Source organism: Podarcis erhardii (genome assembly GCF_964252035.2).
Source record: "Podarcis erhardii genome assembly, chromosome: 6".
NCBI classification, from domain to species: Eukaryota; Metazoa; Chordata; class Lepidosauria; order Squamata; family Lacertidae; genus Podarcis; species Podarcis erhardii.
In genome coordinates, this window is record NC_138510.1 from 80,269,074 (window position 1) to 80,557,431 (window position 288,358).

The 288,358-nt window shown below is 42.6% G+C and overlaps 2 long non-coding RNA genes across 3 annotated transcripts; one reads left to right on the top strand and one right to left on the bottom strand.

Annotated features, from left to right (window-relative positions):
- Positions 1–56,613: 56,613 nt before the first annotated feature.
- LOC309344063 lies at positions 56,614–62,065 on the bottom strand. The gene is made up of 3 exons (XR_014157593.1): positions 61,988–62,065; positions 61,548–61,629; positions 56,614–56,737 (listed from the first exon to the last, which is right to left on the bottom strand). It is a non-coding gene; the product is annotated as an uncharacterized lncRNA (long non-coding RNA).
- An 84,876-nt stretch (positions 62,066–146,941) lies between these two features.
- On the top strand, positions 146,942–148,116 carry LOC309343606. 2 transcript variants are annotated; one of them, XR_014157352.1, is made up of 3 exons: positions 146,942–147,043; positions 147,509–147,622; positions 147,983–148,116. It is a non-coding gene; the product is annotated as an uncharacterized lncRNA (long non-coding RNA). The 2 variants fall into 2 exon arrangements; XR_014157353.1 differs by having other exon boundaries at positions 147,509–147,601.
- The last annotated feature ends 140,242 nt before the right edge of the window (positions 148,117–288,358 follow it).

The window sequence follows — 288,358 nt, forward strand, 5'->3', positions numbered from 1 at the left end:
ATGATCTCTCCACAGTGGAGCTGCCTACAGGAATTCATAGTGAATTAATTCAAACTTTACAACTTACTAAAGTTAATAGGACTTTAGAATTCTTTTGTTTACCACCTTTTGCTTTAGCTAGTCAATCAGCAAATTTTTACTGACATTATTAAAACTTTCAACCCAAGTCTAAAGACACTTAAAAAGAATGATTTTTTTTTTTTAAGAATCTAGTCCCTTGATTGCAAACTATTTTGACTCTGAACTTTCTTAAAAGCAAATTATAATGTGTGGGGAATAAGCAATCAAGTTCTCTTGGAGGAATTAAAATTTCATAAGGCCAGTTAGCATTCAATCAGGGGAAATCGGATGTGATTATCTGTATTTATCCTGGCTGGAAGCATCTATTAGTTGAGCCAGAACTAAATAATCATAGCCATACATGTAGCCCATTTAGAAATGTAATAGATTTTCCCCCCCTCATATCCCCCCCCCACATTTATTGTTTTAATATTCACTTAAGTTGAATATTTCGGCTGCAAGCTACCAATATACATTTTTGTTTAAAGAATTTATATCCTGCTTTAAATGTGGACCCAAAATAGCTTACAGAAAGGTTGTGCAGTCCTTTGATAAGAGACTTTCTGAGAGATCAATCCATCTATGAAGTCATATCGAAATGAGATATAATAGCCTGTTACTAGATAATTAAGACACTTCCCCCTGCCCCATAAACACTAACTGGACTTATGAAGAACAAACAGATCAGCCTACAGGTAATTATTGGTTGGATCCAGACTTATCCTTTCAGGCAAAGAAATGTTGCTTGCCTAGGATCAAGTGGAGGTATCCCCCAGGCAGTTGGGGGAGACATTCGCAGATCCCCTCTATCCTCTGTAGCCCACAGAGCCACCCCACAAATTCTTCCAAAGAGTCCCCCAGCCATTTGGAGCAATGTAAATGTTGGAGCTGGGGGCCACAGAGGGAAATTAGCAAAATTCAAGCCATTTTTGCTAATGAAGCTTGTGTGCTTGTGGTCGATATAGCATTTCCAAATGCAACCATTTGAACATTTAATCCAATTGCGAGCACTACATAAAAATCCATTTGCTGTACTGATATGTGCTCAGGATGACTAAGCATACCAGGGAACAATTCTGCCACCTTCTAATTAACTCCAAATTGCAGAAAGCAATAAATGGCCTTCACTTAATAAATTAAATTTGCAAGGAATGTGTAAGCATTTAATTAACAGCTGACAGGGAAAAAATGTGATTTAGCAAGGAAGTTATAGCTTACTAAAATATCAGTTGGTATTTTTAGCAATAAATTGTTATCTTCTTATCCTGCAATTTTGTCTTCGAGAAAAAGGGGGGGGGGGGCATTCGCATGAATGTCATCTTTGCAGATCTGATGTAAGCTTGCAAGGCAGAGATCTTTCTCCCACTTCTCCCTACCTGTTTCTGCTGAGTTTTTGATTAGCAAGGGATGAGTAATGAAAGAATAAAAGCTTATCTATACCTACACATATGCACATATCACATAACTGTTCTCTTAATACCACTTTGCTACAGTTTTTCAGACATGTTTCTCCACTTACTGCACTCTGATGATTAACTGTGAAGCTGTTCCCCTCCACTTACTTTCTCGAGGTCAGAAATTACGTAATATTAGTGAATTTTCCCCCAAAGAATAATAGAATCATGGTGTTGGAAGGGACCCTGAGGATCAAGCAGAGGGTTTGTGTGAGTGAGAGGGAGATATTTTTAGGGTGCCTTCTTATTTGTTCCAAAGCAGAAGTCATGCTGGACGTGGAGGATTCTCACGTGTGAGTGAAATACCTGCAGTTTTTAAAGAGAAATTTGAGGATTTAAAAAATCCTAAGCAGGAAGATATATGTCTCCCTGGATTTTTTTAAAAAGGCTATGACACTGGAAAGGGACTGCAAGGTGGATCTAGACTTGCCTTTTCATGAATGGAAGGATTCATTCCATTTTTAGAAGGGGCTGCTGGGATCTGCATGCATCTGCCCCATGTGGTGAGTCCCAGAACTGCATGTGACCGAATTACAGACCCTGGGATGACCCTGCCCTCTCATGCTGGCCATTGGACCCTCCTGTACAGGAATGACTATAAAAGGGATTGTTTTTGCATTTGAGCATTGTTCAAGCAGCAGGATCTTCCTGTTATGCTTTCTGTTATGCTTTGTCCTATGTAATGTTTTGGTTCTGACTTCCGGCTGTTAGCTAGTTCATCACTTTGTCCTGACTTTTAGCTTGTCCTACTGTTTCCAGCTCCTGGCTCACTTCAGATGTCTCCCCACAACCCAGTTCTCGCAAGGACTTTGTCCTGCAGAGGATCTCACTGGAGAAAAGGAAGAGACCACTTTTGTAAATTTTCCTTTCCTTCATCAACCCTCAGACCATGATGTCATGAAGGCTCTCCAAGCCCACTTAAGCAGAATTTTAGTGTTGAAGTCATAGTAGTGAAAAATGCAGCTAAGAAGCTCACATAATAATAATGACTGACACCCTTCTTTAGAAAGTAAGCCCATGTCTAGACTTTAACATTCAAAAACTATACTTGCAGAAACTTATAGATATAGATGAATTAAAACATAATATTAACAGTCACATGCTTTTCGAAGGATGGTCTTACAGTCTCTTCTTCTAACTTCCAAACAATTGTATTTTCCTCTCTTTCCAGAGCTCAGCACTTTCAGCCTTCTATATCTCCATAACCTTGCAGCTCCTAGGACAGATTTCCACTTTTACCTTCTCCTGCAGCTTTGCTCTCATTCTTTCAAGCAGAGAGGAAGCATTCTAACACTCTATTCATCTTAGCAGTGTTCACAGTGGATTCTAAAACACAGTCATCTTGCTTCACAAAAAATAGAGTCTTTCCTTCACTAGATACCTCCCATGTGACCAACATTAGCCAATCACATGAGAACTACTAGAGAACTCTCTAGAATTCAGTCACCAACCAATCAAATTTAAACACATGCACACAATTTCAGTGAATTAAATTACTATACTTAACACAGAGAATGGCATTCTAATAAGTGGAGTTTAACTCCATTCATGGGGCACCTGGAATCAACCATGTATGTATGCTTAGTCATTAACTATGGCCACCATAGTCACCACTTCAAAGCTAAGGACAGTGCTCTTCCCCTTCCTTTCATAAATTGAAGCAGTTTGATGGAAGAATATAGTTGGCTCCCTATAAACATGATTTTTGACTACAACTAGATAAAAGTTCCATAGAGAGAGAGCTCACATTGTGGCCTTCTTCACCTAACCTTCAAGTGTTCATGAAGTCATCAAAAGAGGATCTGCTTTCTACATTACCAAGAGAACAGCAAGCTTCTGCCAAAAGGACTACAGGTTGCAGTAGAGGAATCAGAGGTACAGAAGACACCTCTATGAAGGCCCCAGGAGAACCCAAGTGGAATAGAGCTTTTATATATAAACTTGGACAAACAGCCAGTAGATATTGAGTGAGTGAACAATGTTCTGAGTGAACAATGACAAGAGAGGTTGGTTTGTTGGCCTGGTAACTGATTTGTCGATAACCTCCTGGAAAGAAGGGGGAGAGATGTAAGAGTTTGGGAGAAGGCACCTAATGTAATAAATACATTTGAGTTCACCTTGGCAGATCACCCAAGGAAGGACCCTTGCTTTTCATCTATTCCCTTCCATGAATGATGTGCTTTTGGCAGAAGCTAAAAATAAGCCAGATACAAAAACAAAAAAACAAAACCCCCACAATATTTAGATGCAGCTGCAGATCCAGAAATAACAGAAGCAGTAACGAGAGAGAGAGAGAGAGAGAGAGAGAGAGAGAGAGAGAGAGAGATGATTGTGGTGTTATTGCTGTTTCAGAATAAGTTGGCAGCCTTAAGTCTACATTCATTTCCACATTTCCAGGCCACTCCTGGAAGATTGTCTTGATTTTACTTTTTCAGCCTGGGGGGAAGACTGCAAAAACTCTCAAGAAGAACATCTCATTAACAAAGTCACAAATCCCATCTCTCTGCATATCAGTAAGAGACACAGCACTTGCACAATGTGAAAGGAGTAGGATCATTTGCACATTTGCTGAAAGTTGTTCAGCGAAGGAGGTGACGGAATAGCAAGTGATTGTCTGAGTGGAAAACAGAAAACGATGCTGGAAAGCTAGGTTTCCTATAATACCACAATGTTGTTTCATTAGCCTCCAGCTGAGTGTTTCTGTTTGTGCTGCAGTTCTCTCAAAAGAGGCGAGTTAATAACTAGGATGAAAATAATAATCTTTCTCATCTTGTTCTGCCAGACACCATATTTGAATGTTTTCCAGCATTCAGCAACAGGACTGACCAGCAACACCTGTACATCGTGAGCTCCCAGGTTCTGTGGATGTCAGGCTAAGGAAAATGCTCACCCCTGTTCATGTTCAGCTTAAACCAGTTAGCCTCAGAAGCTCGGGAGCAGCCTCTGTCTTGTGGCTAGAGACAAAAGGCAATTTCCATCTTGTTGGAATTGTGTGTGTGTGTGTGTGTGTGTGTCAGAATTTGAATGCAGACTTTGATTGTTAAATCTGCCATCAACATTGGAATTATCCACTTGAGATTTATTTATTTCATGGCATTTATATACTGCTTGATAGCACAAAAGCAGAAGCTCAAAGCAGTTTACAAGATTTGACTGTTGCCTTTTTAACCCATTCAAGTCGGTGCTCCCTGATTGGCTAAGTGAGGGGTGGGAATCTGTGACCCCTGGTTTAATGAATCAGGGAAGTAAGTATCACATTTGCAGAAGTGTTGATGCAAGTTAGCTGTCATCTACTGTCTAACACTGACTGCTACATGCAAGATTCTGTCATATACCTATTACAGCTGCTTGTCAACTGTCTGACGCTATCAAATCCTTAACTGCTACATGTCAGATACGGTGAAATGTTGACTGCTACTCGGGGAAAATGGATGTTAAACAGTCACCCATTCTGAGAATATTTGGATAACTACTATCAACATTCACAAAGGAGAATTTTGGGATGCAAATTTATTTCAGCTCTATTTTCCCATTTTTTTGAGCAGAACTACAAAAGGGGAAAGAGCTACCTTCTTCCTGTTTGGCTCCTGAGGTAATGTATGAAAAATGGAAGGGCTCCTCTATTCTTTGAGGACATGAGACCCCCTAACTGTATTTGCCTGCCTTCTCAATAACACCAGGTCTACTTGGAAAGAGTAAGATGCTTAGAGTTCCTGCATACATTACGCTGAATGGCTGGACTTCTTAAGTCATGACCTGCCACAATTCTACTGAGCAACTTATGATTTCCCATGGATTAGAGCTCGGTTTTTGACCTTCTTCAGGGACTTCAGAGGAATTCATGTTCTACTTAACCCAGTTACAGATTATGGGGTTAAAAAGCTACTTGCTACCTCTGCAATTTGAACAGAAAAACTTGATGGAAACCAAGGTGAAGTTGTCCTCTTCTGCATCCGTGGTGGAGTTAAGCTAATTTTAGATTCTGGGCTTAATGTTCATACAAGATTCTTCTGTTAGATGGCAACTTGCTTCAAAATGGTGAGCCAACTTTGCTGCATTCCTGCTCATTCTGCAGAGAGGGGGCCTGGACTTCTTTCTCTAAATCCAGCAGTGGCACCATGGCAGCCTACTAGCAGTGCCAGTGAGGAAGTCTGGCAAACAGCAAGTGTTACAGAGCACAACTGGCATTAAGGCTTTCACATTAAATATGTTGAAGAGAATGTAGAGCTATCAGTAGCAGCCTTCAAATTGTTTAAAGAAGGAGACGGATTCATCACAAGCTCTCTCCTCCCCACCAATAACAGACCAAGCTATTCTAAGTTGGTGGTGGGAGGTTCCATGCTGGAGAATTCACCACTTACTAAGACCTACTGGATCATCCCATTAGGACAGAAGATGGGGGAGGCAGATTTTCCATTTCCCCATTCCCCCCCACCATTGACATTGGAAGGGGAAATAAGAATGTTAGTTGCAGTCTCAGGGGAATGAGGAGAACAAAGACCTTTCCTGAGCAACCCTGTCTGCTCAGTGCAACACTATAGCTCAGTCGGTAGAGCATGAGACTCGTAATCTCATGGTTCTGGGTTCGAGCCCCACATTGGGTAAGATTCCTGCATTGTAGGGGGTTGGACTAGGTAATCCTTGTGGCCCCTTCCAACTCTATGGTTCCATGATTCTATCTCCCTTGGAGCAATTGGTAGAGCAGTTGTGGCAGAGTCTTTCTCTGCCATACTGGAGAGGCCTCCCTCTCCACAGGGTACTTTCTGCAGCCCATCAGTTGACCACTCAGTAGGTGTAGCATGAATCCCTAACTGATTTCCCATTGTTTAAATGTAAAACATACTAAATGATAGAGCAAGTTGATCTAATAACAAGTTGAGATGTTCTAAGAAGTAGTGGAAATAAAAACACGAGTGATTTGCCATTTTTCACAGCTCTGCCTCAACATAAAGACTAGGGCAGTGTGAGGATTTTTCTAGTCTCCTTTCGCAGAGTCCCAGGGTACTTCTCACCATCAGAAACCACCTACTGAGTCTCTTACACTTTGAGATTGGGCTCACTTTTCATCACTGGAACCTGTCCCCTTCAATACAGTTGATGTGATGGTCCTGGCCAACTTCTTTGTACCTTTCTACCCTCTATTGGGTTGACATTTGGGCTTTAGGGCACTTTCTTTGCCTCCACCTTCTCCTCCTTATTTCCTTCCCCTTCTCTGCCATGCTCCCTTCTATTCTCCTAGTCTCACATCTCTGTTATCCTTTCCCACTTTCCTTACTTCTCAGTTCTTCTCTGCCAATAACAAAGTTGTGCCAGTAACAAATCAAAATGAAAATATACAACCATGCAAAGAACTAACAGAATAGCAAATGAAAACTCAAGCTTTCAGAGCTCTATCCAAACTATGGGTAAAATTCATTTCCATCCCCAGCAGCGAGCAGTTAGTAGCTAATGACAAAGCTACTAGCTTGAACCATGTGCTTTATTCTTTCACGATACTTTGGGCAGACTTCCTCTAGTTCCTCTAGTCCAGATTCTTGCAGATCATCCCCCAGGTTCTATTTCCAGAATCCAGCCAGAAGATCCATTTGTCTCCCAGAGATAGCCTCAACTCATGGCAGATCCAGACAGCTTTTGGGTGGACAAACCACTTACTGCATTCCAGTGGTGGTGGAAGGTCTTCCATGTTGCTCCCTCTTATCCCACCCATGAAACCCCCCCTACCATAAACAGGGACATGAGACCTTCTAGCTTACTATTGGCATCTCTTTCAAAACCATCGTCTTGTCATTTATCCAGTACACAGAATGTTATGGAGCCCAACAGTGAAGGGCCAGGAATAACGACAACAGTTCACCCCTCATCATACAAAGTAACCTGCAGAGTCACAGAAGGAATAGTCCCAGTTCTGATCAGACTAGATTTTCTACAGATTTCATGAGCTGAGATCCTGTAGCTCAGGGATGCAGCTTGCACTTTGAAACTACTTGGTAATGAAACTTTCTTGGTAATGACAATTAGAAAATCAAGAGTAGTAACTAACACAATTTTTTTTTTTTTATTTCCTGGAAGTATTGTTAAAAGAAGGGCAAAGGAGGAAAGTGACTATTTAATACATTGTTTGAAAATATATTTTTTATGGATTTTTCAAAAATAAAACATAGGCCATAAATTGTATTTATTCATGCCAGTCGTTGCCCCTTGGCACAACATTTTCCAGTATGACCTTTTCAAAGTTTGATGTTTGTTGTTGTTGTTACTAGTCATTGCTTTATTTAGTTGCTTGCAGGCTTAATATTGCACCACAGGGGGAAAAGATAAATAGAATGCTCACCTGCTAAATACAAGACATATATTTCAAGGTTAAAAGGTTAAAAGGTTAAAAGTAGTATGACTTTTCTGCCGTCGTCCAAACTATACCGGTAAACATTATTATGAGGTGTTAGATTTCTACCAATAACTTCAGCAGACACATGAAATGAAAATATTTCAAAGAATTCTACTACTCACTGACTCACAGTTAGCTTAATAACAAAACTTGTCTTCTGCAATTATGTGTGTGTTCCTGTCTGCTGCACAAACCCACCATCCCCTAATCCAAGAATCATTGAGGAAGATGAAGAGGAACAGGGTTGCCACATTCTGCTGCACAGCCCAACACTTGAATTTTGCTAGAATGTGAACCTTTGTCATCGCGCCACTCCTTGGTGTGTGGAGTACCTCAGGGCGCGATACTCTCCCCGATGCTTTTCAACATCTTTATGCGCCCCCTTGCCCAGCTTGTCTGGAGTTTTGGGCTGGGTTGCCATCAGTATGCCGATGACACCCAACTCTATCTGTTGATGGATGGCCATCCTGACTCGGCCCCAGACACACTGACCAGATGTTTGGAAGCTGTGGCTGGATGGTTACGTGGGAGCTGGTTGAAGCTAAATCCTTCGAAGACAGAGGTCCTTTGGCTGGGACGGGACGACAGGGGGCTGAAGGGGCAACTCCCATCTCTTGCGGGGGTGCAATTAGTGCCAGCACCGTCCGTTAAGAGTTTGGGTGTAATCTTCGACACCTCCCTTTCCATGGAGGCGCAGATTGCAGCTATAACAAAGGCGGCATTTTTCCATCTCCGCCAAGCTAAGCAGTTGGCTCCTTACCTCTCTCACCCTGACCTAGCCACTGTGATCCACGTGACGGTCACCTTCAGACTGGATTATTGTAACTCGCTCTACGTAGGGCTGCCCTTGAGACTGACCCAGAAACTCCATCGGGTGCAGAAGGGTGAATTACTTGTATAATGGGTGAATTATTGTAACTCACTCTATGTGGGGCTGCCCTTGAGACTGACCTGGAAACTCCAGCGGGTGCAGAATGCCATGGCGAGACTCCTTATGGGGTCCTTGCTGTGAGATCACATTCACCTGGTGCTATACCAGCTGCACTGGCTCCCGGTGGAGTACAGGATCAGGTTTAAGGTGCTGGTTTTAACCTTTAAAGCCCTATACGGCCTAGGACCCTCGTACCTACGGGACCACCTCTCCTGGTATGCCCCACAGAGAAACTTAAGGTCTTCAAATAAAAACATCTTGAAGGTCCCAGGCCACAGAGAAGTTAGGCTGGCCTCAACTAGAGCCTGGGCTTTTTCGGCTGCGGCTCCGACCTGGTGGAACACTCTGTCACAAGAGACTAGGGCCCTGCGGGACTTGACATCTTTCTGCAGGGCCTGCAAGACAGAGCTGTTCCACCAGGCCTTTGGCCAGGGCACAGCCTGACTCCCTCCTTCGGCAATCTTCGCAGAGCTCTGGCCCAATGGTGGCCAGTGGCTTGAATTTAATTAATTTTATAATGAATGATTTTAGAGTGTTGTTTATGCTGTACTTTTGTACTGTTTTGTTGTTGTTAGCCGCCCTGAGCCCGGCTTCGGCTGGGGAGGGCAGGATATAAATAAAATTATTATTATTATTATTATTATTATTATTAATATTAATATTAATAAGAAGAAGATTCCATTGTTAGATGTCAAAATGCCCTCATTTTCTGACTTAACTTCTTATCAGGGTTTAAGTGACATGTGTGTGTTAATCGTTCTCTGAGTAACATTGCATCCCCCAACATTTCTATGATTCTATTCTATTAATTATTATTATTATAGGTGCTGACCTTTAAAACCCTAAACGGCCTCAGTCCAGTGTACCTATAAGTGCGTCTCCACCCCCATCGTTCTGCTCGGACACTGACGTCCAGTGCCGAGGGCCTTCTGGCAGTTCCCTCACTGCAAGAAGCCAAGTTACAGGGAACCAGGCAGAGGGCCTTCTCAGTAGTGGCACCCACCCTGTGGAACGCCCTCCCACCAGATGTCAAAGAGAAAAACAACTACCAGACTTTTAGAAGACATCTGAAGGCAGCCCTGTTTAAGGAAGCTTTTAATGTTTAATAGACTATTGCATTTTAATATTTTGTTGGAAGCTGCCCAGAGTGGCTGGGCAAACCCAGGCAGATGGGCAGGGTATAAATAATAAATTATTATTATTATTATTATTATTATTATTATTATTATTATTATTATTATTTACTTTGGCCATCTGCCTGGGTTGCCCCTTTTAGATCCCTTGCCACTCTGGGCAGCTTCCAAAATATAAAAAACATAATGAAGCATTAAACATTAAAAAACTTCCCGATACAGGGCTGCCTTCAGATGTCTTCTAAAGGTTGTACAGTTACTTATCTCCTTGGTTCGGGGGTTACATAACTCCATACCCTCCAATATTTCTCTGATCAAAATAGGGGCAGCCTAAGGAAAAGTGGGATCAAACCAAAAAACGGGACAGCTTCTGTAAATCCAGGACTGTCCCTGGGGAACAGGGACACTTGGAGAGTCTCTGTACTGGCTGAATGGAAAAAGCCTCTTCTTTAGCAGCACCTCAGCTTAGGAACACCCTCCCCAAGAGGCTTCCTTCACACCCTCCTTGAGCTTCTTTTTGGCTCGCCTGGAATGTGCCCATGCACCATTTTGCCTGGGTGGAGAGGAACGTCTGTGGAAAGCAGCCAACTGTACAAAGGTAAAAGTTACATGTGTTGCTCTGCCCACTTTACCTTTGGCTCTACCCACTACTGGCATTTCATCCTCAGAAGATTGCCCAGAAAGGAGAGTGACCCTCAAAAAAGGTTCCTTATCCCTGCTATAATTAACCACTACAGTGGTACCTTGTTGGTACTAAAGGGTTAAGAGGTAACAAGTCGCTCTAATCACTGAGCAGCTGGAAGTCATTAAGCATCCAGGAATGTGAGTTGGTTTGTATAAATAGTCAGTTCACCCATGTTTCTCTCTCGCTTCCCCCCTTGACCTGACTCGCAGACTCAGTTTGTGGCCATGGGCGTGTTTGCTGATACGAGTTAAGTTTAGAGTAAAGTTTTCTTTATGCCGGAGATAAAAGCATGTGTTCTTTATTGCCAGGGTTTTTTCTTTTCTTTTGTGAATAAAGTTTTTTCCTGAGTTCCAAAGTGCTTGCTCCAGGATTCTTCATTTATAAAAGGTACTGACTCTCCTGCCTCCTTCAGCCGCTGCACGAAATTCTCTGCTGAGATAAGACTTATGGCGTTTGAAGCGCACTGGACGCTTACTTAACATTAAACTAATCAAAGTTTAATGGACATACCTCGGGTTAAGTACTTAATTCGTTCCAGAGGGCTGTACTTAACCTGAAACTGTTCTTAACCTGAAGCACCACTTTAGCTAATGTGGCCTCCTGCTGCTGCTGCAGAAATCACTGAGCATGATTTCTGTTCTCATCCTGAAGCAAAGTTCTTAACCTGAAGCACTTTTTCTGGGTTAGTGGAGTGTGTAACCTGAAGCATATGTAACCCAAGGTACCACTGTATCAAGCAATTCTCAAAAAGGGAAAAAAAAATAATAGAATGATATTTTGTGCAAGAAATGTGCCAACTTCATAACTGAAAACACTGCAGAAGTATAGAAGTACACACTTTTCATATTTTGGGGGAAAGTATTATGTTTTCTTTCAGATCCCAAATTACAGTCATATTTATTTTATAATAGGCTGTATGGGGTCTTTTAAAAAACCATACTTTGATTAAGAAGCTAAAGTGGCAGCTCTTATTATTTTCTTTAGTATTTGCCACCCTGTCTTTGATGCTTTTGTATTCCAGTAATCCCGTATCTTCAAATCCCTCAAGAATTCAATAGTAAAAGGGGAACAAAAATTAAGCTGAACAAAAATCCTAACACGCTTTCTTTGTGAAACTAAGCTTTCATGATTAGACAAAAAAAGAGAGAAAGTCCTGCATTTTAAACAAAACATGGAAACTATTATTACTACACAGAAAACGAATGATGGGGAAGATCTTGAGGCATATGTTTCTAAGAATTTTGACAAAGATAATGCAGAGTTCTCGCTCCCCTGGAAATTATCTAAAATTATTAAGATCCGCTCTTCAAAACATTATAAAAAGGAAGGGTGGGAAGAAGGGGTGTTTGACAGATTTTCACAAGGAGCTGGAAATTTCACTCAATATGGCGGGGACAAGATCTTCAGGAAGGTTTAGGCTTTGCATCTTGACAGGGAAGGGAAGGAGAAATAAATAAACGAAGGTGGTTGAACCACCACATCCAGTGCCTAGAAACATGGTGGATCAGACCATTAGATTATCTAGCTCAGTAACATTCACACTGGCTGACAGTAGCTCTCCAGGGTCCAGACAGTGGGTCTTTCTCAGACTTACCTGGAGATGCCATTGATTGAGACAGGTACCTTGTGCATATTAACTTGCCGTTCTACTGCTCTGCTATGGCTGTTGCCCTAACTGTACCAGCAGAGTGGAAGGACAAGTTATTTCTAACTGAACCCGGGAAACGATGACATGGAAATCCAGTCTGCCAGTTCCCAGACTGCTTTAGTTTGGATCCCTAGGTAGGGTGTGTGTCGGGGGGGGGGGGACTGTGGTACACCTAGGCATTCATTCAGTCCACTACAAATGGGATGGAGGCTTCTGTGATCTCACTTTCTGAAGTCCCACTGTCCCCACTCTCAGAAAGGAAGAGCTGATGCTTTCTATAACCACCCAAAAGACAGGGGATGTTATGGCTTCCCAAGTGTTTTGGAGTTCCCCTATCCAGTGCTTTTTTTCTGGGGGGACACAGTGGAAGGCATACCCCTAAACATTTTGTGGATCTAACGGAAGAAGAAACTAAAAAAATTAAACATTTTAGTTTCTTCTCTAGCATGGTGAATCGTCAGTTCCATTGCTACCCCCAATGGCAGCCTTATTTCCTGTCACGGTGTTTCCTGAGTCTCAGACTGAAGTGAGTGTTTAATGTGTGAAGCAGTGTGGAATGTGGATGTGTGGTATTTTCCCCAATTTGAACTATAAAATGGTGATTTTCTTGAGTCAAAATGAGAGAACCCCTAAACATTAAAGAAAGAAAATAAAAAGAAAATGCACTGCCCCCATCCAAGGATCACAGGATGACAGGTCCTTCTTTTGTATATTTTTAAAAATTAAGTAAGTAGTCTGTATTGTGAGGGCATTTCTTGTTATCAACTTTTTTTGTACCTCATAATATAATAGCAACATTGTCAACAGTCACTCACTTTAAAGCAAAGGGATCACCTGTGCCTTTGGGATGCCTCTCTCCTCGGGATGCTTGGTGAATTACAGAGCAATCCAAACCCCATTTTTTCCAGGCTGGGGAAAGGGGAATTGGATTGGTGAAGGTATATCCCTCCACAAAGCTTCAGCCAACCTTGTGTTGATCTCCATCTGTGGAATGATGCTGTGCTATGCTATACCAGCAAGCCAATCTGATGCTCCTGCCAGTGCATTTGCACCACACCACCACTTCTCATCGAATCACAGAATTGTAGAGTTGGAAGGAACCCTGAGGGTCATCTAGTCCAACCCCTCGCAATGCAACTCAAGCATCCATGACAGATGCCCATCCAACCACTGGTTTTTCCTGTCTGATGAAGAATTCTAGAGTCTTGTTGGCAATTTTTATTTTTATTTTTATTTTTTTGCTATTTAGTGAGCCAGTGTGGTGCGATTGTTCTTGTGTCAGATTAGGACCTGTGTTCAAATCACCGCACAGTTATGAAGTGCACTGGGTGACTGTCAGGGAACTGACATTGGAGCGAGAGGTGGAGGCAAGGCTCCCGAGCGATGCAGGAGAGGGGACCAGCAGAGGGGAAGGAATTCAGCGCAACACCAGTAGAGAAGGGAGGGAGATGGAGGATTCGGAGAGGGGTCTCCAAGACTCTTCGCCCTAGACTAGTGGAGAGAGCACGGGCACGCTTCTGCCCACTCCTTCCTTGCGCAGGAGAGTTCCGCGCAGGGAGAGTAGGCGGAGACTTGGCGTCAAACAACTTTTATGCTGGAAGAGGTTCAAGAAACGCCCACTGACGGATTCTGCAAGTGACTGAATGGCCACGGAGTGAAGGGCTGTCAGCCGAGGCATGGTTAGCCAGGCAATCTAGGAGAAAGTAACGGCAACTTACGCACAAGTAACCCCTTATAACCATTACAGTGACTTTTGGGGAGTCACTGCTTCTTAGGATTGTTGGGGGGAATTAAGTGAAGAAGGAGACAACCATGTATGCTCCTTCAGGAAAAGGAAAAGGTAGGATATAAAAGCAATCAGGAAAATAAATACATTTTAAGTTGGTCTTTCTAACAAAGGCATTACCTTCCTTAGAGATTTGGTGCTTCTTTACAGAGATGGCAATGTGCCTTGCATTTTGATGCTAGCATTTCCGTTGCTTGCTTAGTGCCCGTTAAAATATTTGGGGAGATATGTAGCACTCACGGTTTGAAAATCTTCCATTGCACATTGAAATGAGTAGTGCTGTGTTCTGGTACCTGTTCCTAATGCACTCTTCCCCCCCCCCACCTGCCTCTTCCTCAAATGTTTACACACACACACCATTTAAGAATTGGCAAAGTAAGTCCCTGGTTTGTGTCATTTTTGCAAAAATATCCCCAAAGAACTGGCTTTGCAATAATTTGATGCATGTGATAACTACAGTTAAAAAACCAGAGGAATCGCCCTAAGCTCTCATAATGACAATTTCATAGAAAGATAGGGTGGTGTGTTGTTGTTGTTTTTAAGGAAAAAAACATTTTTTGAAGAATACACACACACACACACACACACACAGACACACACACACACACATATCTCAAAAACCTTGCAGGCAAAAATGACAGCAGTGCTGTCAGCATGGAGGCGATAATTCAGTCGCTGTCTCAAACAGAAATGGGTCAGGCAAGAATAGAGAATAAGGGCAGCGAAGAAGCCTGATTCATATCTGGTTAAAACAAAGTATCACTTAGCACAGCTGGAAATAGACTTTGATGTAAGATTACAAAAAAGTGCAAGAAGAGGTTGAAGCTTTGAAAGTTACCCTGCAGTTAGCAGTAATGGAGGGTGAAATAAGAGACATCTGCATGGCTTTTTACCCCTTTGCATCAAGCCGCTGTAATCACCTTGCTATTTCCTTATAGGAATCGGAGCCACACATGGCTTGTTATCAGGTGTTTAAGAAGCCCAAAGCACTTTCAAAGGGTATATTAGTGTGCAAGAGAGTGAAAGAGACAGAGAAAAAGAATGAGAATGAATGAGTCTAAATGGGAAAACAGAATGGTCACAGTCCCCTATGAAACATGCACATGTGAACATACACATATAATATATCAGTTCTGATCCAATTACCGTATGCATTCACATACCGCAAGGGATCCAGGAACATAGTCTGGTTTTCTTTTTCGTTTTATCACAGCTACAGGCAAACAATCCTGGCAGCTAGAGACCCAGCCCTAAAGTCTTCATATATTTATCTGCCACCAAATTGGAAGGAGTAAGCAATCCTGAATTCAGGATTGCATTTCCCAACAGTGCACAATCTTGTTCCTCTCTGCCACCCATAGCAGAATTTATGCTAATTTTCTCGTGCTCAGGTAGGTATCATGTGGGTGACCGTGGCCACCTAGGTGCCCACCAATCTCACAGCCAAAATGCCACTTTTAATTTTTTTAGTAAGTATAAGCAAAGTGGGGAGATGCACTTTAAAATCCCGCCGTGCAGCTCCAAGCAGTAGCTTTGCTGAGAGACTGCCAGCTGTAGCTTGAACAGCTGGTTATCGTTTTATATTTGGCATCAAGAGCAAGTAGGAATACTGTGGCATGATTCCCTATAGAGGCATAATATGGAATGGCAACTTAAGTATATCCACCCCACCAACTCCACCTGCTCCATGACCCACCTTCCCACATTGAGCAGGAGATCTGAAGGAGGCCTCCATGCATGTTCTACTGAATGTACATAGAAAAGTTTCATGGTCAGGAACACTGATACCAGAGGATTGTGCTTTGTGCAGTGCAGGGGTATTTTGCTCCCTACGGAAGGCTAATTACTTGCACCCCCTCCCCCTCCCCAAAAATGCTAACTTCAGTTTTCAAAAGCAGATGTATTGGGGAGAAACGTAAAACACAAAACTTGAAATGGCTACATTTCTTTAAAATTGCAAGAATAAGTAGTGCAACACCTTCTATAAATCCGAGGCTGCTCCTGGGAAATAGGGACACTATTTCATGTATACATGAAAACAATTGTAATGCATCGATTACGGCAAAAATGATAAATATCTTCAAAATATAAAATAAATCTGCATAAAACTGAGCCCCTCAAAAGTCATTACGGTGCTCCTTTGAGGTCTGTGTCCTAGGTCGCTGCCTAGTTGGCCTAATGATAGCACCAGGCTTGGTGGTGGGTTACTTTTATGTAGCGCTAGTAAAGGTAAAGGGACCCCTGACTCTGGGTCCAGACTCTGGGGTTGCGACGCTCATCTTGCTTTATTGGCCAAGGGAGCTGGTGTACAGCTTCCAGGTCATGTGGCCAGCATGACTAAGCCACTTCTGGCAAACCAGAGCAGCGCACGGAAACGCTGTTTACCTTCCCGACGGAGCGGTACCTATTTATCTACTTGCACTTTGACGTGCTTTCGAACTGCTAGGTAGGCAGGAGCAGGGACTGAGCAACGGGAGCTCACCCCATCATGGGGATTTGAACCACCGGTCTTCTGACTGGCAAGTCCTAGGCTCTGTGGTTTAACCCACAGCGCCACCTGCGTCCCTTTCTGTAGCGCTAGGCTGGACTTAACCGTCCAGTGGTCCTTTACATTTACCTTTTACCTTTTTACTCTTAGGATGCAGAGGGCACTGTGGTCTAAACCTTGGAGCCTCTTGGGCTTACCGATCAGATGGTCGGTGGTTTGAATCTCCACAATGGGGTGAGCTCCCATTGCTCTGTCCCAGCTCCTGCCAACCTAGTACAGTGGTACCTCGGGTTACACACGCTTCAGGTTACAGACGCTTCAGGTTACAGACTCTGCTAACCCCGAAATAGTACCTCAGGTTAAGGAACTTTGCTTCAGGTTGAGAACAGAAATGGTGCAGCAGCAGCAGGAGGCCCCATTAGCTAAAGTGGTTAAGAACAGTTTCAGGTTAAGAATGGACCTCCAGAACGAATTAAGTTCTTAACCCAAGGTACCACTGTACTTCGAAAGCATGCCAGTGCAGGTAGATAAATACGTGCTGCTACAGCAGGAAGGTAAATGACATTTCCGTGCACTCTGGTTTCTGTCATGGTGTTCCGTTGCACCAGAAGCGGTTTCTTCATGCTGGCCACATGACCCGGAAAGCTGTCTATGGACAAACGCCGGCTCCCTCGGCCTGAAAATGAGATGAGCGCCACACCTTTGACTGGACTTAACCATCCAGAGATCCTGTACCATTACCTTTTACCTTTTTACTCTTCTGTAGTGCTAGGCCAAAAAGCTAGTGCCTCACCAAAGAGATATCCAAGCATTCAGCACTGAAAATCGGGGACGGGGGCAGGGGAAATATGGGGATGGAATGAACCTTAATAGGTAAGCCAACCATTAATGGGGCTATTTGACAGGTGTTTGCTCTTTACCCAGCTGGGGGTGATTTAGTTTTGAGTCAGTGAGCCTGACAGGCTTTAATACTTCTCAGGGAGCCATGTTCCTTGCTTCTGAACTGACACAGACTCAATAAATGGGCTCCTGAGGTACATGCCAGCATCTTCAGCCTTGATGTGCATGATTACACCTTTCCCCTTATAAAACCCAGAAGACTTCTGATTAGGCGCACAAGCATTGTGTGCTCCTTGTCTGCTTAATGCCTTCATAATATAACAATCCACTTGAATTCTGTTGCTTGGCATCAATACCCTGCTAGCGTCATAGAAAGGAAGGGTACACAATGGCCTTCTTGCTGACATTTAAGCATATGTATCTAATGGGAAAGTTCAGATTGTCCACAGACTCTCTTCCGCTAATTGGGTTAGCAGCGTGCCAAGACCCCCGAAACACAAGTCCTCTTTATTGGCTAATAGAAACTTGGCTTTTAAGGGAAGTGTTTTGTGCTTGTTCAGTGTATTAGGAACCAATTTGTTTTAGTGCTAACATTTTGGGGGGAACTTTGTGGCTGTGATTTTGCTCAGAGTTATTTATAAGAATTTTCAAGGATCTTCTTTGTGGCTAGGCTTCTCGTGTCAGTCACATTATGGGAGTGTTTTCTATTGGTGGTTTACATTGCCATCTTATTTATACTGTGCATTGTTTCAGGTGCCACTTGCTGAAAGATAACTGGCATAAATAAACTTGATAAATAAATTTTGGACATTATGAATGTATAATCTTCCTCAGATTAAATTGCTCTTGTAGATTACTGCAATGCATTATACGTAGAGCTGCCTCTGGAGATGGTTTGGAAACTTCAGCTACTGCAGAATTTGGCAGCCAGGTTGCTTACAGGGGCAAGATGGTTTGGACATAGTACACCAACCCTGGGCCAACTTCATTGGCTGCCACTTAATTTACAGGCCCAATTGAAAGTGCTGGCTTTAACCTGTAAAGCCTTAAATGGCTCAGGACTGCAATACCTCAAAGAGCACCTCTCCCCATATGAACCAACAACAGAAGTAGTACCTCGGGTTAAGAACATTACCTCAGGATGAGAACAGAAATCGCATGCCGGCGGCCTGGTGGCAGTGGGAGGCCTCATTAGCTAAAGTGGTACCTCAGGTTAAGAACAGTTTCAGGTTAAGAATGGACCTCCGGAATGAATTAAGCTTGTAACCAGAGGTACCACTGTATTGTAATTTCATGTTGTGAACCGCCCTGAGATCTATGGGTATAGGGTGGTATAAAATTAAATTAATAATCATACATTTTTCAGCTGGGTAGCAAAAGATTACTTTAAAAAATAGGTTCCCTCACTCTCAAAGAAGATGTCCTATACCCCCAAATTAGTCCAGTGTTAAATATAGAGTGCAATTGCAATTTTAGATTGCCTAGCACAGAGGAATTGATTAAGAGAGAGCAATGTGATGTACAGTAGTTTTGTACTATTGAGCTTCTACCCATGGAGTCATTTTTTGATGTCAAAAAAGTATTGACTGGCTAGCCATTGACTAAGCCAGAGTAATATGATCTTTGACCTAACACAGTGTGTTTATCTGGCTCAGCAGTACAAGAGGTCTTGCAAGCAGACTATACGCCCTCCTCCCCCCTCCCCTCTCTCAATCCAAATCTCTTTACTCATTGCTTATACAATATCTATCACAATAAAGATATCTTTTGAAGTGTGTCAGAGAAAGCATCATACAACAGATTATTCAGAAATCCTCCCAATGTGAGAGCAAGAGAAATGATGAGAGATTAAGTGCCGTGCATTAACCCTCTCAGCCTACAATCCGGTGACAGTCGTGTCCGTATCCTTTTTCTCACCAGCCTATCAAATCAACCCTTCCTCTTTATCTTTTGTATTGCACAGGGGCAATGGGGCTCACTCACATAAGCTATGGGGCTAGAGGACTAATTCACACAAGTAGCAAATAAACAGGTAAAGCCGTTTCTAGATAGATAGCATTTCACATTATCAGTGGGGGATCAGATGAAGGAATGGATTTCCATATTAAAACAGAAACTCCTCCTCCATAAAACTGGACACCAGGGAGAAGGTTTAGTCTGGCATTCTCCCAATATGCTAGTTCTTAATGTACAGATTCCCTACTTCCCCCTGAAACTGGGTATGTATTTGGGCTGGGGCATTGTTTGGTGTATTTTTATTGTGGTCATTGTTCCTCTTGCTGTTAACTTTTGCATCTTTATTTTGGATCTTATGATGTGGAAGTTGTCCAGTTTGGCTGTGTACTTTTTGATGTTTTATTTATTGTTTATGTCTACTTTCATTAGGTTTGTAGTTATATATACAGTGCTTTTTTTTTTTTTTCTTAAGAAATGTTTAGGGGTACTCTCATTCTGTCTGAGACTCTGGAAACACCGTGACAGGAAATGAGCTCACCATCAGGGGTAGCAACAGAACTGCCAATTCACCATGGTAGAGAAGAAACTAAAAATGATAATATTTTTTAGTTTCTTCTCCTGATAGAGTCACAAAATGTTTAGGGGTATGCTTACCCTTGCGTGTCCGTCCCCACCCAGAAAAAAGCACTCTACAGTGGTACCTCGGGTTACATATGCTTCAGGTTACAGACTCCGCTAACCCAGAAATATTACCTCGGGTTAAGAATTTTGCTTCAGGATGAGAACACAAATCGTGTAGCAGTGGCACAGCGGCAGCAGGAGGCCCCATTAGCTAAAGTGGTGCTTCAGGTTAAGAACAGTTTCCGGTTAAGAACAGACCTCCAGAACAAATTAAGTCCTTAACCCGAGATACCACTGTATGTATATGTTGTAAGCCACCTTGAACATGGTTTTAATTTGGGAAGGTGGGATACAAATAAAATGATTGATTGATTGATTGATTGATTGATTGATTGAGTTTGTGATCACCCTGCAAGCCAAACACACAAGCATTAGCACCAATCACCTTGTTTGCCAGCCCCAGTCCTTTACTAACTCAACCCACCTTTCCCCATTTGTGGGGAAATATTCTCTGGACTGATTCACCCATACTGGGCATTTAGATAAGGACATAAGAAAAAACTAGCTACTGATAGCCTTGTATCTCATTTTAAGCTTAGAATACCAGTTAAAACAGGCAAGGTTTTGGTTGCCGCCCATTTACCACCCCTAATCTATGAAATTGAAGGTTTACAATTTATGCAGAATGACCAAATTATGAAAAAATTATCTAATTTTCTTACCAAAAGAATGTCCCAAGGAAGCATCCTTGTAAAAAAAGAAGAAGAAGAAGTTCTCCCTTCTGCAAATGTAAAGCATTTGTCTCATTAGACTCAAAATATTCCCAATGGATAAGAAAATAAGTTTTCACTGAAATTAAACTGCAATTACTGCTATGGTATGAAGATAAACATTCTCCAGATAGTCCCATATGGAATGCGGTTATGTGTGCTTGCTCACTCTGAATGCCAATAAGCTTTGTAATTCCTGTTGCATGACAACATTCATATTTGAAATCAAAGAAATGCATTTAGGCATACCTTGCAAACTGACTTTATGCTTTTTGATCAAGTAGATGGATGTGTATTGCGTGGACAGGCGGAGTCCCCAGATCCCGAGTGGTCCCCCCCCGTCATGTGGAATAACGACTCTAGACAACGTGCTATGGGATTAAATTGGCCACAAATTTATTAAATTTCAAATGTGGGTAGACCTTGGCTCAGGCATTGGGCGTTCTCCCTCCCTAGTCCCCAGCCGGGGACCTAGGGAGCATCAGGGTTATCCAGTGTGTGTGGGGGGGGGATGGGCCGGCTCTGGAGAACATATGTTCAAGCAGAGATAGCCGCCCCCGTTACGCCGCCGCAGGGGAGAGCAATGACGACCTTTCGGTGTACGGTCAAAGCCTCCCTTCAGAAACCCCTTTAACGGGGAACCCTGGTATCGCCGTCGCAAAGAGGAAGATGGACTAAAGGATTCCGCCCAAGGCCTGATACCGCCAAAGTTGTGACGTTTTGCTACGGGAAAGGCGAAACCTGCCAATGCAGGGAAATTCCTTTCCGGCCCTTTAACAGCGACCTTATCGTAGCAGCGCCCGCATACCTGTGGAGAAAGGTTAACCTGCAAAACCTAAGAAGAAAAGTTAACCTGCAAAAGAAGACATTAACTGAGGGTGGGTAGGGTGGGAGAAGCTCTGGAGCCAAGTGAGGATTACCAGAAAGGATCCACCCTCTATTGTGTGGGCAGGTAATCCCTCCCCCTACCTGGCCTGGTTTCCCTGGCAACGCTTCCCCCAGGTGGGATTGGACAACACACTGGGGTAGGCGGGGACCTCCAGGTATCCCACCTGAGGGAAGGCAAAGCCTATGCTGATGGGGCCACTCTAGATCCAGGGCTGCACGCGTCCACGCAAAGGGCGCCCCCCGTTTTAAGTGGGGAGCGGTCATTGCAATCTGGAAAGCATTTTGAAAGTTTTGTGCACAATAAAAAGCCACCTGATTCGGCTCTCTTAATACTGCATATTTATTTTTTAAAAAATAGCTGCTGAATATTTTATTGTGTAACTTTTGGCATCAGTAGAAGAATGCTGCATGCTTCCTTTAATAATTTTGAATCTCATCTGTCCTGATTCACTGTTGAGCATGCAGTGTTAGGTCAACAGGCAAATATTGGAACAGATATTCTTCAACCAAGGCACCTGAGGTTAATTGCTGGATTTATCGATTGATTAAAATATTCCTATCCTTTCTTCCTTTCTTAAGACCTTCCCTTCTATTCCTGGAAAGAGCTCCAAGATCTAAGCATACACAATCCATGGTACATTGCCAGGCTAGAAACAGACCTTAGGTCATAGTGTCCTGGAGTCCCTAACATGCAGGACTGGTCTGTCCGTATGACATATGCATAAAGAGAGCACAACATCTCTATTGGTCTGACCACCCTCAATACTCACTGGTGTTTCAAAAGTTCTTGCTAACCCTTTCCCAGTCAGAGGGTACATCATGGGTAGTTAATTGGAGAGGCTGGAAATCACAGCATTATCTGGAAACTTTAGGCAAATAAAAGGACTACATTGATAAATCGATGCTACTGAACATTACACAACACGTTCAGATACATTTAGCCTGCAATCCTGTAGTGGCTACCATTCCATTACCCAGCCTGGGGCCTGATAAGTGTTGCAGTATGGAATGGTGCCAGCCAGTTTTCCATGCCTTTCTCAACATCTCCATTCCATGCACCCTTCCCTCACCCGTTTCCTCATGAACTTAGTGTTCTGTGCCCAATTAACATATTCAATCCTCACTGGGCTTTTTTCCTCCCTCTTACTTAATAATAATAATAAAAAAATTTATTTATATCCCGCCCTCCCCGGCCGAAGCCGGGCTCAGAGCAGCTAACAACAGTAAAATGATAAAACATTCTAAAATCATTTCATTATAGAATTAATTCCAATCAAATTAATGGCAACCATTGGGCTAGAGTTCTGTGGGGATTGCCAAAGGAGGGAGTCAGGCTGTGCCCTGGCCAAAGGCTTGGTGGAACAGCTCTGTCTTGCAGGCCCTGCGGAAAGATGTCAAGTCCCGCAGGGCCCTAGTCTCTTGTGACAGAGTGTTCCACCAGATCGGAGCTACAGCCGAAAAAGCCCTGGCTCTGGTTGAGGCCAGCCTAACTTCTCTGTGGCCTGGGACCTTCAAGATGTTTTTGTTTGAAGACCGTAAGTTCCTCTGCGGGACATACCAGGAGAGGCAGTCCCATAGGTATGAGGGTCCTAGGCCATATAGGGCTTTAAAGGTTAAAACCAGCACCTTAAACCTGATCCTGTACCCCACCAGGGGCCAGTGCAGCTGGTATAGCACCATGTGAATGTGATCTCACAGCAAGGACCCCATAAGGAGTCTCGCCACGGCATTCTGCACCCGCTGGAATTTCTGGGCCAGTCTCAAGGGCAGCCCCACATAGAGTGAGTTACAATAATTCACCCATTATACAAGTAATTGACCCTTCCCTCACCCATTTCCTCATAAGCAGTCACTTTGCGTTCTGTGCCCAATTAACATATTCAATCCTCATTGGGCTTTATTCCTCCCTCTTACTTAGAAGAAGAAGAAGAGTTTGGATTTGATATCCCGCCTTTCACTCCCCTTCAGGAGTCTCAAAGTGGCTAACAATCTCCTTTCCCTTCCTCCCCCACAACAAACACTCTGTGAGGTGAGTGGGGCTGAGAGACTTCAGAGAAGTGTGACTGGCCCAAGGTCACCCAGCAGCTGCATGTGGAGGAGCGGAGACGTGAACCCGGTTCACCAGATTACGTGACTACCGCTCTTAACCACTACACCACACTGGCTCTCAATACTTAGAGGTGTTTTGTTTTGTTTTTTTTAATGAAAACGCATACCTAAAGAATTCTGCCATGCCTGTCGATACCTTTCTCTTGTGTGACAATAAGTTAGTAAATGCAAGTGGAACCTACAACACAATACTGTAGTGTAAAGGTTCGGCAGTTCAGGATTCCAGACACACCATTCAATGGCCCAGTTACTCCCAGCCCAGCTTTGGGCTCCCTCTCAAAAAAGTTAATCTTGCCTCTTGACCATTCTCAGTCATCACTGGGCTGTTGGTTTGGCAGGGTCCCCTATTTCTAATGTGTTTTAGCATTTCTGCAAACTCTGGGGTTCCCTGAAGCCGGCTAATCTCTTCCTGCTGTGTGTGGATGGCACCATTCAGCCAATGGCAACCAGAGAGTTCACTGTTAGCTTATACGAAATGGAAAATAATTTCAGAGCAAAACAGGAGCTGTTGCATTCAAAGGCTATGGAAACTTTTGCATCTAGTTAAATAAACTATGCAGAGGTGAATTTATTGACTGGATGTCAAAAATGGGGGAAAACACAATCATTTTCTGAATGTCAAATGGTCTTTCATACTTCCACCTTGAGATTCCTGTTTCTATTCTTTCTCTATATTTTATGTCGACTTGTTCTTTCAAGCCCCTTGGAGAGCAGCCAGGCTCTACAGTCTACAGTATGAATATGCCTGCTCTATTCTTGTTTGATCTTCTTTCCTTGATGTGTCAGTTTCTTTGTGGCCTGCCTACTTGTCAAACCATTTTTTACTCTTCAAAACTTTGTATGAATTTTTAAATAAGCAGTGCAGATCTCGGGACATTTGATGAATTTTTCAAGAGCTAATGACGCGCCGGTATCACAAACATGGCTGTTTATGTGTTTAATGTACTAAGGACAAACATTTATAGACAAATTTCTTCCATTTATAAACCAGCCTGCCTGCCTGCTACAAAAAAAGAGGACCTTTAAAATACATGGAAGTGCAGGTAAGGAGGTGGTTGTATGCCTGTCTCTTTTGCATTAATGAGATTAGCTTGATCCTTACCCACACTCACAGGTTGAAGCAAGGAGCAATTAGAACTGTCAACAAATGTAGTGTGTGGCAAAAAATAGAGTATTAAAGCAGCTTTGAAATGCAAAACTAAAATTAAAAAAGGAAATTGACTACAGTTCTCACCTTTTTTTAAAAAAGGGGGGCTGCCTTTTCAGAATGATGAAACAGATTAAAGAGTGAAATGAGCATATCATTCAGTTTACAGTCATATTTCTGATTGGGGGGGGGGGTCTTTTGATTTAGATTGCTTCATAAACTGCAGAGGCCATGTGTTCACAGTAAGACCTAGCAGTACCCCAACAAAGAAAGCCATTGTGTGTTTTGTTTTGTTTTTTAAACTAATGTCGGAGTGCTCGCTGACTCTCCAGCTATTGCTGGAAACCAGTATCTGTAAGTTCTGACCAATGGGTGACCTTGGGCCAGTCACACTTCTCTGAAGTCTCTCAGTCTCACTCACCTCACAGAGTGTTTGTTGTGGGGGAGGAAGGGAAAGGAGATTGTGAGCCGCTTTGAGACTCCTGAACGGGAGTGAAAGGCGGGATATCAAGTCCAAACTCTTCTTCTTCTCCTCCCCCTCCTCCTCCTCCTCCTTCTTCTTCAATGGCCATCTGTAGAACAAGCCTACTGCAGAAGCCTTTAGTATTTTGAAGAGATGTGTTGAATGGTTTGTACAATTCTTCCTCCCTGCTTATTGGCACCGCCAAGGGTTTTGTGTTTTGTTTTGTTTTGTTTTTTGCTTTATTTACTAAGTATGCTTCAGGGAGAAGTAGCAACAGAATGTTGGAAAATCCACTGGTGGGGCAGCTGTAGGCTGAGTAGTGAAGCTGAGAGATAGATTAACTATGCTGGCCCCTGTATACTGGTCTAGTTAGGGAGAAATTTAGATCCTAGGCCAGCCAGCACTAAGCTACTAAGGGTCCAGATAGGGTCTGACCCCAAACTCTTCCTTTTCTTGAATTCTTGGGCACAATGATTGGAATTCTCCTGCAACATCTAGAGATTAAACAACTGGAGTTCTCAGGTGGATGACTAAAGGAAAGGCTAGATTTTGATAGTGGTATGCTTTTTCAGACACTTTGATGTTTCTTACTGTAATCATAAAAGGGTTTTTTATGACAGAAAGGTCATCTTTAATATTTTTCAAGAGTGGCAGTTCTGAAAATGAAACTTGTCTCACACATCCTTCTGGATATCAAAAAGGCTTCTATTTTACTTTTTGCAATATGCAAATGCACTTTGATTTCATCAGTAGTGAATGCAAATGAGGGGGTTGTTTATTTAAAAGATTTGCACCGCGCTCAACAAAGGAGCTGCTCAAAGCAACTTACAAATAAAATGCAAGCACAAAAGCAGCAATAATCCAATCTTTAAAGCACAAATAATACCGACATTAAACTAATACAGTCTTTAACTAGTGGTCTAGTGTGATGTCGCTGTTAGAGAGTTGAACTAGACCACTAAACCATCTCAGACTCTATGTTCATCATCTGAGGCCCTTCTTTGTGTGCTGCCTCCATGCGCGGTTCAGAGGATGGCAACCGAAAATAGTCATTTTCTGTAGTGGCTCCTCATTTGTGCAATGCTCTCCCCAGGGAAGTTTGCCTGGTGCCATCATTCTAGATTTTTAGGCACCAGGTGAAAACATTCCTCTTTAACCAGGCCTTTGACTGATTAATATCTTACAGCCTTTTAAATGTATCTGTGGGAAGAGGGGTGTTATTGGTTTTTTTGTTTGGTTTAATTATTTACTTGTGTTTTATCTTGTGTTTTATTCTGTGAACTACCTTGAGATCTCTTGATGACGGGTAGTATATACATTTAATAAATAATAATGATGAAGAAGAAGAAGTTAAGACAGTCACCATCTTACTCTAACCTACACAACAGAGTAGTGGGGAGTGTAAATGAGGAATGGTGGGAAATAAATGTTATAAATAATATAAATATAAATATAAATATAAATATAAATATAAATTTTTATTTATACCCTGTCCTTCCCGGTTCAGAAAATCAGGCTCAGGGCAGCTAACAACAAATTTAAAACACTTAATTGTAATACAACAGAGAAACAGCATAAAATATAGTATAAAAGCATAATATAATTATAATATAATATAATATAATATAATATAATATAATATAATATAATATAATATAATATAATATAATATAATATAATATTTTAATGTATTTTTAATCTTTTGTTGGAAGCCACCCAGAGTGGCTGGGGAAACCCAGCCAGATGGATAGGATATTAATATAATATAATTAATAATATAATATAATATAATTTTGATGTCTGTCTATGTGCTTTAAAAGTATTGTGGTGGAACAAATCATCAGATTTCTATCTTCATCTCTGCTGAATTGGTAGAAATTGGTTTTATCATAGGCACTTCCCTTCAAGTGACCATACAATTAATTCACTATCAGGCAAACATTTGCTGAGCCAAGCCTGAAACATGCTTTCAGCATAACAACCTACCATTCCATCACATTCTTATTCAGAATCGGAAACAGTGAAATTGTCACATGGAGACATTCAGGGACAAGGGCTTTTTTTATTATTTCTTTATCGTATGCTTCAAATAGAAAAATGTAGATTGAATAAAATGCACTGAATAATGTTGAGTAATGTCTCATTCAAAAGTAAAGCTATTTGGAAAAATAAGGCAATTTTTCACACTGTCGTCTTCTGCAAATGGATCTGGAAGTACTGTCAAGAGCAGACTGCAAAAATAAATAGACCCTTTTTAATAGATACGAAAGCTTCACCAACATATTTGAATATTGAAAGTTTGCTTGCCAAGTATCAAGTTTTGCAGAAGGAGATACAATGATTAAATGCCATATGCAGGTTTAAATAGAGTTCAGCTATTCTGATACACAGGTGGATTAAAGTCATTTAAGAGCAGGCTTCAAGCAAATAAGAGAAGAATGGAAAGCTGCCCAACTCTGGCACTTTTATTTCTTAGCCCTTCCCTTTTTGCCTTTCAGGCTCCTTCTAGTGGGTTTTGGCACATCCAGCAAAAGTTCTTATGTGATCCATTGACTTTACTGGGACAGACTAAGCCCCTATCTGCACCTTTAAAGCAGTATCAAACCACTTTTAAACAATCATGCTCCCCGCAAAGCATTCTGGGAACTCTAGTTTGTTAAGGGTGCTGACAGTTGTTTGGAGACCCCTATTCTACTCGCAGAGCTAAAATTTCCAGAGTCCACTGTGAAAAAAGGATTGATTGTTAATTTCCTCTGAGAATTGTAGCTCTGGGAAGGGAACAGGGTTATCCTAATGACTCTGAGAACACTTTACAAACTGTGCTTCTCAGAATGCTTTGGAGAAAGCCATAGACCCAGCCAGATGGCGGGGTTTAAATAATAATAATAATAATAATAATAATAATAATAAAAATAAAAATAATAATTAGATATTGCTTTAATAGTATAGTGCAGATGGGGGTCTAAGTTATACGTAGAGTAGATTCATTGAAATTAATGGACCTAAGTTTATATCCATTAATTTCAATGAGCATACTCTGAGTAGGCCTTCCTTCATTGTTATCAAGGTTACTCATTAGAACAATTCCTAAACATGATAGACAGTTTCCATCATCACAAGCATGCAAAACGTTAATAATAATAATAATAATAATAATAATAATAATAATAATAATTTATTTATACCCCACCCATCTGGCTAGGTTTCCCCAGCCACTCTGGGCAGCTTCCAACAAAATATTAAAAACACAATAAAACATCAGACACTTAAAAACTTCCCTAAACAGGGTAATTTCCCACAGTCACCTACCAACTCCCACCACCAACTGCTTGTAAGGAAACAAAACACACCACAGCATTTCAAAACCATTGTTGAATTTGCAGTAAGAGTCCCATTGTCAATCAATTCAAAGTCTCAAGAGCAGAAACCCCCTCCACCTCTTCTCACCGTAGTAGCCTGCACATTTTCTCTGTTCTTCCACATCAGGCTCCCAGGGGTCCATCAAGAGTAGCTCTGCCAGCCAACCAGCCAGCCAGCCCTTCTCTTCCTCCACCTCTCGCACTCCAGGAGTAGGAGAGAGTTCAGTCAGCTGCCCCTCCTCTGCTCCTGCCAGCTTGGTACCCTTTTCTTCCATCACTGGCTCCTGTCATAGAGTCACACTTCGCTCTTCAATGAGGCTTCTGCCCCACTCTATCGCAAGCTTCCTCGTTTTATTAAACCACTGCTCTTACTACTCCTGGTGCTGCTCCAACCTCAACTCGAATTGCTCAAAAGGTGTTGCTGTTTCTCCCTCCATTTTGACACCAGGTGCATGTTGCTCCTTGGCCTTCCTCTTCAGGAAACACAGATCCCACTTCTAACACCAGTGTTACAGAAGTTGGGCACCATCCCCCAGTCTCTGGTGAATAGTAGCAAGATTCCAGGGAGGTTTCAGGCACTCACCCAGGGTCTGTGCTCCTTCATAGCAGAGACTGTCATAGCTTTAAGAAAGATGATTGATTCACATGTTTACACCTGAGTTTAGATGGAGGGAGTCCAGATCTTACAACATGGTCATCTCAAGAGGGGTTGTTCCCCACAAGAGCGCAACACTGAAGCCCAGGGCATCTCTCCCAGCTTCCTTCAGCCAACCAGCCCAAGATGGATCTCTCTCTCTCTTCTCCTTTCTTCTTCCCAGATCATCCTACTAAAAAACCCACTCTACTCTTGTCACCTCAAACACATGCTGCATTACCTTGGCAACCTCTCTCTGCCTAGGTCCAAGATTCCTCTTAGATGGGCCATCAACACCTTTTGTCATGTAGACACTTCTACCCACTGGTCTGCAATCATCCCTTCAATATTCCAAATTATCAAAATCCTACCATTTATTAATTTCTAGAGTTTAGGGTGGGTCTCCCAACTCGCAACAGTATGTAGCACATATTACTAACATTCAATTCAGCCCTATGTAGTGGAATAAAAAGAATCTTCCTAAGGTTGGAGTATATTTCGAAATAATATGGCAGTGAACTGCGATGACAATGATCTCTGATTTTATAAGCCATCAACTGGACTATAACCTGATGGAAAATTGAACCTCATTTAATGAAGAAATCATTATGTAGCTGCGCACCGTTATTGCAAATGTGTTTTTGTTCAATCTTTAATTTAACTACCTTTTTAAAAAAACATATACATTTTATTGGTTTTCCCATTACGGAAATCTGTAACAGCGTCCCTGAGCAATTTCTGCCCTAAGGATCATAATAGTAATTTTAAAAGTCTGCATGAGGTATATGAGCTAATAAAACAGATCCAGGTTTTCAGAAAACTGAAACAGAACGAACCATGGTATACCGGCACATGTACACTGTGGCACAGGCAGCCTGTTGTCAACTAGGGCTGATATACCCAGTGGCTTGTCTGACAAGAGATAACTTAGCCTGGTGATATGAGGGGAGGGATACTGTTCCCTACTTAAAGTGCCTCATTGACAGAACGGGTTGGCAGCCATAAGTCAGAGACACCTCTATGAATGGTCAGGTATTATTCTGTCTTAACTGCTGTACTTGTTAGCAAGTCACTTTCCCTCCTTTTTTCAAAATGTTATCCACCCCCCCCATGCCTCCCTGTCTATGAGATTAAATTAAAAAATAAAGTGCTGAGGGCACTGTTTTTCTTTTACTAAACATGAATCAACACTTCCTTTGAGTTGCTGGACTCAGTTTTGGCAGAAATTTGACAAATTCTTCCGTAGTAGGTACTGCTAACGCATTAGACCATGCCACACTTATTATGTGAAGTTTCTGCACAGTCTTGCTGCTGTATATAAAATGGCCCAGAGGTGTAGCTTTCTGTGACTAATCTCCAAAGCTGCAGACAGAGCCCATTCAACATGCTGATGGCTTGCTCTATGGTATCATGATGAAGGGGGGGGGGAGGGGAATTAATTGCAGTGTCTTTCAGGAAAGAGATTCACTTAAATAAAATGAGAACAATTCCAGGCTTTGAGAAGAATTTACAGTTTTGGACTGCATATGTGGGGCATGATCCAGCCACAGGAACTCATAAGTCCTATTCTTCGTCACCTGCCATGTTACAGGATGCATGCACACGTCATTCATTTCAATGGTGCATGCTTAAATATTTCCCGTTGAACTCTGTGGAACTTGGTGTGCCAAATCAGGGGATGAGAAGGGACATAGGCCATTGAAAGAGCATGCATGCAGAAGGTTCCAGATATCTCCAAGTAGGGCTGTGAATGTCCCTTGCCTGAAACTGTTAGTCATTGTAGACAATTCCAAGCTTGGTGGTTTGACTTGGTATAATGCAGCTTCCTACATTCCGACAAGTCATGGAATTCATATGCACATTTTGATAAGTAAATACCGGCCATGGGGAATCCACAACAGGCTCTGGATTGTGAGGGATGCAAAGGGGAAATGTAACTGTCTTTTCTTCCCATGGTCCAGATTAAATATCTCAGAAGCAGCTATTTGCATTTCAAGGGACAAGAGTTCAAAAATGAAAGGAATCTTTTTTTTTTGTCCATCTGGATATTAGTCCAGCTCAGTTTGCTTAAAAATGCAGGAAGAAATCCTCAGGTACTGTGCTGCCATCAAACCCGGTCATGTCACATTTTCTGAGTTTTGTTGCCAGCTCAGGAAGCCTTAAGAGGACTATGCTTTTAGACAGATCACTGCAAGTAAGCAAATATCATTTGACACACATAAATTCAAGCCTAAGCATGAGTGATTTAAAGGCATTAAGTAGTTGAAATGCGCAATGCATTTATTTCTCTGCGAAATATGATCAAGAGACTATATATTTTATTTGACATACACACATGGAAATCAAGCATTAAATAACATTATCCAGGAATCAGATGCCTCTGGGAAGATGCTAAGTACCTTTGACTCTTGTTGCAAGCAGCTGGAGTTAAGAGGATCCAGCACAGCAGGAAACCTTTAAATTGTTTTTTCCTCCCCTTTTGCTAGAAACTTTTGTGTGGCATTCTGCTTCTTGAAGAAATGCAGTGGATGAACACAGCCCAGGAAAATGTCACTTTCCATCCAGATATCAGAGCTGTAGAATGACCTCTCCGAAAGGGTATAGGATAATGTGATGCTAACGACCGACACAAAGATGAAGGTCTGCCAGCATTGAGTTTTGAGCATGCTGCTTTTTGGGAGAGAGTTGTGGACAACTTACAACAGTCAGGAGTGACCAGAGGAGGAATGACAGCTGGGAAGAGCAGAGAGAGAAGAAACACCTAGTGCATGGGCGGCAGCACAACTGGATGCCTTCATCTGCCCCATCTGCAACAAAACATGTTTCTCTCACAATAGTTTCAACAGCCACAGCAGGTCCCATCACTCTCCAATGGTTTGACTTTTCCTGCAAAGGCGTACTCCTCCATTGTCTTCTGAGACAGACAAATGCCAACAAGAACCACAGAAAAGAAGGCCTCTAAGCAATAATATGCTGACAAAATTCAGGATCAAGTATCTTTTACAAGATTTGCCATTATTTGCTTTTTATGCTGTATATTTTAAAGCATTGTTAATTGGACTGAAAGAGTCAACTGTCTGAAAAGAAGAGAAGGCAAATCCTGAGAAAATTTGTTTTGGTTTTTAGGAGTGAGGAAATATTGGCCAAAATTTTCCATTTTCCCATTACTAAACTGTCAAACATCAGATGTCATATAGGTAGGAATCCAAGAGAGAGAGAGAAGCAAGTGGAGATAATGTCTGGTGCCTGTTCCAGTTCCATTTCTGCTGTTTTGTATTATTTTAAATGTATTTATTGTGCTCCATTAATGCTGTGTAGCCTCCAGTCAAGAAGCAGCATATACTTCTACTATAGGGGTGGCTGGCATCAGCTGGGAAGCTGCCCACTTGTCAGTCACCTGACTTGATTAAGGTCAGGTGATGTAGGGATAATCACAGAGTGGGCAGTGGGGTCCAGAGGGAGCACACTCCCCACCAGCAGGCAGCCACAGTCTGCCTGCACGCGTGACCCTGGGGTGCATAACACATTCCCCCCACCCCCAGACAAGCCACAGCTGTCTGTACATCATTCCCTCTGTCTAACCTTTTGTGGTCTCAGTAGTCTGCGGTGTCCTGTCTGTAACCTTTGTCCCTGAGACCTTTTGTCTCCTTCGTCATACACTGTGCAAGGGGGAAATGACGCGGTGGAAACAGGTGCCAAAATAACTTTGTACCACCCCACGATCTCGGAACTGAAGATGTGTAAAGGTCACAGCCCAAAATGTATCTGCCTGGTTTGCATATTTGTCTCAATAAAAGGAAGCTCCACAGGACTAGCCAGCAGCTTGCATGCAGCTCACCTGTGCGCAGCTCACCTGATGACCAACCCCCAGTCTTGTGCCTGCACTTCAAGGTGATGATGTCAAATGAGCTTGCCCTCAGTGCTGATGGTCGGTGGCTAAGGGTGAGCTCCTTTTGAACGCATGCTCTGCACAGGTTCCAAAGTGCTCCTTCCCAGCACCCAGCACTTGATGGACACTGAATGCAGCCCCATCAGCTGCACTGGGGAGTTCCTGATGGGAAACTCATGGCGCAGCTGATCCCAGCCACTCCCTGCCCCATAAATGACATCACATATGATTTACTTAGTGAATGAACTAAGTTCATTGGATGGTCCTGATTTTAAAGGATCCCTCTTAGGAAAAACTATAAGGGATTTAGTTTCAGGGAAATATTAGTGATGTGAGGATGGAGACAGCTGCAATCCTGTACACATGTCATAGAGAACTGCATTGAACTCAATGGGACAGGCTTCAGAATAATCAGGTTTGTATGACATAGATTGGGTTTACCGTTTTATATAACATGGCTTTGGAAAGCTGTTAGAACTAAACACAGCAGTAGCTGGCTCTCACCACCGCTGTCCAGGCCGTTATTCATTAATTGCTTTTGTTTGTACATCTTGATACTGCGTCAGATCACTCATTGTGATGTCCTTTATGGACCATGTCCTATAAGCACCATGCTCATTGATATTAATATCACTGGGCACTTTTCCACGACACAAATGGGGAACTGTATCTGCTAATCACCTATGCAAATCAAAGAACAAATATTTTCCATTCTTTCTGCCATTTCTGTCAAAATTAATATTTATAGACTTATAATTGTATTTCACAAGCAGGGTTTTCTCCCTCTGTCTCTGTGTGTCTCTATACAATGCAATGAAAGCTCACACAGAGCCCCTGGGCAATTTATGAAAATTCAGTCAATTTACATCTCTTAAAATTATTTGGGCTTGAGTCTTTTCTCTTTCAGGATAGGCGTATGTTCCTAGTCAAACAGCTGTGTATTATATTATCATAATCATGTAAAACACAAACACCTGAAAGGAACTAAATTAAATCAGAACCAAACCAATTTCAATGATCTTGTTCTCATTATTATTTAGAGTACTACAGAGGGGGGAAATGTGGACATTAAACCACACATGCACATGTGTACAGACACACACATGCACACCCTCTCTGTTTTTCCTCTTTGTGTTTTCTCCAGTCATTGTGTATAATGTTGCAGGCCACCCTGATCTCTGCTGAACAGGGTCTTGGCAGTTAACCATTTGGAGGCTGCAGTGTTTTTATTAAATATGGTTTACTTACACATATTTAGATAGCAAGCAGAGCTGATTGCAATAAATATGGGTCAGAACAGGCCTTGCTAACTTCATACATCCCCATCTTTCAGGTTACAAAGTTCTGTTTTCCTCTCTTTTCCTGTGGAGCATGTAAAGCCCTCTATTTCTCTTTCTTTCTTTCCTTCTTTCCTTCCTTCCTTCGCTCAGGTATCTCCCATTTATCATGGGTAAATTTCAAGCCAACAAAGTTTGGACTTGAAATTTATTCAAGCACATTCTCTTATCCCTAAGGGAAGGAGCATGCACAAAGAATATTGTGGAGACGGGGAGTTTAAGTCATTTTTATGCAGAAAGCAGACTGCATGGAAGGGCAGGAGCCAGCATATCAACAATAAAAAACAACCCTTTGCTTTGTGAGCTCTGTGCTTTATGCAAGAAGGGAATCAACTGTCAAAGCGAATCTGGGCATCAGAACACTATGGGAATTAAAGTTAAGTTTCATGATTGGATCATAATCAGACGAAAGGAAAAGAGTGCTTAAAATAAAAACACAATTGTTTTTCCTATTGCAACATTCATGACTGCTAGAGTCCCTTCCCCTTCCCCCATTCCAATCATTTTACAGGCCGCATTCTCTCTCCAGGTATACAAGATGATCTTTCCAACTGTTGATTACAGAAAGGGCTTTGCTATGTGCTTGTGGAGTTGTATTATGTACAAGACAATGGTAGCCCTATGCACATAGAATCATAGGTGCCCTTCTGGATCTCTCACCCTCTGTTCCAAGTCTCGCAAGGAAGGTTTTCCAATTGACAGTTAGGAAAATTGTACACACCCTGGGCATTTCTTTCCTCTCCCCACAGACCATTTCCTTCCTGTACTCAGATGATCAAAGGGGAAAAGAATAATGAGCGTGTGGCTCTCCAGGTTGGAGCCATTTGCTTTTAAGTAAGCACCATTGATTGGAAGGTTTCAGATCACAGTTGTAACACAATAGACAGTATGTTTTGAAGAAAGACGTATTTATTTCTGCCAGGACTAGGTCTGCTAATTTTATAAGCACCAACATTTACCAAGAGATTAAAGCAGAACAAAGTATGATGCTCAAGTGAATTATGCGCCCTCCTTTCTTATCGAACACACCCACACCAGAGAGATAAAGTAGATTCACGTAATATCACAAACATTGATAAAAGGTACAATATTTGTGAATACAGATTTCTTCAGGATTTTGTATAAATATGCTTTGAATTATATATGTTGGGGTTCATGTGAGTGGAAGATCAGATATAAATGCCCAAAGATTCTGCACTTTCAAATGAATGTACAGAGCATGGACACAACACAAAGACCATGAACATGAACTAATATATATTCATGGACTCAAAGAAGGGATCCTGCAGGAATCTCAACTAAAGCATCCATGACAGATGGCTATCCAACCTCTGCTTAAAAACCTCCAAGGAAGGAAAGTCTACCACCTCCCAAGGGGTCTGTTCCACTGTCAAACAGCTCTTACTCTTACTGTATGTTTAATTGGAATCTCCTTTCTTGTAACTTGAAGCCATTGGTTTGAGTCCAGGAGAAAACAAGCTTGCACCATCTTCCATGTGAGAGCCCTTGAGATACAGTGTATTTGAAGATAGCTATCATATGTCCTCTTTTCCAGGCTAAACAAACTCAGTTTTCTCAACTGTTCCTCATAGGGTTTGGTTTCCAAGCAGTATCTAGACATTACTGCACAGGCAATATGCAGACTCACTCAATAATGCTGAAGAATATTCATTCAAAGGGATTGAACACATTGCCCAGATAATACATACCCACAGGAAATAAATGAAAAACCTGGTTATGCTAGATATGGGTGACTCAATTCTGTTTACAGTCTGTAATACATTCACATGTATTCCTCCATAACTCTGTTCCATCCCATTTCTGAATTAAACTTCAAATGTTCTTTTTAGAAATTCATACACAAAATGCTTATCCGTTTCAATTTAAATATGAATTTTAGCACATTTTCTCTCCAAACACATTTTTCCAAATGTGTTTTCTCTTGAAATATGCATTCTGGATATAGATACCGATACCGATACCGATACCGATACCGATACCGATACCGATACCGAGAGATATAACTCAAATTAGTTGCTTATACATCAAAAGATTTGGAAAGCAGAGAATAATTTACAGCACAATCTTATCCATGTCTACTGAATTCAGTTGGACTTATTGTCGGGTAATATCTTAATTTTGATCTGCAGATTAGTATGGGTTGTGTAGATTAGGTCAGTTGATGTTGGAATTTGCAAATATTGAATTCCCTCAGGATCCCTAGATTATTCCCTCAGTTCTGGCTTTTTATGTCACATAATAAATATAGTTCTGTGTGTTTAAAACAAAAAAGCACCTCTGCTTCATCTTTTCCCCATAACCCCATTCTTCTCTCCTATGCTTTCCAGTTTAACAGAGATTTTTATACATTAATGAAAACGTGCATTTTTATGCATTATGCATTAATGAAAACGTGCATTAAACCACAGGTGTTGTTGCTTTTTAGGATCAATATTTGTTCTGCTCCTAGATACTGATGTGTAGAGTTTTGCGACTCCTGTCCTCTACTATTATACTGCTCATACATCTAACTAAACATTACAGTTCTAAACAATGTCCAGAACTTTATAAAAAGCAAAGGAAGAAAGTCACCTATGTATTTGCAAAATGGGTTCAACAGAGGACTTGCCTCATCGTGTATTGATCTGCCCAGTAAGTAGGGTTGCCATATTTCAAACAGTGAAAATCTGGACAGAAAAGTTGTTGGGGACAAAGTTGTTGAGCTTCTTTTTAGTTTTGTCCAAAGTTGTTCAGCTTTTGGGGCAAAATCAGGTCATTTTTGAGCTATTTTTATGGAAAAAACGGCAAAGAGGGCACTCCTGACATGGGCAGCATTCTCCTGGACATTTGACCGATTTCTGCCCAGACATTGCTGCTGACTGCAGTATTCCAGATATGAACTCCTACAAGCTTCATTCATGTTTCTGTAGCATCTATCCAAGGCACATTGATACACCTGGCATAAGAAGATAGGAAGAGCCCTGTTGGACCAAACCAACAGCCCAGCATCTAGTCCAGCATCCTATTTTCACAGTGGCCAACCAGATGCCTATGGGGAGCCAGCAAGCAGGACCTGAGCAAAAGAGCACTCTCCCCTATGGCGGTTTCCAGACATTTGGCATTTGTTCTGTTTATGTGTACTGTACCTCAGATATGCAGATGACACACCCTTGATGGTAGAAAGTGAGTTGGAATTAAAGAACCTTTTAATGAAGCTCAACATCAAAAAAACTAAGATCATGGCCACTGGGCCCATCACCTCCTGACAAATAGAAGGGGAAGAAATGGAGGCAGTGAGAGATTTTACTTCCTTGGGCTCCCTGATCACTGCAGATCGTGACAGCAGTCACAAAATTAAAATACTCCTGCTTCTTGGGAGAAAGCAATGACAAACCTAGGCAGCATCTTAAAAAGCAGAGACATCACCTTGCCGACAAAGGTCCTGTGATGGGATAATGAGCTGCTTGTGCGTAAAAGCTTGATCCCTCTGGGGTTTGGCTGGTCATCCAAACCGATGCACTAACGGAGCCCCCAAAGCATGACTCCGTCAGTCGCTGGTAGAATCTGACAGTGGGCATCTACGGAATTTACGCCAACATAAAAGCTGTTTGACGGACATGCGCCTTCGTGACTCTCTGCGTGACAGTTTCCGGCGAAGGGTGGGAGTTCCCAACGGGGGTCCCGTTACCTCTCCACTACTCTCACTGGAAGCATCCCAGAGCCTCCCCTCCGCTGTGACTCCTGCACTCCCCCTGCTGGTTCCCTCTTCTGCTGCAGATTCTCTCCTATTCTCCTGGAGCCTGTCCACCACCTGTCTCTCTGATGGCAGTTCCCTGACATCCACCTCCCCCCCAGGGCCCCCTTCACCCCCTCCCACCTCCTCTCCCACTGGCGGTGAGGGCGGAAAGCCCCTGAAGGAACTCTCCTCGTCGTCCGAGGATTCTAACACTTCTAGCCACGGCGTACCGTCTCTCTCCCCGTCTTCCTCTTCTTCGTCGGAGTCGGCTTCTTCACCCACCCCTGACTCTGGGAACCCTTCAAACTCTCCTTCCTCATCGGTGGTCCCAAAGTGTTCCCTTCTAAATCGTGCCACGGGTTGCGGTTTTCTTGGGAAACGCTGATGAAATGTTTCTATTAAAACCTCGTCATTGACTACCTCTGCTGGTACCCAAGTGTTTTCCGACTCTGCTTCCCCCTCCCATTCTACCAGATATTCCACCTGATTCCCCTTCCACCTGGAATCAATGATTCCTGCCACGTTCATGTCGCGCTCTCTCTCTTCTATCACGGGCGTTTGGGTGGCCTCTCTCTCACGCTCCCCCCACTCACGTCCCTCTCGGTACGTCGACAGTAATGACCTGTGAAATACTGGGTGTAATTTCATGTGACTGGGCAGCCTGAGTTTGAATGCCACTGGGTTGACCTGCTGTATGACCTCAAAGGGTCCCAATCTTTTGGGCCTCAATTTCTTACTCCCGCCCTTGAACGGTAGCCCTTGGGTGGACAACCACACCCGGTCCCCCACCCTTATAGTTTCACCTTCCCTCCTATTTCTGTCTGCTTGCTTCTTATATTCTTCCTTGGCTTTCTCTAAGTTAAGTTGAAGCTGACGGTGGATCACCTCCATCTCTTCAAAAAAATATTCCGCCGCCGGCACGCTCCACCTCTCCCCTCCCTCTCCTGGGAATGCCCGGGGGTGACACCCATAATTTGCCAGGAAGGGACTCATCCCTGTGGACACGTTCTCCGCGTTGTTGTAGGCAAATTCTGCTAGAGGTAACTTATCCACCCAATCATTTTCTCTGTCTTTTACATAACACCTCAGGTATTGTTGTAAAATCCCATTTGCCCTTTCTGCTTGCCCATTGGTTTCTGGGTGCCGGGCAGTTGAGAAATTGAGTTCTACGTGCAGTAAGCTCATAAGTTTCCTCCAGAACCTGGAAGTAAATTGTTTCCCTCTGTCGCTCAAAACCCTCCTTCTTCCGCCCTTCACTGGTGTTTGAAACTGCGCGCGCGCGCGCTGTTCCAAGTTCCATCGGCTCTGCTGGCGGGAAAGGCTGCTCCGGAATCTCTGGAATGCGGAAGTCCTTCCAACGTTCCCCCTTTCCTTCCCGCTTTTCCATAGCTCTAGCTTCCTGGCGTGCCCCTATGGACAGCGCTGATTTAGTCAGCTGATCCATAGACTCCGCCCTAGGCGCCCGGGAAAGTTCATCTTTCACTGCCGGAGAGAGACCTTCTTCAAACAGCATTTGAATAGGTTCACTAGCAAGGTCCCACCCAAGTCTATGAATCAGCATGGTGAACTCAGTCCAGTACTCACGTACAGATCGGCTCCCCTGTTTACACGCCATTAACTGCCTGCGCACCACTCCCTGCTCAATCTCGCTGGAAAACATCAAGTCCATGGCGCGGAAAAACTTCATTGTGTCCTTTAAGATTTCATTATTGGCTGCCATCAGGGGCCGAATCCAGTCCCTCGCCCCTCCCTCTAGATGGCCAATCACGTACGCCACTCTAGAGTTCTCGTCGGGGAAGTCATCAAACAGTAGATTGAGAGCATATTGCATCTCTGTCCTAAAGGCTTGATAGTTCCGGGGATCCCCCCCAAATTTCTGCACCAGTCCAGGCACCCGTCTGGCAAGTGGGGTGGTCTTCCCCTTATCTGCATCTTGAGCCCTCCTCTCCTCGAGCCTCGCCGTTTGCAGTGCCAGCTGGACCTCCAACGCCCTGTACCTTTCTTCCAGGCTTGGACCTGCTCCAGCTCCAGCTCCTGCTCCTCTGGTTCCGGCTGGTTCGCTCATGATGCCTTCTGCTTGCACAAGCTGCTTTCAAAGACTGTCAGATTGCTGTGATGGGATAATGAGCTGCTTGTGCGTAAAAGCTTGATCCCTCTGGGGTTTGGCTGGTCATCCAAACCGATGCACTAACGGAGCCCCCAAAGCATGACTCCGTCAGTCGCTGGTAGAATCTGACAGTGGGCGTCTACGGAATTTACGCCAACATAAAAGCTGTTTGACGGACATGCGCCTTCGTGACTCTCTGCGTGACAGTTTCCGGCGAAGGGTGGGAGTTCCCAACGGGGGTCCCGTTACCTCTCCACTACTCTCACTGGAAGCATCCCAGAGCCTCCCCTCCGCTGTGACTCCTGCACTCCCCCTGCTGGTTCCCTCTTCTGCTGCAGATTCTCTCCTATTCTCCTGGAGCCTGTCCACCACCTGTCTCTCCGATGGCAGTTCCCTGACAGGTCCGTATAGTTAAAGCTATGGTTTTCCCATTAGTGATGTATGGAAGTAAGAGCTGGACCATAAAGAAGGCTGAACGCCAAAGAATTGATGCTTTTGAATTATGGTGCTGGAGGAGACTTTTGAGAGTCCCATGGACTGCAAGAAGATCAAACCTATCCATTCTGAAGGAAAACAGCCCTGAGTGCTCACTGGAAGCACAGATCCTGAAGCTGAGGCTCCAATACTTTGGCCACCTCATGAGAAGAGAAGACTCCCTGGAAAATACCCTGATGTTGGGAATGATTGAGGGCACAAGGAGAAAGGGACGACAGAGGATGAGATGGTTGGATAGTGTTCTTGAAGCTACCAGCATGAGTTTGACCAAACTGCGGGAGGCAGTGGAAGACAGGAGGGCCTGGCATGCTCTGGTCCAGTGGGTCACGAAGAGTCAGACACGACTAAATGACTAAACAACAAAATTAATTTTAGTGAAACAGAATTTCTTAAATAAGAACATTCCAATACCTGAGACTATTTCTCCTCTCCACTGAACTGTCTGTACAAAAGGAATAGTTGTGCAATCCTAACCATATCTCCCCAGAAGTAGGCTGTATAGGGAGTAAGTGATGCTTACTCCCCGGTAAGTGAGGTTAGGATCTCAGCCTCCTAGTGGTTTCTCACATGCCGCTCAATGCCTTGCTTAGTTGCAAGTACGGTGTCAAGATAGACTTCATTTGAGCCAATTTAAGTGTTTCTCACGCCTTTTATTTTACCGCTTAGAATACTAAATCCAATCACCCAGTATTTAGGGTAAGATTAAAATGAGGTAGGTGAGGATAGAAATGGGGCAGAGAAGTCCCTGAACATTAATATGGAAAGCTGTTAAAATGCTCACTTTTAATAAACAGGAGACCATGAACTAAGCTTCTCATGCAGACTTCTGCACCTGAGAAAATATCCAACTGGGGAAAACTTATTACAAGAAGCATCAGCATCGTAAGTGATGAACAGATTTGAAAACACCGGCATGAAGCTGGGGAAACAGGAGTTGGGATTTGGTAGGAGGAGAGGGTGGAACTGACAGCCATTGAGTTTTGAAAGGAGGAACACATAGTTTGGGAAACAATTAGGAATTCCTTCTGTGCTGTATTCTCAACTGCCTAGGCTTTCCACCGTGACATTGGATCATTCAGGGAGGAATTGAAGGGGTGGAGGATGAGAGAGAGAATGGCAGCCTCCATTCATGAAGATCAACAGGGGACAGCATAGGAGGAAATATCGGAAGCTATTTCATATCGACTCAGGCCATTGGTCCATTTAATTCAATTGAATCTACAGTGACTATAGCAATACAGAGACTGCAGCAGCAGCACTCCAGAGTTTCAGAAGTGGAACATTCCCAGTCCCACCCAGAGATGCAGGAATTAAATTTTCTGCATGGAAATCAGATGTTCTAACTCTGAGCTATGGTCTTTCTCCACATCATGTAGGCTGGGGTGCTCTCTCCCTCAGTTTCCCAACATTTCAGATGTAAGTTCTCTTTAGAGAACCGTTTTCCCTAGCCCTGCTTTAAGGACATGCAGCGCCGTCTACTTGCATTCATCCTTTGTTATCCACTGCTTCATCTGTTGTGTTCTCCCCATTGTCTAATATTGATTTCAAGCTATTATGCAAGAGGCCCTTCTTTCAGACTTTGCTGAGCACTGTACTCAGTCACTGATAGTAGTACCTACTTACTTACTTACTTATATCATCTGTGTGGCATATGACACTTTACAAAGAACAGGTAAGGTGCATCCCTAACCCCAGGGTGCTTACAGTCTAAATTAATAATTAAATGTTCTTTCAGTTATAATGCATGCACAGCCCAGCCCAATGCATGTCCCACTGATTCTAATAGTGCTCATTTCCCAGTAAGTGTGCCTGAGATCACAGCTGCACAGCCTGACCCTAAGCAGATTGGCTTGGGAGTAAGTCCCATTGAGTTCAGTGTCACTTCCATCTTGATAAGTACAATTATGATTGCAGACTTAGCATGCTGCTTTTCTGTGGTTTCCCAGCCCTTTAAGCACGTGCCTACTTACCAAGAGATCCTGTGTCTCAATTTCGTGATTGTTTGACTTTCACTTGAATTATTCCTCTGGTCTTTTTGTCACGGAAAAACAACCTTGGTTGGTTTATATCCTGCAACAGTTTCTGTAAAATTCAAACAAATTAAATGCATGCCCATGGGCAACGTCAGACTAATGTTGTTGTTGTTGTTGCTGCTGCTGCTGTTGTGCACTTTGCAAGATTCTAACCATTCTGAGAAGCCAGCCTACAGTATCTAGGGTATCAAGGAATAAAATGACTAGCCTTAAAAAAAATGAAACGAACTATTGCATGTGTCATTTCCTAGCTGCCAAACTATCTATTTGCTTCCAGCAGCTATTATTAGTGCCATTAGCTCAACATGTTTAGAGGGAGCTGGGGTAAATTCTGGATATGCTGGAGAGGTCAGTGTGGTGCTAATAATAATAATAATAATAATAATAATAATAATAATAATAATTTATTATTTATACCCCACCCATCTGGCTGGGTTTCCCCAGCCACTCTAGGTGGCTTCCAATAAAACACTAAAATACAATAACCTATTAAACATTTACAAATAGGTAGCCGTGTTGGTCTGCCATAGTCAAAACAAAACAAATTCCTTCCAGTAGCACCTTAAAGACCAACTAAGTCAGTTCTTGGTATGAGCTTTCGTGTGCATGCACACTTCTTCAGATATCTGAAGAAGTGTGCATATCTGAAGAAGTGTGCGTATCTGAAGAAGTGTGCATGCACACGAAAGCTCATACCAAGAACTGACTTAGTTGGTCTTTAAGGTTCTATTAAACATTAAAAGCTTCCCTAAACAGGGCTGCCTTCAGATGTCTTCTAAAAGTTTGGTAGTTATTTTTCTGTTTGACAACTGGTGGGAGGGCGTTCCACAAGGCGGGTGCCACTACCGAAAAGGCCCTCTGGCTTCTGGCTGGTTCCCTGTAACTTGGCTTCTCGCAGTGAGGGAACCGCCAGAAGGCCCTCGGCACTGGACCTCAGTGTCCGGGCAGAACGATGGAGGTGGAGACGCTCCTTCAGGTATACTGGACTGGACTGGACTGAGGCCATTTAGGGCTTTAAAGGACAGCACCAACACTTTGAATTGTGCTCAGAAACATACTGGGAGCTAGTGTAGTTCTTTCAAGACTGGTGTTATATGTTATATGTTATATGTTATATGGTCTGGTCTCTATATAATGCCAATCTAGCCCTCCTCCTTCTAGGCTGTTGGTTAGTTACAAGGACAAGTTGAAGGGATTGGTTTTGGTTTCCAAAGCCATAAACAGCTTGGCACCAGGTTATTTGCACGACCACCTCTTCCTGTATTGGTCAATCAGTTTAAGAAGCTCTGAAGAACTTAAGAACTTAAGTAAAGGGAAGTTTTCCTTCTGCACATATGCTTTCCCTCTGCACATAACTGTTGCATTATGGGGAAGCATTGCTTCTTTTCTCTTGCATTCTGGGAAGTCTTGCTTATAATCTTTTCTCTGTTTCTGCACACACTGTACGAACCTGTTCCAAACACCAAGACATTCTCTCATCGTTCAGTTCACCTTAAGTTCATGGTGACTTGTACTCCATGCATAGCTGACCACATCTATAGCTATGTTAATCTTTAGTTATTATTAATTAGGAGGTTTCATGCCTGTCTAGTCCCAACCTCGTTTCCCAGCCTTTAATCTACCGGTGATTAATGTTCACATGTAATTCCCACCCCTCACATGTAATTCCCGCCTTGTATGTATGTTAACCAATCAGCATTAAGTTTCTTTGTGTTTGTATCAACCAATCAGCCACAAGCACACCTGTGGCAATGTTTGTAATATTCAATAAAAGAGAGTTCCCGGGACTTCCCAGCAGACGCCTCATGACACCCACTACTCGTCTCCCGTGATTTTCATTCCTACACTTAAGAGAGCCAGTGTGGTGTAGTGGTTAAGAGCGGTAGACTCGTAATCTGGGGAACCAGGTTTGTGTCTCCGCTCCTCCACATGCAGCTGCTGGGCGACCTTGGGCTAGTCAAACTTCTCTGAAGTCTCTCAGCCCCACTCACCTCACAGAGTGTTTGTTGTGGGGGAGGAAGGGAAAGGAGAATGTTAGCCACTTTGAGACTCCTTTAGGTAGTGATAAAGTGGGATATCAAATCCAAACTCTTCTTCTTCTTCTTAAGATTGGTGTGAGTTTTTGTTGTGGTGCCCATCATGAGGAATGTTCTCCCCACTGAAATTAGGCAACAGAACTACTTTGAGATGCTTTTGCTGTCATTTAGAGATCCAGCTTTGTTCCTTGGCCTTCCCTGACTGATAGTATTGGTCCTGGATGCCTGGCTTATTATGCCTTTTCAGAGTTACTACAGCCACACTAGGCATTGTTTTGTCACCTAAGTGCCTATAAATTAGGAGAAAATTTCTTTCACATTAATTTATATGACAAAGCAGCACAAAACAAATCTCATCACTTACACTGATAGAAATAACTAGGCATTAGGTTCCCATGAATTAAAAATGTCTCATATTATCAGTAATAAGTACTATGTATTATCATTACTGATTGCATCCATCTTCTTGGATTTTTAATGAAAATCATTATGCACATGCAAATTTCAGTTGACAATTACAACATACACTACTTAGCAAAATTCAGTTTATTCAATTTGCCTTTCCTACATTCGAGAGCATGCTAATGCAGAGTTTTTGTTTCATGCAAAGAAAAGAACAACCGCGGAATTATTCTTGTGCAAAACGAGCTAATGAGCAGATTCACCTGCCGGCAGCTTTGCAATAATACAAAATGCAGTACAATGCTGGTGACGAAGATTGCATATTCATGTTGCCCGTTTTGCCTCACTGCTCTGTGATCTTTCCTAGCACTCACAGCAAGTAGTCTTCTTATGCACATTCTCACACTGACAGTTCAAACTACTATGTATATCTCACGTACACGCCATTCTTCTGCTTCTTCCACCTATCCTTCCCTCAGCTTTGCCACATGTCCTTCAGCAACCCTGCCTCTAAACTCTTAGCTCCATTCAGTTTCCTTGGCCTCAGCTACCTGCTTGCACATGACTCCACATATACCCCCATTCCCACCAACAGCAGAACCCTCCTTACAACTCCCCTTCTGATTTTCTCACAACCAAACTTGCATTCTTCTCCAACCCCTTTACTGGAGCTGCACCCTTGACATCCAATTTTTCACAACTTCCCTCAGAATTTCCCCCATAATCTTTAGGTAGAGCTGAAAGACACCCCCAACTGAAAACCCAGAGGGCCTCTGCCAATCCGTGTACACCATACCGAGCTGGATGGACCAATAATATGACTCGGTATAAGGCAGTTTCCTTTGTCCCTAATATTCTGTGACATCACAGCAGCTCAGCCAATGGCTAGCAGGTGTCACAGGTGATAGCTTGTACAGATGGTCATAGAAGTATAGGGGTGGAGGGGATTTTATTTTTTATTCTTCCCACAGAATCTCCATGGAATGTGGTAGGATACAAGTGGAAGCATGCAGAGTTCTCTCATGGCAAATCAGGGGTTGCAAGTGACTATAGCCTTACTCAACAATGTGGTAAATTATATCACTTCAGATTGGGGGTGGTACACGTGTCCTACTTTACAGAGGCCAGCCCTCTACTGAAGTGCGGTGCAGTCCAAAAATCAGGGGGTGGAGCCTTAATTGCCCATCAACAGTAAACAGCTGTGCAGTACACTGATCAGGCAACACAGGACACCTGCTAACATTACCGTTCACCTGCTGAAGGTAATTGATCTATTGTATTCCTCTTTTGGGGGAATGCACAAGTGACTACCTGAACAGCTGGGGCTCACATAATTGAATGCTCTTCCATATATAAATCTTTATCTACAGTGCTTTTTTGGTAAGAATAAAGAAATGATGTGCTGCTACTTGATAAAAGTATCATGTGTGCCAGCACAAAATGGCTGCCATGGGCTTCAAAAAAACAACAGTTTATGGTACTCCATCCTGGTGAGTACCATTACACACCAAAAAGCATAGCCTAGAACATCAAATAAAAGACTAGATTAGAACCCTGAAAACTTGTTTTCTACGTTGAGCAGCTTTTAATCAACTGACACCACCATCCCTACAATTTGTCAACAGTAGAACCTAGACACTGGTTTATCAGTAAAAACTAGGCCTATGTAAAGCACCTGAAAGGTGGTGAGGGGAATGTTAAGCACTTTCTGAAACAAGAACAGGATAAAATAATCTTAAGAATCTTCTATGTTTATGGTTGAAGCGCATTTGACTATACATCTATCTGCCATAAGCCTTTCAATTTCAATGAACAGGGAGTCTGCCTGGATTAAACAAAGTTCAAATGAATTGATCAAGCATTGCTCAGCTTCGTTAAGCAGGCAAATTAAATGATATTCAGATTTAATTGTAAAAGATCACAACAATATAAATTTGTGGACTTATTAAGGATACTAAATTCACTCATGAGGGTTCGTTTCAGTTCCAAGAAATAGATTCTTTAAACAAGAAAGAACCAATGTGATAAGCACGTAGAATGGTAGCTTTACCTATGGTATTTGAAATCTATGCCAAGTTGGCTTATAAAGCGCAATATTTATGAAGTATGGAAGTAAAATTTGTGTCTTTCAGTGCATGCACAATGTGTTTCTAAAAAAACTTGTGTTTAACTGTTCTGTTCTTAAGTGTTTAACCTTATTGCTTTTCAAAAGACTACTAACTGGTATCATTCAGAAGGGAGGCAATGAGCAGGTTGGGGAAATGGCATGAATTTAAGCCCTGTTCCATTGCCAGTAAGCATGGGAAGCCTTTGCCCAGCGGTGCTGTGGTCCATAAAGGTAAAGGTAAAGGGACCCCTGACTATTAGGTCCAGTCGTGACTAACTCTGGGGTTGCGCCGCTCATCTCGCTTTATTGGCCGAGGGAGCCAGTGTACAGCTTCCGGGACATGTGGCCAGCATGACTAAGCCACTTCTGGCAAACCAGAGCAGCACACAGAAATGCCGTTTACCTTCCCGCTGGAGCGGTACCTATTTATCTACTTGCACGTGCTTTTGAACTGCTAGGTTGGCAGGAGCAGGGACCGAGCAACGGGAGCTCACCCTGTCGCGGGGATTCAAACCGCCGACCTTCTGATCGGCAAGTCCTAGGTTCTGTGGTTTAACCCACAGTGCCACCCACGTCCCTGCTGTGGTCCATAGATTGCAGCAAAATACTGTGCAAGGTTTTGCCCAGTAGCTTCTCTGTGTGATGGGCTCATGAGAAAAAGCTGTCCCATGAGCTCTTGCTGAAGAAGGGAGGGGGGAACCCATATAAGGCTGCTTCCCCCTGGAGCTCCCTGTTTTGCTTTGAGAACTTCTTTCGCCTTTCCCTCAGTGAAATTATGGCTTTCCTTTGTTGGGCGGAAGAAGGTTGTTTGTATGAGGGAGGAAATAGCATTGGTTAGGATCAACATAGTATGGGGTGGGCTCCATAAAGGGCCTGAGGGGAGGAATGACCATGGCAAACCCAAGCGTGGGTTTGGTATCTGCCTGTTTGGAATCTGCACCCTGGTCCCCCAGTGAGACCTTGCTTGGTTGGCTTGCACCACGGCAAGGTTCGACACTGGCCGACACCCATCGTACAGGTATGGGCTGCCAAGAGTAATCTACTTGTGCCAGTACTTTGCTAAAAAAATTCACCCCAGAATAGTTCTGAGAGTAGTAAGCTTGTAGAGTCACCAATTACAGCCTCTGGGTTGCATCAAGAGGAATGGAAGTTAAAGACAGTAACAACTATAATTAAACTGCTATCTGTAATCAGTAAAGCTACAAATTCCAAATATTAACTACCACTAAAAATTGTATTTTGAGCAAAAGATTTAGAAACCCTTCCCATGTTGATCTTCATGAAGACTAATGTCTAGATAGATACTATAAGTGTTGTCTTCATTATGAGTAAGCATACAGAACAGATCAATTATTCCCCATGCAGAAAACAATCTGATCCATAAAAATGTACGTAGCACACATAGCTTAAATGAATAATAGGAATAATGCAGATTTGATGTTTAGTGTGTGCTTGCAGAACCCACATTGTTTAAGAGGGAAATAACAATAATAATAATTAGGACCCTGACAAAGAGCAATTCAATTTAATCATAGATTACAAAGCAACTTCAGAATTTCCCAGAAAAGATTTTGCAGGAGTGACATAAACAAATCTCAAATTAATCTCTCCTTTGTTCCTAATCTCTCTCCATGTCAAAGGATTATGCAAGCTTTATCTCCTATCAGATATTAAATTTCAGTTATCCATAATAGCTTGTTGGAGAGGGGTCTGTTTAAACAGCAAAGTAAAAGAACACAGAAGAAAGTTCCGAGTCCTTTCCACTTTGATATGTCTGGTGTTTTTAGCCGATTGTCAAGAGGCTACAGGTTACTAACAAAAGGGATCATCACAGAGGAGAACAGCTGGAGGGACAAGGGTTGCAAAAAAATGGATGTGACTCCCAGCATGGGAATAGGAAGTGTGTCACATATTCAGTAATCAGGTTCTTGAAATAAGGGTAACTTTCCCTGAATGTGAAGCCTATGTATAGCGAACTACGTTTTTGAACATATTTAGAGCAATTTGTACTCTGAGCTTTAAAAATAAAATGAAAATGAAATCCCAGGCAAAGTATTCCCAAGGCTAGGGATGAAAATAAAAAGTTGAATTCATCAGCTAGTGTAAATTATACAACTTGAGCAAATTTGCATAATGGTTCTTGTTTTGAATATCCCCCCCCCCGCAACATTTAGTATTTTGAAGAGCTTCTTCTGCTATTTCTAATCATAGGGAGGAGCAATAATCTAGGGGGGATACAGATGCCCTGCCTTCCATCAAGAGAAATTTTATTCAACCACACCTCTGCCTTCTAGGGGTGTGCAAGCACATGTTGTTTGTTTGTTCCATTATTCATTGTTGTTGTTAAAAGCTTTTGATTCATAATTTATCTGTTAGACTCACATTTGGTTAGTTCATTTTTACTGTTCTTTCTTTCTTTCTTTCTTTCTTTCTTTCTTTCTTTCTTTCTTTCTTTCTTTCTTTCTTTCTTTGTCTTGGCTGTTTACAGCTGCCTATGGTGGTGAAGGTTGCAGAACATTTCCAAATCCCTGTTTCGCCCCCAAACAGGCAACTAGCAAAGCCCATACAGAATATGGGATGAAGAACTCATCAAGAATAAGAGGGCAATATGTGAGGAAGAGCCAGCTCATAAAACTTAGCTTCCTACACATTCACATTGGACAAACTCACCTCGCAAGTAGAACAGTCCTCCTCGGGAGGTTGTGGACTCTCCTTCCTTGGATGTTTTTAAGCAGAGGTAGGATGGCCATCTGTCACAGAGATTCCTGCATTGCAGGGGGTTTAACTTGATTACCCTTGAGGTCCCTTCCAATTCTACCATTCTATGATTCTACGAAATCCAGAATGGAGTCCCTGAGATGGTTGGACGGTGGCTTGTACGCCTCCTTCTGACAACTCCTGCAGCCAAGCTGGTGCCAAACTTATTGCTCTGCTTTCCTTTGGACAACATCCACGAGGCCTAGAGGGGAGTGTCTTGTCATCTGGGCAGCCCAGGACCTCCATACACATTGCCCAGGCTTGTGCCCTGAGAAGGTCAGTTCAGTCCTGCTAACAGAGTGGTTTGACTTCACCCCTGGAGGTGCACTCCATTGTCTGTCAAGACAGACGAATGCCAACAACATTATTTGGCCCTGTAATATGCCTTTCCAAATCCTTCAAGACATCGTCTATAGCCTCCTTGTCTGAAAGTTCCAAACATTTTAACCACACATTCAGAAACTTTGCATAGAACTATTGTGCAATATAGTTATGCACTTGCTCCATTTGTTCAAACACTAATGCCTTTCTCTCTTTATATCATGTTTCATTTGTATCTTCCCAAGAGGAAAGTCAGGCTGCTCATAATCTTCCATGTACATTCTGTTCACAGATTGCAGTCTGGCTGTTTGCATGACACAGAACACCCTTTCTGTGTTAAATGATGCTACAATTGTGTTGAAATCAACATGGGTACTGTTTACCTCCAGCTCTTGGTCTTCAGTTAGTTTTACTGTTGCTCTTTTACATGATAGACTTCAGTTTCCATATCTTCAGACTTCCCATCTGGAAAGCAGACTCTTCAAACCCTTGTCTCATGAGACACAATTTGTCTTTTGAGCTTACATCAGGACATACTCCTAACCAGACTCACCTGTAGAGGAGCCTCAGAATTTTAGAGGATGGATTCAAGAGCATACTGGAGCTTTAGGTTTGGCAATTAAAGAGCTCCTGTTGTGTCCTGGCACAGCAAAATCACATTTTTAAAAGGAATGGATTTCTTGCACCTAAGAAAGTGTCAGAGAAATTCACTGAGAAATGCAGGGTGAATGCATGACTAATGAGAAGACATGTAAACACCAGGCAAGCAACTCAAGATGGATATGGGGTGAATGTTCAATAGACACACTGGAAATGTAAGTAAAACCTATGGCAAGGAAGCAGAACCTCTCACTCTGCAGTTGTTCTTGGACTCCAACTCCCATCATCCCCAGCCAGTGTCGGCAATAAAGGATAATGTGATTTTTGGTACAGTTACAGATCTCTCATTCCTGACTGATGGGATATGCCCTTCCTGCAAGGGTACTTGACGTAGATCAGCTAGTAAACTATTTACAAGTTATATTTTTCAAGTTATCAAAGCAGTGTTTCTAATTAGAACTGGAAACCAGAGAGCAGCATAGAGGGATGTATTTCACAGAATGTACTTTGAGACACAAACCCCACCTTCCCAAGCAGCAATGGTAGTCCTTTTATTTGAAAACTTCAGTTATAGTCCAAGGCCATAAAGATTTCTAGCCAATGCTCTTCAGGCCAACAGAACCATCCAATTCTTTTGTTTTGAAAATTCATTTAAATGTTAGTTTGATAATCCATAATCAAATATTCCAGCCATTCAATAGGATTGCCTGGTTGTTCACCAGAAGAAGGAAGAAAACATTAGTCCAAACGTGGACATGAGATGTGATATACTGATGGTGCATCATTGGGGCAACATGCATTTTGGAATAGATTAAAATACTGTATATATTGAGATATGTGTGCTTTGGAGCAAATAGCATTGCATAGAAAACAAATGGATCAAATAGCATTGAAAAACCTCACAAAGTTCCACAATGCCCAAACATTGGTAAGTCAGGATATTCATGGTGAGGCATACAATCTAGGGGTTATGAAAATGATTTCTTTCAAGAGTGCATCAGATGGCATTAGAGACATTTTTCATATCCTGTAACATATTCCCTTAGTGGTATCAAGTGTTTTATCATTGCACACTCAGAAGGGCTTTATTTAACTGCTGCTGAAGAATAAGACAACAAATGTACAAACCCGAATCCCATCAGCATCACTTTCATCTTGCTGTCGGACCTGACTGTGAAAACACAATAAAAACATTTTAATCTTTTGTTCATTTGCTTATTTGGAGAGCTCTGGTCATATATCAAAGTAAGGCACAAGGCCCACTTTCAAGCATGCAATCTCTCTTTTGTTAAAGTTACATTTCTTGACTATAATTGACTGGAATCCTATTCATGCTTACTTTTGAACAGGGGTCAGTAAACTTTTTCAGCAGGGGGCCGGACTCCTGTCCCTCAGACCTTGTGGGGGGCTGGACTATTTTTTTGGGGGGGGGGGAATGAACGAATTCCTATGCCCCACAAATAACCCAGAGATGCATTTTAAATAAAAGGACACATTCTACCCATGTAAAAACACACTGATTCTCAGACTGTCCACAGGCCGGATTTAGAAGGATCTGGCCCCGGTCCATAGTTTGCCTACCCATGCTTTTGAGCAACCCTAGTGAAGTCAGAGATGCTTTGCTGCTCAGAAGTGGACAAGGGAATTCATCTGCCTCATGCTAAAATGTGTTTTTAAATGTGGATATTGCTCTTTTGAATGCATTGCTTTTAATGGGACAGACTAGGGATGGTGGAGGAATCTGTAGCCCTCCAAATGTTGCTAGACTGCAACTTCCATCATTCCCTAACCATTGGCCATGGTGGCTGGGGGCTGATGGGAGCTGGAGTGCAACAACATCTGAAGAACCACAGGTTCCCCATTTCTTCGCATATATTGAAAAATGATGAAGTTCTTCGGGATGCTGTTGCTTTGCACTGCATGTACATCTCAGCGCAAGGGGGTATTGACAAGGTGGCCAGGACAAGGATAATGCCTTTCCTCTTCTTCCAGATACCCACCCCCTTGCAGCCAATTTCACAGCCTTTTCTGAGGGATGCAATAATTGTTGAAAGGGGAAATAGACTAATTTGCAGTGGTCCAAAACAAATTGCCCCTACATTTCAGTTCAGCACTTGTTTGGAAGGTTAGATATTAGGGAAAGGGCTGTTCAGGGAATGTGTTTCCTCTAATATCCAAGTGAGGTAATGGGAATGAAGCAAAGGATGCTCTCTGGTGTGTGAAGTGTGAACGACAAACTTGTAGGATGGGTTTGGAATGTTTTGCCATATTGTCCCTGGTTTGCATTCTGGAAAGGATGCATGAATGGCGAGGCGCTCCAGTAGGCATGCCAATGTGGTCAAACAATGTCTCTGTCTTTGTGTGCTTCCATCATAGTCAGGGTCTTCTCCACATCTCCCATCCTAAGATATCATGTTCTAAAATTGGTTAGCACCATAGATGAGGTAGGTGAGGCATAGCAGAGTGGGGCTAGACTACTGCTATGCTACAACCTCATTGTAGAACTGAGGTTTGAAATGATGTCTGCTTCATAGTTCATGCTCTTTACAATTATACCACAATTATACCATACAGAAGGGCTATAGCTCAGTGATCTGGGACGTGGGTGGCACTGTGGTGTAAACCACTGAGCCTTGGGCTTGCCGATCAGAAGGTCGGTGGTTCGAATCCCCGCAACGGGGTGAGCTCCCATTGCTCGGTCCCTGCTCCTGCCAACGTAGCAGTTGGAAAGCATGTCAAAGTGCAAGTAGATAAATAGGTACCACTCTGGCAGGAAGGTAAACTGCATTTCTGTGCACTGCTCTGGTTTTGCCAGAAGAGGCTTAGTCATGCTGGCCACATGACCCAGAAAAACTGTCTGCGGACAAACCTCGGCTCCCTCGGCCAGTAAAGCTAGATGAGCGCCCCAACCCCATAGTCATTTGCAACTGGACTTAGCTGCCAGGGGTCCTTTACCTTTTTTATAGCTCAGTGATAGCGTATGTATTTTGTACCCAGAAGGTTCCCAATTCAATCCCTGCCATCTCTGTATGGCACTAGGAGACATCTTGACCTGAAAGCCTGGAGAAGTGAGTTAACACAGACAATACTGAACTAATTGAACCAATGGTCTAACGCAGTATAAGGTGGCTTCTTATGTTCCTAAGAGGGCTTAGTGTGTAGGGTTGCAGCCTGAATCAACCACCAACTGCTCATTTCTATTCTATTCTTTTTTTTTTTTTGTCAGACCACATCTCTCCCTACGCATAAAAAATAGAAAATTTGACAGTGCTCTTAGCACTTGCCACTTGTTGGAGAAGTGCAAGGGGACTTATAATTAATTTGTGCTGCAAATTGATGAGATCCCTGGTTCACCAGTTAGCAATGGAGAGATGTGCAGACAAGATGACGACATTGCCCTATCTCTCCATCCCTCAATTCTACTTGACAGAATGAAGGATCAGGGCTGCCATCTTCTGGAGTTGGCAGAGATAGATGCAAGCACCTTTCTCCTGAATAATAATAGTAATAGTAATAATAATAAATTTACGACACTATCAGGATTATCTGTATCACAAAACTTTAAATCACCACTGAAGAACCCCTTTCCATTTTTGCTTCCTCAAGACCTGTCATCAATCAGAATTAATGAGTCAGAATCGGGAGTTTGGCGCTTGCTGACTTACACCAGCCTTTTTAGTGCCACGGGATATTGAAAATCCTGGGGAGGAAGTTAAAATGGGCAACAGTGCAGTGAAGAATGGAAAGGAAAGAAAGGGAGCGTTAAGTGACTTGAGCAGTACTGAAGCCAGGGAAGTCTCAATGGGGGAATGCTACTTACAGACTTCACGTAAGAAAGGCCTGAGAAGTGTACAGAAACTGTATGCGGAGTGTGGAACTAGAAACATTTGTGTGCTTCTACACCTTTCACGTTCAGAACCACCTAAACTTTCAGCTCCACTCTCTTTGAAACATTCATGGAATAGCAAACCAATCAATCCTCCAGCCAAATTCAGTGCCCTATTCATAAATGACAATTTTCAGAAAGCATTCTGGAGATTCTTTTTTTAATGGTATGGGTGAAATGATTTAAAATAATAATAATTAATTATAAGGTGTCTCATTAACACTGGCTCCTCTCTCTCTCTCTCTCTCTCTCTCTCTCTCTCATTTCTCAGTCCATAAAATGGTTGTCTGGGTGATGTGCAATAGAGAAGTTTAAAACAAATTTCTGCTCCTTTTCTGCAGTGGCAGAGATAACTCTGCGATTTCAGCTGCCTGAGTGTGCAAATGTGCAATGGCAAAACATCACACAAAGGCATAACATTAGACAGGTACCTTTGCTCCATGGCTTTCAATGCCTGTTAAGAATATAAGAAGACCATTTCTGGATCAGCCTAAGAGCCAATCTAATCTTGCATTCCATCCTCACAGTGGCCAACCAAATGTCCACAAGAAGCTGAGAAGAAGTCCTGAATGCAACAGCACTCTGTCCACTTGCGACTCCCAGCAGGTGCCATTCAGAGGCATACTGCTTCCAAGAATGGAGTTAGAGCATAGCCATCATGACAAGTAGCCATTGCCAGTCTTATCCTCCATTAACTTATGTAATCATCTTTGAAAGCTGTCCAAGTTGGTCCCCAGCACTACCACAACCTAAATCCCTTTTTGTTTCTTTAGGCAAGCCTACCCAAACATGTCATTTTATTCAGTGTATTTTGGGGGTTTTTTAAAAAAAACTGTTGATTTTAATGTATATATTGATAGATTTATGATGTTTATTTGTCTTAAAAATCTGCTGATTTTATTGAAATTTTATTAGGAACTTAAGATGGGAACAATGAGAAAGTGAGAGAATTTGAAATGGACACATTTGCCCATCTTTCACTATTGAGGGAGACCCCTGGGTCAACAATGAGAAGGGTGTGTGTCTGTGTGTGACTGAGTTGTTAGGACCTCTTTTATGCACTACCATTGAAAGGATCCTTAGGGACAGATAGCTGGAATCAAAAGGAGTAAATGGGGCTATTTCTCCCTCAGCTGCTACTGGTTTCTCAGGTGATCAGATACATTAGGATCACTCTTCTGTGTTGTTTACTAGCTGATATTCCATCTGGCAATCCCAGCAGTTCAAATCGAGTTGCAAAAAGTGGTGGGAGCAGATGCTTGGCTTATTGGGCTACTCTGGCCTAACAATAGTCGGTGGTAAATGTTTTCTGTTTTCAAGCCAATTCATGGGCTGAACATTTTTCATCCCCGTAATCTGACAGCTATTAGAAAAGGCTGAAGCCGGGAGGGAATGCAATAATACTCTATTTCTGGTGGGTTTTAGATTAGAAAAGAAATTTCATTTGACAAAAGTATTTCTTTGCAGCTTCAGTCACAAGACGTAAGCTTAATGAGATATAAACCCCACCTTACAGCTTGCAGGAAGCAAAACAGGTTGTGATTTGCGGCACAGCTGGAATGACAAAATGGAGAGAAGCCTACATGCCATGGGGCACACAACTGGCTCGTCAAACAGCCTCAGTGACTTCAGAAGTTGTGGTTCTTTCAAACTTATCCTCATCTGAACTTCTCCCTGGATGCTGGAGTTTTAAATGGCTTTCAAAGCAATCCAAAACCTCAATCTACCATACTGAATGGGGTGGAGATGCCCTTCTGCCCAACTCTACAAGCATCTATAGGTCATCAAGTGGGAAGCCTCACTGGTGAGGAGAACCCACCCACATGGTGGGCAGAAGTTACCAACAACAACATCCCTACCAGTGGTAGGCAGTGGGATTCCCTCTTGAACCTGAGAATTTTGTGGGCAGGGAAGGATAAGGGTAGGTCAACCCAGCCAATAACACATCAGGTCAGATGTGGGCCTCTTCACCACAACTGCCTGGAAGTAGTGGAGCTGTGGAATTACTGATGCTCAAGCTGTTCCATCAAGCCCATCACTGCTGGCTAGGGATTTGCATTGACCCCCTTGGTCTTCTTTCTGAGGTGGAATAGATGCACAGTGGCTACTAACATGTTTCCAGGCCCAGTTTAAGGGCTTGTTTATGCTATAAGGCCTTTTATAGCCCAGGATCCCAGAATACCAGCATGGATATACCTGGAACCTAAGGTAATCCTCTGAGGGCCTTCCCATAGTGCCCCTCTGAGGAGTCTCAGGGTGGCAACAGAGGAGAGAGACCTTCCAGCTGAGTTCTGTATCTCAGAATGCTCTTCCCAGTGAGGCCCACCTGGCGCCAACAAGCATTTGATCCACTAGGCTATGATAAAGCAGTCAAGCTTTTGTGTTAGTCTCCTTGGTTGCTAATAAGCTTGTTTGTTGTTATCTGTGGAGGTTGGTGTTCATGCGTAGAAGTAGTGCAGCAACAAAACTGCTAGCACATTTACAAAGCTAAGCAGGGTCTGGTCTGGTTTCAAGTTGGATGGGGGGCTGTGTGTTGAGATTCCTGAATTGCAAAAGGTTGGACGAGATGACCCACAGGGTTCCTCCCAACTCTACAGTTCTATGATTGTACAATTTATTAAATTTTAATGTTTTAAAGTACATTTTTAAACTTGATTGCAAGTCGCCTAGAGTCTGCCCTGTGTTAGGTGACTAACAAATTAAAGACAAAGAAAGGATAATACTTAACTTAATTATTCTGTTTTGTACCCTCTCCAACAATTTTGTACGAAGGATTATGCATGCATGGACTTTGTCCCTTTCATTTCCTTCAGTGAATTCCTCCCCCCCGCCCCATCATCAATTAATAAACCACCACACATGAAAACAACAAATTAAGTAAAAGCTCTCCAAATTAAGGCATAGCTTTTGGAAATGAGAAAGACCTGATGTTACTTCCAGTTAAATATAAAAGTCTGAAATGGTTTATTGCATATTATCATGTATATGGTAGGAACACAATTGTGAAGACATCATAACTGGAGTCTGTGATGACCTTTTGTGGTCATTCTTTCTGGGTTTCAATAATAATAATAATAATAATAATAATAATAATAATAATAATACCCTGCTCATCTGACTGGGTTTCCCCAGCCACTTTGAGCAGCTTACAGCATATATAAAACATAGTAAAATATAAAACATTAAAAACTTCCCAATACAGGGCTGCCTTCAAATGTCTTCTAAAAGTTATGTAGTTCTTTATCTCCTTGACTCTGAAGGGAGGGCATTCCACACAGAGGGCGCCACTACCGAGAAGGCCCTAAGCCCGGTACCTTACTCATCCACTTTCCCCCTCAACGTAACACACCCTGGAAGTATGAACTACACATATATTGTAGAGCAGGAGGGGGAAGTAGTTATTGGATCATTAAACGGGTCTTTAAATATGGAGTCATTTAAAGAAGAGATGCTCATCAACTTGGTCTGGTACACAGTGTTAAGTGAACAAACTGATTTGTATTGCGCAGATTAGTATGTATATCAGAATGAAAATTATCATTAGGTTTTGGCAATGCTTTTTTCTGTGGGGGGGCACAAGGGTATGCATACCCCTAAACATTTTGTGAATCTAAGTTTAGCCTCATTGAGGGGCAGTATTTCAATATAAGTAGGAAAATGGAAGTACCCCTAAACATTTTTTTTTAGAAAAAAAGCACTGGGTTTGGGTACTTCTCTGCATTTTGGGATACAGTTTTTGATGGTGGGGGACGGGCAGACACCTAATACATATAAAATGCATACTGTATTATTGTTTTCCTTATTGTATTCCACCATAGGACTTCCTGACAAATATTTACAATAAATATTTTAGGTTAAATTTGTTTGAAAGAATGCTTATTTTAGGCTAAGACTGGGAAGGAGTCCAGTATCTGAAGAAGTGTGCATGCACACGAAAGCTCATACCAAGAACTGACTTAGTTGGTCTTTTAGGTGCTACTGGAAGGAATTTGTTTTGTTTTGACTATGGCAGACCAACACGGCTACCTATCTGTAACTGGGAAGGAGTCTCACTGTTCCCTGTGCAATTTTAGTAGGATTTCCAGTTTTAAGGTGAGAGAGACACCACAGAGCAGATAACTCTTATTTTAGGCAATAGAGCTTCATATACATAATAAAAGCTTCATTTTACATGCATTATAGATTAAGGCCTGTGTGCATTTTTGTTGTTTTATTCTGGCAAGCTTTATATTCCGTGTAAGCTATAATTAAGGAAAGAAGGATTATAGCTTAAGTCCTAAACAGACTATCTAGAGACTGCATGTCCTCAAGTCCAATGGGACTTACTTCTGAGTAAATCTGCATAGGTTCACAGTGCACATCTCCTTCCTGGGTTGTATTTAGACCTTGATTCTCAGAATTGCACAGCTGCTGCTGCTTCTGCATATGCTAACTTCTAGCTGCTGGTGAGATGTGCAAAAGTGGCCATGGACAGGCCAACAGCTCATGCAGACTTTGCATGCATTGACTTTTAGCATGCTGCTCTGAGAGGGGCTTGCTGAGAGCCTTCAGCGGCAATGCTAAATGTCAGTGTCCCCAAAGCTTGGTTGGACAACCACTGTGATCATCCCTGGAAACACAGCTCCCTCAACATGGTGAGAATTGGCACTCTGAGTGCATTCAGGGCTGGAGGGGAAACCGAATTTTGGTTCAGTTCACATTTAAAGGTGAAACTTCCCCATTTAGATTTCCTAAAACTGTATGTGAACAGGAAAGCAGTCATCCTTCAAAAATTTGCACTTCTCTGAATTTTGCAATGCAGTTCTCCACGCAAGTGATATGTGGATAAAATGCTTGCCTGAGCGAAAATAACATTCCAAAGTACATTGCATTAGAGCGGGGTGGACTGCCAAAAAATGTGCATATTAGGCAATGGTCTGTTTATTAGGAGAAGTTTGCACCAAAGCACTAACATATGTTGATGACAGTTTTTGAAAGAAAGATGAATACGCAAACTGATGTGGAAATGAAAGACTGGGAAAGTGAAAAACTGAGATAAAGCAAAACTGGCAGATTCACCCATCGCTATATGTATACCACTGTGAATACTTCAAAAGGGAGAAGATGTCATTACAAGTAGGTCTTAGATTGGCCAATGCCTGGATTAGGGATTGTCAAGGAACAGCGGTTTGAAAAATCAAGGTTGGTGATAAATGTAGTTAAATGTAGCTATATTGTTAAATTCCTGGAAAGTCAGATGAACCTTGTTCTTCAGGCATTTATTTAATCTTTTACGGTGGTACCTCGGGTTACATACGCTTCAGGTTGCATACACTTCAGGTTACAGACTCCACTAACCCAGAAATAGTACCTCAGATTAAGAACTTTGCTTCAGAAATCATGGTCCGGTGGGGCGGTGGCAGTGGGAGGCCCCATTAGCTAAAGTGGTGCTTCAGGTTAAGAACAGTTTCAGGTTAAGATCGGACCTCCCGAACAAATTAAGTACTTAACCCGTGGTACCACTGTATATTTAATTTGTTGTTTGATTCATCTTGTCCCGGTCAATCCAAAGCGATTTACAACCAGACAATAAACCCCACATAGATACATTAAAACCAAAAGGGAGAGGGGAACACATTAAAAACCTCCCACCCAGTTCTAAAAGACCACACATAGTTAAAGGTCAAACACCTGATTATAAAATAAAGTTTTTGCAGTCAGTCCGTGATTGGCATTATATGTTCAAACTGTATTGCCAGATAAAAAGGATCCCCTGTATGTTTTTGGGAATTGCAGATGGAGAGAGTGCTCTTGTGATCAAGGGCACCACAGTTCAAGAAGGACACTGACAAACTGGAACGGGTCCAGAGGAGGGCAACCAAAATGGTCAAAGGCCTGGAAACGATGCCTTATGAAGAACGGCTAAGGGAGCTGGGCGTGTTTAGCCTGGAGAAGAGGAGGTTAAGGGGTGATATGATAGCCATGTTCAAATATATAAAAGGATGTCACATAGAGGAGGGAGAAAGGTTGTTTTCTGCTGCTCCAGAGAAGCGGACACGGAGCAATGGATCCAAACTACAAGAAAGAAGATTCCACCTAAACATTAGGAAGAACCTCCTGACAGTAAGAGCTGTTCGGCAGTGGAATTTGCTGCCAAGGAGTGTGGTGGAGTCTCCTTCTTTGGAGGTCTTTAAGCAGAGGCTTGACAACCATATGTCAGGAGTGCTCTGATGGTGTTTCCTGCTTGGCAGGGGGTTGGACTCGATGGCCCTTGTGGTCTCTTCCAACTCTATAATTCTATGATTCTATGATTCTAAGTTCCACTTGTAGGATTCACAGAATGTTGGACCAGAGAGGTACTTGGTCTCATTCAGCAGGGCGCATCTTATGTTCTTGCATCAGCTGATATGAGAAAATATGATCCCAGGAAGACAACCTACTTAGGGAATTTGAGAATGGGGTGTGGTCTGGGGAGACAGATCTGTAGGCCAGAAGTTTCTCCTACCTGAAAAAGGTAGTTAATGGTCTACTTTTCAATGAAGCACCTCAAACAGGAGATTAGGGCTCACATGATTGAATGTTCTTCCCTATCAAGAAAGGAAAGAATTAATCTTGCACATGGAAAATAAGCCTAAGAGGGATGAGGCTATTTTAGAATATTACAGTGTTTCCCAGGGTTTTGTTTGTTTGTTTTAAAGGTGCCGGTACTCACCAGTAAGTGCCTCACCTTTAACATGGGGGGGGGGAGAGATGCTGGTACTGCATATTCTTGAGTACCCTCGGGGGGGGGGAGCATTGGCACTTTCTATGTTCTTTGTTATGGAGGAGGAGGAGCATTCAGTCATGTGAGTGTCATCGAGACCTGTTAATTCAGTGGTACTATAAACTGATCCTGCACCTTGAAGGCAAGGATGCACACAAAAACATTTCCTTTTTAGAGCTCACCTCTCCCTCCTCACACAGGCACCTGAACTCTGGATTCATGGAAAAGAACCCTATTTCTGTAAGTGGTTTTTATTATGCATTACTGCCACAGGGAGCACAAAAGCCAAACTCTTCAGAAGGGCTCAGCAGTGGAGCCAACCCTGCTTACATCGCTTGCATGAAATAATGTGGCAATTATGACTAGCGCTTATGCTTCCTAGCCATCCCTTTCTCAAGAGGGCATAGAAGTATTTGAAAGGGGAACACTTTTTGACAGCAGGCTCCATAGTGACTGGCTGAAACTGACTCACTCTAGCCAACAAAGCATGACATCTTTTCTCCTTATGGCTCATCCTTTCCATTATTAGGACCTGAGCAGTGACTTCACTGTGGCGACAGGCATATGCTCACTGCTCAGGTCTTTGGCTTTTTTTTTTTTTCCCAACAGGAAGCCATAAACCAGATCCGTCTTGTTCCTCAATCAAGAAGTAAGGTTCAAACCATGATCACAAAAAGACAGTCTACTAATGCTGCTGGAGACTGAATCATTATGAAACAGGTCCTCTAATAAGGAGACACCAACATTGTGCTGCCTGTCTATCATGAAGAGCTGGCAGTGATCAAGCAGTCTTGACAATCCCAGGTGGAATTTGTATGGGCCATCCTTTCTGGTTTCAGCTTGTATGTTCTTTGTAACTGTTCCTTAAGGGGTGTTTTTGTAAGTTCAAAAGGCCTCTGTTAAGGCCTACTGTCGTACAGTACTTGACCTGATTTGAGAAAGCCAGTTTTAAGAAACAGAGCAAAGAAACCAGAGGACTACATGAGGTTTGGAAGATTATATGGCAGAGAAGTTTTACCAACAAAACAAAACAAAACAAAACAAAACAAAACAAAACAAAACAAAACAAAACAAAACAAAACACAAAACAAAACAAAACAAAACAAAACAAAACAAAACAAAACGGAGAAGATTTAAGTCATTCATGTACTCATGCCATTTTGGGATTAAATCACAATTTTGTTGTTTTGGCACAGATATATCCAACTGAAAATATAGCACAGTATCTATACCATATATATACATTATTCCAGGCAATTCATTCCAGCTTTCAGATTAATTTCATAATTTCATAACATATATCTTAAAATATAGTTAACTTTGTTTTTAAGTCAACAAGGTTCTTTGAACCATTTAATCTTGTATGGTAAAGATGGAGGATTGTTACAATTCCACGAGTGCTTAAAATTCTCAGACTTTGTTTTTAAGTTCTTAGATGTGTGTAACTTCAACTAATGGAAATTTTATTAGGAATTAGGAATAATTTCATTCACACACACACACACACAGAGAGAGAGAGAGAGAGAGAGAGAGAGAGTAGTTGAGTGTTCCTTTCACTGAACAAATCTTGGCCCTATTATACTAATGGGTCTTGCACATGCACATTAGGATGAGAATGAACTCCTTTATCTTCGCCATTTTAATTAAGCATTTGAATTGTTTTGATGTGTCCTCTAATGCAGTTATTTTATTGATACCTAATATCTTAAAAGCTCAGTGAATGGTGAGGGAAGCAGTCCATTTTATGGGGCAGTAAAATGAAGTGATGCAAATATCTGTGCTCAGAAGGTATGAAAGAGCATTAGAGATCAAGATTTCCTTCTCGTCTGGTGGGAGTCTTCCTCCCCACTTTTCATGCCAGGCAGGGACAGAACCAGGACAGAGGCAGCTTGCGATCTCTACTGGATCGAAAGCACTTTTCCTCATCAGAGAGACCCAAGGACTGGGCCCTCCAGCTTAGAGCTGACATAACTGACACCCCCACCCCAATAAAGTGGGATCTGCACTGCAAAAAGATGAGGTGCACCCCCCCCCATCCACACTAGTTACCCTGAGCTACAGGGCTTTGAAATTTGCCATAGATCTGCCACTTTGCATTCTTGTATGTCTGCTCAGAAATAAGCCCCATTGGATCCTATCCAGTGGAATCGCATCCTGAATTCATTATTCACTTGAGTCTGAACTTGTTGAAAATGTTAATTTGGTATCTAATAAAAATATATTCAATAAAAATTAAAAATGCCATGTGCTTGTCAATCATCCTGGTGGTCTATTTACATCCAGTAGCAAATTCATGAGAGAGCAACTGTATAAAACATTGATGATATGTTTTCTTGTAGACTTACTTAAAAAAAAAAAAGCTGGGAAAAGAAAACTGGACATTTAGAGAAGCATATGGAAGAAGTCTCACACAGCTTCCCCTTCTCCCACCTTTCAGCCTGTCTTTTAACTCTTGTATATTGTATATTGGGGATTTTTATTTTTAACTTTTCATCTTTATTTTTACAATTGATTCCACACTTCATTGCAGTCACCATGCCAAATTTTGTGTTTCACCAACAGGGATTCTCAAGGAATGTCTGCTCGCATGCCTCAGTTGTTGTTCTTTCAAACTCTGTTCATGGCACATAAATCACCTGTTGACTCTATAATGATGACAACTGAGAAGAGGAAGCCTGGGTGTTGGAGGAAGGGATGAAAGCTTGCTTTTGAATAAACTGTTTTTCACATGGGATGGATATGATAAGGAACTTGTTGAGGTTGTAGGGATATTTTTAAGGCATGTTCTCCGGATTTCCATTGTGTCCATCTATGTTTTCTTCCCACAGGATTCTTATCATTGATTTTTATTAGGGAGCAATTGTTTCTGGAAATATAAGGTTCCATCAGTTGATCATATTTTATTTATGGCTTGCTGTAGTTAAAGCTCTTGACATCCCTGAGAGACACACTTTTAGCATCTTGTATCAGTTTTTAACTAAAAAGGCTGAGTTGTGGTTCGAGGACCCGATCCCCGCTTGGAGGAATAAAGACACGTGGACACAGTGTATAAGGTTAATGGGCAAGAAAAGGCCACAACTTTATTGATTACAGCAAGTGATTGGTTTAGGCATTGGACCCACAGAAGATTGACTCCACCCCCTCGGAGAGGGGTGAGTCTGAAGAGGGGTTAACCACCAGTAGGGGGAGCCTGTTGATACTAATACAACTATAAGCTCTCCCCTGATGTCACCGAGGGTCGTGCCATGGCCCCCCACCACACAGGCATTGGACAGGATCCATGACCACCGGATTCCTTTAACGGAATACCTAAATTCGAATGGGTAGGCGATGGCCACACCTTGCCCTTCCACACACCAACAACACATTCCAATGCCTAACCACCAAATACCAAGAAAGTTGTGGTGATTGCTACGAGGTAGGCGAAAAAAACCCAAAAGGCCGGTGCCAATTTGCCAGCTGGAAAAAAATCCTACCAGGCCCCCTGGGCAACCTGGGCAACCAACCATAAGTCCATAGCAAGGTCAAGAGAAAAGCTAAGCCCTAAGCCCTAAGGGAGTGGTGGGTGGGTGGGTGACTCGTGGCGAAGAGGTGAGGAAATGAGGCAGAATGGCTGGCGCGGCTGCATGTTGAGCAGCAAACCACGCCCCCACCAAGCCGCCTGGTTGGGCGCTCAACCGGGGGCGTGGCGCACCAGCCATGTGAGTGGGGCAGGGGGCATAACGCCCCCTGCGTGACGCGGGAATCACGTCCTGCCCACAACACCTCCCCTCCAGAAGGAGGAGAGGCCTTCCATTTTCAAAACAAAACTCTTTCACCCAAAGACCATAACAGAACTCCTAGCAGCACACAATATTAATTTAATAAACTGGAGGAACAAGATGAAAAATATGGAAAGGTTGTTTGCATAGGGTTATGGCCAAAATCTGCCCAAAATGTAACCAACCTAGATTTCTCTCTCCACCCCCCACTTCTTTCCTTCCCTCCATGAAAGCAAGTCACCAGCCCTTATAGAACCAGAGATGCAAGAAAGATAGCAGCATGGTACAGTGGTCAGAGTGTAAGACCAGGATCTTGAAGAACATAGTTCAAATCCCCACTCAGCCCTGAAGCTCACTGGGTGACCTTGTGCCAGTCACTGCCTCTCAGCATATCCTGTCTCAAAGGGTTGTTGTGAAGATAACATGGGGAGGGGGAACCATGTGCATCACTTTGAGTTCCTTGGAGAAAAATGGTGGGATTTAAATGCAATAAATAAATAAATAAATAAATAAATAAATATGCACAGGTGGGATTCAGGGAAATTGTTTTGTGATAAACAGATCCATTCCTGCCTTGTTTTAGCTAATACAGTAGTACCTTGGTTCTCAAACTTAATCCATTCTGGGAGTCCGTTTGACTCCCGAAACCATTCAAAAACCAAGGCACAGCTTCCAATTGGCTTCAGGAGTTTCCTGCACTCAAGCAGAAGCCGCGTCAGAAATTCAGCTTCTGAAAAACATTCGCAAACCGGAACACTTACTTCTGGGTTTCTGGCGTTCGGGAGCCGATTTGTTCGCCAACTAAGCCATTCGAGAACCAAGGTACCACTGTATGCTCAGTCATATCTGTAACTGGTGTTTAGAGAAGTATAGAGAAAACAAAACAAATAAATAAAAGAATAGAGTTACACCGCTGATCCCTGGAGTGCCTCACTTGTTGGGTTAAAGTAAAAGTACTGCTCACCGGAAAAGAGAGGGGATTGCTGAGCTGGCGGTGAGATCAGGGCAGGAATACTCGACTGGCTCAGCCTCTGCTAACCCAACATTGCTGCTGCCCTGACACTCCTTCTCCTGGAAATCCAGAAGCAGCTTGAGAGGTGGAGCAGAGCCACTATGCTAGCTCCACAGCAGGTGTGTGGCTATTGCTTCCTGGGAAGTGGGTGTTGGGAGGTGCCGGGGATGTCAGTGCCCTGTAAATGCAACAGCAGAAGAACCTGATTGGCACCGCTGTTGCATTTGCACCACTGTGGTTAGCAGAGGTGATGTCGCTGCCCAGAAGCTATTCTTATTCCACCAGGTAAGCTGATCCTGCATAACCCCTGGATCTGCTCCGGTGTGCAAAGGAAGTTCAAGGATGACAAGAAGTGGGTATGAGTAATGATTCATCCTCCTCCTCTTCAAACCATCAGTAATAATCCATTCAACCCATTCCACATCGTTTAGAGAGTCGAGTTCTGTGTGAAACTACACTGTGCAACTCTTTCTCCATTAACATCTCTAGTGGCTATTGAACTCCACTATATATGGAAAACACAGGAATGATCTCCAAACCATTCTAAAGCAAACCTTAAGATAGATTTTCTTAAAGTCTTTTCTTAGGTTGAAATTGTTCATCCCTCTTATCGACAGAAAGCCCATTAAGGGCCTTGTGATGAATATCTTTTCAGTATCTTGATAACTCTTTCTATTCATTAATTTTATTTCCCATTTATAGCCCACCTTTATATTCGAGAGAGCTCTCAAGGTGGCATACAGTTAAGGGCTGCAACAACATGCACAATAAAAGAAGCATCTGCATAAAGGCTAAAATGGATCAATTGCACACAAACAAATTTTTAATCTAGAAAGCATAACAAAACACTGAAGTGTTCCCATCTGTATTAATATATTATGGACACAGCCAGCCTTCTCAGAATAAGTAGGGGGCCACCACTAATAAAGTCTTGCTCATTGTGGTGATGTACCAAATCTTAGAGAGAAAATATGTCCACAGCTGCTCATGTCAGATGATCACAGAGGCCAAAGTGTTCATACTGAAACATGCTATCTCAATTAACATTAAAATCACTGTACAGTGGTACCTCAGGTTACATACGGTTCAGGTTACATACACTTCAGGTTACTCCACTAATCCAGAAATAGTGCTTCAGGTTAAGAACTTTGGTTCAGGATGAGAACAGAAATTGTGCTCTAGCGGTGCGGCGGCAGCAGGGGGCCCCATTAGCTAAAGTGGTGCTTCAGGTTAAGAACAGTTTCAGGTTAAGAACAGACCTCCAGAACGAATTAAGTACTTAACCCGAGGTACCACTGTAATGATAAACAGAGCTGACCTACACCATTTTGCTGCTGTGGTGAAAAAGAAATCAGTGCCCTCATAGTATCCATGAACATGCACAGAACAGGTATGTTTTAGAGTATACATAATGCACACTGCAAGGGATGTGGGTGGCGCTGTGGGTTAAACCATAGAGCCTAGGGCTTGCCGATCAGAAGGTCAGCAGTTCAAATCCCCGCGACGGGGTGAGCTCTCATTACTCGGTCCCTGCTCCTGCCAACCTAGCGGTTCGAAAGCAAGTGCAAGTAGATGTCAAAGTGCAAGTAGATAAATGGGTACCGCTCCGGCGGGAAGGTAAACAGCATTTCCGTGCACTGCTCTGGTTCGCCAGAAGCAGCTTAGTCATGCTGGCCACATGTACGCCGGTTCCCTTGGCCAGTAAAGCAAGATGAGTGCCGCAACCCCAGAGTCGGTCACGACTGGACCTAATAGTCAGGGGTCCCTTTACCTTTACCTAATGCACACTGCTATGCCAGTCTGTTTCCTCTTCCCATGGGATTGAAGATATGTCTTCCAACAGATTCAAAGAACAGAGGCAAGGTGAGAGATAAATATTTCCATGGCAATCAGTGAACACATCAACAGCGCTCAAAATGCACACAAAGCAGATCTCTCTGGATCATAAACGTGTACAAGGGGCAGTGCACAAGGAATCCCAACCAATCTGCCATTCAACAATCAAACCCCAAATCTGGCACCTGAGGTGAGGCATCAACAAATCTATCAATTTTGTTTATTTGTTTCCCCCCGATCTTAAATTCTGTTTGCCACACTTCCACATCAGTTTGCCCCCCCAAAAAATGTCCTCACAAAGAATCACCATAATTTCAGTGTTCACTTCTAATGTACACACTTTTGTATGCAAATTTGGCAAGGAATTTTATGCAATATAATGTTGGTTTTTGCATGATTTGGTTTGAACACGGTGCTGATACCACCAAGGCTGAAGGTTCAAGCTCTGCATGGGACAATTGCATATTTTTGCATTGCAGGGGGTTGGACTAGATGATCCTCGGAGTGCCTTCCGACTCTATGTTCCAGGCAGGGATCTGCTAGTGCAGCTATTTTCAGGCACACATTCTCCTAATATAAAGACTTTTGTACACTATCTTTTTGGTGTGGTTGTTGGAAAACAGCATTGCAAAATTTATGGAAGTGTGGATTTTGAAGGATAGCTGTGTGAATTAGGTAGATTAGATTTGCATTAAAAAGAGCTGAACTAAATGTGTGTCCCCACCCAATCGCTATTTGAAGACAAGTGACTCTCAGCCCAACTCATGGTCAGGCTGGCTTTGACTGATCACAGGACGGTTCTGAAGGCCTCATTTTTTTATGGGAAGGAAATAGGTTCCCTTCATTCAATCTCAAGTAGCCCAGTGAAGTGGGTGCTTCTTCTTTTGTGATTTCATAGAATCTTATGTCAAATGTATGTCAGTTGCCAAGGAAACTGCTAGAACGCAGGTGAGGTTCAAAGGTCATCTCAAGAAAGGATTGAATGGTGTCACATTTAGAGAAAAGGCTGCCAAAGAAGTAAAGTACATCATTCACAGATTATGAGTACTCAGTTGCCTCAAGATTCAACGGCTGACACTGGGGAGAAAGAGAGAGAGTGCCTCCCTTTCTTTTTTAAACTTCTGAATTAATTACTAGTAATTTTGCATACTTCTTACTACCTGTACCATTTCACAGTATTATCATGTATCTAAGGCTGCAGTCCTCACCCCACCTTTCTGGGTTAAGCCCCACTGAATTCAAAGGGCTGCTTTCATCAGGGGTTGTAGCTCTAAGCTATTACCTAAGACACAGGCAAGCTGGACAGGGATGCCTTCTGCTGCTCTGCTGAAGGAAAGTCCAGTGCTCCACACTCCAACCCCATGCTGTCCCATGGAACTCCAAAAGCTCCAACACATACAAAAAATTTGTGTATTGAGAGGCATTCAGAGTAAAATACTAGTGAATTTTCATGTGCCCTTTTTTTAGAAAAAAAATTACAAACATAGGTGGAAATTTGGAGAATTTAATTTGGGAAAATGAGAAGGTGGGAGAAACTGAAAAGAACAGATTTGCCCATCCCTAAGAGAAACTGAAGGAGGGATGCGGGTGGCACTGTGAGTGCCAAACAAACACTCACCACAGAGCCTAGGGCTTGCCGATCAGAAGGTGAGCTCCCATTGCTCGGTCCCTGCTCCTGCCAACCTAGAAGTTCGAAAGCACATCAAAATGCAAGTAGATAAATAGGTACCGCTCTGGTGGGAAGTTAAATGGCATTTCCGTGCGCTGCTCTGGTTTGCCAGAAGTAGCTTAGTCATGCTGGCCACATGACCTGGAAGCTGTACGCCGGCTCCCTCGGCCAATAAAGCGAGATGAGCGCCGCAACCCCAGAGTCGTCCGCAACTGGACCTAATGGTCAGGGGCCCCTTTACCTTTACCTTTAAGAGAAACTGAGTGGCAATCCTCATAGAAATGTGGTTAATTTCTCAGCTACCTGGTGCTGGTCCAGAATGGGACCCTTGACCTGTTTAGTCCAGTACTGTTGACTCTCACTGACAGTTGATGCCCACAATCTCAGGCACAGAGCCCTGTTATTCTATGATCTTTCTGAAACTGGAGATACCAGGGATTGATCCTGGGTCTTTTGATATGCAAAGCATGCCCTCTGTCACTAAGCTATGGCAAGTCCTGTTATGTTTCTGTATAAATTTATGCTGCTGACTCAGAAGTCAAAGGTGTGTTCGCAAAAATAAAAGTGTGAAAGCTCTGAAATGCCTTCATGATGTAGACAGACTTATTTTTTTTAAAAAAAACAACCTAAGGAAATAATTCTATATTTAAAAGGAGTTGAGAATCCAAAACTTTACTCCTCTGATTACTTTGTGTTTGTGATGCTTGAAAAGACCCATTGGAAATGCAAAGTTCTATGATGAGAGATGGCCTAGCCTGGTTAGGGCAACATCATTCCTTGCTGAAATAACTCAAGCCTAAACAAGGGCAACTCTATTTGTTGTGACAATAATTGCATGTGCTCTTCAAACGTTTCACATACATTATCTCAGTAATCCTTTCAATACACGGGCCAGGTAGACCAGTATGATGAGGTTAGCACTGCAGATGGCAGACAAAAGCGACTATGTGAGTCCATATTGTGAAGGCATGCACTGTATATAAAGTTTCTTAGTGAGCTGGTGGTTTATATTTGAATTTGTGGGTCCTCATAAGCTCCCTGAACTCTCTAAACAATAGCTATATACACACATTTCTTGTGTGCAGCCATCCATTACGTGATTTCCACATCACCAAATGCTCAGCTGTCCAACAGCACAACTTATGGCATCCATGAAAATTCTCAGTACCATGAGGATATTCTTGGATTTGGACAAGGCAACAAAGTACACTGGGTCTGTTCTTTAATCAACAGGTTTTATTTATAGGATGAGAAAATAAAGAACAGAGCATTAGCTTTGTGCAAGCAAATCAGAACCAGTGTTCAATTAGCAGGTTGTCTTCAGAAGTCCGTAGAGATATATACAGGTGTTCAGCCTCCCTTCAACACTCCCTTCCACACAACCAGACATACAAATGTTTCCCTCATTGTCTCATACAATTTCACAAGAGCGTGCAGGCTTTAACTTGCCTCCCTGTGGTCTTAATTATTTAATTTTACTTACAGTACTTGTTGTATTTATATCCCAATCATTTCTCCAAGGAACTCAAGGCGATGGGTTCTCCCCACCCTCATAAAGGCTGAGAGGCAGTGACTGGCCCAAAGTCAACCAGGGCGCTTCGTGGATGAATGATGGATGGGACCACCCATCTGTCAGTCACCTGATATAATTATTACACCAGGGGATTGGCACCTGTCAAACATCCAAGGAGGACACCAGTCAGCTGGTGGTTGTTTAGAGAAATTTCCTCTGAAGAGGTTATTTTGGAAGTAGATCAGGTGACTGGAACAGGGGAACACAGCTTCAAGTGACAATCACTTGATTATTGGTTAGAGGGAGCCCATTTGAAGTCTTTGCAAAGGAGAAAAGGCTCCCAAGAGTGGAAAATTCCCCCTTTCCAGAGAAAGCAGTGTTCAAAGTGTTGGGGGAAATGCTTTGAATACAATGCTTTGAATACAATGCTTCTTTCGGAAAGGGGGAAAAAATGCTTGTTTTAAAATGTCCTTTTATACGATGTCAAGTATGGGGCATGCAGGCTTGGCTTGCCCCAAAGCTAGCCGACATGGGGCCCACCACCATATTTTACCCTTGGCAATGCTGGCTGGGGCTGATGGGAGTTGTAGTTGAAGCCATTATAGTGGCTGCTCCTTGCTTGCCTGATATGACCTTATGGGACAAATAATGGGAGGTTCAACAGGCCTTATTTGGTTTAAGGGATGGAGGCTCCCCGGCCCTTTGTTAGCAGGTAAAAAAACAACGTTGTTCGCAGCAGCACTGGATTTCACCTGCAATTTGTAATGGTAGTGTCAGGGGTTCAGGGAGAGAGGCGCAGATGAGGGAGGAGACAGAGAGCGAGGGGGAAGGATTCCAGGGTGACGAGGAAGAGGACGACAATGACCCAAGATTGTCCATGAGTCCGTCCAGTGAATCGGAGGACTCCCAAAAGGGAGCCCCCCTGGTCAAGCCAAGGGGAGCTAGAGGGGGAAGCAGTCAGGAGCAGGGGAACGAAGGGGGAACCCCCAGGGGGAGTTGGAGATCGGGACCGGCTTCTCCGCCGGAACGGAGTGAAGGGGGTGGAGTGACCAGTGTGTCAGAAGGAGCAGAACAGGAAGCAGAGAGGGGAAGGAGATCGGGGCAAGACGTCCTGCCGGAAGGGGCGGAGAGTAGTACCGAGAGCAGTGTAACTGTCGGAGGGAAGGTCAGAAGCAACGTACGCGCGCCAAGTTCAAAATGGGAGGCGCGCGGAAGTGAAGAGAGTCCTGGGGAGGAGCCTGGTCCCAAAGCGCGAAGGAGGGGGGAGGAGGCGCCAGAGGATTCAGCCTCTGGAGAGTCCCGAAGGGAGAGAACACAGGGGGGCAGAAAGACCCTGCGGAAAAGGAAGGAGAGGAAGAGGTGGACCAGTACAAGCCTCTTAAACTGGTGTAGAGGCGGGACTGACTCAGAGGGGACTTCGGCGGTCTAAGCGTAACAGACGTAGAGCCACGGAGCTCGGATGTAAAGCTAAGAATGTTCTTCAATAAAAGCTTTTGTACATAAGCCGGACTGGACTTTGGTCTCTTGTGAGCTGGGACCACGGGTGGCTCTGACAGGTAGGTTTTGACATATATGCAAAATGAAAAACCACAAGCAAAACGGAAGCCTGAGATTCATCAAGCTCTCACAGTTGCTCAAGAAATAGTTAGAAATACACATTGGTATATGCAGGGAAGAGTTTGCTCAAAATTAAAACCCAACCACCTCCTGTTTTTAACTAGGGCGTTGCATCCCAATGTGCAGGAATTAATTTGCAAGTTCCTCTCTCCGACATTGTCTCAGAGTGCTTTTCACCTCCAGACACTTGAACAAACACATATGGTGACTATCACGGAAAACTTTAAAAAAAAGAAAAGAAAGAAAGGATCAGGGGAAAACATTAAAACAACCCAGTTTTGCAATTTCCTCTCTGCAAAATTCAACTCCATGTTTCAAACAGTTTGATTATAAACAAACACCATTCTGGGATTCACTGCTGGTAACTAAAACACAGCAACTGCAGATTAAAGTGAATACGCCGTGCATTTATTAGGTATATCAGACTAGGCACAGCTCCACTCTGTACAGTTGAAATATGCATGGGGGGATGTGTGGGAGGACTTGTCCCTCGTAGAGTGCATTTCCCAACGTTGCATCCCCATATGCTACTAAACTGCAACTCCCATCATCCCCAAGCAGTATTGAAAGGGATGATGGGAGTAGAAGTCCAAAAAATATGGAGACCCAGTGTTGGGGAAGGCTGCTTTGAGACATCACAAGAAACACAGATATCTACCCTCCACACTGCTGAATGACCATGCAAGAAATTAATGGAGTTAAGGCCACAGCTTTATTTAAATATAAGGATCTGGCAAGTGTGGGGAACCTAACCTGGTGAAGATGATAGGAGGGATTTCCATTCTTTCACCTGGGCAACACCACCCCAGTCCCAGAGAGCAGGTCAGATGCTTAACTGATCCCTTCATCATTCCTTTGTGTTAAACTGGGTTTTTAGGAAGCACATCCAGATAGAAATAAGGGGTAGGTTGGGGAAACATCCCATCACGATGATGGCACACCTGGAAGGTCAAAAAAAGCTTATCTAAATCCCACCCTCCCCTCATTACCAGCCCATTCTGATAGCCATACAAGTCAAATCAAATACCCCCAAATCCCAGATATTCGCAATGTGAAGTAGGCAAAACAACAGCAGCAAGGGCACTCAAGGGCAATCAGGGAACATCACCCCAAAATCCTCTTCAGCCACAGAGGTATTCAAGGCCAGTCAGGGAACATACAAAAAGAAACACCCTTACTCAACCTCAAAGGTGACTGATTCATGGTACATAAGGAAAAGGTGATAGAGGTGCTGCACAAGATGTCAGATGGTTGGTAGCACCAGATTACAGTGGTACCTCGGGTTACAGACCCTTCGAGTTACAGACGCTTCAGCTTATGCGATTTCGGGTTGTGAACCACGCCGAACCCGGAAGTTCCGGAACGGGTTACTTCTGGGTTTCGGCGCTCGAGCATGCGCAGAAGCACTAAATTGCACTTTGCGCATGTGCAGAAGTGCCGAATCACGACCCGTGCATGCGCAGATGCGGCGCTGTGGGTTGCGAACATTGTGGCTTGTGAACGTGCATCTAGCACAGATCACGTTCGCAACCCGAGGTTCCACTGTATAATCCAGGAGATATGTGCACACAATGATTTAGGCACGTAACTCTTACGAGAGTTGTCAGTCTTCTGTGAGTCATTCCAGAACACATAATTTCTTCCAGCCTTTGGGAATAGTCAAATTCTGGACAGGAGAACTGAAGGACACCCATCATTCAAAATCCACACCTACCCGAAATTTTGCAGTGCAGTTCTCTAGCAAAAGCTCACAAAAATGCATATATTATGTGCAGTGCACATAAAATGAATGAATACATCCATGAAAATAGCATGCAAAAATGCATGATATGGAGAGAAATTCCTTACAAAGGTGTGTGCGCTAGTCAAAACTGCACACAAAAACATGTTTGATTGGGAGAAATTGCTGCAGAAAATGATAAAATGCTGAAGAAATTTTCCTGAGGAATTTTTCTTTAGTTGCAAATGGAACATTGCAAATACCTGCAGAAATGTGAAGAACTCAATTTAGGATTGATAAAATGAGAAACTGAACGAACTGAAATTGACAGATCCTTCCATCCCTAGTTTTAATAATCTGTTGTTCATAACGGTTCCTGTTATGTTATATTCTTCATAATGAGCCATTTTAGTATGTGAATAACAACAGCAGCAGCAGCAGCAGCAGCAGCAAAACAACAACTATACTATTCCACAAAATAGTCACTGGAATCCTTTTACAACACTTAAGGGCAGTCTGGCTGAGTCTTATTTTACATCTCACTTGAAAGATGTTGGATGTTAGCAGACACTTTGCAGTTGTGTTCAGTTCTGCTTAAACATTTTGATTAAGTAGTTCAGGACTTGTCCATGGAGTTGGCAAGCATGGGAATGAAGAGATGTTCCAGCATCATGTCAGAAATGATGAAATTTAAAGCCTGACCAAGCAGAGGAACTGGCCAAATGCTGAAGCCTTCACACTGGCTTGCTTAGATTAAATAAACACTTTTTTAAGAAGAAGAAAAACGCTCTTTAAAGCTGCCCAAACAAAGCTGAAATGCAGGAGAAACGCAGCTCCATTCTCAGCAACCAGGAATTGGTTTACAATTCAAAAGAGCAAAATATCTCCCCAATTTCAGATGTTAGCATATAAAGAACACATTAAAAGCTCAGCTGCCTTGCAAAGGGATTTCAGGGACTGAAATCTGGGGTTTTAAAAGTTGTTTTGTTGTGGATGTGTTCACTGCCCTGAGCTCATTTGGGAGGACAGGTGTGAGATAAATTCAGGACATAAATAAGGGGTGCTATATTATAGTGGCTTGAAGTTCCAGTTGTGTAATGTCCAAACTGGCGCTATGCTTGAGATCCTGAATACATTTAAGCTCAGTTCATCCATTCATTGAGCAAAAGAAAATTTTCATATACCCCTCCCCACCATCATGCAGACAGATATTAAGTACCGGTACATGCCCAACTTGCTGATTCCCACAATCCTCCTTAAGGCAGGGAGATTGGTTGCTGGTGTCTATTGTTTGGTAGATGGGAAGCAAGTGAAGATTCTCGTAAACACAGTGAGTGGCATAAATCAAGCATCAGAACCCCTTTATGTGACCAGTTCCAGCAGGATTCTTCATGTTCACTGCAACCTTCCAGCACTATGACCAAAGCGGGCATGAGCATTATAAAAATTATGTGCAACACTAGGCACTGTTGGTTTGCAAGCCCCCTCCACAGAGGCTGGCCCCTCTCACTGTCCTTGGAGCTTGCATACCGGTAACCTCCTCTGGCTGACATCCAGACAGACCAGGGAGATTTTGATAGGCGACATTTTCCTAAGCATGGGTAAAATGCACACTCCCTCCTCCTGCTTCCGCAGGGGAAAGAAAAGTACTCAGAAATCTATTTACATGATGTTTATTTCTGACATTACAGCACTACAGAAAAACACGTCCTTTCAGTTCAGTTCTTCCAGCACGTCTGACAAACCTCCTGAACATGCGCAGTCAGAAGGTCCCAAGTTACACTCCCCACAAAGACTTATCCAGCCTGTGAATGTCCTGGGAAATTCTTCTTTCCCACAGATAGGCACACCACGTGATGTCAACAATCTGGGTGTCTGCAGCTGTGATGTTTCCATATCAGGCACATGTTGCAAAAAGCCAGGAAGCTACAACATCAATGTCATGATACAACTTGTACCATGAAGTCACAATGCACATCATTGTCACTAACAGCTATATTTAAACCTCTGTTCTCTAGGGCTCAGCAGAGTTGCCCAGCAAGTGCATTTTTTGTTATAATGACAGGATCTCTTTTTACTTGCTTGTATAATTCCCACAACTCAAGAGTTCAGGAACACTCAGAGGCCGGGAGGGATGAAGTCACTTCTAGTCCCCTTTTCATTCATTTGGAGGCATTTCATAAACAGTCTGATATCCATAGTGTGGCTTCTGGGTTGCATCTCATGCTGCCCTCACTGAAGGTGCTCAGGCAAGAGGAACTCCTTTTCCCCTCTTTTCTGCATACCTGGAAAAGTCCCAGAAAGACCTCACAATTCTCACTAGGTATCAGCTCTCCAACCCTAAACACCATAGTATCAAAGAATGTCAAAGGCTAAGCAACATTGGATACCAGCTGTTGGGAATCACAAGTAAGGAGAGTGCCTCAGGTTCTGCATGAGACTTTATTCTCAGGGTCATGGGGTTTGAGCCCCACACTGGGCAAAAGATTCCTGCATTGGTGGGGGTTGGACTAGATGACCCTCGTGGTCCCTCCCAACTCTATAATTCTATGATTCTATGACTGGGAATCTGGTAGCTCAGCCCCTGAGAAGTTTGGCCTCAGAAAGTCTAAACCCATCACTTGAGGTTCAAGACAAACCTGGCTATCCTTGGTTTAGAATGTGAATGATATTATATCTCAGCTACAGTTATGGTAAGGATGAATATTTTTGGCTCAGAGAAGAGAATTTTGGAGCAGAGATGAAAAGAAAAGCTTGTACATCAAAGACTATCCCATGGGTTATGATTAAAAATCTTTAAAGCTTACAGACAAATGTGACTAGCCAGGGTAGTCACAGATAAAACTCTTCCCCCACCCAGAAAAAGATCCTCTATACCTGATATCTCCTATAGACTCTTCCACATTGCACAAATGTCATCTTAAGATCTCATGTTTCAAATTCTAGCATAGGAAATGGTCGGAGAAAGCTTTAAGATGAATAGTTTTGCACGAGAATGAAATATTTTTAGAGCCTCCACAAAATCTTTGTGCTTCAGTGCTCCATCATAAGGGCTGCTGAAGACAGGGGAGAGGGATAGCAGAACATCTTAAAATATCTGGAATTTACCAGCAGTGAAAAGAAGGCAGCTGAGCTAGGAATCCAGATACCATCTTTACCCAATGGTAATAAAATTCATTATAGAGACTATCATAGAACTGTAGAATTGGGAGGGACCATGAGAGTCATCTAGTCCAACCCCTTGCAATGGGGCTTGAACCCACAACTTTGAGATTAAGAGTCTCTTGCTCTATCAACTGAGCTATTGTGTTGCATATGATAAGATTCTAGTTTGTTTAGTGCTTTAGGCAGCATGCATACTACTTACAGGCCCAGCGGCACAACCAACAACAACAACAATTTATTTTTTGTACCCTACCCACCTGACTGGGCTGCCCCAGGCACTCTAGACAGCTTCCAACAGAATATAGAAGAACACAACAAAACGTCAAACATTAAAAGCTTCCCAATACAGGACTGCCTTCAGATGTCTATGGAAAGTCATATGTTTGTTTATCTCTTTGACATCTGATGAGAGGGCGTTCCACAGGACGGGTGCCACTACCAAGAAGGTCCTCTGCCTGGTTCCCTATAACTTTACTTCTTGCAGTGAGGGAACCACCAGAAGAGGGAACCACTGAGCTGGACCTCAGTGTCTGGGCTGAACGGTGGTGGTGGAGACGCTCCTTCATGTATTCAGGGCTGAAGCTGTTTAGTGTTCACCTCCTTTCCTAGATCACCCGCCACTGAGATTAGACAGCACTGTGCAAGATGGGTTGTTGCTTTTCACCCCACCCCCTTTGTCCACTTTTAACTGGTCAACGTGCACAACCCATTATCTCTATATTTATGTTCAGCTGTCTCTATGTGAGCACATCTGAGTCTCTCTCTCTCTTCTCCATCAGAAAGCTGCTTAGAAATCTGAGAGGAAATAGAGAAAGTGATCTATTTGATTAAAGAAGAAGAAGAAGAAGAGTTTGGATTTGATCTCCCGCTTTATCACTACCTGAAGGAGTCTCAAAGTGGCTAACATTCTCCTTTCCCTTCCTCTCCCACAACAAACACTCTGTGAGGTGAGTGAGGCTGAGAGACTTCAGAGAAGTGTGACTAGCCCAAGGTCACCCAGCAGCTGCACATGGAGGAGCGGGGAAGTGAACCCGGTTCCCCAGATTATGAGTCTACCGCTCCTAACCACTACACCGCACTGGCTCACCCATCTTCACCTGGGAAAGTGAACTCCAAATATCACAGCCCCCTTGGAGAAACCATTAGAAAAATGTCCTCTCAGTGCAGTGCAGTTAAGGGTCATTCTGTGACATCAGGAGCCAGTAAACCAATCACTGCTCTTCCGCTATTTGCATATTTGTAAATCATGAACTGACAGCAGCAAACTGTGCCATGCTGCCAATTTCAATCATTCTCTCTGTCTTGTAGACATCTTCCTAGTTTTCCCTGATGCCTATGTATTGTGGCATTCATCCAGCCAAGAGCCATGTGAGATATGTGGAGATTTCTTACTATGGTCATCTAACTTTATGGAAGTTTAAAAGAAGTTTTTCAACATTAGCTTCTTTCAGTCAGTTCCATTTCTTTTTCTCCCATTGGGGATTACAGGATCAAGCTTAGATTTTCTTTTCTGCCATTCAGGCTCACAAAAACATCAAGCAAAAACCTTGCAATATGAAAAATGCTGAATGCAAAACTTCATTCTCCTCTTTATTTTGAAAACTTTCAGTAAGGGGCTGAAGCATGAACTGAATTGCATGATGAACATTTTACCAAGCACCAAGCAAATTTGCAAAGAGCAATCCCTTGGCATTCCATTGCAAAGCAGGACTCCTAAGCTCATAGCTAACTGCAATACTAGGAAGGCATAAGAATTAAAAGGGCATTGGAAATATTAGTGGTCATGGTCTGTCCTTCTTCCAACTCATGTATTGAATCACATCACTTCCATTTTCTCTGATTGCCCTTTCAACTTTAGATTTTCCCTGTGCTTTCAAACACACCCAAACACACCCTCAAAGGCTGCTTCTCTCCTTCCTGCTACTAAGGATAGCGATGTAAATTTGATTCAGTTTTCATTGAATGGTGAATTTACCTAATTTGTACTGTGCAAAACAATCTGAGAACTGAAATATAGCCATCCTTCTGAATTTTGCATTGCAGTTCTTCAGCCAAGCAACGTGTACAAAAATGCATTTACTTAGGTAGTGTGCACAAAAATGCATATATTCATGAAAATAATATGTAAAAATGCCTTATATGAAGGATATTTCTTTGCAAAAACATGTATTCGATGGAAAGTAGCATACAAAAATGAGTATGAGAAATTTGCTGGAAAATGCTGATAAATTTTAGGAGAATTTTTTGGGGGTCACATACAGATATGCTCCTTTGATTTATCTTTATTATTTATTTTTATTACAAGGGAGAGGTACATGTGGGATTTTCTGCCTCAAATACAAAAATACCTGTCAACCTTGGGTACTATGAATTACTATTGCTATTAATACTATTATTGCTACTACTACTATTAGTGCATTTTCTGTTCAATCACAAGTCAGTCCTACATCCTATTGCTTAGTTTTATAGCTTGACTGTGTTGCTTTCATCTTTTCCTTCAGTTGTGTATCTAATGTTAGACACATGCACAGTAGACCCTCTGAAATCAATGTAGGTCCATGGATTTCTATGGGTCTACTCTAAGTAAAAATGTATCGGGGGGGAGGGCGGCAACCTGTTATAAGGCACTCTGGAAAGGAATGTGTGTTGAAAATGTGGAATATTAATCTCATAAATAAAACCAACCAACCAAAAGGTGCTATGACTACTCTGCAGTTTTGTTTCATCAGTGCTTCTCAAGTGAAAACTCACTGGTGGGGAAAAGGTTTGACAATGCAGAAGAGAAAGAAACAGCATTAGCACTAGAATTACAAACAGTTGGTGCCAGCTTGTTAAGAAGCAATCACAGCAGTTAGAGTAACACTTCACCTGGCCTGGCATTTCCTCCCACACGTTAATTCCCAGTTTATTTAACAACATAATGCATATACAATTGCAAACTGTCACCTTGCCATTTGTAACATAATTCCGAAGTTACCCATTCATACAAACTCTCCAAAGTACATATTAATGGAAATCTGATCTCTCTGCTAAAAGCAGCATAGATCTTTAGGTTGTTTCCCAATGAGGGCTATTTGCGTCAAGAATGATTGTGTGCTGTGCTTTGCAACCAAATCATTGTGTGGTTCAGTGGAGGAACTTTACAGTAGTTCTCTGTGGGCCAGTACGTCATATACTGTGAGCTGAGCTGGACAAGCTAGAGATGGACAGGAGCCAGGACAGACATCAGTTCGCATTAGAATTCCCAGAAACTAAATTCTTCACACTCTCCTAAGACCAAGGATACCCATAAGCACTATAAGACCACCTGCTTCCTTCCTCCTATTGGCTGACCTGTCTGGCTAAATGTGGTTGTGCTCTCCCTCTCTGCAAAGGAAAAGGAGGCAAAAAACCCCCACCCCATCCAAAGTACCAGACAGGAAGACCACCACTCTGTGAGGATGATAAACGATTATCACAAGCTGTTGTGCTTGGCCCAGATGTCTCCATTTTAGATTTCCTCCAATGACAATTGGCCCAAATAGCTTCTGCAGGAATGAAGTGTTTTTCTCGAACATCTTTCTGATCTTGTTGTTGACATCTAACTTCATTTCCTTCCTTACAAAGCCTTTTTAATTAGTTGCTAGGCACTCGGCAACCAGGAGACTGAACTTCTTGCTCAGGTGAAATGTATCATCGTTTCTAAACAAAGGAGACTGCTCCACAATGATCTCATATTTGTCCCATTTCTATGCAAACTAAGGTTTTTATAATGGTGGTGCTGGTATTTTGGAACACTGTTTCTATTGAAATCCAACAGGCACCTACAATGTTGATATTGCATCACCTGCTGAAAACTTTTTGGTTTCAGCAAGCATTTCTTGAGAATTAAATTGATTCGGTGCTGGTCATCTGTTCCGCATTTTATATTTTTGTGGTGTTTTAATTATTTTATTGTGAACCACCATGATTTATTAAAAAATATGAGACTGCAGTTTATACATATTCTTATAACTGGCTAGATACATCCTAGAACATTTGCTGATCTTTTATGGAAAGGGTCCTGTTTATTTAAGAGTTGTGTTCTCTGTGGCAAAAAAGGGGGGAATTTGGAAATATAAACGTTGGTCCAAATATATTCAGTAGAAATCAGTTCTCAGCATGATTTCTTAGTGATGCTAAGACCACAAGGAAGTTGGTGTTTATCCATTCAGTTTGTGTGTGTCTGTGTGTGTGTGCGCGCATACACACACACACACACACACAATTCAAAGAAGGGCTGTAGGTCAGGGTTGGGCATTTTCTGTGCATTCAGAAGATCCCAGTTTCAATTCCCCAGCATTTTGAGGTAGGCTGAGAAAGACCCTTGTCAGAAACCTCTCTGAGTCACTGTTGGTCAGTGCAGACCATACTGGGCTCTCTGGACTGTTGGTTTGACTCTGTCTAAGACAGCTTCCTATGTTCCTGTCACCACAGCTTCAAAACACCCTCTCCCACTTCTTCCTCAAATGAGATCCAAAGGCAAGCTAGTCTGCAATTAGACATCAAAACGACTCTGTGCCGTTAGGTTATTGTCAACCACACAGAGTTCTTGTGAAGTTGCTCCTGCGAATGTGTCATGATAAATCCCTTAAAACATATTGCCTTTGCCAGCCACAGGCCACACGGCAGCCTCCCCATTTGGTAACCAAACTGTTTCATGTAGAGATTAACCCAGTGATCCTACACTTGAAAGGGAATGCTGCCGGATTTAATTCACATCCCTGCCTCAGTATTCTGCTGGGGGAGGTGAAGGAATCCATACTAAACAGGGAAGGAAAGGACCTGCATCATGAGTGGAAATGACAAGTGCCGTCTCTCGATTAGGTATGCGATGTGCAATGAAGGAAGGGAAGATGTGTGAAGTGAACTAGTGGAATCTTTCCATGCTAGCTTTATAGACTTGGAAACAGGGGAAATGTGTGATGTGTATTAATGGTCATTCTATAAACAGACATGTACAGAAAAAGTTTGGTTTATCTACATATCTACGGCTGGCCAGGGCTGATCACTTCTCATGGATTCTGGTGTTCTCTGCATAACACACTGAAGTTGCATGAACAAAAACAATATTTTTGAACAAAACACATTGCGAGGTAGCAAATATTGATGCTTTTGAATTATAGTGCTGGAGGAGACTCTTGAGAGTCCCAGGGACTGCAAGAAGATCAAACCTGTCCATTCTTAAGGAAATCAGCCCTGAGTGCTCACTGGAAAGACAGATCCTGAAGCTGAGGCTCCAATACTTTGGCCACCTCATGAGAAGAGAAGACTCCTTGGAAAAGACCCTGGTGTTGGGAAAGACTGAGGGCACAAGGAGAAGGGGACGACAGAGGACGAGATGGTTGGACAGTGTTCTCAAAGCTACCAGCATGAGTTTGACCAAACTGCAGGAGGCAGTAGAAGACAGGAGTGCCTGGCGTGCTCTGGTCCATGGGGTTACGAAAAGTCAGACATGACTAAACGACTAAACAACAACAACAACAAATATCCATTTGGATATGTGATCAAAATACAATGAACAGATTTTTATGCTAATTATTAAAAGTAATGAATTTATATAAAATGTATTATGTACTGAATTGAAACAAAAATAGAATGTTCTGAATTGGTGTTTTTTAAAAAATTGAAATTATTTCAACTGAACCAAATAAAGTAAAATGAAAAAGTGCAGAAAAGAAATGAACATATGCAAACAGCTACATATTCATATGTTTGTCTAGAGCAGGGTTTGCCAAACGTGGGTCTCCAGCTGTTTTTGGACTACAACTCCCATCATCCCTAGCTAGCAGGACCAGTGGTCAGGGGTGATGGGAATTGTAGTCCCAAAACAGCTGGAGACCTAAGTTTGGGGAACCCTGTGCTAAACAAACTCTGGTCTAGAGTATAGGTATATAAGTGTTATTATTATCCAAATATCAGTGGCGGAGCTACATGCTCCAGCACTGGGGGGCGGAGAGCAGTCGGGGGCGTGGTATGGTGCGTGTCCTGGAGGTGTGGTGCGCATGCTGGGGCATGGCGTGCCACCTGTGGGGGTGGGGCAGTCGTGATGGCACCCTGCTGGGATCGCGCTGCCGGGAGCAGTGCGCTCTCCCCGCACTCCTCTTCCTCCGCCAGTGCCTACTATGCTTTTTATATATAAACATGTTCCAAATATCATTATACTTGTCCATACAAAGTCTACGTCTGATAGCAACCCATTCTTAAGTTTTGAATGTATTGTCATATCTTCAATCCATTGACTAAAGGGGGCCATAGGTTTATCTTTCTAGTGCATCAATATAAGTTTTTTGGCCATAGTAAGAGCATGAAGAATCCATTTAAGTTGTCCTTATAGTAAGTACATAATTAAAAAAAGAAGTTTCCTCTGAAAATGTTAACTTTTCCCTCACAGTCATTCATGTTTATACAATCCAATAAAACGTGTTTGAAAGAAGCATTATTCTTATTATGTTTCCAATAGCTTGCTGTTTTAGACAGTCCTTTTCTACATAAACGTATCCTGAATTGTTAATATTTTTGTTTTATTATTGTTATTATTCACATTACACTTGCACTGCATCATAGATTACATATATAACAATATGATTTCAGCAAACAAGTAATCAGACTGGCATGCAAAGGGCTTTTTCAGCGTCACCTTTCCCAATAACCTTCTGAGGCTGGGAGGCAGTGATTGGCCTGGAGCTACAATTTTCATTACTGATTGGGATTTGAAATCAGCTCTTCTGCCAGAGCAATCCTAACCCCAGTCAGACAACAGACGGGCATGATACAGTGGTTCAGCTGCCTTCTCTTTCACAGCCTGCTCTGTGCAACCCCCTGCTCTGTGTTATTCCAGTGGGCAACTTAAAACACCTGTATAATTCTTTGCAATGCACAGGGAAGCCTTCATGACATACATATGGGGAGGGAGACATGACAGAGCACATGCTTGGCAGTTCCCAGTTCCAATCTCTTGCACCTCCAGTTAGAAGGTAATTGCAGGGTGAGGTGCTCTGTTTGAGGTTCTAAGGAGTCACTGGCAGTCCGAGCAGGGAATAGCAAGCTAATAAGACAAATAGCATCGTGGGTGGGGATGCAGGTGGCGCTGTGGGTTAAACCACAGAGCCTAGGACTTGCCAATCAGAAGGTCAGTGGTTCAAATCCCAGCGACAGGGTGAGCTCCCGTTGCTCAGTCCCTGCTCCTGCCAACCTAGCAGTTCAAAAGCACATCAAAGTGCAAGTAGATAAATAGGTACCAATCCTGCAGGAAGGTAAACGGCGTTTCCGTGTGCTGCTCTGGTTTGCCAGAAGTGGCTTAGTCATGCTGGCCACATGACCTGGAAGCTGTACGCCGGCTCCCTCAGCCAACAAAGTGAGATGAGCGCTGCAACCCCAGAGTCGGCCATAACTGGACCTAATATTCAGGGGTCCCTTTACCTTTACCTTAAGACAAATGGTGTGACCAGGTATAGGACAACTCCATGGATTTCTATATTTGGGGTGCTTGGCAAATAAGTTGATTTAGAAAGTGTTCCCTACACAGAGACTGTTTGAAACCCAGACCTCTAGACGTATCTGCAAAGGATGAAAAGTGCTGTACATTTCAAAGAATGCCATATATGAAGCTCTCATTTTCTTCTTCCTATGGGCATTCCTGCAGTTTTGGTTGAATTTTATTTTCAGTTCTTCAGGTTTGACCTGAAAATGCAAGTTCAGAGCTAAGCTCCACTGAGGAAAGCCCGGGAGAATCTAGAAGAAGACATTCACCCCCCTTTTTTCCCTTTTAAACCAGTTCATTGATTTGCACAGAGCCCTTAGCAGAGCTGAAATCATTTGACTATTTGAAATGATGGGTAGGGGATGTGATGGGATATCTTTCTATTTTTAGACATTCTCTCCATGAATTTAACATGGAGAAGTTGCTTACTTGTCTGCTTTGGTGAAGGAGAAAATGCAAAATTATTGGCTGATGATAACAAGTAAAAGCACAACTTCAGGCAATACCAATGAGACGGAAACATGGAAGGTGCCTAAAGAAGCCAGGGTGGCTATCTAAAGAACTTTTAACTGAGTTAAGATTAAAAAAGGATGTGTACCAAAAATGGAAAAGGGGGGAAACCACCAAAGAGGAATTCAAACAAATAGCCAGCACGTGTAGACACAAAGTCAGAAAAGCTAAAGCACAGAATGGACTCAGGCTTGCTAGAGAGGTTAAAAGCAACAAAAAAGGCTTTTATGGGTATGTTCGTAGCAAAAGGAAGAACAAAGAAACAGTGGGGTCACTCAGAGGAGATGATGGTGAAATGCAAACAGGGGACACAGAAAGGGCTGAACTCCTCAATGCCTTCTTTGCCTCAGTCTTCTCCGATAAAGAAAACAATGCCCGGCCTGAAGAATTTGGAGTGAATGATTCAGCAGAGGAAACACAGCCCAGAATAACTAAGGAGATAGTACAAGAATACTTGGCTAGTTTAGATGTATTCAAGTCTCCAGGGCCAGATGAACTGCATCCAAGAGTATTAAAAGAACTGGCAGATGTGATCTCAGAACCATTGGCAGTCATCTTTGAGAATTCCTGGAGAACAGGCGAAGTCCCGGCAAACTGGAGGAGGGCAAATGTTGTCCCTATTTTCAAAAAGGGGAAAGGAGAGGACCCAAATAATTACCGCCCAGTCAGTCTGACATCAATACCAGGGAAGATTCTGGAGCAGATCATTAAGCAAACAGTCTGTGAGCACCTAGAAAGGAATACTGTGATCACCAATAGTCAGCATGGATTTCTGAAAAATAAGTCATGTCAAACTAACCTGATCTCGTTTTTTGACAGAATTACAAGCCTGGTAGATGAAGGGAACGCAGTGGATGTAGCCTACCTTGATTTCAGCAAGGCATTTGACAAGGTGCCCCATGATATTCTTGTAAAGAAGCTGGTAAAATGCGGACTTGACTATGCTACCACTCAGTGGATTTGTAACTGGCTGACTGACCGAACCCAAAGGGTGCTCATCAATGGTTCCTCTTCATCCTGGAGAAGAGTGACTAGTGGGGTGCCACAGGGTTCTGTCTTGGGCCTGGTCTTATTCAACATCTTTATCAACGACTTGGATGATGGACTCAAGGGCATCCTGATCAAATTTGCAGATGACACCAAACTGGGAGGGGTGGCTAACACCCCAGAGGACAGGATCACACTTCAAAACGACCTTGACAGATTAGAGAACTGGGCCAAAACAAACAAGATGAATTTTAACAGGGAGAAATGTAAAGTATTGCACTTGGGCAAAAAAAAAAATGAGAGGCACAAATACAAGATGGGTGACACCTGGCTTGAGAGCAGTACATGTGAAAAGGATCTAGGAGTCTTGGTTGACCACAAACTTGACATGAGCCAACAGAGTGACGCGGCAGCTAAAAAAGCCAATGCAATTCTGGGCTGCATCAATAGGAGTATTGCATCTAGATCAAGGGAAGTAATAGTGCCACTGTATTCTGCTCTGGTCAGACCTCACCTGGAGTACTGTGTCCAGTTCTGGGCACCACAGTTCAAGAAGGACACTGACAAACTGGAACGTGTCCAGAGGAGGGCAACCAAAATGGTCAAAAGCCTGGAAACGATGCTTTATGAGAAACGGCTAAGGGAGCTGGGCATGTTTAGCCTGGAGAAGAGGAGGTTAAGGGGTGATATGATAGCCATGTTCAAATATATAAAAGGATGTCACATAGAGGAGGGAGAAAGGTTGTTTTCTGCTGCTCCAGAGAAGCGGACACGGAGCAATGGATCCAAACTACAAGAAAGAAGATTCCACCTAAACATTAGGAAGAACTTCCTGACAGTAAGAGCTGTTCGACAGTGGAATTTGCTGCCAAGGAGTGTGGTGGAGTCTCCTTCTTTGGAGGTCTTTAAGCAGAGGCTTGACAACCATATGTCAGGAGTGCTCTGATGGTGTTTCCTGCTTGGCGGGGGGTTGGACTCGATGGCCCTTGTGGTCTCTTCCAACTCTATGATTCTATGATTCACCCCCCGAAATACCGATGTCCCAGTGGGGCAGCTGAAGATGGGTAAATTTAAGCATCCCTGCCCAAGCAAGCTAAGCACATGAAGTGGTATTTTGCCAGTCGAGAGGATTACCACTATTTTTTTATATTACGGCCATCTAATGTTTTCCCTAATCACTTGGAGGGTACTGCTCATGTGAAACACCTCTAGAAATTCAAGGATTTTATTTTTTTTAATTCAACTAGATTACTGACATTTCTCTGAGAAGTTGTTCAGATTTGGAAAGTGAACTGTAAAACTTTAGTTTGTTGGAGTGGCTTGAATGAGAGGAAGCTTATAGGAGTACAAGTAAGGCAACCCTATGGCTAAGGGTGGATGAGTCACTCATTGAATCATGGAACCATAGAATTGGGAGGTACCCATAGTTGGGAGGGACCCAAAGGGTCATCTAGTTCAAGTTCCAGCAATGCAGGAATTATAACTACAGAATCCCTAACAGATGGCAATGCAACCTCTCTTTCAAAACCTACAATGAATTTCAGGGTTGGGGGTTTCTTTTCAGTTTCTCCTTTTTCCATTCTTAAGTTCTCACATTTCCACATAATTTTGCAGTTTAAAAGGAAGTTTACACACACACCCCCCAAAAAAGCAAAAAAAAAGCAAGTCCTCATGAAAATTCATCAGTGTGTTAGTGTGAATGTCTCCTAATTTGCACACTTTTGCCAATAAATTTCCCTTAATATAATGCATTTTTGGTTCTTATTCTCACTAATATGTACTCTGTTGCGCACACTTTACCTTAGAATGTGAATATTTTTTGCATGGTAACTTGGCTGGACAACTTCATTGCAAAATTCAGAGAAGCGCAAACTTCAAGGAACAGCTGTGTTTCAGTTGGCACACACACACACACCCCAGAAATACAAATGTGGTATGTTCAGCTCTAAATGTGAACTGAATTCACTGTATCCCCAATCTCTACCTATGGCACAAAAGTATTGAGGATTTATTTCCCAGAAATATAAAGAAGGGTTGTGTTTCAACCCCTGACATATACACAGGACCATCACATGAAAAAGGGGCTCCTCTTTTCCTTAGATGCTGAGGGATGATCTAACAATACACCTGGCCTGTGTGTGGGATGGAGGTGCCCTTGCCCAGCAGAAAAAAGAATGGAAAAGCAACTCCATGTGACCACAGAGGAGTGGCTTGTAGTAATAGCCTCCTAGCATCAGCAACCTTGCTTCTTAATGGGAGAGGGAGGGCCCAGGCAGTGGAAAGTCAGGGCTGTGCAGGCACACTGGTAAAGCTTGTACACCTGCACAGCCCTGACCACACCATCTTGCCCCTTCTAGTTAACCATAGTAACATCCCTGCCAGTAGGCTATTGTGGTGACCCCATCTTACTGGGCAAGCCACTCCTATGAGTGCTTTGGGCATCAGACCCACCAAATCCAGACTTTTCTCCCCACGCCTCCATTCTGTTGTGCAGAAGCAGTTTCCATTCATCCCAGTGTGTGCATTGCATAAAAGAGATGCTTAATGGGGTGTTTTGAAGCTTACTTAACCATGTTAACACCCAAAAGCCTCTGATGAAAGATGGTGCAGAAAGCCATTATTGTTTCCAGTGATTAATTAGCTTGTTCTACAAAACCACACGGTCAGTTTGTAAGCTCCTGAACTCACAACACTTTATCTGCCATTTTGCGGACCTCTTTACAAGTCCTCTTTACAAAAAAAATGACATTGTAACGCTTTAAGAGATAAGTGAGAAAATAAAATGCAGGATGAGAAGTCACCTATCAAGGTCCAGGCACAAGCCTGCTGCTGTTTAAAATTTGGTTACTATAGTAACCATGACATCTGATTGTACAGAAAGCTCCCCTAGATACAGAGATAGCTGGATCTTCAAACGGTGTGCTTTTCCCTGTGTATATATAAAAACCCAACTGTCTCTTTCCAAAATCCATTTCCTGCCTTCAGTTTGACTCTCTCTTTGACCCTAGGTGGTCTTTAGGGAAATGTATTCTGACCATCCTGGGTTAGAGATTCTTCCTTTTACAGCTGGACAAAAACTATTCCCAGCATTGGCTAGATAATAACGCATGCTTCCTTTCCTTCTGCATGAGGCTGAAAGGGGGCATTTCATAAATGTACATATTACGTAAATTGACCACAGGTCTAGTCAACATGGGCCCAATTATTCTCTTCTCAGTAAATGCAAACTGTGGTATATTCACAGTGAGTGGATAATGAAATTCAACTTTGGAAAAACCCAAAGCAAGCTCAGCCGGCTGAGTTCATCATCACCCAATTATTTGTTGCTGTCCAACAAAGAGCAAAAACAGGTTATAGAAGATGAATATTCCTTGCAGTCAAACCTTACAAATAAGTAGAAGCAACAAGAAATGCAAGCAATTATTAGTATTAATATTAGTATTAGTATTATTTTTATCTGTCCCCTGCCCATCTGACTGGGTTGTCCCAGCCACCCTGGAAAGCTTCCAGCATATATAAAAGATAATAAATGTCCACCTGTCTCCAGACATTCCAAAGTCAAACAAGCAGATTTTGTCCTCTCGAGATCAAGTTCTGCTACTGGACAAAGCAGTTAACCACCTCAGGTAGGAGTCAATAGCAGCTGCTCCCATCTGTTATATCACAATGCAACCTGTGTTCCCTTACCTGCCCTCTATTTCAAGGCTAGTGTGGTGGTAGATGCTTCCCACTCACCAGTTTTAAAGAAGGATTCAACTACCAATCAACTCAGCTTCTGTATGTGGAATAAATGTATATTGTCATGCTCAGGTAATAATAATAATAATAAATTTTATTTATACCCCGCCCTCCCCAGCCAAGACCGGGCTCAGGGCAGCTAACACCAGGTATAAAAACAATTGATTAAAATACAACTTAAAAAGAAGATTAAGTACAACATTAAAAAAGCAGCCTTATTTCAGTAGAAACTCAAATCAAAAACCTTGTGGGGATGAAAGCATCAAATCTCTACCAAGGCCAACTATCCAAACTGGTCCTACGTGGGCCAGAAAAAACCAGGGAAGTCCCCAAATAGGAGTTCCATCTCAGAAGGAGAAAGGAAAAAGGAAAGAGGGGGAGGGGATCAAGTTGATTTCAAGCCAAAGGCCAGGTGGAACAACTCTGTCTTATAGGCCCTGTGGAAAGAAATCAGATCCTGCAGGGCCCTGGTCTCATGAGACAGAGCGTTCCACCAGGCCAGAGCCAGTGTTGAAAAGGCCCTGGCTCTGGTTGAGGCTAATCTGACTTCCTTAGGACCCGGGACCTCTAGAGTGTTGCTATTTATGGACCTTAAGGTCCTCCGCGGGGCATCCCAGGAGAGGCGGTCCCGTAAGTACGAGGGTCCTAGGTAGCAAAGTCTCTTGGACCAGACCTACAGAAGATGATGGAACCCAGGCTCATGATCACCAAATGAATTCAATTCCATCTGTTGGTTAGCTTCAAAGCACCTAGACGACCTTTGGGGTCCCTTCCAAATCTATGTCTAAAACCCACTGACATTTACCGGCATTATGAACTTAGGCCTACTGATCTCAGTGGGTCTACTCTGAGTATGACTTAGTTGTATATACCCCTGAGTGTTCTTTGCAAGAATTCCTGCAACACTAGGTGGCTCATTAGAAAGCAGTGGTCTGCTGATCAGTAGACCAGTGGTCCCCTATCATAGTTCAGCAGTTCTCCCATGGTGGGACAACTATTTACCTTTATGGAAGAGGTGTTTGGTGGAGTCTAACTTTTTGAGCAAATGCAAATAAAACATGTAAGGAAAAAATATTGCAGTACATTTCATGAAACTCTGCCTTTTTGCCTCTTGAGTATAAAACAACATCAAGGACCATGGGAGAATGCACAATTTTTCCAGGGTTACGGTCGCTGTTTCTCCTATGCCAATCATTCCCTTTTGCTTCTCGCTGCTCTTGTCCATCATCATTTTTGACAACACACTTATATTTCTGTCTGTATCATGTGAAGGGTTTTTTGTGGGGGGTTTTTAGTGTTTTTCACTCAGAGAAAGAAGAGATTTATCTAGCAACATGTATCTCTTTTTATGCAAAGTTTCTTATTGAAATCAAATCACAGTATGGTGTTTGGTGAATGAAAGAGAATATGTTTTAAAATTAAGGCTGTAATCCTTAATGCCCATATCAGTAAATTAAGTCCCACTGAATTCAGTAAGACTTATTTCTGAACAGACATGCATGAGATTGCCCTATAAGAATATTAAATACAGAATGATGGTCATAAATATTTTGGATAATACTTGGAAACAGAGATCCTAAGGGGATGATAAAGTAAAGGAAAAGACATTTGGAATGTATAGGGGAACTCAGCATATAAGAATATATTTTTCCTCTTTAAACAGAGATCTATAAAATTCAGTTTATCATGGTGTTATGCAGAGCTTGTGTAATCTTTGTTTTCGGAAGAAAACACAGCCAGTTCAAACTTCTGATACCTGTGATGTCAGGAAGTATTTGTCTTCAATTGAAAAGTAGCAATGAATGAATCTGTCAATTTCATTTTATTTCAGTTTCTCATTTTCCCAATCAGTATTATTTCAAAAAGAAAGTGGAGGTGGAGAAATGAAATTATTCCTGCTGGTATTGTGAAATGGATCTGAAAATTAAACACAAACACCAAAATTTAAAAGGATTTTTGTTGATATAAACTGAAGAGACAACAAGAGCAGTAATTAAAATTATTCAATCTAGGCAAGATCGTGATCCTGGAAAAAGTGCTTTTTAGGGGGAAATCATACCACAAAATCACACAAGATCACAGCAAACAAAATGGCCACCATGCTCTCATGAAAAAAAATGGGATGTCCCATTTTTTTTCTGCGACACTTATGGGCTATGTCTTATTAATGCAAGGATTTCTGCTTGTGCAATGGCATTTCCTCTTCCTGAGTGCCCCTTGCACCCCCCAAATCTGTTCTGGGTCTAAGCAGATTTGGGGGGCAAGGGGGTACAGGGAGAGGAGAGGAAGTCCTGTTGAACTTCCTAGCATTAACAGGACAACTTCATTGCTTACAACCCACAAAAAATCAATTACATTGTTTACGCTCTTGGACTGCAAGACTTGGCTATTTTATTTTTTTGTATTTTACAACATACTCATAAGTACATTTGCAAATACTGTTGCCAAAATAAACATTCCAACCATGTATGCTTAACATCTCTCTCTCTCTCTCTGTATATATTTTCAGTTTGCTGAGTGTGTAAGACTATACAAACCACAGTTTTGTAGTGGAATTTGCTGAGAGAATGTGCATCCTTCCTGAATCAATCTACCTTCAAAGCAGATGTCTATATCCATTTCTTATTTAGACATTCAGGCCCTGAAATTGCATCCTGTTTTCTGTGACTGTCATTACGTATCTATATTAAATAGATTGGCTAGCCTGCCCAGCTGGTTTTATGTCCCTGCCTTTTGTTTAGCAAGTTTCTAGTAATTAACATGCATATTGGTGTGTTTTGTTTTATATATAAAAAAAAATTAATCTGTCTAATGGGCTTTTCATCTAACTACATTACAGCTTCATCCCTATACTATAAATGGAGGAACCTCTTTAGACATCATCATTTTCTCTTTTAAAAAAAAGTTTTTTGGTTTATGGATTTACATTTCTTTCTTTCGGTCCCTAAACACATTACTTCCCTAAAGATGCCATGCACATCATTATGTAGGCCATTTACCTTTATAGTTATGGACATTTTGAGGAGTACAGAAGTATTAAATGCATCAGAAAAATGTTATCTTTTCTAGTTCAGTGGCAAGAAAAATATATATCCAAATACTCTGTTGCTTTAATTTGGGGGTAAGGAATTGGATGCAACTAGTGGGTCAGATCCCTAATTCTCCCCTCACCCTTAAGGGTGCTTGCAATTGTAGCTCTGTGAGGTATCTCCCAACAACTCTCAGCACCCTGAACAAACTACAGTTCCCTTGCAGGAAGCCATGAATTGTTTAAATGGCATCAGAGTGCTTGAAAGGCTCAGTGTGGTTGTGAAGCTTACACACTTTCCCAAATACCAGGCAGCTGTGTCCTGCCAAAGGCCAGTTTCTGCCACAGCTATCTCTTTGCACTCAGCGCAATCATAAATAATGCCCAATTCACTGATCATCTTTACAAGAAAATCCTCTTGAATGGCAAGAAGAAGAAGACGAAACCTTCTTTCCTTCGCTCTTTAGCATCCTGCCCCCCAGACATTGCAGTCCGGCAATTTGAGGCTGAAATGCTCACTTTAAGTGAAAGACTTTATCCTAGGTTAACTGGGCTTTATTTATCCACATTTTCTTTTCTCCCAGATGTACAGATGAGGCACTAGCCTGAGGTAACAGGTTCATATCTCTGTGATCCGAGGCCTTTTATTTCCTAAGCCTTTCTACTGAAGATATTACAGTTTACCCATAATTACTTCCCCCAACTGTTTCACAAGACACAGAGCAAACTGTGGCTGCAACAAATCACTCCAGCTGGTTTCAAATTTCCAGAATTTGACACAGTCAATAATTACAAGAAAGAGGCAGGCAGATATGACTCAGGTTGCAATCCACTTCAGTATGGTGGAGTGGGGCCATCGCCACACATGCAGCCCTGCCAGAAGCTGGGTGGCAAATGGATTGATGTGCTGGAGCAGGTCGAAACTGGGCTCCATGGGTGGAATTCAGCATCATGCTAATACGATTGTTCCATCTGGAAAGCGGGAAGGCTTGTGCTGAAGGAAACATCTCCCTTCTCCCCCAGCTTGCTGTTCTGGGGGATCTCTCAACCACACAGAGATGATTTCAGGGTGCAGGTTGGAGCAGAAGGCAGAAAGTGTCGGGATCTCCGCTCGGCCAAGCTGATAAAGCTCATTTTCCTCCGGAATCACCCTCCCGATGAATAATTAGCGACCTGAGCTTTTGATGAGGCCTCAGGCACATTCCATCCAGCAGAGTTTCCAAAGCAGCAGAAGTGATGAGATTTATGACTACATGCTATGCTTTATTACTAAGCTACGCAGAGAGCAAAGAAAAATACATCCTCTCCCTGTGAGAGCAGAGAGCAACTGAACAACAAAGGAATGAAGGAACAGGAAACCAGTAACGTCACATCCGTCTCCCGTCTCCCATGAGACTTCCAACAGCTTGGAAGGTCTCTGGAATGTAAACAGAGTCCTGTGACTCTAAGCAGCTGCTCAGTGGCAAACAGAAACTAAGAGAAAGACCCATTGCTGCACTGGCTCCCACTAGTGAGTTGAATCCAGCCCAATTCCACTGCATGATGGCACGAAACCTTGCTCTGGATCCAACCCTCACTCTTCCTGCCCTCTGAATGCTGCCAGTAGCAGGGATCATGAAAATACTGAGTGAGACCATTGGTTTTTCTAGCCAGTGGCATCACAAGGGGGGACAGTGCGCCCCGGGTGCCATGTCTGGGAGGGTGACAAGAAGGCAGCCTGCAGGGTGCTCACACCGCTGCAGACGCATATGGAGGATCCTCCGTTCACAGGTGCAGCAGTGAGCAGAGGATTCCGCCACCATCTGTATGGCGTTTGAGCGGCACCGGCAGCAAACTGCTACGTACAATGCATGTGTGGTGTCGCACGCATGCGCTGTACATAGTGACACCACTCATGCACTGTACATAGTGGTTTGCCGCCGGCACCGGCCGAGCAGCGTACGGATGGCTGTGGGATCCCTCCGCCGCCGCTACAGCCACAAGCAGAGGATCCCACTGTCACTGCTGCTGTGAGCAGAGGATTCCATATGGCACTTGAGCAGCGCCAACGGCAAACCACTATGTACAACACGTGTGATGTCGCACGGATGTGCTGTACGTAGCGACGCTGCACATGCACCCTATGTAGCGACGCCACGCCTGCGTTGTACGTAGCGGCGCAATGCGTGTGCAGCCAGTGGTTTGTCCCACTCCGGGTGTCAGTTAGCCTTCATTCACCCTGTTTCTAGATCACCACGGTTTGGGGCATGAGTCTCTTCCAGTCCTACCTGGAGATATCAATGATCGATCCAGGAACCTTCTGCATGCAATAAAGGGCATATGACCACAGGCTACAGTTATCTCTTTATGCCAGTGGGACCACACCACCAGCTTTTTTCTCTGGCAGCAACAGGAGGCTGTCTAAGCTGGGCGGACACCTCTGCTCATTCCAACTCCCAGCCCAGCATAAGGGATGGAGGTTGAATTGCTCTGCCCTTTTGCACAATTGTTGCCATTACAGAGAAGTCACTACCTTAGCAATATATTATCCAAGACAAGTAAACCCTTTAAACCTTCTGCCTTTCTGCGCAGCTTGATTAATAGTACGGGTTCCAGCTGAAAAGATCTAACTCCAATTCATATATAAAGAAGAGGTGACCTTGGCATTTAAGTTGAGAGATCAAAGTCATTTTCTTCTTCTTCCTCAGAAAAAAGTCCAGATCATGAGGAGAGATGATTTAATAGGTTGCCACCACAGTCAGTGCTGCTGCCCCTTGCAACTGTACCAGAAAGTAAACCGTAGGAAAGTGAGAATTGACGTGCTTGAGTATACTTGAGCGAACCCCCTGCACCCAACACACAAACACACTTTCAGAAAAGCCCTTCTACAGGTGAAAGAAGTGATTGCCATTTCCTTAGAAACCCTCAAAGCAATACACAAGGACCACCAACTGCGATGTCTATGGGTGCCATGACACCAAGGTTGGCCACCCCGGTGTAAACTATTGGTAGAGCATGGAGATTTCAGCCATGCAACAGCATTTTGATTTATGCATCTAATGATAGCATTATCAGTGGAAGACAGAGGAGGATAAGAACAGTAAGATTGCTAAAAGGGAACGATATGGCTAGAACATGTAACTGTTGCCATGGGAACAACACATCTCCTTCACATTTTCATTCACATGTGTGTTTCATCCCTGTGAATCAGAGATGTGAGAACACACCGTTTTTACCTAGAATTTTGTATCAGGATGTGAAACCGACACTAACCTGGGGCTGGGTAGTTGCTGGGTCTCTAATTTGAACCCCCATCCTCTCCCCAGAGTGGCAATTGGCATTAGTATTAAAGGACTCAAATATAAGAATTTATTTTGCCCCCACCTCCCGCAAAGCTGAATAGCCCTGTATACAACAGGAGAAAAGTTCTGCCTGCCACACATTTCTTGTTTACCATTCTAGGGAGACTCATTTCCCCATAAAGTTTACTGTTCGGTCTTGAACGAATCCACCTTGCATTAAAAGAAAGTGCGTGGCAATTTATAAATTACAGTTACAAGAGGAACCAAAAGCCCGCCTATAACAAGGAAATAGATACAATGACAACCACAGCTGACATGCTGTCTTTTATCAAATACAAAATACAGGTGATGAACTTTCTACTTCTGACTGATGTTAAGCCCAGGATTGCAACAGTCACCCATTCAAGAAGAAGCTGTTATAACAGCATTAGCCCTTCTGGATCTCTAAAAGCATTAAGAGCAAAAGAGTAATAGTGTAAGCTCTTTCCTTGAGTTTATAAATAACTACCAGTAGGATTTCCACACAGCATTAGTGGGCTGTAACTCAGATACCCAAACACCTTGTCTTACGCTTGTCTTATACTTGTCATTGTGTATCTCTGGCCACCAGCGCACCAACATGTCTCGATGTTTTTAAAATAGGTTCCAGCTTTCTTTAAACACAATAAGCTCCTTTCAGATCAACACAGGCTTTCCTGTGTATGGAAACCCAGAATGATATAGTGGACAGATTACCGTATGCATGGACTTTCTTTAAATAAAGGAGCTTACTAGATGGCCTTAGACCAGCCACAATCTCTGCCAGCCAAACCTACCTTGCAAGGTTGTTAGGTACACAGGTATGAACAATTTGGAGGAATGGATGGGTGCAAGTATGATAGACATAATAATTGTGTGTGTGTGTGTGTGTGTGTGTGTACATGCATGCATACTTGGTATGTGCACAGACCCCCAAATTTGCCTTGAATCGGTGCATTAAAAAAAAAAAATCTGATCTACTCTGAGTTACTCTGTGCTTTCTCCAATTCAGTCTGTGACGATGAGCCTCTCTGCATAAAATGAAGCTCTGTGCTTTCCCATTCACTATAATAGGGAATCTAAAAATAGTTACAACCTTCCTGAGCATGCTGCTTTAATGAAAGTGAGTTGTGGGCAACTTACAACTGCCAGGAGCGATGCCTCAGTGCCTCCCACATGCGTTGCCTCAGGAAGATTTTGGGTATCACCTGGCAGGCCAGAATCTCAAACAAAGATGTGCTCTCCCAAGTCCACATTCTCAGCATGTTCACACTCCTGTCTTAGTGACGTCTATGTTGGCTTGCTCATTTTCACAGCATGCAAGATGGCAGGATCCCTAAGCACGTGCTCTATGGGGAGCTGGCATCAGGCCCCAGGCCCATTGGCAGACCAAATCTGTGTAGACATCTGCAGATGTGATATGAAGCCTGGCAACATCAGAAATATATTTAAGTTTTTAATCCATATTTAAGGTTTCTATGGTGCTAATTCTATTCTTTATATCTTCTCATTGACAGAGTCGTTGTATATTTTATTATTGTTTTTTAAAATTACATCATTAAATTGCATCATACATATCACAATGGGTGTTACCTAAAAACATTCCCTTCTGGAATGTGCTAGTTCCTTAGACGTAGAAGATAGTGTATTTTATAAGTGATAACATGTGAAGTTTTTTATGGTTAAAGTAAGTGTGATTTTATATATATATATATATAAAAGATGGTTAGAAATTATGATATATGTAAACTGCTAAAGATGAAGTAAAATGAAAATCAGATAGGTGGGACTTGGGGAAGCCCACTTAACAATGTTTAGGAAAATAAGGATATGACAAGAATTTGTTTGTATTGTTTGTCTTTTCTGTTTGTGTTTTTTATTTGTGTTATAAAATGAAGGGGGGGAAAAGGAAAAAAAAAATGGAATGTGCTAGTTCCCTCACTGTGAGAAGCAAAGTTACAGGGAACCAGGCAGAGGGCCTTGTCTGTAGTGGCGCCTGCTCTGTGGAATGCCCTCCCATCAGATGTCAAGGAAATAAACAACTATCTGACTTTTAGAAGGCATCTGAATGCAGCCCTGTTTAGGGAAGTTTTTAATGTTTGATGCTCTATTGTGTTTTCAATAGCCTGTTGGAAGCCACCCAGAGTGGCTGGGGAAACCCAGTCAGATACGTGGGTATAAGTAATAAATAATAATTATTATTACTAGTGGTGGATGCAGCCAGAGGCATAAGTGAGTGGAGCAATTGATGTAAATTTTGCTTTTGTATAGCAGTTTCTACACATGCTCACACACACCTCTGTATCCTCCATCCAGGAAAGCAAAATGTATCATTCGAGTTCAAGAAAGTCTACAGTCTGGCAAATGCATTCAAATAAAATGGGAAGCAAGGATATTGAGGATTGTGGCTTGGGGAGGGAGACATGGCCTGGAGAGAGACACAATGGCTAGATAGAGAGGCCTGGAGGGCTGCATTCACCTCCCAAGTTTGAAGTTCCCCATTCCTATCATACATACCTAGCAATAACTAGGGGCTGAACCGCTGCTTGCACTCCTTGCCCATTCCACCTACCTTGCCAAAAGCCACCCACATCGCCATCACCATTTGTACCCCACCCATCTGACTGGGTTCCTCCAACATTTCTAGGCAGCTTCCAACATATATAAAAACATAATAAAACATTACGTATTAAAAAAAAGCTTCCCTATACAGGGAAGCGGGTTAAGTACTTAATTCGTTCTGGATGGCCGTTCTTAACCTGAAACTGTTCTTAACCTGAAGCACCACTTTAGCTAATGGGGCCTCCAACTGCCGCCGCGCCACCGGAGCACGATTTCTGTTCTTATCCTGAAGCAAAGTTCTTAACCTGAAGCACTATTTCTGGGTTAGCAGAGTCTGTAACCTGAAGCATATGTAACCTGAAGTGTATGTAACCCGAGGTACCACTGTATATTCCATCCCCAAATCCACCCCTACTCCTTCCTTTTTGCCAAAACCACCCCTTCCTTCCCCTGAAAGCCAACTCTCCCCATTCTCCTCATCAAAGCTACCTCTCACTCTACCACCTATCCTCTTTCCCCTTAGACATTGCCAGACCTCCAGTCACTGCCCACTTGCCTCAGCCATTCACACATCTGCCTGCCTCCATCTCTGGTTCCCTCCTCCTTGACCTTGGACACTTGCTGTGATGGCTCAGCAACTCTGGTAGCCCACTTTGTAATCACACTGTAGTTCACAGCACCACCCACCAGCATCCACACAAACTGCAGTGTGACGACGTCATTAGGAGTATATATATATATATATATTTGCTTTCGTAGATTTTCACGGGTACAGGAATGCAGGTTTTGGTGTCCTCGGGTGTCTTCCCGTGTAAAAGTTGGGGTGTCTAGGCGACGTTTCGACGAGGTCTCACTCGTCATCTTCAGGCTGGTGCTTTCGGCTTCTTGTTACTGGAACAGAGCAGGATCTCAGTGTTTGAGTTCCTATAAATACTGTAGAGGGGGTGTGGTGTATAGCCTCCAATGTTCTGGGCAGAGAGGAAGTTCCCAGGCTAGTGTGCCTTTTCTTCTTTTGTTCCTTAATTACTTGAGAGATATCTTGAGTGATTTCTTGAGTGATATCCTGAGTACCACTTAGGTGGGTCATTAGGTGTGGATTAGTTGTTAAAGTCTTTGTGTCTTGACCTCTTGAACTTTGTGAAGAGTTTTCCTGAGAAGATGGCTGTACTGTACTTAGTTGTGCTCTGGCTTGGCTTCGTGTATAGGGGCGAGCTGTGGTTTTGTGGCTTGTGTCAGCCAGATCTGTGTAGGGATTGCAGGGGGGTGCAGCATCCGGAGGTGCCACCATGGATTGGCTACTGGATGGTGTCTGTAATTCATCTGTGGAGAGGGTCTGGGTTTGGGTCTGGTGTGGTTGATTGGTGTTGGCGTTCTGTGTGCCTCTGGATCTGGTGTCAGTTTTTGTGGGGAGGGCTAATTTCCAGATGTCTGGCAAGCGGGATGTGTCGTCACGCTTGTTCATGTTGTGAGGGTGTTTCTCTATCTCGATGGCTTCCATGATTATTCTCTTGTGGTGATGTTCCGTGTTAAAGAGCAATTTGGAATCTGCAAAATTAATTTCGTGTCCTGTTTCTTTCATGTGTTGGAAAAGAGAGGAAGTTTTTTCTTCTTTTTTGACGGCATTCTTGTGTTCTGCGATACGTGCATTTATTCGTCTGTTTGTTTGTCCAATGTACGTGGCTGGGCAGACTTTGCAGGGTATTTCATAGATCCCTTGGTTTTCCAACTGGATTTTATCCTTGGGGTTTCTGAGGATATTGGCTATTTTTTGGTTGGTGCAAAAGGCTGTTTTGATATTGTGTTTATGGAGGATTTTGCTAATTTTATCTGTAGTGCCCTTGATATAAGGAAGGAGGGCCATGCCATTGTTTTCTTCTGTGTATATATATGAGAAAAATGTCTCATGGGAGCACAGTGACACCGCACAATAAATTTGTTCTTACAAGGCATTGCAACAGAGAGAGCAAGACATGGACTTGCTATTTTTATACAGCAGCCACATTTCCTCCTTATCATCTCAGTTCTGGCCTGAGATTTAAGAGAAGGTTACATGAGCCTGGTAAAACATTACAAGTAAAACTTGCGGAGATCTAAAGGCATTCCTTAGCTTGAAGTAATGCTACTCAGAATTTCAGCCTCTCTTACTCAGAAATGGGGTTGAAAGACTACTTAGTAGTCCCATAAATTAATTGCCTATATCACCCTGTGCTCCCACATGTAGGGAAGCTTCCTGAGGTAGTATTGAGTACATAAATAGGAAGGAAATTGGTTATATAATGCTGCAATTATTTCTAACTTTAAGGCCTAAAACGTTTACATTTTACAGCCCACTCTCGCCTCACTAGTAAGCTTTTTTTTGCTCAGTAGTAATAGGCAAATACCCACTCCCCTTGGCTAATCAAACTTTTTACTATTTGTGCACATTGAGAATGATAGCTCCATTCTCCAGTGCATTTACCAACCAATGCAGGAAAGTAAATATTTAGTACAGCATCCTGGAATGGAGCTGTGCTATTCTTATTAACATGAATAAATGTAAATATTTACAGCATATTTTCCCCAGAATATTTATGCTGAGATTTTTGCTTAAATGCAGAACTCCAAGAGAGATGGGGGAAAGGGGTGGGAGAGAAAAACCATCTACAATGAATATATTTTAGCATCCAATGCAAATAAGAACCCGATCTACAAAGTGCTTACTCTTACACCATCAAGTGTTTCCCAATAAAATGAACAGGCAAGCACTTCTCAGACAGTGACATAAACTACTGAACCTACTTGAGAAGCACTTCAGGAAGAAAGAGAAGTTCAGAACCGGGTACTGTAAGATACATCACTGACTACCATATTTTTCACCCCATAGGACGCACTTTCCGCCCTCCAAAAATGAAGGGGAAATGTGTGTGCGTCCTATGGGGTGAATGCAGGCTTCAGGAAGCTATCCGCAAGCCTTGGGAGCCCGTGGGAGTTCCCGTGGGCTCCCATGGCTTGCAGAGAGCTGCCTGCATCCCGCAGCCTGGGGCACGCAGCAGAGCACACGCCAGGCTTCAGGCAGCTCTCCGCAAGCCTGGGGAGACCGGCGCCGGGCTCCCACGGCTTGCGGAGAGCAGCCTGTTCTGGGGGCTGGGGTCGGGGGAAGCTCGGGCCTCCCCCGCCCCAGCCCCACACCTGGGGGGAGATAATTTTTTTTTCTTTATTTCCCCCCCAAAAAAAAAACTAGGTGCGCCCTATGGGCCGAAAAATACGGTATATAGATGAAACAAAACAAATTCCTTCCAGTAGCACCTTAAAGACCAACTAAGTTCCCCCCTTTACAAAGACCTAAGGAATGAGATTATTACTCCACTCATTCTCGCCAACCCCGGCCGTTCACCAGATATCACACTGTATTTCCTCTTATCTGATACGGATAGTCAGATAACAGAGAAGGTCGCGAGGTACATCGAGAGAGCTATGAAATTGAGGGCCACCATCTGAGTGACAGACTTGTTCATCTGACGGACCTCCTTTTGCTTGTTCTTTTCTCCCTTTTATCCTTATTTCTATTTTTAATTCTTGTATAGCTGTGGCCTGTTGGCTTTGCTAATAAAGTTTTGATTTGATTTGATTTGATTTGACCAACTAAGTCAGTTCTTGGTATGAGCTTTCGTGTGCATGCACACTTCTTCAGATACACTGAAACAGAAGTTTCCAGACCCTTCTATATAGTGAGAAGGTGGGGAGGGGTATTACTCAGAAGGGTGGTGGGAATGGGTGATTGGCAGATAGCTGTGATGAGCCTATCTGTAACTGGTATATAGATGCTTAGCAAAATACTTGCAACCCAGAACTAAAGTTAGGGGTTTGGAACCTGTAGCCCTCCAGATGTTGATGAATTGTAACTCATCATTCCAGAGCATTGACATTGTTTGTGGGGGTTGATGGGAGATGGAGTACAACAACATCTGGAAGGCCACAGGTTCCCCACTGCAAATTTATGGAAGGCTTAGAGTTTTTGTAACCTCATGTCTTTTTCCAGTGCTTCCTCATAATAGCTAGGAAACTGCAACTTTGGTTATAAGATATGGAGCAGCGCAACACATAATTCAATCATCCCATCCTTGCTGGTCTTCAACAAAATCTCAAGTTAGATTCCAACAACGTTGTGAAGGTACTATATTAGCTATCCATGTTATGGGGGTGGAATGAGATGCTGAATGGCAACAGTTCTGTCTCTTGAGTTACATAAATTTAAGTCATTAGTTGAGATTGTAGTTCTCTACAACTCCAGGCATTGGAACAGTTCAACTTTAATGAAATATCTTCATTTCCTAGTATGTGTTCATGCCTCAGTGAGCCTCAGGATTGTCTACCACCCTCTCCTCCTCTTTCAAGCACCACAGAAAGAGATCAGAAACATCAGCTTGAAGTTTTAATATCTGAACTCAGGGAAGAGCAGTTTGTCTAAGCTAGGGTTTGAGAACAAGCCAGGATCAGAAATCACTGTTTGATCCTGATTTGTTCTCAAACCATAGTTAAAACAAACCACAGTTACTCATGTTCAGCCTTCATAAGGAACTGTGGTTAGTATAAAATTTCAGATGGATGCTTTTGATTCCTTCCTCTGGTGCTTGAAAGAGGAGGATTCTCAAAGCTCATTACAGTTCAACTGAATATGAGAAATCATAGTTTCTCTTTTTTTTTATAAATATTTATTAAAGTTTTTAAATATAAATGCACAAATAATAAACAATCTTACTTCTATCACAGACATAATTTCATCACTTCTTTGGACTCCCTCGCGTCTCCCGCTCCCATTTACATCGTTAAAAGTTTTTTCCAAACAAATTATCAACTTGTTTACAATCTCATGTCCACTCATTCAAATATAATCTAGCACTTCTTCCAAAAAATTTTATATTTTCTTTAGTCTCACTTATCATCAAATTCAAATCTAATTTAGTGGTGGCCAATTTTTTATAATCTAGCATCCTTCTTAACATTCAACCAAATTACAATGTTTTTGTAGATACTTCTTGAATTTCTCCCAGTCTTCCTCCATCTTCTCTTCTCCCAGGTCACGGATTCTGCCAGTCATCTCGGCCAGTTGCATATAGTCAATCAGTTGCATCTGCCACTCTTCCAGTGTGGGTAGATCTTGAGTTTTCCAGTTTTTTGCGATGAGTATCCTTGCTGCCGTTGTTGCATACATAAAGAATGTTCGGTCCTTCTTTAACACCTTCTGGCCGACAATACCCAGAAGGAAGGCCTCTGGTTTCTTAGTGAAGGTATACTTAAATACCTTTTTCAGCTCATTCCCAGAAGACCTTCACCTTAGGGCATGTCCACCAGAGGTGAAAGAATGTTCCTTCATTTTCTTTACATTTCCAACATTTATTATCAGACGAATGGTATATTTTGGCAAGTTTAACTGGGGTCATGTACCATCTATATATCATTTTCATTACATTTTCCTTCAGAGCATTACATGCGGTGAAGTTCAGCCCAGTGGTCCACAACCTTTCCCAGTCCTCAAACATAATGTTATGCCCAATGTCCTGTGCCCATTTTATCATAGCCGATTTAACCATTTCGTCTTGTGTGTTCCATTTTAACAGCAAGTTATACATTCTAGATAGTACCTTGGTCTTTGGTTCTAACAATTCTGTTTCTAGCTTCGATTTCTCCACCTGGAACCCTAACTTTTTGTCATTTTTAAAAACTTCTTTAATCTGAGCATAATGTAACCAGTCTCGCACCTTATCCTTCATTTTCTCCAAACTCTGCAATTTCCAATTGTCTCCATCTTTTTCTAATATTTCCCAATATTTTGGCCATTTGGCCTCCATATTGGGTCTTTTTCGGGCCTTAGCCTCCAGAGGTGAAAGCCACCTTGGAGTTTTATTTTCCAATAAGTCTTTATATTTTGTCCAGACATTAAACACTGCTTTCCTGACAATATGGTTCTTAAAGGCCTTATTGATCTTAACTTTGTCATACCATAAGTATGCATGCCAACCAAAAGCATTGTTAAAACCTTCCAGGTCCAGTACGTCAGTGTCTTCGAGAAGTAGCCAGTCTTTTAGCCAGCAGAAAGCTGCGGCTTCATAGTACAACTTTAGGTCTGGCAGGGCAAAGCCCCCTCTTTCTTTCGCATCTGTTAATATCTTAAACTTAATTCTGGGCTTTTTGCCCTGCCAGACAAATTTAGATATATCTTTCTGCCACTTCCGGAAGCACTCCGTTTTGTCCACAATCTGTAGTGTTTGAAACAAAAATAACATTTTTGGCAATACATTCATCTTAATAGCAGCAATTCGGCCTAACAAAGAAAGCTTCAATTTTGTCCAACTATCCAAGTCTCTCTTAATTTCAGACCAACATTTTTCATAGTTATCCTTGAATAGACTCAGATTTTTTGCTGTTATGTTTACCCCTAGGTACTTTACCTTTTTAACCATAGTTAGTTCTGTTTCTCTCTGAAACTGTTCTGACTCTGTATCTGTCAAATTTTTTCCCAGCACCTTGGTTTTCTGTTTGTTTAATTTAAATCCCGCCACCCGACCAAAATCCTGAATCAGTTGTAATACTCTTTTCGTACTAGATTCTGGCTCCTGCAGGGTCAAGAGAAATCATAGTTTCTCATTACAGATGAACTAAGTAATTATCCCTTTCTTTCCTCTGGTACCACTGCGCGCTCTCTCTCTCTCTCTCTCTCTCTCTCTCTCTCTCTCACACACACACACACACACACAAACACACAATTCATAATTTTTCTGATTTCCAAATCTAGCCCATGTAATCCAAAATTCTGTAACTTTGATGAAAATGCACATCTCTGATGCCTCTTAAAGACACACATCTATATCTTCATATGTTTATAGATGTGGTATTTAGATCAGGCTCCAAACTTTCAGAGTTTGAAACACAGCTGTGCATAGATGTCTTGTCATAGAATACAAAGTTTCCTGGAAATAAAACTAAACCCTTGCAACAATAGCATAAATTCCATCCCTAATCCATGGAATTTCTAAGGAAATTTCAAAGTGACCTGTGAATGAAGAAGAAAAACATTCATTGCATCTTTCATAAGGCAACTAAGCTTTTAGAAAATGGAGGACAGAGTCTGTCACAGCACTATAAAAGACTGTTGTGTCCTCATTTTTTGAAGATAAATTCTTGTTGAGTGTCTCAATGCTAATTCATCTCACTCTTGTAAACAACATGAAGCCCTTTTTAAAAGACTTTTATTGAATGTTTGGCTACCTAAGAAGATCCTCTTTCTACTTGGGAACAAGAAACTGCCATAAATTCAATATATTCCTGTGCTTTCTAGCAACAATAACAACAACAAAAATTCTATTCTGATGAAAGTGAGAAGAGCCTCCCAAACTAATCACATATCCCAGTTCTTTCTCCACCAGCTTGATTAAGCAAATCATCATCACAAACTGGCACCCAAACTAAATTAGCAGTGAGCAAATAGCCTTTAAAAATATCCCTTATTCATGTTGGCTGGCTGCGTTGTGCCGTCTCTGAGCTAGTGACCAATGGCTCTCCCTTTCTCTGAGCACCACATCCCAGACGGCATTGCCCTGTTCAAATAAATGGGCTTCACATCCTCTGCCAGCTGTGCACATTGTTATCTGTCCAGCATCCATTCTAATCCACTTTCTTTCTCTGTCTTGAACTCTCTCCACTATGATCAAAGAGAAAGAGACGACCAACAATGGAGATAGCACAGCTGCAGCTAGCTTGACATTCTGCAACGCCGTTGCCGAAATTCAATTTACGAATTGAGAAGGCTAAAAAAAGACCCCCAAAGTCCCCTAAGAATTAATAAAGGACTCTGAAGCATCGATGGGACAGGAAGCAGGGAATAGCATAGAGCTGCTTCACACATGGCATGGCAATGATAATAGCCAAGTATCTCACAGTAAACGTACAAAGGAAAAATGCATAGAATCATAGCAATGTAGAGTTGGAAGGTCTTAAAAACATGAGTGGATAAGCTGGGGAGAAGCACTGGCTGGTCAAGCAGATGTCAACTAATGTCAGGGATGGATGCCAGGACCAGCTGAGTAATAACTCACACTGCGTCAGTGAAGTTAACTCTTTATTCAAAGAAACAAACAGCTCAGGAGGCCAGACCTAGGGAGCACAGCAACTTTTCCTAGTAAATCTTCCCCCAATGAGGACTGAAGGTTCCCATCTTCCCAGTTGCTTACAGTAAGTGTCCTGCTTCCCTGGGTCCTTCCCAAGCAATCTGAGACTCTGGTACCATGTCTGTCTCTGCTCCACCCTCTTCATACCTCTTGTGGTCCTGGGAAACCAGGGAAAGGGGAGATGGTCGCAGCAGGAGGGGGAGACCCCCCCTAGTTTCTTCTGCTGCCTACTGATCTCTGTCTCTTGGCTTCAAAAAGCTCTCTCCGAACTGGGCATTAAAACAGCAAATGTGGTTCTTTGCAAACAAATGTAATGTGATGCACCTCTGGGCAATATCAATGCCAGGAACAGGCCAGCTCGACTCAAATCTGCCTCTTGCCCTGCCCTGCCCCTATTCTCTCCAGCCTCTGCTTCTGACTCTGCTTCTGGACTGCTCTCTGCCATAGCCTCTTCCTGCTCACACTAAACCTTGTTACCTCTTCAGCTTCTGACATCTCCTCGCAGCCTCTTCTCCCTCAGACCATTCATCATTGTCCCACTACCAATCCCCTGGCTCTAAGCCTTCTTCCCCTGGGGGTTCCCTTGGGGATTCCCCAGCTGGTGCCTCCCACCCCTCCTCTGCATCCAGCCAGTACATGGCAACTAACCACTTCTAAATGAATCTAGCCTTCAAGCAGTTTCTGGGGTGGGAACATGCACTTAGGAGCTGGTGTCTGGGCCATAACCAGTCTACACAGAGCCATGGACCTTCTATTTGTTGCTTGCTGGCCAGATTCGAAAGGTATAGGACACCAGGAGGCATCTGACAAGGTACAGGCAGTCTGGAGATTAAGTACAGGAAACCTGTGGCCCTGCAGATATGCCAACTCCTATCAGCCCCAGCCAGCATGGCCAATGGTCAGGAATGATGGGAGTTGTAGTCCAGCAACATCCAGGGAGCCAGAGGACAGCAGTTCCAATAGTAGCACAACAAACACATCTCTTTCAATGCATTGCTTTTCAACAGCAAGCATTAAGGTATACCCTGTGTTTATACATTTCCAGTCAACTCTACAGCCTGCCATGTTTCATCCACCACCAAGCGGCACTTAGAAAAGTGTGACATGCTGGCTGCTAGTTTTGTGTTTCAGGGTTGTATCTGTTTCACCTTCAAAGCATGGCAAATTTGCTTGTGATATTTCACAGAGTTCTGAAAGGTGTTTAATCAATCACTTGACAGCTAGGCCATAAGGTATAACACACACTGATACCTTGGCTGCTTTCTCTGAGAAGCAGTTGCCTCCTTTATTCTGAGCAAGAACCGTTTCATCCAGTAAAATCACTGCACAAGTCGTATTACCTCCAAAGAGGTTATTACGTCTTCCCCCCCCCTTCTGCCAGAAGTGTGATTTTCTAACAGTACAAATCAAGGCATGTTTACTCTAAACTCACTAAGTTTATAGGAAAGTGTGCATAGGATTGCAGTCTAATTGTCTTTTAAAATAATTAATAAACACATGAGACGTAACCGGCTGTGCTCTTAGATAAATAAGGTATACTATTCATTGCATCGAATTGTAAATTTTAGACCACAGCTACTACTATGCCATAAGATCCACTGTCCTGCAATATCACATATGAGCTTTAACTACTGATGAAGCCCAGGACGGCGAAACAAGGCCACTATTCCAGAAATCCTTATCTTAGACTCTGTGAAAGGATTCTGTGGAACTGTAACTACCTTACACGTGGATTGTTTGGACTTTATGAATAGACAGGTTGAATAGACACTATTACATGGATGGACCTTATGCATGAACTGACTAAAGAATGAGCTGATCCACTGGGTCTTCTGCTTTGTTTGTTTGTTGAACTTTATGAGTTACTTCTGTTGAAATTTACAATTTGATGCAATGAATAGTATACCTTATTTATCTAAGAGCACAGCTGGTTATGTCTCGTGTGTTTATTGAGTATGTTTTATGTGACCATAGGTTTGTTTGTTGTTGTCTTGCTAGTTTTAAAATAATTAGGCAAAAAAGAAGATAACTATACTTCAAATATTTAATGAAAAAGCATGCCTATTTTAATTTTTAAAATACTTCAGTTTTGCGCTTGCAAGCACTTTTTTAAAAAAGGGGAATTTAACTCCCATGGTACTCAGGATCCTTTTCAAGGGGAATGGATGGTGAAGGATGCAAAGTTCAAACTCAGTAATTCGAGATACAAGCATATACATAAAATAAAGTAAGTTGGCGAAGTTAACAGCAACCATAAGGCATCAGACTAATCAGCATTTAAGGTCAGAATGGCAATGCTTTGAGGATTACATGAAAATACACTGTTCTAAGGATAATATGTTGATATGTATAGACTAAGTTTGTAAAGCAGAACTAGAAAAAAGCAATATATTAAGGATATTAAGGATACCCAAAGACGCAATGTTAATAAGAATCTAAAGATTAAGAAATGACGAGTATTGGGGGAGGGAAGCCACATGGGTGTATGATTTGTTTTTGTCTTTGTTTCTGTTTTTCTGTTTTGTTATTATTTTGTATTGTTACTGCTAATTGAATATTGTGTACCTGTGGAAAATAAAATAAAATTATGGGGGAAAAACAACTACGGAACTACAGTACAAGTAAAATTGGAAAGACAGAAAAATTCTTGCTATCTACAGAACACACTGGGTTAAATCTCTTCCTTCACTCAGATGTGGGTGGAGAGAATGGGTTGGATGGAGTTAGAGAGGAAACCTTAATTCATGGACAGGTCAGCTCTAGTAGGCTGAGCCTTGGAATATGTACAGAATAAGCATGCACAGAATGAACTTCCTCCATCAAACAACTACAGCCTGTCACTGTTAGGATTAAAGAGCAACGATTTCAGGGCAGATAGCACCTCATTTTTTTAGAGGACTGGGAATAAATGGTATCTGTTAATTGGCTTGTTAATGCTAGTATATATTTACTATCTATGACTGTTTCTTGTGAATGATTCCCTGCCCCACTATAGGTGTTTGTTCACTCAGTTATGCTGAGATGATTGTCAATACAGTTATACCTCTGGTTGCGAACGTGATCCGTGCGGAAGGCACGTTCACAACCCATAGCATTCGCAGCCTGAAGTGCCGCATCTGCACATGCACGTGACGCAATTCGGCGCTTCTGCACATGCATGTGATGTCATTTTGCGCTTTTGCGCATGCGCAAGTGCCAAAACCCAGAAGTAACCCGTTCTGGTACTTCCAGGTTCGTCACGGTCCGCAACCCAAAAATCCGCAACCCACAGCATTCATAACCTGAGATATGACTGTAACTTAATCTGCTACTGTAAAATGTGTGCCTATGTAAACATATGTTTAAATTCTAAAGGGGAAAAAAGTAAGGTTGGAGTACTAGTCAATAGACTAAATGGTCAAGTTCCTACCTATTATTTAAGTATATTGGTCGGCAGTCAAATACTGTCAAGAATGCTATTCTGTCTCTGGCAGTCTCTTTTTTTTGGTATCACCCAACACAGGGTTGGGTGAATCTGTTTTGGTTTCTCTCAGTCTCTCATTTTTCCAATCTTAAACTCCACACTTCAGTTTACCATTACAACATTCTCATCAGCGTTTTAGTGCAATTGTCTCCAAATATACAGATTGCTGTATGAATTTCTGTATGCATTGTTGCAACACAATTTTACTTAGTACAAAGCATTTTCACTCCATTGTTTGCACACTTTACCCTAGAATATGCATTTTGGACGCATTATTTGGCTGAAGAAATGCACTGCAAAAATTGGAGAAGGCTGAATTTTGAATGATTGCTGCACTTTCAGTCTGTATATTGTTTCCGAAAGTGTGAATCAGGTGGGTTCACCTTTAAATGTAAACTGAATCAAATTCCTTCCCCATCCCTAAACCAGCACACAGAAAGACTAAAAAAAAGAAGGCAGAAGTAAAGGCCCCTTGCTCCCTAGCCCTTCTCCACACATGGACAAACACACTTCATTAGGGACAACCACCTCCTTCCCAAAGCACAACCATTTAATAAATAAATAAATGTTTCTTGTCTTTTTCATAGTTGCTTCAAGCATCTTTAATTTAATTTAAAACTAAACTGACAGTTACTCAGGCTATATCAGGGCCTCCAAATAAAACCAAGAAAAGCGGTTTGATGTTGCAAAAATGCTCAACATTCATTACCAGCTGCCTGACACTGTTAGCTACACAATTTATAAATAATAATGGATTATAATGGTTTAGAATTTAATTTCTTTGTTTCAGGCAAGCTCCCACTCTCATGGGCTTTTTGTGACGGGGGGGGGGACCTTTTAATATTTGTTCTGCTGCTCCTTTGAGTGACAGAAGGAGAGTACTATTTGCTGTTTATTTTTCAGAAGTGAGAGGCACTATTTTTAACAAGTTTTTATTATTAGGTTGTATGTTGGGGACATATACCATATTTTGGACAGGATATAAATGCTGGAATAAATAAAATGAAAATAGTTTACTAACTTGGTTACTAACTTGGGTAACTACCATCCTATATGCTGAACTTGACATGGGGCTGCCATAAAACATGGCAGCTTCCAGATAGGAGCTCTGCCACCAGTAACTTCAGCCCATGTTTTGTCACAAGATTGACTATTTTCCTGCCCCTCCCCATTCCACATCATTGACTGCTATTGGGAGTTGTGGGGTAATGATGTGGATAAGTGTGTCTAAAGGTTAAAAGAATAGTGGTAGGTGGAGGAACTCAACACAACAATGCCATTTTCAGTGGTAGAGCTATGCCAAACAATTTATAGTTCCACGCTGAGCCTTTTCCTTTCATGCAGTTTTATTAAATGAATGTCACTGTTGTTTTACAAGGTCTGCTAACTGATGAATCAACCACACACACACACAACTGGAGAACCAGTGTGGTGTAGTGGATAAGAGCGGTGGACTCATAATCTGGTGAACTGGGTTCGCTTCCCCACTCCTCCACATGCAGCTGCTGGGTGACCTTGGGCTAGTCACATTTCTCTGAAGTCTCTCAGCCCCACTCACCTCACAGAGTGTTTGTTGTGGGGAAGGAAGGAAAAGGAGATTGATAGCCGCTTTGAGACTCCTTAGGGTAGTGATAAAGCGGGATATCAAATCCAAATCCAAACTTCCATGAGGTACGTCTTTCAAGAGTGCAGGCTACTGTACATTGCACATGTGAGCTATCACAGAATTTGGTCCTACACATATTTGATAATGAATGTGTGTTTGGTTGACAGCCCAGTGTTCTGAAGCTAAGAACAGTTTCCCTAGGAATCTGCAAAAGCATTTAGGCCAGCGGCTCAGGCTGATGGATGACACCAAGGGCAATAATAAAAGAGCTTGAGTCATAAAAGGAAGATAATAGCTGATGGAAGCTATTGTGAGGATGTCACCCTAACAAGCACACAGATTCATTGACTAGGTGGAGTTAGTCTCATCTTCAGCTGGGGCTCTCCCTTGCAGAATAAACAATGCTAATATTGCCGCCTCCTCTTTCAGGAAACTGAATGCATGCTCTCAGGATGGATTGCATTAGTGTAAAATATGAAAATGAATGTTTCCTCGCTTTGTTTCCCTTGCGTGTGCTTACATGCGAGGAAGAAGAAAAATAAACAGAGGGAAACTTTGGGGTAAATCTGAACAGAATCCCTTTCCCCCTGAAAAATAATTCCTCACCTTATCGCCACATCAAACTTTTGAGATAAGCTGCTAAATGAGCAAGGCATCCCAAAGGAGTCTTACAGCTAAACAGGAATTGAACCCAGATCTTCCTAGTACAATATTAGCACTTTATTCTCTATCACACTAGCTCTCTTAAAGAAAAATCTACAATGACAAGGAATGTAATAAGAGGATTGCCTCAGAATGTAGTCTCCAAGCTTTAAGTGGCCACTAAACCACAAAAGATCATTTGGACCTACCCTTTGGCTCTTCAGAACAGGGAGTATCAAAGCCATCCAGTTTAGCCCCTTGCCTTCATGCTTAGTCATCCCTCCACCAGCTGCATGAGCCCATGCAGTCCAAAACACCCTTTGTACGTCAACAGCCAAGGAGACCACCTGCCCTTGTCCAAACCCCGTAAGGTCGTTATGATCTGCCTTTACACTGATGGCATCCCATGACTCAAATTCTCTCCCTGGGGACAGAATACTGAGTGCATTGCACTGATTGTACCACATGCTAAGCATTTTTTAATGCTCGTGGATTGGTTTTATAATCTTTTCTGTTTTAATTCGTTTTAAGTTTTGGTTCGAATACTGAACCAAATCAATTACCGGTAACTATAATCAGTAGCTTACCCTGGGAATTGTCAATTGCATGGGATATACACAGTGCTATTTTTCTGCTTTACCTTTACCTTTTTTTACCTATTTTTCTAGAAAAAGAGGAGCTGGAACTCACCATGAATGCCTCCCTTATCCCTTGTTTTCTTATACTGGCAATGTCACCCACCTGAGAGCTGCCAGAATTGAGTGAGTTCTGGCTAAAAAAAAGTCATGGATATACATTTTTAATGGTCATGGATATACAATCAATATAGTTTCACTTTTCCATATTTTGACCAGGTTTTATCATTATCTTTTTCAGTATCTGTCTTATTGCTATCATGAATTTTCTCTTATTTTCCATATTTTGTCATGTAGTCACATGTGATGTAGTCACACGAGTCAGATTCCTTACGAGGCTTATTAATGGATTACATTCTAAGCTTTAATGTTCATGGGTGCTATGAAGCTGCCTATATTTCTCTATACAGTATATGCTTAATCCAATACTTTATCTCAAAAACATCAAAGCCTTTTAAACATAATGTGCAATACTCGGAGGATAACGAGACCCAAGAATACAGTAATTTAATATTAACTTGTGCTGGATTTTCAAGGCTACATGAATCATTGTATAAACTGTGTTTCTTTGTAGATCAAATATTCTTCAAAGGCTGAAGGTAGGAAATGTATCATTGGTTTTTGACATAGTTCAAGCCTGGGGCTTTCAAATTAGTTTTAAAAGTTTTGGTTAAAAATGGACACATACACACATGCAATGGTTTATGCTGTAGTGATACGATAAAGAGAAAGAAAAATTAACGTTGTTAATAGGTTAGTCCTGCAAATAATACATTAAACATTTTTTTAAAAGCCCTTCCCTATACAGGGTTGCCTTCAGATGGCTCAGGGGTCAGTTAATTCCATAGGTAAAGGTAAAGGGACCCCTGACCATTGGGTCCAGTCGTGGCCGACTCTAGAGTTGTGGCACTCATCTCGCTTTATTGGACGAGGGAGCTGGCGTACAGCTTCCGGGTCATGTGGCCAGCATAACTAAGCCGCTTCTGGCGAACCAGAGCAGTGCACGGAAATGCCATTTACCTTCCCGCCGGAGTGGTACCTATTTATCTACTTGCACTTTGACGTGCTTTCAAACTGCTAGGTTGGCAAGAGCAGGGACCAAGCAACGGGAGCTCACCCCGTTGCGGGGATTCAAACCGCTGGCCTTCTGATTGGCAAGTCCTAGGCTCTGTGGTTTAACCCACAGTGCCACCCACGTCCCTAGTTAATTCCATACCCTCCAATATTTCTCTGATGAAAATAGGGACATCCTAAGGGAAAGCGGGACATTCCAGGATAAAATCAGAAACCAGGATAGCTTCTGTAAATCTGCAACTGTCCCTGGAAAATATGGACACTTGGAGGGCTACTGTTGGCATGCTTCTGTCTCAAGAGACAATGGAGCGCACCTCTCAGGGTGGTCAAACCGCTGTGTTAGCAGCACCAAAGTGACCTCCTTGGTGTGCAAGCTTGGGAAGTGTGTCCTGAGCTGCCCAGATGACAAGATGGCTTTGCTGAGATGGTCCAAAGGAAAGCAGAGCAATATGTTTGGCACTAGCTCGGCTGCAGGAGTTGCTGGAAGAAGATATATGTATATGAGTGCACCAAAGATAAAGGGGGAGAAGGAAACAAAGGATAAGGAGGACTTTCAATTTGCATCCCGATAGCAAACAGAGATGTCAAGCTGACCTCTCAGGTCAAAGCTGACACTGGCAATAATTACACACCTCTTCCCCTCTTTTAGTTTGCTGCTCAAAACAGATCTCAGGGACATAAATCTGGGAAGAGGATTTAAACAAACAAGACTTGAGGTCAAGCGACAAGAAGTGTTATCAGCTCAGGTGCTGCACTAAGTTAATGTGTTGTCCTTCCAGACGTTGCATCATAAGTGGGGAATGATTTATGCTGCAGGAGTCAGAAAACCTTCCTTTAGGCAAGTGCTGCTGTGTCTCTAGATATCTGACCACTTGGCTGACCCTGGCGCTTTCAACACAAATGGAAACAATGGAGTTAGGCATCTTGAAATTCTCTCGGAAAACCACTCTGTTAACATGAAAGCCACTTTTACCTCAGAGAAATCACCACAGCATTAAGCCATGCCTTCACCTTTGCCCTTCTAATAGGCCAAAGACCCCTCCACAACCTGCATACATTCATGATCTTTTCAACTGTGAAATGCAACTTTATATTCTGCTCCACTTGAACAGGGATAAAATGAAGACTGTCTTTACCTTAACTGGAGGAGAACATAAATTATTTTCCTAAGGCCAATTTTCCATGATCTGGTTGCCCCTACTGACTGGAAGCTGCAATTTTCTCTGATAAAATGCACTTCTATGCTGTTTTCACTGATATTACTTATTAATTAAGGTGGTGCACACAGTTCTCCCCCTCCCCATTTAATTCCCACAACAACCCTGTGAGGTAGGTTAAGCTGAAAGGCAGTGGCCAGCCCAAGGTTACAAAGGCAGCTTCATGGCTCAGTAGAGATTTGAACGCTAGGCTGCTAGGTCACACTTTGCCCCAGGATGTGCATTTTTGCACACATGACATGGCTGGAGAAGTGAAACTACCATTTCCAAAGAAACATGAATTTCGAAGGATGGGTGTGTTTGGGTTTGCATATTGTTTTGGAAACTGTGGGTTAGGTAAGTTCACCCTTAGATGTGAAATAAATCTGATTTCTCCCCTATCCATGGTTCTACATTACTAAGGCAGCCTGCCTCTCCTAAAGTGATGTCTTACTGCCCAATAGCCCCCATTTACATGGAATCCTTTTTGTCTGTTCCTCCTAGGAGAAATAGGAAAGATTTAATCCCCAGCCACAAACATCTTGCATCGTTCCTCATGTGACCTAGATTGCTTTCTTGACACCAGCCTATTTACCCATCGTCAAAGCCAACACTCGCGGCAGATGGACAGCAGCACAGAACATAAAAAATGCATCTCTGAGGTGTGTTTGGTCAAGTGATGGAAGAGTACTGGGCAAATCTCCCTCATTAAAGACACTCTAGTTATCTAATTCTTTTTGTGCTGGCTTAAAAATTTGCAGTGCATGTTCAGCTCCAACAATCAATCTTCAATCAAAGGAAGTCACTATAAAAACACATTGGAAGGCAGCCGCATCTGTTTCCATTGCTCCTAGGGAAACCTTGCTAAATGACTGCCATGATAACAAGATATACAAATTATTTATGTGCCCTTTCCCTGCTGTACAATGAATGTTGTACTCAACTACCATTCTCCTCGTGTACTAACAACCAATTTACAGGGAATCTCTAAATATTAATGAAACCAGGTTTGACCCACTGAGTGTGTATCATTTGTAGAGGCAAACAGCCGAACCATTGGCAATCCAGGCTGCAAATTACTCTGAGCCAAAATTCCAAAAGGAAAAAAATAGAGAGAAATATGATGATGATGATGATGATGATGATGATGATGATGATGATATTTATATGCCCCCATCTGACTGGGCTACCTCAGCCACTTTGGGCAGCTTCCAACATATATAAAAGCATAATAAAACATTACACATTTAAAAGTTTCCCTATACAGGGCTGCCTTCAGATGACTTTTAAAAGTTACATAGTTACTTATATCCTTGACATCTGACGGGAGGGTGTTCCACAGGGCGGACGCCAATGGTGAGAAGACCCTCTGCCCAATTCCCTTCAACTTTACTTCTCACAGTAAGGGAACCACCAGAAGGCCCTCAGAGCTGGACCTCAGTGTCTGGGCTGGGGGGGTGGAGAGACTCCTTCTCGTATGCAGGGCCAAAGCCGTTTAGGGCTTTAACTATTAGGGTTAGACAAGTGACACCCACAACAAAACATCACAGCATGGGGTATTCCTTTTCAGCTGGTAAGCAGGATGATCCAATCGTTTGGGGTGTTGCTGCTTTGTGAGCAATGGATACAGGTTGCACTTTTCAACATAACAACATGTGGGGAAAAATTACTTGTCATTCAGCTGGATTTTGTCCCAAATAAGATTTGATGTTTTTGGAGGGATCCGAGTTTGATACATAAACGCCAGCCACTGGAAAGACTGATGAAAATTAAAAAAAACAGTTTTGTACAAGATAGATTATACACACACACACACACACGTAGAATTTAAGATACTGGTCACTTTGCACTTAACATTTTGCCTAACACAATATGTGAGGCACATTTGTTGTATGCTTATCTGTGTGCTTTGTGAAGCAATTTGGTAGCAATTGTTACCAAGGGATGCTTGATTAACATTAATAAGGCCAGGGAAATTACCCAATGGGTTCTTTCAAATCTCAAACTTGCAGCCAAATTTTACCTAGAAAACCCTTGAGGATATAACATTAACTTTGTGGTGATTCTAAAGGCTCTTGTTCAAGTATAACATCTGAAGAGCTTTTTAGGGAAATGAAATCAACGTTTCTGTAAGAACTGCAGAATTTCCTAGAGCAGTTTTGTGCAACCTTAATTTGAGGGAAATCAGGAAGGAGTTCCAGAGGCAAAACACAGATTTTGAAGGGAGTATTGCAGCAAAATTATCATATCCCTCTAAGTAAGGACACAGTAATTTTAAAGTGAAACAGCAGCATTTATTGTCAAGATGACAATTAAACTGCCATATTCTGGTATCACGGAAAAATTAAGGCAACTGAGTATGTTTCTTGAATGGTAATTTGCAAGGCAAAACCACTGTCCCTCTCGTCAATTATTTCCTATTTCTGTAGGAAACAATTTTTAAGTATGAGACAGAATTCATAAAGAAAATGCACTCTAATGATATGGCAATTTTCTTCTTTAGTTATGATAGTTACAGCAACAGTTTTGGATATGCTAAGTAGCACTGTCTCATAATGGTCTCACATCATAAGAAGTTGTTCCTTTCCTTTCGTTAACAGTGCAAAGTTACCTGAAATATCCTAGAGGAAGAAGCTTTATTTTTATCACAAACTGTTATACAATAACTGCCATCACAAGTTATCAACAGTTATTTCACAGAACTGCAAAATAAACTTTGCAACATTATGCATTTGAAACCCTAATCTTAAAAAAGTAGTCTGGGTGATGCTAGCAAAGGGTCAACATGTGAACAATATGTCTGAAATTTGGGGATTGTAACTCTGGATGTTCCCTTACATTAAACATTCCAGATGAGTTCTGCCTGTAACACCTATGAGGAAAATGATTCATAACTTTGCCAGGAAAAAAATAATTTGTTTTGTTCTAGTAGATGCCATGACAGAGAGAAACTAGTTAATACTCCAGAAATACTCTACCTGGAGAAATTTCATTAACAACAGCAGAACCAATACCAACAACATATTTTGAGGATTGGCCTGCAATACCGAGGGATAGAGAGTAGAATGCAATAATTTTATATTAGACAACAGCATTCAAGGAGAACAATTCCCCCAAAATAAGTGTTATATTCACATCTACTGCATATTTTTGTTCAGTTTCTGTATATATGCTATCACCTTAATGTCAGTGGAGGCAAATGGAATAGTTCCCAGTAAGCACAGACCTTGCCAACAAAGGTCAGTATAGTTAAAGCTATGGTTTTCCCAATAGTGATGTATGGAAGTGAGAGCTGGACCATAAAGAAGGCTGATCGCCGAAGAATTGATGCTTTTGAATTATGGTGCTGGAGGAGACTCTTGAGAGTCCCACGGACTGCAAGAAGATCAAACCTATCCATTCTTAAGGAAATCAGCCCTGAGTGCTCACTGGAAGGACAGATCCTGAGCTGAGGCTCCAATACTTTGGCCACCTCAAGAGAAGAGAAAACTCCCTGGAAAAGACCCTGATGCTGGGAAAGATTGAGGGCACAAGGAGAAGGGGACGACAGAGGACGAGATGGTTGGACAGTGTTCTCGAAGCTACAAACATGAGTCTGACCAAACTGCGGGAGGCAGTGGAAGACAGGGGTGCCTGGTCCATGGGGTCACAAAGAGTCAGACACGACTAAACGACTAAACAACAAAACAACAACAAGCACAGTCTATTGTTAGTCAACCCCCATCTCCTTACAACCCGTCCAAGGTTGTAACCAGTCTACTGGCTGTCTTCCTCCTCCTTCTTAAGTCTCAATGTTGCCATTGTAGAAAGAGAGGGAAAAACTAGAATTAGTTGGCTCTGTCTGTCATCCCAGCAGTAGGGAGAGGGTGAAAAAAGGAGGGACTCTCAGTTCAGTCGAGGAACCTACCCCAAAAGAAATCCCACTCAGCCCTGCAAAACTGCCAACTATCAGAAGCCCATATATGGAAGGAGGGAGCAACAAAACTCACAATGAGGCTTGGGGGAGGACAGACTTTTAAAGGTGGGCTCAAATTTCATATTCATTGGCCAAGGGGCTATCATGTGCTTTTTGAGCACAAACTCCTGAGTCATTTTTGCAGGAGAAGGGGGGGCACTTGCCTCCTGCTGGAAGAATGGGAATGATATTGTCAGAAGACTGGAATAATAATAATATTTTTTATTTATTTATTTATACCCTGCCCTCCCCAGTCAGAGCCAGGCTCAGGGCAGCTAACACCAATAAAATTACAATAAAACATAATGGGGGACACACAAAAAACCAGTTTATTAAAATACGGGTTAAAATACAATTTAAAATGCAGCCTCATTTTAATAGTAGCCCATAAATCAAAGCCATAAGGGGAGGGAAACATAAGGGTCAGACTGAGTCCAATCCAAAGGCCAAGTGGAACAGCTCTGTCTTGCAGGCCCTGTGGAAAGATGTCAAGTCCTGCAGGGCCTTAGTTTCTTGTGACAGAGTGTTCCACCAAGTCAGGGCCAGTACTGAAAAGTCCCTGGCTCTAGTTGAGACCAATCTAAGCACCTTGCGGCTTGGAACCTCCAAAGTTTTGTTATTTGTGAAACTTAAGGTCCTCTGCGGGGCATACCAGGAGGAGCGGTCTAAAAGAAACTAAGAGAGGCAGATGCATACAGATGGAATGATTGGGGTGTCTACATTCCAGATGTGATGGATAAATTTATTGTCACCTTCAACCAGTGGTTGTATGATGCAAGAGAATGGCGATTTTTGTGGCATGGTAGGTACTGCTGCAACTCAGAGGCACAGGGATCACCATTTCCTACTTGTGTCATATACGTCTAATGATGTGCCAGTGACACTAGCTGTTCCTGCCATACTGAACAGCCAAACATATAGTGGTTGTTGCATTCCTTGTGCCATTAATCCCATATGTTAATAAACAGGTGGCCTGGCATCATTAGTTACCATTGCCGAAACAATCAATCAATCTGGAGGAGTGCTTGAGGAATTTAATATTGTTGTCAGGGGTTCAGAAGGAGAGACACAGGAGGGGGAGCAAATGGAGAGTGAGGAGGAGGAGTCCGAGGGGGGCGCAGGCAGTGACAGTGGAAAGAGTTATTCCACAAGCCTCTCCAGCGAATCGGAGGACTCACAGAAGGGAGCGCCGATGGCCAGAGCGAGGGGGGTTCCAGGGGGGAAGCCCCAGGAGGAAGGGGCCAGCGGGGAGTCCCTGAGCAGCAGTTGGAAATCAGGACCAGCTTCCCCACCAGAGCGCAGTGGGGAGGGGGAGTCCCAGGAATCGGGACCAGTGCTCTCACCACCAGCGGGAGGAGAGGAGTCAGGTTTGGTCACGCCCACATCAGGAAGCGGGGAAACGGTCAGGAGGAAGGCTACCGGCTGGGCGCGCACGCCAAGTTCAAATGTACAGGCGAGCGGCACAGCAGGGAGCCCGGGTAGGGAGCCAGGTCCTAAAGCCCGCCAGAAGGAAGGGGAAGACCAAGGGGGGTCAGCGTCAGAGGAGTCCAGGAAGGAGGAAACCCCAGAGGGCAGAAGGACCCAGCGAAGGAAAGAACAGCGTAGGAGGTGGAGCCGGGCTAGGATCTTAAACTGGTGTGGGAGGAGCAGTGAGTCAGAGGGGACTTAGCCGGTCTAGCGTCGAGACGTGGGTCTGCGCGCCCAGAGCTTTGAAATGGAAACTAAACTTCAATAAAGACTTTTGTATATTATATCCACCGGGCGTTGGTCCTCTGTGAGCTGGGATCTAGAGGCAGACCTGACAATTGTGAACTCCGTTATGAACTGAGCCAATCCTCACTTCCTGGACTAATGCATAGATTGCAACTTACAGAGCAATTCTATTCATGTCTACTAAGAAGTAAGCCTCGCTGGGCTCACTAGAGTTATTTCTCTGGTAAATGCACCCTGGAAAGACGGTGTCTGGTGTAACTAAAATACGTTCAGAATAAAACAAGCTATTTCTGATAAGCCAATTTGAAGAAAATCCCAGGGGAGTAGCCACCAGTCACTTTTGCAAAGGAAGAATCTGCCACATAAGAAACCACTCAAACAGCTCAAAAAATCTGCAGAATACCTCCATACACTGAAGTGTCTTCTACAGCATCAACTGAACCATGATTTTATGCCATAGTGAAACATCACTGGAAGGGAAGCAGCAGCTCATGGAGCAGAAAAGAGCCATCCAATACTATAACCAAGATTATGGCCATTGTCTTCGCAGCCATAGTCTCCAAAAAAAAAAGGAAAATTGGCATCATGGAGGTCTGCACCACCAAGAACTTTGGAACGCCTAACCCCAGAGGCCTCTTAAGTGTGGGTTGGGGTATCCCCCCCCACAAGGTCTGATGCAGGGAGTAGGCTGCCCCAAACTAAGTCAACCCTAAAGTGAGGTGACATCAAATGGGAAGCAACTTTGGGGTAGTTTGGGGGGTGAGGGCCATTATATTTACCTCTGAGAAGAGGGAGCAAGTCTCTGCAATCTTGGCTCTTCTGTGGGAAGCAAGGTGGCCCGCAAAGCATCAAGAAGTTGATAGAGAGATCTCTGGTTGTGGCACTTTCTAAATACTAGTTGCATAGGAAACTGGAGTTATATGATCTAGTCCTCTTTTCAGCTGCAGAAAGCATAGATGTATGGAGAGTCAGACCATGTTTTGGCTGCCGAAGAATATATGAGTACTACCTGGCAGTGGAACTTGTGGCATCTTCTAGCAGTTAGGCTACTTTGGGGACTCTGTTTGGTCAAGGCAGGCCCAGAAACATGGCCTAGCACTGCACAACATTGGCACAACAACCTGCTGTGGTGCTGACCATGGTGCTGATATTACATTGGCTGCAAGAGAAGAGGTGCCCACCTCTGTGTGGAATGATGTGGTGAAATTTTCTGAATTTGAAAGTTATTCATTGTAATATTGGACTGGAAGTGTTAGTGCCTAGTCATTGCTGTTGTCCCTTGTCTTGCCCTCTCAACCATGCCAACTCTGAAGGGAACGCAGTTAATGAACTTAGATGCTTCCTTTCTGGAAGAAATGTCTCCATCGCCTCGCCTCTCTCTTTAAAAATGTTTTGTAGAAATACACTGCTCTGAGCTATAACTTGATCTGTTATTGATTTCTGAGGCAGATAGATTTGATCTTTCAACCCCTTGTGTGAACGCAATCTCAAGGGTTGTTAGTGAGGCTGGGACTTTGCCATATGTCTTTGTCTAAATAGATTTAGATGTCAGAAAATAGCATGAAATCTCTGCAAAAAATAAATAAAAATAAAATAAAAATAAAAAGATCAATTGCTTTCTTACAGTTTCATTCTGAAAATGCACTTATAGTCCATTACAGTGGCAAAGATAAAATCCATATAGACATAACAACCAATATTACTTGTGCAAACGTAATCGTTAAAAGCACTTAAACTTTAACTTGTGTTTTCCGTTATTTGAATACTTCAATGTTATTGATAATGCTCTATTAAGAAGTGAGACCACTCTAAAGGCAGGGAGCTCTGTGAAAACATCAGCAGATGTCAACATCCCAGTCTATACTTATTATTATGCATGGTAGGGTAGGTTCTCCTAAAAGTCCTGGGTAACAGATTCCCCCACACACCAATAATTTCTAGAGTTAGTAAATGTAGGAGATTCCTGAATGCTTCACCTGGGTGCAAGACTGCTTAGCAGTGTAAAAATGCAGACTGGTTCAGATACCTGGCCAGGAATCGCCTAGGAAGGAAAACCACCATGTAGTACAAAGGAAAATAATGGGTGATTGACACAGTTACCTTGTGCTGGGAAGCAGAACACTATGAGCCCCTCTTGCCATGAGGGGATGGTGCGCAGGAACAAAGACCAGGTTCAAGATTTCAGTGTTTGATGATGTAAGCTGGGAGGGGAATGCTGCCAGCATAATAGGGGGTATGGCATCACCATAGGAAGAAGTGTTTCCTTTGTAAACTGAGGTTTTTGAACAAGGGTTCGGGGGAAAGAGAAAAGGATGAGCCAAAACTCCATGCAGGGACTGAAAAGCAGCAGCCATGAGCACTGGCTAGGAGCAGCTGACTGGCTACTGCTTTGGACTTGAGTTTGCTGAAGCTGTGAGAAGAGCAAGGAGAGACACTCTTGTGGTGTGAAGTTCTGCATTCTCTCCACCAAAGCACAGGTTGTGAACATGTGTAAAATAAGCCATATTTCTGAAAGGCACTAGTCTCACTGTGCCTCTTTCCAAAGGAACACACACCCTGGATCAGTGCCAAGACCCCTTGGCAGAGATTGGGGTGGCCAGTAACATTATAAGACAACCTCTTCTCCAATGCAACATTTAATGTAATGTGTGACATGGGGACTCCACTCAGAGGTATGATGAGACAGTAAGCAGAGTTTTTCAAAATGGGTTGAGTATGCACACATTGCTTTGCAAAAAATAAATAAATCCCATCTCCTTCCAGAAAAGTGAAACTGGTGAGTAAAAAAAAATAGTGTGAACCCTTACAGACCCTCCAAGTAGCCCTATTTCCTAGGGAAAATGCCATCCTGTTGTCTGATTTGATCCCGGCATGTCCTGCTTTTCCTTAGGATGTCCCTATTTTCATTAGAGAAATGTTGGAGGGTATAGAGTTATCCGACCCCCAAGCTGTCTGAAGGCAATCCTGTATAGGGAGGAGGTTTTTTATGTTTAATGTTTTATTATGTTTTTATATATGTTGTAAGCTGCCCAGAATGCTGGGACAACCCAATAAGATGTGTGGAGTATAAATAGTAAAATTATCATTATAGAATGGGACATCCCTATTTTCATCGAAGAAATGTAAATCCTGTTATTGATTTGCTAACTCTGTACTTTCCCATGATTATATTGTGGCTGAAGAGAACATTCTGCCCTAAAATAAGATGAAAAGAAGAGTCTCTAATTTACAGCTTTAAGAGGAAGCAGTCCTACAGGAAGAGATACCATAGTAGGCCCAACCCTGGCAAACATTTTGCAATCTTGGCATTCCCTTGCCTTTACATATGCATACATATTCAAAGCAGACCAGAGTAAGTGATTATTAGCAGCATCTAGAACAGCCCAGATTACATATCTGCAGTTAAATAAATAACCCTGTCTTCCGAATGAGCTAATGTAATTGTCTTGCTTAAAGTTCTCTTATCCTGTCATTTTTATCTTTCTCGTTAATGCATTTGCAGTCACACTCTGAGAGATCGTTTACAGTTTGTGGCCATTTTTCAGCCCTTATCACCTGCACACATCTTCCTGTGTCTGCCTTGTAATGCAGTTATAGAGTCATTAGTGGCTATAGAGTTGTCCCTAAGTCTCACAGGCATATCAATGGGACTGGATAAAGCATATTAGACTAGAACTTTCCCATGAAGATTTATTGGCCACAGTGAGAAGTACAAAAGATGAATTACAGCATGTGGTCCTAGGTTTTAAGTTTTCTTTTGGCAGCACTGAAGAATAACAAAAAAAGGGGCGTTGAAGAACAACAATTCTGGACTACCAAAAATATGACAAACTACATCAAATAATTAGGAACCTAAGGTCCGTATAGTAAAAGCTATGGTTTTCCCAGTAGTGATGTATGGAAGTGAGAGCTGGACCATAAAGAAGGCTGATCGCCAAAGAATTGATGCTTTTGAATTATGGTGCTGGAGGAGACTCTTGAGAGTCGCATGGACTGCAAGAAGATCAAACCTATCCATTCTTAAGGAAATCAGCCCTGAGTGCTCACTGGAAGGACAGATCCTGAAGCTGAGACTCCAATACTTTGGCCACCTCATGAGAAGAGAAGACTCCCTGGAAAAGACCCTGATGTTGGGAAAGATGAAGGGCACAAGGAGAAGGGGATGACAGAGGGCGAGATGGTTGGACAGTGTTCTTGAAGCTACAAACATGAGTCTGACCAAACTGCAGGAGGCAGTGGAAGACAGAAGTGCCTGGCGTGCTCTGGTCAATGGGGTCACGAAGAGTCGGACACGACTAAACGACTAAACAACAACAACAATTAGGGACCTACTTGGACCATCTGTTTTTTTTTTTTTTTTTGCCATATAATTTTTATTATTAAACATAAAACACAAACATAAAACAAGACAAACGACACCAACAACGAAAAATAATATATATGTATACAGTAATTTCACATCATTTTCATCACTACATTTTCTTTCAAACTTCCCTCAGCTGTCCCGTAAATCATCCGTATTCATCACTTTCATTACGCATTCCTCAATCTTGTATTGACATTATTTATCTCTTTTCCTCCTATTCCCTTTAATCAATACTTATTACTTTTTTACAGTGCTTCTTTAAATCCCTTAAGCGTCATCTTTCCTTTACTTAAGCATTCCAGATAATCTACATATTTCTTCCAGTCCCCGATGAATTTTTGGTCTCTTAAGTATCTAATCTTTCCTGTCAATTTATCTAACTCTGCGTATTCTAACAATTTTGTTCTCCAATCCTCTATGGTCGGTATTTCCTGTTGTCTCCATCTCTGGGCCAATAACACTCTTGCGGCTGTGATTGCATATCTAAAAAATTTACAGTCTTCCTTTTTTATTTCCTTTCCTATTAGTCCTAGTAAAAAGACTTCTGGCTCCTTTCTAAACGTATACTTTAAGATCTTCTTTAACTCATTGTATATTTTCTCCCAGAAGTCTTTCACCTTCCCACAGCCCCACCACATGTGGTAGAATGTACCCTCCTTATCCTTACACTTCCAGCATCTATTGCATGTCTTATACATCCTCGCCAATTTCACCGGTGTCATATACCATCTATAAAACATCTTCATCGTGTTCTCTTTTAACGTCGTACATGCCGTGAATTTTAAGCCCTCCTTCCATAATTTTTCCCATTCCTCAAATTGTATATTGTGGCCCACATCCTTTGCCCAACTAATCATTACCGACTTAACTTCTTCATCTACCAGGTTCCAATCCAATAACAGTTTATACATTTTTGATAAATTTTTCGTATCATTACCTATAACCTCGCTTTGAAATAACGATTCTTTGTCCATGAAACCTCGTTCTTTACTGTCTTTTTTAAACACCTCATTCATTTGGAAATAGTGCATCCAGTCATAAACATATTCCTTCACCTGCTCATACGGTTTTATTTTCCACTTTTCCCCTTCTTTATATAACAGTTGGTCATATGTTATCCATTTACTTCCCATATTTAATCTCTTTATACTCTTTGCTTCTAAGGGTGAAAACCAGCGTGGTGTTCTAAGTTCTAATAGATTTTTGTATCTGTCCCAGACCTCAATTAAGGGACCTCGGAATATGTGGTTCTCAAAACCCTTATGGACTCTCTTTTTTTCGTGCCATAGATAAGCATGCCACCCAAATCTGTTGTTGAATCCCTCCAAATCCAACAGTTCGTTATTCTTCAATTTAATCCACTCTTTCGTCCAGCAAAGACATGAAGCCTCGTAATACAATTTCAGATCTGGCAGGGCAAAACCTCCTCTTTCTTTTGTATCTGTTAGCAATTTAAATTTGATTCTCGGTTTTTTGCCCTGCCAGATGTATTTTGAGATCACTCTTTGCCACTCCTTAAAGATCTTAATTCCCTTAATTATGGGGATAGTCTGAAATAGGAACAGTAATTTTGGGAGCACGTTCATTTTGATTGTAGAGATCCTTCCCCAAAATGACAATTTCAATTTTGCCCACACCTCCAAGTCCTTTTTGATTCCCTTCCAAGCTGGTTCGTAGTTGTTTTTATATAAATCTATATTTTTGGGAGTTATCCAAATACCCAGATATTTTACCTTTTTGACCACCTCTATTTGGGTTATTTGTTGCATTGTTTCTATTTGGTCTTGATCCATATTTTTTACTATTATTTTTGTTTTTTTCTTATTGAGTTTAAAGCCTGCCAGATTTCCAAATTGTTCCATTTCCTCCAAAACTGCTTTTATCGTACTTGTTGGTTCCTCAATCATTATAGCCAAGTCATCTGCGAATGCTTTGGTCTTGTACTCATTCTGTCCGATTGTCACTCCCTTTATAGCCTTGTTTTGTCTGATCGAATTCAAAAGAACCTCTAATACCGTTATGAAAAGTAACGGCGAGAGAGGGCATCCCTGCCTCGTTCCCTTTTGTATCCTTATTCCTTCTGTAACTACATTATTTATAATCAGTTTAGCTTTCTGATCTGTGTAAATAGCTCTGACTCCCTTAAGAAAGTCTTCGCCTATCTCCATGTATTCTAGGTTTCTCATCATAAAATCCCATATTATGTTGTCGAATGCCTTCTCGGCATCTACAAAGATCATTGCGGCTCTTTTATCAATCCTATCAGACAGGTATTCCATCACATTAACTATATATCTTATGTTGTCTTTCATCTGTCTGTTTGGTAAGAAGCCGGCCTGGTCTTTATGTATGATTTCTGACAGAATCTTTTTCAGCCTCTTTGCTAGAATTGCAGCAAATATCTTGTAATCTAAGTTTAGGAGTGAAATCGGCCTGTAGTTTTTGACTTGGGTTAGATCTGAGTCCTGTTTTGGGATGAATGTAATGAACGCCTCCTTCCATGTTTCCGGGATTTCTCCCTCTTTTAGAATATTGTTCATCACTTCCTTCAATGGTGTTATCAAAATTGGTTCCATTTCTTTGTAATAACAGGCAGTGAAGCCATCCGGCCCTGGTGCTTTCCCCCTTTTTAACTCTTTAATCACCTCTTTTATCTCTGCTATATCAATTGGAGTGTTCAGTTGGTCTCTTTTTTCAGTCGGGATCTTTTGTGTCTTTTTCTCTTTCAGGTATCTCTCTATTTTCCTCGAGTTGTTTCTTTCTGTATTTTTATATAGTCTTTTATAGTAGTCCAAGAATCCCTTTCTTATTTCCTTTGGGTTGGTAATCTCTTCTCCTTCTATTATAATCTTATTTATTGTATTCTGTTCTTTCCTTTTTTTTAATTGCCATGCGAGCCATTTTCCTGATTTGTTCGCAAATTCAAAGTTTCTTTGTCTCAACTTCTTTATATTCCACTCTATTTCTCTATTTATTATAATGGCAAACTGTGATTGTAGAATTTTAATTTTTTCTTTTATCTCCAAATTGTTTGGTTTCTTAATTAATTTTTGTTCATTATCCATAATTTGCTTCAAAATTTCTTTTTTCTCTTTTTCTCTATTTTTGTTTTTAATTGAATTTTGCTGAATGAAGAAGCCTCTCATTACTGCCTTGCTGGCATCCCATACTACTTTATCCTTTGTGCCTTTGTTACAATTGGCTATGAAATATTCTGATAATTCCTTTTGCGCTTTTTCTACTATTTTCTGATCATCTAGGAGATAATCTTTCAATCTTACTTGGACCATCTGTAAGCAACATCTTGGGTTTATGCTGTGCCAGATCTGGAGGGCATTTAACACATTTGAACTTGGCCATTTCCTGATCTCTTATCACTTCTTTTCCTGCTCTAAAAAGGGGCAAAGTTGAAGAGTAATACTTTTGATGAATGTTTTTAGCATTGCCAAAAAAAAAAAAAAGGTACCCATTTCATGCTCCTTTTTATGGTTGTGCTAAAAGGGGATTAAAGTGTTTGCCTGTTAAGACTGAGCACAATGCTACCCAAATTCCATTTCTTTGCCAGCAAATAAATCAATCCTCTCTGAATTGTTGTTTTGCATTTTGTATGTATATTCCTTTTTTAAAAGGTTTGATGTAAAGCAAAATTCAAAATGAATCTGCAGTTTCCAGTCAAAAGTTATGATAAGCCTAGCAACATTTTCAAGGGTACCTTCATACATCCCAACATTGTCTGTAAAAAGCTTCCCAAGACTGAGAAACAGCTAGAATAGAATTCCTCCAGTCGATCTCTCACATGCCTATCGATAGCAGTTGGAGTGAGAAAATTCAGTGCTGAGGAGGAAGCAGCTTAATATTGAGGACTCCCTGTGGGTACTCAAAGCAGAAACTAGCCTTGATCATTAGGAAAGAATAAAGGCCTTTACCCTTATAAAACAAGCTGTAGAAACCAAAGCTGAGGCCTTTAAAGGGAACACTTTTATGTCTTGATACAACCTCAAAACCTTCTGTTCCAGTGATCATTAATAACAATAAACCAATGGCAAACAAGAGTGCCCAACCTTTCGACTTTGCTGTTTCAGAGGGGTGTGCTAAGAAAGCCATTTACACCATGAAATCTTCTTCACTGCTGCCACAGTATTAAAAGGTTTCCTCAAGTATGCTTTTAATGTAACAAGGACAACTCTTGATCTCTCTGTAGGGCAGTCTAAGAAAAGCTATTGCTGCACAGGTAAGCCCAGAGACCAAACAGGAGTCTTTTATTCTCCTCTTCTCTGCAATAATGGCCCCAGACTCTTGTATACATTGATGATGCTACAGCCTTTGACAATTGACAAGCCAAGTAAGTAAGTGTTTAAGGTAGGCTGTGCTGCTTGATTACGCTGCAGACTTATCAATTTCAAAGGTCAGCATTTAAAATCACTCTGTGCAGCAATCACAACCATCCTGGCAGCTTGTTGTCAAGTATGTGAGGGCTTTCCAGAGATGAATCACACAAAGGCCAGAACAAAGACAAACATGATCAAAGTAACTAATAAATCATGCTAGTCGGTCCCACAAACTCCTAGGCTTGCACCCTGGTGAATAGTCGCAACACACAAAACCAATCATCATTTCCTCTACAGTCCCTACATATCATCCTTAATACATGATAATTAGTATTTCATCTGTGCTGGAGACAAGGGGACTGGATCGGGCAAGTGGGCCAGATCTTTATCTGTTTCATCACCTCTGGATCAACTTGGGCAGGTGGGTGGGGCTTCCCATCTGCCAATCACCTGACATCACAATGCCCCCAGCTGGTCCATTTTCCTTTGAAATCAAACCACACAGGGGAAGGCATGGTGCTTTGCATGTGCAGGTGATCAGTGCCAAATGTAAAGTGTGCCACTTTGCTGGCACTGGCAAGAGTGATGGCACTTGCTGAAGTACAGAGGTTTGAAGGTACCTGGAACCCCATCGGAGCCACATCTTTACCTAACAACCACCCACCTGACATTTATATGACATCAGTTTTAGGACAAACGGGCCTGGTACGGCTCAAACAGCCTTGCTGGCCAAGTGAGGAGGTCTGACAAGCCTAAGTAGGCTCATGGACCAGAGATTCACCACTGAAGATCAAAGCATTTGATGGGCTCAAATCCTCATATAAAAATAAAACATGTTTCATCAGTCATATATAGTGCAACAGATCATTTATATTTGCAGAATGTTTAAATCCAGTGGTGTGTGTGTGTGTGTGTAACACTTGAGGTTGGGTTGTTTTTCTTTTTAAGACTTGTTCTCAATCTGTCTGAAAAGCAGCTTTTAGTTACATCGCAAGAGGTAGTTCTCAAAGTTCTTTAACAGACCATTTCCAACAGTCTAAGATTGCTCCAGCAACATGGTTGTTGGGTTCAGGAGGCATTTCAAGCATGCCACCCATCCTCAGGAAGAAGCCAAGAAGAATAAAAGGAAAGTTTCTCATATCTATTTGTTAAAAGCAAAATTCTTTCAAATATCCCATCTGGTAGTATGATGAAATCTCCACATCTCCATGTACCTGAGACAGTTAAAGGTGGGTGAATCATGAATGATGCTTTGCCCTAGAGCGGGTAGCTACACCTTTTCCAGACTCCATAGATGATTAGCAAATAAGTTGACTGTTCCAGGAAAGGCAAAGCAATCAAATCGGTATATTATGTCCAAAGACCTGAACTCAAAGAAACTGATCAGGACACAGTTAGGGTTTGCAAGACAGCAACATAGACCCATGCATGTTACAAATAGATCTCTCAGCCAGGTGGAAAGAAATTATGCATGAGCCTCTCTCAGTTTGACACAACTGAATCTAGCACATTCAAAACATTTCATGGCATGTCGTTTTAAATTGAAAGAGGGGGTAGGAGAGATAATGAAGCACATTTGAAGCAAAAAATATCCATGGCAGAAAATCAAGCAGAAGCTCTTTACTTTAAAAAAACAAACAAACAAACAACAATGTGTTCAGAATCACAACTGTTTCTGGAAACAAATGCTTTTTCTATGAGGTGCGAATGGATCTCCACTCCCTGCCCCCCCCCCCAGAGGGCTGCGGTGTGTTTATGTTTTGTTTGCCTAAATTGGAAGGTGTTGCCTAGAAGATAATGTATGTAGATTATCTTAGTGACAAACTCTTCAAAAGAAGTAATTTTCTGTCCGTATGCAGCTGTGCTTCTTTATTGTATCTATAATTAAACATTTGCTTTCAGGTTTGGGAGGCATGTAGGTGTCTCAACAAACCATTTAATGTTATGCAAAATGAGAACTAAAGCACTTTAACAAGAATTCTGCCAGTTTTTTGCCAGCTTTCCACTTACTTCCATCAGCTAAAGGACAAAAATATCTACATGATGCTGTGCGACATTTTGTTGTATCCAGTACTAGCTCTACTCGGAGGAGGCCCATTGAAGTTAACAGACCTGAGTAACTTAGGTTCATAAATTTTAGTGGGCTGGCTCTGAGTAGAAATTTGTTGGATACAATCCAACAAATGTTTTGGATACGACAGAATGCTAAATAGTGCTTTGGACAAGTGGGATGACTTCTGTTCATGTAATGAAGAAGAAGAGTTTGGATTTGATATCCCACTTTATCACTACCCAAAGGAGTCTCAAAGCGACCAACAATCTCCTTTCCCTTCCTCCCCCACAACAAACACTCTGTGAGGTGAGTGGGGCTGAGAGACTTCAAAGAAATGTGACTAGCCCAAGGTCACCCAGCAGCTGCATGTGGAGGAGCGGAGACGCAAACCCGGTTCACCAGATTATGAGTCTACCGATCTTAACCACTATACCACACTGACTCCCCCCACCTCCTCCCCCGGTATGTCCCCTAATACCAGTGCTTTTTTTCTGGGAGGATGCAGGGGTACGCATACTCCTAAACATTTTGTCAATCTAATGGGAGAAGAAACTTTTTTAAAAATAAAATTTTAGTTTCTTCTCTAGCACGGTGATTTGTCAGTTCCATTGAATAGCACAATGAATCGTCAATTCCACTGCTACCCTTGATGGCGGCCTCATTTTCTGCCACAGTGTTTCCTGAGTCTCAGATGGAAGCGAGCATTTAATGTGTGAAGCAGTGTGGAATGTGAGTACCCCTAAACATTTTTTTAGGGGGGGGAAACACTGCCTAATACTATTCTGGGGCACAACCATCCAAAGCAGATTCAAGGAGGGCAGGGAGAAAGGAAGGAAAGTTCCATCACACAAATCATTCTGCTTCCACATTTAGTTGACTATTGCACAGTATTTTCCAATCTTACTCTATCACCGCCATGCTTTCAGTGTTAAGTCACATCTATGCACCTAGATCATTGCTGTTTATATTGTTTCATGCCACCCCCAAGCTCTTACGACCCCTAATCTCCAAGCGGTGTGAGATTCCAGGGGGTTCAAGGTGCACTTACCAAGAACCCATGTTTCCTATTGGAAATGAGGTACAACAGGTGTCTTTATGATAAATTGTTTATTTACACATATATACAAACTGAGCCTACAATGGAGGAGTCCACAGCATCGCACTCCAAGAGTGTCTTGCTTCTCCCTTGGTGCAGTCCTGGATTCAGACAGACACCAGGCATCATTCTTTCTCTGTTTGTGTTACTTCACTCCTATCCTCCTACGCTAAGTTTCTAGTCCACATTGCTTCTATTGTTTACACCCTCTCTACTGTAAGCTGTTATTATCTGTAGCGAGAGGAGCCTTACTCACCCCCAGCCCCTTTGATCCTCTGATATCTTAATGGTTCATTGCCCCAGGCTAGTCCCAGGGGGCTAGTACTGGCTTAATTAGCTCTTGACACATCACAGGAAGCACCAGCTTGGCTCAATTAACTTTTCACATACGATGATTCCAGAGGTTTAGAAGCATCTAATACACAGCTTAAATACACACGGGTCTAGCACAGTTTGAATGCTCTGAGCCTTAATTAAATTCTAACGCTAACTTGATCCGAAAATTTTAGGGGAAATCTAGCACCCACAACTCATAACAATACTGATGGGAGTGGCTCATAGCTATGGTATCATTTCTGTTTCCTATATGGAAAAGCATGTTTGCATCTCTCCATGGACTGAATGTTACATTGGATGGGTTTTGCAATGAAAGGGGAACAAAATACATATTTGTTGTTGTCAATAAGTGCCCACAAAAGCTAATGATACAAGGATAGGTGAAGGTGTCAATTTCCGTTTTCTCAGTTTCTTATTTTTCGAAACTTATGTTTAGTCCTCCACTTAAGTTCAGTCCTCCCAAAAATTCATTTCAGTGTATGTATTTCTCCTGATGTGCACATGCTTATATGCAATTTTACCCAATATACACATTTTTGCAAAGCAATTTCCACATATACTGTATAATGCAAGTTCACTATATAGGCATCTATATGCACACCTTAGTATATGCATTTTTGTACCCATTACAGTGGTAGCTCAGGTTAAGAACTTCATTCGTTCTGGAGGTCCATTCTTAACCTGAAACTATACTTAACCCAAGGTACCACTTTAGCTAATGGGGCCTCCCGCTGCCGCCGCACAATTTCTGTTCTTATCCTGAAGCAAAGTTCTTAACCCGAGGTACTATTTCTAGGTTAGCGGAGTTTGTAATCTGAAGCGTCTGTAACCCGAGGTACCACTGTACTTGGCTGCAGAACTGAATGTGGGGATGACACTGGGGCCACAAACCTCTTTCTGGCTCTTTTGTGATTAGGGCACCCAATTACATGGGAACCATCCACAAGATACACAAGGCCCCCTGCTGCAGAAGATTAATCACATGAAGGACTGGAATCACATAGACCCTTGAGGCAGGACTAAACACACCTCTCCACATTCCTGTTCTACCCTTGTTGCCTTAGGGTAATAACATCCAAAGGGGGCGTTAGTCTACATTATTTCTCACCTGAAAAAAGGGAGAATGGGTGACCACATGGACTGGGTCTCTGCAGGAGTAGCCCATTTCACACATTGCAAAGAGCGCATGGTGTTCTTATACACTACTACAAACTGACACACTCTGACACTTGCACCTCCAATGGTTCTTTCACAGATGTTGTGATTGACCCATGGACTTCCAGCTTGGTTAGGCTCTCTTTTAAAAGCGTGCATAGGTCCCTTTTGAACAATGTTGCTCATTCAGATGAAAATATCATTTATGCGAGGAGAGAATGTGCACACATATTTTGCTAGGCAAAACATTTAGTGGTAATGTACATTAAAAACAATTCAACCTCAGAGATTAAACCAAAAAAGACATTAAACCAAAACAGTGACTGCAAATTCTTATTTCTTTAGGTTGATTCTTCTTCTTGCCTCTTCTTATCACGCACACACATAAACACACACATGAGCTTCATTGCCATAATATGATTTAATTTGTCTGCAACCTCATTTGCTATTCTTTCTCTTCACTCCTTTTAGACACAGCTTGTAACCTGCATAAAATGCAGTTTTGTTCTCAACAAACTCAATGCATTTTTATTGTTAATAATGCCTGCTTTTTAAAAAAAAATACTCTATTGTCTATAGTAACCAGATGCCTGTTATAATCAAGGATGCTTTGCTAAAAATGAGGAGCATTGTACTGAACACATACAGGAAGCCTTTTTACAAATAACCCAGCTATTGTAAGTGATTTTTTTTCTGTGTTTATCTCATTCTTGTTTTTTCCATCCTTTAATCCTCTTATAGTTTTTACTTGGGCAAGACTCCCATTAACAGAAATGAGATTTTGGCTTTACAAAACAGCATCAGACCCTATTCGGTAGCTCCTAGGCCTATGTCTCTCCCCTAAAGGTCTCTCTCCTCTTAGTACCTTGTCCCAAGAGACATAAGTATCTCCCAATTCACCATTTTCATTCCCAGAAGGATGAATCCAGAGTTACCACTGAAATGTCACTTCAAACAAAATTGGAAGGCAGTTTAGAAATTTCTCCTGGGGCAAAACATCTGAAGAATTTAAAGAAAATCCAAGAGTTTTGCTATGATTTTCAAAATCTCTAGGGAGGCTATACACAGCAATAGCTTGTCACTGGGTTTCCCCTAAATAAAAATTCTAAGTAGATTTAGGGGTCCCTCATCAGGTGAAATATTTCTGGATATTTGAGCAACATCAAAAGCATTTCAAGATTTGCAAAGTTTCTGGGGGAGAATCAGTGAAGACTTGAGTCACTGATTCCATTTGCATTGAAATACTATGAATATTTGCCTCACTGCATTCATTAAAATTTACTGTACATGTGATATCAATCATTTGATGCACACAGGAGGGATGGAGGGGAAACTCAGTGCAATGAAGAACGGATAGAAGACAAAACTCAACAGCCTCCTTTCTCTCATTCTGAAACCCAATAATGACTGAGAGAAAATGACTTCCCAAAATACTGCATTTTTTGGGTGTGTGATGAATTGAAAAGAGGGCACTTCACTGAATATTCTCCAGGGGAGAACTGGCATTTCCCATCAGTTCTGGGGGAGTGTGAGGAAAAATTATGTTTTGGATAACCACAAACACGTCACTCTTGTCTTGTAACTACAAAAACAGACTTGCAAGCATACACCAAGATATAAATGCAATACCATCTCTGACAACACACAGTAGGCAATATCCAAGTAACCCTTTCTGTCAGTACAAATATTTACTCTTCCACAATGGAGGTCTCCCCTTCCCTTTCCCCTGCACACCCACTAAACCTGCTCTGGGGTTTCCTCCCAACCTTCTTGAGCAGATTTTAGGAGGTTGTGAGGTGAGGCAAGATAATAATAATAATAATAATAATAATAATAATAATAATAATAATAATTTATTTATACCCCGCCCTCCCCAGCCAAGGCCGGGCTCAGGGCAGCTAACAAGCAATAATAAAAACAAGTTGAATGATTACAACTTAAAAACAAAATTAAAATACAACATTAAAATACTGAAACATTAAAATATTAAAATGTAGCCTCATCGCAGGAGGAGAAGGAAAGGAAAAAGAAAGAGAGGGAGGGAATCAATTTGGCTCCAAGCCAAAGGCCAGGCGGAACAACTCTGTCTTACAGTCCCTGTGGAAAGAAATCAGATCCTGCAGGGCCCTGGTCTCATGAGACAGAGCGTTCCACCAGGCCGGAGCCAGAGTTGAAAAGGCCCTGGCTCTGGTTGAAGCCTATCTAACTTCCTTAGGGCCCGGGACCACTAGGGTGTTGCTATTTATGGACCTTGAGGCTCTCCGTAGGGCATACCGGGAGAGGCGGTCCCGTAGGTACAAGGGTCCTAGGCCATGAAGGGCTTTAAAGGTCAAAAGCAGCACCTTAAATCTGACCCTGTACTCTACCGGGAGCCAGTGCAGTTTGAAAAGCACTGGGTGAATATACTCCCATGGCAGAGACCCCGTGAGGAGCCTCGCTGCAGCATTCTGCACCCTCTGGAGTTTCTGGGTCAGCTCCAAGGGCAGCCCCGCATAGAGCGAATTACAGTAGTCAAGTCTGGAGATGACTGTCGCATGGATCACTGTGGCCAGGTCGGGGCAGGAAAGGTAAGGGACCAACTGCTTGATGAGGCGAAGGTGGAAAAATGTCACCTTGGCTGTTGCTGTAACTTGCGCCTCTATGGAAAGGGAGGCGTCAAGGATTACACCTAAACTCTTAACGGAAGGCAATGATGAGATCAAAGGGCCACCCACTGAATTTGTGGCTGAGGCAGGGACTTCTCAACCCCATGCTCTTGGCCACTGCATTGTGACTCCAGTCCTAGGCTACTTACTTGGAAGTTCCATTTAATACACCAGGACTTACTACACAGGCATAGAATGAGCTGTGTGGCAGCTCCCACAATAGCCAATGTGGCTTTCTGAGAAAGTTCAGAATGAACTGCTGCAAGATCTCTGGATGAAGGGCGATATATAAATACAATAAATACAATAAATAAATAAATAAATAAATAAAGTAGAACAACACCACAACATCACAAGTACTGTGGTTTTTTCCTGAGTAATAAGGTCTTGAAGATGTGTCTTTGAACACCCATGTGTGTGTGTGTGTGTGTGCGCGCGCGCGTGTGTGTGCTTGGGAAGTCTAGACCCATCAGGGCACCCATATATATGTATAAAGTCTTCCATATCTTATGAATCCGCAGCAGGAAACAGCCGCATAACCATGGTGTAACGTGCAGTCATTGTGCCTGCTGCGTAAAGTGTTGAGATACCCATAAGTCCTCCTAGAGCAGTGCTTCCTTAAGTGGAGAAAGGGTGTCTGAAGCAGACTTAACTTAAAGTTAAGAGTTCCACTTCATGCAAAGATCTAAAGATTGCACTAGCAACGTAAAACTTACACGCCTCTTAATTCTACTTCAAGCTGAGCTGGAATTGTAGTGCTCTGAACTAGGATCAAATTGGTGATTGTAAAGAGCTATCAAAACTTGGTAATGTGCTTAACTGTTTGAATCGGGCGCTAATGGTTGGGAAAATGCATGCTATATAAAGAAACAATAATGATATACTTGTTAACCATTTGATGCTGAGAGGGAATAGCCAACTTGTCATTATTCAAATGTTTGGGTTTTACCATTGATCATCATAGCAGTGCACAGAGAATTAAACATCCCTGGTAGCTACGGTAGCGGCACTGCCATTTTATATCTTTAAAAACACATTAAAATCAAATTCTAACTCCATTCCACGCATCAGCAAGGTGATGAGAAAATAATTTGACCTTAAATTGCGGTTGCACATGCAGCATTAAAACAGAAAACTGGGTGGAAAAACAACAGCTTGGAAACATAAAACAAAATGAAGACAAACTCTAATCCTTCAAACAAATCAGTGCAATCCCTATGCTAATTACATGGTAAATTATCAAAAAGGCAACCTTGCAGCACCAGCTAATCACAACCTTGACCTTATAGCACTTTGAACCTGATTTGGTGGAAACAGAGAGATAATGCTTTCTTTCTGGCTGAGATTGGAAGACGTAAGTCACTCTTTGGATTCATGAACAGGTTGCTGGGTGGCAAGTCTGCCTATTGTGGTGGGGGACCTCAAGAAACCAGTGTGGCTGCATGAGAAGGTTACAGATTAGCTGAGATTTAAGAATGGCATGTATAGGAAATGGAAGAAAGGGGAAATCACAAAGGAGGAATATACATGAGCAGCCAATAGTTGCAAGGTGAATGTCAGGCAGGCCAAAGCTTAGAATGAGCTCAGGCTTGCAAGAGAGATGAAGAAGAAGAAGAAGAAGAAGAAGAAGAAGAAGAAGAAGAAGAAGAAGGGGAGGAGGTGTGGAGGAGGAAAGATTGCCTTTATTATACAAGTCTGGTCAGTGACACTTAAAGCAGCAGGAACTTCCTAAGGTCTCAGGTCTTTTCCCACATGCACTGCAAATGAACCTGGGTCCTTCTGCATGTTCTCAACCACTGAGCCATGGGACTTCATGGGAAGGAGGAGGACATGGCCAGGGTGGGGACACTGAAAGCAGCTTGCCTAACGGTTCCCCAAAACTGGAACAGACACTGAAGGAGTGCAACACTGTTTTCCAGCTTTACAGATAAAACACGAAGAAAGCATTTAAATCAGAGGTAGCCAATCTAGTACTCTGAGACTCTGATGCCAGCCAACCAACACCAGCCAGTGCAGTCAGTGGTCAAAGGTGATGGGGGTTGCAGTCCAACAACATCAGGAGGGCACTGTATTGCAGAACCCTGATCTAAAGAAGCCTTTTTAGGAAGAAGAAGAAAAAGCTGTTGCAGGAAGTCCTAGGTGAGCAGAGTGCTCTTGGGCTCGAATCCTGTTTGTGGCCAGGGGCGTACCGATGGGGGGCGGGCTGCCCCAGGTGGCATCCTGAAGGGCCACAAATTGAGAGTGGGAAAGCAATAAAATCCCCCTGTCCCCTTACCTCGGAGGCGAGAGGCCTTTGTCTCGGCTCCAGTCTCTCCCGGGATGCGGCGGCTTCCAGGCTGAACCTTCTCCTCGCTGCAAAACAAAGGGAGACATCAGCCAGCGCCTGGCTCCCAGCCATGCTAGCCCCAGTCTGGGGCAGGAGGGTGGGGGACCCGGGAAGGTCTGGGAATGATCTCGATATGAATCCAAGGCAGACCTTTTAATATCACAGTAATCCAAGTTTATGCATCAACTACTGGTGTTGAAGAAACTGAAATTGACCAGTTCTATGAAGACTTACAACACCTTCTAGAAATGACACCAAAGAAGGATGTTCTTCTCATTATAGGGGATTGGAATGCTAAAGTAGGGAGTCAAGAGATAAAAGGAACAACTGGCAAGTTTGGCCTTGGAGTTCAAAACGAAGCAGGGCAAAGGCTAATAGAGTTCTGCCAAGAGAACAAGCTGGTCATCACAAACACTCTTTTCCAACAACACAAGAGACGACTCTACGCATGGACATCACCAGATGGGCAGCATCAAAATCAGATTGATTATATTCTCTGCAGCCAAAGATGGAGAAGCTCTATACAGTCAACAAAAACAAGACCTGGAGCTGACTGTGGCTCAGATCATCAGCTTCTTATAGCAAAATTCAAGCTTAAACTGAAGAAAGTAGGAAAAACCACTGGGCCGGTAAGATACAATCTAAATCAAATCCCTTATAAATTCACAGTGGAAGTGAGGAACAAGTTAAAGATTTAGATTTGGTGGACAGAGTGCCTGAAGAACTATGGATGGAGGCTTGTAACATTATACAGGAGGCAGCAACGAAAACCATCCCAATGAAAAGGAAATGCAAGAAAGCAAAGTGGCTGTCCAACGAGGCCTTACAAATAGCGGGGGAGAGAAGGCAAGCAAAATGTGACGGAGATAGTGAAAGATACAGGAAATTGAATGCAGATTTCCAAAGAATAGTAAGGAGAGAGAAAAGGGCCTTCTTAAATGAGCAATGCAAAGAAATAGAGGGAAACAATAGAATGGGGAAAACCAGAGATCTGTTCAAGAAAATTGGAGATATAAAAGGAACATTTCGTTCAAAGATTACCATAATAAAGGACAAAAGTGGTAAGGACCTAACAGAAGCAGAAAACATCAAGAAGAGGTGGCAAGAATACACAGAGGAATTATACCAGAAAGATATGAATGTCTCATACACCCCAGGTAGTGTGGTTGCTGACCTTGAGCCAGACATCCTGGAGAATGAAGTCAAATGGGCCTTAGAAAGTACTGCTAATGAAACGCTATGATTAAATGGGCACAAGATGTTGGACATAACATATGGACCACAGGTATGAAATTTACGTCATGTAATGCCCTAAGAGAGAATTTTATGAAAATGATTTATAGGTGGTACATGACACCAGTCAAGCTTGCAAAAATTAACCATTTGCCCGGAAATAAATGTTGGAAATGTAATGAGACTGAAGGTACATTCTTTCACCTTTGGTGGACATGCCCAAGGATTAAGACATTCTGGGAGATGATTTATAATGAATTGAAAAAGGTATTTAAGTATACCTTTCTGAAGAAACCAGAGGCCTTTCTCCTGGGCATGGTCGGCCAATTGGTGCCAAAGAAGGACAGAACTTTCTTTATGTATGCAACAACAGCAGCAAGAATACTCATCGCGAAGTATTGGAAGACACAAGATTTACCCACCCGGGAAGAATGGCAGTTGACGGACTATAGGGAATTGGCGGAAATGACTGGCAGAATCCGAGACCAGGGAGAAGAGTTGGTGGAAGAAGATTGGAAAAAATTTAAAGATTATTTACAGAAATATTGTAAAATTAATGAGCTATAGAAAAATGGTGGAGTGAAGTTATATGGCTTTGGCAGAAATGTTATAAGGAACTAGGTACAGATAGATTGTTAATGTATTAAAGGGAAAAAATAAGGTTAGAATATGTTAAGATTAATTACAGGACAGAAAACAGAGGAAGATGGAAAGGAATTGCTGAAACAGTTAATTGAAGTGGAATACAAAAAGGGAGGCGTGAGGAAGTCAATGAAACAAGTGAATGAAAGTTAAGATTGAAAATATTGGAAATGTTTTTAATTGTTTTTGTTTTGTTTTGTTAATTCAATGTTTCATGTAGTGTTTTTGCTTTTGATTTTTGTATTTTATTATATTGTCATGTTTAATTCTTTTTCTTTCTTTTTGTAATCTTTAAACTCTTAATAAATATTATTTAAAAAAAATAAAAAAAATACAAAGCACTGCTAATAACAAGGCCAGTGGAAGTGATGATATTCCAGCTGACGATGCTGTTAAGGTGCTACACTCAATACGACAGCAAGTTTGGAAAACTCAGCAGTGGCCAGAGGATTGGAGAAGATCAGTCTACATCCCAATCCCAAAGAAGGGCAGTGCCAAAGAATGCTCCAACTACCGCACAATTGCACTCATTTCACACGCTAGCAAGGTTATGCTTAAAATTCTACAAGGCAAGCTTAAGCAGTATGTGGACCGAGAACTCCCAGAAGTGCAAGCTGGATTTCGAAGGGGCAGAGGGACCAGAGACCAGAGCTATGCAGATGACACAACCTTGGTGGCAGAAAATGAGGAGGAATTAAAGAACCTTTTAATGAAGGTGAAAGAGGAGAGCGCGAAATATGGTGTGAAGCTCAACATCAAAAAAACTAAGATCATGGCCACTGGGCCCATCACCTCCTGGCAAATAGAAGGGGGAGATTTGGAGGCAGTGAGAGATTTTACTTTCTTGGGCTCCATGATCACTGCAGATGGAGACAGCAGTCACAAAATTAAAAGATGCCTGCTTCTTGGGAGAAAAGCAATGACAAACCTGGACAGCATCTTAAAAAGCAGAGACATCACCTTGCCAACAAAGGTCCGTATGGTTAAAGCTATGGTTTTCCCAATAGTGATGCATGAAAGTGAGAGCTGGACCATAAATAAGGCTGACCGCCAAAGAATTGATGCTTTTGAATTATGGTGCTGGAGGAGACTCTTGAGAGTCCCATGGACTGCAAGAAGATCAAACCTCTCCATTCTCAAGGGAATCAGCCCTGAGTGCTCACTGGAAGGACAGATCGTGAAGCTGAGACTCCAATACTTTGGCCACCTCATGAGAAGAGAAGACTCCCTGGAAAAGATCCTGATGCTGGGAAAGATGGAGGGCACAAGGAGAAGGGGATGACAGAGGACGAGATGGTTGGACAGTGTTCTCAAAGCTACAAACATGAGTTTGACCAAACAGCAGGAGGCAGTGGAAGATAGGAGTGCCTGGCGTGCTCTGGTCCATGGGGTCACGAAGAGGCGGACATGACTAAACGACCAAACAACAACAACAACAAGTTGCTTTGGGAGACGATAATCAGGCATAGCCCAGTTCTGTGAAGCTTGGAGGAGGGTGTGAGGCATCTGGGCTTTAGCAGTACAGTGGTACCTTGGGTTGAGAACTTAATTCGTTCTGGAGGTCCGTTCTTAACCTAAAACTGTTCTTAACCTGAGGTACCACTTTATCTAATGGGGCCTCCCACTGCCACTGTGCTGCCACCGCACAATTTCTGTCCTCATCCTGAAGCAAAGTTCATAGCCTGAAGTACTATTTCTGTACAAGCCAAGCCCTGGCTCCATGGCTTACCTGAATTAAGGGAATCCTCTTGCCGCCAAGTTGGGAGAGACCCCCTTCTTTCGGCATTGAACGGCCACATGCTCAGAGCGATGGCGGCTGTGCTGCTGCTTCTAAGTCCAGCTCAGCTTCAGCCCCCCCTTGTGCCCCCTTCTAGAACCCACCGCTCTCAACCGACTCTCACCTGCCCCCCCATTCAAACTCCCTTTCCAAGCATCTGCCAATCTTCCGTCTCCACCAGAATTCCACTCTCTCTCTTCCCCCTCCCTCCCTGCTTGACATTCCCTTTGGAATTGTAATAGCATCACCTCACAATAATAATATTCAAGACATATGTGTCTTTACTTGGAATACCAGAAGAACTGTATATAGTAGATAGTAGGGTTTAGCTTTGTCTTTTGTCTGGAGACAATAAACACTTTGTTCATTTGAACTGTGTGGGAGATGAGTTTTGGCCTTAACCAGGAAGGAGCTGTTCTGCTGAGAGCAGGAAATCTTTGAAGCTTCTGCTAGTGCGCCACTTACTCTGCTGATACATCACGCTGGTTGAAGTGTGGTGATCTACCAACTGACCTCCACAAGTCACCAACATCTGAGATGTTTCCAGTAAAACAGGGATTGGGGAACCTATAACACCTATCATCCCTGACCATTGGCTCTGCTGGCTGGGGCTGCTGGAATCTGGAGTCCAGCAACTTCTAAAGGACTACACATTACCCATCCCTGCAGCAAAGCACACTCAGACATCTGCTTGCCATAGCATCTTGCAACATCTGAAACCTCCAAAAGAAAGAAAGGGCCACTTGTACACATATTGGAGCAGGGAGCAGGTCTTTGAGGAAGGGGAGCAATAGAAAACAATGGAAGTTAGACCAGAAGTTGTAACAAACATGAGAAAAGAGGAGAGCGTACTACTAGTGGTAATCACATAAAACTTCACACTCTCATGCTATTTACTATTATTTATAGGATAAGCCAATTAAATACCACAACAAGCTAAGTCATACTCCTCTCCTATGCCGATACAAATGTATAAAGCACAGTAAGAGCTGCAGCTGTACAGCAGCTGCTTTAGATAAGGAATAGTGTTTGCCCTCTGAAATGCAATTGCGGCAGGTTCAGTGTGGTGCTTTGATATGGCAAGAAAGCCAGTGAATAATTAAATATTGCCTTGTGGTTTCCTTGGAGGGCCTTGTGTTTATTGCACTGGTTTCTGGATGCTCAGGGTGCTTGATCATGAAACAGGACTGTAGACCAGCATGCTGCCAGACATTTGTAATTGTTTTGGGACAAAACTAAGGCACTGAATTGCTTGATACTGAAAAGCCCCAAATCACAGCACCTGGAAAAGATTAAAGTCCCTTTCACACATTCTCCACATGAACACACATGCAAAAATGTTTTGCTGATTTCATCTGAGTTTTATTGATAATTATTTCAATATGTGCATGGCTTAAGAGATTTATTTGATTAAGCCACCTATACATTTTTGTAAGAAAAAGAAAAGAACAGAAGATGCTGAATATGTGGAATGGAAAGGGGGATCACATCCACCCACCATACATTTAAAGCACACTTATACCACTTGAATATTCATGGGGAATTCTGGGAACTGTAGTTTCTTTAAGGGTTTGGGAATTGCTGGTCTGTGAGGTTAGCACCATTAACAAACTACAGTTCCTAGGATTCTTTGTGGAAAGTCATGACTCTCAAAATGGTAAAGAGTTCCTTAAAAGAGTGGTGTGGATGTGACGAACGTGGCAGCAGATTCCGATTCTGACATCTTTACCTCATTGATTTACAAAACAAAAACCATCTCTGTTTTTAAACCATTGGAGAGTCATCATAAGAAAGGACTAGCCTTCTGCTTGACATCTAGTTCAATGTGCAGCTGTTTTTGGATGGATGAACATGCAGACATGGGAAGATAAGTGCAAAGACAGTTCTTAATATTCAATGTATATGAATTGCATATGTTAGGATAATTTTAAGAGAGATGATGTTTGCATGCAAAGCAGACACCCTTTTGTGTCTTCTGTGTGGCTTGTCATGGCCAGCTAAATCTTGAAATTTGAAGGAATTGTATCAATTTCAGAAACTCTTTCCTAAATAAAAGGTTGAGATGCAGTGAATGTTCATTATGACCTTCCTAATCTGACTCACAAAGTTATTTAAAGAGGACTGTGATTTCTGCCTGGTAAATTAAAGTGCTCCAAATATTTTTCTGTCATTCAGTTTGACAACATTTGACTTTATTTGTTTTTTGAGTATGGTTTCAAGATTAAGTGCAATGGGGCAGCAGTTAAACGTAAGAAGAGCCTGCTGGATCAGGCCAATGGCCCATCTAGTCCAGTATCCTGTTCTCACAGTGGCCAACCAGATGCCTGTGGGAAACCAGCAAAGCAGAACCTGAGCACAAGAGCAGTCTCCTATCCTGCAGTTTCCGGCAACTGGTATTTAGAGCTCAACTGTCTCCAGCTATGAGGGCAGAGCATAGTCATCATGGTCACCGATAGCCTTATCCTCCATGAATTTGTCTAATTCTCCTCTAAAGCAACCCAAGTTGGTGCGAATCACTGTCTCCCATGGGAACAAGTTCCATAGTTTAACTGTACATGAAGAAATAGTTTCTTTTATCTATCCCCAACCCTTCCAACATTCAGCTTCATTTTCTGCTCTCAGTTCTATTAGCAAACTCCAGACTTACAATTTTCTTCAGGATCATAGATGTATGACTGAAAAACAGGTCATGGAACTCCTGAATGGCAGGCTATTTTTATTTCTTTGTCCAATTAAGCCTTTTATCCACTTGAAGATCAAACATAGTTTGGCTTGGGACATTGCTATGACTACACTATTGTCATAGCAATAATGTTCTGCAACAATAGGATCTGGAGGCTTTGAGCCATCCTAGTAACAAACATGCATATAACAACTATGCAAGGCACGATATATCTAAAATGCTAAGAACGTTCATTCCCCACATCCTGTTAAGGTACATCTTAAATACAGCAGTGTAAGGCAGTAGAGAAAGGAATCCAAGATTAAGCTAAATGGATATTGTACTGATAGTATAATTAGTAATCTCTTTTAGCATACATTTAGTGTTTAACACCATCAGCCGGTTCTGTTAAAGCACATTTATAGCTTTATATTGGGGATCAGTTTTTCTGATTCAGATGTAACAAGAAACTTTGGTTTAAAGTAACCATGATAAAAGTGGCAACTGTGGTACAAAAGGAGAGGATGGGAGGAAGGGGGTGAGTAGGCACAATATGGATTCCTAGCTAAACAAGCCATGATTTATAAAGCTAAGTTTGTTATGTCCAAGTCAACTCATGTTTTTAAGCCAGCCAACCAGTAGCTGTTAAAGTGTTCTGGGTTTTAACCAACTAAGTCATCTTCAGGGTGGACCCATGAAAACCAATGGATTTAAAGTAGTCAAGTCCATTAATTTCAGTGGGTCTACTCTGAGTACTACTTAGATGGATACAACCTTCTGACCTCAATGGCTTCATCTATGAAAAAGGTCTGAACCAATGACACCCTGAAGGTAATCAGTCTGTGCTCTAAGGTAATTACTTAGACCTATCTCTGTTACAGACAGTAGAAATTTACTGATATATGCAATAAGTCCGAGGATCAGATCTAGGGCTGTTGGTTGTAGCTTTAAGTGTCTGAATGCAGCAGCGTGGTAAGCAGCAGTACCTTCCTGTCCCGGTGCTCAATATGACTATTTAATGACCATTTTAGCAGGCAGCCCTATAGGTGCTCCATGTATTCTCTCACTCCCTTGAAGCTCTTAAAAGGTAGGGTATCTGGCAGTCATAAGCCACTACTGAAACACCCAGTGAATTGGCTGTTCTGATGGCTGTTGCTTGGTTGCCATTGCTCAAATCACAAATAGGTCAGTTGTGTGTCTTCTGTTTGACAGGGTGACAGATGACTTCGGAGGTCCAAGTCTGGTTTAAAGATAAAGTACCGTAAGAAGGGAAAGCAAGGTCTATATGTTGCCCGTCAACAGTTATCAGCACCTTGGACAGCAGACTAAACAGGCACAGAAGTAAACCCTGGTCAGAGTCTTCCCCACTACAGTGAGATCTGTATTGCATTCTTTATTTGAGTCATTGCAATTATTTTAAAATGTGCATATGAAAATTTTAAAATTTATATAAATATCTGTGCCCCCTTTTATGGCAACATGTTTCTTCTTTGGGGTGATGCTTAGAAGGTCACACTAATCATGACTCCTCACTCCTATTTCACCTTCTGCTTTCTCTCTCTCCTCCTCTCTGCACCCCACATTAAAGTTTATATTCTAATTCACCACATGGCTGAGTAAGCTTCATAATGAAGTTTACCTAGATGCCATGCTTCCATTTATATATATATATATATATATATATATATATATATATATATATATACACACACATATATATATGGGTTAAAAAATTTATATGTAGACTGGTTGGAGAACCTCTTTTATTGGATTGCATATAAATACTGTAAAATCTCCATTGAAGAGTGGAGATGGGAAGGGAATCCCTTAGATCAGAGGTCTGGTACTATTTTTGGCCCATGTGCCGCATTCCTTCAATGGTACATAGAAAGTGGTGGGTGGAGCCAGAGGCAAAATGTAGGTGGAGCAAATGTGGTTCTTAGCTCTGTACAGTTACCTACATTCCAGCCATGCCAATGCCAGAGGTTTCTACACACACACACACACACACACACACACACCTCTGTGCGGGCAAGCAAGAGGCATCATTACAGCTCAAGGACACACTGAAGCTGAGCAACAGCACTCAAGGAGAGTATGGAGCAGGGGCAGTGAGAGGGGCTGTGTGGGGAGTACTGTAGAGAGAGACCTGAAGTGCAACATTTTGCCCCCTAGGCTTGAGGTTTCCCATTTCTGCTTTAGTTACTTAACACACCACTGTTCCTCTGAGTTCACACCACAGCCTGGTCTATTTCATAAGAAACACATCTGCTGCATTGTCTTACAACCTTTCCTTCTCTTGTTTTGATCTGAACCCTTTTGATTCATAAAAGGCAATTCTATTACCAGCCACAAATGATGGACACTTGAACACACACACACACCCCAAAGGGGAGGGGAGATGGCTTTTTGATCCTACTGTAAAGGAGATCAGAACAAAAACTTTAATTGTCGGAGATGTGACTGTTTCAAAATGATGACCTAAAAAAACCACAAAAAGCTTGTGGCCAATGAGCAATTGATGGAGAGCTTCTCAGAGCATAATAGCCATTTATGTCCTTTGTAATGTAGTGTTGCAATAAGATGAGGCACTGTTGAGTCCACCATTCAGAAGTTCTTTTTAGCAGAGGGGAAACATGTATCAATGCATTTGCTTAATGTGAAATTCAAAGCAAATCTGAAGGTTCTTTCACCAAGCAGGCATCTGAGGAATTCTGAGGAGAAGCCCAAATTTAACTGGACAGGATCCACATGTGCAAATGTTTGAGTGTTCCACATAGGTCTATGTTGCCACTTAACATTGAAACAAACCTTCAGGCAAAAATTAAATCTGAGGAACTCTGAGATCCTATCAAGCTGTGTAGCTACTGATGATGGGAACTCACAACCTTTTCACTTTCCTTTATCAATGGGATCCCATATGTATTTTAATCCAGCACTCTGCATATTCAAAGTGACCTACATATTCATTTAAAACCAACAGAACAAATAATGCCAAGGCAACATCAAGCAAATCCTTGATCTTCCACCTTTTCTTTTCTTTTCTTTTCAAGCAGGAATATATTTGTCAAGATCAGGAAACTTTCTCCACCCTGACCCTATGAGAGATAACAACTGCAAAATATATTTTTCCCCTCTAGAAACATGCAGGGATATGGAATGCTCCATCTGTGGTGGTCTTGGTTTGAATGTGTATATTGGTATAGTATTTCAGTAACAAAACTACAATATATAAACCAAAATATATAATCAGTACCAATAAAGAAAAACACAGCACCCATACTGTGATACAAACTCAAAACCAATCCAGCTATAGCCACCCAAAACTAGAAGAAGAAAAAACTAAGTAAATTTCCATTAAAACCCAACCTACATATGCCTCCAGAAGGAAGATATTCCAGAACTTGGGTAATGCTACTATTTTATAGCCATTAATGTCCTCTTCAACTTGTGCTCCAACTGCTCACTCTCAGCTGAGAACCCCAGGACAAGAGCCCTACAGTTCATGCCCTTGCCAGTCACCAGCTTTTATATGGTACCAAGGAAGGTGGGAGAAGAAGAGAAGAAAACAGTCTCAATAGCAGTGAGGCACCCCAATGTCTCTTCCACAAAACATATGGCCCCACACCTCCAGCAGCCCTTGCTACTATATGATGAGAAATGAGGACTCTCCTTTGCTGGAGGCATTTAAGTAAAAGCCAGATAGCCATCTGACAGGGCTGTTGCAGTAGCATCCCAATTGCAGATCCTGCACTGGACAAATGGTGTTGGAATGGATGACCTTCAAGCTATTGCCCAGCTCTGTGGGGCTTTTTTTAATCACACACAAAACACACAGCCTTATTTTGACAAGAAGGAAGTTGAAAAGATTCTGATAAATTGAATCATTTAACTCTACGGTTTGTATTTCTGCTTGATGCCCATCTCTTAAAACATAAGCCTTCCTCCACATGCACAAAAACAGAGTAGTTTTTAAACTTTTCAGTGATATATTATGTTTTTCTAGAAAGCCTCGAGGGGAAATATTGTGCTCCAGGTATTGAAGAGAATTTCATACTTAAGAAAAATTATCACATATGGTAGTTTTTCCACCTCAGGAAGAAAAAAAAGGGGAAAGAAAAGGCTCTTTATAGATCTTAAGTTGAAATCTTTAAAGTATTAACAAATGCTTTATCTAAGGATCAAACACCCTTTGAAGGATGGTAAGTAAAAGCGCAGCTGAGTCTCTGCAGGCTTCAGGTTGCAAAATTCTCTCTCTAGTGCATGTATCATTTTCTATATGTCGGGAGGAAGCTTAGTTTGACTTCCCAATTTGTCCCAGCACACAAGTTGTATGTGTGAAGGAATACGGCATGAACAAAGACCAACCTGCTCCACTTTGAAATAAAAACAGCCAAAAATCTCAGCAACAACAAGGTGACAGTGGCACTATAATGTGGTTCCCACAAATAAACAGCATCCATGATGTTCTGTATTGGGCAGGAGGCAGGGCAGGAGGTGCAACTGGCTCAACACTTGATCTTTAGTTTCTTTGCTTTTCCACTTCCTGTCTGCCTAGGAAGTGGGTTCAGTGAGGAGGGCAAAGAGAGAAGAGAGGAGGGAAGGAAGGAAGGAGGGCAGGAGAGAGAGAAGAAGAAGAGAAAGGGTGACAGGAGGAATGTGGGTGGACTACCATCAGTGCTGGCCCCATTCACTTTTGACTTCAGCTCCACCAACCCTCAACTTTGGCCCCATTCATTCTTGATATGAGAGATCCCCCCCCCCATGGGAAAGCAGTACTTAACATGAGAAAGGTTCCCAACCTCTGCTCTAACATTACCCAAAAACTGGAAACAGGTGGCTTGTCACACTAATGGCATCATTGCCAATCAGTTCCTCGATCATAGAAGTTTTTTAGTAGCCCAATTCCCCATATGCACATGTTAGATATTTTTATGGCACATAAGAAGGAATTAACCAACTCTTGAAATGCTTCCATGCCTAATCACCTGGAGGAGATCCTTACTCACCACAGAAGACTGGGCAAATGGCTATTTACAAACATGTTATTGCCACAATACTGTAAGTACAGCTCTGCCTCTTCCATTTTCCTTCTCTTTTGTGTTTGTGTCATGTGTCTTCTTAGACTGTAAGCCTGCAAGCAGGGACTGTATACTTTTAATCTTTGCAAGATGCCTAGTCTCTTTCGAGGCACTTAATAAATCATTTTCTATGCCCAATAGTCTGGGAACAGCATAAATTTCACTGACCATTGCATTACAGAGGACCATTGGTTTCTTGAGGGCTTGATTAGGGTGTAATGAAGTTCTGTGTCTTAAATATCTGGGGAGAGCTTTTTTTAATGATATAAAGACCCTTTTAGCCAGTTTTATGTGCACACTATCATCTGCATATATTGGTGAAGCAACCTTTTTCATGCTTTGTCTCTAATGTTATTCCCTGGGGGCACATTAACCAGATCCACTGGCTTTAGTCAGTGCGTACTTAAAAGCTCCCTTGATATGCATGTTGTCTTTAAATTGCTTGGTATTGCCAAGTAGAGCTGTTTAAATCATGGCTTGCATGTATGTGTCTTTATCCCCCCCCCACACACACACACAAAATTGTTGTTGCCATACTACATGGTTAAGAAACTATGTGAAGAAAATTAGCAACAAAAGCCTTGGCTTTTTCCAACAACTCTCTCCACCTTTCAAAAATGTGCAGAGCTCATGAACCCACTTTGAATCAAGATGAGCAGTTTCCTATCAGCCCCACCATTTGCCTGTGACAAGATATAAGCTTTGTTGTTCTCAAGGTTTCGCTCCCTCAATCAATTCCTTCCTTTCTCTTAATAAAATAGAATTGTACATCTAATTCCTGCCTTGTCATTGCCTGTAGTTATTTAGCTGATGCAGAGAGTCAATTATCCCCAGCCAAAAGTGGCAGAAAATTCCTGTGAATAGAAAATGTACATTATTCTGATGGCATCTGACTTCCCATTCTCACTTCAGTATTCACAGCAAGAAAGTGATAACACCATGGATAACGAACAGCACATTTCCCACATAAATTATTTAGGGATGGCAAACCCACGAATCCATAGAGCAGTGCACATATGTGATCATTTCAGACTGTACTCAGATGTAGCGTTTATGCGTTCTAGCGAAGATGTCAGAAATCCATGGTTTTGCGTCTACTGAAGAAAGGGATATTTTCCCTTTAAGTGCCAGGTTTTCTGTTGCTGAAAACCGTGCCTTTCGGATTCGGGAACAGGAGCAACGATCCAAACAGTGTGCAAAAAGTGAGCATATATTATCCTCAAATGTGGAATGCTGTTTACACAAATATTTCCATGTAGGTGAGATAGAGAAAGGAAGAGGCCCTGAGTGAATCTTCCTCCATCTTAAAGACACATGTCTTTTAAAGCTGGAACAGACTAGGCTATCTTCCACCTTTCCATGTGAAGCAGGAGTTGGAACCCTTTGAAACTCATGACCACATTGCTTTCTGGATAACCTTCCAAGGGCTGCCTGCCAGTGGTGTGTGGAGCCAGAGACAAAAGTGGGCGGAACAACAAAGATAAATGCTACCTTTATAGAGCAGGGTGGTTTCTCTCACACATCCCTCTCTATTCTCAGTCCGGACAAACAAGAGGTGAATTTGAATTCCAGACCACATTCCAGCCAGGCGAAAGCATTTGGAGCATAATGCAGGGTTAGTGAAAGGTGGACTAGTGAGAAGTGTGGCCTGGGGACGGTCCTGAGATCCAGATAATGAATCCTGGAGGGCTCAATATGGCTTCTGGATCTGAGGATCCCCATCCTTTTTTTAGGTGGTGGTGATCTGGTCAGGATGGCTGATGAGGGCAGTGGAGGTGGTTTAGTGGGGGTATCATGGGGGCAGAGCAACATGGAAGAGCAGTGGGTGCAAAAAAAAATTCCCCCTGCTCAAATTCAACTCAAGCTACAGGAGAGAGTTTGCGGACTTGTTAAGTCTGCCTCTAAGGCAGACTTTAACAAGCCTGCCCCAAGTTTCCATTTTCGGAGCCAAGCCCGGCAAATTGACTGACATCTCTGCTAATATCCAAAACTCAAAAAGGAGAACCAATAAATGAAAGACTATGCTCCTATGAATCTACATCTTCCCATTCTGTTTGACTATAAGCCGTACTTTGCAATCAATAATGCCTGGGTTTTTATGGGTTGGCCTGAGAACCCTCATTAAACCACAGAATTAGTTTTAGATTTTGTCCAATATTCAAAGGAAAAGAAAGAAGTGTTGGGGATTTCCTCCCATATAATATTCTATTGATCTGTGCCATGGAGAGAGCATGCCTCCTCATTGTAATAAGACTGTTTATATCGGCAACCCAAACAGAAAGCACAGGTTTTTCCCCATTAACACACGGTTTTGATTTCCATATTTCTAAACAATATCAATCCCATGTTCACATTTCTAGCTTAACAGAATGGGAATGATCCACTAGCAGGTCAAATGCAATTGACCAGGCAACAAATTTCATATTCCATTCAGATGAATTTTATTTTTTATTTTGCCTTGCACTTGATTGATGTAAATTGTCCATAATGAATGCTGAAGTGATCTTTGCCCTCAGGTTTAAAAGCACTTATGGATGTTGTTTCCATAACCAAACATTGTTGTCTTGGACATGAAATTATTCACAGGGGACTAAAGTTTTGGTAACTAAAACCCAGAATTGAATAACTTTTCAACATTACAAGGGTAATGAGCATGGCTATTCAAAATTAATTTGTTGGCCAGTCTGTCTTCTCTTCCTCCTCTCCAAAGGCTGGTGTGCTTAATAAGGTCCATCCAGTTTACAAGCATTTGGCTATATTGGTCTCAAAGCTCACTGTTAGGACACAGTCATGATAATAAGCATCCTCTGTTGTTAGTCCCAAGCATGTGATCCTCAAATGTCTCCTGTATTGGAACACAGAGGTCCCATCTTTAGCTAAAGATGCTAATGGACATTAATAGATCTATCTATTAATCTGCCTTATACTGAGTGAGATCATTAGTCCACTTAGCTCAGTATTTCCAACACTGATTGGCAGTAGTTATCCAGTTCTACCTGAGGACAGAACCTGGGAGCATTTGAATGCAAAGCAGATGTGCTACAAATGAGCTATGACCCTTCCTCAATGAATTTGTGCCCATTCTATCAAGATGTCTTGTTAGTTAGTGGCTATTATTGACCTTGGGCCAGTCACACTTCCTTGAAGTCTCTCAGCCTCACTCACCTCACAGAGCGTTTGTTGTGGGGGAGGAAGGGAAAGGAGAATGTTAGCCGCTTTGAGACTCCTTAAAGGGAGTGAAAGGCGGGATATACAAATCCAAACTCTTCTTCTTCTTCTATTATCATACTTTGTGATGGCGATAAAGGTAAAGGTAAAGGTAAAGGGACCCCTGACCGTTAGGTCCAGTTGCTGACGACTCTGGGGTTGCAGTGCCCATCTTGCTTTACTGGCCGAGGGAGCCGGTGTACAGCTTCCGGGTCATATGGCCAGCATGACTAAGCCACTTCTGGTGAACCAGAGCAGCGCATGGAAACGCCATTTACCTTCCTGCCAGAGTGGTACCTATTTATTTATTTGCACTTCGTGCTTTCAAACTGCTAGGTTGGCAGGAGCAGGGACCGAGCAATAGGAGCTCACCCCATCGTGGGGATTCGAACCGCCAACCTTCTGATCGGCAAGCCCTAGGCTCTGTGGTTTAACCCACAGCGCCACCCGCGTCCCTTTGTGGTGGCAAATTCAGTCATAATTAGCCATTCCAATTTTTAAATATTTCTCATAGCAAAACTCTTTAGTTTTTCAAAGATTACATTAGAAGTGTGGATAGGTGTACAGTAAGACTTTTTCAGTGCTAGCACAGTGTCTATATCCTCTGTAACCTATCCCTTGCCTCTTCTCTATTAATTTTCCGAGGCTGTAGTAATCGGGCAGATTATCTGGCCCAACAGTTTTTGCAAGTTCCATAGAGCTGTCTCCCCAACCCCTGGACTATCTGGCGGCAAGTCAGTATGTGAACTTCCTAGTCTGGGGTCAATCCGTGTGTCTAAAGTCCTGCAGAGATTCTGAAGAATCCAAACAGAGGTCCATCAACATGGGCAGTTGAGCAGACACAGCACCTCAGCTCTGCTTTCATACTTTGCATGCTGATGACAGCATCTGGGCTTCATGAGGCATGTGACCCTCACCTGTTCCAAGCCTACTTCAGCTGAGGAATCACACACCTCCTCCTAGAGCTAGTGAGCCACACCTGGCCAACTAGGGAGCTGGGTTGTGGGTCCTTGTCTGCCTCAGCTTCCTGCTCCCTACACCTCAGAGCCTGCCATGGTTGTGGAGATGGGGCCCCTCTGGCTCTGGTAATGGGTCCTACTGCTCTGGTTCCTGTGGTAGCAGCCACCTTTCTCCCATCCATCCCAAGAATGCCCCTGGAAACAACATGAAATCATGACGTAGCCTCATTAGTCAAATACATGTATAGTGAGGCTATAAGTGGCTGCTGGCTATGATAGCCATGTACTACCTCCAATTTCAGAGGCAGTATGCTCCTGAATGCCAGTTGCTAGGAAACACAAGTGAGGAGAGCACTGTTGAGCTCAGATCCTCCCTGCAGGCTTTCCATTGGCGTCTGGCTGGCCACTGTGAAAACAGGGTGTTGGGCTACATTGATCTTTGGCCTAATCCATTAATCGTCTGATACTCTTAGGTTTCCAGGGGCATTCTCTCCCAGAAACATGTCCATCTGCTAAGAGTGGCCAGGCCACCACTTGAAGCAGAGGAAAATGGAAACCTCACCCACCTCAAATTTAAAGATATGGCTGCCCCCTCCCAAATTGGAATAATTCCACATATTCCCAGTCTCCAACACCTGCTGAATAATCATGCCTGTGCATTTCTCTTTGCTGAAATCAGATTTTCTTGCATGCCTTCATTGACTTGCACACAATTACTCACAGAATAAGCTGTTTGCATTTTCAACACATTTCCTACAGTTGAACAGCTTGCACTTTAGCCTTTCCAAGACTATGTCACCAACTGCCAACACGGTCTCCAAAACACTCTCACACTTTGGTGCTTCGTTCCTCCTAAGTTGATTTTTAGCGCTAATTTCGGCGTCATAATGAAGTTGGTCGACAGCTGCATGCCACAGACCATTGACGAATAATGATGGTGAGCAGGCACACTGAGCTACTCAAATGCAATTTCAGCGGCTGGTATTTTGTCCTTGTCAACATAATGTTTAAAAATAAAATTTATTCATGCACACAGACATCTCTCTAATCAGACAGCCTAGAATTCTACATGGCTGTAACAAAGGCAATTTTCTGCACTACTATAATGGCTCTGGTGTTGGATTCCCCATTTGGGGGATGAGACCACTGCCTCTTTGGAGAAGAAAACAGGACTGCGGGAGAAATTAACCTTAGCACCAACCATGGATGACCCCCCTCTCTCCCCAAAGAGAAACCCATTTTACAAAAACCTTCCTAACCTGAGGAGGTCTCATGACCATCATATTCCAAGTCCAGAGCTCCAGCCTGGAAATCACAATAGACCCAAGATAACCACAATGCCATTGAAGACAATGTTAAATAAGGGGAAAGGCTTCCCCTAGACCTAGCCACCTGTGCTGAACTACAGCCTTATCTAAACCACAAGTCTAGGTTAGAGTCATCTGCTGCTGAAGCAATGTTTGGGACTGCTATGCTCATGGGTGAACCATGAGTAGTTTATCAACCAACTCATCTTCTTAGGGAATTCTGAGAATTGTAGTGCTGTGAAGCAGAACAACTCTCAGCATCCTTAACCAACCACAGTTCTCAGGATTCTTTGGGGGAAGACATGAAGAAGAAGAAGAGTTTGGATTTGATATCCCGCCTTTCACTCCCTTTAAGGAGTCTCAAAGCGGCTAACATTCTCCTTTCTCTTCCTCTCCCATAACAATCACTCTGTGGGGTGAGTGGGGCTGAGAGACTTCAAAGAAGTGTGACTGGCCCAAGGTCACCCAGCAGCTGCATGTGGAGGAGCGGAGACACGAACCCAGTTCCCCAGATTACGAGACTACCGCTCTTAACCACTACACCATACTGGCTCTGCTTGCAATATATGGTGTGGAGATGGGCCATGGACTCCCTATTTGCTTTGTATTGGGTCCTCCTATTTCTGTTGGATTGGACTGGAAACAAGCTGAACTATTCCCCTGATCATCAAAGCAGCCTCTTATGCAAGTGAACAGAGAAACATCTCATTTTGACTTAAGAGATGCACTGAAGAGATATCCCTGTGGACCTGAAGGTAGGGGGAAAGCCACCCTTTTAGTGAGCCTTGGAGCAGGTAGGCGAGTCCACAGAGGAAGCAAGTTCTCCACCACCACCAGTAGTTGAGATGACAAGCTTTGCCTGCAAAGAGTGCCTGATTCAATAATCGGCATCTCCAGGTAGAGCTGTCGAAAGAGCCTGTTGGAAACCCTGGAGAAATGCCAGTGCTGACTGTGTGTAACATAGGGATAAGGAAACCTATAGCCCTCTAGATATTACTGGAATCTAAATCCCATCAGCCCTGGCCTTTGGTCATGCTGTCTCAAGCTGATGGGAGTTGGAGTCTAGCAATATCTGGAAGACTATCAGTTCCTCACCCTTTTTGTGCTTCAGTTTTAACAAGAGCAGGCATGCAAAGTTTCTCTGGCTTACATTTCAATCTGAGCAGATGAAAAATTTGAGGACATCAAATGTTCACCTCTCCTTTGATACAAGCGCTACTGAGCCCCTGAATCTCATTTCTGGATCTGAGCCCAATGAATTTAGCTGAGACACTCTTCCCCTAATTCTTTCTATTTACAAAAGCTAGGTAGTTCTTTCCAAAATATTCTGAAAGTACTAAATGCATTCTTTCAAATTCATGAATTTTCAACTCAGGCTCTGGTATCATGACCAAGAATTCAGAAAGTGCTGTGAAAACATTATTACCCCAGTACTAATTTAATACCATTTTTCTTGTTGTCTCAGTAAACAGATCCACAAGAACAGTTACAGAAGGAAAACCTCAAAAAGAAAGATTTGAACAGAAGAAGGGGAAAATAATCTTAGAATTCAAATGAGCATAAGCAGGCGATATTCAACAGCAATTAACTACCCTCATTAATAAGCGCTGTCAAATTGCAGCTGAATGATTTCATTTCCTTGGTGCATAGTTGTTTTTTAAGGAGGTAGGAAGGAACACTAGATCATTCATTCGGAAGGGGAAACTGAACTGGTGGGGAAATGAGATCCAACTGGATGTCTTTCATCCTTTGGCACTTTCCCTTTTAAAAGGAATACAATGCTCTGGCTCAATCGGACAATATTGAAGACTCATCACAAGCTTTTGCAATGCAGAGGGCAACTGCATGATGGTGTGGGTTTTAAAAAGCTTTGTCTAAATCAGGCATAGGCAAACTCCAGCCCTCCAGATGTTTGGGATTACAATTCCGACCATCCCTGACCACTGGTCCTGTTAGCTAGGGATGATGGGAATTGTAGTTCCAAACATCTGGAGGGCTGGAGTTTGCCCATGCCTGGTCTAAATGGATATATCAAATATACTTAATAATAATAATAATAATAATAATAATAATAATATATTTATTATTTATACCCCGCCCATCTGGCTGAGTCTCCCCAGCCACTTTACATTTTTTTTAAAAATAAATAAATACATTTTTAAAAAATAATAAAATGGGGGGAAATATGGAGTCATTTAGCAGTTCAATTTTATAGGTTGAGGGGGGCAGTATCTACTATGCCAGCGTGTCATGTTGTTAGGATTTTATGTGCCCTTGAGAGAGCCAGTGTGGTGTAGTGGTTAAGAGCGGTAGTCTCGTAATCTGGGGAACCGGGTTCGCGTCTCCGCTCCTCCACATGCAGCTGCTGGGTGACCTTGGGCTAGTCACACTTCTTGGAAGTCTCTCAGCCCCACTCACCTCACAGAGTGTTTGTTGTGGGGGAGGAAGGGAAAGGAGAATGTTAGCCGCTTTGAGACTCCTTAAAGGGAGTGAAAGGCGGGGTATCAAATCCAAACTCTTCTTCTTCTTCTTCTTCTTGACAGGAAAGATAAAACAGTTAAAGGAAACAGTAACTAAAGCTCAGGTGGCAACAATGACAGCCACACCATCACTGACAACTCTGTCACCCTAACGAACCACATTATTCACCAACAATGCTGTTGCATTGACCATGCAGGGAAGGCACCAATCAGCGCACACCGTGTGCCCCCGCATCAGCATGCTAAACTCAGAGGCTTCAGAAAGATAAGAGGAAGCACAGCACAATCCAGGGAGCTCTTTCAAGGCCTTCAGGGCTTACATGAGGCTTTCTGAAGACTCCAGACAGAGCCTGTCTGAAATGGATTGAACAACCAGCTCTGCGCACCACAGTCCATTCAGTGGTTTCCATGGAATTAAACAGGTTTTAATCCCACACTCCACCAAAAACAAGTCCCATTCCTCTGTAGCATGTACTTTTGTCCTTGAATATCAAGTTTGATGAATTGCTAATGCATTCAAAGTTACTCTATTACTGAAGGAAAAAGGAAACATTTTGTAAAGATTGATTCCATAATTTAAATCCAGCCTTTTAAACATGGGCATGATTTCAATTGCTGAAAAAGAGTTGTGTGCCACTGGTTTCTGAATGTCCTGCCTTTAACACACACACACACACACACACACACACACACACACTTATGTATGTAGGTATGTATGTATGTATAGTGGTCAATTTTTAATATTCAAATTTGAATGGAAAATACCCATTTTGCATTTTTATTGTGACATTTTGCTTAAAAACTCAAAATTTGAATACTTTGGCTGTGCTGGCATCTCATGATTGATATTTGTTGAGGTCAGGTGGTGGTGTCCAACATGACTTCTAGTTCTACCTGAGACATTGCATCACTTGATGTTATACAAATCTCTCTCTCTTTCTTAAAAAAGGACTAAAAAGAGAACTCTGGGTCAGGATTGGGAGGGGATTAACTCTTTCCCCCCAACTGTGGTCCTGAGAACCCCCTGAATAGCAGTTGGGTGCAATTTTCATCAAAATCTTAGAATGAGAGGGAAAGGTTGAAATGCTCCCTCTCTGCCTGTCACAATGTGATTCTGATCAGGGTCCCAAGGACCTATTTACAGATTTTTATTTTTTAAAAGCACTCCTGCAACTCTACCTGATGGGTTTAACACTTGTACCTTAGTTGCCCTACAACTAAGAGGGCGGAGTACCTCTTTCACACCAAGGACCATGTTGCTTTCTGGGCTACCTTTTGGGGGCCACATACCAGCAGTAGGTGGAACCAGAAAGAAAAGTGAGTGAAGAAACAAATGTCAGTGTACTTTTGTACAGTAGGCTAGTTTGTACATGCACTTACCCACCCCTCTCTATCATCCATCCAAGAAGGCAAGGGGCATTTTTAGAGATTAAAGACACATTCTAGCCAAGCCAAACCATTTGTTGGCCAGAGCAGGGCCAGTGAGGGCCATGGCCTGGGGGTAGGGTTATGGCCTGGTGATAATTCTGAGAGCCAGCTGTAGAGGCCTGGGAGTCACATTCAGGTCCACACATTCCCCACACCTCTTCTGCAGTCACTATTTTTGTGGCTCAGCTAAATAATGAATAAATCAGGAACAAACCTTCAGTTAATACTAGATGTAGCCCTAGATGTAGATTCCATACCCCAAATGCTGGTAGAAGTACTACAGCAATGCCGTTAAAATGCTACGAGATATTTACCTCTCCCTTTGCCATTTTAACAGATTTCTGGTTTGCCCGCCATTTAGTAAGGCTCTCCTGTTGCAGACAACAACAATTGTCAAATTGCAAGCAGGAGAGGTTCCTGCTTTCCCACCCAGGCACTGTGGAGCGAAAGGAGGAGCATGTGACAGGAGTCCAAATGGGCAGATCTCCAGCAGAGATCACCATCCAGGAAGTAGGGAAAGGACCAAACAGGGAAAGCAATTCCCCCTTGGCAACATCCCCAGAAATATTGTACTCACGTTTTGAGGCTCTGTGATGTTGGCAGGTCTACAAATGGCAAACACTGCGCTGAAGCACACAACATTGTGATACAATGTGACAGCAAAGAGCTGGGCTAATCGCCCCAATCACCATCTGATTGCTTTTGCTGTCAAAATTATCTCACTGAATTACAAACAGACTCACTCCTTCCTCTCCTCTCCGCCACGCCACCCCCCAATATGCACTCACACACTTTTTACTAACGTATGAAATTTGAGCAGCTTGGGAGGAACCCAATTACCATTACGGGTACCAAGAGCGTCGGATATTTGTGGCATCTGGCAAATTGCTAGTGTGAGCTGGGAAACTTTACAAGACTGGGCTTAAGTGCTAGTGAGAGCCATTCAATTATGCAAGGAGAATGTTCTCAAAATCCAGAGCAAGCTCTTCAGAAGAACTACAAGAAGAGGAAGAAAACGGCCCACTTATCTTTTAGTCATTCCCCCCCCCCAGTCTCTAGCAGTTGCAGAAGTATTTAGCTATAGTGAGATGCCCTCAATGTTGCAATCAGCTATAGTTATTACAGTTTGACATGTTCCATCTAGGTAAGGCCACTAGAGGAGAACGCAGATCAGAGATAGTAAGAGGTATGGCTGGACACAATACCAAGAGTCAAAGAGAGATGCACTTCCTGTCCACCCCAGGTCTGGGGTTCCCCACTCTTGTGCTAGAGTGCCCACTACCCTCACATCTCTGCTACCTCTACCTCCATTCCTTGTTTCTGCTTCTTTTTTAAGCCACCTGTTTCTTCCTAGTACATTTTACATTTGCTCTAGTGGCACTTTACATTTTCTATTCATCGTTGCTAGTTGTTTGTAATAATATGTTTAAATACCCCTACCTAACATTTCAGATTGACAACTGCTTACAGTGGTACCTTGGTTGTCGAACTTAATCCATTCCAGGAGTCCATTCGACTTCTGAAACCATTTGAAAACCAAGGCGTGGCTTCCGATTAGCTGCAGGAGCTTCCTGCACTCAGTCAGAAGCCACGGAAGCCACATCGGATGTTTGGCTTCTAAAGAACGTTCGAAAACCGGGACACTTACTTCCGGGTTTGCGGTGTTCGGGAGCCAAAATGTACGAGTACCAAGGCGTTTGAGAACCAAGGCACAACTGTCATTGTTGGTTGTTGGTGGTTTGGTAAATTGTGGAATTTATCTCTTCGTCTCCCTGCTTTGAAGTCATGGTCCCAGAGTGGGCCCAACAGCTTGTGGTGGGGCTGAAGGAGCATCTCCACCCCCATCGTTCTGCCCAGACACTGAGGTCCAGTGCTGAGGGCCTTCTGGCAGTTCCCTCACTGCGAGGAGCCAAGCTACAGGGAACCAGGCAGAGGGCCTCCTCGGTAGTGGCACCCGCCCTGTGGAACGCCCTCCCACCAGATGTCAAAGAGAAAAACAACTACCAGACTTTTAGAAGACATCTGAAGGCAGCCCTGTTTAGGGAAGCTTTTAATGTTTAATAGACTATTGTATTTTAATATTTTAAAGTATTTAGATTATTGTGTTTTAATATTCTGTTGGAAGCCGCCCAGAGTAGCTGGGGAAACCCAGCCAGATGGCGGTGTATAAATAAATTATTATTATTATTATCATCATCATCATCATCATCATCATAGAATTGTAGAGCCGGAAGGGACCCTAAAGGTCAACTAGTCCAACCCCCTGCAATGCAGCTGTCACGTATGGAGATCAAACCTGCAACCTTGGCATTATCAGCACCACACTCTAACCAGCTGGGCTCTCCAGTGGTCTGCAGCCACCATCTTTGTTTCTAGCAATGCCTTGGAAATGAACAAAATACTGCCACAATAACATGGCATGCACCACTGACTATCTCCCTGCCCTTCCCAGTGCTCCAAAATGATGCAACATCTGGGACATGGTTAGAAGCAAAGACGATGGCTACAAACTGCCTGCTGCCACTAGGACCTCCATCTGTTTTATTTTGTTTATAAAACGGACCCAGGGCAGTTGCCCATGATGAGCCATGCTGGAGCCTTGGCAGGTGTTCAAGGATGCCATTCAAAGATGCCACCCATTGACACTAGTCCTCTTTGAAGTGCTTCCACTCTCCCACATCCTACCCATTTTTGTATCATTCTTCTGGTACGTTAAAGCAATCATCTTTCAATTATCATGAGAACAAATACATTCTCTTTACCTTTGGCTTGTACTTATCACTGCAGCACTAGATGGGTGCTGTCAAGTCTCATCTTGTGCTGGCATTTGTATGAAAATGCTATCAAGTACCGTTTTCAACAAGCTATGCAGCTTAGATAATGAGCCATTCCTGGTGTTGGTTATCAGTCCTATTCAGTTGTCAAGATCTTGTTTAGTGGAAAAATGCACATGTCTCTAATCCCCAGCTGCAGCCAGCCATTTCCTAGGGACCTGAATACAAAGTACATTTGACTGTCCCACCATTTCAATGTTTGCTCCAGGCCATGCACACAGTTATATCTACTGTCCCATTCCTACAATTAGTACCACTCTAGAAAGTCACTTAACATTCTGGAGATGGTTCTCCCCTACTGAATATTCACATTCATTGTACCTGTTAGAATTCACATAGGATATTCTGGGAAGGGATGAGAAATTCTAGCAAGCTTCTTTTTTTTTTTTTTAAGGGGATTGAGGAATAATTAGGGATTTTTTTAAAAAAAAGAATCAAAGGTAGTCTAAAATGGGACACATTTAACTACAGCTTGTCATTTAGTAAAAACAACTTTATATTGATGCCAGAGGTTATATTTTAATGAAAGTGTCAATAGCGGCTGTCAAAGAGGAATAGAAGATACATATCTTATATCTAAAGCAAGGCAGAGGATGGACAATCTGTTTAATCATGTAGCAAAGGTTAAATTTTTCACCCAGGCTTTGCCAGTGCTTTCAGATGAACACTGAAACTGAAAAGGATGCTCCTGGAATATTGCTTAAAAGGTAAAGGTAAAGGGACCCTTGAAAGTTAGGTCCAGTCATGGACAACTCTGGGGTTGCGGTGCTCATCTCACTTTACTGGCTGAGGGAGCTGGCGTGCAGCCTCCGGGTCATGTGGCCAGCATGACTAAGCCACTTTTGGCGAACCAGAGCAGTGCACGGAAATGCCATTTACCTTCCCGCCGGAGCGGTACCTATTTATCTACTTGCACTTTGATGTGGTTTCGAACTGCTAGGTTGGCAGGAGCAGGGACCGAGCAACGGGAGCTCACCCCATCGTGGGGATTCGAACCGCCGACCTTCTGATCGGCAAGCCCTAGGCTCTGTGGTTTAGACCACAGCACCACCTGCGTCCTGGAATATTACTTAGCATCACATTAAAGCTAGGGCTAAGGATGGATGAATCTGAAAATGATGGTTTCTCTCAATTTCTTGTTTTTCCAACCTTAGGTTCAGGTTTTCACATTTGCATATCAGTTTGCATTTTTTTATTTTTTATTTTTTAAAAAGTCTTCACGAAAATTCACCAGCATGTTAATGCAATTTCCCCCTGCAAATACACATTTGTATACAATTTTGCCCAATACGTACAATTTTTCCTAATATAATTTATTTTTGTATGTCATTGTCCCTAACGTTTGCATTTTTATGCCCAGTTTCCCCTTCATGTGCATTTTTATACAAATTGTGTACACATTGGCTGGAGACCTGCATTGCAAAATTCTGGAAAGTGCAAATTTTGAAGGATGGTTGTATTTTGGTTCTTAGATTGTTTCAGAAATTGTAAATTAGCTAGGTTCATCTTTAAATGCAAACTGAATCTACTTCCTCTCCTGTTTCTAGTCTTCCCCATCATTGCAAATGTTTCATCTGTGGGCCAAGAACCAGTCCTTTGGGGATGGATGGTGAGTTCACTTTATCACTCCTTCGGCAGCCTTCCTTCTGGTTTTTCTCACAGCTTCAAACAGTCTAATTGATGGTCTATCATCGCTATGCACCACACAGATTACTTGCTGCTTTAAGCTGCATGCAACCCACCTCAAGACTACATGGTAAAGGTGGTGGTTGTGAGAAATGCATATAAATAAATACTTGATGATAAATTTCACTGAAATCAATTCAGTGCCTCAATGGGTGTTTCAGAAAGTAGCAGCAGCAGGAGGGGACTGGAACATTTGCCAGCATGGGAAGGGTTATCCACGTCTTCTGCAGCTTCACAAAATGACAGCATGGGGCAGCTGTTTTCCGAATGAAATATATCTATCAGGTTTACATGGAAGGTGGATATAAGTATGGTCCTTACTTTCCAAATAAATGCATCTGTGCAACAGTTGTAAAGTCACCGCAGAAATTATCCAAGGTGACTGAGCAGTTTTGAAACTAAAAAGCAGTGGCAGTTTTCTCGGTGTTGGTTTTTAAAGATTTGTTTAAAAAAGCCACACACAGTACCTACAAATGGCGATTTGCCATTGGACCCTAGAAAGCAGTTTACTGGAGAAGAACGCTACCTGTCAATCAACACAAGCACAAGCACCCGCTGCAACCTCTTGCAGAATTCCCTGGTTGGAAGCTGCCAACATTCTGAGGCCATGTGTCAGCGAGAGATCACTAGCATGGGAACTAACTTCAGGGAAATTGATGGAGGGGAAATGTGTCCCTGATGCAAGCCTAACTCCTCCAGGAAAACTCTGATTGATCAATGCTGGCCGGCTTTAGCATGCGGCTGATGTGATCACTGCTCAAAGGAGCATAGATCTACCCCCAGTCACAGCTCCTGGATACCGCAACCTACTTTTTCAGGACCATAGCAATGGGTGCCATTAGGAGTCAATGAATACAGATTGATGGCAGAAGGCCCCAAAATGACAGGCAGGGAAGTGAAGATCTCCTAGGGTGAGAGACTGGGAGAGGAGGGGGAGCTCCCAGGTGAGACCTGAGAGGGTCTATCATTTTCTGTGGGGGTCAGGATGAAGAGCTACTTTTGGAAAGAAAGAAAATTCTGCATCTGTGCACTGCTTTTATACTTTAGATACCGTGCTGCTTATTATTCTCCAGTTGGGATTTCACTGTGTGGGCAATATGGTAATGCTATAGGTGGTCAATCAGAAAGCTGAGATACTAACTATGAAGAGCTTTAAAGATCACCACTCACATATTTATAAAATTTGTCCTCCAAGGAGTTATTGCAGTGGTGTAGATTAAGGGCAGAGATTTTAGGAGAACTGCATTGCAAAATAGGGAGGTATGGATTTCCAAAGGCTGTGACATCTTTGGATTGCATATTGCTTGAAGAAGGGCTGGTAAATTGGTATTAAATAGCAAACTGTACCAATTTTTCTCCCTCATCCCAATTGACACATAAAAAATAACATATGTGTCAGGGAACTGCCATCGGAGAGACAGGTGGTGGACAGGCTACAGGAGAATAGGAGAGAATCTGCAGTAGAAGAGGGAACCAGCAGGGGGAGTGCAGGAGTCACAGCGGAGGGGAGGCTCTGGGATGCTTCCAGTGAGAGTAGTGGAGAGGTAACGGGACCCCCGTTGGGAACGCCCACCCTTCGCCGGAAACTGTCACGCAGAGAGTCTCGAAAGCGCATGTCTGTCAAAGAGCTTTTATGTTGGCGTAAATTCCGTAGACGCCCACTGTCAGATTCTACCAGCGACTGACGGAGTCATGCTTTGGGGGCTCCGTTAGTGCATCGGTTTGGATGACCAGCCAAACCCCAGAGGGATCAAGCTTTTACGCACAAGCAGCTCACTATCCCATCACAGCAATCTGACAGTCTTTGAAAGCAGCTTGTGCAAGCAGAAGGCATCATGAGCGAACCATCCGGAACCGGAGGAGCAGGAGCGGGAGCTGGCGCAGATCCAAGCCTGGAACAAAGGTACAGGGCGTTGGAGGTCCAGCTGGCACTGCAAACGGCGAGGCTCGAGGAGAGGAGGGCTCAAGATGCAGATAAGGGGAAGACCACCCCACTTGCCAGACGGGTGCCTGGACTGGTGCAGAAATTTGGGGGGGATCCCCGGAACTATCAAGCTTTTAGGACAGAGATGCAATATGCTCTCAATCTACTGTTTGATGACTTCCCCGACGAGAACTCTAGAGTGGCGTACGTGATTGGCCATCTAGAGGGAGGGGCGAGGGACTGGGTTCGGCCCCTGATGGCAGCCAATAATGAAATCTTAAAGGACACAATGAAGTTTTTCCGCGCCATGGACTTGATGTTTTCCAGCGAGATCGAGCAGGGAGTGGTGCGCAGGCAGTTAATGGCGTGTAAACAAGGGAGCCGATCTGTACGTGAGTACTGGACTGAGTTCACCATGCTGATTCATAGACTTGGGTGGGACCTTGCTAGTGAACCTATTCAAATGCTGTTTGAAGAAGGTCTCTCTCCGGCAGTGAAAGATGAACTTTCCCGGGCGCCTAGGGCGGAGTCTATGGATCAGCTGACTAAATCAGCGCTGTCCATTGGGGCACGCCAGGAAGCTAGAGCTATGGAAAAGCGGGAAGGAAAGGGGGAACGTTGGAAGGACTTCCGCATTCCAGAGATTCCGGAGCAGCCTTTCCCGCCAGCAGAGCCGATGGAACTTGGAACAGCGCGCGCGCGCGCAGTTTCAAACACCAGTGAAGGGCGGAAGAAGGAGGGAAAGAGCGGCAAGAGATGCTATCTCTGCCAACAGCCAGGTCACTTTGCCAGAGTCTGTCCGCAAAGGAAGGAATGGCAAGGGATGGCGGGAACTGTTGGGGGGAAGGAGGAAGAAGAAATCACGGAGCCAGTAAAAGCCAACGCCTGGTTGCCAACATCAGGGCACAGCAGCCAGGCCAGGGAGTAATGAATGTGCCCACGCCGGAACCTCCAAGACCAGCGCTTGTGATAGAGGTGTTGCTGGAACTGGCAAACGGACACCCACTGAAGATAAAGGCGCTATTGGATTCAGGTAGCTCATGTAATTTCATGAGCAAAGAGTTTGCAGCTGCACACCAAATACAGACTATCCCATTGAGTAAGCCTTTGCAGGTTACCACGATTGATGGGAGGGAGCTGTTGGGAGGAGAAGTGAGCCAACAGACTGTACCAATGATAATGAGGGTGGCACGACACACCGAACTGATAGCGTTTAACGTAGCCACCTTGGGAGGAGCTCCTATTATCTTGGGTATGAGCTGGCTGGCGCTACACGATCCGCTAGTAGGCTGGCATCAGAGAGTGGTTTCCTTTGGATCAGCACATTGCCTAGAACACTGCAAGGAGGGAGAGGCTCAGGCAGGCGCCAGGGGCACTCTAGCAGTGATGGAAGTGATGGACAAAGGGAGGGTGCCACCACAATACGCTGACTTGCTTGACGTATTCAGCGAAAAAGAAGCAGATAAACTGCCCCCGCACAGACCCTTTGATTGTCAAATTACCTTACTCCCAGGAGCACAATTGCCAGTGGGCAAGCTGTATGCAATGTCAGACAGTGAGATGCAGGAGTTAAGGGAGTTCATTGACAAGAATCTCAAGCGAGGTTTCATCAGAGAGTCACGAGCGGTGGGGGGCAGCCCAGTGTTCTTTGTGGACAAAAAAAACACAGGCAAGCCCAGGCTTGTATGTGATTTCAGGGCCCTAAATGCAGTGTCAGAACCAGTGACTTTCCCTATGCCCAGAATTGATGACATTCTAACACGGGTGAGAAAAGGGAAAATTTTTACCAAGCTGGACCTTAGGGGGGCATATAACTTGATACGTGTGAGAAAGGGGGATGAGTGGAAGACCACTATGTTCACCCCCTTGGGGGCCTTTGAGTACACCGTTATGCCTTTCGGATTACAAGGGGGCTCCGCCTGTTTTCAATCATTCATGAATCACGTCCTGGGGCCACTGCTCTACAAGAACTGCGTAGCGTTCTTAGATGACGTTCTGGTGTACTCAGACAATGAGGAGCAGCATGTGCGAGATGTAAGAGAGGTACTGAGCAAGCTGCGAGAAAACCGGCTGTGGGTGAAACTGGAGAAGTGTCAGTTTCATACCAAGGAGGTGGAATTCCTGGGGTACCGGTTGTCTGACAAGGGATTGGCCATGGATCCCAGCAAGGTTCAAGCGGTACTGGAATGGAAAACACCAAAGACCAAGAAGGACGTGCAAAGGTTCCTGGGCTTCGGAAACTTCTATAGGAAGTTCATCAAAAACTTTGCCCATTTAACAGCGCCCATCACGGATTGTCTTAGTAGCAAAAAGAAATTTGTTTGGACGGGAGAAGCGCAACAAGCGTTCGAACGCTTAAAGCAGGCGTTTGCGTCGGAAGAGCAACTCTTGCACGTGGATCTACAACAACCAATGAGAGTGGAGACTGACGCGTCAGACCGAGCGGTGGGGGCCGTTCTTCTCCAGCCGGGAAAAGATACGTCTGAATGGAGACCGTGTGCATTCTTCTCGCGGAAGTTGAACAAATCAGAGAGGAACTACACAGTGTACGACCGAGAACTGCTTGCCATTCATGAAGCATTCCGGAAATGGCGGCACTTGCTGATTGGGGCGCAGCACAAGGTTCAAGTCCGAACTGACCACAAAAATCTGGAATACTGGAGAACAGCCCGAGTGCTGAACCAGAGACAAGTGAGATGGGCCCAGGAGTTCTCCAAATTCCACTTTGAGATTCGTTACGTGCCCGGCTCCGAGAACGTGAGGGCGGACGCTCTTTCCAGGAAACCTGAGTACTTAGAGGGGGAGGGAGCGCCTGAGGCAAGGCATGTAATCTCTGAAGACCGCTGGGTGTGTGGGGCGGCATTGGTGGGGCAGAGGGAACTGATAGAGGGTACGGAGAAAGATGAATACGCCCAAGAGAAACTCAGAGAGCTCCGGAGGACAGAGGAGAACACAGGGGGGTTCGAAGAAAAGAACGGGGCGTTGTATTACAAAGGGGCACTGTACATACCCGACGGGGAACTGAGGGGCAGAGTACTCAAGCAGTTGCATGACAGCCCCACAGCGGGACATTTTGGACAGCACAAAACCATGTGGTTGGTTACCAGGGAGTTTTGGTGGCCCAAAGTGAGGGAGGACGTACGGGAATATGTCAGGGGTTGCGACAGGTGCCAGCGAGCGAAAGGAGAGAGAGTGGCGCCAGCGGGGCTATTACAACCCTTACCCACGCCCGAAAGGCCATGGGAGGCAGTATCCATAGATTTTATGACGGACCTGCCAAAATCCAAAGGCAAAACAGCTGTCATGGTGGTGGTAGATCAATTAACCAAGATGTGTCATTTTATAGCTTGTTCACATGCAGTCACAGCGGAGGAAACCGCCAAGTTGTTTGTAGAACATATTTTCAAGTTGCATGGCGCCCCCTTGAGGGTGGTCAGCGACAGAGGGAAACAATTTACTTCCAGGTTCTGGAGGAAACTTATGAGCTTACTGCACGTAGAACTCAATTTCTCAACTGCCCGGCACCCAGAAACCAATGGGCAAGCGGAAAGGGCAAATGGGGTTTTACAACAATACCTGAGGTGTTATGTAAAAGACAGAGAAAATGATTGGGTGGATAAGTTACCTCTAGCAGAATTTGCCTACAACAACGCGGAGAACGTGTCCACAGGGATGAGTCCCTTCCTGGCAAATTATGGGTGTCACCCCCGGGCATTCCCAGGAGAGGGAGGGGAGAGGTGGAGCGTGCCGGCGGCGGAATATTTTTTTGAAGAGATGGAGGCGATCCACCGTCAGCTTCAACTTAACTTAGAGAAAGCCAAGGAAGAATATAAGAAGCAAGCAGACAGAAATAGGAGGGAAGGTGAAACTATAAGGGTGGGGGACCGGGTGTGGTTGTCCACCCAAGGGCTACCGTTCAAGGGCGGGAGTAAGAAATTGAGGCCCAAAAGATTGGGACCCTTTGAGGTCATACAGCAGGTCAACCCAGTGGCATTCAAACTCAGGCTGCCCAGTCACATGAAATTACACCCAGTATTTCACAGGTCATTACTGTCGCCGTACCGAGAGGGACGCGAGTGGGGGGAGCGTGAGAGAGAGGCCACCCAAACGCCCGTGATAGAAGAGAGAGAGCGCGACATGAACGTGGCAGGAATCATTGATTCCAGGTGGAAGGGGAATCAGGTGGAATATCTGGTAGAATGGGAGGGGGAAGCAGAGTCGGAAAACACTTGGGTACCAGCAGAGGTAGTCAATGACGAGGTTTTAATAGAAACATTTCATCAGCGTTTCCCAAGAAAACCGCAACCCGTGGCTCGATTTAGAAGGGAACACTTTGGGACCACTGATGAGGAAGGAGAGTTTGACGGGTTCCCAGAGTCAGGGGTGGGTGAAGAAGCCGACTCCGACGAAGAAGAGGAAGACGGGGAGAGAGACGGTACGCCGTGGCTGGAAGTGTTAGAATCCTCGGACGACGAGGAGAGTTCCTTCAGGGGCTTTCCGCCCTCACCGCCAGTGGGAGAGGAGGCGGGAGGGGGTGAAGGGGGCCCTGGGGGGGAGGTGGATGTCAGGGAACTGCCATCGGAGAGACAGGTGGTGGACAGGCTACAGGAGAATAGGAGAGAATCTGCAGTAGAAGAGGGAACCAGCAGGGGGAGTGCAGGAGTCACAGCGGAGGGGAGGCTCTGGGATGCTTCCAGTGAGAGTAGTGGAGAGGTAACGGGACCCCCGTTGGGAACGCCCACCCTTCGCCGGAAACTGTCACGCAGAGAGTCTCGAAAGCGCATGTCTGTCAAAGAGCTTTTATGTTGGCGTAAATTCCGTAGACGCCCACTGTCAGATTCTACCAGCGACTGACGGAGTCATGCTTTGGGGGCTCCGTTAGTGCATCGGTTTGGATGACCAGCCAAACCCCAGAGGGATCAAGCTTTTACGCACAAGCAGCTCACTATCCCATCACAATATGCAAACTTTGTGCAAATTTGGGCTATGAGTTTACATCCACCTAACAACAGTCATGCAAAGAAAATATGAGCCCTGATCCTTCTGAATTCAAAGTCGAGCTCTTTTCTCTCCAACTGCTTTGGTAACTTGTAATGCACATTAAAAATAATAATGATTAAAAAAATAGCAACAATACCAGCAGACGAGATAAATTGTTTTGTGTCACCTCCTTGCTGTTGACAGGTGCCAGGTATCTACACAGGAACAGAACATTTAAAGCCAAAAATTTAGAGCTGAACCCTACAGTTTACAGTTTAAAATGTGTCAAGACTTGAAGGTGGATTACATGTGAACATTTGCTGTGCCTGGAGCATTTATTAATCTTCCCGCTTTCCCACTTCACTCTTTTCCTCCTCGCTTCCTCGTTACGCTGCTGGGAGTTATTTAAACTACTAAGAAAGATGAACCTTTAGCAACAGACCACATTAGAGTCTTACTAATCAAATCACTTGTAAATACCATGTCGGGGAGAGTTTCCCAGAAGGAAGACGGGTTTTCACAAAAATGCACAACAGTTTCATGAAAAAAATGCACAATTGTTTTATCACAGGGAGAACAAAACATCCTGTGCACAGAGAACATTGGCAGGTCTAGTTCAGAGGGTTGAGAATAGACTCCCAACAGTGGCCTGATCCAACCTGCTGCACTCCTGATGTTTGATACTTTTACCCATATCATCCCCAGCCACTAGCCATGCTAACCAGAGCTGATAGGAGTTGTAGTCCAAACAATGTGGAGGGCCACAGGTTCCTCACCCCTGCTCAGTGTTGATCATAGGAGCCAACTCTTAGGAGCGAAGGGGTCTTTGGTTCCCCAATAAAATATTTGATGGAGCTGGGGCCCCCAAATGTTGATGGGCACTGTCATTCAAATGGTGTGCATGCACCATGTCATGTGAGCAATTATGCAGGGTGGGGCTTATCTGGCCCCTCCCCGTATTTTATTCAAGTTGGCAGCCCTGATATTGGTTCAGGCTTCTTTCTCCATGGCAGTTCTGCAGTATTTAACTATACCTACACCTTCACTATAGCCTGAACCCATATCAGGGCTGCCAACTTGAATAAAATATGGGGAGGGGTTATTTAACTATTTGAATAAAATATGGGGAGGGGTTTGTGCACAAAGCTGAGAAGGCGCTCTGGGTGGAGGGGAGATTGATGCCTACACCTTCACTCTTGCCAACAAAGGTCCGTATAGTAAAAGCTATGGTTTTCCCAGTAGTGATGTATGGAAGTGAGAGCTGGACCATAAAGAAGGCTGATCGCCGAAGAATTGATGATTTTGAATTATGGTGCTGGAGAAGACTCTTGAGAGTCCCATGGACTGCAAGAAGATCAAACCTATCCATTCTGAAGGAAATCAGCCCTGAGTGCTCACTGGAAGGGCAGATCCTGAAGCTGAGACTCCAATACTTTGGCCACCTCATGAGAAGAGAAGACTCCCTGGAGAAGACCCTGATGTTGGGAAAGATGGAGGGCACAAGGAGAAGGGGACGACAGAGGGTGAGATGGTTGGATAGTGTTATCGAAGCTACCAGCATGAGTTTGACCAAACTGCGGGAGGCAGTGGAAGACAGGAGTGCCTGGTGTGCTCTGGTCCATGGGGTCACAAAGAGTCAGACACGACTAAACGACTAAACAACAACACACCTTCACTATCCATCCCCAGATCGAAGGGACATTTCCCAACTTCATCGCATCTACCTCTCTGTCCCAGAGTCTTGATTCAGTTCCTCTCTCTTTGGGAGACCTGCTCAGAGCCCAAAACATCTGTTGCTGCCTGACCATTGGTAGCATGTGCCAGGTTGCCTTACCGGTTCTTTTTCAACCTTTCTGTTTTGTGCACAAAGCTGAGAAGGCGCTCTGGGTGGAGGGGAGATTGATGCCCCTGGCAAGCCCCAGGCACTGCTGCAGATCCTGAGCAAAATAACAGTGCAGCTGTCCTCTCAACACAAAATCTGGTACTTAGATAAAGCAAAGATATTTAAAATATTGTTACAAAGGTTGCATGCCACCCCCAATCTCTACATTCCAGGGAGTTCCAGGTACTCACCCAGGGTTGTGTTTCCATTGGGGAATCAAGGCACATTTGAGACTAGTTTCTTTAAGAAATATAGTGGGTGGTGGATGGGGTTGTTTACACATATTTACACTTAAAGCCTTCAGTGAAGGGGGTGCAGAACATTCCATTTTGTTCCACCTATAGCTTCAGCAAGTTTGGGTCCAAAGCAGCAGTCAGTCATTGTCCCCAGTCTCTCCCACCATATAACACCAGTCCTGAAAGATCTACATTTCTGAGCATATTTCAAAGTGTTGGTGCTGACCTTTAAAGCCCTAAACAGCCTCGGCGCTGTATATCTGAAGGAGTGACTCTGCCTCCATCGTTCAGCCTGGAGTCTAGGTTCGAGGGTCTTCTGGCAGTTTCCTCACTGTGAGAGGTGAGGTTACAGGGAACCAGGCAGAGGGCCTTCTTGGTAGTGGCACCCACGCTGTGGAACGCCCTCCCACCAGATGTCAAGGAAATTAACAAGTATCTGACTTTTAGAAGACATCTGAAGGCAGACCTGTTTAGGGAAGTTTTTAATGTTTGATGTTTTATCACTTTTTTATTATTATCATTATTAATATGTGTTGGAAGTCACCCAGAGTGGCTGGGGAAACCCGGCCAGATGGGCAGGGTATAAATTATTATTATTATTATTATTATTATTATTATTATTATTATTATTATTACAGTGGTGCCCCGCAAGACGAACGCCTCGCAAGATGGAAAACCCGCTAGACGAAAGGGTTTTCCGTTTTGGAGGTGCTTCGCAAAACGAATTTCCCTATGGGCTTGCTTCGCAAGACGAAAATGTCTTGCGAGTTCCTCCAGGGTTTTTTCCCTCCCCCCCCCTTTTCCTAAGCCCTAAGCCGCTTATCAGCTGATCCGCTGATAAGCCGCTTATCAGCTGATCCGCTAAAAGCCGCTAAACCGCTAATAGCGCTAATCCGCTAAACTGTCAATGGGCTTGCTTCGCAAGATGAAAAAACCGCTATACGAAGAGCCTCACGGAACGGATTAATTTCGTCTTGCAAGGCACCACTGTATTATCTCCTCTCAGTGCAGCCTCCTCCAGCAGGTGCCAAGATGGTTCTTCTTACTTCCTGCTTCTAGTTTCCAGAATACCTTGCCAAATGCAACACCTCCCTTTCTGTCCACTTACCCTCATTTCTCCAGACTTCTGTTTTTTAAAAAATGATATTTTCCCTGTGTGTAAAATGATATTTTCCCTGTGTGACATCACACTGTTCAACAGCTTGGCAACCTCCTCCTCTCACCAGAACAGCCTCTTTCCTGGCTCATAGGTTAATGATTTGCTTCCACGAGCTTTCGTCATTCTTAAAGACTCCGATCCCAGGTGAAGCCCTGGCCTGGGGGAAAAAACAACTTAGCCTGCATTTTTCACTGGCCTGGCAACTTCCCATCAATGCTTCAAATATTATTGAATTTCTACCATTTGTTAATTTCTAACATTCACTAACTCTAGCAGTAATGGGTGCCCTTGCACCCCCAAACACTGTTACCCCTGATCTGCACAATATATTATCTGCTGCTCACTGAAGACCCATGCAAGTTGATGGATGCAGCTGCCTCCTTCTGTAACTCTCCTACACACAAAAAAGGGACACTGCATCATCCTTCAGCATCATTTGTGGGGCAGAGTAAGAAGGAACTCTAGAAATCCCACATGTGTACCTATCCAGGCACTAGCGATGCCAGTTTTAATTTTCTCAGTTTCTCATTTCTCCAGTCTTAAACTCAAATCTCCATATTTCTTAAAAAAAAAACCACCACTTGGTAATGAAAACATGTCAGCACTTTAGGGTAGATTTCTCCTAGTAAACAAATATTTGTAAGCAGTTTTAACTAATGCACACATTTTTGCAAGCCATTTCCCCATATATAAAACATGCTTTTTTTCATTAATATGTGCATTTTTCTCTGCACATTTCCCCCTAAGGTATACCATTCAGATGACTTCATGATTAGATTACTGCAATTTGCTCTGTGGGCAACTTCCCTTGTGCTTTATCCAGAGATATGCTGCAACAAGGTTGCTGACAGGGCTGACACTGTCAGCATGTAACACCTCTGCTGGGTGGGGCAAGTTCAATCTGTTTCTATTCTCAGCTTGGGACCAGTTTTCCTGAAGGGTCACTTTACACCATATATGCCCAATCAATCACTTCAATCTGCAGAACTGGCATGGATAAAGATGCCACATAATATTTGTTCTGCGCTTGTAAATAATCAATATTTTAGTGTGGTAGCAGCAACACTTTGGAACTTCTTGCCATTTGAAAACAGGCAGGTTCTCTCACTGTACTTTTTAAAGTACCTGCTTCGAACATTTTTTTTAAAGCCCCTCTAGACATACAGAATGTTGACATGTGTTTTAGTATCTTTTACGTTTACTTTTAATTTTAATGACCTTTTAAAAGGTTCTTGAATGCCTGTTCTGTCTTTTATTGATAATTATAGTATCGATGGGTTCTTGTTTGTGAATCACTTAGAGGTTCTGTTACAATCAAGTTTAAATTTTGTTAAATAACTGATAAACAATGGCCAGGATTCAACCAATGAGTCCCATCAGCAGAAGTCCTAAGCAAGAACTCCTGCTTGTGCAACAAGACTTTGCCTGTCTCCCCAACCCGTGCCACCACTGCATCCCCCAAACGGACTCAGGTGTGTTGTTCAGAGAGCCCTTGGAACAGTGCATAGCAGGAAGAGGGGGGGGGGAATTGTTCCAAATGACAAGCTGAAATGATTGCCTAGATAGAACAATCACCTTAGTGAGATGGCAGTGGTGGAGGAACCCTCTCCGGCACCCGGGGTGGCGCAACCCGTACAGACTGTGCATGTGCGGCATCCCGCATGTGCACACTATGTACGGAATGCCACACATGCGCAGTCCATACAGGCTGCCGCTTGCACAGCGGCCATACAGGCTGCCGCGAGAGCAGCGCCCATACGGACTGTGGGCGCTCTCGGTTGCTCTACAGCTGGGGGGAGGCAGGGGCCATCTTGTCACCCCTTCCAGAGTGGCACCTGGGGCAGACCACCCCCTCCGCCTGCCCTTCCTACTGTTGGGATACTGCCAGGGAGACTGAGGCATCAGGCAGCCTCCACGTCGTCTCTGGACGATCTCCCGGTCTCCCGTAGAACAGCATCAGTCATTTAGCGACACGAGCCTCAGACACATTCCGAGACTCGTGCACACCCTTTCTGCAGAGTTTCCACAATGGAAGATTCAGGCAGGAGAGCATATGTACAGCTTTATTCAATGTTGATCAGAACAAAGGAAAAACATGACTGCTTGCATCCATGTCCAGGAAAACAGCCAGAACAAAAGCTATATACAAAATGGAAACTCCTAGCACCACTAAATTAGATGGAATTGGGATGACAAGTGAGAAATATAAACCTTCTGGAGAACTATTAGACTATATTTAAATGAATGGGGCACAAGAATGTAAACAAGATGATAAATTGCTGGTAAAAATTTACAATGATGTAAGTGGGAGCGGGAGACGTGAGGGAGTCCAAAGAAGTTATGAAACTATGCTACAATACGTGTTATATTGGTTATTATGTTTATACTTGTATTTAAAAATCTTAATAAATATTATATATATAAAAAACTAAAAAACAAAATGGAAACTCCTTGTGAGCAGGAAGTAAACAGGCATGTGACACACAACAATCATGCCTGACTATTTAAGGTGGAATGGAAATACTCTAACACCTACGCCACTGCATGATGGTGAGTTCTTCGCAATATCTGCATCCCAAAATTCAGAGAAGTGTGGATTTTGAATGACAGCTGTGTTTCAGTGCAGGTATTGGTTTGGGAAGTGCAGATTAGGTAGTTTCTCTTTATCATATAAACCTCTATACAAGGTATCCCTCTCCTGATATCTCCATGGCCCTTTGAGCAGCTATTATGCTCATTGCCCAGTTCCACTCCATCACCATTTGCAGAAACGATATTAATTCATTCCAACACCATGCAATTTGTGGTGTGCCTGCCCTCCATTTCAAAACCGCTTTGATACGCTACCTACTTCCTCTGTGTGTGCTTTGAAACATTTCCATTGACGGGACTCTCAGAGCTGTTCCATTTTCAGACAACGTGAACCGCTCTTCCGGTCCTCCGCAGGCTTCTGATGCCACTCTGAGGCCCACTCTCCAACTCCCTTAAGCTTCTTAGGTATTCTAGCATTTAGCTCAAAAATACTTGCTGTTCTTGGGAGCGTTGCTCAGTTTTTTAAAAAATATTTTTTTAAAAAAACTGAAACAAGAAGCTAAAAATCCTCTCATAATCTTAGCAGCTCAGCTCCTAATAACCACACATGCTTCTCTTCACACTCTTCACTGCTGCCCCCAGAGACCCAACATGCCACCACTCTGAGATATATGCTCTTTCTATAACACAAACTGCTCCTGCAATCAATGAGTCTCAGCAAACTGGAAATATGATGACACTGTTCCATAAATATAAGCTTTCGTTCTGAGACTCCCAGGCTATTTTGCAGCTTCCGTTTGTCAATTCCATATATTTCCCCCCTTCGTCTTTAAGAGACTGAGCACAATTAAACCATTTAAATGAAATACTCTTTTATTGTCATCTGAAATGCTATAGTGTTTTTGAAATAAAGAGCTGAACTCTCACTAAATGAATGCATGTCTCTTGCATTCTGTCCCCGCTAAAATGTTAAGTTTTGCTCTTAGTGTTTTGCTTGAAATAATTGCCTCCCCTGCTGACAACTTGTCAAATGTTAAGATGATGCAATTTGATAAGGCCCAGATAGTACCGTGTATTTTTTTCCCCACCCATGCAGCTAGAAGTACAATTCCACTGCAGCTGTAACAGCTGTACTTGGCAATGCTTCAGTTTACACACTGATAAAGAAAGATAATTACTTTCATCATGTTGCAATGAATGCTTTCTGTGACTCATATTGCCAGTGTTAAAAGTGTAGCTTTTAATTGCTGGAGGAGTAGCTGTGTTTGCCTGCTTCTGACAACAACAAATCTTGAGGCACCTCAAAGCAGGTGTGGGGAACTCTTGGCCTTCCAGAAGTTGCTTAAATTCAACTCCCCTCCTCCCCACTGCACCCAGCCTCAGCAAGAATGGCCAGTCAGCAGGGCTGAAGTGAACTGCCATTCAACAACAACTGTTGAGCTGCCAATTTGCCAAGTTCAAGGTTCCTGTGTTAATGCTGAAAGTCCCAATCAACTTGGAACCTTAAGTAGCATCCCCTATACTTCATCTCCATCATGGAGATCTTCCAGTGGGGCACTTCTGGTGAACCCCAGAGCCATGAGGTTTGGCTGGCCTTACTAGGGACTGTTGCTGTAGTGTGGCAGGTCCTGCCCTGTCAGGGACGCCAACTTGCCCCCCACATTGAGGCCTAGCATCACATGATCCACCCCTGCGTGCCAATGCTCTCCTGGTAGTGGCGGGGGCTGGGGAGTGTGGAGGGTAATCTTCGCCCTCCATGCCTCCCACTCCTATTTGGCGGGCCAGTGCTCACCCGGGGCAGCAGGGCATGATGGCCCCCTCAATATTGGGGGGGCTCGGCCCTCAGCCTAGAAATATTAAGGGGTCTGAAGCCCCTTCTGCCCCCTATAGTTGGCGCCCCTGTGCCCTGTGGAGCCTCTAGAAGAAAAGTGCAAAGGATTATTTTCCTCACATATCTGCTGGCTGGGAATTTCAGTGTCAAATATCTGCTGAATATTTGACTATTTCCTTAATACTCACTGATGCATCTGTTTGATATATATGATTAAATTTGACAGCACCTAAGAAATTATCCACATAGATGAAGATGGTATTGACAGATAACATGCAGTGATATTCATATCTGACAACACTTAGTTTGCAATTACATTGCGTATTCTGTAGCACTAGTAAGTAGAAGGCACTCACCCTTTTTGAAGTTAACATTTCTCAAGCAAATTATAAATGACAAAATTAGTAATTATTTTTTGAGGGGGGACTGGAAATTTGATTCAATTCTAGTGTATTTTAGCCATTTGTTCATACAGCTGGTGTACACATCTTTGTATGCCCCTCAACCCCCAACCATAAACTTTAATCTTTAATTTTTATTTTCCCAATCTTCCCAGTACAGTCACACACTGTGACCTGCCTGGGACAGTAAATGGGGGTTGGAGGTTTGAGAACTTGATTGGTCAAATCGTAGGTTTAATAGAGAGTTGCAGTAAACTGGATAAGTCACCAGTTGTGGAGGAACATGAGCCCCTTCCTCCATTGAATTTTTTGCTAGGCGTGACATAACACGGATCCCGTGATTGCTCACTTAGCTTACTGCAATCCTCTACTCATGCCCTTCCTTGGAGAATTTATAACAGTCATCTCCAACTTTTTCAACCTTGACAACCTGTAACATAAAACACACTTCTTAGTTGTTACCTGCCTCTCTGTTATTTTCATTCTCTTTCTATATTTATTCTCACCTCTTCCATCCTGGAAAGGGTGACTGATATCACTGCTGTTTGTTCATCCTGCCTTTGTTCTGGGCATGATCCACTCACGAACCTCCACATGGAAGGTGGTTTAGACAACTCACAGAATGAAGCCTAGGGATGTTGCATCGTGATGAAGTAAAATATCTCAAGGATATATGGTAAGTGTCATTTTAATAGGTCTTGCCAATAAAACCTTATTACTTCAGTGTCACAGAAAGAGACAGAGAGACCCTAATCTGTCAGCGTTGTTTGATCCAATAGTTAAATATTACGGCTGAATTTCTTAAATCATCTCTTTCTGGGCTTCAATTGTTCATATATATATATAAAGAAAATGGCATTGGAGAAACCACATAATATTTGTTTGTTGTAAATGCCCACAATTTATTTGTATCGATAGATTTATTCTGAAGAGACTCTATGCCTTTAGTAAGACATCATAAAGCAAGATTAATTCAGAAAGGAATGATATAGAATTATTATGAGGTTAATGGATAGCTCTAAATCCAGCCCAGTTCTTTAGCAGTGCAGCAGTACTCTTAAAATGCCCATCCCCTCACTGTTTGATCACAGAACAAAAACCACAGGAGGGTATTGGAAAACTCGGCTCCAAATCAATTCAGCATCCTCTCTCATTCTATCAGATAATTGCTAGCTAATGCTGGTATCCATGACAGTCGTTCAGACCAATGCGCTTACTGTATATGGTTTTGCGGGGGTGGGGGGGAATCTATTTTTCACATTTCCAAATTAACAATGAACAGCAAATAATGTTTTAGACAGTGACATATGGGACACGAATTATGATAAAGGTTCCAGTGCTGAAGGAAGAATTGGAGTCAATTTAGGGCAGGTGCCCCATAATCAGCAGTGACTAATGCCTGGTGATTCACAGGATGTTTTAATCTCTGGCCCATTGTTTGAGACAAATGCCAGGAGAGAAGTCAGATGTTCCCAAAGTTTAAAAAGAAGAGTACAAAGTCCAAGTTTTATTTTTATGCTTTTTAAAAAAATGAATACCATTCAATTCAGAGAGATATCTGCGGTTAACCACAAAGCAGCCTCATGCTTGAAGTGACCTGTAGGCCAGAAGCTCAGTTGGTAATGGTAAAGGCTCTGCAGAACTCATAGAAAATGTACATTGTCAGGAGTTTGTTAGGCTTCTTATACAATCACAGCATCCAAGGTTCCCCCTACCCTACCCTCCCATGCCAGGACCCCTGTAGCATTAAAAGTCATGCCAATTAATATGGCCACAGTTATAGCAAATCTCTTCTAACTAGCTCAAATGCTTTACACATCCCATAAAACAAATTCCAGCCAATTTCTGTAACAAATGGATCTCATAATGTCTTCATAATGCAAAATGAAATACATATATAATACAATAAAAAGTTGATTAGTTAGTTGAGAAGACTATACAAAAGACCTTTATATCGGCATCTGTACAGTACCTAATGTGTGCTTTGTATCTAACTTGTCAGTTTCTTCAAAGAATCAGCAGTGTTCTTATATCACCCAGTGACAGTTGATCACCTCCCTTCCCTAGCCAGCCAAGGTAAAAGGGTATTCAAAAGGACACACAAGCACAGAATATGTGTATATATATTCCACAGAATCACAGAGTTATAGAACTGGAAGGGATCACAAGGTCTAGTCAACCTCCTGCAATGCTGGAATCTTTTGCCCAACAAGGGGCTTGAACACACAACCCTAAGATGAAGAGTTTTGGGCTCTACTGACTGAGCTATCCCAAGTTATAACATTTCTAAAAAAGAAATTCTTGTGAACAGCTACTCATACAATTTTATTACAATATGTATAAATCCCATGTATATACTCCATAATATGCAAAGCATCATTGCAGTGATCTTTACAAATTCCATAAAAATATATTTATTGAAGATGGTCAGTACTCAAATACTAGGACCAGGTAAATAATGTTTGCTCAGTCTGGGGAGAAATTTGGAGGGAAGGCACAAGTTCAGAAACATCCTCATTTTTACTCTTTGTCTCTTTCACACATATGCGCACACACACAAACACACACACATATCTATCATAATTATCATAATTATCTGTAGAACTGTTAATTTTATTCCTTTGGCACAGTACTGCCATTAAATTGTTTAATGAACTATAACTAAAACTACACAGTCAGTTGTGTAGAACTGGGATGCTGTCCAAATACACAGGTATTGTAACAAAGAGTGGGGAGGAAACTCCTCCCATTCTAGTCCTTTGATCCATTGTGGTCATGAATCTTCAGAGTCAGAAATGCTCTAACTTCCAAGCACACTTGAGCCCTAGCAATCCTCTTTTATAAATTAAGCACAGCATTTTAGAACACAACAAAGGCTTCATCTAAATACACCCTAAGTACTTGACAATGAAAAGCTACTTCAAAAAGTACACTGGTGCTGTAAGTGGTGGAGGGGGAGAGAATCAGCACAGCAAATATTAGAGTTTGAAAAGTTCCTTGTTAATTTTGCTTGTATTGTAGTCAATCTATCAAACCTTCCTTCAGCCCTCTTAAGACTTAAAACACTTAGCCATGTCTTTGTACAGTAATCTACCATAGTTGGGTTCATAGCATATATACAGATGTTTTCTGGTGCATTGTTACAGAGATAGACTTTCTACATCTTAGTTACCATGGACTACCCAAATCTTAGCTGTCTGGGAAGAATGTGTCTCTTCACTTGTCCCCAGACATCTGGGAAGTCCTTCTTCCCTCATAGTAAAGTTGGTAGGGGGCATGTTGGATTCTAACAACTCATATGGTGCCTCCATCTTAGATTGCCTAAATTGCATGTTAAACAGCCTAACAGTAAGGAGCCCAAGGCTGTCCACACACTATACAGTGGTACCTCGGGTTACATACGCTTCAGGTTACATACGCTTCAGGATACAGACTCTGCTAACCCAGAAATAGTGCTTCAGGTTAAGAACTTTGCTTCAGGATGAGAACAGAAATTGGGCTCCGGTGGCACGGCAGCAGCAGGAGGCCCCATTAGCTAAAGTGGTCTTCAGGTTAAGAACAGTTTCAGGTTAAGTACGGACCTCTGGTACGAATTAAGTACTTAACCCAAGGTACCACTGTACCTTTAAATTGTATTTGAAACGCATTCTTACCCTCAAAGAATTCTGTGCACTGAAGTTTACCCCTAACAGAATTACAGTTCCCAGCAACCCTTAACAAACTACAGTGCCCATAATTCTTTGAGGGAAAGAGTGTGTTTTGAACATGCTTTAAAGGTATAGTGTGCACACAACCAAAGTGTCCTCTTCCTCCCCTCAATACAGTGGTACCTCAGATTAAGAACTTAATTTGTTCCGGAGGTCCGTTCTTAATCTGAAACTGTTCTTAACCTGATGCACCACTTTAGCTAATGGGGCCTCCCACTGCCACCGCTGCACGATTTCTGTTCTCATCCTGAAGAAAAGTTCTTAACCCAAGGTGCTACTTCTGGGTTAGCGGAGTCTGTAACCTGAAGCATCTGTAACCTGAAGCGTCTGTAACCTGAGGTACCACTGTACTCAGGAAAAAAGAGAGAACAAAAACAAAACTGGAGGAGGGAAAGCAGGTGGCTTAGGCTTACAATTTTACACAAATTAAGACAAAATGTTCACCCACAACAAGGAATTGAGGCCAATCTCTATTATGCCAATATCAAATGCATAATAGAAATTTAATAAAATTTGCAACCGTATACTGGCAAAAGTAAGAGGACTAGAGCCGTACTGAAAATGTCTAAACTACTAAAAGATCATGTGAGGGTGGGTGGGGAGAAATCCTCTTTTTGAGTTGAAGTTCTTGTGTCAATTAACATAGTGTTGCAGTCTGAGCTTCTCTTATTAGCATGGATATATATACAGTGGTACCTCGGGTTACATACGCTTCAGGTTACAGACTCCACTAACCCAGAAATAGTACCTCGAGTTAAAAACTTTGCTTCAGGATGAGAACAGAAATCGTGCAGTGGTGGCGCAGCGGCAACAGGAGGCCCCATTAGCTAAAGTGGTGTTTCAGGTTAAGAACAGTTTCAGGTGAAGAAGGATCTCTGAAACGAATTAAGTACTTAACCCGAGGTACCACTCTCTCTCTCTCTCTCTCTCTCTCTCTCTCTCTCTCTCTGTGTGTGTGTGTGTGTGTGTGTATATATATATATCGCCACATGTACTTATAGGCAGGCATGCAGACTGAATTAGGGTGATGTCTTGGTCACAACTCCTACAAAGCTGACAACCCCATCAGCTTATGAATTAAAAGTCTCTCAAAAATACTGATATTGAGCATAAAGGGAGTAATCAGAAAACAATGGAATGCTTTATTAAATCTGTTTCATTGTTTCATGAATCCTTTTATTGCCAATATATAAGAGAAAAAAGGTTAACCATGTACTCTTATAATTAAAGTCATAGTATTCTTTTCCCTGGTGCAATAGGCCCTCCTCCCCTCTTCCCTTTATTTCTTTTCATGTTTAGGATTGGTGTGTGTTCATGTGTGTTCAGTATATCCTTCACCACCCTGGTGTTTACCACACCTTTTGAACTAAACTCTCATCAGCTCCAAAGACCATGCCTGGTGGTTAGGGATAGCAGGAGTTGTATTCTACCTGTAGAACATCTGTAGAGCACCAGGTTGGGAGACTCTGGTTTAATGTATACATAAGCACAATGGCTTTCTATTTGGACTTTGAAAGTCATCTAATCTTCCTTGCTGTATTATACTGTATTAATTAGTGTTTTTATAGTTGTTCTGATTTTGTGTGGAGTGCCCTACCTGGGTGGATGGAGCAGCCAAGTAATTTTCGTTGTCCCCGAGAGGGGGCAATGACAATAAAGATGATGATGATGATGATGATGATGATGATGATGATGATTTGATTTCATACATTCACTATTATGGAACTATGCAATACTGCAAAGAAAATAATTATTCAGATCTGAAATTCTGAATTATTTTACAAACCGACACTAGTATTCCATAAGATCAAAACTGGGTAGAAACAGCTTGATACAAATAGGCTGGCATTCCCTGTTTGTTTGGGTTTAAAAAAATAAATACACACACTATATAAATTGTTAGCTGACACATCAAGATGGGTGGAGATGGAGATTCTACCCTTGAAAAGTAATAAAGTTGTTGGTGGCCTAATATGTTCCAAGTGGTTTGTCACCTACAGCACTGCATTCTGGATGTCTAACAAAAAAACAACAACCCAAAAAACCCTCTCTCAAGTGAATTTATTGACTAAAACCAGTTCCACAGAACCAATTAGTATCTTACACCGGCTGCCCTGCAAGGCTTATGAGGCCATCCATCACCTGTCCATTTAACTATTTAGCATTTGTTCCAGCAATTTGTCACACTGTCAGAATGCGAGCATTTCAGAAGAGGAGTTTTTGGTTGAAAGAAGTCTAACCTAGATACTGCAGATATTTATCCTTTAATAAGACTTACTCAAGATTTATGTTTCTATTATAGTTAACCTCTTAAGCACTTAGCTGTAAATGCAAGGAGGGTGTGTGATTCTTTGCATCTCAAAAGGTTTTACCTTTAAATCAATTGTTTTCTGGGAGAATTTAAAAATAGTGGGGGAGGGAGAGGATACTGAGAGTTATTCCATCCTTCATCCACAAGTGAAGGGTGATGCTATCTTATAGTTGCAGTGGTTATATTTTACCTATCACCTCTTTCATCTAGTCACTTGTTTCCCCATTAAGTTCCAGCCACTTTCTTAATTCGAAAGCTTCTGTGAATTTAAGAATTAAAGAAATAAACCTAACAGATGAATGAATGAAAAACTAACATTGCTAGAGAAGGCTTAATAATAATAATAATAATAATAATAATAATAATAATAATAATAATAATTTATACCCCACCCATCTGGCTGAGTTTCCCCAGCCACTCTGGGTGGCTCCCAATCGAGTGTTAAAAACAATACAACATTAAATATTAAAAACTTCCCTAAAGAGGGCTGCCTTCAGATGTCTTTTAAAGATAAGATAGCTGCTTTTTTCTTCACATCTGAAGGGAGGGTATTCCACAGGGCAGGCACCACTACCGAGAAGGCCCTCTGTCTTGTTCCCTGTAACCTCACTTCTCACAATGAGGGAACTGCCAGAAGGCCCTTGGTGCTGATCTCAGTGTCTGGGCTGAACGATGGGGGTGGAGACGCTCCTTCAGGTATACAGGACCGAGGCCTGTATCTCTTTTAAAGAGATAAAAAGGCAGATGTAGATATATGCAGGGGTATATGAGGCAGCAGAGATTAGCATGATTGCTCTGCTCCCATCACTCTCCATTCATAGGAGGGTGAACATGGCAATGCTCCTCCAGAATCCAGGGGTGAGGAATGAGAAAAGCCTACATTTACATAAACGGTTCCTTTCTGTAGACCATGGCGGGACACCTTAGGCCTCAGGGCCAAATGAGCCCCACCCCACCCCCAGCTCTCTACCTGGCTCTCAGGACTCTCCCCACAGCACAAACATCAGCCACACCCTCCTCCCCAGGCCACATCCCTCCCCATCCCTTGCACATTCCATGAGGGTTTTGCCTGACTGTGATAGGTACTTGAACTCTGATAACTAACTGAGATGATTAACTGACAGCTCACACCAATCAGAGGGAACTGGTGCAAAACAAAACAGACGTTTCCCAAGTCACACCCACCAAATCACACACAAAGAGGATGCTCAAACATCATCATCATCATCATCATCATCATCATCATCATCATTTTTTATTATTATTATTCTGCCTTCTCCCCCTGACAAGACTTGGGACGGCTTACAGATAAAAACAAAAATTGCTGAATACATCAAAATGATCATTAAAAGAATTAAAGATTAATAGAATTTAAAACTATATACATATATGAAATTGGTTTAAAGCATAGAAATAGTTGCAATATCAACAGCACGGCACCAGTCATTTCATTAAAAGTAGTCAGTTCCCAAAAGCCTGTTGGAACAAGAAGATCTTCACCTGCTGGCAGAAGGACAACAAGGAATCAGTCTAGCTTCTCCAGGGAAGGAGTTTCAGTGTCCGGGGGCAGCTACTGAGAAGGCCCTTTGCCACATCCCCTCCAAGCATGTCTATGAGGGTGGTGGGACTCAACTAAAACCCTCCCCTGGTGATATCGAAACCTGGGCAGGTTCATATGAGGTTTTGCGATAGCTTAGACCTAGGGCTTTCTAGGTCATAACCAGCACTTTGAATTGTGCCCAGAAACAGACTTGTAGCCAGTGGAGATTCTCTATCAAGGGAGTCACATGATCCCTAGAACCAGCCCTGGTCAACAATCCGCCACACGACAATAATAATAATAATAATAATAATAATAATAATAATAATAATAATAATAATAATAATAGGGAATCCATTGTGTATCCTTAACAAAAGCCAAACTCTTGTGATATATATATATAAAAGCACGTTGTTCCAGAATGCCAGCTGAACAATGCTGACAGCATGTGACAGCATGCCAAAAAATTGAGATTTGGGGTGACACCCAGCACCTATTCCACTATAAATAGCAGGGTCAAACCCAAGACATTTGGGAGCCTCCCCACCCCACGCTACTGCCATGCAACCTTGCTAGGACATTTTTCACATTTACACAGTACCAAGCACTCACCAGTAATGATGATAGTGAAGGTGATGATGATGAAAGTCACTATGTAAAGCAGCAGCAGCAGCCGGTGGGGGGGGGGAGTAACTTGCTGCTCTCCTATAGTCTTGCTGTTCTCCGGGTGCTCAGCAAATATGCTTGCAGCTCTCATACATAGGCTACAAAAGCAGCAAGCCTATTCACTGAGGTTATCCAAAGAGGAGTGGTGTCAGAGTGGCTGGATGCAGAGCAGTGGAAGGAGGTGCCAGTTGGGGAACCTCCCAAGGAAATCCCAGAGGAGGAAGGTTCAGAGCCCGGCGATTGGTGGTGGGACACTGAGGAGACGTCAGAGGGGGGAGATTGGGAGGAGGAGCTGGTTACTGAAGGTGCAACAGGGTTCAGTGAGCAGGAAGAACCTGTGACAGGGAGCAGTTCAGACTCTGATGCTGAAGCAGACGAGGGGTGTCAAGAGTGCTGAAGAATCCTGGGAGACTCCCTCTCATGCTGTAACAAGCTCACCTCTCTCCAGTATCCAAGAATGCACTGAATAATGAGGAGAGTGGAACAGAGGTCGGAAGTGGGCAGATGCAGTTTGAGACTGCTTTGGAAACATCTGGGAGAGGAGGAGCCTTAGAAAGAGTGGGTGGCAGAGACCTTCAGTCCTTTCAACTCCTCTGTAGTTGTAAGACCTCCTGAGAAGTGTTCCTGAGTTGAATGCTGTTTCCTTGAATAAAGAGTTAACTTCACCGACAACTGACTCGATTTCTTCGTGCTGACCTGCATCTGACTCCAGCCCTGACAGGTGGCACTTGGAAGAGGAGGAAGAGGAAGAAAAAAAGAAGCCATTGCTCCGCTGCTGCTGCTGCTGCTGCTGCTGCCTTACATGGTGGCTGTGGCAACCCCGCAGTGGGGCAGCGGCTTCCTATTCCTTTGTGCTGTTTTTCTCAGGTGCTACCTGAGGCAGTAGGGACGTGGGTGGCACTGTGGGTTAAACCACAGGGCCTAGGACTTGCAGATCAGAAGGTCAGCGGTTCAAATCCCCACAACTCCCATTGCTCTGTCCCTGCTCCTGCCAACCTAGCAGTTTTAAAGCACGTCAAAGTACAAGTACATAAATAGGTACTGCTCCGGCGGGAAGGTAAACGGCGTTTCCGTGCACTGCTCTGGTTCGCCAGAAGCAGCTTAGTCATGCTGGCCACATGACCCGGAAGCTGTACGCCGGCTCCCTCGGCCAATAAAGCAAGATGAGCGCCGTAACCCCAGAGTCGGCCACGACTGGACCTAATGGTCAGGGGTCCCTTTACTTTTTTACCTGAGGCAGTTGCCTCTCCTTGCATCATTGATGAGCCATCTCTGATAAATGGTAAATGTGGAAAGGGCCTAATCTGAAAGACATTTTTCCAGAGGTCCTCAATTGACAACTAACATATGCTTCCATAAGAACATCTGCTTTTTTATTTTTCAAGAGTTTTATGTCTTTACAGAAGAGAGAAAAGTATTCTTATAACTTATGCTTATTCTTGTAACATTTCAATGATTTTTCTTCTTCATTATCTTCTAATTGCTGAAGGGTGCAGATTCAACTTTTTCATTTTGTTACCCTGCTGTTTCCCTCTGCCCGGCGCCCCACTCTCCCCATCCCGATTTAGATTTCTTCTAGAGTGGCTTCAACAGAGATGCTTGGGAATCAAATGCCATCTCTGCATCTGAATGCTGTTAAGCAGCTCCCATGGCATTTCACACAGACTTTCAATGTGTGTCTGTCACTAAGCTCACTCCCAGAGATAAAACAGAAAATGTGAACTCCTGCGGGAGGGAGTGTTGAGTGAAATAAGAGAGAGAGAAACCTTTCTTGAAGCCTTCTGAATGTTACAGCTCAGTCAATCATCAGACCTTCAATCTGGGGCTCATCTCAACTGGTATACTAAAGGTTTTGCAGTACAGGGTATTAGGTGGAGATGACTGAATTTTTAATGCAGACAGGGGGGAAAGTGCAAAAAAAAACTTGTTTCCCTGCCTTTGCAATGGTTTAAAAGGAAAATTCTGAGTTTTCTTATATGTTATTAAGGACAGTGTTCAAGTAAATTTTACTCATTAAAATTAATGACTATGACAAGTAAGGACCACTCATTTCAATAAGTTTATTCTGAATAAAACTTAGATGAATAGTACCCCACGATTTTGCATTCTCATTTGGGGAAAAAAATAGTTTTCCAATAAATCTTGAAATGCAAAGGGGTACTGGTTATTTCTTTTATTTGCTCACATTTCATCAGATTGATATATCTCCCTTCATCGTATATGCCGAGGTCCAATTTACTTTATATAAATAATAAACTTTAAAGGACAATAAAAAGCCCAAAGCAGCAGTCAACGTACTTAAGGAGCAGCAGGCCCACTTACAAAATCAATGACAAAAAAAGTGCTCGAGAAAGACTGCGAAGCTCTTAAAACTAGAGATGCACGCAAATCGTTTCTCAACAGTCCCCATCTTATTTGAGAGTGCAAATATATATATATGGAGCATTTCATCAAATTCCCCCAGGAGGCTAGAAATTCTCCAACTGATTATGGGACTCCATATTAGCCACCGCAGCTGCACATTTTATTTGTTGCCCCCCACCTCTTTCTAGCTGTTCATTATAAAAGTTCAAGGGTCTATTACAGTCATTCAAAACAGAATGTGCAAATGGGGTGAAGATGATGGACTTTTTGGAGCTAGTTGACCTGACTGGAAGAATCCACGACCAGAAAGAAGAGGAATATCAAGAAGACTGGAGGAAATTCAAGGACTATCTGAATAAATATTGTAATATAAAAAATTAGAAAGTACTTGAAAGTACTAAATAGGCCTAGGATTAAATTAGGATCTAATCAAATAAATGGGATTTAGAACAGTAAGAAAAGTGAATAAATTTGATTATAATTGGAATATTGTTGTTTAATAATGATATTGGAAAGCTGTTACATTCAGATACAAGGAAACTCAGAAGGGAGAGGCTAGAGGAAGTCAATTAATATGTTCATAAGGTTGGATTTTTAAACAATTAAGTTCGTTTTTATTGTTTGTTTGTTTGTTTGTTGTCTTTTTTCTTTGATGTATTCTTTTGTTTTGGTTTTGGTTTGACCTTCGGCTGTGCAATGTTTGTTGCAATATTTGTTACAATTGTGGAAAATGTAATAAAAATTATTGGAGGAAATTATTGGAGGAAAAGAAAGGAATGTGCAAAGGGGGTGGAGAAGGGAGGGGTGTGGCCTTGGGAGGGGTGAGGGCGTGGCAGCGCCTCATTTGGCCCCTGGGCTAATAGGATTTCAAGTGGCCTGCTTATAATCTTTTGGATCATTTATCTAATGCTGGACCCAGAGATACTAGAACCACGAAATATTCCTTGTTCTAAACTTATTTTGAATATCTGGCGGGACTCCCCCCCCCCCCCCATGATACTCAGTTCTGATTTAGCCATTTCATATTACTTATAATCTGCTTTCAAGTTCTGTTGTTTCGATCTGTAGTGAAAATAGAACCAAATTTTGTTACTCCTTGGTTTCAAAAGATGTAAAATGCAAAGGATTTGGCTGAAAATCTATCTGAGGTGTTGCTGGTCATATCACTTCTGTGTACAGTATATTTTGAGACAGGAAAGTTTGGTTGCTAGATGGTGTGCGATGTTATCCCTAACATGGTATTCGCATGACTTCATACCCATTCTGAGGTTTTCTTTAAACTCCCTGACGCTTGGAGGAGGAGAAAAAATGGGAATGGAATTATTCACTATTGCTTTCTGCCATTGTTGCTGTTCCTCATCAAAAATGCATGAAAGATTGGTCTGTCCTGAAGAAAGAATAATACAGCATTGGTTCAAAACAATGCAACTGTTCTTACAGGAGGCTTAACAGTTGGTGCTGAATTACTGGATATACATTTTATCATTTTCAATTAAGAAAAGCAGTCTTACTCTTGATTCATAACCTTTATCCAGAAGTTCAAACAGCATTTTATTTCTTCATCACAAGCTCTTTCATGGGCTGAAAATTCATGGTAGGTTGTATTTCTCTCTAGTGTGCATACCCAAAGACAGTGTATTTTCTCTTAGTGAAGGAATGTTATATTGAGCTTGGCTGAGGACATTTTAGAACTCATAACAAGCCACAATTAGGGTACAGGAACAACCTGAGAAACCCATGATAAGCTGGCAAGCTTAACCTTGCAATGAATACTAAGAAGGGAACTGGCAAAGCCATCCAAAAGACAGGACAGTGAAACTTACAAGACAAACCATGTTGTTGAGCACTATGCTAAAACAAGGAATTTAGCCTTGTGTGTAATGTTCAGATCCAGTCAGAGACAGGCAGGTTTCTGGCCTGTACCATTAATACAAGAATGTTCATACATGAATCTGTTCTATCCCATTTCTGCATTAATTTGTGTGTTTTTTTAAAAAAAGAAAAAAAGTGCATAAGAATCCACGTTAAAGTACATATTTTGAATTTTCAGATCGGCACCCCCATAGAAATAATGATGGAAAATACGCATCCTCTATTTTGGAAATTGTTGTTGATGTTATAAGCATTGTTCCCCTTCACTTTTTTTCTTACAATGCAAAAAACAAAACAAAACATTAAAACCAAACATAGGAACAAAAGTAAAATAAGAACCTATAATGCCTAGAATATATAAAATACCTAGAATATATAAAATGGAAGATCAAATGCAACCCACTCCACTAAAAAGATGAGCAGAAGAAGAGACTGCAGATACATATCCTTCAAATTAAGGGCCCAAAACCTGGGTAAATGAAAGTGTTTTTGCCTGGTACCTAAAAGCATATAATGATGGCACCAGACATGCCTCCCAAGGTGGAGCATTCCACAAATGGGGAGCCACCACTGAGAAGGCCCATTCTTCTGTTGTCACCTCCCTTGGAGTGAGCACACAGATAAGGACCTCAGATGAAGAATGCAGGGTCTGGGTTGGTTTGTGTGGGAAGAAGCTATGAAAATGGGAAATAGTTCGTTTTTTAATCTAATTCTGAAGTTCATAACCTGACTAGATGACATAATCAGGAGTGTGAGAGGTTCTAAACAGTGACTCTGTGAGCTCCCTCATCACCTGTACAAGTCTAGCATCCTGTTTCCCATACTGGCTCTTCTCCACATTGCCTAGGTTCAACCTGTGGATGGTCACCACACCTTCTACTGTTTCAGTTGCCCACTGCTGTGTTCCAGCTGCTGGCCAGCCTATCTATTTGGCTCACTTTTCCTCTTCTGCCCGGTTGGGTGTCATCCTGGCTGTGGAGTCCCTGGCCAATAGTGGGAGCTCGAGCAACATGACTGATGGGGCTATGCTCATTCTGCTGGTGTGGTGGGGGCTTGGGCAGCATGAGGGTCTGGGGAGACAGCCGAGGATGCATGCTTATTCCATTCCTCCTCCCAGGGGACTCAATGTCCTTTGTGGTAGCATTGACCCTGACAAAGGCAGGAGTCTCAAACTATGGAGGGGAGGTTGAAGGATCAGCAGAACACAGTTTTGATATATGTTTGTCCTGAAGCAGGCACACTACATCTGTGCAACAATTCACTAGGCGGTGGTTTCATTGCGCCCATCTCTTATGTCAAACAAGTGAAAGTGCATGTATTTCAGAGCAGTAAATGCAAGATCCACATTTCTGAATTGTAGGATTTTCATGTATTTGCTTGCTTCTAAACTCAGAAATTCCCTCCGCTGTATAAATCACTAGGGAGCTCTTTGCTCTTAGTGATTTTTACACCTCTGTCATTTCATTCAGAGATCTATACAGCACATAAAAAACACTGCTGCCTTTAGACACCTAACTTCCAGCACAGCATGCTTTTTAGCAAAACGATGCACAAATGGCACCTATCCATAATTTTAATATTATTCATGAAACAAGGAAATTCTGTTTGAGTTTCCTGTAAAGCACAAAGGAAGGGTGTTTAGAGTTATTTATTTATTTGTTTGTTTGTTTGTTTATCTTGCTGGATATATAATAAAATAATATCGGCACACGTAATCTTCGGTTTGTGGTTAGATGAAAATGGATATCAATTTGTTGTCAACTAATCCCAGTGTAATTACAGAGCTCGCATATTTTATAAGTTATTCCACAGTTACCACACAATGCAAACCCAAGATGCACCAAGATGCAAGAGTTTGGATTCAGCTGATCTTGGACTTGACTAATTCAGCTAGGTCTCAGCTGGAAGAAATTAAGCTGGTGGAACCTATGCTGGTGTAAGTCCCTAATAGGAGGCAGTGGGGGCAGGATGTGGCAAGGAGAGACTAACTATTCTAACCCCCTTTCAGCTCTGTCATATGACTTAGCAACCCAGAGAAATTTAGCCAGCAGAAAAGGCAGTGTGAGTCAAAATTCTCTCGAAAGGAATTTGGAATGGGGTAACTTAAGCTGGTATAACATACACCAGATTTCTGTAGTTAGAATTCCTCTGTTTATTTTCCTGATCCAGTGAGAGAGGTCTTTCTGCAGTTCCTTATTGGACTGGAAATCATGCAGTGGGACAGGGCAGCACTTTCCCATTTTGCCTCAGGCAGCAAAATGGGATGAGCACCCCTGGGTGCTATTATTGATTGAGATGTGCATCCCACACACAGCCACAAGTAATGGGCAACACAACTGCTTGCGGCAAAAGCTGGACTGTGGTCAACATTTAAGGCACAAACTCAATACTGCTCTGTTGTGTATTAGTCACAGCTACTTTGAATGCACGCATAAAGCAACAGAGACAAGAGTAAGGCTATCAAACCAGGGACTTCATAAATAATAATTGTATTTACCTATTAAAAGCAATCACCGATGCAAAATCACATACCAAGGAAATTAAGCATAAATGTATTAGGTTTTTACATGCACTGTCCATATTTGAAATATGGCAACCCTCAGCTACACACAAAAGTGGCAGAGTGGTGTCTGCAATGCAGGTTGCCACTGAACACCTCTAAGAATTGAGAAAGGGGGTATTTTAAAGCAGAGAAGCATGTGGGTGCAAATGGTTGCTAACCCTTCCCCAACTTGCGGCTTTCCCAGTCAAACTATCCCCACCAGATACTCTTTCCCCAAGCTGTGGCTCTGAAACAAGCTAGGCATTCCTGATATTCTTATAGCATGGATCTGTCACAATGGTCTGCATCTGCATCCTTCCATTGACTAGTGTGGAAGATCTTGCCCAGATAATATCTGCTCACTCACCTGGTTGGACAAAGTGTCATGGGGAAAGGCCAGGTACCTTTCCTTAGAACACACCCACCTTGCACTCTTCTCTATGATCATTCTCCTCAACCACCATTAATCTCTTCCATCAGGGTCCAGAAGCAATGGATCCTTTTAACTTTCTCCCCCACCTGCTTCACTCTGGACCCTCTATTGTTCATTGCCTGTCTTCTGTTACAAGTTTCTTGCAAGCAGCTTAATTTTTTTAAAAAAATATTTATAGCCCTTGTATAAACAATATTAATAATGTACAGATCCATCAAGTATACAATTATAAACACACAGCCTTCCATATCTCTTGCAGTGCAGTTTGAATATAAAATATTCAGTGCTTATCTTGTGTATTGAGTTTTACGAAGTAATTCTGTGCAGGTATGTGGAACTGGGAGGATAGGAAGCCATCTTTTCTCTTTGACTCAGGCAGCAAAACTTCCTGATGGAAGTTGCAGAGTAGGAGTGTCCTGTTGGCTTACATCTATCAACACCAAGAAAGCATCATCTCATTTGTCCAATACATCATTTTTATTAGTATCCCAATGATTCAACCATCCCATTCAAGACGAATATTACGTATTTTGTTCCATGCCTCCCTCCACACACTTCCCACTTTCTTCCCGTGGTACAAATCTGCAAATCACACACACTTATTACACACATTAATGAGCCAGTTTCCTAGAGACAAGGCTGACTTTGGAGCACAACTTGAGCACAGATCATATACCATAGATATCCAGTGGCCTCCTTTACCAGTTCTTGCTTGTGGAGAGAACAGAACTCAGCAGCAGAGACAAACAGAGCTGAGCCATGGTTAGTACCTTCCTCAACACATGGAGTGGAAGGCACTATGATTTTGGCACTTTGCAACTGATGGTAAAAGTGAGCAGACATTGAGAAAGTGGTAGCATTGAGGCTATGGAATCACATGCAGCACACACTGTGTAGAGCAGGGCCAGGGAACAATGGCTTGCAATCAGTGAACTAGGGGGACTAGGCTAGTCCCCTAAATGTTTCCTGTAAATTAGAGTATTAAAGTATTAAAGCCTAGAGTCTCCTTCCCAAAGCCTGGGAAGCTTCTGCCCGGCTTGGGGAGGGAGGCACAGTGCTCACACACATGACGTCAGGACATTGTGAGTGTTAGAGATTGCAGTCATGGGACTTTTGTCTATCACATGATGGTATATGTTTTGACTCCACAGAGTGGGAAGTGACAAAGACAGGATGTTTGTTACTGTGTTCTGTGAAGTGGGACTATTGTCCTTTGTGTGTTTGTTTTTTCTCTTTGCTGTCTGATGCTAAAGAGTGAGGGAGCCATGTTGCAGTGCTCCGTGTGTGTTTATATGTAAATAAAGTAGATTAGCCAAAATGCTGAGTTGCTGAGGTCTGTTACGCAACTGCACAAATTTTGCGGATCCCTAAGTGTGCCAGTGTTTATTGGCATCAGTTGCTGTAATGTTCGGGCAGAAGAAAGTTTTGAAGCTCCCGAACGATCGACCAGGAGGGAGGGAACATGCCAGTCTGGCATGTGTCCCTGCCAGGGTCCTACTCAAGTGTAGGCTGAACTCCTGATAGTGAGGTGACACACATTACACCAGTTCCCTCAATTGCTCTTGAAAGCTGGTGCCTCTGACCCTAACTGTTCCCCTATGAAAAAATTCACTGTAGGCCACTGCTGGGGAAAGATCCAGGCATCTCTATCCAGCCCTTAGGAATCTTCCTAGACCATACTCCATCCCAAGTTCCACTCCTCGGTGGGCTTCCACCACATCCTGCTCAAGTGCTTTTCCCTAGCTGGAGTGTGCTATTGAATTGTGATAACACCTCTTGCTTCCTGGATGAAGGGTAGAGCAGTAACCTGCTATACAAAGCTAAGACTCACATGCATTCATCCGTCCACTTTTGCCTCTGGCCCCACCCACCACTCCCCGCCCCCCATTTAAAAAGGGCCACAGAATTCAATTAAATAAGTTATGCTAGTGAAATGATTAGTGCTAATGCAACAGGATTTCCCACCTCTCCTCCCCCAGTGTGTGCCCCATTCCATCTCCAAATCTGCTCTGAAGGGTTGGGGGAAACCCCCATAACATCTTGAGGGGATACACAGAGGGAGGAGATTATGCCACTGTGCAAATAAAAATCCTTCTGCTGCCAAAACAATCTGCTTAATGCTACATTGAATACAACCCATATTCTCCAAATTTATTTTTCTTTTTGTTCTGGCTGCCATTTTCCAGAATGGGACTAGGTCTGGGTTATTGTAGCTGCTGCTATCACTTTCAGTACCAGCCAGGGGAAAGGAAAAATAGGGAACTTAATCAGGGATGGACAGAGTTGGCTCTACCATCAGACAGAGTAAAGCACCTGCCTCAAGCAGTGGATTTTGGGTGTCATGACACATCAGTTAATGATTACTTTTTAATTAATTATGATACACACACACACACACACACACACACACACACACAAACAAACACACACTATATTCCAAGGAAACTTTTGTGGGATTTTCTGTCTTGGGTGTCAAAATAACTTGGACAGTCGGGGCTCCAGAAGAGCAAGACAAGTATTTTTATTATCAAATATATAAAAAATAATATTTTGGGAGGATGTCACAGCTTGGGCAAGAAAATGACTTGGGCCAGTGCCCAGGGTTGGGCAGAAGTTATTTGATGTCCTCTAGTGGACAAAGGGCCATAATCAATCACCTCACCAGGAAAGCTTTGATCAGAAACATAAAGGCACCTGAAGTGTCCACCCTCACATCTCTTTATACGGACTAGTTATTATGCCTAGAGTGTTAGGAGATCCTGAATACAAATCAAAGAACAGGAAATCTACTTTAAAAAAAAAAGACTGAAGAAGACCAAAGTCAACCTATCTCTGCTTTGTGCATGAAACAGAGCATACACTGCGATGAATTCTCTCTCTCTCCCTCTCTCTCTCTCTCTCACACACACACACACACAGAGAGAGAGAGAGAGAGAGAGAGAGATATTTCTATACTTTTGTCTAAAATGTGAACTGATAATGAGTTTCCTAGCAGGAGCTCCTGGAATAGTACAAAAAGGAGGTGATTTCAGAACTACAGAAGCGGCTGCATTTAGCAAAGCCCTGCATTTATAATCTGCTCCATATTTCTAAAAAGGAGCGGAAAGCCTGAAAGGGATTAATGTTTGGGAACAGGATGGCTCCCATTCACGCCACCAGGACAAAATTGATATCATTCTGTCATCCTGTGCAGACATGGATGGATGATCTCATAAACACAATGCTGGAGGCCATGTATCTATTTTCATTCTTTCCAGTTTCATCTCTTCTTCTTCCTCCCTCACAGTCTTTCTACATTTGGAATATTTCTGTGACTTTCTCATGGCATCAGGGATGGCAAATAAAATACAATGAGCCAGCTTGATATTGTGGCTTACTGTGCCAGTATGTGAAATGTTCCCCACTCAGATTTCCTTGGCTTTTTGTTGAAAGTAGGATTGGGGACAAATTCGATTCAGTCTGCATTTAAAGAGGAACCTACTGACTATCCTTTGACATTTTCAGTTCCCTGAATTCTGCAACAAAGTTCTACAGCTACATTATGGGCTAAAGAATTTGCATACGCTATGGTAAAGTGTGCATATAAATGAATATATTGGGGAAAATAACAGACAAAAAAGTTATGTCAAGGGAAATTGTGCTGTGAAAAATATGTATATTAGGCAAAACTGCATATAAACAAATGTAAACAAGGAAACAGTCACACTGAAATACTAATGAATTTTAATGATGCCCTTAAAAATGCAAACATGGAGAAGTGCATTTAAGATTGGAAAGGTGAGAAAGCAAAATTGACTAGATCCCTAGTTAAAATAAGCATATTCAATGGCAATCCTAGAAATAAGCAATTTAAGAACAATCTTTTCCTTCTCAGCTTCTTTCTTTAAAAAAAAAAAAAATAGAAATGCAAGTTTCTGACCATCATGGTTACAGAATAAACTGATACTGTCTCCCCATCTTGAATTCACTATTGCTTAATGTCCTAGTTCTGGGCTTCCTGTGTTGACCACTGTGGGAAAAAGGATGCTGGACTAGTTTGGCCTGATCTGGAAAAGGCTCTTTTTATTTCTACATTCCATTTGTTATCCCCCATAACACATGCTTTGAAGCTCCTTTGCTCAGTTCCTTGCATTTGCAGTTAAAAGAAACAGGTAAGAAGTGAAGGGAAAGACCTCCAGCCAAGACTTTGCAAAGTTTGGGGTTTATTTTTATTTTTATTATTTGCCAGATTAGGTAATACTTGGCTGGATGGACTAACAATCTGACCTGGTAAAAAGGCGGTCTCTTATCAATTCTCATCTATCTGTTTGGTTTCAGTCAGAATTTCACAAAGCATAACTGCTGGTAACAACTGAGAACATGATGTTTCACTTCTGAAAAACAGATTGCACATAAAAGCAAATGCTAAAATGAAAGCCACAATTCCCACACATTGAGAAAAATGACACACATATAACTGAATTTTGGGGAAGAGGAGAGAAAATTTGGTGGAGTTAGGGTGAGGGGAAGAAAAATAGCAACAAAGAATTCACAAGGCCTTGTTGATATGTGCGCAAACAGTTTTGAGTGCTTTCATTGTGGTGCTCCTCATGGTGGCTTGACTGGCAACTGACTTTATGAACTGAACTTGTTCTCTTCATAGACTTGTTGTGAGTGAAAAACTACATGTGATCATACCTCATGAGTTTCTGATCAACACACAAGGTACACAGAGAGGGACACACACTCGCAAAGCAACTACAGTGGTACCTTGGGTTAAGTACTTAATTCATTCCGGAGGTCTGTACTTAACCTGAAACTGTTCTTAACCTGAAGCACCACTTTAGCTAATGGGGCCTCCCATTGCTGCCATGCCACCGGAGGATGATTTCTGTTCTCAACCTGAAGCAAAGTTCTTAACCTGAAGCACTATTTCTGGGTTAGCGGAGTCTGTAACCTGAAGCGTATGTAACCCGAGGTACCACTGTATTCTTATAACAGTTACAAACAGTTATAACTGAGGCATATGTACATACTAGGCATCTTTGTGCATTAAAAAGGGGAGGGAGATGACTCTGTCTTGTGCTGGTAAGTTTTCTACACCCTAAAATCTTTTCTATAAAAAATGTAAACACCCTCTAGGGATGTCAACTTGAATAAAATATGGAAGGGGGGCAGGTAAGCCCCGCCCTACATAATTGATCACAATATGTGGCGCATGCACACCATTTGAATGGCAGTGTCCATCAACTTTTGGGGGGGGGCCTGACTCCCTCAAATATTTTATTGTGGGTGCCGAAGGAACCTCAGCCCCTAGCTCCTATGACACCCTCATTTAATCTTAAATACTGTATATCCAAGAATTTTACCCATTCCCAATGATATCTCCCTATACCACACCACGGAAATCTAAAATGATGCTCCTAATTTGATCTTCTCTGTAAAACTTCATATCCAAATTCTTCAGTAAGGCTTCAAAACGAATGAACGCAGGAGTGAACACGTTGAAACATGAAGTCTGAGGGTCACAAGCATTTGGCTGCTAGAATATTGCCCCTTCCTTTACATTTTTATTTATTCATTCACTATATTGCGTACGTCAGCCACTAAAGGTGTTATTAAAGTTCCCTCAAGGTAGGCCACAAAATGTGCCTGGTAAATAGGATTACCAAGTTAGAAGTGTGTTTCCCACCCCACCCCCCTCTGCTCACTCTGTTTTGTTTCTTTATTTCACCGTCTAACCACTGGCTTTAATTAAACTCAGCCAAAGGATGGCAAGCCCTGTAAATCTGGGAGTGCTGCTTATTCAGGTGGCATGCTGAAAGCTCTTATGGTTCTTGTTTAAGAAGCTTTGATTTAACGATTTCCCTTTAGAAGCCTCCAGCGAAAGGCACTTTCCCTCAAAGTGACTGATTTAGCGGTAGCCTCAGAATATTCTGCTCTGGGTCCCACAGAGCTCATGATTAATTGATACAGGTATCAGGCACAAATGGTCTCAATGGGCTGTGGGAATAAAACATGTTGTGGTTTTTATAGGATGACTTTTTCTCGATTACTGGTAACCACCTGCTACTGTTGCTAAATTCCAGATCTGCAAGTCTGTCCAACTAATTTAAGACAGCATCCTGGTTCTGGATCAAACCATCAGGCCATCAAACCATCTAAATCAACAGCCTGTTAACAGACAAGCATGGTCAGCTAGGTGCCTCAGGGGCACAGTGTGGGGAGGGTCAGAGGGACAGTAGCCCTGGGTGCATGATTTTGAGGGGGTGCGAGCCAGGTGCCCCCCCCACAGGGATCCCCACCCTGCCTGCCGCCATGGGTTTCTGGGCCCCAGAGCCTGGCCCAGCTTTGCCACTGCACCCCCGGACCCCTTGCTAAATGGCTGTCATAGTTGGTTCCTCCATACCTCCCCTACACCAGAGAGCTGCGCTTTGTGCCACAGGAACAAGGCTCTTGGGGCTATTCTTCTCAATGTCCCTGGTCTGCAGAACATCTTGCTGGTGGTGCTGGGATTTGTAGTCTCAGGCAGCATTTATTTATTTATTTATTTATTTATTTATTTATTTATTTATTTATTTCCACCCACCATTTAATACAAGCCCTAACATGGTGGTGTGAAATTATGTATGCAATAAAATATAAAGCACAATAAAAACAGTAAAATGATCATAATTAAAATGTATTATTGCAAAGGACAGAGACATCATGTGCCTTGTAAGCATTCACTGTAAACACACAAGGCTCCAGTCCATTTCATTGGAACATATACAAAATTAAACATTTCAGTAAATAGTTGGGGCACAGAAGCAAAGGGAATATTTCCCTTTTACTCACCAATAATAGCAGCCTACAGAGGCTGCATTCTTTTTTTAAAAAAAAAAAATATTTTTTATTAAGGATTTTCTTGTTTTACAGAAGTGTAGTGCCTCGTTGTTGTTTTCTTCTTCTTCTTCTTCTTCCATGTAACGTTTTTACAAATCCGTTTCATTTGTTGAGGCATTAGGGGGAGAAGAAAACAGAAAGAAAAAAGAAAGGGGGGGTGGGGAGAGGGAGGATGGATGGGGGTGGGGTCGGGTGGCGGTGTTTCTATTATGTTTAATGTATGTAGAGTTTGGTGTCAGAGGCTGCATTCTGAGAAGCGTGAGAGCCTTCTTAGCAGTGAAATTAGATCAATCCACTGCATAGGATTCAAGCTCATGTTTGCATTTAAACTTAGCACATCATGGGGAGCTTTTAGAGTTAGAACTAAGCTTAGGTCACCCTGACAGAAGAAGTCATGGAGAAGTTCTATTCTGCACCAGCTGTAACTTTATCAGAGAATTATTGAAATAAAAATAAATCATAAGCACATAGAATATATATTCATCTTTGTGACAACCATTTGCATTAGGAAAATTCTCCCTAGACTATTAAAAGCAGATTTTGGGTAGCCTCACTTAAGGAAATGTGAAAATCTGATGTGGTAATTAAAAGGTTAGTATACTATGCACACCTGTTTCTGATCTTGGAAATGTGCTTGATTTATCTGAAGGGGTTTCAAAAAATGGCTTTAATAACCTATTCTGAAGCTATTCTAAGTCTGATGAAAAACAGAAACTTCAGATCTCAGAAGGCCTGTTCAGGCATTCAGGACTTGCAGTAATGTTTATTTTTGTGGGAGGAGGTGTCACTCCCACTTGTCCAGTCCCCACCATTGTGACCCATACTTTAATGCTTTGCATGCAATTGGGAGTCTGTCTGCAGTGTGGACAGCCTGTTAGTGCTTCTATACTGTCCCCGTGTGTTGGAAACTTGAGCACCCAAGATTCCAGCTCACAGGGACAGCCTGATCTGGTTTAGTAGTCTGCCCCATGGCGCAGATGTAAGAAGATCCCGCTGGATCAGGCCAATGGCCAATCTAGTCCAGTATCCTGTTTTCACAACAGCCAACCAGACACCTTTGGGAAACCTGCAAGCGGGATCTTCCTGTGGTTTCCAGTAACTGCTGTTCAGAAGTATGTTGCCTGTGACCATGGAAGCACAGTATAGCTTCCATCAGTACTAGAAGTCATAGACAGATGTGTAGATACCATGGTGGATGGACTGGTAGGGGAAGGGGAAGGGCAAACATCTGTAGCCTTATTGCTGAGTTGTAAAGCCTCTCTTTCAAATCAGAACCAGTGAAAGCGGTGAAGGGCCTATGTGAGTGTCTGGAGGCGGTTGGAGAATGGATGGCGGCTAACAGATTGAGGTTGAATCCTGACAAGACAGACTGTTTTGGGGGGACAGGAGGTGGGCAGGTGTGGAGGATTCCCTGGTCCTGAATGAAGTAACTGTGTCCCTGAAGGACCAGGTGTGCAGCCTGGGAGTCATTCTGGACTCACAGCTGTCCATGGAGGTGAAGGTCAATTCTGTGTCCAGGGCAGCTGTTTATCAGCTCCATCTGGTATGCAGGCTGAGACCCTACCTGCCCGTGGACTGTCTCGCCAGAGTGGTACATGCTCTGGTTATCTCTCGCTTGGACTACTGCAATGCGCTCTATGTGGGGCTACCTTTGAAGGTGACCTGGAAACTACAACTGATCCAGAATGCGGCAGCTAGACTGGTGACTGGGAGCAGCTGCCGAGACCACATAACACTGGTCTTCAAAGACCTACACTGGCTCCCAGTACGTTTACGAGCACAACTCAAAGTATTGGTGCTGACCTTTAGAGTCCTAAATGGCCTCGGTCCAGTATACCTGAAGGAGCATCTCCATCCCCGTTCTGCCCGGACACTGAGGTCCAGCCCCGAGAGCCTTCTTACGGTTCCCTCACTGTGAGAAGCCAAGTTACAGGGAACGAGGCAGAGGGCCTTCTTGGTGGTGCCCCCGCCCTGTGGAATGCCCTCCTACCAGATGTCAAAGAGAAGAACAACTACCAGACCTTTAGAAGACATCTGAAGGCAGCCCTGTTTAAGGAAGCTTTTAATGTTTAATAGATTATTGTGTTTTAATATCCTGTTGGAAGCCGCCCAGAGTGGCTGGGGAGCCAGATGGGTGGGGGAATAAATAATAAATTATTATTATTATTATTATTATTATTATTATTATTAAAGCCCCTGCCTTCCATGCAGGAGGTCCTAGGTTCAATCCCAGGTAGAGCTGCAAATGAATCTCTTTCTGAAATGCTAAAGAGCAACTCCAGTACTGAGACAAATGGACCAATGATCTGAGATTCAGTATAACATAGTTTCCTACACTCCCACCTCACAGTGTGGCTGTCCAAATAAGGCTAGCGTTAAAGAGCAATGGCCGTCCAAACTGGGAAATTTAAGTTTTTCAGAGTAAGTCACAAAATTCAGAGTAAGTCACAAAATGTAAGTCAGTTACAAAATTCATTTCAGAAAGCTATTTCTCTGTTAAGCTTTTAATTTTACCGAATTAGTGCCAGATTTGCGTATAAGCTGAACAAGCTATAGCTTAGGGCCCCACTCTCTTGCCCCTCCCAAATATATACTTCTTCTTAATTGTATCTCACTATTAATATACTTCTTCTTAATTGTATTTCAGTTCAACAATTACTTTGATAAAATACATATTTTGTTATGTGCAAATGGCTTTAGATACCTGTTAGGTCCATAAATTACCATATAGCATATATTTAGCACAAAAAACAGTGACAATTTGTTGTTGACAATGGACAGCTGGACATGTAAAGGGCCCCATTACCTTCAGTAGCTTAGGGCGTCATCAAACCTAAATCCATCCCCATACAGAATCTAGGCAGGGCTGTCAGTGATCAGAACCAGAAAGTAATTGTCCACAGTAAGGTTCAGTGGGTTATAGCTACAAGTAGGTTGTTTGGTGGCCAATTATTTATAGAGGCTTAGCCTGCAAGACCAAACAGAGAGCACTTAAGGAAAATAATCCTCATGGGTCTAGGTAACTCTTGTGGTAGTACTCTGAAGTTATTTCAACTTTTGGCCCTCCCCAAAGAGGAAGACCCATAACATCTCAATAATGACTAGATCCACATCAAAGGTGCACCTAAAACTCAGCTTTGAGAACAGAGATACTTCTCAGTAAACCTTTTACACATTTCTATATTGTCACCCACTTTTAAATAATGTAAATGGTGAAACAAAGCTGCACACACTTTCATAGGTGAAACAAGTGAATAGTTTTTAGGAAAAGCAAAAAGCATATTTATTCATCCAATGTTTTTTCTCATGACTTTCTCCATACTTCCATAATGGCAGCACAATGAGTCTCAAGTCATATGAATAGTACCACCTTAAAGGTTTGATTTTGTGAGTGTGGCTGTGATTTAAATTCTGTCTAATAATGGTTCATATATTCTGTGGCCTATTCACTGATCTTATATTAGCTGTGAACCAACTAACCAAGCCCTTCCCCACATGGGATCCCTGCCCTTCTCCTCATCACATTGTATTTATTCAAGCCATACTATTTTGGAAAGCCATCACTGAAGGGACAAACAAATTCCCATGGAGATTAGGCACAAGTGGCTTCGCAAAGAATGAGACCTTTAAAATGATGGGTTTTCTCTCCTAACACAAACTTTCCCCTTTGAGAGCCCACTTGATGAGGCATTCCATGAGACATTATTGCTTGAAAATAGCTTAATGTAATAATATTGGCTGAGCTCCTGTTTTAAATTCAATTTTCTCTCATCACAGCCATGCTAAGTAATTGCATGTGGCATGCGAATGTGCATTCTCAGCTGCAGAGGATATGGCCAGATACTTGTCTAGTTCATTTAATTGCCTCCGTACGAGAGCTATGGATGGGAATGTTGTGGGGTCCTAGCATTGATGAATATTAAGTGGCCTTGTCATAGTGAGCAAGTAGAATACCTGCAAATGTTGGAAGGTTGTACCCATGGCATCTGCTGTATGCACAAATGGATCTGGAACAATAATAGTAATAATAATTTAACTCTTTATGTAAAAGGTAAAGGTAAAGGACTGCTGGATGGTTAAGTCTAATAGGAATCAATTATGGGGTGCGGCGCTCATCTCTGCTTTAAGGCCAAGGGAGCCTACGTTTGTCTGCAGACAGCTTTTCCGGGTCATGTTGCCAGCATGACTAAACTGCCTCTGGCACAATGGGACACTGTGACAGAAGCCAGAACGCACAGAAACACTGTTTACCTTCCCGCTCCAGCAGTACCTATTTATCTACTCGCACTGGCGTGCTTTGAAACTGCTAGGTTGGCAGGAGCTGGGTCAGAGCAATGGGAACTCACCCCGCCGTGTGGACTCGAACTGCCATCCTTGTGATTGGCATGCCCAAGAGGCTCGGTGGTTTAGATCACAGCACCACCTTTACCTATTCTTTATATGCCACCCATCTGAGTGGGTTGCCCCTGCCACTCTGGGCAGCTCCCAACAAAATATTAAAAACACAATAAAACCCCAAACATTCATCAGCTCTGAGATATTAGACTCAATATTTGGAATATGACCTGTCGGTTTGAGGTTCAAGCTCTGTGGAGGAGTTTTCCTGTAGCACACATTCTTTAAGCTTTGCCTCTGAGCAACTTATGAAAGCACACAGACCCAACTTTGGGGCACAATATTTGGGACTGTTTTATCAAAAGCTCATTTTCAACCTTGACTCAAAATGAAAGGCCTTGTGAGCTGGGCATGGGGACAATCATCTTGGAGATAATAGGTGGTCCTGCACCAAAGCATGAAAACTACTGCTGTGCCCACTGCTTTTTTGAAGTTCTTTGCGGCCTGTTAAAAAGGCATTCCTTTTCTGTCTCTTTCGCAAGGCTGAGGAAAACGCCGAGTGCATTTTTCATGGGAGGTGTTGGGCTTCCATGGCCAGCAGCGCATCAAAAGACCTCTGGACCTCCTCTCCCTGGACCTCTTTAAGTCACAAGGATGGGTGGGATGAACAATTAGGACGCAACTATTTACTTATTTTATTCATTTATTTATTAAATTTCTGTACTGCCCTTCATCTGAGGATCACAGGATGGTTTACAATATAAAAACATAAAAATACGTAGCGTAGTAACAAACAAAACAGCAATGGCTGCTACAATATAGGGCTGAGTCTCAGGTTGTTCTTTACTGAAAGCCAACACAGAAACTCTGTGTTCCTACAGGATAGCCTGAACCCTTCCCTAAAATGTCTTGCCTCATTTTGCCTTATTTTGTCTCAAGCCTGAACCTCATCCTGAATCCAACCTGACTTCTGCCTTGCCTTGCTTCATAATAATAATAATTTTTAATAATAATTTTTTAATTATTATTTATACACCTAGTTTCCCTGAGCTAGACAAACAGTCCTTGAAGTTCTGCTCCTCCCTGGCTTCTTTGGTGGTCTCTTCATTTCACCCTTCTAATTGCCTTCCCTGGAAATAAAATAAAATAAAATCAAGGAAAGCTATGGTCACAGCCAACACACACACACACACACATATAATGATACCAAAAATCTTTTTCTTTATTTGCATAACTAATCCATGTACTGTACTGTCCTGAAAGGGTGGCATTCTTCATTAAGTATTTTCCCCTGTGTTGAGAGTACAAATTTTGTGACACTAAGGTTGAAAGCCTATACTTGCTTTCCTTTTGTAAGTACCATGATTAAGCTTAATTTGGTTTGATTCTAAGTAGACATGCCTAAAACTGTGCTGCACTTAGAGATAGAGAGAGAATACAGGGAAAGTTCAAATTATTCTTGACTTTCTGTAATAGGGTCACTTAATCATACATGGAAATTTTTAGAGAATGGAAGGCAAAAGCAAAAGGTGAAAAACAACAACGAACATCTTCATTACAGCTCAAGTCTGGTAATAAATGACAAGCATTATAGCACTACATAAGATTATTACGGTTCTCAAGCTTTTCAGATGGGGCCAGGAAGGAACAGGAGCACAGGTTTTTTATATAAAAAGAATCAAGGACAAAAGAGCAAACTCACTAATAGTATCTAAAGAGAAGGGAGCGGGTTATAAAAACAGGTGCAGAAAAACCTGAGCATTTAAGTGTTTTGAATTATGCAGGAAGATCTCAGAAACAAATCTTGGCAGGAGGGATACCTTCAGGCAGGCTATTCCACAAAAGTGTGTCAGAGGAGCGAAGGAAAGGAATGAGCGGCAACTCCTGATATGGCCAGGGGCAGACCAGACTTCTCCAGCTCCACATACCCATGTGAAGTGGTCTTCCTTCCTGAGCTGTTGCCAAGGGACCTCACCAGTGAAAACTGTTCTTTGAATCAGCCTCCCCACCACCCTGTCTTTAAACAATGAGGGGAAGGGAGGCTGATTCCAACTGAAGCTGGACGTGCAGATTTTTCTCTCCTCACTTCCATCACATGCTACATAACCTTAATACCTGGTGTGACCTTTGCCCTCCTAGATGTGTGACATCATACCAGGTTCATAAGGAAAGGGTTAACTAATTGTAAAATGACTAACCAATGGGAACCCAAGGGGCAGAGTTAACTGTGTATAAGGTTTAAGCACAGAGGTTTTTTTGGAGGAATTAGAGTTAGGGTGGTTGAGAAGACAGGCTGGAGTTAGATGAGACAGATAAGAAAAGTCTGCGGGTTGGGCTAGTCTGGTGGGAGAGAGTGAGAGAATTTGTTAAGAGGAGTCAGTCAGACAGTTGAGATAATCAGTCAGAAGGTATTAGGAAGGTATAGGCCAGTAAAGAATCTAAAGTTAAGATACTGACAGAAATATTATCTGAGAAACCATGAACTTGTTAATGTTGGTAAAATAAACTTGTTGGGGGGTTTTTTGGTTCACTTTTAACAACTGACTGGACTCTGTGTTTTACCAGAGAGTAACTGGTTGGTAGCAGTGGGGAAGCGAGCACAGTGGTGGCACAGGGATCAATAGACCGTTAAACTTCCGGGGACCCTGTGTGATCGCCACACCTGGGGCTGCTGATACCACCACTGCTGCCTTCCCATCCCCACCAAGCTTACCAGGAAGCCCACCAGGTGTGGACGGGCATGAAATGGCTGGGCCAAGAACAGCATATGGGTGGCAGGAGCCCGCCTTGCTCAAGGAAAAGAAAGTGGTTCGATGGAACCACTTCTCCCTCCCAGGGCACTTCCAGCAGTAGTGGCAGAAGAATATAAAAAGCAGAAAGAATTTATTTTTCATTCCAAAATGCAGCCCTTCTTCTTCTGTCACCTAGCCCAGCAGCAGCGGTAGGAGAGGGGGCAGAGGGCAGAATGTTTCAACACTCTAGGAACATCCCTGCACTCCTCCTTTGAAGTTCCCCTGGATTTCCCAGCCTCCCCGTGCTTTGAAAAGCCCACCACCTGGCAACCGTTTACAGCCTCCAAATCGGAGACTGAAAGGAGCAGCGCCGAGCAGGCTTTGCAAGGCATGAAGAGGTTTGGAAAGTCTGCCCCGTGTTGCCGCTTGCAAAACAGATTGGCATGGGGCAAATCTCCCCACACCTCTTTTTTCAAGCTTTGATTGCATAGTTTGGAAAGAGCTGTGTGGCTCAGAAAAGCCACCCTGCAAGGATTCTTTCGATCTCTTTTCACCTCCTGTGCAACAAGGCATGGGTGTATCTGAAGAAGTGTGCATGCACACGAAAGCTCATACCAAGAACTAACTTAGTTGGTCTTTAAGGTGCTACTGGAAGGAATTTTTTTATTTTGTTTTGACTATGGCAGACCAACACGGCTACCTATCTGTAAAAGGCAAAGATAGATACACACACCATCCTTTCTCCCAAGTTGAAAGGGGGTTCGCACCCATTAGCAAGCCTGCTATTTTGCCGCCGCCCCCCTTAATCTGCCACCAAGGGCACCTGCCCACTCTTCCCCCCACCCTCAATCCAAACTGGAGCACATTACAGCAGAAATGAAAGCAGCTGGGCATCAGCTGAAAACAGTGCCAAAGATCTAATACTAATGTGCTATACAATTACATGCCTCTAGGAAACCCAGTTTTGATTTATTTTAGAATAGCATCTTGGGTGGGGAGAAGAATTTGGACTGTAGAAGCGGCAGGTCATGCAATGTACATATGATACAGGGATGGGGAGTTGAAGAGAACTATAAGGAAATGTCACTCTCTAACCTTTGCCTCTTGGGATTTAAAGCTCACTCCCTCTTCCTAGGCCATACTCCGCAGCAACCACATCCTTGCATTTTTTGCCTAGCTGGAATATAGTTTTGAACTCAGATGATGTCTCTACCCTTCAACCTGCTGTACAAAGGTAAAATTTGCATTTGTTGCTCTGCCCACTTCTGCTTCTGGCCCTGCCCCCCACTAGCATGTGACCACCAGAAGGGAATGTAGCAAATGTTTCCCTTTCCCTGTAATCCTTGCCATCAAAAGCTCCTTGCACAGGCATTGAAGGCCAGGCCAGCTGCGGGCTCTGGAGGGAGGGAACCACTTTTCCACAGGCACCGTTTGCCCCTTGCCCAGCTGTTTTATAAGGGGCCAAGAGGGCAAGCCACAGCCCCTTCTGCTCCCAGCTGGTGCTGCAGTGAAGCAGGAATCCTTAAGGAGGGTCTCTTGCCACCTGGAAGGCGGGGGAGGGGGGGAGCTGAGGGGTCCGTCAGCAGTGGGTGCCATAAGGGTGGGGTAAATTAATGGAGACTGGGAGGGCTGGTGGTTGCGCCATCCTCAGGGTCCTTAGGATTAGAAAGTTGTTTTTAAACCCTTCAGAGCTAGCTGCTGCTCAGTGTGACCTGACTTGCTGCAGTGCCACACAGGGACGGGGACGGGCTTTGTGGCTCAGTCCTTTCTGCTCAAATAAAGGGTTCTGCCAAGGGGGGGGGGAATTAGGGAACAAAAAAAAAAAAGCTCCATGCACACACTTGGTACATAGCATTCCTGGTTGTGACCCCTCTGAGACCAGGAAAAGTAAGCATGGAGTTTTCCAACTGGCTAAAATATCTTCCATGTCCTAGAAGGAGGGTGCTATTTGCAAGCTGAAATAAAATATAACAGAAGCGAAACATAATAAAATCCTCCCAACTGTCAGCATTCAAACAGAGCTCTAGAGGGAGAAACAAAGCAATGGCGAGGTATTTTAAGAAGGACAAATATAATTTATTTCGTATTTACTTAAACAAAATGGAAAACCTTCCTGCATATTTTTTTGCACCAAAGAATGGTTATATAAACTCAAGAGCACTCGCAGCTGTGGCGACTGCAGAATGAAAATAAGACTTGAGACCATCTCCTTGAAAGCAACTAAATAAAAGTGATAAAGCTATCTAATCTGCCCTGTGTAATATAGAAATAGAAGCTGTGCTAAGAATCAGAGATGGGCCAAACCCTCTCTAAATTTTGCGGCCTTTTTCACCAACATTTGCTGCCTGGGACTAATGTGGTGGACGTTGCATTTATTTTATATATAAAGGAATTAAACACACATGTGTGGTGAACCTCACTAGCCAGTGTTTATTATACAGGATCCCAAGAGTCTTCTGAAAGCTATAGTACACACACATCTAGAATATCTCACAGCTGTGGGCATAAGGCAGACATATTCTAGAATCCTCAGATCTTTTGGTAATGCTGCTAGCAAGTGTTCCTCCACCACCCCCGCCCCCAATTAGAAAGGAAATTCATGTTCAGAGTCCCATACTCTGTGGTGAATAGCCCAGGTTCTGGAATAGTTCACATTGCATGATCAATGTTGCAAAGGGCTAAGCATTACTTTGAATTGAATTCTGAGAGATTTCTGTAGGCACCAGTCACAAAAGAGCTGCCATGTGAGACGGTATAGCACAAAACTGGTGGAAAATACTAGGGGATAACTTAACCAATTCTGAAAATTGTACAGAACGCCCCATGACCAACATGCTAGGTATCCCTAGGTGTGGGATAATGTCTGTTATGATACCCATTGCTATCCATCTACATCTGCTTTGTCATAATAGAGATCCCCTCCCCCAAACTAGACAGAAATGCTCAGAATATCTTCTGAGAGAGCCAGTGTGGTATAGTGGTTAAGAGTAGACTCATAATCTGGTGAACCAGGTTCATGTCCCTGCTCTTCCACATGCAGCTGCTGGGTGCCCTTGGGCTAGTCACACTTCTCTGAAGTCTCTCAGCCCCACTCACCTCACAGAGTGTTTGTTGTGGGGGAGGAAGGGAAAGGAGAATGTTAGCCACTTTGAGTCTCCTTCGGGTAGTGATAAAGCGGGATATCAAATCCAAACTCTTGTCTTCTTCTTCTTCTGACATCCAGGTGTTCACTGGCTCACCTATGGTCTTCACAGCAGTTTTCTCTTTAAATGTAAATGTTTACTCTTTAAACTTCTAAGTGTAAACAAAGCAAGAGAATATGTACGTAACCCTTTTTACAGTAGATCACTCGCCATGTGGGAAGGCAGGTAGCAGTTACTATCGTTCAAATTAATTACATCTGAGCCCTTCTACTTTAAAATGTGGGCCCACAAGAAAACATTCATTCTTCTTTTACCCATAAATTTCTCTCCATTCAGAACATCCACATGATGCTATTCATCTCTGACCACCCAGATTTGCAGTCAATCTATTTGAAATGTATCCCCTAGAGTTTTAGAAACAAGCTTGCTGTCAACATGTGTACAGTAGTTAGCTGCCAAATTCTTAGATGAGATCCCTACTGTCTCAACATACAGTTCAGTTTTCAAAGTGTTCTATCTTCTGTTTATTTATTACACACTTCTTAATTAAATCAGACTTAACACACACACATAAACACAAACATGAGGATCTCTAAAGGCTTATAATGAGATGTTAACTTTGTCTAGTCTTCAAATTCTCTGAGTTGATTCCCACCCCACTCCCTTATTTATCTCTTTCAATTGGCTTAAGCACAAACTACATGTTACACAGAGTTCTGAAAAGTTCTTTAATTCTTTCCTCTGTGTATATGCTGTTTTCAAAGTCCAAAGGAGTTCTGGGCAGGCTGCAATTTTGAACAGAAGGGACTATTACAAGAAAGAAGAAGAAGAAGAAGAAGAAGAAGAAGAAGAAGAAGAAGAAGAAGAAGAGGAGGAGGAGGAGGAGGAGGAGGAGGAGGAGGAGGAGGAGGAGAAGGAGGAGGAGGAGGAGGAGGAGTTTGGATTTGATATCCCGCTTTATCACTACCCGAAGGAGTCTCAAACTGGCTGAAGTAGTCTCAAAGCGGCTAACATTTTCCTTTCCCTTCCTTCCCCACAACAAACACTCTGTGAGGTGAGTGAGGCTGAGAGACTTCAGAGAAGTGTGACTAGCCCAAGGTCACCCAGCAGCTGCATGTGGAGGAGTGGGGAATCGAACCCGGTTCACCAGATTAGGAGTCCACCGCTCTTAACCACTACACTACACTGGCTCTGTGCCATTTAGAATATAGACTGACTGTGGAAGGAAATGCATTGATAGAATGTGTGCCCACAAAAAAACCCTCTGCCTGTAGAAAGCTAGTATACCATGGAAAAGTGTATCCATAAGAAGCTAGCTTTCCACAAAGGGGAGTCTTTGCCATATGATCTTCACATCCTGACCAGCAGCCTTTTAGGGTGAAAGTGTCAGAAGGGCTGTAACTCCTCTAGGTGTATTTACGAGCCTTATGAAATGACTGAGTCAAATGTGAGGTACTCACTGCCCTATTTAACAAATCCTGCATGGCTTCTGATTCGCCACATTGCTGGTATTTTCATTCCATCAATGGCAGAGGCAGAGTGCCAACGAAATATCACTACAATCATGCCACCTCTTCACTGTCACATTCAGTGAAGTTTTTTAGGTTCACAACTCTGAACACCTGGGCTCTAAAATTTGGGATATAATTATGAAGTTATGTAACCTGCCATGCACTAGGCATTCTTTTTGTATCTCTGTGAAAATGTGGGTATTTTTATACATGACAGATAGGACAAAAATAAAAATTGATACAGGGTGCCAGGGCTCAGAGTTCTGAAAAGATTTCAAAAACCCAACACAGGGATAATCTAAGCTAAAAATAATTTCTCTCTCTCCCTCTTTTTTTTTTAAAAAATGCAAACTACATAGTAATAGATCTTGACAAGAGTATTATTCTGTTTCACCCATTTCCCCCCTAAATTATTATCACCTGAGAAATTACTTAGCGGTTATATTAACATTTAGTTTCTCCTTCATTTGAAGGACAGTGACACCTTAAATACAAGTTGTTTTCAGTTAATGTGAGAAGAGTTATAGAAAAATCCAGGTGGTTTTATAACCAGCACATTATAAATTCCTGAGAGGAAAGGATTTAAAATAAAATTCCAGCCTCTATTTCCCTCACCAAATGTTAGTAGTCTTGTAAGAGCAACAAAATATCTCAGTGTTGAAAACAAATTAAGAATGTTTCCGTTGCAATTTGATAAAAGCGTTACCGCTTTCTATCAGCATTATTATTATTATTTGCAAGGTTCGCCCCCTCCCCCGCTTGCACACACATGCACAAAAGCTCTCTTAGAAAATAGAAAGAGAGTCACAAAAAGCCCCTGGAGAAAAGTGCGATATAGATTGAGCTAAGCATTGAGTTGACACTATCATCTCCTTGGGTCATCACCTTTCATATAGTGATTGGCATATCTGATCTGACATTGTTTGACTTGTCTCTTGATTGGCTGGTTCCCTGCTTAAGACCTCCCCAAGGCAAAGCCTTGGATTCTGTGCTTTGTCCAACAGTGGCGCTTCTCGGGAGCAGCTAAGCATTTTCATGAGGAAAGGACAGCGAGGTGAGAGGAAACGTCAATCATCGTGAGCAGTGTTGCAGTCCCTGCTGCACCGACAATGGAGAAAGAATATAATTTAGGTGACTTCTGCATAAACACTATTAGTTTCATTCCATTTGCTTTTATTCCTTTTTTTAGAAAAGGGGGGGAGGGAGAAAGATGGCGGGGAAGTACCAGACATCTAGCAATCTACATTTTCTACACAAATAAGAGGAGCCACTGTGAAATACAGCACTGAAAATTATGGAAGGTCTGAGATTACAGCGGTACCTCGGTTTAAGAACCATCCGGTTTAAGAACGATTTGGTTTACAAACTCTGCAAAACCAGAAATAGTGTCTTGGTTTGAGAACTTCACCTCGTCTAAGAATGGAATCCGAATGCTGGAAGGGCACCGGCAGCAGGAGGCCTCATTAGGGAAAGCATGTCTCGGTTTAAGAACAGTTTTGGTTTAAGAATGGGCTTCTGGAACGGATTAAGTTCGTAAACCAAGGTACCACTGTATTCACTGCTGGTGCTTATGTGACACTCTCAAATTAAATACTGAAACTAAACGGATATCACTCTGTTCTGACATCTTTCTGGGAGTCAAGGGGAAACCCTCATCACAGAATAATTGAGTCCGAGAATTGCTATTGCTCAGTTTCTCTCTAGTCTCAACTGGCAGCAATACAAAACACAAACTGGAACCCACAACTTCAATTAGCATAGGGAGAGAGGTATATTGGACTAATTGCAATAAATAAAATACATTTAGATAAATATATATCTATTAGCTATATTTATTTTATTTACGTAATCAGGATATGGGGGGGGGAGAGAGAGAGAGAGGGAGGGAGAGGGAGGGAGAGAGAGCAGGTCCAATTTATCTCAAAAATTGAGATGGATCCTGCCAGGTCCTCAATATAATTACATTCAAAAGGTTATGCAATTATACCCCAAGCTTTTGGGCAAATTGGAGTTCATATTGTGATACAATAAAATGCAAGATATAAGAAATAAAATGAGCAATAAAATACATTTTTTTATATAAAAAAAAACACCATACAGCATCCAGCACAGCATGTTACAATTGCCACAACAAGCAGAAAAAATCATTAAGTGGTCCGCCAAGACCTTCAGCATTTTTCAAGTGGTCCATGGGGAAAAAGGTTTGGGAACTACTGCTTTATATAGCTTATGGACTGATCCCTCAATACTGTTCAAAAGAAAAAGGCCCATGTCTAATCGAATTTCGTAGCCTGGAATCCTTTCCATTATAAATTTAATCCCCCTCCCTGCAATATCATTTAGCACTGAATATTGCCACCATAGGTGACCCTGTCTTTTCTTCTTTTTACACTTGCGGCATTTATGTTATTTATGATACTTATTACCTTTGTGTTATAGTTGATGTTGTGCAAGTAACATTCTAGTCATGTACTGGTGCTTCCCTTTCTTCTCCCCCCATGTCCACAAACCCCTAAACCCATGGGGAAGATTTTGAGGGTCTGAGTAGGCTGCAGGGGAAATGACAGCAAAGGGAAAGTCTCTTGCATGAGAGCACATTTGTGGTGCCATCAGAACAGCAGTGTTGGATTCAGCCCACACACTTGTCTCTTCCTCACCAAGCTCACATGTTCAGTAGGGAAATGGGGAGGTATTCTTGCTTTGGTTGTTTTTTTTTTTAAGCTTTATTTGTTTTGTGTTATCCTAATTGTTTTCACACAGAGAGATACAAACAGAGTGATTTTAATTCAGACCCATCCTATATTTTACGTTATGTAACTTGATTTTTTCTTGGTGGACTCCTGCTACTCTCCTGGGCATCAGACCTCCTAAATTTCAAACAGAATTGCTTTTAAATATCCCAATTTTAGAGGCAATAAAAGTAAGTGTAAGTGTGTGTCTGACATTCTAGAAGTTTCCCATTGCTTTCTATTTTTCTTTAAAAAAATTAAAATACATCACCTTCTCTTGCTTGTAATTTTGGTGTTTTCCCATTCAAATGGCATCAAATCTTCAGGCTGCCCTCCCCCAAGGTAAGATCTACACAACTTCAGAAAGTCACTTTAAAAACATTTAAAAACATTTATTTATTTTTCAGAATGAACACATCTAAATAGAAGACATTTTTGTTTAAAAAGGACTTTCCCTGAGGCCTGACCAAGTTGTTAATGGAACATGAATAGCAACATCTGCAGGGATAGCTTTTATTTATTTATATAATAATTTTGTAGAGATGGTTTTATGGTTTTTTTTACAGTTTGTTGAAATGATTTTATTGGGGTTTTTAAGAGCCTGGGCTTGTGCTGTACACTCTTTTTGCCTTGCAAACCTATGAAGCAGTTTATTAATTGGACAAACAAGCAAATAATTTCCTGGAAGCCCTAGGCAACATGTCCAACATTTAGGGGTAGTTTGAGTTGCAGCTAATATCTAGAGGGCATCCCCGGAGTATGGATGTAAGTGACATTATGCTGTGGATCCCACTTGTTCTGTCCAACAACATGCCATTTTCCCATTAGACAGAAGGCACATTCAGTTCCCCACCTACAATTTTTGAAGCAGCCCAACTGCACAACTATAACACATTCACCCACCAGAGCTTACTTTTAAAAAAATAAATATTTAATTTTTATTGGTTTTTACAATTGAATACAATACAATTAAAACAATAAAAAAAGTTTTTACATAATCCATTTCTGAGATTCTCTGAATCTCATGACTTCATCCCGTCCCTTGCATGGGTCCTTATAACAATTAATCTACAACTAGATATCAATACATTCTCCACAGTTTTCATTTCTCTAACTCATCTGTATCTTTCATTTCTTTACAAGTGGTTCTTAAAGTCCAGCTAACGTTTTTTATTCGTTTACAGTAGTCTCCTAAATAAATTATAATTTCCCCCCACTCCTTTTAATAGTCTATCTTCTTGGTTCCTGAGTCTCCGAGTCAGTTCTGCCATTTCAGCATAGTCCAGCAATTTGGCTTGCCTTTCTTCCCTAGTCGGGACTGTTGTTTCTTTCCATCTTTGGGCTAATAACATCCGTGCAGCTGTTGTCGCGTACATAAACACACCTGAGCCTACTTTTTGACTGTCCCTGTTCAAAGATCAAGGCTGAATTGGATACATACTTGCCTACAAATAAAGCCCATTGAACACAGTGGAATTCACTTCTGAGTACACATGCGCAGGATGAGCATCTTTTTAAGGAATGGTCAGTACCAAACCACTCCTTCAGCATCCTGTGTCACACATGGTACACTCAGCGACAGCTTATAGTCAAGCAACACTCACAGAATGGGAAAAGCAGGGTGGCTGGCATTTCCTAAATTGCTACAAAGATGTGGCAAGGATTAAAATATCACACAGCTCTGCCTCTGAACATAGGTGGAAAAGCAACAAAGAGTTTTTAAATCCCCCTATTTATGGGTATGGATTTTAAATTAAAAGAAAGAAGCATTTGGGGGTGGGGGTTACAAATAAATTGTTCAAAACATGCTGAGCTTTTATAGCTGTCTTCAAAATATATATATTTTTCTTTGGGGGGAAAAAACACCTGAAAAAGAAAAAAGGAGGAACAGTGAAATATTCAAGGGGAGGGGCTGCATTCACTTGCTCCCAGTTAGGTTTACTAAGTCAGTCATGAAGGCAGGAGATGTAAAATGCATCAGCTGTCCTCTGTTCAGTCCCAGCCTGACAGTTCAATACTTCCTCATCTTCTGAGAATGGCAGTGCCTGAGCCCTGAGTAAACCATGTCTGTATGCAAACTGTCAAGGAGGGCTCGGCATATCATTAGGCTTGACCTCCATGGCTGCAGTGACAACAGGGAGCCTCGCAGCCAATTGCCACCTGTGTTAAAATTCATCCTTGCATCTCCCAATTCAGCAGCATGTGAAGCAAACCCCATAAATAGCAGCCATTTGATGAACTACCTCATTTACTGAGATAATCTTAACCCTTTAGAGATGGCAGGCATACATACACTGCATATTTAGCAGATTTACGGAGCCTTTGTTAAATTAGCGTGCTCCTGCAATGGGATGCATTTCTAGGACTGTGGCTGCAATCCTATGCTAGGTCTAGGTGTGTGTGTGTGTGTGTGTGTGTGTGTGTGTGTGTGTGTAAATTGATTCAGTTTGCATTGTTAAAAGGCAGGTATAACTAATTTGCATGCTCCTTAGCAGTACATGAACTGAAACACAGCCATCCTGCGAAATTTGCACATCTCTGAATTTTGAAATGCTCTTCTCCAGCACATACTAGTGTAAAGTGTGCACAAAAAGTCATATAGTATAACATTAAACATGCATTGTATTAGGAGAAATTGCTGTGCAAAAATTGTGTATATGAGAAGGATTGGCCTACAACTATGTGTCTATTAGATGAAATTCGCTGGTGAATTCTCATGAGGGTTTTATGGGGGGAGGGGAATAAGCCAACTGATGCAGAAATGTCAAGAACTGAATTTAAGATTGGAAAAATGAGAAACAGAGAATAAAATATCCGCTTGCTTCTGGAAACTGATAAAATGCTGTAAATCTGAGGAAATTTAAACAGGTTTTGACAATTCGCTTCTCACTATTTTATTCCCAGCCAAATTTAGACTTTCTTATAAAGGCTTCCCTGATATCGAAACAAATGCCATGTCAAGGCTTAGGCTAGATGACCTCCAGTGTCCCTTTCAACTCAATCTCTACGACTCTATTAACTGAACTAGTGCAATCCTCATATGATCTTCATTCATTTGCCCATTAAAACTATTCCTGTTGATTACTTCGTTTCATTCTAAGCACGCTGGAGTGTTCTTTATAATGTCACAATATAAGTACAGAACTGTGCAAGGTGGTATCATTGCCTAATGGAGCTGTCAGCTGTGCAGAAAAGGGTTAGGAATAAGCAGCAATATTCAATAGTGTTCAACACAAAGTCTATTGTGAGGCTTTGACAGGAGGCATGAAAATGACTTAGATAATTTCACATGTATCCAGCGTTATGGCATAAGCACCTGGCTTATGCTCATTCAAGAAAAGAAAAAAATGTAGTGTTGCACTTCCAATTCACTTCCTCACCACATTTTAGTCTGAGAGTGGCCTCACACCCAGGAGTAAAGCTTGGGTGTTTCATTTTCAGAACAGTACCAATATGCCCAATTAAAACAGATCCATTTGCAGAAACTGTGCCATGTGTATCTGACAGGGCATTTTAAATTGGCATGTGTGTGTGGACTTCGAGATGGGAATGGAAGCTTTTGTATTAAATGCAGCAATGGTCATATTCATCAGGTCAAATATGGGATCAGGGAAGTTTTCTCCAGATCTCTCTTTGTCCTTAGGCCATGAGTTAGAAACTGATAGATGGTTTTGGAGACATTAAGCAAAAGTCAAGAGCAAGATAAAAGGGCATCCCCCCCCCAGTCTATCTTTTCCAGCATTTTGTTATCTAACTAGAAGTGATTTGAGTCAGCCACTAATCCATGTTGGAGCAGAGGAAGCTTAGGAGGAGAGAGGGAAAAAATGGATTGAACAACTGATAGAGCAGAGGACCAATGGGAGAAAGGGAGAAGACTTACACGTAAGGTAAGGATAGCAAGAGACATAGAAATGGGGATTGTGTGGTACACAAAGCTCATTACCCCATGCAAAAATGGGTTATAGTCCATGTGTCTCTTTATAGCATGACATCAGAAGAAGTACATCATAGCTGTCTACTATGATGTGATACCCTGCACAGCTACTACTGTTGCCTAAAGGGTGACGCTGTGGTCTAAACCACTGAGCCTCTTGCGCTTGCTGATCAGAAGGTCAGCGGTTCGAATCCCTGCAACGGGGTAAGCTCCCGTTCCTGTCCCAGCTCCTGCCAACCTCACAGTTCGAAAGCATGCCAGTGCAAGTAGATAAATAGGTACTGCTCCAGCGGGAAGGTAAATGACATTTCGGTGCACTCTGTTTTCGAGCACGGTGTCCCGTTGTGCCAGAAGCGGTTCAGTCATGCTAGCCACATGACTTGGAAAGCTGTCTGTGGACAAACACCGGCTCCCTTGGCCTGAAAGCAAGATGAGCGCCGCAACCCCATAGTCACCGTCCAGGGAACCTTTACCTTTTTTTTACCTACTATTGTCTAATAATACCAAGGATTGTGTTCATATCTGCTCTGTCACTAGTTGCTATATTTGTTCATGGAATCTTTTCTATTTTCAGAAATTCATTCTTCATAAAACTAATTAAGAGTTCTAGAACCAGTCAAATTTGGCAACTGGAATGGATCCAATCTATTTATTCCAATTATATCTCATGCTTCCTCCCAAAGGAGTTCAGGGAAGCAATGGATGCACAGGTTGCTTTAAGGCCCTTCCTGGAAACTCTGTTATAAAAATAAACAAGAAACTAGGCTTCTCCTCTCCTAAAAATGTAATTGGGGAAGATTGGAAGGAAGTTTTGTCCAAAAAGAAAGTGGAACAGTGCATATCAGGGGTGGGGGTTGATTGTTAATCCACTCTGGAAATGTGTGGTAACTCTCAGCACCTTTAACAAACTACAATTTCCCAGGATTCTTTGGGGGAAGCTACAGCTGTTTAAGTAAGCATGATGCTATTTCAAATTTATAGTGCTGAAGGGGCCTAAATTCGCCTTGAAATGAGAAATCATTGAATCATATTCATGTGGCATTCCAAACAAACCACTTCAAATTTATACTAAAGTTTTTAAGTAAGGAATGCTCAGTGATCTTAAAACTTTTAGCAATGTTAAATGAATTGGACGTGAAGTCTATGCTTGTCACAAATTCTCAGTTTTTAGATAAGAACAACCTGGGGGGGGAAGGCTCTTGGGTGCTGGTAAATGAAAAGATAATTATACGGTAGCTAAATGTAAAGTTAAATGTAGCAACTGAAATGTACATAATGAACGACTATTATTGTTTCTATGCTTCATCTGCTTACGAAATTATCACTCAAGACAGCTGCGCGAAGGTGATAGTTGTATCATCTGCACTCATGCCTGCACTGAAGTAACCCCAAAAGAATATAAGCACAGTGCAGCCAGTTATCAGTTTCCACCTTGAACGACAGGTAATTGTTTGCTGTTTTTATATGATACTTCATGGAATCCCAAGGTAGGGGTAGAAGCAAAGCAAGCACTCAGCATAGAATGTGGCACCTAGATGGAGAAGAGAAAAGTCCAGGGTGAGAAAAGGCTCAGCAAGATGTATACGGCACTTGGGTCTTTATCAGAAAAGGGAGACCTGCATACCCTCCAACATTTGTCTGATGAAAATAGGGATGTTCCATTCCACAATGATAATTTTACTATTTATACCCCACACATCTTACTGGGTTGTCCCAGCCACTCTGGGCAGCTTCCAACAAATATAAAAACATAGTAAAACATTAAACATTTTTTAAAAAAACTTTCCCTATACAGGATTGCCTTCAGACAGCTTGGGGGTTGGATAGCGCCATACCCTCCAACATTTTTCCTATGAAAATAGGGACGTCCTAAGGAAAAGAGGGACATTCTGGGATCAAATCAGAAACCGAGATGGCTTCTCTAAATCAGGGATGTCCCTGAAAATAGGGACACTTGGAGGGTCTGAGCCTGGGCCTGAGATTTCCCCCGCCCCCAAATTACAGGGGTTTTTTTGTTATTTTGTGGGCAATCAATTTTAAAATTTGATTAATGAGGTCCCTGTTGGTAGGAAATCTGCTGAAGTTCAGATAAGTAGCTTGAGGGCCTAGGCGATTTAATCATGGTTTTAAACAGTGCTTAAAAAAAAAAGTTTAGGGGTAATTAATTTCTCTACTCATATTGAAATATTGCCCCTCAATGAGGCCAAACTTAGATTCACAAAATTTGTAGGGGTATGTGTACCCCTGCGCCCCCCCCCAAAGCACTGGTTTTTTTAAAAAAGAAAACCTGGGAAACTGGTGGGTTTTTTCCTCAGTGCTCCCTCACTTTCCCTCAAAGTACTCTGCATAGCTTTTCATTATCTTTTCATAGTCATACTCTGCTGTTTATTCCTTATTTTCCAGGGACAGTCCTGGATATACAGAAGCCATTCCGGTTTCTGATTTGATCCCCAAATGTCTCACTTTTCCTTAGGAAGTCCCTATTTTCACTGGAGAAATGTTGGAGGGTATGGAGCGATGTGATCCCTGAGGCAAGGACATAAGTCACTATACAACCTTTAGAAGACATTTGAAGGCAGCCATGTATAGGGGAGTTTCATGTTTTTATATATGTTGAAAGGTGCCCAGAGTGGCTGGAGCAACCCAGACAGATGGGTGAGGTACAAAAGCATTTAGTTTTTGAAACTGGTTTTGTGGGTCTTTGGGCAGTAATAAATAATGTTGCTGTTGTTGTTTACAAATTATTATTATTATTGAATAGGATGTCCCTATTTTAATCAGAGAAATATTGGAGGGTATGCTATTCTCTGTTCTCACTGCCAAAATTTGGAGGAGAATGATGGTCCATGTGCTGATCACCCCCACCACTTCAATCTCCCTCACCTAAATTACTGCAATTGGAGCACAAATGGGAAATAATCCACTGTAATTAAATGTTCAACTTGTCCATCAATAAGAAATATCCCCCCACCTCTTCACTCCCTCCTCTCTCCTTTACACCCCCTCATCCCTGAGCCAGCCATCTTGGTTTAGTTTCTCAGAAAAGAAACGGGGGTGGGGTGGGGGTCGTGTGTTCAAATTTTTAGGAAAAAACCAAGGCAACAAAGCTACCTGGAAGGTTGGGGACTCCCTGATCCACTTTGACAGACCTTGTTAATGGCATGATCCAACTGAGGAATGTCCCTAGTGTTCACATGTCCGTCTTCCAAACAACAGACGCATGTTTGTTAAAGGATGTTGAAAGTTGTTAAAGAGACCCCCATTCCCCTCATAGGGCTACCATTTACAGAGTGGGAAGAGGGACTGAATATTGAACCACCGTGTGACTTGTAGCTATGTGAGGGGAACAACTCTCAGCACCCTAAACAAACTACATGTCCCAGGATTCTTTCGGGGAAGCCATTAAAGTGGTTTTCAATGTGCTGTAAATGAATGGTGCAGATAAATTTAACAATGCAGCAGATACAGCAACAGACTTAGATGTCTTACTACAGTGAAGCAGTATAGAATCTTTGCTAAATAAAATAAATAAATGTGGCCTTAGAATCACAGCTAATTTGAAGGCTTACTCTGGCATGTCAATAAGGAACAGTATTCTAGCATGAGGTAAGAATCATGTTCCTTTCTGGTTTTCTTTATGAAAGGTTACTTAGTAAGACTCACTATTGCTCCAATATATTTGCTACAAAATAGTTTCACAGCAAAAGGGCCTTTTAAAAGATTGACCTGGAAGGTAATGATATGTTAGCCTTGCCACTGTGGCAAATGCTATATCTCACAGGAATGTTTTTACCACATATTGGTTAACCAACGCTATTCGCATTCTTCCTGTAATGGGACCTAAATCTAGCTGTAAGAAAAGCTATAATGCCCACAGAGTTAAGAGCCTGTCAGTGTCTCTGTTTTTTGCAATCTATAATACCACAGGAAAGGAAAGGAAAGGAAATTTGGCCTCTGCATTCACAATAGAAGTTCGAAGAATTTGTTCTCCCCATTCCTGCTTTAAATATTTTTAAAGAGGCTTGACTCACTTGCACCTCTAACACATGTCAATCATTCTGTTGTAACAAGAGTAGAGAAATTACGCTGAGCAAGAAACTGAAAGTTGGCAAGTCTTTTCTTAGAGACAGAGCATACTGGACACAACTGAAAAAATCTGGTTGTGATTAAAATCTGTTGTGATTAACAGTGCAACCTTCTGGAAATTATTTTGAGGGTGCATGGCAGGAATCTATTAATTACCTTTAAAAGAAAATCCTTACAAAGAGGGAAAGCTTGCTCTTTAAAATTATATATATATACCAAAGGAAAACTTAGCACTCCTAGACTCTGACATCTATGTGTGTGTTTGTGTGTTACTGTAATAATCAATCAAGGAGGACCATTGTCTTCCCCTAGAAAACAAACTATTGCATTAGTTCAACAGCTAACACCCCCATTTCTGAAAGCGAAACTCCACTGGCTGCAGTGCTAAAAGGCATCTCTGAGGTCCAGGATTATATCGTAAACCATTTTCATAAGGGCTCTTCCGAAAGGCTGAATTATCAGCGTTTGCTTAATGGACTGTCACATGGATTTGAAGGTCAGTGATCCATGAACTAAAACAGTCTTTAAGAAGCCTGTAATGTGTTACTTGATGATGACTACAAAGAAACTAAGTCTATTGAGCAGATAATTGCATATTTATATAATGGGCAATAATGGGAATTACAGTCTGTCCGTTATGTCAACTCTCGGGAATATACATGATTGATTTTTTTATATATAAAAGGAGGGGGGGACTATTGGTAGGAAATAATTATGCCTTTGTTGCCTTCTGGTTTTAAAGGCTGCTTGCTTAGTTAGACATCTCTTTAATGAGAAAGAGAATCAGGAAGTGTCTAGAAAAGAAAACTTTGCTTATATATTTTGAACCAGTCTATGTGGAGCATGCCCTCCTAGCTAGGCATTGACTAGACATTCACCTACTTAGCTTTAATAATGTAGGAAGCATCAGTCGACAGACCTTCTCATGTATTATGCTGCTCATGTTCTTGCCCATCACTTAACACATCCCATTTAGACAACCAAATGAGTGAGAGAAGAATTAGTTTGTAAAGTTACCATGAGACTTACAAACTAAGTTTGCCATACTCTGTATGCTTACATAGGTGTAAGCGCTTACTCTCAGTAAACATGTATAAGATTCAATTTAATGCAAAATATTTCTTGGTAGGAATGAGCATGCAGCCTTTACATGAAGCACCATGTGCGTGTATTTAGTCTAGTGCAAGATCACATCAATAAGAAATGTTTTATATTATATTATATTATATATTATTATTATTATTATTATTATTATTATTATTATTATTATTACAAAGGCATCAAGCTTTTGTAACAGAGCCTCACAAGAACCCAGTGGTAGTATCCATAAAACATTAACTATTACCATCATTGCTAATGTTCCATAATGTGCCGTAAGAAAAATAAACTCCTCTCACCAAGCTATATGGCAAGGTTTCGGGAAGAAGGTATGGAGAGCAGGTGAAGAGAAAAAGAGATTTTTCTCCTTTCCCACTTTTCTTTCAGGATGATGTTTTTGCTCAGTTAGCAAATTCATACATTGTGAACGTGACCTGCTGTATCCTTGGGGAAAGACCTGTGGTCGCAGTAGACAATGAATCTCGATACTTGTAATTCAAAGGCATCGAGGCAAAAACTGTCAAAACATTACTAAAGTTGACAAGGACATATGGTTCATTAGTTTTGGAACTGATGGGTTATGGACCAGTTTGCGATCCGCTTGGTAGTTTAATTTGAGTTAGGTTATGTAAAACCAGCACTGAGCATCATCGTTATATTTCAGGTCATCAGCACCCATAATCACAAGCATCAATCACTGCTACATTAACCATAAAAACAAACAAAAAACAAAAAAATGACTTATTGAAACTCTCTTGCTGCTTCCGGCATACTGACCTGGGGTTTAGAATACTAGTAGTACCAGCCTTTGTCCATACCCATACATTTAGGGGGTAAGTGAGTGGTATTCACAAATGTTGCAGAAATAAAGAGTCACCTGCAGCTGTAAATATATCTTCCTTCTCAGCATTCTTTCCCATGCCAACTTAAACCTACCCAAGCGTGCATGATGCTTGCCATTGCGTACACCTGACAGCATTATTCCTAAGAGACCAGAGTTTTAAGTGCATTGCCTGTTACCATCTCTTCAAAAATACTTCAAGACATATGGCCTGACTCACACACTTTCTTTTGAAACAATGAGCTAATCCTCCTCAGATTACTAGAGCAGGGCAAAGTCATTCAGTTACACATATTCTTAACAATTATTATTATTTAACAAATTTAGCCAGGGAAGGGATTTGTTAAGTATTGTGCTAAGTCAAATCAGTGGCCCATCTAGTTCACATAGTCCACCAAAGCTACATTCATACCATACATTTAAAGCACTATGACACCAGTTTAAACAGTCATGGCTTTCCTCAAAGGCTTCTGGGAGCTGTAGTTTATTGAAGGTGCTAAGAGTTGTTAGGAAACCCCCCTTCCAGAGCTAGGATTCCCAGAGTGGTTTAACAAGCACCTTTCCCAAGGTCTCTGGAAACTGTTGCTACCTTAACGGAACAAGGGTCTCATAACAACCCTCAGAACCCTAACAAACTACAGCTGCCAGAATTCTTTGCAGGATTTCATGGCCACTTAAAATGGCATCATTACATCGGATATCACTATTTACTTGCCCAGCTATTTAGCAAAATTTGTGTACTGATTGTGGGATGCAGATGGCGTTCTGGGTTAAACCCCAAAGCCTAGGACTTGCTGATCAGAAGGTCGGTAGTTCAAATCCCCGCAATGGGGTGAGCTCCTGTTGCTCGGTCCCTGCTCCTGCCAACCTAGCAGTTTGAAAGCACGTCAAAGTGCAAGTAGATAAATAGGTACCGCTCTGGCGGGAAGGTAAACGGCGTTTCCGTGCACTGCTCTGGTTCGCCAGAAGCGGCTTAGTCATGCTGGCCACATGTCCCGGAAGCTGTACGCCGGCTCCCTCGACCAATAAAGCAAGATGAGCGCCGCAACCCCAGAGTCGGTCATGACTGGACCTAATAGTCAGGGGTCCCTTTACCTTTTTATGTACTGATTGTAATTAAACCTCTAAGAGGTTTACAAGAAATATTAAAACGATCAACAAAAACATTTTAAAATTTAAAATTTAAAATATTGAAAAAATAATTAAAATTAACAGTAGACCTATAAGAGATTAAAGCACATTGGCACCTACATGTCTAGATAGACTTAAACAAAAATGTTTTAAGCAGATTCCAAAAGGAGTACAGTGAAGATGCCTGCCTGGTGTCAATAGGCAGAGAGTTCCAAAGTTACTAACATGGGTATATCACTCATGCTGCTAAGCAATCTAACTCAGGTGTATGGATGGAGGAGAAATTGAATTCTGTTCACATTTAAAGGCAAACCTACCTAATGCTGAAACAACGTGTGAACCATAACACGGTCATTTTGCAAAATGAGCATTTTTCTGAATTTTGCAATGCAATCCTGCAGCCACATAATGTGTACAAAAATGTATATATCAGTGGAAAGTGTGTATAAAAATGCATATGAATGAAAATAGCATATCCATATGCATTATATTAGGGCTAATTGCTTTGCAAAAATGTGTATATTCAGCAAAAATGCCATCAAACCGAGTAGACTAGCAGAAATTCACACTAGAACGCTGATGAATTTTCCTGAGGACTTTAAAACCATCACCATGATCATAATGTTCACAAGCTAATATTGGAAATGTGGAGAACTAAATGTAAAAGAAGGAATGAAGAAACTGAAACTAACAGATTCATCAGTTAAACCCACAGGAGATCAAGTTGTTGTTGTTCTTGACACATATACTGCTCAATCTCATAATCAGCTTCTATGTGGTTTACAAGGTATAAAAACCAGTTACACTAAAATATTTGAGTATAAACATCCATAATCGAAATAAACAGTGGAACCATCCCTTTAAGAAAATAAAGCTGTTAGTATTTCCATAAAATGAGTATGAGAGTTCACATAATTCTGGAGAAACTAACACTAGGGATGGTGTTGACCTAGTATCGGGTTTTGTTTGTTTGTTTAGAAAAATGAGAGAATATATATGAAGTTTTATATAGAGTCAGTAAATAGAGAGAAATTATTCTTCTGCCTCAAAATGCCACAGTTAGGAGAAACTGAACCACAGAAGATTGACGCCCAAAAGATTTGCACACTGCATATAATTCACTTATGTAATTCTTTATCAGATGTTCACCAGCACTGATGACTTCAGGATGGGGGTTATGCAGATAACAGAGGAAAACTGTGACTGAGCAGCAGAGCATCTTCTACAGATGCAGAAGGTCTCAGGTTTAGTCCCTGGCATTTCCAGGTGTGCCTGGGAGAATTCGCTGTCCAGCGTGCTGGAGGGCTCTTGCCAGTCACTGTAGAAGATATTAAGCTAGGTGGATCTTTTTTTTTTTAGTCCATAATCAGAGGCCATGTAAATGTAAAAGGGTGCACTGCTTATCACACCCTGCTTAGGAGCTCTGCAAGGCACTGATAGCTGTCACTGGAAACAGAGCTAGGTGGTCCTTCAGTCTGATTAATTTTTAATCTTCATATTTGCTGTTAAGCAATCCATAATAACCAGCTCTTAGGCAGGAATCCAGGCCACAATTATACATGCTTAAGCCACACTAAAACCAATGGGACTTTCACAGATAGAATTGTGGTTGGAGCACAGCCATAAATATTACTGTGTGAACCTTGATGTGTTAAACAAAGATATCAATTAAAACCTATTTTTCAACCTGCCTCACATAAGCCTTTTAACAAATATAATTACAGATGTCTAATTTTTCACCGCAGGGAGACCAGAGAATCATTCGCAAATAACCAGCATCAAAATAAGTCTAAAATAGGATGTTATTTTTAAAGCGGAAACTTATTGTTGTTTTTTAAAAGAAAATCCAGTTGCAGGTTAATACACACATTCAAGATTTATATTATAGATATGAGAGCTTTTTACTTTGAACTGTTGAATATTTCCTTTTCTTCTCATAGATAAAATTAATATAGTGTAGTTTAAGGCAAAAACAGTTACATAACTGCTTTGTTAATCGGATATGGCACATTAAAGTTGGGATCCAAAGAGACAGACTGCTCCTAACAGGATTTTTTACTTTCTCCTTTGAACAGGAATCCCCAGTGCCCTGTTGCAAAGTCTTTTAGGTTTTCCTCAGTTTCAAAAGTGATTCAGCATGAGAGCCAGTATGGTGTAGTGCAGGCATAGGCAAACTTGGCTGTCCAGATGTTTTGAGACTACAACTCCCATCATCCCTGACTACTGGTCCTGTTAGATAGGGATGATGGGAGTTGTAGTCCCAAAACATCTGGAGGGCCAAGTTTGCCTATGCCTGGTGTAGTGGTTAGAGTGATGGACTGGGAGGTCAGGATTAAAATCCACACACAGCCATAAAAGTTTACTGTGTGACATCTCTCAGCCTAGCCCACCTCATATGATGGTTGTGAGGTAAAAAGAGGGGTATAAGTCACCTTTGGAAGAAAGGTGGGATAGATATGTAATGATAAATAAATAATTGCAGAAGGGTGAGTGTGGGGAACCGCTGTTGAAGAAAGGCAAAACCAAAGCTCACTTCAGTGGACAGAACTGCCCAGGTGGTTCTTGAAAGTCAGGTTGAATCAGACCAACTGGAGGAAAAATGTATGCGCCCAAAGAAAAATGTCGTACAATCAAAGGAAGCAAATGTGGGCACCTACAGATGTTTCTAGGGACGCAGGTGGCACTGTGGATTAAACCACAGAGCCTAGGGCTTGCCGATCAGAAGGTTGGTGATTCGAATCCCCGCAACGGGGTGCGCCCCTGTTGCTCAGTCCCTGCTCCTGCCAACCTAGCAGTTTGAAAGCACATCAAAGTGCAAGTAGATAAATAGGTACCACTCTGGCGGGAAGGTAAATGGCGTTTCCGTGCGCTGCTCTGGTTCGCCAGAAGCGGCTTAGTCATGCTGGCCACATGACCCGGAAGCTGTATGCTGGCTCCCTCGGCCAGTAAAGCGAGATGAGCGCCACAACCCCAGAGTCTTCTGCGACTGGACCTAATGGTCAAGGGTCCCTTCACCTTCACAGATGTTTCTGAACTATAACAGGCATCATTCCTGACCACTGGCCAGGCTGGCAGGGCTGATGGGAGTCCAGCATAGTCCCTCCTGGTTTTGGAAGCTCATTTTACATTAGGGCTTTTTTAAAAAAAAATCCACTCAGTAAACATATTGTTTGTGAGTTCGTGCACATCATACCCAAGAGATGGAACCTGAAGATCGCTTAAAAGGTGCAGGAGGATTTCAGATAGAAACTCTTGCTTCTGATGCTTCACTTTTCTTTAGCTACACATACCACACACACCCCCATGTACATTCCAGCCCTCTCCTCTCACAAGGGCTTCCTGCATTGTAAAGATTTGCACAATTTGTGGGTAAAGACGAGAAGCTGAAAAATTGACACTCTCTTAGGGAGCAACTTCCTCCCTTTAACTAATCGCCAATGCTTCTCATGCTACGATGTCCCTTTAGTGCCATTTTCAGTCCTTGCTCGCTCAAGCTGGTGAGATTAGCAGGCAAAAAACAAAGCAAAAAACCTGTTAACAATTACATCTCCTTCTAACAGTGATACAGTTGCTGCCAGAACTATCAGCAAGGGAGCACATAAATGCTGGCGGATGGGGCTTCCTTATTGATCACTATAAAAACACTCACAAACAAAACGTGAACTCCGAAAATCCATTCACAGGCACAGATGTAATCTTTAAGTACAGCTTGTTGATATTAAGCCAAGTTTGAAGGCAGTGCTCTCTTCTTTCAAGGACATCCATTACACCACATACATATTAACTCTATGCCTAACAGGTCCAGCAGATGCATTTGTTTGTGAGATGGTGCAAGCATATCAATAGCTTCCACCTACCACACCACACTTTATCCTACTCACGACAACTACATTTGGAATAATATTATTTATAAAAAAGGAGAAACTTTTCTTAACGAGTGTATGAAATCACACACAAGTCTATCACCGTCTTTTAATTTAATGTCTGAGAAAGGAATCGATTTCCACATAACATTTGAATTCCCACCCTCTCCTTCAGAGCACGCAGAGAAATATATATGATATTAGCCTATTTATTCTCACAATGACATTGCATCATTGTAGGACAGAAGGAGGGCTAAACTACATGGGATGATAAAGATACACAGTTACCAACCAAAATTGCAACTGTGCACCTAACCTTGCCTTCAAAACATCTAATAGCATAACCTTTGTATTAAAAAAAGTAGTAGTAGATCCACATATGAAGGCAGTGGTGGCTGCTGCCTATTGGGACTGGTAGGGTGGAAGGAAGTGAGAGCAACAGCCAATGAGAGGCAGAGCCAGCCAACTCTAATTTTGTCCCCATCCTCCTCTATGCTGTATTGTTGAAGGAGCAACAACAAGACTGAGGAGGAGGAGGAGGAAGTTGATAGGCAGGGCTAACTGCTGGTCTGGTTGTAAAGAGGAAGACAGATAGGCAGGAACTAGTTGAGGGCAAGTTGAAGATCATGAGGCTGTGCCCCATTCACTCTAGTGAACCACCTCATCGGGGATCATGGCCCCACCTCGTCTGGGATCCCAGTTTGTATGCCTGAATAAATGTTTCCTCACTTACTCATTCACCTGAGATATAAGAATAATTGGACTTAGAATAATCAGGGGTCAGCAAACTTTTTCAGCAAGGGGCCGGTCCACTGTTCCTCAGACCTTGTGGGGGACCTGACTATATTTTGGAGGAAAAAATGAACAAATTCCTATGCCCCACAAATAACCCAGAGATGCATTTTAAATAAATGGACACATTCTACTCATGTAAAAACATGCTGATTCCCGGACCGTCCACGGGCCGGATTTAGAAGGCGATTGGGCCAGATCCAGCCCCCGGACCTTAGTTTGCCTACCTATGCACTAGATGATCCTCCTGGTTCCTTCCAACTCTGCGATTCTGTGATTTATGAGAATACATAGAAAGGAGCCGAATACATAGAAAGGAGCACAAACAACATACTCCACACCCAAGGAAGCTCCACTCCAAAGGCTAGGTGCACAGCTAAAACTCTAGACCTCCAGTTTTCTCAGAACACCAAATGTGCTCTGCACTCCATGAAGCGACATCCAAGTCGGAAGTGCTGGCAAGATGCAGTTAGTTCACAACATCATCTCATTTGTTGGGAGCCAGCTGGCCTTCCCCGAGATCAGATCTCTTCAAGGGTACTCAGGAAGAAGAGCCTACACCAGAACAGTGATTTCAGCTTAGGAAGTCAGCTCACGCAGGGATAGCAGCTAGAAGGCAGCAATAACTTTTTCTTAATGCTTGCAAACCAGCTCGGCTCAGGAAAGGGAGCAGCAAAGCTGCAGGCATTTTGCTCACCCTGCAAGACTTATCTCACACCTCTCAGACAACGAAAGCCTCATTAGCAGGCAATTATGCCTATTTAAAGTATGATTTTATGCAGATTTTGTGCTGAGGCTGTTTTGTATTGATTGTTTTATTTGTTAATTGATTGCGTTCTATTGTTCTTAATTGGTTAACCACTCAGAGGACATGGCTATTTGAGCAGGATATAAATAAACTCCTGCCTGCCTGACTCCTGCCCAACAGTTTCCTTTAGACCCATTGTCCTAATAGCATAAGCAGTTGTGGAGAGTTGTACTTGCCATTATTCAACTTCTTCCCCTGCTTGTTGAGATGCAGTCTCAACATCATTTTGCCCTTAAGATTTTTAATGAACGGTCTTCTTAGATAGATAGATAGATAGATAGATAGATAGATAGATAGATAGATGATAGATAGATGATAGATAGATAGATAGATAGATAGATAGATAGATAGATAGATAGATTCATAGATAGATACAATGGTACCTTGGTTTTTTAACGTCTCTGTTGACAAATGTTTCAGAACTCGAACGCCGTAAACCTGGAAGTAAATGCTTCCGTTTTCGAACGTGCCTTGGAAGTCAAACAGCTTCAGCAGAGTGTATATGTTATTTTTCTCAATTTTCTCTATTAAATTTACAGACTGCCCTTTGTGCCTCGGTTTTTTAACATTCCGGAACTCGAATGGACTTCCAGAATGGATTACATTCGAAAACCAAGGTACATGAAAATAAACCCCATCCAACTTCATAAACTAAGGGTCTCTGTATTTACTTTCAAGACAGAGGTAAGGAACGTTTTTTAGCCAAAGACTGCATTCTCTTCTGGACAACCTTCCAGTGATGACATACCTATGAGGGACACAGCCAGAAGTAAAAGTGAATGGAACAATTGAAATAAATAATACTTTTGTAAAAGGTAAAGGTAAAGGGACCCCTGACCATTAGGTCCAGTCGCGGATGACTCTGGGGTTGCAGCGCTCATCTCGCTTTACTGGCCGAGGTGTCATGTGGCCAGCATGACTAAGCCGCTTCTGGCAAACCAGAGCAGCACACGGAAACGCCGTTTACCTTCCCGCTGGAGCGGTACCTATTTATCTACTTGCACTTTGATGTGCTTTTGAACTGCTAGGTTGGCAGGAGCAGGGACTGAGCAACGGGAGCTCACCCCGTCGCAGGGATTAGAACCGCTGACCTTCTGATCGGCAAGTCCTAGGCCCTGTGGTTTAACCCGCAGTGCCACCCACGTCCCTACTGCCTCAGGTAGCACCTGCGCCTGTACCTCAGCCCCTGAGCCTGTGGTTCTCATCACTGGTCTAAACCCCACCAATATACACCCTTTCAGTGTCGTTGTAGTCACTTCTATTGCACCATTTGTTTCCCACCGGGAGATACCTATAATTTTATGACTTAACAATTCCTAAAACAGTGTGTTCTTTAACTGTAATGAATGCAGACCTATCCACAAAGGGCATTTTCTTCTTTGAATGTGGGATGGATCGGAACTACCAATCCTTATGTTTTCTTCTTGGTGGAATCTGTGCAACTGCCTAAGAATCAAATGCTACATTAGGATTTTCTTCTTAAGTAAGTGCTTCTTAAGTAGCTCTCCATTGTGAAAAAGCTAGACCCAGTTTTATTTCCAAAGGTTGCATGTTCTATAGTAAGAGAGGGCGGGGGGGGGGGGATGAAAATACTGAGGAATGATAATACAGATTTTGGTTTAGAAGCTATGGTCCACATTTCCTACTGGGAACTGTGTATATATAGCAAGGACCATCTAGTCTCAGATGCAATTAGAAATTGATTTTCTAAATAATTTACATTATCTGCATGGCTAAGCAAGGCACTGCCAATGCATTTGCACTATCCGCAGGAAGTAGGATGCAGCAAAATGGCTATGATGGGGAAAAAAGAGAGAGAGACAATCTGTAGGCAGGGTGAGCCCTTAGGGAACAGCAGCTCCTTGCACAAGAATAATCAAATTAAGCAGAATCTGGGGAGACGAATCATACTCACAAAGTGAACCAGCCTCCCCATTACATCCACTGGGCAGGGACAGGGATGACACCTCCTACCACTGACTATCACACTACACTATTCAGTGTGTGTCTATGCTCTGTGTGCCTGCCTGCTTCCCTTCCCCTGTGAAACCATAAACCAAGGCCATATCTAGACTCTCATGTATGCTAGGCCTTCTCATAGAGTTATAGCTCTACACCAGTGATGTCAGCTGAAAGGCAGGCACGTGTGGGGGTTTTTGGGGGGAGGGAACCCTTGGCAGGCCAAATTATTGTTATTTTATTATTTATTAAATTTATATACCGCCTTTCATCCGAACATCACAGGGCAGTTTGCAACATAAGAATACAACATACATAACAAAATGGCAACAAAAACAACAAAAGCCAATTACACCCCCAACTCCCCAGTTGGAGTGTTGGAGCAACTGCCTGATGAGTCAAGCTTACAAAGTTTGAAGAATATAGGCAAATTAGAGGTTGGGAACGTGATAGATGTCCATTTATGCATGATGCAGAGCAGGCACCCCCAAACTCAGCCCTCCAGATGTTTTGGGACTACAATTCCCATCATCCCTGACCACTGGTCCTGTTAGCTAGGGATGATGGGAGTTGTAGTCCCAAAACATCTGGAGGGCCGAGTTTGGGGGTGCCTGATGTAGAGAAACAGAAATGGACAGAGAGAAGTGGGTGGCTCTTAGGTTTTCTGCCCTCTCATAGAGCCCAGTGAACAGAAGCGGAGCTAGGTCTCCAGCACCCATAACGGTGCATATACTGTGCGTGGGGGGGGCTAACCGCACGAGGGGGCATGCTGCCCGCAGCAAGCGGCGTGAATCCCAGGGAGCACTGCCCACAGCAAACGTCCCATGGGGTGGGGCAGTGATGTCACTTCCCCTCCGGGAAGACACCCGGGGCAGGCAGCACCCACCGCACCTGCCTTTCTCCACCAGTCCCAGTGTAGTTGAATGGGGGACAACACTATCCATGGCTGGTAGCCTTTGTTCTACCAGTTGCTGGGAATTCGAAGTGTGGAGAATGTTGTTGTGTTGTGATCTTTCTTTAGGGCTTCCTGTAGGTATCTGGGTTGGCCACTTGAGGAACAATTGGCCTGAAGGAGAAGGGCGCTCCTGGTTTTCTTCTGCTAAAGATGGGGGATTCAGGACAGACAAAAAGAACCTACTTCTTAATGCGGCACATAACGAAACTATGGAATTCAGTTCAACAAGATGCAAGGGCCACTGACTTAGACCCCTTTAACATGGATTTGACAAATTCATGGAGGAAAAGTCTGTCAGGGATCATCATGATGGCTGTATACTACTTCCAAGATTAGAGGCACTGTGCTGCTGAATACCACTAGCTGGTAAACGGCAGCAGGAGATAGCAATATGCATGTGTCCTTATTCTGGCCTTCCCACAGGTGTCTGTGTTGGCACTTGTGGGAGACAAGATGTTTGACTAGATAAACCTTTGGTGTGACCTAGCAGGGACTTGTGTGTTCTTAAAACTGAATGCAGCAAACACCGAGTCACACACGTGTATTCGCTAGATCCATTAGTCAGGGAGCTCCGACAGGCTGAAACGTCTTGCTGAGTGCACACTTAGAGGGTTTTCCCTCTGCATAATGTGCAAAATGGATCTTAAAGTCAAGGAATTTGAGAGGCACATAATATAATGTGGTGATTTAAAAGATCCATTTAAGAAGCAAGTCATTTATTAACTTTGCATTGCTATGGAATAAGATTAAAATTATTTGCATAACCTGATTTACATAATTCACGCCAGATTCCTCCTCTTGGCCCCCATCATGTAGACAATGAAGAATTTTTATATCTCAGGCAGAATGCATCAAGGTGTTTATGTATTCTCTCAAGCGCAACTTAACACTACTTGCCTACTGAATTGTTTATGGACTAGTGCTGCATAGGTAAACTTCAAAAACATTATATCTGTAAGGTATTGCTCTAATATACTAGGAAAGGAATAGCATACTTTAGTGTGAGGGTTTAATGCAGCCCCTGCATCTATAATAGCCACATCATAACATGCACACATGTAATGTCATAGTCAAAGAAATATAATCTACCACCCTGCAGTTTTGTTGCTTTAAGTAGATTCCCCCCCAGTTGCATTACGAGATGCAGTCTGCTTTAGTAATCAGCTTACATGACTTTAAAATGTAGAGTCACCCAGGCAGGGCATTTTAATTCTGTGCACACTATACTTGTTGAAGTGAAATACAATGATTCTATGATCTGAATTGCTTTTTGGCAGGAGTGCTATTTAGAGACAGTGGGAGTTGTCCTGTCCTTGTGCTTCAGACTGCAAGTGGAACGAGTTCTTCTTCACAGAAGCACTTTTATGAGCAACTTCTTATTAAGACTGAGCTGAAAAGGGGAGGGGCTTTTTATTCACCACCACCGTTGGAGATCTTTCACGAGGGCACATCAACAAAGGTTGAAAATGTTTCTATCCCTTTAAAGTGGCAAGAGGCACTTGGGGGGGGGGAGAGAGAGAGCTCCCACCACTCTTTTAGGCGAGTGCTGCTCTTGAGAAAATTTTGTGTGTGCGAACTTACAAACAGGAAAAGCTACCCTCAGGATATTTCTGTGTAGTCCTAACTCAGTGCAGAATACTGAGTGTTGATTGTTATGAACCATGGGTTGCCGATGTGCTGCCATTGGGCACTAGTCTGGCAATTCTGCCTACGGTGTTAATAAAAGGTCTCAGACAAAATCCCCTCAAAATCCTCATTTTGTGGGAAACAAAGACTTACTTGCTTGAGGACTATCTGATCAGCCTCTCTGCTCCCACCAACTCCCAAAGAAGGCTTCAAAGCCTTTGCTGCTATATACTCTCTGGCCTCTTTCTGGCATGTTGTTCAGCTCCAATCCATACAGCCAAGAATGCCTTGATCACTTAGAAGTCTAGGGAAATCCTGATGTGGAGAAAAGTCACAGTACAGAATTCTCCAAGATGAGCCAGTGCATTCTCATGTGACCTTCATAGCCTAGGAAAGAGCCACACTTATAGGGGCTTCCATGCCACACATAAAATATAAAAAAGGGGACCAGAGTGGCTCATATTGGTCATATCAGAAGTCTACTTCCAGCTGCTTCATCTGTTCTGCTTTCTAAACATATTGAGATTGTGAAATGTACATTGGCGCTGAACTGAAAGCAAGCGGCTAATTAGATTTCAACTCCCTATTTTACCAATATTAATGTTTCTTTTTATAATTACTTCTATAAGTGAAATGTAATTAACATCCCAATTTGATTGTTGTGCAAGTGCAAGCCATCTGGGGCTCATTGACATTGCTTCCTATCATTGTGGTGCTCTTCAAGTGCCTCTGTTGGCAAAAGTAGGAGTGGGAAAGACAAATGATTTGTGACAGTTTAAAATATGTGCTTCCGCCTCACAAAAAGTCATTCATGTCCCTCAAATGAAAAAAGAGTGGCATGGCAAGGAACAGAAAAATGATTCAATGGAGAAAGAGTCTTGTTATGTTAATGAAATTGTCACCCAGAACAAACTGCTATGTTTTTCTTTCATCCCACCCACCCACAGCAGGGATTCCCAAGTTTTTGAGATCTGAGGGCCAAACTAGATGTGTGATTGCATTTAATGTGACTGCTTTCTTTCTTCTAAATAACAACCAAAGCGTCCCAGTCAGGTTCAGAACCATGACATTGTTATAGAAAGTGCTTAATGCGTTAATTCCATATGACTTGGTAATGCTGACTCATTCCCCACAATGCAACTATCTGAATCTGGTGACTGTCTTCTCTGTTACAGTGGTGCCTCGGGTTACAGACGCTTCTGGTTACAGACTCCGCTAACCCAGAAATAGTACCTCGGGTTAAGAACTTTGCTTCAGGATGAGAATAGAAATCGTGCAACAGCGGAGCAGCGGCAGCAGGAGGCCCCATTAGTTAAAGTGGTTCTTCAGGTTAAGAACAGTTTCAGGTTAGGAACGGACCTCCAGAACGAATTAAGTTCTTAACCCAAAGTACCGCTATATCTTAAATCTATGGCAGACAATATTGCACACATGATTACTTCCACTACCTCTCTGCCATGTGAAAATTCACTTATCTGAATGTAAAGAATTATGCTCAGACCTTGCTGTACACCACAGATCTAGATATCTGAACATAGGCGCCGACTCCATGGGGCCTGAGGGGGCCCGAGCCCCCTCAAAAATTCATTTGGGGGGGCTCCGCCCCCCCCCCAATAATTTAAGAAAATTATTAGTTATATTATGCTTTGTAAAATCACAAAATTATGTTGGTATTTTTTATTTTCCTTGTTTGACGATAGTTACCTTTTAAAATACATTCAGTAATGAGTTAAAACAAAGCCACTCCCGATCTAGAGAGGGGGTGGGGTTGCGGGCTCTCGACCCATCAACAATCTCACGGGGCTGGCGTCAGCCCCGCGAGAAGCGGGGATTCCCCCTAGCTCATTAATATTCATCGCCCACGGCGGCAGCCAATCGGCTGCCGCAAAGGGCGGGCCCTCACAGGTTCACTTAAGGTCAGGGCAGCCCGGGGCTCGCCCCTTTCGTTCCCCCAGCAGCAGCAGTTTGGAGGTCTTGGGCCCCCCCCAATATTTTTTATAAGTCGGTATGGGCCCCCGCCCCCCCAATATTTTTTATAAGTCGGCGCCCCTGTATCTGAACATCTAGAGTCTTACTTGTTTGTGCTTTGCTGGTTGCTGGCAGCCATTTTGGGGCAGAAATCATCCACGTAAGGAGGGAGGGAGCAAAATCGCATAATTCAGATAGCAGGAGAGACTGGACAAATAAGTTCCCCCCTCCTTTCTCTTTTGCTGGTTGGCTGTAACCATTTTATGAAGAAACCACGGAGGGAGCTGAGGGAGAGATTGGGCAAATCCCCAATTAGAAATGTTCCCAAAGGAATAAATGGAAGCTGTGGGCTCATTATGCGAATGGTTGCCTAATGAATGATTTCCAGGGAACACACTGTGAATACTTTTATTTCCTTTTATGGATTATTTGATTATGTGGAGAGTATTGAGATTTAACTAGTCGCACCACACACACACACACAGAGAGAGAGAGAGAGAGAGAGAGAGAGATGAACCTCTAGAAATACCAGCTCATCTCTGTGTGATGTCTTTATCTGGCAGGACAGATGCAGCAGCAGCAACACAACTTTCAAGAAAGGAACATCTAAAATATGCATTCCACAACATCTGTCTAGATTTCACTTAACTGCATATTTTAGCACCCTCTTTAAATATGGGCAAAGAGTTCCCCTTGTGTTGACCTTTAGAAAAGGAACCCATAAAGCCATATGTAGGCCAAACGCTTTGACACAGTAGCAGCCAGTATATTAAACACCAAAATTCTGATCTTAGGAAGAGAATTGAACTATCCAGTTGCAGTGTCTACATCATGGATGTGTTCTATAAAGCATTCAAATTTATCAAAATAGTAATTAATTATACTTTAAATATTATTGAAGAATATTTCACATTTACAGTGACCCTCACCTGAGGTACACGAGGGCTACTGCTGGGCTAATGATTAGATAGCACACACTGTATTTCAAATGCACTGAAATCAAATACCTACAAGAGAGGTCCTGTCACAATATAACCCTTAACAAACTACAGTTTCCAGGATTTGAGGAGGTGGTGGCAATGTGTTTTGAATGTGCTTTAAAGTTATGGTTTGCACAAAGCCTTCTAGAACTTTCATTATCGGGGACCAATACTATTTAGGTCAGCCCAGTGACTATTTGAAATTACCAACAGTGTTTCTTAATATTTGTCCTACCTGTTATATCTCTCCATAACAAGAAAAAAAGAAACATGTATTTTGAAATACATTTTAAAATGACTATTTTGTGAGAAAACATGTTGAAAATACATATTTAGATGCATATTTTCACAGAGCTCTCCCCCCCCAAAAAAAAACCCAATTGCAGCTTAATGTGGGAAATGATGGGGATGGTTTTATGAATTAACACATGTGAAAGTGAAGGGGGGGTGGAAATATACTAACCCATCTACCCCTAGTACATAGATTGGGGAAAATCTCTTTTGTCATAGGGAAACAGTGTTTGAAAGAGAGCAGATTCCTTCTCCTTCTTCTTTTTTGAAAGATTGAAAACCCACCTTTGAGGGCTTTTGCCAACACAGAATGGGGTCTTGGATTAAAAAAACAACACAGAGAGATGAAATTCTGAGGAGCAATGAACCAGTATGAGTTTGGAAAGAACTCCTGGAAATCGGATAAGTTTTTTCTTAATGAAGGAAGCTAATGAATACTGAGCCAGTTCCAAATCAAGCTCATAAGATTTTACCCATCACTAGACGAGTTTTTTCTCGCGCAAATTAAGAGACTTTTTCCTAGAAGTCTGAACAGATGTGCTTAGTTTTTGACATGATTTGCACTGGTTATGGCATTTGCATTATAGAAAACCAGCTCTGATAACCTTCACATAAATCTGGAAAGAAAAGTACATCTGGGAACTGAAATCATCACACATTTGGAGTGGGGAAATTGCTGATGGAATTCTATAAACATGACTTGATAGAAACATTTGAGGAATTCCACGGGAACCAAGATGGATTTTGATCAGGACTGCAGTCACTGGTGGAACGGGTGGGGGGGGAGCGCACCGCCCCGAGCACCAGTGGGGAGGGGGGTACCATCGCTGTCTCCCCCAACACGCGCTGCGCACACCTCCACTGCACCGGGCGCCATGCCCTCATAGGCAGTGCGCCATGCACCAGGACGCATGCAGCGCCCCCATGCACCATGCCCCCAGGATGTGGGCCAGCCACCCCCCCCTTTTCTCCACCCCCGGTGCCAGAGCATGCAGCTTTGCCACTGACTGCAGTCCTGTATATAATTTAAATCCTGCTTAAATGCCTTGATCCACTTTGAGATTACCTAAAAAGTATCTGGTCACTCCTATTTTCCACTCTAATTCTGTAGGGAATTGGACGTTACACTTGAACCTATGACTTTATGACAAACAAGAGGTGAGATTGCAATTCAGCCTCATGCCTACCTAGCCATTTTTGCAGCACTCAGTTTAAATTATATTAATTTTGCTCTTCAACAGTGTGAAAGTTATCACCTCTGATGAGAATGCATGGAGTCAGAAAGCATCAGAAGTGAAGTGAACAGTACCTGATGGAGTTGGACATCAATTCCCATTGTCAACGGAGAGGAAGAATTAAATTGATTGCTGTACTTAGCCTCCACCATTGTTAACATTGTCTTTGGTTCCAAGAATAATAAAAAAGGCCCTGTGAATAAATGAAAATCATACCGCTTATCTTTAAATCATTTTACCATCAACTCACACTGGAGAGAAACACTGCCCGTTTTACTGTAATATGAGCAGGTGCTCATCAGCTGCTGTTATAAAACAAGGCTCCAAAACAGTATGTATTGGGAATGTTTCTGAATAGATGTTGAAGCTAAATTTGCATAATGATGCCCCTGTTGGTAGGGAAATCCAAATGGGTTCATTCAAGATCTTCAGCTTAAAGGTTTCAGAAAAGCATTTGAGCTTCAGTTTCGCTGTTTATTTGCAAGTGTGCGTCTACGCAAAGGCTCTGCAAAGGGGCACCACTGATGGTGCAACTGAGAAGGGAGAACAAGGTAGCAATTAGGGAATATACGTATGATACTTGCTTCTGCACTCCAGGATCTCAGACATAGGCCTTCTGCTTGAGATCTTCTGCTTCCTTTTTGAAAATGGCAATAGGCTAGGGACTGAACACAGAATCTTTTAGCTATCCATTTACTAGATTTGTTAGCCACCCAATAATTAGCACTGCCTGGGTGACATAACAGCTTATAATAAAAACAATCTGAAGGAAAAGCAGCCTTACAAGATACAGACCCTCCAAGTGTCCCTATTTTCCAGCGACAGTCCCAGATTTACAGAAGCCATCCCGGTTTCTGATTTGATCCCAGAATGTCCCACTTTTCCTTAGGCCATCCCTATTTTAATTAGAGAAATGTTAGAGGGTGTGGAGTTATGTGACACCCCCCCCCCCCGAGCCAAGGCGATAAGTAACTCTACAACCTTTAGATGACATCTGAAGGCAGCCCTGTATAGGGAAGTTTTTTAAATGTTTTGTTATGTTTTTATATATGTTGGAAGCTGCCCAGTGTGGTTGGGGTAACCCAGTCAGATGGCTAAGGTACAAATAATAAAATTTATTAATTATCATCATCATCATCATCATCCCTATTTTCATCTGAGAAATGTTGGTGGATAAGACAGTATATTGGTTCAGTAGCAAAAGCTTTGTCTACAAAAGGTTCCAAGGTCAATCACCTGATGTCACTATGAAGGGAGTTTTTAATGTAGGGGAGCATTCAGAAAAATGTCACTGCGCACCTGTAGTGTGAAGTGCTGCCCTCCATTCCATCACCTCTTTCTGTTGCATGTGTAGATCAAGCCTTTATTCTGAATGAAAGAAATCGCACTAGCAAAGCAACCAGCCGAAAATCTTTCTGTTGAATCATATGCACACTTCCAAACTACTTGTAATGGGTCCTCATTCTGATCTCTGCTGCCCTTTCCACTTCCCGAATAATCAATAAAAAAATATTGAGGTGGTGCTGCTAGATGCGACATTGACTAGCGGGGTTCTGCATATGTGTTAAACCATAATCCACCCCCTGGTAACAGGACATATGCATACAATCTAGACTGTTGCTGTTGACGGTGGAAGAGCTCACAGCTCCCCTAGCAACTGCACAAACCTCCACAGGGTTGCCTACTTTGCAGTTGGAAATCGCCATGCCTAACCTCTCCTTGTTTTATTGAAAAGTGCCAAGTGTTGGTGGGGGATGGGGAAAGTGAAATCACAATAAGGAAACTAAGTAGAAGTGGTTAAAAGAGCAGATTTCCTGCTGTGTGTCCATATGCATGTTTAGATCTATCCATCTGTTTGCAACGTGCAAATGGTTTAAACATATTTCTTTCAAATGATTTATATGGTCTCTTAAACTGTCCTCGGTTGTTCTATTTCTTTTCCCTCCTCCTTCTTTCTCAAGCGCAGTTGGCTGGAGAGCACACTTCTCTTTTGCGAAACCAGACTCCCTCCTTCCTCTTAGGAGTTAAATAATATAACTCAGAAACATTTGGAGGGCAAAATTGAAGGCTTCAATATATGTCCCTGATTTTCTGCCCGTATTGCTTATTTGTTTATCCTGATGGGAATAAGCTTTTGTCTATTGCAGAGAGAGAAAGAGAGAGAGAGAGAGAGAGAGAAGGATAAAGATTTAGAGTTCCCATGGGGGAGAAAGCAGTTTTCATTGGCATTTGAGTGAAATATTAAAGGTAAAGTAGATTTAGAGGGACATACTGTAAGGGTTGTCACAGTGATCAGACAAGCATCAGAGTGAGGAAAAGGACAGCTAAAAGTGGAAGAGGAAAGGCAGGTCTTTCAGGCCAAGGTATATGAGTTACGGATTGGCTGCAGATGGAAGATGGCAAGCCAGAAAAGTGGAACAAAATTATATTGGCATTGCCGTGTTGTCTAAAGAACACTACAAGACCATTAGTATTGTTGCACTGCCAGCAGGGAGGTGCTGTCAGGGTGAGATTTTACTTAGGCAACAGGTATTGATTTTTGCTCTGCTGCCACAGCATAGGAAGGGAAAGATTCCTTTGTCATCTCCATATTCACAGGAAACAATGTGCTGTATTTAAAATGGAAATATCAAATGAGACGAGGACCGTTTTATCCCTTTTTAAAAAATAAGCCACACACCAGAGAGCAACTGAATGCATTTTCAGTTGCCATATCTAACCTTCAGTTTGCCTTTGTTCGATTGATTGTTTTGATGTGAACACTTAAAAATTCCATACCATTCAGAGAGTGACTTAAGGTTCATTAGCCTGTTCTCCCTCAAAGCAGCAGCTACTGGAGAATAGATCTCTCAGAGCCAGGCTGGAGCCTTGGGGGAGTGTGTGTGATTCATGTCAGGACAGCCAAAAGACCAGGAATAAAATGGCATGGTTGGGCGTTTTCTTTTAGGGCTTGGAGGCCGGTTAGGAGTGGGGCTGTAGCTCAGACGTAGAGCACATAATTTGAATACAAAAGGTCCCAGTGTCAATCGCTTGCACCTCCCGGTAGGGCTGGAAGAGAACCAACTCTGAAACAATTGTGAGCTGCTGCCAGCCCTGGCTGACAATACTGAGGCACATTAACTGATATCTAAGGCTTCTTATGTTCAAATATAGGCTAGAGCCATTTTGTACCTCCACACTCAGCTGTTTTGTTCTAAGCTGTACAAAGGATGGGGAATAGGTGTGGTCAGAGGCAAAAGGAGATGGATCAGTTGGTGTGACATTTACCTTTGTTGCAATCACACTAAAGCCAGAGGTTTGTACACACACCAACATATTCATCATGGAAAGCAAAGTACGGTATTATAGTTCAAGAAAACATTCAAGCCAAGCTAAAGTACTTGAGAAGGACATGGAACAAGGCTCATGAGAAGCTAGGTCTAGGGGAGAAGCCTACTGAGAAGCCTGAAGACCACATTCAGCTCCCAGGCCTGAAGCTTTCCACTATACCTTAGGTGAACAGACAGGTTTTGAACTAGCTCCACCTACCAAACCTACCAAAAAACCATAGGACTCCACTTCTGCAACCTACTAGCAGCCTTCAGTTCTACTTCAGACCCTTTAGGACTCTGTCCACAGCTTCCTTGTTTTATTTCAAGCATTGGGAACCCTAAGCCAGGCCCTGAGATGAGTTATTGAAGCAGTAGGAGTTTGATCTTGGAGGTGTAGACTGGAGGCCATAGTTGGAAGAGTATTAGAAGGACTACTCTGTCCACACAGGAATATTCTGGCTACTATCAGGTCAAGGCCATGGAAGGGATCAGTGAGGAAAGTCAGAGGAAAGTAGAGAACTGGCTCCTTTGGGTAAGGAAGTTGTGTTTGGTCACTGCACCTTAGCCTAGTATGATCTCATACTTCTGTTATGAGAGCATACGAACATTGAAGCCTCTCTGGAATTATGCCTTCCATTTAACACTTTAACCCTAAATCCATGCTTATGGGACCCAGCTATAGTTATATTTTCTGCTACAAACATGGTTAAGTTTATGCAAGCATGGACTGGAGTGCGAGACAAAGAACTTTACATTGAACTCTGTTGGTATTAACATGTCAATCATGCATGCTTCTTACAGAATCTCATGATAAATAGCATCCCTCAATACCCTTGAGGTTTCTATCATCCACACCTATTAAATCTGTGGCTCAGTAAGGTGTAGGGGCATTCTACATGCAACTTTAAATGACTTGTGGTTAGAGTATCTGAAGGACCACATTTTACCTTACAATCCCACCCATCAAGATTAGGTCTTTAGATCATACCTGGCCATCAGCTATCATGGCTAGTGCTGATGAGTGTTAAAGTTCAAGAGCATCTGGTGGTTCAAGGCTTCTCCACATCAGATTTAGAACTTTATCAGGGACCTTTGGGCAGATTCCCCTACGCATTCATGAATTAGATAGACTGCAATCTGGAACGCCCTTCCAGAGATATCCATGTACTTTAAATTCTTTGCTTAGGCATCAGATGAGGAGTTATTCTACCATGCTTTTACCTAACTGGATTTTGACAGATGGTGGTTTTGTATAGATTTGATTAATTGGCATGTTTGATTGTTTGGCATTTTATATGTGAACCACCTAGGGAGTGTACCTAAAAAGATGGGATGTAAAATGCTGAATGTATGGCCAGAGAAAAACCATGTCAGTCAATGGAAGAAAGGGTAGAAATCCCTCTGGATCTACAGATGGGTTTTAGGTTAGAAATGTATTTCTGTACAAGCCAAGTCCTGGCTGTACTTCACGTGGAAGTGTAGGAGGCTGAAGACCTGGCCCCATATGCCTAGCTGGAAGGAAGATTATGTTCATCTGGCCAATGACCAGGAAGCAGAAACTGGAAGTTCCAGCAAAGGGAGAAGGCCAGAGCTGGGATGGATGCCAGAAACAAACACTGGTGAAATCCAGGGAAAAGCAGACTAAATGAAAACGTTCAGAGCATTTGATTGGTCTAGAACCAGGGGCACAGAACCTTTTGGGACCCAAGAGCTGCACTGGGCAACCATCTGACAGTGCTAATGGCACTGCAGAGGGGGCAGAGACAAAAGTGAATGGACTCTTACCTTGGTACTTGGTACAATAAGCTAAATCTGGATTTCATTGCAGAGCTCAGTGGAGTAGGAGACTGGCAAATTAGAAGAGCCTCTGAGGTGTACTTGCCTGGAGGCAGAGCCTGAGGCAGCATCCAAAGTCAGGTCCAGTCCTAGGGTTGGGCAAACAGCAATGCACATGATCAGATGGTTCAGCAGTCAGGGAATCCAATTATGAAGGGTCATGATGAGCGGCAAAGTAGGGCCAGGAACTACAAGTGTTGTTTTCAGCATCTGGAAGTTTTGCTTAAGAAGGCTGAAGCCAGCTGGTTCTCATCAGTGCCTTCTTCTCTGTGTCCTTGAGGGCTGATCAGCTGCAGTTAGAGTCATTCCACCTTCTCCCCACTTCAGGCTGCTGCTCAGCAGGCGAAGCTGACTCCTGGCCCGTGACACTGGGTTTTCCAAACTTGGATCTCCCAATGTTACAGTTCCTGGTGTGCTTTAACATTTGATCCCATTTCATAGGGAATGCCAAGAACTGTTGTTCTGTGAGGGGTGGGATATTCTAACAGCTCTTAGCACCTTTAACAAGCAACAGCACACACACACACAAAATAGCCAGTTCGCTACACACTGGGAGATGCAGTAAAGTGAAGACAAACTGTGCAGAATCATAGACTTGGAAGGGACCCTGAGGATCACCTAGTCCAGGCATCCCCAACCTTTGGCCCTCCAGATGTTTTGGACTACAGTTCCCATCATCCCTGACCACTGGTCCTGCTAGCTAGGGATCATAGGAGTTGTAGGCCAAAACATCTGGAAGGCCGCAGGTTGGGGATGCCTGATCTAGTCCAACCCCCTGCAATGCAGGAATATGCAGGTGCCAATTACAAGGATCGAACCTGCAAACATGGCATTATCAGCACTACAATAGAATTCATGATGCTACTATAATTTAAAAAAAAACTGAGCATGGGTGCTGTAATGTAAAGAGAACCCACACTACTCTTGGAACTGAGGGTGCTGTAGGGGAGAGTAACCGAAACAGTGGGGGAGATTAAGTGATTCCTTAAAGCTGTCATTTCAGGAAAGCTACTACAGCTATTCTTCTAAAATTTGGTAGGATTAATCTCCACAGGAGAAGCTACTGTGCCTTCAGATTCCACCCAATTCTTTTGCACACACATATACACACAGTAAGGACCCCTGACCATTAGGTCCAGTCGTGACCGACTCCAGGGTTGCGGCACTCATCTCGCTTTAGTGGCCGAGGGAGCCGGCATACAGCTTCCAGGTCATGTGGCCAGCATGACAAAGCCACCTCTGGCGAACCAGAGCAGCGCACGGAAACGCCGTTTACCTTCCCGCCGGAGTGGTACCTATTTATCTACTTGCACTTTGACATGCTTTCGAACTGCTAGGTTGGCAGGAGCAGGGACCGAGCAACGGGAGCTCACCCCGTCGCAGGGATTTGAACCGCCGACCTTTTGATTGGCAAGCCCTAGGCCCTGTGGTTTAACCCACAGCGCCACCTACGTCCCATACACACAGTACCCAGCACAAAATCTCCTGTATTTCATATGCTCTATCCATTCTTGAAGATCACTAAGCTTGCAAATCTCATCTGATTGTGACAAAAGAAGTTATAGCTGTGTATTTATTTCCTCATAATTATAGATGGAGCAAAATTTCATCCCCCCCCCCCCAGAAGCAGATTTGGTCTCTGGCTCCAAGTCAAATAGGGCAGCCTGCAGAGCACTTTGGACTGAAGAGGGCTGTACTCTGGAGCACCAAATCTCGGTCCAGAACAAATCCCATTGTCAGTGAACACCCCTAATAAATTATTCAAAAAGTTCCTTCTTCCATGCATTTAGCAGATTCCTTGTGTCACAGTCTGTTCAAATGGCAGTAGTCTCCTGCACATTTGATCAGATAGTATTATGAAAAAAGGAGATTGAAAAAATCATCTGTTTTCAGGGAAGCTGAGTTGCAAATATTCCTTTTAAAACTCCATTTCTTAATTATTAGTTATTCCATTACAAATTGGTTTCAGTCCCTGAAACACAGAGGTTAAACATCACTATAGACTTTGATTTATTTGTACTTTGGAGCCTGCCTAGCTTGTGATGCAGCAGATTTTTTCCTTGCTCTCAAGTATTTGTTTGCTGTTTCATTATTTATCCACTAGCTTTTATACCCTTGACTTTGGTAAAGTATATCATCTTGAATTTAATTGGAAACAAGCACCTATCCATAGCAGATTATTTTTCAAACTTGGTGTATCTGGAAAATTAAGAAGTTGCTTTCTTGATGTATTGATTTGTCTGAGGAAAATATTTGATGGTGTTATGTTTTCCTATATGTGTTTGACTGTGAGATCAATATTCATGGGTTGATCAAAGCCATACATGACAGCTAAATGAAAACCATTAAGCTGAACATAGGATTGGGTTCACAACATATGCAAAACCATCTTCATAAGTGTGGAGATCTCTTTGGACATGAATAAGAATCTGAAGTTTGAGGAAGAAATTGATGTAATTAATGGTGTCAATCAATTTATTGACCTTATTTTAAAAAAGAGAGAAAAGAAATAGATTGTCTTGGGTCAAGCTCTGAGTGAGTAGTTCCTGTGTCTAAGAAACTGAGCAACCACCTTCCCTAGATGGAGTTGCAGTCCCCCTGAAGAAATAAGAACACATCTTGGGAGTATTTCTAAATCCAGCTAAATTACTGGAAGCCCAAATAGCCTTGGAAGCCAGAAGTGCCTTCTAGCATCTTCAGATAGCATGGCAGCTGTGAACATTCCTGAACTAGGGAAGCTTGACCACGAGTAGTCCAGGCATCAATTACTTCACGATTCAATTACTGTAATACTCTGTATGTGGGTCTACTCTTGCACTTGGTCCAGAAACTGCAGGTAGTACAAAATGCTGCAGCATGGTTGCTGGCAGGAGTGAGCTGTTGTCAGCATATAAGATCCTTGCTAAGAGTCTGCATTCACTTCCAATTTGTTACCCGGGGGAACTGAAAGGGTTTCTATTGGTATATAAATCCCTTAAGAGATTGGGAGCAGTTTATTAAACTTGTTTGTTGAACTAATTTTATTATTCTTAGATTTTGTGTTCCTGTCTTTTATTCCATTTTTACCATATATACTGCTTTTATGGCATGAAGCTGTCTATAAATTTCATTCATTCATTCCCTTGTACTCAGAAGCTTCTGGCCGAGAAACACTAGCTTCCTGGAGTGTGAGGGTTGTGGCACTGAAGATATTAGCATGGTTCAGGTGCATTGGCAGGAGTGCCAAATTCCCCGCCACCTTATCCCTCTCCTTCCTGGTAAGCGGCAGTGACCCCACTGACAGGAAGTTGGCACTTCACACCACCAGGTGAGCCACTTCAAACTTCAAGGTTGTGGCTGTGGTTGGTAGCTATTAATAGCTTTACCCACCATGAATTTGTCCAATCCTCTTAAAACCATCAAAGTTGGTGGCCATCACGGCTTCTTGTGGGCATCTAATGCCCACTCTTGCTCCCTGCCAGTCCTACAGCCTACACACTGGGAATATGTGTGAACCTGTTCAAGTGGATTGGAGTTTTGTTGAACAGCTTCTCAAGAATCCTGATGATGTTACCTGTGTGTCATACCCATGCAGCAAACGTTTACAATATGTGTTTGCTTTTTGCAATGTAGCACATGAGCATTCTGCACCGTGCTAGGCTTCAGGCAATGCCGTGATGAGCAAGAACACCCCAACCTTTCTAAAAGGCTGCTTTTGAAAATCCAACTATTATTCAGTTTCTAAGGACCATTCCCTTGAAGTTTAAAGGAGGAAAGAGTGCTATTTTACATATAAATCCTAAATCAAATCTAATTGAAGAGGCTTTTTCTTTGAACCGGAATGATAAACAGGACTTTGGTGTGGTAGAGGATATCTTGGGGAAAGAGGCAGATATTCAATTATTAAAATATCAGTCAACACAGTGGAGGCAGAAGACACAGGAGAGAAAACTGCTTTAATATTCCTCTCTGAGCAGTAAGTGCAAGAAGAAATATTAACAATTCCAGGATGATACAGATTCCAGACCAGCTGAGGTAATGTAACAGTCGAAAACCTGGATAACTGGCTGTTAAAGCTGTGATTCCATGCACAATTATTTGAAAGTACCATGTGTTGGGACACCCAAGCAAACATGTATAGATATAGACTACATATAAGTACCAGCTATGTTTCTCAAACACAGCACTAGGCTTCTCTTGAGGCTTGATTAGAAACCCCAGGTGGCTGAGCAGGTGAGAGATGGAGCGGGGCCTCTGGATGTTTAAAAATGAGTCTCTGATCCAGACTAATGGATGTAGGTGTACCACCCCAAACATGGTGACGAGTTGTATAGTATGGTTTTATTTTGAGCTTAGGCATTATTCTCTCATCTGTTTAGTTTTGAGAGGTCAAATTAGGTTAGCTTATTTGTATTGTTTTTTGCAATGTTGCACAGAATGCCTTTTTGTAATTGCTGAATTAATTAAAAATTCCAATTGTTCTGTTTGTTTGTTTTTAACTAATATATTTATTTCTCAGTTGATATGTTGGGTACAATTTTGTGGGAAAGTGGCACATACATAAACTGATAATGACAACAAGCCTTTCTTTGACCGTATGGCTAATACGGAGCACACAAGCTTTTCTAGATGGGTAGCAAGTGACAAGGTCAGTCCCAGATGTGAAAGGGTAGACCCAAGCAAGGAGGTCTCCAGTGCTACTCTGTGGTCAAGCTGCACCCAGTGAGCTTACAAGGTAAGCAGGAATAGTCAATTGCCACTCCTCCCAGTACCACCTACTGTGTTACACTGGGGCCTATTAAGAAATTAAGATGGCAGCAACTCAAGCTGCTGCTTGACCCATCCATTTCCCTAGAGACACTAGTAGCCATAGTGGCTAAGAATATCTTTTGCCAGCTACAGACCAATAATATTGATTCTGTTCTGTGCATTCTGCAGGCAATGTGCTCCAACCCGTTGGAAATTATGCATGATCACTGTAGAATATACAAAATGAACATGAGAGATGCATATTCCCCAAGACCTGTCACTGGGTATGTATATTGACCAAGAAATGTTTCCTTCAGCAAGCAGAATCAGAGCTTCACCCAGTTCAACTACCACTCCCCCAATCTGGTGCAAAGGGGGTCTGGATTGCAGCTTTAAGCAATTCATCATTTTTTGAGTGATCATTTTTAGCTATTTAGCTATGATTTAATAAACAGCATGTAGTACTCTTAGAGAAATTAACACAGAGATTCAAATTATTCCAGGGACAACACAGCCTTGCTTCTTTTGCAGCTGCTTGTTGGGATGTTAATGATCATACAAACAACAGCAAACACAACCATACTCTGTCTCCTGCATATGTAGGTTTGAGGACAGTGCAAAATGATCCTGGAACTGGGTTGTTTTCTTTACTGAGATCTCCATATTTTCTTTGTCCTTGGCCTTCTATGCTTGGGTGTGGGCACCCATCTAAAAGTAGGGAAATGTATGTGTCCGATTTTCTAATTTAAAGAGTGATTTAGAATGTACTTACCTTACCCTTTGCAGTTGACTGCACTATATTCTTTTAGAGTCCGTGTTTTGCTTTTGCTTTTTGGACTTGTTCATTTTTTATGTTTGAAATTCAATAATAATAATAAAAAATATTTGAAGCACCATTGATCGCCAATACATGAACATATGAACACTAGTAATGTTAATTCATAATTGAAAAACTTGCATTAAAATGTGTTGGGTATTTTATGGCTAACATAAAATTCCTATGTCCTGCTCTTGATTCCTTGTTTTATTTTTGTTTTTATTTTGCTATACTTGGCTGCTAGCCACCACTGATTTAAATTGGCCATTACAAGGGACCTTTCCATTTCTGAAAGATCCCGTAGCCTCCCTTCCCCCACCTAAAAGATCTAAGCTGTCTCTGCAGCAGAAGTCTGATGCTTGATAGTCAAAACAGAAAACATTATGACTGACCATAAATCAAATAAGTGTGAAACTGAATCTCAGCCCAAGTGAGCTAGATTTAATTGTATTACTTTCTGGTGGAACTCAATACTTATACCCTTCTATGACTTTCTTATTTTGAAACATAGATTTGACTATGCAAGGCACTATATTTTTCACAGAATACACTAAGTAAATATGTTTCGAATAAAGAACCAAAGAAGCGCCCCCATGGAAAAGACTAAAGGTTCTCTTAGCCCAGAATTCTGTTCTCACTGTGGCTAAGCTGAGGCCCATGGATGTGATGGTGTGGTGGGTTCACCCTGACCTCCCAACAGCTGAGTCACTGCTGCTGAGTCATAGGGAGTGGTGAAGCACCATGGAGTTTGATGCAGTGTGACTGCACCAGTAGAGCCAAGCTGGCACCAATGGTGTCAACTGGAACTAAACATTGAAGGACTGGGCCCACCCCTCCTGACCCCTGCCACTGCCACTGCCCCCTTGCCATGCCAAACTCCTTCCAAGCACACACTCAGGCAGGTACAGTGAGCCTCCCATCAGTCAGGTGTTCACCACTCCTGTACCCACTGCTGCCCACTGGCCAGTCTCATGTTCATTGGTGTTTGGGCTGCCATCACTGTAGTTTGGGGGTGACACCCAAGGAGGCTGCTCTCCCCGCCATGGGAAGGCACCTTCTTCTTCTTTTTTCTTCTTTTTTTTTAATTATGTCTTTATTGTTTTAAAATAAATACATTTATAGAAAAAAGAAGAAAAACAAACAAACAATAGAGGAAAAAAGAAAAAACAACAATAACAGTATAACAAACATCATTTATACACTCAACAATGCAAATAATTATGGATCTTGTAAAGAGAAAATTTAAAAATGACTTCCAATTCATCTCACGGTACTTTATCTATTGGTTACCTTATACCGCACAGTTACGTATTTCTTATAAAGTCTCTTTTTACATCCCTACGAACTGGTCAATTACTTTTTATACAATACAAGGGTCAGTCTAGTTCTGCCAGGTGGTTTCCTTTTATACCATGGTTTTTTAAGTGTTCTTTAAAAATTCTCCATTCCTTCTTTGCTGGCTCACCTGTATCCGCCTGCTGGGCTGCTCTGTGCCAAGCTACACAAAGGGAAAGGAGGGTCGGGGAGCCAGGTGGGGGTGGACATGGACACACCACACACCTGTGCCCATGCCCACTATCACTGCTGTGCCCTCTTGCTCTTCTCAGAGGCAAGCCGGAAACAGAGGGCAGCACCCAACTTGGGGGGGCAGCAAACCTAGGGTTGGAGATGAGAAGGCAGATGGGTCAGGGGAGAAAATATTGAAGGTTCTGTGCCCCCCCCAAAAAAAAAATTAGGGGGCAGAGTTGGCACCTATGTCCAGCACTCATGCCAACCTCCCCACCACCTCACCCTCTTCTTCCAGTTAGCAGCAGCCAACTCAGCTGTTGAAAGGTCAGGTGAGCGCTGCTATCCCCCCATGAACAACTGAGACACAAGCCAGCTGAAATACTTTCTTTTCACTAGTATGAATAGTCTCTTGCCATTGTTAGAGGACAGGAGCTGTTGCAACATGTCCGTTTTGCAGGCTTCTCCAATAACCTTGGAGGTATGAGCTCATACAAGAGGAACTTCCAGTGGGAGATATGTACCTCTCCTCTGTTTTTCGTTTGATCTTTGCCTCATAAAAATAAAAACCACGAACAAGCAAAGCTTGCTATCATGGGAAGGCTTCGATGAAAGTCATTTGTAGCCAACAGCACATTGCTAGTTTTCTTTGCCGTATAAACAAAGGGGGGGATCTTTGAAGTGCTTTGTTGAGGCCTGGGTGGCCAACTGACCAGAGGAGGCGGGCGGAGGGGGGGGGAGACAGCCTCCTGGATTGCTCAAGTGTGATGTTCAGAAATCAGCAGGTAGATTTCAGTTAATGTCACTTTTGCATGTTTTTACCCATAAAGGCATTCTTGTTCTGCATAGATCTGTGAACACCTACCTACCTACCTTCCCTTCAAAAGGTAACTCTGTCCAGGAGTCCACTAGGGGACCGATGGGCAAATACACCATTGCCAAAGGTAGCCCGTGTGGGGCTGTGGCATCTAATCCATGTCGGGGGCAACTCCCCAGCACAGGTTTGACCCCACCAAGTTCCTATCAGGTAGCAGGCAGGCTGTCGGATACTGGATACATGCCCAATGCCTTAGTGAAACCTACTCTTTCCTGTAATAAATAAAGTTGTGGCCTAATTCAAGCCAACACCAGTCTCCGGTGCTCATTCTTGTGCCCCCCCCTCTTCTGTCACTGCCATTATGCACCTGTGCTGGCAACTGACCATGGCGAAAGGGGTGGGGACAGCCCCACACAGCTCACGTTTGATGTTCAGAAATCAGCAGATGAATTTATTTTCAGTTAACGTCACTTTTGCATGCTTTCACCCATAAAGCCATTCATCTTCTGCACAGATCTGTGTATGTGTGTGTGTGTGCCCTTCAAAATCTGTGTCTGAATCTGCCTTTTCTCACAGATACTGGAATGCAGGCAGCATTTTGATATGTTTAAACTGCCGAGAACTGTGTCACAACATTTGTGCAAGTAGTCTCAGACAGGTGGATCAGATCATTTCCGAATTCACAAAGGTCAAACTCCTCAAGCATCTCCAATAATATTAGCACATCATCCAGCTCTTAAAGTCATACCTTGTTGGAAAGCTGCACCTTCCAGTTTGACTCCCTTTCCAGAGCTGTTTCCCATTCCCCTCCCCCCAAATTTTCTGATTTTATTTTCTTGGGAGGGCAGAAGCTATGCTTCTCAAAGTGTCCCGTTTTTGTGTATCTGCGTCTGCATTCCCCAATGGCTGAGCCATCCTTGTTTACAAATCTACTCATCCCACAATAATTAGGATCATTTGGGCTGAAGGATTGTGCTTGTTCTCCACCAGCCTAACTCCCACCAATCTGCTCACAAGCGGAATTAAATGAAGCAAACTCAAAGCAGTTCTCATTTAAATAACTGGAAACGTCAATCATGCACCTGCTCTAAGCTGCACATTAGACACATGCTGGAGACCAAAATGCTTTTCTATCAGTTATTGTGGAAGAAGAAGTGCCATTGCTGTTTTTTTGTAGGTTAGCCAGACATGAAGGAGGACCTTCATGTGCCTTTAACAGCTGCATGGCAGAGGAATTGTTGGCAGGTGCAAGCTGTCATGAGAATGAGAATAGTGACCCCTCTCTGCTTGAAATTCACTCCCAACATCATACTGTTTGACCCTTTCAGTGTTACTACAGTGTGGAAGGAGGAACCTGTGGCCTTCCAAATTAAACTGGACTCCAACTCCCATCATTTCCAGAGATGAAGGATGATGGGAATTGTAGTCCAACAACACTTTCAGGGCCCCAAGTTTCCCCATCTCTGCCTTAGTAGCACCACAGACACTTTTTCTTGAGCAACTTGGATGGGGTTTGAATCCCCCCTTGGCCATGAAGCTTAGTGGGTGACCACTGGCCTGTCACACACTCTCAACCTACCTTCTCACAGGACTGTTGTGGGGATTAAATTTGGGGGAGAACCATCTATGCCCCCTTGAGCTCCTTGGAGGAAATGTGGGGCACAAAGGCAATGAACAACATTAAATAAAGCAATAAAAAGATGGTATTAGAGACTGGGGGTAAATGAATCAGTCTGTTTCTAGTATCACATTCCCACGAGTTCATTCATAAATCTGAACTTCCTTCTTCCACATTAAATTCCTTTTTTAAAAAAAGAAATAAGCATTAAACTCTCTCTGCAGCTTCTTGTGACTGGCACTTCTTGGAATGCCCTGGGAGTCACATCATATAGCATTGCTCCCAGAGCATTCTGGGAAGTGTGGCCAGTGGCAGCAGCAGCCAGAGGAGGAGCACTGCTAAACTGGCTTCCCCATGTCACCCATTGCTGTCAGGTACCAAGATGAAGAGGAAGGGATGCGGGTGGTGCTGTGGGTTAAACCACAGAGCCTAGGACTTGCCGATCAGAAGGTTGGGGGTTCAAATCCCCGCGGCGGGGTGAGCTCCCATTGCTTGGTCCCTGCTCCTGCCAACCTAGCAGTTCGAAAGCACGTCAAAGTGCAAGTAGATAAATAGCTACCACTCCAGCGGGAAGGTAAACGGCGTTTCCGTGCGCTGCTCTGGTTCGCCAGAAGCGGCTTAGTCATGCTGGCCACATGACCCAGAAGCTGTATGGTGGCTCCCTCAGCCAATAAAGCAAGATGAGCACCGCAACCCCAGAGTCAGCCACGACTGGACCTAATGGTCAGGGGTTCCTTTACCTTTACCTTACCAAGATGAGGAGGGTCAAGGCAGCAAGGAGCTTGGCAAAGAGTAGGCACAGTGGCAGAGCCAATCTAACACTCCTACCTCTGTGCCTACACTGTGCTCAGCACCCTAATGCCATGTGGCTACACCTCACGATATCCAACAGCAATGTACAGCTTTAGGAAACCAGGTCTGCAATGAAGCACAAGGCTGTGTCCATTAGTTTCCCAGCAACTGGTGATTCCCAGAAACTGGTATTAAGAGTGGAGGTAGAACACAGACCTCATGGCTAGTTGCCAGTGGTGAAGAATGGTCCCATGCATCAACTGAAGGAACAAGAGCCAACAAGTAAGACCACCTAGGAGGGAAGACCAGCCTGGCCCCAACTGGATATACATGCCCACTTTTAATTAACCACTTCATTCTCACTTTGTAGAACTGATCTGTCATTACTGCAACCCTTCGCTGCACTTCTGCATTTTCTTTCCCACCTTCCCGTTGTCTTTGTGCATCTCATGTCTTTCCCTTCCAGTTTGTAAGTGTGACAATGCAAGCTTCTTGTGGAAACCATCATTGTCTGCGAAACTAGCTAAAAAACACACACAGCAAATCAATAAATAATCAACTTGATTTTTAAAATTTAAAGATATCGTTGAAGGGGAGGAGTGCCATCTGTATCTTTTACTAGTCTCTGCTCCTTACAACTACCACCACTGAGAGAGAGAGAGAGAGAGAGAGAGGGAGAGAAACAGAGAAGTTTTCTGCTGCTTCACAAGCTCAGCATCTAAGTCCTCTAAGGCGAAATTTCACGCGCCTTTGTGGTATGACTCAGCCGGAGAGCACAGATGTAGCAGTGTCCTCATTATATCTGTTACCTTATGGCTTTAGCAGTTCTGGTTCACACTTGAATCCATTTGAAAGTCCTCCAAGTCCTTCCCTATTAGGCTCTTTGTAAAGGAAGATATCAAACAAAAATATGTTATGCTAGCAGAAAATGTCATGCTTTAAGTGAAGGCAAGTTAGCAGCATCCTTAGTATACACTCATAAGCAATAGGGACTTTTATTGATGTTGTTATGAGTAAAAGGCATGTAAGCAAAGCAATTTTGAAGGAGGTGTTTACTACCTCTTCTATCCCCTTGAAAGGACCAGAAGTGCAAAAAAAAAAAGTAAAAACAGGGAAACAGCCGCCTACATATCCTTTACTGAAAATGGTAGACCAACAAAAGGGCAGTCCTTTTTTTCCTGGGGGGGGGGGAATGCAGGGGTACGCAAACCCCTAAAAATTTTGTGAATGTAAGTTTGGCCTCATTGAGGGGCAATATATCAATATGAGTAGGAAAATGAGAGTACCCCTAAACATCTTTTTAGAAGAAGAAAAAAGCACCGCAAAAGGGTATACGTTCAAATGGATAGTATGAATCATCCAACAATTGCCAGTCAAAAGACTGGATGCTTGCATTTCAGTATGTTACTAAGACTCACTTCATATGTGACACAGTAATGGAAGCAGCTCCCTGATGAGTCCACTTATACAATAGACAAGTGTGTAGCTTTCACATTTTGTGTGTGCCCTTAGGTAACCCCGGTGCTATTTTTCTAGGAAAAGAGGTGTCAGAACCAGGGTTGTCTTTACCCAGGGGTGCAAGGGGTGCAGGGCACCCAGGCGCCAAATTCTGGGGGGCACCAGGTGCCCACCACTTAAGCCGCTTAAGCTCTTAACTATCTACCCATTATGAAATAATAATTTTGACCAAGCTAGAAAAACAAAATACATATATACCTAGGTATTACCGAAATGTATACCTACTGTTTCACTAAAGGACTTTTGACTTTTGACTTTGTGCACTCATTTACCAGAGACGTGCCACGCCAGCAGCGGCACTTGTCATTCACAACACCGCCACTTGTCAGACTCAACAATGGCGTTTGTCATTCGCAATGGCGCCGTGCACGCAAAATTAACTCTCACATCAAAATATTATGTTACGTATTGTATTGAGCTGCGCTGCTATGCAGCAGCAAGGTAAGTGGCACCTTTGACACGACTGATGTTTCTCCTAAATAGGTGCCTAAACAATACTTATAAGTTTAAGTGTGGTGGTGTTGTATACTTAAGTATAAGTGTATTGTAAATAAATGAGCAAATAAAAAAGTTTATTTCTTTTTCCTCCCGTCTTTCGTAAACAAGAGATATGGTGTAAGCGTGGTATCTGACATAAGCATAATAAAAGTTAATTTGGGGGTTAAACTAAATTTGGGGGTGCTGGGCGGATCTTTGCACCCTGGCGGTGCATATGCTAAAAATAGCACTGACCACGAACACCTCCCTTGTTCTCTTACAATGGCAATGGCACCTGCCTGAGGGGTGTCAGAACTGAGCTCCAGTGAGTTCTGGCTGAAGAAAAGCCCTGGGTAACCCTAAGCGTTATTGAAGCCAGAGGTAAAAGTACATGCATGGGAAAGGATGCTGTGGATGCAATGGAAGTGTGTGAAGGGTGGGGAATAAGGATGAATACTGCTGCTGTGTGAGAGATTCCTTGCTAGCATTGCTTGGTAGTGACAGACACAGAGGCAGAGAAAGACCATATAGGTAGCACCAGATGAGGAAGAGACAAGTGTCCCAAGCAGACAAGAACCTCACCAAATAACCCTGTGGTTAATGAAAAGCAAATCACTTTCCATTTACAAATTGTAATGGGATCCACAAGTGGAAAATAAAGTAAGGTCTCTTCCAGATCATCCATTTATTGAGAATTCATCCTGATTTGCTTGCTCCAAGGTATCATGGAGTTTATACCATGTTAGGGTATTTGTTCTGATTTGTTTTCAGGGTGATTATACAACAATGTACATTCATCCTGATTTGCCTGCATGGTGGTCATGTGCCTTCCTGTCAAGCAGTGGTTCATCCCACACTTTTGATGCCTTCCCTCATCACGTTTCCTCATCACACAAAAAAATATCCCTTTTAAAAGTTGCATCAGAGCGTTTTAATCCACTTTATTTGTGCAAAGCTAAATTTCCAATATGCTGTTGAATTCCACCCACAAAAGACTGATCTTGTGGTGACTGTGATCCCAAACAGGTTTACTTGAAAGTTATCTCTGGAAGTACTGTACTTGTTTCAGACAAAGTAAGTTTTGGGTACGAGCATTAACATGAAACCTAAAATTATTTCTCTTTCAAACATCTAACCCTGGACAAAACTTGATTCTTCCCAGTGAATGCCATTTTCCCTTTCTGTGCTCAGTCACAAACACACAGTGACAAACACTGACACACATATCATTTTTTCCTGGTGCTGGGATTGGCAGAGTGGGTTTGCATAGTACAGGCTTGATGCCAAGAGCATAGTGAGAAACTCCCACCAGTTAATATATCCTGCACTTTGTTGAACTCAATAGAAGATAAGAGCTCAAAATATGTCTCTGAATACCAGTTGCTGACAATTGTGAGTGGGCTGAGTGCTGTTACAGTTGGGTCCTGGTCGTAAGTATCTGGTTGATCAACTCCAAAATGCTGTAGTTGATGAGCCCTTGGCCTGATATAGCCTGGCTTTTTCTTATGTTTTTACGTGTATGCCAACTGACTCTGACTTTGGTCTTGGATCAAAATTCCTAAATTTATCTTCCTGCCCCTCTCAACTCATGTCTTTCCAGAGTGCACCACCGGTTTGTACCCACCATGTTGGATGTGCTTCCACCTGCCCTCACAAGAAGATTTGTGCATTCAAAGAAGAAGAAAAGAAAATCCAACCCATAGCAGATTCCTAATACGTGGGTTTTAACTTAATCAGTCATGTTAAAGAAGGGCATGAAATGAATGATCAAAGCAAACCCATGATCTGTAAATTGAACAAGAAAGATAAAGAAGGCGGCTCTATCACAATCTTGTAGTTCTGTCGAGTAATTATCAGCTCAATTATCTGATACAAAATGTGGTCTGACTGGGCTTTTGTTCTTTTCCAGACAAAACTAATGTATGCTCTCTCTTCCTATTAAGATTAGGGATTTGTAAAACCTCTCCATTTCCCTCATGGATATTTCTACTTCCCACAATGCTGGTGTGAGCAGGAACATTTCTGTGGCTATGCAACATTAGTTTTTGTTTGTCTTTCCACTTCATCATACATCATGCTTAGATTCTCATTCACCAGTTCCTCTATTCAAAATTCATCTGGCTATTATATTCCATTTCACACACACCAAACAAACAAACAAACAAACAAACAAACAAACCTGAATGCATAGTGGAAACTGTGACAGATTCCACAATATACCCTGGGAACAAGTAGAGATTGACCCTCAGATAGGAGTGGACTTTTGTCTTTCAAATTTCAGTGGTGCCCTGTGTAAAGCTGAAACTCGACGCCCCCGCCTCTTTCCTTCTGTTCTGCCCGATTCACTAGATCATAGCTGAAATGCCCTGCAGCACCCCCTAGGTTTGGCACCCGGTACGACAGAACCAGTTGCACTGCCCTAAATCCTCCTCTGTCTCAGATCATGCAAAGTAAGAACTAGCATGGCTCAGATCCACATTCTGTTTCCACAAGTCCTCGCCATGTGTACCCCAAGGTCTCCAATATGCCTGAGACGCAATGATTGGCTGGAGGCCCATAAACTTAAAAAGCAAGGCCTAGCACCATCTGGGGACAGCACTGTGTCATGCCAGATAGGGTGGCCACTAGCAAATCACTGAAAAGGAGGAAATGCTTCTCCAAAAAGAAGGGCAATGGCACATGCAACGTGCTAATATGTGATGGTGCTAGTTCAAAACTAATTATTATATTATTTTTGGAGGAGAAAAAGTGTGTCCTATAGAGTGAAAAATACGGTAAATACAATACCACTCACCATATTGAGAAGACTCTATGCCTACTCAGCCTGCTGTCCAGGTACTAACTGCTGATTGGCAACTTCAGGACCACTGTTCTTCCTTCATTAAATTAGACAGCCCTTCAAATAGGGAACTGCCACCTGTAAAGTAGGATGCATGGCCACCTTAGCCCAATGGCTTAGGACTTGGTGCTTGGAACTGTGGAATATTTACAATGCAGTCAAACCAATAGTGCATGTTTACTAGATGGGCACATGATAGGAGTTGAAGCTCACAGAGTTTTCCTCTAAATTTGCTAGAGAGTACTCTGAGAGCCACTCCCGCTGTGCCCTGACAGGGGCAGGGCATAGCCTTATATAATCTTCTCACTTTCTCTTTGCTCTTTCACCTCATTCCAGCAAACATTTTAAACTAGACTAAATCTTTGTAACTGGATTGCCATTTTAAGCCTGCCTGAACAAAGCTGCTGTTATCTGTCATTCTTCAACAAGAAATACTGAGTAAGTAAATGTTAGTTTTACCTTCTACAAGACTGTTTGTGGCGCAGGGAGAGAGAAAAGAGGGAAATACCAGGAGAATCCAATCCACCTTAAAGCATCCTGGATTACTTAAACCAAAAGGCTAAAAGTAGCCTCCCTAAGCTTCCTTTTAAGCTGCAAAGGGATGCACTCTTCAGAACTCACAAACGTGAGGAAGGAATGATAACATCCAATAAATATATCCTCTCCTAGCATCTATGCACATCCCTACAGGAACTGAGGGAAAGTTGATGGAAATCAGGGGATCCCACTTGCAGAGGAGAAAGTGCAAGCAGCCTTTTGGATTCAGCTGTTTGTTCCTCGCATCTCTGGTGTTCCTGGGATGGAAAAAAAGATCACTAAGGAGATCAGTAACTTAGTAGACAATGTTCTCTGAATGTTCAGACTTCCCAGTCTATCAGTCTTCCTCTCTGAGGGAAGCCACAGGAGAGTGTAGTGCATGGGTTGGCAAACTAAGGCCCGGGGGGGCAGATCTGGCCCAATTGCCTTCTGGATCCGGCCCATGAATGGCCCGGAAATCACTGCATGGATCGGCGTGGGGATTCTGATCATTTGGGCTGTGCCATTTCCCCCCTCCCTCTCACACACCACAGCGGCACCTCCTCCTCCCTCCCTCCTCCTGGCTTCTCCCCGCCCTGCCTAGAGGAGGAACGGGGCTGGGCTTTGTTGAGCCGTGGTTGGCTGAGTGCCATTTTAAGCAGCCCCTCTCTGGAGCCAACCCTTTTGCATCGCTCATCGTCCCCCCGCTGCCGCCGCCGCCAACCCCTGCCGCTCACAAGGCACAGGTGAGCAGCCATGGGGGCTCATCCAGTGCTGTGGAGAAGGGAGGGGAGAGTCAGTGGGGGGGATTTCCCCCCAAAAAATAGTCCGGACCCCCACAAGATCTGAGGGACAGTGGACCGGCCCCCTGCAAAAAAAGTTGTCTGACCCCTGGTGTAGGGGTGTGTGTCAGGTTGCACTCTCAGTTCATACAAAGCAGCAACTTCAAAAAGATCTGGACAGCCCTCTGTGTGAAATGACAGCACCCCCTAAGATGTCAGAAACCATGGGAGAGATCTTTGACAGGCAAGCTGGTGCAGAAACCCAAAGCACTGGTGTGGGGATGATACCCTATCCATCTCTCAAGTTAACAGTACAAATCCATGCAAACCCAGAACAGTTTAGCTCCGTGATGATTTCTCTCTTGTGCTCCACAGTGATGATCAAGAAAAGAATTAAAATGTCAGGCTGGGGCCCACCATATGCTATATTTATTCATTCAATACAAAAGTATGTGTTATAGAGGCAGGTGCTGCTGGTTTTGCTGGTGAGAGAAAATAACAGATACAATGAGAGGCAAAGTGAGATCCTTTGTTGAACGTAGGAATCAAAAGAGAGGCTGCTGCAAATGGAAATACTCAACAAGGACAATTCCTTTCTTCCAGTGCAATAGGCAGATTAATTTGTGCTGCCTTCTTGTAACGCACACCTGATGTTCTGAGTCCTCTGTTCGCCTCCAGGGCACCTTGGATAGACAAGCTTCCTCCTGGAGGTAATCTGCCATCAACTCTGCACAATTGGCAAGTGGCTAGTCCGGGGCACCATCTATGTGACAGAATCCCAGATTAAGCACTGCAAGCCTGGACAGGAATTGGCACAAATGGTTCCTCAGATGGGGCAGAGTTGCTATACTCGGTTGCTTTTGCTTACTGGGAGAAAGAGGGGGAGTGGCAGAAAGAGAGTTGACATGGTACCAACATACCGGCGGAACCAATCTAGCACTTCTGCCACTGGGTAAGTGGCGTAAGTAAGTAATAGTGACCTGCCTGCTGCGAAGCTAGCACAGTGGCTCTGCCCCAGCCAGCAAGTCACTTTTGGGTACTGACCGAAGCTCCTGTCAGATACTGGACAGAGGATAAATGGTGGAGACCCCCTCCTCCCCAGCCTGAACCTTCCAGGAAAGAGGAAGGCAGTATAGATTTACAACAGTGGTCACAGCTCAGAGGTAAATGAGGGGCAAAGTTGGGAAATAATGCAAGATGAGAAGGTTGAGGAGGAGCCAGAGAAGCTGACTGATACATTATCACTAGAAAGCATTCCAGACCCACCATCTCCCAGAACCCAGTGAGCACTGAAAATAGGAGAGCAAAGGGCTTGGAGGCAAATGGCCCTAAGCGGCCACCATAAGGTGGGTGGTGCTGTTGACGACTGAGGAGAGAAGTGGGTTGGAGATGACTTGGAGCTCACCATTACTCCAAGAGGCTGTATTTCTAAGCCTCTCTGTGTGAATATTGAATAAAAGACAATGGTAAGAACTTTTCTTGTCAACCTATTCCTAGCAGCCTACCGTAGGGGTGGGGAGATCAGTTTCCCTGACGCCTGAGAGGTCCTTCCCTGGAACATAGTAAACTGTTCTACACTGAACCAGACTATTGGCCAATCTAGCTCAAGATTGTCTACACACTGACTGGTAGCAGTTCTCTAGGGTTTGAGGCAGGGGTCTCTCCAAGCCCTACCTGGAGATGCAAGGAAATGAACCTGGGACTTTCTCCTTATAAAGCAGAAGCTGTACTATGGAGCTGCTGGCCTTGTCCCAGTTCAGTTATTGCTCTTCTACATGGGAGAGGAAGAGTGAGAAATAGGACTCGGCAATATCTGGTTTTCAACATCATGAGATATCACCAATTTAAACATCACAATATACGGATATATCATTATGTCTTTAATAAGGATGGAGCTATTTTCCAGCTTTATGATATATCACCAGCCAAGCATCATCATATACTGATATATCCCAATGTCTGAAATAAGGATGGAGCGGTTTTTCCAACTTTGTGATGCATCACCAGCTAAACATCACAATATACTGATATCTCCCAATGTCTGAAATAAGGATGGAGCTATGTAGAAGCATTGGGCTGGCTTCACAGTTTTTCTCACATTGTGATTTTGCATCACACACACACACACAAACATCATGATTTGCAATATATTGCCAGGTCAAAAACTATGAAACCAATATCACAATATGGACTTCAAACCAAACATGGACTTCAAAGCCCTAGTGAGAAACAGAAATTGTGGTGGGATAAACTGGATATGGACTAGACAACTCTCCAAACGGAGACCTTCTCCAAAAAGAGGGGTTGTCTTTGCAAAGCAAAGCACATGGCCACCATATTTTAGGCAGCAAAATGTCTTGGATCAGTCCTGGTCAGCAAGAACACAGTAGCACAGCGAAGGAACGAGCAGGAAGACCTGACAGATGGCTATCCAGAACAGCATGTGTGTTTTCCCCCCAAGCTGTTTTTTTCTGTTCTTTCTCTCTTGCTGGAAAGAAACATTCTTTGGACTTTTCTCTCTCTTCTTTTCTTAGGCTCATGTCTGTGTAAATCAGAAATAACTGAAGTCTCAAAAGATACAGAGTACTAGTGCAGGTGAGGGGAGACACATCATTCATAATTACTTACAGTGTACTTGACATAGCTTAAGAATGATCCCATTTTAAGTAACCATTCTGAAGTTGAAAAATAATTTGCTGCATACTAATGCAATAAGTGGTGGGTAGATTCTATCCATATTCCCTGTGTAAAAATAATTGGCATAACTGTTTGAAAGAACAAGAAATATTCCCTGTGTATGAAGCCTGGCTTTTTCAGAATTGCACAGAGACTCGTGCATTGCCCTATAAAATCATCTGGTTAGAATTCTGCACTAATTGCCTTAATCAGCACAACCTGAAATCATATAGTCCTTTTCCATAATTAAGCAATAGAACATGACAAGCAGAGTTTTCAGCATGACAACATAACAGCAAAGATCATGCATCTTAATTACAAATATTAATAGATGATACACATATCTAATAATATGCTGCACTGATGTTCTCAGACTTATTCAGAAAGCTCTAATATCCTTGTAGTAGTTTTTAACGTAGGAGTTCACATTAACATACTGCATCACAATTAATGTAATTGAAAATTGTGTGTATTAGAAACATTTGCCACTTTGAAATATTAGCATATGTGCTTGCCCCCCCTCCTCCACATCAGCCTTAAAGGGGAAAGCAGTGCTGGATTTAGAGTGCTGTGGGTAGTTCTCCTACACAGGGCACCAAGCTGAGGGAGTGCAAAACAATGGTAACAATAAATCTATATTTGTACAGGTACATACTCAGAAGATCCATTTAAAAAGCAGCAGTACCAAGAGAATTTTCGGTGAAAACAAAAAATATTTGGGAAGGGGTGCCAAATGTTGTCCTTGCTCAGGGCACCATATTACCAAAGCCCACCCTTGGGGAAAGGCAGCCAGGGAGGAACAGCTGCATTGCAAAAAGGAAGAACAGTTACCTTTATCACTATGTAGTCATCAGTGGCCTACAAGACACATGGATACTCAGGGAACAAAAAATGGAATGCAGGTAAAGGAAGAAGGAGATTGTGATCAGTGACAACAACAAAAAAGGAGGGCCTAATGACGAGTCTCATCCTTCCTGCTTCAAGTAACAAAGTACTCATCAAGCCTCCTGAAAAAGCAGGAGGAGGTTTGGGGTTCTCCAAATAGTCTTAGATTGTTCTTCCTCAGTCTCTGAATTAAACTAAAAACAGAATAAATGTTACAATGCTTTAAAAATTCATATTGAAGAAGATGTGCACATTTAGAAATGCACGTTTTAGAGAAAATGTTTAAAATGTGTATTTAAAAGTGAATTTCCACAGGATTCTTTTTTTAACTAACAGCTAACACCACCACAGATTAATGAAGAAATGGGACACAAATTTGCACATCACTGGTTCTCAGCTTGAAAAGAGAAACACGGGGGAAAGATTTGGGGAGCTTTAAAATTAGGTTGCAACTAGAAGGTTCACATCACAGATACATTATCTTTCACAATTGGGTGGTTGCCACTATCTGCTCCCAACGATCAAAGTTTGTGGAAGCTAGTGCTCTGAATGCAATCGTTTAACCTCTGAAATGGACTTGAGCTACCAAAAGGCTAATTAAATTTTTATGGCATATGCAACCACTTATATCCCTAAGTTTTGTTGCACTGCTGTAATGGGTTTAAAGGGTGAGAGCATATAGCGCTTAACATCTTGTACGGACATCTCTATATAAGAGCTATTGCAGCATGCATTCATCCATTCATTCATTTTTTTATTTTTTTATTTAAAGTGTCAGACGATCCCATTTCAAGGTTGAGAGCAATGGATGACACTTTAAAAACAAAATTAGGGCTAGTTAATATGTGCATGTTCATCATTTGACTGCAACCTTAAACAAACAGTAGTATACACAGAAAAATCACTAGAAAGCTGTTATCATAGATATGCCTGAGTATAGAGTTCTTTGTTGAATTAAGGAATGGAGAAATCTTTCCATTTCATTTCCTCCCCATTCCTCTTTTTTCCAGTTTTAAGTTTATTTATCCACATTTCTGTATCAGATTGCCATTTCAAATAATTTAGTCCCAATTTATGCAAATTATACACCTTTTTGTATGCAATTATGCCTCATATACACATTTTTGCAAGCAATTTCCCCTTGTGTAATGCATTCTATAGCTTATCTTCACTAATATATGCATTTTATGCACACACACAGACACAATATGTACACATTTTTATACACATTATTTCACTGGAATTTTTAACATTTAATTTTTATACACATTATTTAATTTGAAAACGGCATCACAAAATTTGGAGAACTACAAATTTCAAAGAATTGCTGTTTTGGTTTTCATATTGTTCCAGAAAGTGCAAATTAAATCACTTTAAAATTTGAACTGGACTGAATTACTCCCACATTCCTAGCTGAAGTACGTATCCTTTGTTTCCTAAACTTGTGCCAGCCTGGTTTTGAGGACACAAAGAATCATCTGAAGGAACACACTGAAAAGCTGAAGTAGTTAAGCAATTATTTGGCAAAAGCTTGCTCAAAAAAGCCAGAGTATTCTAGATATGGTTACCTAGGTTTTCATGTACCTGGTAAGTAGAGGAAAATCTGGGTCACATCACAGGGCTGATTCAAGCTTTATTTGCAGATCTGTTTGCTGCAGTTACAGCACGGAAACCCATTGTGGAAGAACTTGGTATTTCAAGGAGGTAGGTTAATTGATTTGTACAATTCTTCATCTTTGCTGATTGACCCCACAGAAAAGGCCTTCCCTCAGGTTGCAACATCCCATGCCTCAGCCAATGGCAGCACCCCCAGGACAGCATCCTCCTTAACAAATGGAGCAGATCTATATGGGAGCAGGCTCTAAATTGTACAGGGCTTGAAATGTCAACCAGAGCACCTGAAATTTGGCTTGGTATTCAATCAGCAGCCAATACAGCCTCTTCAAAATTGGTGAATCGTGGCCATGGGTAGATCTCCCTGCTCGGCACTACATTCTACACTAGCTGCAGTTTCCAAAGCAGCCTGAAGGACAGCCTCACACATATCAACAATACAAAGAATTGTTGTAGACCCAACATCATCTGCCTTGATTAAACCAAAGGCATCCACAGTGGCCAAATTGTTCCTACCACTACTCACCAGAAAGCCTAGCAAAACCCTCTTCCCTCCAGCTATTTCCCTTGCCTTCAAAAGCCACGTTTCTCCCATCTGCCACCTGTCACCTGCAACTGCAACCCTGCCTAGGAAAGTTGCCATGACCTCAAACGTAATTTGATCTGAGCTGAGATATGCCCCCAACCTCTGGCTCTTTCCTGACAACTGAGCAGATTCTCGCATAGCCTCCCCTCTTGGATTCCCTCACCTTGATTGTGAAACTGAGGCTGGATGTTGTACTCTGTGTAATTTGCCTAAGGTCAGAATCAAAAGCAGAGAAAACTCTGACTCTTCAAACAAACATCAAGGAAATGCCATGATGTTCACTCGGCAATAAAGGTATCATACAATCCCACACGAAGACAGATTCCCTGAAGGTTAACACAGATCGCGGTTGTGCTTGGAGAGTCCCTTAAGTGTCAGCTGTTTCAGGCAGAAACAATGGCCTGGGAAGAAAATGGGACCATCAAAGCTAAAAATGGATTTCATGTGGGTGTGGGCATGCTTTGGGCTCCTTTGCTGGGCTCAAGAGCATGTCTGCACACTTCTGTGCCTTTATCTTTCAAAGAGCCACTGCCAATGTTGCCCTAGGTCTTACCCACAAAGAGGCTGCATTCTCATCCTCTGCATTATTAATAATTGCATGCTGCTTCTCTGCAAAGATGCTACACGGAGGTCCTTTCTGCTTGCCTCTAGTGGCTGTTCAGGTGGAAGTTAAAAGATCCCATCACACTTTTTTTCGAAAAGAGCAGGGCTTAACCTTAATGTGAAGCCTGACCTTAATTTCAAGGAAAACATGTAATCTCCAAGGCTGCGTGTCAGTTATTTTTTGAGAGCACAACAGCTGCCAAGTTAGCCAACTGAACTATTGCATTTCTAATCTTGGATCTACTATTTTTCTTCCTCAAATGCATCAGCATAATAATCATAAACAATCAGAACAACAACCAGCTAGGAACATTTTAATACCCTATTTAGGGCAAAAGTAGACAAGATGTTGGGAAGACTGAATGCATTTCCAGTTGTTTGGAGTTTTATTTGTGAGTTCAAAGCAGATACTCTACCCTAAGGTAAAGGTAAAGGATGCCTGGATGGTTAAGTCCAGTCAAAGGCTCATCTCGCTTTCAGGTCCTTTTTTTGTCCACAGACAGCTTTCCAGGTCATGTGGCCAGCATAACTAAACTGCTTCTGACACAATGGAACACCATAAGGGAAACCAGAGCACACAGAAACATTGTTTACCTTCCCGCCCCAGCAGTACCTATTTATCTACTCGCACTTGTATGCTTTTGAACTGCTAGGTTGGCAGCAGCTAGGACAGAGCAACAGGAGCTCACTCCGTCGCGGGCATTCAAACTGCCAACCTTCTGATTGGCAAGCCCAAGAGGCTTAGTGGTTTAGACCACAGCATGACCTGCATCCCACTCTACCCTACCCTGTATCAGATCAGAGGAGTGATGCTGGGGAAAGGGTGTTTAACCCTCTGCCCAGTACAACTTTCCTGAACTTAGTGGCCACTCACCCTTCTCAGGTGGCTGGCAGTTGAGGACCTGCACCCTACCTATTATCCCCAGCAGCGTGTTTGCAGGCTGTTAGGGGAGCCCCCTGGCTGGCGGAAGTACCAAGCAGAATTCCCACCTAGTCTTCAAGCATTTGGGTGAAGTGGTCTGAACCCTGTTCTGAACCAACACCGTATCCAGGGTACCCCATTACAGGGGTCTCAGTGGAAAGTCTTTGTCCAGAAGCCAACCATGTGGCACAGGGGCCATAGAGCTTCCAGAGGTGGCCTTAGGATGGCCACCTTGGTAGATCGACATCTTGAGAGAGGCCACATTCCTTGCAACAAACCTGATGCAGTTCCAGCCCTCCAGCAGGAGGTTGAAATGAATATACATCCAACACCTGAGCCAAAATTCCACCCACATCTATAATCAATATGAGGGCATTTGCCTTATTATGACAGCAACACCATAGGTAGCGTAATTTATTTTTGCCACTGCTCCACATTCCTTCCTTTCTATCCTCCCCCCCCCCCCCCGTCCTTCATACTACTTGCCATGTATGTACAAAGCTATGTTTCAAGATAGAAGGGCCATAGCTCAGTAGTACGGCATTGTGCTGTGTATGCATACTCCCAGAAACAGCCCCCAGCATCTTCAGGTAGGGTCAGGATAAAGCCCTGCCTGAAACCCTGCAGAGCCACTGCCAATCACTGTTGACAAGCTTGAGCTACGTGGACCGATGATCTGATTCAGTAGAAGAATTGTGTGAAAAATCACCATTAAAGAAGCCAACATGTCAGTTCAATTTATTTTAAGTGATGACAGAATCATGGCAGAATACACCCTGCCTCCTTTGTATGAACTTACACCCACTCCTCCCACATAGGAATGTGCACTCTGATCATTTATGTAAAGAACCAAAAATATAAATGAAAACAGTACTTGTAAACCAATTTTCCAGGTGTCCCTCTCACATGTCAATAACTCAGCTTTAAAAAGAGGAGTTAAAATACAGTATTGGATTTGTTTGTTTTGGTTTTTTAATGTAGCAAATATGCTGCTACGTCTGTAGTTTTACCCAAGGAAAAGCATAGGATATAGTGTGTTGGTGATATAGTTTTAAGTAAAGCATAAATTGCATCACAACACTGTTACATTTGCCTGGGATTTTGGAGGGAACTGAAGTTGAATGTGTTGGGTGGCAGAGGGAGATTATAGTTTTAAACAGGAGTTGTGGTGTAGTAATTAGAGCACTAGAATGAGCACTAAAATGAGACTCAGGTTCAACTCGCTATTCAGACTTGAAGTTCACTGAACAATCACCATCTCCTAGCCTAGCCTATCTCAAAAGGTTGTTGTTGCCACCCATCTGTCCCGAGAGAGGCACCTTTGGGGGTGAAGTCAAACTGCTGCGTTAGCAGCAAGGAATTGACCTCCCCAGAACACCCACCTGGGCAGTGTGTTTGGAGGTCCTGGGCTGCTCAGACAAGACCCTCCTCTCGGCCTCACTGATGTGGTCCAAAGGAAAGCAGAGCAATACGTCTGGCAACTCACTACAGGAGTTGTCAGAAGGAGGCGTACAAGGCGCCATCCAACCGTTTTAGGGACTCCAATCTGAATTTGTGTATGGTTTACACCTTAGCCTTTTATTCTCCTGAAGATATCCTGCAAGGCTGAAGAATTTTAGGATCAAGGTTTTCCTTCTCCTACATGGACTACCTTCCCAGGTTGATGTCAGGAGCTTGAGTCAGCTGCAGGTCAGCAATAAAAAACTGTGGCTGTCAGTGAAGTCAACTCTTTATTCAAATAAAGCAAAACAAAGCAGACCTTGCCATCCCAGCGAATCTTCCCAGTAGGTATTGCACCTAATGAGGCAGTCATGAGAACTGAAGGTCCCCGCCTTCCCACAGCTGCTTAAGTCCCCTCCTCTCCTAGGTTTTTTTTTACAAGCGTCTGTGTGCAACCAATTTCTCATCTGCCCTTTTCATTTATTTGTGTGTTCTAGGAGGCCATGAAGGAGCAGAGCTGGTCACAGCAGGTGGAGGAGACAGCCTGGATTCTTCAGCAGCATGCTTCTCTGTCCTCCTCTTTTGCTTCTGGTTCTAGACTTCCCTCTGCCACAGCCCCTTCCTGCTCACTAAACTCTGTTGCCCCTTCAGATTTCAAACCTCCTCCTCCCAGTTTCCTCCCTCTGACCACTCTTCATTATCCCACCACCAGTCCTCTGGCTCTGAACCTTCTTCCCCTGGGGGTTCCCCAGGTGGTGCCTCCCACCACTCCTCTGCTCCCAACCAGTCCATGACAGTTGATGAGCCCCATCTGCCTCTCACTTCCCTCCACAACCACCTCCATGACTGTTGGGCCACTATTGGTCTTGTCCACTCAGTATGCCGGAGCCTGTCGTCACATGCAGGGGAAGTATCATCAAAAGGTTAGAGTGAAGATAAAAGGAAGAACAATCTTGTGCACCATTATGTCAGGTATAATTACATTAAAGATGAACACATGTAGGTTCCTTTTTCGTGGATAAGAATTCTGTGAAATTAGATATGTTGAGCCTGCACACACACTGTTCAACAGAATTTGAGACTTGTTAGATAGGCCAGTGGGAGGAGTCTAGTTGGTATCAGAGATTATTCATGTTCTCTCTCTTTCTCATGTGCTTATACATGATGGCTCCTTGGCTTTTCCTGGATTTGGCATAATTGATTACAGAACAACTCAACAAAAAACATTTTACACTATGAACAGTTTGGAGTTCCAGTTGAATAGCATAGTCAAGCATTCATCCTGCCCTCTGCTTTTGAGCTTGAACACCAAAGATATTAAGATCTCTATTCATAGTTAAAGAGAAGACCATTTATGGATCATTAGGTTTCATCAAAGGTGCTTTTCGGCTTTTCAGCATCCCTGTTCTCATGGCCACGTGCCATCCCCCAGAGATGAGCAAAAGGATACATGGCCAACTTTACTCCATTCTCCCTGCTCATCATTTAGTAGATTATTATGACTTGTAAGCCTCCAGGGCCCTTCAAGGAGCCCTTAGTTTCTATGACTTACTTAAGTGGGACTAATGGGTTTATTATGAACACTGGTACCAGAAGGCCATGGAAACAGGGAGACACAATCAAAATAAACAAATAGATGAAAAGCAAAGAGAAACTAAAGCCAAAGTAGAGCCAACACATTGTGGTTTTTGACCTAGAAATAAACAGTTAAGTTCCATAATGGGGGCATACAAAGTTGCTGCTCTCAGATGCTTTGCAACAGGGTCTTTGAATACCAAGAAAAGTACTTCAGAGCTTGTTAGGGTTGCAAGCAATTGAAAATCTGTTTTAGGATCCTGTCTGTAATACTAGGGAAATATAACAAAAACCATGTCTGTTCAGTGTATTAGTGCTGTTGTTGTAATTTATTATTATTATATCCTCATTCCTCACCCTTAGGTGAAGCAACTGAAGTTCCCAAGTCATCTTCAAGGGCAAACCTACATAGAGTGCATTGCAATGATCCGATTTGGAAGTTATCAGAGCATGGAGTATAGTGGCCAAGTCATTGCCCACCAAGGTGACTTGAACCTCTAGGGACAGTGGTGAATCCAGGAGCACTTCCAAGCTAGGGGAGTATAATCCTAAGACAACCCCTTTCCCAGCCCCCGGCTGTGAGAACTCAGGACACATAACACTACCAGTTGGCTGTATTTCAGTTCATGTATTGTTTCAGAAAATGCAGATTTGGTAGGTTTGTTTTCAGTGCAAAGTGCACCAAATCCCTGCGCCCAGTTCCTAACCTGATGCTGCTATGGTAGCAAGCCAGGTAATGGTGCACTGCAGTTAGGTTAGCAAGAAGGAGTAGGAAGGTTGGGCGCAAACTAGTTGAAAGGAAATTGAGTCATCTTCAAGCTTGGGTTGATAGCTAATCTGGAAAAGAACTTTGAGGTGCGCATTACAAACAGTTGACATTTACATTCAGCGCCAAGGAATTGTGATGCTTCGCACCATCTCTCATATCTCTAACTTTGGGGAAGTGACGGTGTTAACTTCCAAAGTCCTACGTGGTTTTGTACCAGGTCACCTAAAGGACCACCATCACCTATATGAGCTTTCACAACACTTTAAGTATGTCATCAAAGGATCTATTCATTTAACTGCCAGTAAGATCCATCACTGGGACAGAGAAGTATTTTCGGCCTGAGGACCGTATAGCATTCTGGGCATCCTTTTGAGGGCCTTTAGTCAGAGAGAGCAGAGCAACACATGCAAATGTTAATCTTGTACAGTAGGCTAGTTTGTACAAACAAACTCACATGTCCCTCTCTAGCTTCCATTCAGAGGAGCAAGAGTCCAAGGACACATTCTTCTGAGGTGAAAACATGGGGTATGAATGTGCCAGACGGGAGAGTTTGCAGAGAGTTCATAGGGACAGACAGAGAGGCCTGAAGGTTCATAACCCCTGGACCTGTCAGGTTGTTTGATGCACAAGACAAGACCTCCTTGGGAGAGGCTCTTTGGTTATGGTATTCACTTCCTTTTGAATTGTACTTGGCCCACTCATATTAGCTCCAAATGGGCCTATTTATTCAATGCTGCCTTGGTAACTGTTATCATTTTTGAGGCAATAAACAATCAATAGGGATAGTAATGGTAAAATAGAGGCCTTTTTTTCTTTTGAGTAGAAATAGCTGGAATGTATGCTGCTATTTCCATTAAGCTGAGTGAAGTGGCAGACAGAGGAGCTGTTTCTCTGCCTCTGAATTCCTGCGCGCTTCAAATTATTGAGAGCAAATGACTTTATAACAGCATCCTGCTGTAGCTTCAAAATTTAGATTCTTGGGGGGTTTTTTTTGGGGGGGGAATACACACTCCTTCCTTGGCAGCATCTTGTAACCCTTACTCATTTTATAAGAGGCCTCTTCATCTAATTAGGGAACAGAAGTAATACTTCGTGTCTTATATAGCTGCTGACAGCTAACCAAATATCAGGCACTGAACAGTCACAACAAACTGTTTGCAATCAAACCACAACGTTAAAAAAATATTGTGGATTAAATTTGAATAATGAGCTCACTGGAAGGAATTGCAATCTGCTCACAGTTCTTACACAAGTACAGAAGCAGAAAGTCTGGATTCCTTCAGTAAATTATGCACTGCAAATTATTCATTCAACTCTAATTAAAACATTGGAAATCTTAGGAACTTGAAGACTGTGTGCATTGCAACACATCTGCCTGTTTTACACTAGTTTTAACAGAGATCTGTTGTACCTGAACGGTCAAAATGCTATAAATAGTATTTCTTTACTCAAACATCAAATCAGATATATGCATTCATGGTCAACAGCTAGGAGACTGAAAAGTCCTGGATGCAGATAGGAAAAGCAGACATTCAATGGGATACATATCTTTAGGAGCCAAGCAAAAACATTCCTCTTCTCCCAATATATGGCCTTTTAAACTGGACGGGTATTGTTTTTGTTTGTTACTATGTTGTGCTTTATTTATGCTTTTATATTGTAAACCGCCTTGTAATCCTCAGATAAAGGGCATTATAGAAATGCATGTAGTAACTAATGTGCACATAAAAATGCACATATCGGTGAAAATAGCATGCAAAATGTATAATATTCAGAAAAAACTGCTTTGCAAAATAAAAATGTGTGCATTAAACAAAACTGCATACCAAAAATGTGCATATTTGGGTAAATTCATTTTTATTATTAAAAATAAAAACCAGCCAGGATGTGTGGAGTTATTTGTAAGGTCTTCCGTACCCATGGAAAGTCCATAGGCTGTCTCAGCTTGCTCTGCTTTTATGGGTGGTAATGACATGAACATTAGAATTAATCCAAGTGTGGAACCTCTCCTTTGCTTCAATGGAATGGACATTTAGTGATGGAGGATAAATTTGGTTCATTTGGAATTTTAATATGAACCTACCTAACCTGCACTTCCTGAAATAAGAAATGATGCAAAACGCAGCAATCCTTTAAAATTCGTACTTCTCTGCATTTCTGCAACCATATAATATGTATAAAAATGTGTATAGCAGGATGTTGTTTGCATAAACCTGCATATATATTATATATAGATATGCATTATATTAACCCTAACCCTAACTTTACGAAAAATGTGTAGAACCAGCTCTCAAATGCATACACAAACAAAACAAAATGTAAATCAGAATAAGACAGGATAGTTGATCACAGCAGTGGAACTGTAATATCCGTGTCAAAAATCACACCTGCTAGATTACTCAGGCACCTCTAAAGCCAACTCATCTTTTCTTTCAAAACCACAAAATATGTATTCCAAGCCAATCAGTCAATTTTTAAGTAATAGCTTTCTACCTATTTGTGTACCGCTTCTATTTGTCTGTTTATTTATTTATTGCCTTCATGCATTATTCTATTTGGTCTCCTACATTAAAATTCTAAATAATTTACAGTCGTCAAGAGTCAAACATTGGAGGGTCTTTCTTTCTTTCTTTCTTTCTTTCTTTCTTTCTTTCTTTTCAAACAACTAACTACAGTTAACATTAGATTTTTCCCAGTTGTTCTTTAATTCAAAAAAATGCATAGCAGCTTCATAATGCACAACTTACCCATGGGAATAGTGTTGATAGGCTCCCCCTTTTTTGATATTTGGCTCCCCCTGTTGTTGTTGTTGTTTTATATTTGAGATGTGTACACCAAACTAATACAAAAAACACCCTCTGCCTGAGCTAGAAGTTAGACAACATATAAAACCATTGGAGAATAACAACTCTTGAAAGGTACTCTCTTGCATACTCGGAAGGGATGGAATGGATTTTTATAGTCTCCTGGTTTTCAGTGAATGATCCAGCCCTTTCAAATGACAATGCCTTTGTGTAACACATCACCCTAGTGGGGGAGACAAAGAGTATGGCTGTACCTCTCATAGTTCGCGTGATGTTTTGCACTCTGTTGATCATGGCACCTAAGGTTGAGCCAGCTTGATATTCTAGCATCCATTTTTAACCAAGTATGAAACTAAACTCTAATTTGAGAAGTCAGCAAAACCAGTACAATTTGTGGGAATTCTCTTCTTGTCTCACACAGCCAGAGGCTTACTGCACCCCTTTTCCTGACCAGACGTTTCTAGGAAGTGTTTGCATATTCTCTTCCCCACCCCACCTCCTGCCCAATCCCAATGCATTCGTTTACTATGCACAGACATTTGTTATTTAGCTCAACTTTCATTAGCATCCATCAGCGTTCATAAGCTTTCCTGGCTGGCTCTTCACAAGGCTTGCCTCTTGCAGTCTTACATAGTATTGATTGGTCCATGGCAATACATAGTTGGCTCTCTTTGCAATATGGTGGCTTTATTTATTTTATTTTTTAAATATATAGTTCTGAATGTGTGTGTGTGTGTGTGTGTGTGTGTGTGTGTGTGTCCCCATATGCATGTGCCTACCTATGTCTTATCAGTGCCTCCCTCTGTCACCCCAACCTTCACTGCCATAGGATCATTTTTACCTAATACTTAAATGAAGCCCATATTTCCTGATGGAAGCTTCTCTGTGAAAGGTGTCCAGTAAGTGAATGACTGACATAAGCATCTGGGGTGGGGAGTAGAGGGGAAATTCCCCCTGTCCCTGATTAACCATAATCTCCAGATTCCTAGCTTTTATGTTTCAGAGTTTACGACTGCCCCATCAAAAAAAAAAAAAAAAAAAAAAATCTTTTGGACTAACTGATTACTTGATGCCATTTTACACTCCTTGAAATTGTTCTCTCTCACCTGAATGACAGTGCATACCAGCTGTTTCTCAAACACAGAGAACAAATGAGCCGAAAACATTGATTGGAGTACTTATCTGGTGCAAAATATTACCTTAAAACTCAAAGCCTACTTACCAGGCATAACCAGATAACTCCATGCATCTCCCAATATTACTTTGCATTGCTGATGTTGAAATTGCTTCCAAGACCTTATTCTGTTATTTCACCCTTCTAGAAGTCTAGAGTGACATTTAAGAAATGAAAACCAAACTGAAAAGGAAGTTTCAGTTTTCAGCATGATCTTCCTTTAATTTGATGCATACAGAAAAGAATACACACACACACACACACACACACACACACACAATATCTCCAAACAATTTTAACAAAAAAACACAAATGCTTGTTTTGAAAGCAGAGTTTAAAGGGGGGTATTTAACATGCTGCTAATCCACCCAAACTCTTCAGGTGTTTTATTTCTTTTCACAAAGAAAGATGAAACAGGTTGACATTAAAGGAAATGAAAAGAAAGTCAACTTAGGCTACCATAATCCCTCAGACTGGAGAGAATTTCAGTAAAAGATAAACAAACTCAATACAAGGGGGAAAGCAAGTGAAATATAATAAGACTGGAGAGGAGGAAAGAATTGATTCAATATTGCTCTTTCTCAAAGCCCAAAATTCACTCATAGATTATTGCTCGATCCAGCACAATATGATTTGGGTGTGGAAGTAACCCTGAGCACCCTAAATTTCCTCGCCCACATTTCTTTGCATGAGCGGATTTGCTCACTCCACCAAAATGAAGTGAGATCCCAGCTCAGGATATCTGCTTCCTCATCAAAGTGCACACAGAACTCTGGATTAAGGTAGTGTGTTACAGAACGAATAGGTTTGACTAGCACCATTGGTAGCCATCCTATATTGATAACATCAGAATAGTCCTGTTGGATTAGGGCATCTTTTCCTCACAATAGCAAACTGTTAAGTTGTGGGTGAACATATCAGATGACACAGCAATTCTTCAAACAGCTCTTGTTTATTCAAAGGCCAGAACAGAACTGAACTCAAGAGCTCAGTCAGCCTGCTTATATAGAGCTCCAGAACAACGTAACTGTAGCAACTTTCTAAAACTATCCAATCACTGAACGTCACTTTCGATCCTTCATTTGCATAACTATCTACAGTATCCCCCTGCTGGCCCAGGGTGAGAACTTCAGTACATAACACAAACCATATAGGGATGGGAAGCCGACAAACAGAGCCTGAGTACATCAGCAGCACTCTATTGTGTATAACCACTATAGGTCATGAGCCTCTCAATTCCATAAGGATCTGGCATGGCTTGGCATCCCCAGATGGAGGAGGAGGAAACAGAAAGAGCAGAGGCAACACTGGGAGGCTGGCACTCACATAGGGAGCACTGTGATTCCAGGTGTTGGAGAGGTAGAAGCAGATCTGCCAACTCTCTCCACCACCCCTGCTGTAAAGTGCACAACCCGATGAGGGTAGGCACACATCCCATAATGTTTTATTAGCCTCATGGGATTGTTTATGAGGTGAAAAGTGTGGTTCTGACTCCTTTTTTAAAAAAAAGAGTGGGGTTAAAATGTGAATAATATTGGCTTCCATGTTCTGTTTGTCAACCAAGCTATTTTGTAGAGTGATTAGCTGGTCGAAGTTGGCCTGTGAGGAGTGGGGTAGATAAGAATCTAGTGGACGCGGGTGGCACTGTGGTCTAAACCACTGAGCCTCTTGGGCTTGCCGATCAGAAGGTTGGCAGTTCGAATCCACATGACAGGGTGAGCTCCCGCTGCTCTGTCCCAGTCAATCCAGCAGTTTGAAAGCACACCAGTGCAATTAGATAAATAGGTACCACAATGGCAGGAAGATAAATGGTGTTTCCATGAGCTCTGGTTTCCGTCACAGTGTCCCATTGCACCAGAAGCGGTTTAGTCATGCTGGCCACATGACCCAGAAAGCTGTCTGTGGACAAACACTGTCTCCCTTGGCCTGAAGCAAAATGAGCGCTGCACCCCATAGTCACCTTTGACTGGACTTAACCATCCAGGGATCTTTTACCTTTAGATGAGAATCTGGCCTGCTAATCAGATCAAGTTCTCAACCCCTGATGTAGAAAAACCAAAAAAAGGTATCTTATAAGAGTAGAGTGGGAAGGGGGGGGGAATAGTTGTAAAATCCTCACCTAGGATCAAATGTGTCAGCCACACAATAGTAATAAAATCGAGCCATTGAGATGGTCTGATACTGCAGGACATATTTGCATGCGTTTCAGCCAAGGGAGTGACAGCATTTCACTCTCCATGCCATGTAGGATGTAGCAGGCCATTTGCTGCCAGCTTCATATCACAACCCAGCTGTGTGACAGAACTGTCATTTCACTAACATGCATGTGAGATGCACCAATAATCTGCAGTCACTACTAGTCCCTGGAAAGTAAATCCTTTATGCAATAAATAATATTGGGGAAATGATTGCCTCCAATATCGCACAGTGTAATAACCGTTCAGCTTTTCTTCTGCTTCAGTTTTCTAGTTTTTGCTTAATGCTTGTCTGGTCAAATATGGTATTATGTGGAAGATTTAGTATAGAAAGAATACTATAGTAAAAAACAACAACCCAACAAACATGTCACGAAACAAAAAGGACAAATGGAGATTTTTCAGTCCAGAGTCATTTGATTTTTGCAAATCCATAATATATTTTCAGATTTCTTATTCAGCTCTCCTTGATTACCTGAGTTTCTCTGCCTTACTTGTATTGCATTGTTTCCCATTAAATAGAAGTGCTATTTTAAAAAAAAACCACCACAAAACCTAATACATTTTGCTAATCTCACTGATAACTTTTAAGCTTCCCTCAAAATTCCTGGGAATAAATATTGCAAATTCACATCAGATTTCTTTTAAGGCAGTGGTCTCTTATTCTCTCTCTCTCTCTCTCTCTCTCTCTCTCACACACACACACACACACATATATCCCTCCTGAACTTTAGCTAATCAAATAAAATATACTTTAACCTCTTGAAATGCCTTCAGATGTTTCTCTGAATTCAACTCTCCCCAAAGTGGAATCTGATCAACTCTTCGTCAGAATTTAGCAGAATATATTGTGGTTTTTTTATCATTACCAAAGTTCCTACATCTGTTTTTCCGCAAAGCAGAACATTCCTAATCTGCTTGTCATTTTAACTGACAATAATATTGGACTCGATGGCCCTTGTGGTCTCTACCAACTCTATGATTCTATGATTCTATGATTCTATATTATATGGCAAACCCGCAAGAAATATCAAACAACTAAAATACATGTATAATTGTGGGCTTCTGGGTAATGGGACCTAAGTGACTGGGGGGGGGGGAGAAGCAATCAGTCAATATTATTGACTCCCTTAAGAACATTTTAAAGGTTTTCAGACATGAGTCCCTAACCTGTCACCTAGCATCCTAACAGAAGTTACACAGGCAAAAGAGGTGGTGTAAGTCAAACCCTGTTTTAAAGGCTCAGGATTTCAGTGTTTGATCTAGGGAAGGGTTTGTACCAACACTTGACCAATGGCAGTAGGAGTACAATATGGGCATGTCTTTAAGTTAACATCTTACATTAAAAACCTGACAGTACCAAACTATCGAAGGCTTTTCACCAAAGCCAGACTAAATGTCTTTCCTTCTGCAGTGTTGGATGGCAGGTTGAGAGGAGTTCCCTACCAGGACAGACTTTGCTCGTGTGCTCAAGACATCAATTCCATAAAACATATTTTGTTGCACTGTGCAAAATATGAGCAAGCCAGGGCTGAACTGATACTACCCTTGCTGGTACCTTTCCTAGGAAAATCAGAGGCTCACTATGTCAGGTTCCTATTGGAAGACTGGACAAATGCTAGAACATTAGCAGTGGCAAAGTTTTTATTGGTGGCTGCAAGAACCAACGATCCTTATTTTCTGAACAAAATGCTTGTTTAACCTGGAGGTAGGCTGTATGAATTGTTTATTGCTTTGTAACGATTTGTTGGATCTCTGGACCTTAATAAAGATTGTTGTTGTTGTTTTAAAGGCTTGTTTTCCCTCTGCCAGGCTTGGGCTACCTCAACCAGCAGTAGCCCCACTCCCGAGTCAAGTTTGGAATTGGGGTAAGTTACACTGGTGTAAATTCCACTGGCTTCCTATGGTTTGGATTGTTCTGTGGAATACTATGACCTGGGATAGGGGTGAAAACTACTGCCAGTCCATCTCAACTATTTAAAGCATATCAAAGAAATGCTTGGGCTTTGAAAGCTACATTGTATTTTATAGCAACGATGGACTTGAAATAACCCTGTGACTCTTCATATACCTTGATCCTATTATCCCTGCCACTTCAGATGAAATATGCACTCAAGGAAACTTGTGTGGAAATGCACACCAAAAATAGGACCCAGGGCCTAGATTAAACAGGACAACTCAAAAAGCAGTGGCTGATGGGAGTGACCAAAATTCATGGGTGACTTGCAACTAGAGCAAGTGCTTTCCCACAGCAATTTAAGAGCAGAAAAATTTGATTGGAGTGGCATTCTTCCCATGATTCTCATAGATCTCTGCTTATAACAACCACATAATTAATGATGAATTCTAATTAAATATCTGATAATTATTAGATCCTAGAGGTGACCATAAACAGAAATGGGTGAGGGGTTTGGGAATGGTGGTAACGAAATAAGCAGGATAATTAATTGGCAGGTCTCAGACTTATTAATGCCTAATGACTTTCCAGGCCCTATCCGCCCCAGCCCTCGTAACTGACTCCTAACTGCTGTTTGTTAACTAACCACCACTATCCCGCTGCTTTCTTCAAATTCAGGAAGCTATTAACCCCTATAGTGCTAGTTCCTCTTAGAGACATTCAAAATCAATGCTATTTCAATTTGTATGCACTTTTCCACCTAAATGTGCCCAAAGTGGCTCACAACACAACTGTAAAAATACATAATTGCAATAAACAGTCTAGAACCAGTTCCTTTCAAAATGCAGTTGAAATGCAAAATAAACAATTCATGCTGATTGTGGCAAGTTAACAAACTCTTGTGTCATGCTACTTAACCCAGCAAGTAATGATGTGTATGGTGATGAGAGTTTGTTGTGTCAATTGATTATCAGGAGGATTTTGTGGATTTGGGTATTTGGAGAAATCCCTTGAAAACAGTGACCCATGCTGTTGTAGACCAGTGAAATGCTATTGTCAAACAAGCAGGGTCTAGAAGCCTCTGAGGCACACTTGCCTGAGAGTAGAATTAACATACACAGCCCAACAGTCTAGAGATCAGAGGATCAAGATGATCACAGAGCCAAGAGTCTAGTCCAGAGGTCAGGGAATCCATATGGTCACAGAGCCAAGAATCCAGCAGGAAGCAGAAAGATAGGGCCGGGAGCTAAAGGCATTGTTTCCAGCATTTGACTGCTGCTGAGAGCTCTGTTTAAGAAGCCCGGAGATAGCTGGCTTTCATCGGTGTCTTCTGCTCTGTGAAGGCTGATCAGGTGCAGGTGGAGTCCCTTTGCCTTCTCCCCCATCAGGCTGCTGTTCAGCAAGTGAAGCTGACTCCTGGTCCATTACACATACTGGGAAAACTTTCCTTTCCCTGGGAATGTGATTCCCATCCTCACATTTCAAACCTGCATTAGGATAACCAATGGTAGCTGAGACTTGTCATGGAACTTTGCATAATCAGGTTCTGGATAAGGACCATCCCCTTTGTTCTAGTTGGCTGGATGCTTTTGGGGTGAGGGTATAAAACTCAGATTTCTCTTGCCCCCTTCTTTTCTGCTATTCTCTTTTTTCTGTTGACTGCTTTTACAAGGGAAGCTTGATGAACCAATCTCCCTTGGGGAGTGTGGGGCTCGACTTCGGTGAGCAAGGTATATGACAATGTAGCTAGGGGAAAAGTCTTATTTTACTGTGTGCTGGTTCTATACCCCAAATGTTACTGAATTTCTAACTGCTTGTTAGACATTATATCGGGATCCTTTTCTGCTCTTTCTGCCCAATTCCAAATAAATTCTGCTTCTATAAAAGGCTTGGCGTGATACCAAGAACTGACTTAGTTGGTCTTTAAGGTGCTACTGGAAGGAATTTGTTTTGTTTTGACTATGGCAGACCAACACGGCTACCTATCTGTAACTGAGGCTTGGCGTGAGTTACTGAGGGGGAACTCAGCTTCTAAATTCAGTATCCAGACTGCTGGGTCACTGAAGAACTGATGGAGGATTTTCTCTTGCTTTCTGCTAGTTGGGGAATTGCAGGTGAGGAGAAACATGTTATGGTACTTCTCAGGTCTGTGTACTGAGGAAGCTAGGATTTTTGGAGCTTTAAAATTCCTGCTTTTGGACAGTGCAGAGGGTAGCGTTTCTGTTGGAAGAAAGGGGGGGGGGCTTTAACTGATTTGGAGACATCCATCCTGACACTGATAATATGTAGGATATAATATTAACTTTAAAGCTGCCAATAGAAACCATTAAAACACATCCATGAGATAGATATATATATATATAGAGAGAGAGAGAGAGAGAGAGAGATATGAATGATGTGTTTTAATAGTTTCTATTGTCAGCTTTAAGGTTAATTGATCAAAGTTAATTGTTCAAAATATAAAGTATATATGATCAAAGTGTTGTCTAATTGAGCCCATTAGATTGAGTAAAATCTCCACAAGTGGACCCATAAGGGCCTTCTCAGTAGTGGTGCCTATAGCTGTTAACATTTCCCTTTTTTTAAGGGAAATTCCCTTATTCCAAATAGGATTCCTTGCAAGAAAAGGGAAAAGTTGACAGCTATGGCGGTGCCTGCCCTGTGGAACGCCCTCCCATCAGATATCAAGGAAATAAACAACTATCTGACTTTTAGTAGACATCTGAAGGCAGCCCAATATGGGGAAGTTTTTTATCTTTGATGTTTTCTTGTGTTTTTAATATTCTGTTGGAAGCCGCTCAGAGGGAAACCCAACCAGATGGGTGAGGTATAAATTATTATTATTATTATTATTATTATTATTATTATTATACGTTTCATTCACACACACCCCCCAAAAAATCCTAGTCAGACTTATGCCCTCTTTAACCTTTTATGTCTGGGGCGTGCATGTGCTGTAAGATTGATTCCATGGTTTAAGGAAATAACAACATGCCTTTGGATCATTCTGCAAATGGCTCAACAGATTCCTTATTCTGTTGTCTCTTTGCATTATCCAAACCCAGGGTCCTGTGGTGATGACCCATTTCAATGCAGCTTATGAAGGAAGAAGAAGAAGAGTTTGGATTTGATATCCCGCCTTTCACTCCCTTTAAGGAGTCTCAAAGCGGCTAACATTCTCCTTTCCCTTCCTCCCCCACAACAAACACTCTGTGAGGTGAGTGAGGCTGAGAGACTTCAGAGAAGTGTGACTGGCCCAAGGTCACCCAGCAGCTGCATGTGGAGGAGCGGGGAATTGAACCCGGTTCCCCAGATTACGAGACTACCGCTCTTACCACTACACCACACTGGCTCTCCCATAGGATTGTGTTCTGCCCTGTGCTTAAAACAGACTACTCCAGCAGAGTTATTTCCAGTGCTTTGTGACATTTCCTATTTATTTAATGGTAGGGGTCAGGCTCTTCTAAGAAAAATAGATCACCTGGGATTTATTAATTTTTTTTATGAGGCAGAGATTACTGCAGCAACACAGGCAATGTCTTTGTGTGTATTTATTTATGAGGAAAACACAAATGAAAAGATTAACCTGAACATTGAGGACAAGTTTAACATAAGCCTACCGCAGGCTCATCATTACCGGTCTGTCATTCCTGACCTTGAAAAGCTTTAATATTAACTGAAAGAGATGGAATAGATCTGGGATACAAAACTCACTCCATTGGTACTTGGAGTTCTATTCACTAGTAATTATCTTTGGTTTCTGCCTTGAGAGGTGCAGTTTTTACCCTAGATCCCCCATTTCACTCTGCCGTGGGTTTGGCGTTCTAAAGATTCCCATTAAATAAAACAGAGGTAAAGCTATTGTGCACATGCGGGGCAGGGGGACTGAAGCTCAAAGAAAACATCCCGGGTGTCCGTCTGGAATGGAAAACTGTATAACTGCTAGTGAAATCCTGGCATGTGGAACTTTCTTCTAACATTTCCCTCAAAAATGCATCATTCATAAGATGATTGCCCCAAAGATTTGGCAAGTTATAAATCAGTCTGTGAAATCCACTTGTCTCCTTGCATTCCATTTCCTGCCTCCCCAGCACCATTGAGCCTTTGGCATTTCTTTGTTGCCCTGTTAATCTATGTATAAAGTTTTGCACCCAGATTTTCATTGTCAATTTCTCAACCCCCTTCTTGTTTTGGTCGAGATGGCGGTATCAGCCGATTTCTGTTCCATGTTCATTCCACATGAGTTCTGTCATGAGATTTTTTCATCCCATTTTCTGATTTTATTCTTTTAATGCGGAAAATTCAGATTTCTATTAGACGCAACTTTCTCTACACATTCCTCGCTGGTATGCTTCCCCACCCCACCCCACCCACCCCCAGGTTGAACATGCATTTTTGTTTGCATGCTTTCATGGGGTAATTGTGCCCCTGAAGGACCAGGTGTGCAGCCTGGGAGTCATTTTGGACTCCCAGCTGTCCATGGAGGCACAGGTCAAATCTGTGTCCAGGGCAGCTGTTTACCAGCTCCATCTGGTATGTAGGCTGAGACCCTATCTGCCTGCAGACTGCCTCGCTAGAGTGGTGCATGCTCTGGTTATCTCCCACTTGGACTACTGCAATGCGCTCTACATGGGGCTACCTTTGAAGG